Source organism: Myxocyprinus asiaticus, chromosome 39, assembly GCF_019703515.2.
Source record: "Myxocyprinus asiaticus isolate MX2 ecotype Aquarium Trade chromosome 39, UBuf_Myxa_2, whole genome shotgun sequence".
Classification (NCBI taxonomy): domain Eukaryota; kingdom Metazoa; phylum Chordata; class Actinopteri; order Cypriniformes; family Catostomidae; genus Myxocyprinus; species Myxocyprinus asiaticus.
The window spans coordinates 21,180,057-21,454,649 of record NC_059382.1 but is presented as its reverse complement, the minus strand read 5'-3'; the positions used below and the strand labels follow the sequence as shown (position 1 = coordinate 21,454,649).

General features: G+C 38.5%; 5 protein-coding genes across 18 annotated transcripts; 1 reads left to right on the top strand and 4 right to left on the bottom strand.

Moving 5' to 3' along the window:
* Nucleotides 1-241: 241 nt before the first annotated feature.
* Nucleotides 242-66,738, bottom strand: LOC127429746 (protein-tyrosine sulfotransferase 1). 8 transcript variants are annotated; one of them, XM_051678883.1, is made up of 9 exons: nt 66,366-66,738; nt 58,793-58,856; nt 58,544-58,658; nt 56,390-56,515; nt 53,571-54,604; nt 26,157-26,355; nt 6,292-6,342; nt 5,311-5,373; nt 242-1,000 (listed from the first exon to the last, which is right to left on the bottom strand). In XM_051678883.1, the coding sequence occupies exons 5-8, from the start codon at nt 54,401-54,403 to the stop codon at nt 5,338-5,340; spliced, it is 1,119 nt and encodes a 372-aa protein (XP_051534843.1). In that variant the 5' UTR covers nt 54,404-54,604; nt 56,390-56,515; nt 58,544-58,658; nt 58,793-58,856; nt 66,366-66,738; the 3' UTR covers nt 242-1,000; nt 5,311-5,337. The 8 variants fall into 8 exon arrangements, with proteins under 8 accessions (XP_051534843.1, XP_051534841.1, XP_051534842.1 ...); XM_051678881.1 differs by lacking the exon at nt 58,793-58,856; XM_051678882.1 differs by lacking the exons at nt 56,390-56,515; nt 58,793-58,856.
* A 43,250-nt stretch (nt 66,739-109,988) lies between these two features.
* aldh3a1 (aldehyde dehydrogenase 3 family, member A1) lies at nt 109,989-119,433 on the bottom strand. Of its 2 annotated transcripts, XM_051678870.1 has the most exons (11): nt 119,304-119,394; nt 116,693-116,874; nt 116,346-116,577; nt 116,155-116,240; nt 113,923-114,131; nt 113,693-113,810; nt 113,468-113,609; nt 113,182-113,348; nt 112,992-113,091; nt 111,071-111,333; nt 109,989-110,626 (listed from the first exon to the last, which is right to left on the bottom strand). In XM_051678870.1, the coding sequence occupies exons 2-10, from the start codon at nt 116,846-116,848 to the stop codon at nt 111,071-111,073; spliced, it is 1,473 nt and encodes a 490-aa protein (XP_051534830.1). In that variant the 5' UTR covers nt 116,849-116,874; nt 119,304-119,394; the 3' UTR covers nt 109,989-110,626. The 2 variants fall into 2 exon arrangements, with proteins under 2 accessions (XP_051534830.1, XP_051534829.1); XM_051678869.1 differs by having other exon boundaries at nt 109,989-111,333; nt 119,348-119,433.
* Nucleotides 119,434-129,205: 9,772 nt separating this feature from the next.
* LOC127429724 (serine/threonine-protein kinase ULK2-like) lies at nt 129,206-189,749 on the top strand. Of its 2 annotated transcripts, XM_051678842.1 has the most exons (27): nt 129,206-130,515; nt 132,883-132,975; nt 133,131-133,172; nt 156,216-156,248; nt 158,050-158,086; nt 160,251-160,424; nt 166,156-166,229; nt 166,336-166,437; nt 166,752-166,810; nt 167,492-167,574; nt 167,668-167,718; nt 167,810-167,898; nt 168,057-168,228; nt 171,513-171,573; nt 174,798-174,947; nt 179,217-179,362; nt 179,469-179,552; nt 181,036-181,307; nt 181,408-181,604; nt 183,949-184,058; nt 184,360-184,494; nt 184,742-184,953; nt 185,891-186,069; nt 186,166-186,284; nt 187,810-187,967; nt 188,066-188,201; nt 188,307-189,749. In XM_051678842.1, exons 1-27 carry the CDS (start codon nt 130,426-130,428, stop codon nt 188,369-188,371), a joined length of 3,123 nt encoding a protein of 1,040 aa, XP_051534802.1. In that variant the 5' UTR covers nt 129,206-130,425; the 3' UTR covers nt 188,372-189,749. The 2 variants fall into 2 exon arrangements, with proteins under 2 accessions (XP_051534802.1, XP_051534803.1); XM_051678843.1 differs by lacking the exon at nt 184,360-184,494.
* An 8,849-nt stretch (nt 189,750-198,598) lies between these two features.
* On the bottom strand, nt 198,599-238,977 carry usp2a (ubiquitin specific peptidase 2a). Of its 5 annotated transcripts, none has more exons than XM_051678861.1 (15): nt 238,761-238,977; nt 233,668-233,851; nt 233,085-233,177; nt 229,048-229,759; nt 207,455-207,505; nt 204,174-204,297; nt 203,941-204,052; nt 203,651-203,761; nt 203,421-203,485; nt 203,226-203,329; nt 203,054-203,134; nt 202,864-202,942; nt 202,544-202,651; nt 202,320-202,440; nt 198,599-199,742 (listed from the first exon to the last, which is right to left on the bottom strand). In XM_051678861.1, the coding sequence occupies exons 4-15, from the start codon at nt 229,711-229,713 to the stop codon at nt 199,667-199,669; spliced, it is 1,698 nt and encodes a 565-aa protein (XP_051534821.1). In that variant the 5' UTR covers nt 229,714-229,759; nt 233,085-233,177; nt 233,668-233,851; nt 238,761-238,977; the 3' UTR covers nt 198,599-199,666. The 5 variants fall into 5 exon arrangements, with proteins under 5 accessions (XP_051534821.1, XP_051534819.1, XP_051534822.1 ...); XM_051678859.1 differs by having other exon boundaries at nt 233,089-233,177; XM_051678862.1 differs by having other exon boundaries at nt 203,054-203,131; nt 233,089-233,177.
* Nucleotides 238,978-242,541: 3,564 nt separating this feature from the next.
* tbcela (tubulin folding cofactor E-like a) lies at nt 242,542-274,319 on the bottom strand. Its single transcript, XM_051678871.1, has 8 exons — nt 274,174-274,319; nt 268,047-268,218; nt 267,770-267,909; nt 260,386-260,567; nt 258,151-258,407; nt 257,304-257,430; nt 257,085-257,201; nt 242,542-245,610 (listed from the first exon to the last, which is right to left on the bottom strand). Exons 1-8 carry the CDS (start codon nt 274,189-274,191, stop codon nt 245,292-245,294), a joined length of 1,332 nt encoding a protein of 443 aa, XP_051534831.1. The 5' UTR covers nt 274,192-274,319; the 3' UTR covers nt 242,542-245,291.
* Nucleotides 274,320-274,593: the final 274 nt, after the last annotated feature.

Sequence of the window (274,593 nt, the reverse complement as noted above, 5' to 3'; positions counted from 1 at the left end):
ATGCTAAAATCGATTACAGAACCTTTAATGTTGCTGAGGCAGGCCGTCGGGATACTTAGAACAATATTTTTAAAGTGCCACAGAAACAATTTTGTACAAATTTACAGAGTTTTTACTGATTTCGGTTAAAGGTCAACCCACAAAAGCAGACTTGTAGTTGAATTTGCAAAACATTAAACAAAGTATTTTAACACACATCACCTTTAAACAATGTCTCCTACCCCTAATATAAGAATCTGAGTAATGTCAGCACAATGCTGCCAACAGTGTGCACAGGTTTATTTCATTGAAAGAAATAAAATCACATATAATTATTATTTACACAAGTAGAAAAATAATGATTGTAAAAAGAACTAAAAGAAATCCACACAGCATCTCTGCCAATGGAGAAACGTCAATTGCCTCTTGTGTTAAAACACTGACATCTCATTTATTACAACTCTCAATGTACACAAGGTCACTCCATTGTGAATGCAGAGAACAAAATGCAGTTCTAACTCTACACACTCTCAATAGCTCAAGATCTTGCACATCATTCAATACCAAAAAGGAATTGCACATTACAAAGGCATTACAAACTAAAAATATGACAATAGAGATTGTGTCTTGTATTCTAAAGCTAACTTTCCTCCATAAATACTTCCTTTTGCTAATTAAATCCACTGTATTTTCTTATAACAGAATCACAGGTTTATGTAGCCAAGAAATAAAAAGAGTACAGTGTGGAAAAATAGAAATGAAAAAGAAACAATTTATTAAGAACAGCAATGACATTCTTAGGCCACAATTGTTACAGTACAACATCAAAGGCCAAACTGTCCTCCAAAGAGTGGTCCGGGCCCAGAGGCCTGTGTGTGTGTTTATATTTGTGTGTGTAGTGTTTCCATGCATGGAGATCCTAGCATAGCAGGGGTGATGCAAGTCCATCATGGTCCCACGGCATCTGCTTCTACTCAACTCTGAAACACAGTAAGGGTGCAGCAGCCTAGTAAGCACCCACCTGTGAGAGCAGCAAACCTATGATTAGTTCAATGTCACTTACGAACTAATAACAAGGGAGTATGTATTTAAATGCAGTAGTGTAATGCAAAATCATTTTCAAAATAAGAGGAATTTCAGTGGAATATCAGCCAGTTTGCATGTCCCCATTTGTGATAAATGGGGACATGCAAACTGGCTTATACAGGTGCATCTCAATAAATTAGAATGTCGTGGAAAAGTTCATTTATTTCAGTAATTCAACTCAAATTGTGAAACTTGTGTATTAAATAAATTCAATGCACACAGACTGAAGTAGTTTAAGTCTTTGGTTCTTTTAATTGTGATGATTTTGGCTCACATTTAACAAAAACCCACCAATTCACTATCTCAACAAATTAGAATATGGTGACATGCCAATCAGCTAATCAACTCAAAACACCTGCAAAGGTTTCCTGAGCCTTCAAAATGGTCTCTTCAGTTTGGTTCACTAGGCTACACAATCATGGGGAAGACTGCTGATCTGACAGTTGTCCAGAAGACAATCATTGACACCCTTCACAAGGAGGGTAAGCCACAAACATTCATTGCCAAAGAAGCTGGCTGTTCACAGAGTGTTGTATCCAAGCATGTTAACAGAAAGTTGAGTGGAAGGAAAAAGTGTGGAAGAAAAAGATGCACAACCAACCGAGAGAACCACAGCCTTATGAGGATTGTCAAGCAAAATCGATTCAAGAATTTGGGTGAACTTCACAAGGAATGGACTGAGGCTGGGGTCAAGGCATCAAGAGCCACCACACACAGACGTGTCAAGGAATTTGGCTACAGTTGTCGTATTCCTCTTGTTAAGCCACTACTGAACCACAGACAACGTCAGAGGCGTCTTACCTGGGCTAAGGAGAAGAAGAACTGGACTGTTGCCCAGTGGTCCAAAGTCCTCTTTTCAGATGAGAGCAAGTTTTGTATTTCATTTGGAAACCAAGGTCCTAGAGTCTGGAGGAAAGGTGGAGAAGCTCATAGCCCAAGTTGCTTGAAGTCCAGTGTTAAGTTTCCACAGTCTGTGATGATTTGGGGTGCAATGTCATCTGCTGGTGTTGGTCCATTGTGTTTTTTGAAAACCAAAGTCACTGCACCCGTTTACCAAGAAATTTTGGAGCACTTCATGCTTCCTTCTGCTGACCAGCTTTTTAAAGATGCTGATTTCATTTTCCAGCAGGATTTGGCACCTGCCCACACTGCCAAAAGCACCAAAAGTTGGTTAAATGACCATGGTGTTGGTGTGCTTGACTGGCCAGCAAACTCACCAGACCTGAACCCCATAGAGAATCTATGGGGTATTGTCAAGAGGAAAATGAGAAACAAGAGACCAAAAAATGCAGATGAGCTGAAGGCCACTGTCAAAGAAACCTGGGCTTCCATACCACCTCAGCAGTGCCATAAACTGATCACCTCCATGCCACGCCGAATTGAGGCAGTAATTAAAGCAAAAGGAGCCCCTACCAAGTATTGAGTACATATACAGTAAATGAACATACTTTCCAGAAGGCCAACAATTCACTAAAAATGTTTTTTTTATTGGTCTTATGATGTATTCTAATTTGTTGAGATAGTGAATTGGTGGGTTTTTGTTAAATGTGAGCCAAAATCATCACAATTAAAAGAACCAAAGACTTAAATTACTTCAGTCTGTGTGCACTGAATTTATTTAATACACGAGTTTCACAATTTGAGTTGAATTACTGAAATAAATTAACTTTTCCACGACATTCTAATTTATTGAGATGCACCTGTATATATATATAAGCCAGTATATATATATATATATATATATACAGTTGTAGTCAGAAGTTTACATAAACTTAGGTTGAAGTCATTAAAACTCATTTTTTAACCACTCCACATATGTCATATTAGCAAACTATAGTTTTGGCAAGTCGTTTAGGACATCTACTTCGTGCATGACATGAGTAATTTTTCCAACAATTGTTTACAGACAGATTGTTTCACTTTTAATTGACTATATCACAATTACAGTGGGTCAGAAGTTTACATATACCAAGTTAACTGTGTCTTTAAGCAGCTTGGAATATTCCAGAAAATTATGTCAAGCCTTTAGGCAATTAGCCAATTAGATTCTGATAGGATAATTGGAGTCAATTGGAGGTGTACTTGTGGATGTATTTTAAGGCCTACCTACAAACTCAAGTGCCTCTTTGCTTGACATCATTGGAAAACCAAAATAAATCAGCCAAGACCTCAGAAAAAAATGTGGACCTCCACAAGTCTGGTTTATCCTTGGGAGCCATTTCCAAATGCCTGAAGGTACCACGTTCATCTGTACAAACAATAGTACGCAAGTACAAACACCATGGGACCACGCAGCCATCATACCGCTCAGGAAGGAGACGTATTCTGTCTCCTAGAGATGAACGTAGTTTGGTGAGAAAAGTGCAAATCAATCCCAGAACTACACCAAGGGACCTTGTGAAGATGCTGGAGGAAACAGGTAGACAAGTATCTATATCCACAGTAAAACGAGTCCTATATCGACATAACCTGAAAGGCTGCTCAGCAAGGAAGAAGCCACTGCTCCAAAACCGCCATAAAAAAGCCAGACTATAGTTTGCAAATGCACATGGGGACAAAGATCTTACTTTTCGAAGAAATGTCCTCTGGTCTGATGAATCAAAAATGGAACTGTTTGGCCATAATGACCATCGTTATGTTTGGAGGAAAAAGGGTGAAGCTTGCATGCCGAAGATCACCATCCCAACCGTGAAGCATGGGGGTGGCAGCATCATGTTGTGGGGGTGCTTTGCTGCCGGAGGGACTGGTGCACTTCACAAAATAGATGGCATCATGAGGAAGGAAAATGATGTGGATGTATTGAAGCAACATCTCAAGACATTAGCCAGGAAGTTAAAGCTTGGTCGCAAATGGGTCTTCCAAATGGACAATGACCCCAAGCATACCTCCAAAGTTGTGGAAAAATGGCTTAAGGACAACAAAGTCAAGGTATTGGAGTGGCCAACACAAAGCCCTGACCTCAATCTGATAGAAAATTTGTGGGCAGAACTGAAAAAGCATGTGCGAGCAAAGAGACCTACAAACCTGACTCAGTTACACCAGTTCTGTCTGGAGGAATGGGCCAAAAAGCAACTTATTGGAAGAAGCTTGTGGAAGGCTCCCCAAAACATTTGACCAAGTTAAACAATTTAAAGACAATGCTACCAAATACTAACAAAGTGTATGTAAACTTCTGACCCACTGGGAATGTGATGAAAGAAATAAAAGCTGAAATAAATAATTCTCTCTACTATTATTCTGACATTTCACATTCTTAAAATAGTGATCCTAACTAACCTAAGACAGGGAATGTTTTCTACAATTAAATGTCAGGAATTGTGAAAAACTGAGTTTAAATGTATTTGGCTTAGGTATATGTAAACTTCTGACTTCAACTGTATAAAAGTGTTTTGTTACTGCAGCAAGAAAATGATATGAGAACAAACAGATGTCATTTGAGGTCTTGGTTGCCTCATTTTGTGTATCACTGTTGTTATATGCCTCATCTAGATTTTGGGAACAAGATATGTCACTTGCAGCCAACTCTGGCCCAGTTGTCAGACTTGCTGTTTTTATGGGGATATGAAGGAGTGTGTGGGGACAGATAGGATCAAATATGAACTGAATGAATGTATGTTTTTGACTCTTGTGTTCTGCAAATCCTGTGTGTGTGTGTGTGTGTGTGTGTGTGTGTGTGTATATATATATATATAATTCTACCTACATTTTGAATTCTATTTTTTTTTTTTGTGCTTTTTATTGAAAATAAAATATCACACATTCAAGTACAGTATATAAATTTACAATACAATACTGTTTTTTTTACATTGCTTATCAGTATTTCATTTTGATAACACTGTCCATTTTTTTCCTTTTCTTACTGTAAATAATGTGGTGTGGTGCAATAATGATATCTGATTTTTGCATTGTTCTTCAAACCCGCAACTACACTGTAAAAAATGTAATTACATTTCATCCAGCTTATGGGGGTTTTTTTTTTTAGTCACAGATACTAGGAAATGTGAATTACTTTGCATCTACTTAAACACACACATTAGAACAACAAATGTGCAAGTTGCGAGTTCCTAGCATGCATTACAACGTAAATAAATTATGTGGTTAGTGTTGCTGTTTGCTGAGTTTATTTATGCCGTTATTGTTTTTTGTTGCCACTCTTAGTTAATTGTTCTGTGGTGATGTTAAGAGCTTATCTTTTAACTTAATGAGGTTTGTTAATTGTCACTGTTATTGTGGTTTGTAACTCACTTCTACAAGTAAAGTCCTCTTCTCCTCCTAACTAGGGTTTGGCTTTTCTGGGGACTTCTGAAGCTGTATAGAAGGGAAACATTGGTTACACATTCAACAAATCATTTAATTCTCATATAGAAGGTCATTATCTCACTGTACAGTTGAGTGCAACGAAATGCATGAATGAATACAATTCCCAATGTATTTGTATTTTTCTCAGGATTTCTTCAGTGCAGTTACCATAAAGTTTGGATTTCCCATTAAATAGTCTTATCTCTAGAAACAGAAGTTTAATTTAGGGGGAAAAAAAGCAGTTCCTGTCAGTTGGTATTAATGATTCAACAAGACAAACAGAGGTTTCAATGAGACACAGCATATTTGAGCTGTTAAGAGAGAAACTGTCCATGTTTATTCGAGTTGGAGCGATTCATTAGTCACACCTATTCTGAATCACAATTACCATAATTTCTCTTAAAATTCTTAACACTCTCTAATCTACCTTAGTGGAAATAAAAACCAACTTGATCGTTTCCTGTAAAAGATGTGCTCAAAGATATCGTTATGAAATATTACAAACAGGAATTATTTATTTTTATTTTTTATATCAGATTTATAAAAAAAATAAAAATAAAAAAAAATTCAAGAGTCTGTACAAGAGGGGGCAGTCTAAACCTTCTAACTGTAAGAGTCTGGCTTCAACTGTGAAAGCCAGTGTTTGAAATGAGGCCACAGAACTAACCACTAATGTAAGCGGATGGATGCCTTCCCAAAAAATAAACACACGAGACCAGAAGATAACAAGCTGCAGGAGATCACAGGACAGGTTTTTAACCAGTAAATGAGACAAACAGAAATAGCTAGGAATCAGAGTGAGTGGATTGAAGCAGATGGAAATTTAAGATCTCCAATGACCATCATTTGATCATAGGTATAGAAAAATCAATGAAAAAACCCACTATTTATGAAGAGAGCTTAAGAACGGCAGAATATCTACCATACCTGTGTCTGTTCTTTAAGAAAATCAGGTAGCTGAAATTCACCTTTAAAGACCTGGAAAAACAGAGAGCTGATTTTAGAGGCTGTTACACTGTGCAAACACAGGAACTACAACACAGCTAATTTTCCTCAGTACAGTTTTACCAAATTATTGAATTGTATAATTAATAGGAGTTTCCATCAAATCCTTCCAGGTTTTTTTTTTTCTTTCCAAGAACACCTCAGTTTTTTCTCTGCCTTAAAGAAATACACAAATTCTCACAAAAGTGAAAATTCTTTCATCATTTACTCATGTCGTTTCAAACCTACAGGCTCTTATTTGTTTCCCATGTAACACAAAAGCAGACATTTTTGAAGAAATATTACTATACAGCTCTTGCCATAAAATGTCAGTTTATAGTGACCAGGGGCTGTCAAGCTCACAAAAGGAGAAACAACAAAAAAGCAGATTGTCAAAGAACATCACTCACACTCATCATTGGTTCTTGCGTGTGTAGCAGCCAAACATGACACGGCATATTTTATTTTAAATGCAAACACTAACTAGACACAAGTTTTGGGGGAGGTATTATTATAACAATAATAAATAATCATTTTGGTCAGTTCCTCACACAAACCTATCCTATGGCTTCAGAAGTCTCCGATGAACGACTATAGAAAAAAGCAATACAGTAAATGAGTCTTTTGGACAACTATGGTGTTTTATTTATTTATTGTCCTTTTTGAAGCTTGACAATCAATGGACACTACAAACTGCCGTTTTATGGCAAGAGCTGTTAAAAGTTCTTAAAGAATGTTTAATTTAGTGTTCCACAGAAAAAATAACATTTCATGAGAACATGAGTGTGAGTAAATAATGGCAGAATTGTCATATATGGGTCAATTGTTCCTTAAGTTTCCTTGTAAAAAAAACTTCTTCCAAATGCATCAGTACAATTGATTTTTCTGTTTCCAGGCAGCAGGAATGGCCAAATGAAAAGCTTTGCATTCAGGCACTGTGCGAATAACAGACTCCTCTTATGTGAAACACTCTCTTGCGCTGCTAGGAGGATATTGTGTGTCAATTCCCAGGGTGTCTAACTTCACGAAATTCACACAACTGATCCAGGCATTGGAGGCAGGGATGAAAGAAAGAGTGAAAGATTGGGAGAGAAAGAAAGTATAAAAGGCAAAAGAGACAGACTGAATGTTGTTCACGGTGGATATGAGAACCAGCCAGCGTGTCTGCTCCAGAAAGCATTTGAGCAGAACCAAAAAGGGCAGGAAGGACAGGACCAACAATCTCCAATTAAGACCAATCCAGCTGATCTCATTTGCTGGCCTTCAAAGCCTACGAAACTGGCAATAAGGGACTTGCTGTCTAGCATGCAAGTGTTTGGGGTGTATGCGTTGAATGTGTATCTATGTGTGCAAAGGAGCAAAGTGGTGGCCCAAGGAGGAGCCAGACAACTCAGCGGTGAACCCAGTATTTCAAAACACTTTTCGCTGTTGCAGGTCTAGACTATGAGAAACCTGAAGCGCTGTCTATTTCTTGACTTTCCAGTAGAGGGGCTGCTACTGGGAAGTGAGTTATTAGAGCCATACAAAAGTCTCTTTCTTATAAATGACCCCCATTTCCAGTTGGTCAAGAGTAAGCTGGGTGATATAGCTAAAAATCATTAAAAACAAATTTAGCCTTCTGATAATCTTCGGGAAAAAAATATCAATACTCATGTATCTGCTCCAAAATGGCTTAAAAGAGTGTTTTAATATCCAATCAAAGGAACCATAATTTTGACCAAACAGCCAATGTTGCAAAGTAGATTCAATATGTTTAATGCAGAAACAAAATACACTAAAATGTAGTTAAAAGTAATCAAGGTATGTTTTCCTCACCGTTTATAATTCAATGAACGCAAAGAATAATGAGTATTTAATTTTTATTTATATGCACCCATTAACAATTAGGGTTAGGTACTGTAAAAGTACTGATTTTCGGATTTAACACGATCTTCATTTGAACAACCCCAACATCTATTCTTAAAATCCCAAGATCAATCTTTCACTCTATGCACAACCATCTACAATGAGAGTAAATCACTAGCAAATGCGACTAAATTTCACTCACTATGCGACTAAACATGTCTATTGTAAATTTTGTTAAAAGCTAAAATGTGACCAAAATGATGAAAACTAATGATAATATATATATATATATATATATATATATATATATATATATATATATATATATTAATTAATTAACATTCCGTAATGTGCCAACTTAGAAGCTCCCATGTATAATTAATAGCATTAGCTGAGAGATCATTTCTTTCATATGTAAGCAAAATAGACGTAATAACTGAAATATACCCAAATGAATAAGAATCTAATACTAGGCTATCGAAATCAGAATCAAATTTAATCAAGAGCTTGTGAATCAGAATTGAATCGGGAAATCTGTATCAATACCTCAATACATAATAAAATTGTTTTCTCACAATTTTTTAAATAACATTTTTTTTTATTCATGGAAAATGTCGTAGAGGACTACTGTGAACATGACGCAAATGAATATTTGAACCAGAGTTTTGAATAGATTGGAAAAGTTTAACTGCTTCACAGAAATAAATCGAATGTCATTTTTGCTACTGACATTTAAATCAGAGTAACTTTTAAAATACTGTATCTGTTTCAATGCTCTCATATTTGCAATTCATAAGACAAGGTAGGATTGTAAAACTAATCTAATGGCGAAGTCTTTATGGCCAAATAAAAAGTGCATTAAAATCATTGTGATTTTCAAGATTTTGCTTAATTTTATAATGTCAGCAAAATCATTGTGATTCATGAATATTCACTAATTCGGCCAGCACTAGTCAGGAGCAATGAGTACAGTCCGTAAGGAATGAACTAATCAAGCCAGATTTTCCCCCCATTTGTTTTCCTTTCATTTAATTCTCATTTGTGCTAGAGAACATGTTCAGCCAAAAATGATTGGCATGAAACATCCTGACAGGAAAGGCAAAGCTCCCAAAGACTGATCAGTCCTGTCTTGCCTTTCCTCAACATAAAACGCATTCATCTGAGCTGACAGAATCTGCAATGGGGACAAAAAAATCTGAGCAATCTTCTAACTGGCCCTGTTGAGATTGTTTGCGTTAAAGGCATTTTCTCTTGGATAGGGTATCGAGTGAATTTGGCTCGCTCTCCCTATCACAGCCAGCTCAGCCCTGGGATATGACTGTTATACAAGACTTCAGACCCAATTACAGAGAGGAGTCTCTAGGCACCGGTTAAAGAGAGCTGGTATCACTAGTGGGTCAAGAGGTGGGATTTAGTCAGTGGGTGTAGAGGGAGTGGAGCTCGGAATGGGTTCTTTTGGGTCGATCTGGCTAACCAAGCTTGCGGTTGAGAGACTGAATGGAAATTATTTGCAGCTCGAAAGGCACGCATGTTTCCCATTTCGAAATAATCTATCGCCCAAAGACTGTTAACCTCACGAAATTCTGCTCCTTCTTTTTTAAAGGGGGTCCTCAAGAGGAAAGAAACAGCTATTCAGTGGGTTGAACGAAAAGTCAACTAATTGGTCAAGAAGTCATTTATAATTAGGTTATTATTATTATTAGAAATAATGTTTATTTTTTATCTTTTTGATCATCAACTGACTGTAAATAACAGAAAGGATTTTAAAAGAGACATGAAATGAAAATGGGGCTCCTGGGTCTCATCTTTGGATACAAAATACAGAGAACGAAGTAAAAGGAAACTTCTACTTATATATGTATGACTTGCTTGTACAACTATTTATTGTACACATTCTCAAATTCAAATCTACAAACTCTCAAGTTTTGCAACACTTTTACCTTCTAGCAGATGTCCAACAAGCGTGTTACGGGTCATGTTTTGAAACGGAGAATGTTGTGAAAACATTCCGGGGAAAAGTTTAACAAAAGTCAGAGTTGATGTAGTTAAATTAAATGTCAATGCCATTTCATGGCTGAACTAATGTGATGGTGACTGCACGATCACGACAGATCTGGACCCACTGCAGCCAAAAAAGTTCAATTTCCTTAAGGGCGTGCACTCATGAGACACAACACACTGTAGAAGACGCTACTGAATAAAGCTTCTTATTCAGTAAAAGGATTGCGCCGCTCAAGTTCTTCATCATCACTACACAACTCAAGCTCTGGTGAGTAAAATCTCCATATTTACTCCCCAGTGCACAATAAAATACATATTTTAGTCGCATAGCGTGAAATTTGGTCACATATACAAGTCAAGCGCCACTATACGTTCTCCGTTTGAAAAGCGCTGCAGAGAGTGTCTTGTTTTGATTTAAGTGCTGGCACTGCCCATGTAATGATGCATTGGCTCGCTATTTGAAAGGTCAGCAGCAAAGGGGTCAAAGTTGAAATTATTTTAACTTTGAGAGGCGCGTTACAACAATTGATGGAAGCGCAGTGCGGCACCAGAGTTACACTGAAGCTCACGCTTCACTCCATAAAGTTAAATGAGTTGAGCAACGTTGATGTGAGTCATGTGGAAGTCCCTTATCGGTTAAAGCACTGCATGCTGGCAGTACTAATTAAAGCACCAATGCTTTAATAACAAAGAAAAGAAAACAAGTTGACCTCACTAATCAACAAAAGTGACCCATCTTTTCCAAGGTTGGAGAAAAATAATCTTTGGGGAAATCAGGCTCTCTCCTGCTCATATGCAAGTGATTAATGTCTTGAGATCTCGGCTATACCTAGATCTTCAGCCAGGTAAACTCCTTTTGTTAGTATGGGCGAGTCGCCAAACACAGTTCGGGAGGATTTGTAGAACACAAGAGTCAAAAACATACATTCATTCAGTTCATATTTGATCCTATCTGTCCCCACACACTCCTTCAAATCCCCATAAAAACAGCAAGTCTGACAACTGGGCCAGAGTTGGCTGCAAGTGACATATCTTGTTCCCAAAATCTAGATGAGGCATATAACAACAGTGATACGCAAAATGAGGCAACCAAGACCTCAAATGACATCTGTTTGTTCTCACATCATTGAATTTTTCATTGCTGCAGTAACAAAACACTTTTATACAGTTGAAGTCAGAAGTTTACATATACCTAAGCCAAATACATTTAAATTCAGTTTTTCAAAAGTCCTGACATTTAATTGTTGAAAACATTCCCTGTCTTAGGTTAGTTAGGATCACTATTTTAAGAATGTGAAATGTCAGAATAATAGTAGAGAGAATGATTTATTTCAGCTTTTATTTCTTTCATCACATTCCCAGTGGGTCAGAAGTTTACATACACTTTGTTAGTATTTGGCAGCATTGCCTTAAATTGTTTAACTTGAGTCAAACTTTTTGGGTAGCCTTCCACAAGCTTCTCACAATAAGTTGCTGGAATTTTGGCCCATTCCTCCAGACAGAACTGGTGTAACTGAGTCAGATTTGTAGGCCTCCTTGCTCGCACACGCTTTTTCAGTTCTGCCCACAAATCGGATTGAGGTCAGGGCTTTGTGATGGCCACTCCAATACCTTGACTTTGTTGTCCATAAGCCATTTTTCCACAACTTTGGAGGTATGCTTGGGGTCATTGTCCATTTGGAAGACCCATTTGTGACTGAGCTTTAACTTCATGGCTGATGTCTTGAGATGTTGCTTCAATATATCCACATCATTTTCCTTCCTCATGATGCCATCTATTTTGTGAAGTGCACCAGTCCCTCCTGCAGCAAAGCACCCCCACAATATGATGCTGCCACCCCCATGCTTCACGGTTGGGATGGTGTTCTTCAGCTTGCAAACCTCACCCTTCTTCCTCCAAACATAAAGTTGGTCATTATGGCCAAACAGTTCCATTTTTGTTTCATTAGACCAGAGGACATTTCTCTGAAAAGTAAGATCTTTGTCCCCATGTACACTTGCAAACTGTAGTCTGCTTTTTTATTATGGTTTTGGAGCAGTGGCTTCTTCCTTGATGAGCAGCCTTTCAGGTTATGTCGATATAGGACTTGCTTGTCTACCTGTTTCCTCCAGCATCTTCACAGGGTCCTTTGCTGTTGTTCTGGGATTGATTTGCACTTTTCACACCAAACTACGTTCATCTCTTGTAGACAGAATGTGTCTCTTTCCTGAGCGTTATGATGGCTGCGTGGTCCCATGATGTTTATACTTGCATATTATTGTTTGTACAGGTGAACGTGGTACCTTCAGGCATTTGGAAATTGCTCCCAAGGATGAACCAGACTTGTGGAGGTCCACAGTTTTTGTTTCTGATGTCTTGGCTGATTTCTTTTGATTTTCCCATGATGTCAAGCAAAGAGGCACTGAGTTTGAAGGTAGGCCTTAAAATACATCCACAGGTACACTTCCAATTCAGTACACCTCCTATCAGAAGCTAATTGGCTAATTGTCTAAAGGCCTGACATAATTTTGTGGAATTTTACAAGCTGCTTAAAGGCACAGTTAACTTAGTGTATGTAAACTTCTGACCCACTGAAATTTTTATATAGCCAATTAAAAGTGAAACAATCTGTTTGTAAACAATTGTTGGAAAAATGACTTGTGTCATGCACAAAGTAGATGTCCTGAACGACTTGCCAAAATTATGGTTTGCTAATATTAAATCTGTGGAGTGGTTAAATTATGGTTTTAATGACTTAAACTTAAGTGTATGTAAACTTCTGACTTCAACTGTAGTTCGAACAAGAACTTTTGAGTAGTGAGAATACAACTGACAAAGCCTGTGGGTAACTGAGTGAATGTTTGATTGAGACCTTCGTATCGGAGCAAAATTCTTCAAATCCTCACAGCTCATGGGCTCAGGGTAGGCAGCTCACATGGAAAAATTGACTGTGCAGCTCAGCAGGGGAAGCAGAGTCCTCCGTACTGGAATGTTTACATTCAGCACTGTTCTTTCAAAGCTATCAGTGTGGTTTGGTATACTGAACAATGGGTTTGTCTTCAAATACACTGAACGTGAAAAATGCATATCATATTGCCAAATACTCCAAAAAATACTATGTAGCAATAATAAATCCCTTCTGTCGTTCCTAACCCATATGACTTAGGAACACAAAAGGAGATGATGAAATTAATTAATAACTTGGACCTTCTTTTTAATGCAATGGCAGTGGACAGTGCCTCATTTATAGCTTAAAAATGACCCAAAATTATCATAAAAGTAGTCCATGCAGCTTGTGTCATATTCCAAGTTTTCTAAAAACATACGATAGGTTTTACCTGCAGTGAAAATCTTGATGTCTACTGCACGTTCATGAGCGTTATGAGAGAAGGGTTCTCAGTGGTTGTTCACCTTTAAAACAATGCAAGCTCTCCTTCAGGTGAGTCACATTGACTATTTTTATAATACTTTTGAGTATGACTTGGTAAAAAATATTTACTTTCCGATGCATCGTGATCTTCATTTGAACAATCTTTATATTATATCACTCGCATATGCAAACATATTTCACACTGTGTAACTAAAAATGTCTGTGATTAGACACTGGCTGTATATATTCAAATGTAATTTTTTTAATTTTTAGAAAGCTAAAATGTGACCAAAAAGATTAAAAACTAATCATAAAATAAAATTTCAAAAATGAATACTCTCATAATCTACCTAATTAGAAGGTCCCTTGAATAAAGAACAGCATTAGCTGAGAGATTTTCTTTTCATATGTATGCAAAATGGACATTTTAACATTTTAACACTGATTTGTTGAACACGTGCTAAAAATTCTGCAAAGTGCATTTTTAAATGATAAAATTGTTAATGAGGAGGGCTCAAATGACTTTACCTCATCTACTGTATGCATGATTAGAATTAAAATGGTATTTTTTTGTTTTTGATCAACAACTGATTGTAAAGGACAGAAAGGGTATCAAAAAAATTATTATTTAATGACAAATTGATTGCATAGATCATACAGGGAACACAGTCAAATCAAACTATTACTCTCAACACATTTCTGAACTTCTTCCCCACTATACTACACAACTGGTGAGTAAAATCTGAACATTTAACCAGCCAATACCTGCCAGCCAAATTTGGTTGCAAATGCGAGTATTTTCCTCTCATTGTAGTAGAGATTCCACATAGAGTAAAAGATAGATTTTGGGATTTAAGAATCTATATCGAGATCATTCAATGAACAATGCGATGCATCAGAACATTTATATTTTTACCCAGTCCTACTTTAAAGTGAGGCACAATACACTGACATTGTACTGAAAAGACAGCCCTCATTATTCATTAAAATATCTACTGTTATGTTCCACAAAAGACAAAGTCCTACAGGTTTGAAACAATATGACAGAGTAATCTATGACAGAATATTCATTTTCGACATTGGTTGCCAGGGAAAACAGTTAATTAGAAGTTAAGCATCATTTTTGACTGCAGAATGCCATAACTGACCCATCAGAATCAAGTATTCGAGAAACGTCATGTGCCTTATTCTACTTCAGGCACATGATGACCAGCCGTAGCTTGCAGGAAGGCAAATAAGAGCCAGCAAAGCACAAACATGAGTAGAGTTTACCTAGTGCAAACATTACCTAGTGCACATTTAAATAAAATCCAAAGTCTCATTAGTATAATTAGTATAATTTAAGGATTACCACCCAAGTAAGATGTTGTAATAATTGTCTTTGCTTTCCCCTTTATGTACAGACATGTTTAAAGAGCTTATGGTATATACGTTAAGGCACAGTACGGTGGTGTGTTTAATCCCTTATAGTAGTCAATAGTGCTGTCAGCACTGTGCAATAAAAGGAGAGGTGGTGAATAGACAGGAATGCTGACAGATATATGTAGCTGACTGTGTTTCAGCCCCGGGCAGAGGAGCTGCTGTCCCTGATCTCCCAGCGCCATGGGCTTTTGCACCATCACATCCAACATCACCTGCTGCAGTCTCCGACGAGAGGTGCAGCGGAGCATGGCAGAAACTGCAGAAGAGCTAGTGCTCACTGTTCCATATCACACAAACAGCAAAAAGCTATTCATCAAAGATGAATTAAAATGTGATAGGAGAGTCATATACCACAACTCTTGTAATGCAGGGTGACACTGCTGACTTAAAGCCCCTTGAGTTATGACTCTTTCACACCTATTCTTAGAAGCCCTGTACTACCACAAAACATGCAGGGAAGGGCATTATTAGCAGATTATTATAGACTAGATTCAACATGGATAACAAGTTATAATAACGTGCAATAAAGAGTAAAAAGCGAAATGATGACGGGGCCTGGGTAGCTCAGTGGTAAAATACGCTGGCTACCACCCCTGGAGTTTGCTAGTTCGAATCCCAGGGTGTGCTGAGTGACTCCAGCCAGGTCTCCTAAGCAACCAAATTGGCCCGGTTGCTAGGGAGGGTAGAGTCACATGGGGTAAACTCCTCGTGGTCGCTATAATGTGGTTCGTTCTCGGTGGGGCGCGTGGTGAGTTGAGCAACGCGCTCAACAAGCCACGTGATAAGATGCACAGGTTGATTGTCTCAGATGCGGAGGTAACTGGGATTCGTCCTCCACCACCCGGACTGAGGCGAATCACTACGCAACCACGAGGACTTAGAGCACATTGGGAATTGGGCATTCCAAATTGGGAGAAAAAAAAAGAAAATAAAAAAAAGAAAAGCGAAATGATGACAGAACTTTCTTTTGTGGAACCCAACAAAGATATTTAGCAGAATGTCCAGAGTGCAATGACAAAAAATGGGACTGGGGCTGATAGGCTCCATACAGACACAAAAGAACCATAAAAGGGGTCAATATGACTTGTGCACTATATTCCAAGTCTTCTGAAGGCATAAAATAAATTTTGTGAATAACAGTCTGAAATTCAAGTCGTTAAGTCTAAAAATATTCCTCTCCGATGTAGTTTTCAAATCACATTCAAGCTTTGTTTATGTGTTGCAACATGTTTGACAAGCGAGAACCAATGCAGCTTAACATCACTAACATCAAGTCTGGCACAGCATGCCAGATACATTTTTGTTTTATAAAAATAGTAGCATGGACATTCTTCAAAACATCTTTTGTGTTCCAATTTTTCATTTTAGGTGAACTAGGGGAGGGCGATGTGACCAAAATCTTATATCACGGTATGAGTAATTTTATATCATGATAACGATATACTTTATATCACGATATAATAATTTTGGGGGGAAAATCAAGAAAAATTGGCTAGTGTATTAAATAACGGGTAATTCTGTCAGTGAATTAAATACTTACAAATATTTCTTCTTATAGAATTTTCTCTTTATTTGGAGCTTGACAATAGTTAAAAGTACAAAAAAATACATGAATAAAAAAAAAAGTTTTGGTTTTAAATCATTCTTACCATAATGCTAAATTTCACATTATGCCACATTTCAGTCTTATACATTGTTGATCAATATTATTATAAACCTTCCTCAAGAAGCTCAAGATCTTCCCAAAGCAATACAGCATAGAGAATAATACACAAGTAGAAAAAATAAAATAAAAAATGAAATGGAAATAAAAACTTCTAGCAGAAAATTATTATTTTTCTGCTCCATGTTTGGTTTTGTGAGCCCACACCACAGATTTTTCACATGTTTTAATAACAAGCTCTTCTATGTTTTCTGGACTTTCTGTGGAGATGTTTTTCTCAGGGTTTTTCCTGAGTCAAAAATGATTACATAGCGCGTGTGATCCCGCTCTGTGCTCTCCTGTACACATCAGGGAGCATGCTTGACTCACGCGGACTTGCGTGCTCCAGAGATAGCGCACACGATGCACATGAAACACAGCGCGTGTCCAACAAGAAGCATATTAAGTGCTTATGAAACGTTGAACGCAAGATGAATGTAATTTCATTTGCTTGCTTGGGCGGCTGCCAGAAATGTTTTAAACCCTGTGTTTCTCTCACACTTGTCTCATGTGAAACCCTGCCCACTGATAGATAAGCCAATGCTGTGCACATGGATATTTACATATCGCGATACACACGATATAGCAAAATCTCTGTCGATTGACACTTTATACAGTATATCATCGCCATGATATATATCGTCATATCGCCCAGCCCTAAGGTGAACTATTCCTTAATAGGTGAATAACATCCGTTTTAAATATTTAATAGATGATTAACTCATGTAAAATAAACATACTGTTCAATTATTTGAATCTGAATTAACGAATGATTAATTAAAATGTATAATTTAATAAATTACCTCTCTTGTTAAAAGGGTAAAAATGAATAAATCTCAAATTACTCTGGTAAGTTGCCGCCAAGCGATTTCAGTTTTCAAGGCCTCCAATCCAGTTAAACACAACTGTTTCCACATTATGTCACTAGCAGCACTATTGAGATGGAGGACGTATTGATCTTAATATCAATTTCCCAACATGAATCATGAAGTTGCAAAGCCACTTAATAGGTATCGATTGTGGCTTTGGACAGGATTCAAAAATTTACTAATTCACAAGAGACTTACTACTGGTCTCTGCATTTTGCAACTTGTTAGCAATATAGGGACCAGAAAGAGCCAAAATGTCATGCACAACTGAAACTCACAGATGCTTTGACAAGATAATGTCGCTGAACTGTTTCAGAGCAAACATATACATGCCGCCTCATATTACAGCTACCCTGCAGAGTTCAGGTGGATTTGATGTGCACACCAAACAAGACGAATGAGTGATTAGAAAAAGCCACCAACAGCAACAGCTTTCAACTAGGACAATACATGGTGTGACTGTGGAAGCTGTTGGGACCAGATTTAACAACAGATGTTTCAGTCTCTGCGTGGTATTTCTTGTTTACTCACGATAGGAACAAACAGGTCAAGACTACTGTGACCTAGTAAAACATGTCAACCAAACAAAATCATGGATTCATTAAACAATAAGTCATTATGTCTTTTCCAATACTCAGTGGTCCTTGTACCATGACAGCATTACATTCTGGCAATCAGCTTATCTTTCACTAAACAGTAAAGAATTAGACATGTGATAGTAATACCTTCATTATGCCATATTATTCTGGAGTGGTCAGATCAATATTACCATGTAGTAAAGCCACAGTATTTCATTGTAGAAATTGTGCATTACTGCCAGAAGAAATTAGGTCCAAGTTTAATTACCAAGGAACATAAGCATTCTCGTTGATATTGAGAAAGTGTGGTGTTTCATTTGAAAGCCTCATTTGAAAGTCACTGTATTGCCACAAACAGCCTAGTAGTTTGAATAACTGGGGACTGGAGTGCAGTTTTAATGCAGAAATAGGGTTCTTAAAGGGTCTTTATGCAAGCAGTAAAGTGATATTAAGAGAGAGAAAATTTTGTAATCTTGAAAGTTAAAGCTGTGTGATTTTTTCAACATTAAAATTAAGAGTTTCTCCTATTTCAGCTTAATATACAAAGATTTGCATTTATATTTATTCATTTAGCAGACGCTTTTATCCAAAGCGACTTACAAATGAGGAGAACAAGAGAAGAAGCGATTTATCCAACAAAAGGGGCAACAATTTAATAAGTGCTGTAATACAAGTCTCACACAGCTTAGAGCAGTACACATAGCAAGGAAAGGCTTGTTTGTTTGTTTGTTTTTTTAAAGAACATGAAGGTAGTGCGTTAGTATGAATGGGTCAAACCAACAAGCTCTGAGATGAATCGCATCACAAGTTTTGATTTGAAGCAAAAAAGTATTAGGAAAAATTGCTAAAAAAAAAAAAAAAAAAAAAAAAAAAAGATAAAATGTACACGACTGTGTCCTTGACGACTTTCATGAGACTATGAACTACAATCACCTGAAGCATTGTGAATGATGCAATCAAATTAATAACAATTAATTTTAAATTGTAAAATAACAACAAATCAATTGATTTAAAGTTGTTTAATTATAAATATATAGAAACAGATTAGGCCTATTTTAATTTCAATGCAAAATATTCAGACATACACAAATACAGAAGTAGTTTAAGAGTGAAGAAAGAACATCTTGATCGCGTCATTCGCAACGTATCATGGAAGTGGGCGGTCGCTGCTGAGCTCATATGCAGTGACTTCAGGATCATGGGTAATATAGTCCTTCAACACGAATTCTGCCATTCAATATTTTCTAAATAAAGTTGAAATGTCGCAGACTGATGGCTTCAACAGAAGCATATACAATCAATTAACAACCTCAGAACTCACGGTAAGTTTGCATTTAAAGGTTTGAATGGGATGTTTACTTCCGGAACCAGACTGTTGCGCTCTATTTCAGAATGTAAACAATCGCTATTCTTTCTAAATCCTTTTAACGACACTAAAGTGATGCACACATAACACAATTTAAATGAAAAACAAATTCTTGGTTTGACCCTGATCCTACTCAGAACAAAAAGAACAAAACACAGATAGAACAGCCAGCTGCAAAAGCCATCAGCCCTTACCAGACCTGAAATGCACCCCCACGTCTGGGCTCATGAGGTCTCTCTTACAGAACATTGCCGTGACTGTGCAACATTGCAGCTTTTTCTCTGATGAGCTACAGTCTTGCAGTTCAGCCCTGTTGCCAAGGAAACCTCGCTTAGAATGCTATTGACAGCCTTGTGACTTCTGAGCCATTTGCAAATCTATCGAGATACAGTAGAGAAAATGCAAGAGGACGTGCATTCCTAGTGTATTAAAAAAAATACATTGGGCTGCTTACAGCAAGGACATCTTGTGAAAGAAAGCTACTGTATCTAAAGTTGAATCAATTAAAGACAGACAGTCACTGTTGGGAAACTTTAACTTAAGCACAAGCACCTAAAGCACACAAGAGAGTCATATTACATGCAAATGTTTGTTGATTTTAGCACTCCAAAGCCTGAGAATACAAAACAAGCAAATTTTAATAGATTCAAAAAGTATTTAAATGCTTCAAGGGTTTTCAGCAGTGGGTCTGCAAAATATTGTATGATTGCAAATACATTTTTGTGAAAAATTTTTGTAACTTCATCCTTGGCCTGAAAATTGTTGAAGACCCCTGCAATACTTGATATGCTGAGAAGCCCTGAGTTAAAATGAGGAAGAGTAAAATAGCATTCTTTGTCTTCTCAAGTTCAGCTCGCTTCTCAGACTTCAAGAACAGCACGTCACAGTTCACGAGTTTTGTTGCACATGCTCAGTGTTACGCAGCACACATCTTGTGCGCAGATCGTAGGTCTTTGCTGCTGTGTGCGTGTTGTACTCCATGTAGAAGGAGGGAGGGGGGGAAGCTTTACGAGTGATCCATGCAGCTGTGTTTGATCCAGGGGAAATACACATTAATATGCTGCAGATGTGTCGCTCTCTCCGACTCTCTCTCACACAATCTCAAGTCAAAAAGAAAGATCTGGCTGATGTAGATGGAGAGAGACAACAACATTTGCTTTTCTGAAGAACACTGAATGGAATCTGGATTGTAGGGTGCAGGCAAAAGTGTGAGTGAACACAAACAAATGCATGCAAGATGAAATAATAAAAGTACAAACACACACAAAGAGCATGGAGGTGAAAGGTCCAATTTTGAAAACTCCCCCTTGTATTTTTGAGCAAGACATCAAACATTCATGGTTTTGCCCATCTGTGTTGAAAACTTTTACAGCTTCTCAGAATTAGCTGGTTGAATAATTCTTCTTTTCGAACTAGTCACGATTTTCAAGATCATAAGGTTTCAGCCAGAAGAACGGCATGGGTTTAATTCTACAAGAAAAACATATGGAACTGAGAGAGAGAGAGGCGCCAATTGAATGGCTGAGAGTGATATGTCCAAAAATAGCAGTAATTGCTCAACTAAAAGGAATCTTCTCTATGTGGGCAAGAGGGAATAACTGTCACGGCAAGTAGAGCGTGACTGCAGAGTAGAATCTCATTGAGATTTCCTAGTTCAAGGATGACGTTAACCCATAGTCAGCTTGCATTATCAACTTTTCTCCAAATGCGTTTCTGAAAGTTTGAAGAAAAGCTTTGACATTGTCATAGAGATGCAATACTGAGAAACTGAATTTTAAATTGGATTTCAAGACATTCTGTTACAATCAAATTTTGGGAAACCAGAATGAAGATGTCAGCAAACACTGCACAGCCAAGTCAATGGCACTGATGATGCATAATTATTTTCCAAGGATAAAAATCCATCTTTAAAGGTGCCCTCTCAACACAAAGGGTTTTCCAATTTAAGCATGTTGCTTCCTAAGATACCTTATTTTGACCAAATTCTAAGGCAGCATCGCATGTACACTGGTGGCCAAAAGTTTGGAATAATGTAGAGATATTGCTATTTCGGAAGGAAATTGGTACTTTAATTCACCAAAGTGGCCTTGAACTGATCACAAAGTATAGTCAGGACATTACTGATTTAAAAAACAGCACCATCACTATTTGAAAAAAGTCATTTGTGATCAAATCTAGACAGCAGCCATCATTTCCAGCAGCCATCACTCCAACACCTTATCCTGCTAAATTCCTAATTTGGAACTAGAAAATCACTTGTCATTATATCAAACACAGTTGAAAGCTATCTGGTTCGTTAAATGAAGCTTAACATTGTCTTTGTCTTTGTTTTTGAGTTGTCACAATATGCAATAGACTGGCATGTTTTAAGGTCAATATTAGGTCAAAAATGTCAAAAAAGAAACAGCTTTCTCTAGAAACTGGTCAGTCAATCATTGTTTTGAGGAATGAAGGCTATACAATGCTTGAAATTGCCAAAAAAGGAAGATTTCATCCAAAGGTGTACACTACACTCTTCAAAGACAAAGGACAACTGACTCTAACAAGAACAGAAAGAGATGTGGAAGGCCCAGATGTACAACTAAACAAGAGGATAAGTACATCAGAGTCTCTAGTTTGAGAAATAGACGCCTCACATGTCCTCAACTGACAGCTTCATTGAATTCTACCCACTCAACACCAGTTTCATGTACAACAGTAAAGAGAAGACTCAGGGGTGCAGGCCTTATGGGAAGAACTGCAAAGAAAAAGCCACTTTTGAAACAGAAAAACAAAAAGAAAAGGTTAGAGTGGGCAAAGAAACACAGACATTGGACAACAGATAATTGGAAAAGAGTGTTATGTATCTTAACCCCATTGAGCATTTGTGGGATCAGTTAGACTGTAAGGTGTGTGAGAAGTGCCCGACAAGACAGACACATCTATGGCAAATGCTACAGGAAGCGTGGGGTGAAATGTCACTTGAGTATCTAGACAAACTGACAGCTGGAATGGCAAGGATCTGCAAAGCTGTCATTGCTGCACGTGGAGGATTTTTTGATGAGAAACTCTTTGAAGTAGTTTAAGAAGTTCTGATTTTTATTTTCAAATTGTAATAGTAATTTTTATATGTTATTAATGTCCTGGCTATACATTGTGATCAGCTGAATGCCACTTTGGTGAATAAAAGTACCAATTTCTTTCCATAAGAGCAAAATCTGTACATTATTCCAAACTTTTGGTAGCCAGTGTATACTTTGCCGAGAAGGCAATCCAAGAATGTACTGCGACGAATTCAGTGAAAAAAGAATTAAAAGGAACGTTCCAGATTCAGTACAAATTAAGCTCAATTGACAGCATTTTCAGCATTATGTTATCCAAAAAAAAAAAAAAAAAAAAAGATATCTTGACTCATCCCTCACTTTAAAAAAAAAAAAAAAAAGCAAAAAACAAATTTTCAGTAAGGCACTTACAATGGCATTGAGTGCCACAAATGATGAAGATCAATTTCCAGTCATGCCAGTGCAGCTCCTATCTACTTGAATCCGAAATCTCAAATATGGTTGGTCAAGATTACGATCAAAGAACATATTTTAAAAAAATTACAATATAGGAATCATAAATTGATTCTTTACCTCATATTATGCTAAAAAACTAAATTTTTCCAGCTTGTATAGCTAATGCACATGCGTGTTCTAGAGTTCATTGACAGGTGATGTCTGTATCTAAAAGGTGATTGGCTCTTTTAACTGTAAGGCGGGATTTCCTTTCTACATCCGTTGACAGTTGGGCGCTCAGAGCTCCTTGGTTGAGCGTTCCAATTTCTCCCATTCATTTTAATAGAAGTGGCCCATCTCTGCTAAATAATCTCTGACACAGTATATTTTATTAATCCAAAATGATGGACAAGGGGAGAGAACTGTTGATTATAAATAAACTTATTTTGTTCAATACTGAAAAGTACCAACAACAAAAAATAGATAAAAGTATATTGTTTTAGCCAATGATTGTGTGTTATGCATTGTTATGCTTAGAGTATTGCACTGTTAGCTTAGCAACATGCAAATGTCAAAATTGACATCAATTGCAAGTCTCCCTATTTCTGTGAATTGCAGATTTTATGCCTATGTAGAGCATTCCAAATCGGTCCAAAATGGTTAGGATTCCTCCTTAGAATTTAGGCAGTAGGCAGCTCACTAGGTTTTGGAACAGCACTACTGGCTCAGCTTTTCTCTAAAGCCCTCCCAGTCAGACTGACACCATAACATGTCTCAACAAAATTCCTCTTCAGGGGAAAAATGGCACACTCTTTCACAGTGGCTGTGGTTTAGCATAAAAATGCTTCCTACCATAGTCAGCACTTTTACAATTTTCTTCAGTTTTGTGCTTTTTTCAGCATAGAAAAACACTGAGAATTGATGTCAGTCATGTTATAGTGAATGACAAAACCACCAAGCATTTGTGTTGAACACTATCTACCAGAACTTTGGGCTGAATAGCGAAAGGAAGCTGATAGACATGATACCATTATTCAGTAGGGTAAGTGGACAGTGCTACATCCAGAAATGTTTCCCTCAGGCACAACTGTGCACTCCAAATCACAGCACCAAGAAACGTGTCTGTTCTAAAAGAACACAGATAGCCTGGAGCCATTTTGCTCAAACTTAAAGGCTCTTGCGGGGCTTTAAACAGCTTTTATATTCCATTCTTCCACGGTTTAGCTTATGATTTCATCATTAACTGCTGCAAATGGAGAGCAGCTGTGAGCAAGCATGGTGTAATACTGCTGATGTAAGTATAGAGTGCAAATTCCCCTCATATGGACACTGAGACTTCCAGTTTGAGCAAAAAGGGGACAACCTGAGGTAATATTTCCATCAAGGTTTCCTCATACACATATTAGTGATACACTGATAAATCAGCTGAGCTGATAAATTGGCTGATATTTGGCCATCTTGAAATTATGTCTGCTTGGCCAACTAACCAAGTATTAGTGAACTGAAAAATGAACTGCTTTCATTAAATCATATTACCTGTCAGTATCGGACATTAAAAAACCCATTATCGGTTGACAATCAATATGTATCAGTCAGTACATTTACGTGCACTTTTAAAGTTAAATTTCAATCGGACTAGAACAATAATTTGCCTTTTAACAATGTAAATGCTTTAGTAAGACTTAAATCAGTCGGATTTTTGTGAAGTCGGATTAACATCCCTAAATAATGAAAATGCAGCTCGGCTTCGTCCAGAATGTACAGTATACACGTTAATTAGACTGCAATTGGCCTTGGCGTTGTGCACATGCATGCGTCGAAAGACAGAGTTGCCGTGCAACGTATACTTTACCCTGTGTATTTAATGTCCTTCTTTCAAATGTTTGATAACTCATCGTGTCATGGACAGAGAGATGAAGACTGTATTTCGACTGTGCTAAAACCGGCTGTATCTCGATTATAACTGCGCATGTAAACGCACTGATTTTTAGCAATCAATGATAGCGTTTGTAACCATAACACTGAAACTTTTCTGAAACCCTCACCGTAAACAGACCAAATTGGCCTCAAAACTGTCTTAACCTCTATCTCAGTAAACATTAATGAGGAAATGCAAGGACTCGTGGAGAAGAAACAGTTCTGTACATGAAGTATATCAACATTCTGTAAGCTTCTCATTAGAGAGGACTTACCCATAACAAGTGAGATTCATGAGGAATAATGCTAATGTCAGAACTGCAATCGACCAATTTGCTTCGTAATAGGATGTATATTTATTACAACCTGCTGGGTCTATATCCACCAGTGCACCATGAATCATTGGCAATCAATAACACCAGAGAAATGATGATAGTAAGATTGATTCAATGGAGTGTCGATAATTTTTTGGTTCTTTATAAAGAACACCCACTTCATCTTAATTAATGGTCTATCAAATGCAACTCTGGTAAGGAACCACACAAATCGAAATGGTTGAAAGTTAACAGTTTTTTCCCTTTATTTCCATTTTTAGCACCTACCCAATAAAAAAAAACAAAAAAAAAAAACAATCCATACCAATGAACAGAAGGTCTTTCGATGAGCATTGCTTAAAAATCAACTAAGGACACAAAAGACCTAAGTGGAGATGTAATGGCACGCAGTCAGACTTTCCAATCTGCATGACCACTATGTGCTAATCCCAAAGGTGCAACTCACACCTAAGTACCCATTTCAACACATGGAGCTGTTTGCTCTTACAGGCTGTCTGAAATGTAAATAGTTTTTAATACATGGCTTAGAAAGTAAAAATAAATACTACAGAAAGTGCAGAGGCTGTGCGAGAAAAAAATCCTCTCATAACATGCCTCCTGATACAGCCTAGCTAAAGAAATGTTTTTTTAAACCACATACTTAGCAGATGTGTCAGATATATGTCAGATCTAATAATAGTGAGATCACTTGGAAGCTGATGGAGGAAAATAGGGTTGACTTAGTGAGGTGATTTCAGGTAAAACTAGAGTTGAGTCAAAAAACTTTGCACAGAAGGTCTCCAGCCAGTTGCAAGAAGACCCCCAAAAAAGAAAATTGTCAACATTTATTCACACTCATGTTGTTCCAAACCTGTATGACTTTTATTCTTTCTTTTTCTTTTATTTGAGGGGTTTGTTGCAACTGGCAGCTGATCTTTTAAGTGTTTGTGATGTGAATGCACACTCACCCTTCTAGTATTGTCCAGGACAAGGGGGTCGGGCCGGCCGTAGTTGGGGGGATTGGCGTGGGGATCATAGCCAAGTCTGGCCAGCATGGGGGCAATAACGGGCATGTCCCGCAGCACATCCTGGGGGATTTTACCCACCCACTTGGATAAGGCCTCCACATTGACAGGCTTGATCACTTGGTCTGTGGATCTCTCTACCCTGCAGAACAGAAGAAGAAGAGGGGTGTCAATCAGGACCGTTCAGTGCAACAGTTTTCTTTGCATTTGTGACTCAAAATTATAATATGCAAACAGGGCTGCTTGCATCACCGTGACAACCGCCCCACCACGGTGGTAGAGTGCCACCGGCGGTTATGCATGTGACATTAACATATCAACTTACATAAAAGACCTTACGAAAACTTGAAATAAATTCTGAAATGATGCCATATAAAGTATTAGATCTTTAGTAACTGTGTTGGGGATTATTTATCATAGGGACCCATTCATTTTCAGTTTTTAGAGATGTCTTGATTTTGCGCATTTTTATGGTAACGGCCTAATCACAAGAAACGCATTTAGCACGCAACTCAAGCCAAACGCACACCTCGACTAGGTGTGTCAGCTACAAGTACATTTGTTCCCTACTGAAGTTACAACTCTTAAATTCCTTCACAAACTAATGCACAGGAGAGTTTATTCGCGATAACATGTCAACAAACAACATGAAAGAATGGGCTTACACCCGTTAACGCACTCTATCTAGAACTGCATTCCCTGCCTTCATAGATTCACAGACTTAAGTTATAATATTATATTAATGTTGTTGATATAGCTGATTAGGCTCATATATAGGCTATACATATAAGGCGCGTTTGAAAATAGGTTATTAAAAAGCTCTTAAGTTTACCAGGGCTCATGCATGAGGCAATCCTCACAATACTTTCTCTACAAGTTCAGCTGTTCAAGCTCCGTTGTGCGTTCGCTTCATTGCAGATTTAAGTTGTAATAATATATTTATTCTGTTGATGGCATGTTTATCTGATGCATTTGAAAATAGGTGATTATAAAAGCGCTTCAACACGGATCGGCGCTTTCATCTCGACACACATCTTAAATGAAAAAATTCCTCACAATACTAAAACTGGATTATTTTAATAAACAAGGTTTTATTCAACAAGATTTTTCATTCTTCTAAAACACTGTCAGTGCATTTGTAATATCTTGCAGTGTTGTTTATTTCTTGTCATATTTTCATCAACAATGTTTTGTGTGTAATTCTGTTGACAAGATAAACACCGCGTTCTGGACATGTATTCAGTGCGGCTGGAAACATCATAACTTGCAAAAACTGTAAAGCACCTATAACTGAAAATCTTCCAGCAAAGGTATGACTGAACTATTTAATTATTTTCCAGCTGTTTAGTGATATGTAGTTGTGTTGAATATTGGAATTTAACAATATAAACAGAAGCTGACATCTGGAATATTTTTAGTCCTTGACGTTAACATGTTACTGATGTACACTGGTGGCCCATATTTTGGAATAATGTACAGATTTTGCTCTTTTGGAAAGAAATTGGTACTTTTATTCACAAAAGTGGCATTCAACTGATCACAATGTATAGTCAGGACATTAATAATGTTAAATATTACTATTACAATTTGAAAAAAATTTTCAGAACTTCTTAAACTACTTCAAAGAGTTCTCATCAAAAAATCCTCCATGTGCAGCAATGACAGCTTTGCAGATCCTTGCCATTCCAGCTGTCAGTTTGTCCAGATACTCAGGTGACATTTCACCCCACACTCCTGTAGCACTTGCCATAGATGTGGCTGTCTTGTCGGGCACTTCTCACGCACCTTACAGTCTAGCTGATCCCACAAAAGCTCAATGGGGTTAAAATCCATAACACTCTATTCCAATCACCTGTTGTCCAATGTCTGTGTTTCTTTGCCCACTCTAACCTTTTCTTTTTGTTTTTCTGTTTCAAAAGTGGCTTTTTCTTTGCAATTCTTCCCATAAGGCCTGCACCCCTGAGTCTTCTCTTTACTGTTGTACATGAAACTGGTGTTGAACAGGTAAAATTCAATGAAGCTGTCAGTTGAGGACATGTGATGCGTCTATTTCTCAAACTAGAGACTCTGATGTACTTATCCTCTTGTTTAGTTGTACATCTGGCCTTCCACATCTCTTTCTGTCCTTGTTAGAGTCAGATGTCCTTTGTCTTTGAAGACTGTAGTGTACACCTGTGTATGAAATCTTCAGTTTTTTTTGGTAATTTCAAGCATTGTATAGCCTTCATTCCTCAAAACAATGATTGACTGATGAGTTTCTAGAGAAAGCTGTTTCTTTTTTTGCCATGTTTGACCTAATATTGACCTTAAGACATGCCAGTCTATGGCATACTGTGGCAACTCAAAAACAAACACAAAGACAATGTTAAGCTTCATTTAATGAACCAAATAGCTTTCAACTGTGTTTGATATAATAACAAGTGATTTTCTATTACAAAATTAGCAATTTATCATGATTACTCAAGGATAAGGTGTTGGAATGATGGCTGCTGGAAATGGGGCCTGTCCAGATTTGATCAAAAATTACTTTTTTCAAATAGTGATGGTGCTGTTTTTTACATCAGTAATGTCCTGACTATACTTTGTGATCAGTTGAATGCCACTTTGGTGAATTACCTTTTGGCTGCCAGTGTATAAGATCGGCTACAATCATTCTAACAGACAGAAATGTAAAAACAAAACAAAAAACAATGCCAAAAGTTTTGTATTTATTTTTTTTTTTTTTTAATGGGGGGTATTTTATGATATTTCACAGTGTTTAATTTCTATTTCGTGTTCAATGACAAATTTTTTAAAGCTTGATGCACAATAAACACGTAATTTTCGCACACTCCCTGCGCCGCTCTTCAACCACCGTATAACACCATTGATTGGCCCTTAACCACTGCGGTGGCAATATATTTCCCCCAGGACAGCCCTATACGCAAAGACAAATTTGAACCTTTTCACATGTGTGTGTCTGGCACTTGAAAATCTGCACACATCACCTGCTATGCATATTGTAAATTAAAATCACCAGTTATATTCTGATTGGCTCGATGCAATCTAATTTTTATTAAAAAGCCAGGGGTTTGCCAGGAAAGAAAGTTTTGTTAAGTAGTAATTAGCGGTTGACAAATATGTGTTTTGTTAATTGCTGAGACAATTATTTTACATAAAACTTACCCAAAGTTCACTCAAAAATATTTGAAAAACAATATCTATTGACTAGACTGATGGTAGATTTTGGAATTGATATGGAGCGGAATGAACACTTCTGTTACATCAGCCAATCGGACATAGTTATTCGTACAATGCCGATAATCTAAAAATGGATAAACGTCAAGCAATTAATTGACCTGACTGATATATAAAATTAAATAATAATAATTTGGCCCATACTACCCTGTTTGCTATAAAATATTTGTTTCTGTGCTAATTAATGTACTTTTTTAGCCCACTAGCACCTGTGCTAACACCTTAAAAAGTGTACAGCCTTGGTGTCAATGGAGATCTGGAGAGCAGGAACATGCCATGCAGACACTTTACAGTCTCCTTACCACAGTCCACTACTTGGGCCTAATTAGATCAAGCAAAACAATTAAAGAATGCTCCAGGCATCCCTTCACTTTAGACAGTGTAAATGCTTTAAATGAATGGCCTTTCACTTTCCAAGATCATCTCCCAGGCTGCATGCCATGCATCACTCTTTATTTTCCACACCATACTCATATTTGTTTAAGATAAGATGACAGTGATGGAGATGAATGATTCTTGATCTGCTTGTCCAGATGTACAAACTACTGCATGAACTGGCCGAGTTCAGTAGTTTTATGCTGACAGTGCTGATGTAGAATAGATTACTAATAAGCTGCTTCCATTACCCAATAATAAAATGCGTGTGGATTGAAATTTGCATAGATATTAAAAATGATTTAGGCATTATGTCACACCCTGGGTAAATTATTCATATGTCTGACTCTGAAATTAAATATTTACTAAGCCAAGGATAAACCAGTGTTGGTCAGATTTTTGTTTATAGAGAAAACATAGGAGTGGCTTACAGTACATGTTAGTAGGATACAGTTTGCATATCACCAATATTTGCTTTAAGAAGAAATGAATCCTTCCAGGAAAATCAGCTTGTCACCTAGAACTGTACTCTTATCATATGGGAACAGCAAATATTGGGTGAATATCACAAAACATGTATGGTAAATAATTTTGCATAAAGCATATTTGAGCACCTTTGGGACCATTACTTTTATTTTTTTGTATTGTCATTTTCATGACAGCATAAAGCACATCACCCCCACCCTCACCCTTTTCTTATTATAGCAAAACAAATTTTATTAATTAATTGTTTAATTTATTTACAAAAAATATTTGCATTAAATTAGGCAAAGTATTTATATACATAATGGTATTATTTCTTATACTGCCTTTTAATTTATGCTGATTTTAATATAAAAATGAGTTTCTGAACACTACTATAATACTACTCACTATAATGCGATTGTTTTGCTTTTCAGTAATGAGAATTTTCTCGCATTATAGTAATGAGAAATGTGCTAAAAAGGCAGGAAAATAATGTCACAATGCAAAAATGCATGCTTTATTCTCTATAGGCAAAATATAATGTCTTATTTTTTCTTTTGATTTTGAGGAGGAAATATGCTTAATTATCATGAAAATCATGTCAAAATGCAAAAACTCTTAAATGGTCCAAAAAAATAGGCTTCATTTTCTTTATGCAAAGTATGAAATATGACCTTCTTCATGAGCTTCAACCTATGAGGAATGCACTCTCTCTTTTTGTTTCCAAAATCAATGAATGTTCTTCTCTTGTTTGTCACTGAGGCCATGTTACCCCATTTGTATTTTTTCTTCCCTTATAGAGAGGACTGTTTCCAAATGGGAAACAGATTACTATACTAGTTCCCGATCAGCCGGAAGACATCTCTATGGCCGCCCAGCATCCGAATGTTTTGGATCCAATGAAAATAGCCCAAGAACTCCACAAGTACGAGATATTACGCTCTATCTCCTTTTTTCCTTCAGTCTCACTTATAAGAGAGGCACAGTGTTTTATATGCATGTATATTCCCTGTAATACCCCAAATGAGTAAACAATGAGGCAAAATAAGTTGCAAGACTCAGGCTGACACGCGTTAAGAGTGTTTGCTTGTGTGTGCATGTTAAACTATGTGCGCAACCCAGAAGTCAGTCAGTACATTTACATGGGCAGTTATAATGGAACTACTGCATTTTTGCATTGTCGAGAGTCTTCATCTCTCTTCAGTGTGACAACCTGTCTCATCATGCCTCCTCAAACATCACTAACAGAGCTGCCCAGCCTGAGCCGCAACTGTAGACAGCTGAGGGAAGTGAGTCAGCTGGACCTTATTCTGTGCTGGCACACTCTTAATGAACACTGTACTCTAAAATCCCTATTCCCTACCTTTTTTAACTTACTGAAATGCCCTTAAAGGAACAGTTCACCCAAATGAACATTCTGAACATTCATTTACTCACCCTCATTTCTTCAGTGAACAATACAGCATTAATTAAATCTATTCTCCTGAAGCCATAAGATTAGAAGTTTTATAAGCTGAAATCTTTCCCTATGGCAAAACTCTCATATAATTCGCGTTCATGTACATTAAAATATGGCGGCGTACGTCACTACTTCATGTGTTTTGTGAACAAACATCATTGGCGTCAAACTCAGTGACACATGACATTCTTTTTTTAATTCTCAGTGATTTTAATTCTCAAGATTTTTTGTGAATAATGATTTAAATCTCGCTCTGTAGATTGTAAAAAGCTAATGTACGTCTACAAAAGATTTGAAATACTTTAAAGAGGCCCTATTATGCTTTTTGGGATTTTACCTTTCCTTTAGTGTGTAATATAGCTCTTTGTGCATGTAAAAGGTCTGCAAAGTTTCAAAGCACAAAGTTCACATAAAAGGGAGTTATTCTCTCCCACAGAAAACACTGCTCAAAAACTACACAAAACGGCTGGATTGTAGTCCAGCCATTTCTTCCGTAAAGTATCTACGTCACTATGTAATTCATTTGCTTTGACCTGCCCTCGAACAAACATAGTTATAGCTGAGGCCAGGATGAGTTGGGTTAGTGTTGTTGGCATGTTGAGAAGACGCTGTTTTCTTCACTGCGAATGCAAAACCTCTTTGTTTGGACTTCCAAAAGGCAGACAAATTGAAGTATCCATGGTTAAAATAGATTTTTAGCACTATTCCTCAACAGTACAACCACAACCAATGCCAGATTTTCAAGAGGATTACTCCTGAAAGATGGTGCAGTTCCCACTTTGTTGGGACAATCTGGCACTTCAGGATCACTACCTGTAAGTATGCTTGATTATTTGTGGAATTATATGCTACCGAGTTCAAATGCGGAGTTTTGTGTTGTAGCTACGGTGTACACCCAGTGTACAGCTGTAGGCCTCTGCTAACCTACTAGCTAATGTTATTGTGTTGAAATAGATTTGCTAATCAGCTGCGGGCCCACTTTTACCTACAGTTGTGTAGAATTATGCAGATTGTTTGTCGTTCTTACTATCATGATTAGTGATCAAGTGTGGAGATGGATTTATTTTACTACCACGGTAGTGCTCAGCTAACTTGCTCACTAACTCTATAATACACCCAGTAATGTCCAACCGGGAGTAAGCCTCTGTTCTCCGTTCATATCTCGGGCGAAAAAAGTTCAGCTACACCCATTTCAGCAAAAGATGACTAACTTAGATGCACTATGTGTCTTTAACTTGAAGCTTTGTTAGGTTCACAATAACAGTGTACTTGTAAGAAAGCTACTAAATTAAAACTTACCACTGTGAAACGTCCTGCTCAAGTAGTGCTTGCGAAGGTGGTCCGGGTCGATCAGCTTGTTCTTCCAAACTTTCATTATTTCATTCATTATCGGACTCGGGCTAGAGCTGGTACGGCAAAAACCAACGGCACTGTTACCATAGTTACAGTAGTGTTTGCAGCTGCTCATGAAGACTCGGGAGCTGAAACTCAGTTATGGTAAGGGGCGTTAGATTTCCGACACACGATCTACGTGAGCGGCTTTAAAAAGAAATAACCGTCCGAATAGAAAATATGAAAAAGTGAAAACATACACAAGCACGAGAACTTCACGCATCTTCTTTAGTGTGTTTGATATCAACATGCAGGTACACAGAACAGTTCCAACTTATTGGTTTGATGAGGGTGAGTAAATGATGACAATTTTCATTTTTAGGTGAACTATCCCTTTAAAGCTAGGTCATTCATGAAAAATGACAAATCGTTTTAATTCCTGGACTGCACGAACACTGTGGTGTTTGACTTAGTGTTCACCTTTCCATTACATTCTCCCCAACCTCAGCCTCAGCGTTAGAGGCCTTCCTCTCTCCCCAGGCACCACAAAGTCCATTTATACTGGAAAGCAACTCTGCTATACATTTTATTGTTCAAGTCCCTGACCTACAAGGTGCTTCACTTCAATAATCCATTTACATTGGAATTGTACTTCTGCTCTTACATGATTAATAGATTTACTCCTTCCCAGGACAGAGAGAACTGTTTTCTTGTCTTTGCTCCAGTATTTTCCTCAGTGGAAAACCCAAAATCATTCATTGAAAAACACGTAAGCATGGACAGGAGGAAAAGCCATTTCTGACAGCCTGGCAGCTGATATGTCATGCCATTCTCTAGAAAATAACATCTTCTGTTCTGCTGTTGCTATGGCTAACAAATGCCAAACAGGGACTCAGTCTGCACTGATGCTAATTGGTATGAATCTTTTCTTTTTTTTTTCTTTTTTATACAATGACACCCTTTGAGGTGATATTTGCATCCATAAGCTTTATAAAAGCACAAGATGAATGACAACAGCATGCATGTGAACAAAGAAAAGCAGCAATTGTCTTTAAACAAAACAGTAATATTTCCATTTCAGTTGGCATTTTTTTTATAATGATAAGTATGGCATCTGTTTAAATCAAAATGTACATTTAATATGGTGATTGTCACAGTCTGTCTCCCTCATTTTCTTCAAGGACTCTTATTTTGAAGTTTTCCCCTGCACTATTTTTCCCAGAATTCACTGCCCTAATCACTTCTATCTGCTCATCATCATCCGCACCTGCCTTCCATTCCCTCATTAGTTTCCTTGTGTATATATACCCTCTAGTTTAGTTCATCATTTGCCAGTCCTTGAAGTGTTATGTTATGTTGAGTTAAGTTTAGATGTTAAGATTTATTGTTTGTTTCTTCTCCAGCGATTGTTCTACTCCAACGATTATAATTAAAAGATTGAAAGTGCTTACTCCTGCATCTCCTCTCTTCCTTTTCCACTCCTAGACACCCAACCTTAACAGTGATATTACTTTTAAATGAGGAGAAATTGCTTTTCCTACTGGTTAACAGAGTACAAATTATTGCACAGCACATTACTATTAGACCACAACATAAAGTCTATTTTTTATTGAAAACAAAACTAATTTTAAATGAGACGCTTAATTTAATTTTTGGCCTTTTGCCACTTTATATTCAATGGTCTCAAAAATACTTGGACACTTAAGCCACACTTAAAAATGCATGAATGTTTTTGCATTAACTTAAAACATGATAAAAATATAAAATCAAGCTGCATTATTTAAAAACATTTTAGTCCAAACACATTTATAATTTGAAACCTTACAAATGTTAAAACAATTAATTGCTTCAAATGAAGACAAAAAAATTTGGACAATTTCTGGATGTCAATTTTTTTTAAATTGTATGGAACATGTCCATAGTTAATGTGATGAACTGCACTATGTGGTTACAACAACGCCCATGTGAACTTCCACTAAAATTTTCCAAGAGACCATTTAAACGTAATTGCAAAAATGCTGACTAAATTAAGCTCTGAGAAAAGGTCTAGCATCATTCGTTTGCAGATGCCACTTGGTCTGATATTTTGTGTCTTATGCAAGGAAATATAATACAATATAAATACAGTACATTCAATACATTTTTAGATGTGGCTTAAGTGTCCAAAACTGTCCCAGTACATTTAGGCAGTGACTGTATATTTTAGATGAAAGTGTAGAGACATGGAAACAATAGGAAACAATAGGAAGAGAGAGCGGGTTCGGGATGTATCTGGCCAGATTTGAACTCGCAACACCCGCATAAACATCTTAGCACAATGTGTAGGAGCACGTGTGCTAGCCACTAGACCACAGCTGTGACAAATTAGAAACATTTTATTCTGAGCTTTCTTATGTTCCCATATAAGGTGAGTATCTTCAGTCTGTCTTCACCACCCACGACCCATATGTACAGTAACCGCTCCAAAAGCAACACAAATCACCATGCAGTCTATAAGCGACCAGTTTACAGAAATGAAAGGAATAATTTAACTCAGACACTGCTCGACGCATCTATTACTAAAGGCAAGAGCTATATGACAGCAGACACTGCATATTTCATAACATGACGAATGGCGCTCAGTGCTCTGTCTCTGACGGTGGTGATCCACTTGATTTTTTTACTGCATCTGTACAAACTAGGGGATGGGTCATGATGCTTGATGGTTTTCATATATACTGTATATACATTTATATATTTTTCGTTTTGTTAACTTTAGTGCCAGTGCTTTATTTAGTGTGCTATAGCTGTTAAACAGTTGCATGGTAAAATCCCCACGAAAAAGTATTTATATTAATCCTCTTTAAAACACCGCTGCTACTGTAACCCACAAAAAAAAAAAAAAAAAAAAAAAAAACACTATTCGATTACTTGTAAATTAAAATGCACATTAAAAATATCATTTATGACACGTACGTGAATCTTATATTTTGATTTATTCACAAACATTACCAAGAATGGTTTCAAAATAAGAACTTCAACAAATTATGCTTTCCTTTTGGCAAAAAATAAAATGAAAAATATGCAGAAATAAAAATGGAAAACATTTGTACTCACCTGGAGCTTACATAGAAACAAATACTGATAGCATGAGGGTAATGGCATTATAAACTCCGAGTCTACATAAAGGCTATCGCATCTCTATCATTTAACATGTAATTTTTCAGAAAATATACTCCTTCAATAAAAGCTGACTCCAACAAGAACCGAATACCAATAGAGTAGAATTCAATAAGAATCCAAATATTACAAATATTGCCACACTTTTTCAAAAGCACAGACGCCATGATATCTCATTTATCTCAATTGTAACTGTGAGATTTGGCGAGGGATTCAGAGTGAAAACAGTGCACTTCGGTGAAGCTCACGGCAGACAAATGGGGAATGGAAAATGAATTTGGGATATTAGAGTAGCATTTTTATTACACCAGAAGCTGGTGCAGAACGAGTACTCAATTACTTGATTACTCATGCACATACCTAGCGCATCCCTAATACAAACACATAACCGTTCTTTCATTTTGATGCAGAGAGACAAATGCACATGCACTTCTGCATAGAAAGCAGCTTAATGTTCTCGTGCTATTTGTCAATTATTCATGGTGGGTGCTAGAGCTTTTTGCATGCGGTGTATTACTAACGCCAGATAACTGATCCCTCAGCTACATGAGTCGCTCGTGCTAATGGCCTGTGCCACCAGCTGCTTAAATCATGCATTCATAACTGATGTTAACAGTCAGACCTATGTTGGTTGGTTCATACTCTGGTCAGAGAGTCTGGGCCAACCATAATGGTGAGCCACTGATCGATGGGGGGAAAAAAACAAACAGGGACCTGACGCTAACAGACCTAAGTGGAGTAAGTTTCTCCCCTGGCAGGTGTTGTAGGCTAAATATAATGGACTTGTATCTGTACAACCCTTCTGGGATCAAGGGCGGGGTTTGGTGTTTATTACCAGCCATTAGGGCCCTACAGGCTACCTTCTGCCTAAAATCATATCAGAGCCTTCTCTGAAATTAGCTATTATGGTTTCATTCCCCTCAAGGACTGCAGAATGATGAAGACTAGAGCCAGCCTGTTTTTCTTACTGCCTTTGAGGAGTGCAGAGGCGCCTCTGTGGCCGAGCCCTGTATGGGAGCTCATCTGCTGGACTGCAGTTAACAATAATTATTGCTCAACACCAAGAGTGAGAGGTATTCTTGTATTTGAGTCCTGAAATATACTGCACCATGCACAATGCTTATGTCACTTACATAACTTATGACCTAAGTTATATTAGGTTCTGTTGTTACAAAACAGCAATAATACTCTTTACTTAAAATTACTGGCATAAACTATTTCATTTATAACCACAATATGGGATGCAGTGGGGTGGTGTAGACATAGTAGTTGAAGATCTGGGCTGTTAACTAAAGGGTTGCAGGTTCGAACCTCAAAATGCATGAGTCACCATTGCACCATTGTGCAGGGCAATCCACCCCAGGTTGCTCCAGGTGGACTATAAAAAGTTTATTACAAGTCATTTTGGATAAAAAGCATCTGCTAAATAACTACTTACTAAAGCATTGCCACATACTGCTGTATGTTATATACAGTATAATCATGCATAGTTAGAATAGTAACATAAAAAGGCTCATCAAATTTTAAAAGGGAGCTGAAAATATTTCCTATATCTTTTGTTGTTGACATCAAAGTAGGACTGCAACAAACTATTATTTTGATAACTGATTACTCTGATTATTTATTTGATTAACCGATTAAGATTTTTTTTTTCCCTGTATTTTGTTGAAAATTAGATTTTTTAAAAACAGAAATGATTAAGTGTATAAGGATTTGGTTCGATTCACTGTACTAAATTCATGATTCGATACTCCCACAAAAAAAAAGAAAAAAAAAGAAAAAAAAAGCTTGATTCATGAAAATGTGAGTTTGAATAATTTTTTTATTATTATTACTTTTAGGACATCTGCAAAACAGTTCCTTTCATTAACTTGTAAAACATAACAAAAACTGTTCATTAAAGAGTAAAAAAAAATCCATCGGTGATGAAGTGGGACTAAAAATCAGCCCAGCAGAGGCCAATGGTGACACTAGAATAGAAATATTAATAATTCTGCTCAGCTGAAAAATTCATAATTATGTTAGATAGATATGCTGATTACATGCATTAAGTATTTTAAATTAATATAGTAATTTTTAAAATAGCATTGTCACTGATTACATAAACTATTCTTTTCAAAAATACTTTTTAACGGTAGTGTATGCTTATCCAGTAAAATAATATTTGCCATATTATAAATTTACTGGTGAAATCAGATTTTATCTTTGGTATCATCAGGACTATCAAATCAGGACACTTAGCATTATTATAAATTATATTCAACATTATATATAGTTTAATAGAGTACAAACCCAATTCCAAAAATGTTGTGACAGTATGAGAAATGCTAATAAAAACAAAAAGTAGTGATTTATAAATTATATTCAACCTTTGCTATATTGAAAGTAACTAAAACTAAACTAAACTGAAACTAAACATTATATGATGTTTTACCTTGTGAATTTCATTTTTTTTTTTTTTTTTTTTTTTTTTTTTAAATGTACAGTAATTTTAAATCAGATGATTGCAACCCACTCCAAAAAAGTTGGGAGTCGATTGTTTAGCACTGTGAAATATCACCATTTCTTCTAATAACACTTATTAAGCATTTAGGCATTTAAGTTTGTTAAGTTTCAAAAGTGGAATTTTCCCCCATTCATCCATTATGCAGGTCTTCAGCTACACAATTTTACAGGGTCTTCGTTGCCATATTGTGCATTTCATAATGCACCACACATTCTCAATTGGAGATGGTCAGGACTACAGGCAGGCCAATCTAGCACCCGCACTCTCCGTTTATTCGGCCAGTATGAGGTTTGAAGTTGTCCTGCTGAAAATTCTGGGACAGCCCTAGAAAAGACGGTGCTGGATGCAGTATATGCTGCTCCAAAATTTGTACATATCTGTCTGCATTCATGGTGCCCTCACAGATATGCGAGTTACCCATGCCATGGGCACTGACACACCCCTGGCCCATACAAACACTGGCTTTTGGACCTGACGCTGATAACAGCTTGGATGGTCCTTTTCCTCTTTGGCCTGGAGAACACGACTCAAGAGAATGTGGACTCATCGGACCAAAAAACACAGTTCCACTGTTCTACTTTCCATCTAAGATGAGACCAAGCCCAGAGACGTTGGCAGAGCTTCTGGACAGTGTTGATGTAGGGCTTCAGCTTTGCATAGTAAAGTCTTAACTTGCATCTGTGGATGCAGCAGCGAATGGTGTTGACTAACACAGGTTTAATAAAGTAATCCCAAGCCCATGTTCATGATATCTATTAAAGATGAATTATGTTTTTTAAGACAGTGATGTCTGAGGGATCAGAGATCACATACATTTAGAAGTGATTTGCGTATTGCTCTTTACGCACTGAGATCTGACCACATTCCTTGAATCTTTTAACTATATTGGGCACTATAGAGGGTTTAAATGCCCAAAATCCTTCCAATTTGTCTTTGGAGAACATTGTTCTCAAAGTGCTGGATTATTTGCTGAAGCATCTGTTGGCAAATTGACAAGTCTCAAATTATCCTTGCTCTTGAAGGTCTAGGCTGTTTTTGGAGGCTCCTTATATACTATGACATGATTGCCTCACCTGTTTAACATCTCCTCTTTCACATTGCCTTGTTATTTTAACTCGTCAAATTGGTATTAGTCTTAAATTGCCCTTCTCAACATTTTTGGAGACTGTTGTAATCATCGGATTTGAAATTACTGTACATAAATAAAAAATAAATAAAAAATGAAATTCACAAGGTAAAACATCATATAATGTTTAGCTGTAGTGTTTTCAATATAGCAAAGGATGAATAGAATTTACAAATCACTACTTTTTGTTTTTATTAGCATTTTTCATACTGTCCCAACTTTTTTGGAATTGGGGTTGTACAATCATCTGTAAACTCAGTGCACTTTTACTCTCGCACTGAAAAGTCTCATCCTCATTGTATTACAAGTGCTCACATGATGAGAGGAAACCATTTATTACACTTTAAGACCAGCACACTTTGACCTCTGAGGGCTTACTTACAGGTCTCTTGTAAGGCCTCTTCATGCGTTTTCAGTAATCGGATAGCTAACAGATCATGAAAAGACCAGGTGTAAATGCCCTCTGACACGCATTCGAGACAGATTGCAATCCGATCACTCAAACCACTTCAGGAGGTGGTTTGAGATGCATTCCAGATGAAACTGGTCAAGTATAAATGCATCTGGCTATTCAAGTCACATATGGAAACTTTGCTCCACCCAAACAGAGCTGCGTCAACATAGGGAAAACATAACAGCTATCACCGAGTATTTGCAAAGGGCTCAAGTCGCACAATAAATAACATCAAATTAATACATGGATGCACATTGTAGGAGAGACGGAACTTTTTTCTTCATTTATTTGATGCAGATCGCATGACGCTTCTTACCTGTCACATATTCCATGTTTTTTGTCTAGACTTTTATTTTGAAATTATTGTTTAGTTCCCCGTTCCTGTTAGTTTTGTAGTCCTTTGTAGTTTCATTTTATGACTGATTTTCCCCTGATTGTTTCCCCAGGTGTTTCTCGCTCCCTTGTTTGCCCCTGTGTATTTAAGCCCTTGTTTTCCCCGTTTTCTTTGTCAGTCTTCACATGTATTGTCATGTTCTGTACCTGGTTCCCTGTGTTTTGTTTTCATTTTATTCTGAGTTACCTTGTTCTTCTTTTGTTTACATTAAAAGCTGCATTTAGATCCTCCATCCTCGCCTGCCTCATTACAGAAAGACTGACCAAAAATGGATCTAGTGGCTGTCAGAATTCTGCTCCTTAAGCAAGTGGACCGTCCAGTTGAGGATCACGTCTGTGAGTTTTTAGAGCTAGCGAATTTAGTGCACTATCCAGACCGCTCTCTGGTGGTTTTCTTCCAGTCCGGTCTGAATATTGCACTGAAGGAACTAATGTCTCTGGCTGATCCTCACTGGCCACTCTACGAATATGTGGAGAAGGCTCTGGAACTTTGCGGTTCCCTTTACACAGTGGATTATGGCGGGAACCCCGGGCCAAAACCTGCATCTTCGGCTCCCTTGTCCAAGCCTCCCGCGACTACTTGCGCCAAGCTGAATGATCTGCCACTGATGTCAGTGCGTAGGGCCATGAAGACCCTACTTCACAAATTGTCAGCGCCCATGCCTGCCACGGCCAAGGATCCAACGGCCATGCCTGCCTCGGCCAACGAGCTGGAAGCCTCGTCCGTCCCAGAGCCAGCGTTGCCGGAAGCCTCGTCCGTCCCAGAGCCAGCGTTGCCAGCCTCGTCCGTCCCAGAGCCAGCGTTGCCAACTTCGGCCATCCGGAGGAAGAGAAGAAAGGCTTCTGTTCCCAAGTCTCTACCCGTGTACACGACCACGGAGATCGTTTCCAAGTCTCTGCCCATGCCCACGACTACAGAGGTCTTTCCCATGTTTCTTCCAGTATACACAACCACGGAGGTCGTTTCCAAGTCTCTGCCCATGTTCACGACCACGGAGGTCGTTCCCAAGTCTCTGCCCATGCCCATGACCACAGAGGTCGTTCCCAAGTCTCTGCCCATACTCACGACTACAGAGGTCGTTCCCAAGTTTCTTCCAGTATACACGACCACGGAGGTCGTTTCCAAGTCTCTGCCCACGACCACGGAGGTCGTCCCCGAGTCTCTGCCCATGCCCACGACCACGGAGGTCGTCCCCGAGTCTCTGCCCATGCCCACGACCACGGAGGTCGTCCCCGAGTCTCTGCCCATGCCCACGACCACGGAGGTCGTCCCCGAGTCTCTGCCCATGCCCACGACTACAGAGGTCGTTCCCAAGTTTCTTCCAGTATACACGACCACGGAGGTCGTTTCCAAGTCTCTGCCCATGTTCACGACCACGGAGGTCGTTCCCAAGTCTCTGCCCATGCCCATGACCACAGAGGTCGTTCCCAAGTCTCTGCCCATACTCACGACTACAGAGGTCGTTCCCATGTTTCTTCCAGTATACACGACCACGGAGGTCGTTTCCAAGTCTCTGCCCATGTTCACGACCACGGAGGTCGTTCCCGAGTCTCTGCCCATGCCCATGACCACAGAGGTCGTTCCCAAGTCTCTGCCCATACTCACGACTACAGAGGTCGTTCCCAAGTTTCTTCCAGTATACACGACCACGGAGGTCGTTTCCAAGTCTCTGCCCATGTACACGACCACGGAGATCGTTTCCAAGTCTCTGCCCATGCCCACGACTACAGAGGTCTTTCCCATGTTTCTTCCAGTATACACAACCACGGAGGTCGTTTCCAAGTCTCTGCCCATGTTCACGACCACGGAGGTCGTTCCCAAGTCTCTGCCCATGCCCATGACCACAGAGGTCGTTCCCAAGTCTCTGCCCATACTCACGACTACAGAGGTCGTTCCCAAGTTTCTTCCAGTATACACGACCACGGAGGTCGTTTCCAAGTCTCTGCCCACGACCACGGAGGTCGTCCCCGAGTCTCTGCCCATGCCCACGACCACGGAGGTCGTCCCCGAGTCTCTGCCCATGCCCACGACCACGGAGGTCGTCCCCGAGTCTCTGCCCATGCCCACGACCACGGAGGTCGTCCCCGAGTCTCTGCCCATGCCCACGACCACGGAGGTCGTCCCCGAGTCTCTGCCCATGCCCACGACTACAGAGGTCGTTCCCAAGTTTCTTCCAGTATACACGACCACGGAGGTCGTTTCCAAGTCTCTGCCCATGTTCACGACCACGGAGGTCGTTCCCAAGTCTCTGCCCATGCCCATGACCACAGAGGTCGTTCCCAAGTCTCTGCCCATACTCACGACTACAGAGGTCGTTCCCATGTTTCTTCCAGTATACACGACCACGGAGGTCGTTTCCAAGTCTCTGCCCATGTTCACGACCACGGAGGTCGTTCCCGAGTCTCTGCCCATGCCCATGACCACAGAGGTCGTTCCCAAGTCTCTGCCCATACTCACGACTACAGAGGTCGTTCCCAAGTTTCTTCCAGTATACACGACCACGGAGGTCGTTTCCAAGTCTCTGCCCATGTTCACGACCACGGAGGTCGTTCCCAAGTCTCTGCCCATGCCCATGACCACAGAGGTCGTTCCCAAGTCTCTGCCCATACTCACGACTACAGAGGTCGTTCCCAAGTTTCTTCCAGTATACACGACCACGGAGGTCGTTTCCAAGTCTCTGCCCATGCCCACGGAGGTCGTCCCCGAGTCTCTGCCCATGCCCACGACCACGGAGGTCGTCCCCGAGTCTCTGCCCATGCCCACGACCACGGAGGTCGTCCCCGAGTCTCTGCCCATGCCCACGACCACGGAGGTCGTCCCCGAGTCTCTGCCCATGCCCACGACCACGGAGGTCGTTCCCATGTTTCTTCCAGTATACACAACCACGGAGGTCGTTTCCAAGTCTCTGCCCATGTTCACGACCACGGAGGTCGCTCCCGAGTCTCTGCCCATGCCCATGACCACGGAGGTCGTTCCCGAGTCTCTGCCCATACTCACGACTACAGAGGTTGTTCCCAAGTTTCTTCCAGTATACACGACCACGGAGGTCGTTTCCAAGTCTCTGCCCATGCTCACGACCACGGAGGTCGTCCCTGAGTCTCTGCCCGTGCCCACGACCACGGAGGTCATTTCCAAGTCTCTGCCCGTGCTCACGACCACGGAGGTCGTCCCCGAGTCTCTGCCCATGCCCACGACCACGGAGGTCGTCCCCGAGTCTCTGCCCATGCCCACGACCACGGAGGTTGTTTCCCAGTCATCCAGGACCCTTTGTCTCGAGCCTCCCATGGCTCCACCTTCCACTGCTTCGCCCCCTCGAGCCTCCCACGGATCCGCCTTCCACGGCTTCGCCCCCTGATCTGCTCTGGTCTCCTTGGTCTCTTGGCCATCCGCCTGATCTGCTCTGGTCCCCTTGGTCTCCTGGCCGTCCGCCTGATCTGCTCTGGTCCCCTTGGTCTCCTGGCCGTCCGCCTGATCTGCTCTGGTCCCCTTGGTCTCCTGGCCATCCGCCTGATCTGCTCTGGTCTCCTTGGTCCTCACTTCCACCGGCTCTGCCTTAGTCTTCCGAGCCCCCAGCTCCACCTCAGCCCTCTGAACCTCTGGCTCCAGCTTGGTCCTCCGAGCCTGCAGCATTGCCCTGGCTCTCCATCCCTCTGGCACCACCTTGATTTCAAGCCTCCCTGACTTTGCCTTGTTCCTCTTTTCCCCTTGCCCCTTGTGCCCCCCTGAACTACCTGTTTTCTGTTTTCCCCCACACCCCATGGACAAATTTGTTTTTTGTAGATCATCTGGAATCCGCTCCTTAATGGAGGGCTCTGTCACATATTCCCTGTTTTTTGTCTAGACTTTTATTTTGAAATTCTTGTTTAGTTCCCCGTTCCTGTTAGTTTTGTAGTCCTTTGTAGTTTCATTTTATGATTGGTTTTCCCCTGATTGTTTCCCCAGGTGTTTCTCGTTCCCTTGTTTGCCACTGTGTATTTAAGCCCTTGTTTTCCCTGTTTTCTATGTCAGTCTTCACATGTATTGTCATGTTCTATATTTTTTCACTTGTTTGACAATAAAAACTTTGCCAGTACAGTAAGACAAAATACACTTTAAAAATAAATTCTCTGAAAAACCTAAATACCTTATGCAGTGTTGTTTCTAAAACAAGATAAATCAAATTGTTTTGATTCATGTTTTACGGATTTTTAGATATTTTTACAGGAAAACAATACAAAAATTATCAAGAATACGATTTTTGCCCTAATATGGTAACGTGCATGTAAAATGACTAGAAATAGCATTTTAGCTTAGCGTAAAGCTGACAGTTTACACAAGGTTTATTTCTATTTCTTCTGCTCCAAACTTATTTCAAACTTACTTCTCTGTCTGCTCATATGAATGTAACACATCATAAGAAAGTGTTTCACCGCTGTTCAAATGCACTTTGGATCGCATCATTTATATGTATAAATGTTTTCCATCTGAAAGGACTAAATATTAAATGAAACAAATGACAATAAAATGCAAAGTAATCTCTTCAGTAATCAAAATACTTTTTGAATGTAACTATTCTAATTACCAATTATTTAAATTGTAACTGTAGTGGAATATAGTTACTTATATTTTGTATTTTAAATACATAATCCAGTTACCTGTATTCCATTACTCCCCAACCCTGATTATAAAACTTAGAAAACAGCAGTAAAATGTAAGTTGAGCTGGACAGAAACAACTCTTACATAAGCACATCAAACAGCACAAGCACTCTGTCAACAAACAAGACGCAGCAACCGGTCCTCATTAAACTGTATTATTAAAATGATCTTCTTTGAAGTGTTCATTAAGTGCTCTCGTGCGCTGGACAACTTGGGTCGTGTTTAATCTGCTTCAGTTCTGTCTCTGTCAAACAAGTTATTATGCAAAAACATCTTTCACTACTGTAAAGTGACGTCACTGACTTCTCTGTGCTCACCGCACATATTCAACTGATTGATAATTTAAATCAGTTGTCGATGATTTTCATTATCAATAACCATGGCAACAATGTGAATGGATGACATTACACAAATTGAACAATTTATTCTGCAACAATTAAATGTGTGTTAAGAACGCATCTACAACTACAAGCTACACATGCAATGTCACCTTTTTTTAATTAATATTTGATTAGAAATAATAGAGACAATGTACTGATCTCTCTCTCTATCTATGGATTCAGATCTCAGTCTCACTATCACTGAGACGCAAGGGTGGACTGGGAAGAGAAACTGGCCCTGGATTTGAAAAAAAAAAAAAAAAAAAAAAAAACCTGGGCCCAAACTTGTTTAATGGGGTTTAGTGGGTGGTAGTTGCCCAAAAGTTGTTGAGCGGGGCGATGGGGGGGTTGGGGGTCGGCTGCTCTGCCCCGTTTCATGGCCGGCCCACCGGGAAAAGTCCCAGTTCTCCCTATGGCCAATCCGCCCTGAGATGTGACAAACAGCAGTAGTGCGCACAGCGTTCATGAAGGATTTTTATAGATAACCAAAGCAGCCAGCCAACCCTTCACAGAAACCACAAAAGAAGAGGAATACGGACCTGGTCATTTGAAGGGCTCTCATTAATTTAACAGAGCCTGGTTTGAACTCTGAGTGCTTTTTGGAGCAGACACCACAGACACAAGGAGCACTTCAGTCTTGCCCCAGGACACCAGGGAAATAGGTGTAGAGCTACAACAGTAAAATACCTGTTAAAGTCACCACAGATCCTGCTGTGGGATTCTTTTGACTGATCTCTACAGCATAATCCGCATTAAAGCCCAAAAGCCTGATTAAACAACTGACTGCAAGAAGCATTATCATTCCAGTATTTCAGTGGCTGCAGTGTCAGGGAAGCCAAAAGCAGATCAGATAAGCTGTACCAATGGAAAAGAGAAAAAGCGAAGAGGAAAAGAAAAATTAGGGGCCATGTGAATAATTTCTCCGGCACCAAACAGATTGACAAAATAATGAATTTTTAAACAGCTTGCTCAAACTTTTTAAAGCGCCACAGAGCCACAACTAATTAGTTATTGTCTCTCATAATATTAAACTGGGATAGGAGAAAGTATGGCTGCCCCCGACCAAAGATTTTCCTAGTCGAACAGTAGTCGTTAGTTTAAGCCATTAGTCGACTAGTTGTCGCAAGTTTATGATATTAATTTAATTACTTATATATATATTATATTATATTATGTAATATATATATATATATATATATATATATATATATATATATATATATATATATTGGGGGGCATCAGAAAATGGTTTGAGTTCCAGGGCTGAGAAAGAATGTTATATGTAACACTGTTAACACCATTCTACATTACAGAGAAATACTAAACCGTAATAATGAGCCTTTACAAGCGCACTCACGAAGTGAGCCAGAGCGACACCAGCAAAAATGGTAATGATTCTGAATGTGTCGGAAAAACCAGCAAGGAAACTGTCTGAACATTTTGTTAATTTATAGAGAGAAATGCACATTAGGGTTGTGCCGACAGACGATGATCTCAGGGATCGATGATGGTCAGAGTGATCGCCAATAGCTGATGCTTTTGACGATGTCAAGACAATAGTTGGCTCATTTTCCCATGTATTAAATAATTATTTTGATTTATTAAGCTATTATTATTATTATCAAATTAATATTACAATTAATTTGCCCATAGACACACAGACACGTGCTTGAAGAAACACACTTTATTATATTATTAAGAACAGATGACAGAAAAGCCGTCTATGTGCACGTATGACACGCTGTTTGTACGGAGGCGTGCAGTCTCGTGGAACATGTGCATGTAAAAGGATCTCACTCTTTCTTTGTTTCTGTCTTCTGAATTTTTTTTTTTTTTGCAAAAACAGTATCGTCTATGAGTGCTGCAAATGACTTCACATCTCAGCTCAGGAGGTGCTTTGAGTTCAGTTCGCTTTATTTCCACAGAGCAGTTCATTGTGAACGCAACTCTGTAGCCTATACATCTGTGATTAAAACATAAAATAATAAAAAAACACGTTCACCTCGAACCATGATTTATATTTCAGTGATTATTATCATCATTATAACTATTATTTTTACATTTATAATTGTTTTTATGTCTTAATTTATGTAAGTAATTTTCCACCTGCATGTTTAGACAGATACTTGCCTGATGGTAAATGGAAAGGTGTGTGTATGTATATGTGTGTGTATATATATATATATATATATATATTATTCTTTTATCACCTTATTTTATTTGCTTTTTTGTTTCGTTTGGAGTGCAATTTTAATTTAGAAATGTATTTGATTTAAGTTTTTCGTTTTTTAAATAAAATTAATTTAATTTTCAATGCAAAATCACTAAAGCAAGAATATTCACCAATCCCTGAGGCCAGGGGTTGCTGATGTACTTGGATATTGCGATATATATATATATATATATATATATATATATATATATATATATATATATATATTGTGAAGGAGGGAACAAAACAAATTATTCACACACGACGTATTTTCCCAGACAACGAAATACCCAACTGGTGGAGAATGCACAGATGAAGTAGGTTCTTTGCCAGAGAGATGTTGCCCTTCACAACGGTTGTAAAGCAACACACATTTTAATTACACTTTTTTTTTTTTTTCAGTTTCATTTGAATTTTTAGTTAAAATAAATAACAAATAAAGTTCAAAGTTTGAAATCAAGGTGTCTTGCTTTATTGTGTAGGCTTAAACCTAACCCTGCTTAATGAAAATTTCCCCATAGTACCACCTAGCGTCCAACCAGCGCAGTGTTCATCGGTTTTCAGTGGAGTTTTTTTTTCTGCGATCAACCGACCAATCAAAACTTGGTCGACCAAGACTCTTCTCATCGACTAACGTTTGGTCGACTCTCCTAGGGCTGCCCACTGATAAAGTATTTTAAAAATTGAAACCTTTACAGGAAAAATACATTTATCACAAAACATTAGTGCATTGGTCCACAACAATTAAAAAAAAGACTTGGTGTCTCTTTGCAGCAGTTTTCTTATAATAATGAGCTCAAATATCATAGGCTTTTCCAGGAAACTACTAATCAAACTCCCAGTAAATGACTTTTTTCATTTATCTGAAAATTATAAATCAATTATTGACAATAAATGCTTAATCTGTCAGTGTCATCAAACAAACATAAACTTGTTTATTCAATGACTGTAATGATATTGTGTGCTACTGCTCCCTTCATTATGTGGTTTCTGTAAAATAACATAATGTTCACCAGACAAAGTGTTCTCAAATAATCCCTTTCCAGATCCAAAACAGACCACAAAAAGCAGCACTGGATTTATTGACAACACTCTATTCTCAAAACACTGCTTTTAACTCCCTTTCAGCTTTCCTACAAACGTTCTTCAGAAGAGCAGCTACTGAGCATAAAATCTTTTCTTGATACAGCCCATTTATAATACAACAACAAAAATCATTTTGTTTAAAGCTGAAGTGTGTAACTTTTTCTGTGTTTAAATACTTTCTACTATCCCAGCTTAAAATGCAGAGACAATTCTAAGTCATTTGTAGGTTAATTTTCATGGTTTAAAGAACTGTATCTCTGGACACTTTCAAAATTCCTGTTTGATTTGAGTGACCCGTTCAAGCCGACACAACAATATTGACTCAAGCAATGGCATGAGTTGGGGGCACGACAATCTGTTTGTTCAAATCAACAGCAGACAAGGGGCAGATTTTGAAGGCTGTTTAAAAACAACGTTTATCTTTGCAATTCTGTTCTGTGGCACTTAAGTAGGACTGGGAAATATTCCATTTTTTTATATTGAAGATGTAAAATAAACATGTTTATGCAGCAGTTGAGTATTCTAACCACTCACAGACATGTCCGTTGAGCAATGAAACAGCAATGACCAATCAGAGAGGTTTAAATTAGACCTCAGTACTATCAGTTTATGACAATTGATCCTAGTGCGCAAGTTTTAAACTGTCTAATCTGTTTGCAGTGACACGTGAAAATTAATACTGAAGAAACATTACCTGACACTCGAAAAGAAGCTGTAGAACAAAAGCGAAAAGAACTGTGGAATTATTTTTGATTCATTTTACGCTTGCAACGTAGATGGTAAATTCACTGCTAACAAGCAACGCGACAAAACTAAAATGCTCCCATTCTAATCAAGGCATAGACGCGGTTTAAATAATTGATTTATTATGCTGATTAGACAGCTTTGTTTTTAATGAGAGCATTCGCAAGAGTGCAGAACTCTGTTTAAAGCATCAGTGAGCTCACGCTCAACTGCGCAGCTCAAACAGTGTAAACCTGCAGTGAGTGAGAGCTTCAATCATTATAATGGGAGAGTATGTCGCGTTGCTCGAATTCAGTGTACAATTTATTAAAAATGTAATAACAGTTTAGTTTATGTTAATAAGTTGGCGAATGTGAATTTGAGTTGTATAAAATAGCAATAAAGTAATTCAGCTTAACTGTTCTAAACTTGTTTTGGAGGTGTAGCCAACATAAAGAATATGGCATATTTCACGAATCACATGTCTGCTCTAATAAGACCCATTTACCCCGCAGCTGCTATTGGTAGATTTAAAATGTTCACGAATTGCACAAACTCTGATCGCAAATGGTTGTTTTTAATTTCCAAAGTGCAAACGCTGAAGCCAAATATGATCTAACGATGATCTTACGTGAACAAAATCACCATTGAAGATCTAAAAGTTTGAATGGGCACCTGTCTCACCACCAAAGGACTTTCTGAATGCAGTAAGTAACTTGGTCAATTTAAATCGGCTGTTCAAAAGTATGAATATTAAATGTCATATTTACTGTATGTGAACCAACAATTTAAGAGGTAAAAGACATATTGAATGTCTGATGGTAGTTTTTGATTTTATGCTTCCTTTCAGGTTTGAGGTGTGCATTTATCAACCTGTTACGTCACACAGGCATATTGATTCAAGTAAAAACTGGTTGTCAATAGTTACCTACATTTCTAATAGAACCCACGTATATTTCTTCTATACCATAGATATCCCTTTAAAATAACTTATTAGGCCTAACATTAACAAATATTATTACAATTGAAATGCTTCAAAGATGTTTAAAAGGAACTGGAGCGCAGCTCATATCCACCATTGAAATCTGCTACTCTGAAGAATCGCGCGGTTGTGCAATTTGTGATGTTACGGTAATTTAATCTTTTAATTGACATTAATGATCCTACGATTAAAATATCAAGGGTAATAATCGATAATTATGAATTTTGTCATAATTGTGCAGCCCTATTCATATCACACTTTTAATGTGGCCATTACGTTTCCTTGAAACCATGCCAGTAGCTCCCTCCACGTGTCATACATCACCAATATGCGAGAGTTAAGAGAGATACAGTACTTTAGAAGCATCTTTGATTTAAAGTTTAAAATGCAGATGTTGTTGAGAAGTTTGATTCATTTAAAAAAAAAAAAAAATAAAAATAAAAAAACTGTCCTTTTCAATGAAATAGTTAAAAACAATATTTCAAGGAGTCATTTGTATTATCACTCAAAAATATCCACAGAAGTCTTTGCTTGGATTTTATATGCTTAGAAATGTTTTAGTAAAAATACATGTACAGTAGGTATTGTAGCAGTCAATTATGTGATGTTATTTTGATCCATTCAAATAAATTATTTTGTTACATTGTGTTAGCTAAAGGTGCTATATGTAATATTTTTACTGTACTAAACCATAAAATGAGGGCAGTGAAAGGTCAGAGCAAGTATGCAGTGTACTCAGCTCACAGACATTTGAAAAGATGAAAGACAGACCAGAGACGCTTTGAGAAGGGAGAGGGGAAAGGGGAGATATACAACAGGATCCAAGACAAATAAAAAGGGAAAAAAAAGTATGTCCCCTCTCTGAGCATATGCTTTTCATTAAAAATGTGCAAGTTCTTTTCTAAAAATGGAAACCAGTCAGAAGCCAAATATCTTCAGGGGACGTGGAGGGGCTCAACCATTTCATGTGCCAATGGAGTGTGACCCCTTTGTGGGCCATGTCAGAATATCATCTGTGGTACCATATACCATGTGACCAGCACTTTGTAGTTGTGATTTTTCTTAAAATACTGAATGCAAGAGCCAATGCCCTTGCTGTTCTTGAATATGTTGCTCCCTTAACTGCAATAACAAATTAAAGAGATATTTCACCAAAAATAAAAATTGTCTTATCATTTACTCACCCTCATGCCATCACAGATGTGTATGACTTTCTTTCATCTGCTGAATACAAATGAAGATCTTTAGAAGAATATCTAATTAGCTATGTAGGTCCTCACAATGCAAATGAATGGAGACCAGAACTCAGATGCTCCAAAAGGGTATATATGTAGCATAAAAGTATAAAAGCAATCCATATGACTCCAGCTGTTAAATCCATATCTTCTCAAGTAATATGATAGGTGGGTGAGAAAAAGATACATTTTTAAGTCCTTTTCTACTGTCAATCTCCACCGTTAACCAGCCCCAATCAGTGGGTGGCTGAATGCGAAAGTGAAAGTGTTGATTTACAGTAAAAAAGGACTTAAATATTTATCTGTTTTTCACCCACACCTATTATATCGCTTCAGAAGACATAGATTTAACCACTGGAGTCTTTTTGGATTACTTTTATACTGCCATTATGTCCTTTTTTTGGCCTTCTGAGTTCTGGTCACATTGTGAAGACCAGCAGAGCTAATAAAGTATATTCTTCTAAAAATCTTAATTTGTGTTCTGCAGATGACAGAAAGTCATACACATCTGAGATGGCATGAGGGTGAGTAAATTATGAGAGTTTTCAATTTTGTGTGAACTATCCCTTTAAGGCTGGGAAGCATTTGACAAAACAGGGTTTGAACTTACAAAAGAGAAAAAGAGGCCAAAATTAAAAATTCTGAGATGAGCTCATGTGGGAGACTTTGGGCATGATACACCTATATTTTCTTTTGGGGGGAAAAAAATGTCACTCAGGTTCTAGCTTGTACCAACATGTTTTATTGCAGCAGGAATGCTGCAAAGTTAACTAAACCCCTTCGTTTGGTCTATTCAGTGCACATTAGTACTGAGTACAGTACAGTAATCATTAGACTGTAACATGGCTGCAAAACACACTGCAAAAAAATCTCGTAAACACAACTGCATCCCAGGGATTATCAAATTGTTATCTGCCAGAACTGCCAGTAGACTGCAAAAAAATCTCGTAAACACAACTGCATCCCAGGGATTATCAAGTTGTTATCTGCCAGAACTGGAAGGACTGTATCACTGGTCAGTGAGAATTTTAACACATGTACAGTTATAGACTGACAGAGTGAGAAACACCCACACACATCTGCACATGTACATAAATGTACATAAGTACACTTAGCTATGGCAACAGGGGTTTTTAAGGACACCAAAATTGTGGATATGTTCAGAATAGTATGCTTGCATACTACTTGTACAATTTTTGCTGTATATAGTAAGTATAATGTGCATTTACACACGGAATACCTGGTTGGCCTACTACATGTGCAGCATACAAGCAAATCAACAGGTCCGATTTGAATTCCATTTCCATTATGACGAATACACAGGAAGAAAATAAACCAATATTTTTAATGTCTTCATGGCTCACTATTCGATCTAACTGCCAAGTTCAGCCAATTGTACACAATTTTATTTAAAATGCAAAAAGTGTATTTTATTTTCAAGATGATAACTGGACTCCTCTCTCTAAATTAAAGATGCAACATGGTGAGGTCATATGACAATGTAGCATACTACGGTTTGAATCAGTTTATCATTCCATATTGCATAGCATACATATTGTATTGCAGACATGTTACACAAGGTTACTGCCACTTACTTGGACAGTGAAACGCCTCCTGCTTTCCCAATAAGCTCCTCATGATGCAGAACTGCATTATTCCAAGGAATGTTCAGGAATTTCAGAAGTGTCCTCATCCACTTTTCTGGGTGCAGGACGAGCTGTTCATAGTGCACAGGTAGGCACTTGTCCGCTGCCTCCAGGCACTGTGTATACATTGTCTCTATAGCCCGGTTCCACTTTGTTAGGCAGTCCCGGTAGCTGCTCAAGTCAAACCCGGCAATGGTGACTTTGCGTGAGATCATTGAGTGGACGGAGGCCCTGCCGTCACGGATCATAAGAATGAACTTCGCGTGGGGGAAGATCTTAGCTAGGTAGGTGAGGGATTTCAGGGCAAAAGGGTCTTTATTACACAGGTAGGTGGCCGGCTCCCCATGCTTTACTATGATCTCCAGCAGGAACGCCTGCATGGCTGAGTCCAAGACCTCGTCCGTTACTCCGGCTTCGTCAAGACGCATTTTCTCCCGCCCAGAGCGACTCCACATCTGCTTCATAGCCAGAATGCGAGGAATGACCCGGGTCTCTTCCCCACAGCGTACATCAGGGTGAGCATCCAGCATAGCCCGCATTAGAGTGGTACCACTGCGAGGAACGCCACCAATAAATGTAAGAGGCATGTCTTTATTGTAGATGAAGGGATTGCTGAGGTTCTGGCCCGTGCGTATGGTGGTGCGCAGGCTGCTAAACAGCGGCTGGCTGCGCTCCTCTATCCGGTGGTGGCACTCCATTGCGTGCCTTCCCAGGTAGAAGACTGTGACGGAGCTGATGACCAGGCAGGCCACTAGTAAATTCTGCTTCAGCTTGCCGATCATTTTGGGGGCGAGTGGGAGGGCCGATAGAGGAGCCAGGGGTGGGCTGAGAAGGGTAAAGGGAGTAGAATAGGGGGGTGGGGTGATATTGGGTGAGTTGCGGTTTGAGTTGGACACCCAATACTCAGGACTGGCCGTGACAAAGCAAGCAGAGGTTAGGATCTGCTGTGCGCAGTTCTTGTCGAGTACCTGGCTCCATCAGGCCTGAAACACACAACAGAACAGAACTCCATCATCCACTCAACATTAAAATTACACCATTTCTAATGACTCATCTTATTCAATTATAGATCAAAGAACAACACTGCAGAGCCAAAATGATTGATGCCAACATGAAACCAAAAATGACCCTATTTACTTTGTGTTCTTAATACATTCCTAGTCTTACCGTGCACAATTTATTGTTGTTCTCTATTCCAAATAATGGGCATCGATGAATGTCTTCAAAATCCTTTATCAAAATGTAGTAACTTTGACATCACCAATCCCTCTTTTTTTCCAGACCCTTTGCTTCAACCACTTGGCTGCTTTCTGGCATGCAACAGCCTTATTTTACGATCCATTAAAGTCTCACCCACCCCTTTTTCAAATTTTTCTGAATATCCAATTTCACTCAGAAAGAAGTCAGATTATGCAAGTAAAATGGATTGCGAATGCAGTTGCATGTTGACATTTAAAAAGCTAAAGGAAAATGACTACCTGCCCTGTTAAACCAAAAACTGAAACGTAACTGAAATGAGCTTTAGACATCAAGCAAATGGACTGAAAAAAGAATTTAAAAAAATAAATCCTGCCAGCAAGGACAAAAAAGTATCAGACTTCAACATATTGGACGATAAGCACAATTGGATTTTGGATAAAGCGACTTGTGAAAGAGATACAAGAGTGAAATCAGAGACATATCTGGTCACATATCTTAACTTTGACTCATGTTTCCTCCCACTGTCTTTGTACAGAGAGCTCATCTTCACCAGCAACAAGATGTATGACCTTGCAGTCTTTAATTTGCACAGCGTGGTACACAATCTTAAGGAGTGAGTAGCCAATTCGACACAACAAGCAGTGCGCATAAAACCTGACCCACTGCTTGGCTCTGGCGTGTTGGGTTTGTTGCAAGGTTTTCCCCATGCTATTCTCTGGCCAAAGTACCGATCTGAATAGCACACATTGGCCGGTGTCAGAACTGTGCTTAAACACACAGGTGGAGGACAAACAGAAAGAGAGAATCATGCCGATCATCATGTAAACTAGATTTTTACATTTACTGAAGTACATGTGATTGGTGGCTACCCATGCAAAACTCACTGCCACAATGCTCAAGTATTATGGGTGGTTGCTAGAGCATTGCTATGGTGTTCTGAGTGGTGTAAATATATTGTTATGCAGTTGCTTAGGTGTTCTGGGTGGTTGCAGGGTACAGACTAATGTAATTCAATGACTTTTCCATGAAGTTTCCAGTCATTTAGGACTGCTGAATACAGATTTTTAAAAAGCATTTGATTCAGACCAAATCGCTAATTAATCATTCAGACTAATTTGTGAACCATTCTGACCAAATCATTGATTCAAAAGAACAATTTGCTAAAAAACAAAAGAGAGAAAATAAAGTCTTCCTCAACACAAAAGCAAAATCTACAGTTGAAGTCAAAAGTTCACGCTTAGGTTGAAGTCATTAAAACTCATTTTTTAACCACTCCACAGATTTCATATTAGCAAACTATAGTTTTGGCAAGTCGTTTAAGAGATCTACTTTGTGCATTACATGAGTAATTTTTCCAACAATTGTTTACAGACTTATTGTTTCACTTTTAATTGACTAAATCACAATTCCAGTGGGTCAGAAGTTTACATACACTAAGTTAACTGTGCCTTTAAGCAGCTTGGAAAATTCCAGAAAATTATGTCAAGACTTTAGACAATTAAACAATTAGCTTCTGATAGGAGGTGTACTGAATTTGAGGTGTACCTGTGGATGTATTTAAGGCCTACCTTCAAACTCAGTGCCTCTTTGCTTGACATCATGGGAAAATCAAAAGAAATCAGCCAAGTCTGACCTCCACAAGTCTGGTTCATCCTTGGGAGCAATTTCCAAACGCCTGAAGGTACCACGTTCATCTGTACAAACAATAGTACGCAAGTATAAACACCATGGCACCACACAGCCATCATACTGCTCAGGATGGAGACACATTCTGTCTCCTAGAGATTAACATAGTTTGGTGCGAAATGTGCAAATCAATCCCAGAACAACAGCAGAGGACCTTGTGAAGATGCTGGAGGAAATAGGTAGACAGGTATCTAAATCCACAGTAAAACGAGTCCTATATTGACATAACCTGAAAGGCTGCTCAGCAAGGAAGAAGCCAATGCTCCAAAACCACCATAAAAATGGCAGACTACAGTTTGCAAGTGCACATGGGGACAAAGATCTTACTTTCTGGAGAAATTTCCTCTGGTCTGATGAAACGAAAATGGAACTTTTTGGCCATAATGACCATCATTATGTTTGGAGGAAAAAGGGTGAGGCTTGCAAGCCAAAGAACACCATCCTAACCGTGAAGCATGGAGCTGGCAGCATCATGTTGTGGGGGTGCTTTGCTGCAGGAGGGACTGGTGCACTTCACAAAATAGATGGCATCATGAGGAAGGAAAATCATGTGGCTATATTGAAGCAACATCTCAAGACATCAGCCAGGAAGTTAAAGCTCGGTCGCAAATGGGTCTTCTAAATGGACAATGACCCCAAGCATACCTCCAAAGTTGTGGCAAAATGGTTTAAGAACAAAAAAGTCAAGGTATTGGAGTGGCCATCACAAAGCCCTGACCTCAATCCGATAGAAAAGGAGGCCTACAAATCTGACTCATTTACACCAGTTCTGTCTGGAGGAATGGGCCAAAATTCCAGCAACTTATTGTGAGAAGCTTGTGGAAGGCTACCCAAAATGTTTGACCCAAGTTAAACAATTTAAAGGCAATGCTACCAAATACTAGCAAAATGTATGTAAACTTCTTACCCACTGGGAATGTGATGAAAGAAATAAAAGCTGAAATAAATAATTCTCTCTACTATTATCCTGACATTTCACATTCTTAAAATAGTGATCCTAACTGACCTAAGACAGGGAATGTTTTCTACAATTAAATGTCAGGACTTTTGAAAAACTGAATTTAAATGTATTTGGCTAAGATGTAAACTTCTGACTTCAACTGTAGCTGGTGAAATAATTTTAGGCAGAGGAAAACTAGAAAAATATACCTTCTCTATGGTCATTTCCATGACATGATCCAATATTTAATCAATTTCCATGGCTTTTCCAAATATGGCAATCACAATTTTAAAATTCCTGCTATTTCCAGGTTTTCCATGGTTGTGGGAACCCTGTAGGTTGTTCTGGGTGGTTGCTTACTGACCCAAGTCAAAAGAGCCCAACCCTTAAGCCTCTATGATATTCTAGTCCTTAGATATGGCTGGGATCCCTCCTTCAATGTAAGTATATAGGGTTATTTTTTCACCCATTTCGTCAGCAAGATGTATTGTTAAGAAAAGTAATTTGCTACCTCTCCAAAGCCACACAATTTGAAGTATCGATTTTGTCTGTAGCACAAACAGTGCAGCATGAGTCATGCACAAAAGTTTAATACTTAGGATTAGTTTGTTGAAAGTATGAACAATAATAATAGTAATGCTTGCCTTAGCAAGCATCTCTAATGAGCATCTTGGCACTGCACTGGAAACCCAAGAGACAGTCTTTTCGAAGTTTTGTTTCCATGCACTATGTCCAAGTTTTAATGATTTTTACCAGAAAATGCATCTAGTCAGTGAGCTGTAATTGTTTTTTTTTTTGTTGTTTTTTTCTTGTTAACTCTACCTCTTTTGATGCCAATCTAAAATGATATTAGTACTGTCAAATACGTGAACACAAATGAGCTCATTCCTATGACAGACCAAAGACATTTTAAACACACAAGGTCAGCCATAGTTTTCAATAAATCATTTATAGGTCTCGTCAAAGAAACAAAATGTGTGTGGAGTCTTAAGCCATTTTCCTCAATCACAAGGTAATCCACAAATCACAGGTATTGAACTGCCATGGGTCCCTCTCTCAAACAATCCAAACGAGGTTAACAACCACAATGACCCACCTGGGAACCCGGCCAATAAAGTTTCTTAAGACACCTGAGCTAGATACCGCTGTGATTCTTCTATTCCAGGAAGCTGGTGCTGGTAAAGTAACCCTTCTTTGACACAGTTCTTCATCTATGTGCAGAAAAAGGAGATTATTTATGATTATCATTATTCATTGCAGTCAAGAAATTCTTAGAAACAGATATTGCATTACCCTGCAACCTACATTACATGAAAACGAGATTCCTCTATAAATACAAACTCACAGGCACTTATGCATACAGACAGTCACCCAACCAGATTCATGGGGCATTGGGAATGGTACGGAGGCTGTGGGAACAAATATTGGTCACTAAGTCTATGGTTTCTCTTATAAAACGGATAGTTCCGTTCCTTTGTGCTGATTGGTCAATGTACAGTATTCAAGTCATGCAAAAATGCACTATGTGGAACACAAAATATTTTAGGCAGATAATAGTCAGTCACCATTCACTTTTATTGCATCTTTTTCCAAGGTGACTGAGGCTAACAGAGAGAGGAGAGAGACGGATGGAGTAATTGCTATTCAGCACTGACTGACCAGTGGGAGGAGTTTAGATGTACTCAAGGACAACATCTACACCAAACACAAAGCAATTCTTCAGCAAACTGACCCCCCTCACCATTTTCACTGTCATTTCACAAGCTACTTTAATCCAAGAACTAGTTGACACCTCATTATCTCTGAACCACTGACGTCTTCCAAATTCTTTCCACCATTTATTAAAAACAACAGAAGTACACTAATTATACTTAGTCACTCCTTTCTCAGCTTTTATTCATGAAAGAAATAAACACTGTAACAAAACAGAGTTCCTGAATCCCACAATGTTATTCTTAACATCTATCTTATGGTGTTAATCATATGCCAAGATAACCGTCAGAGCTGCCCTTGTTAAACAGTGACATCATCAGAACATGTCAGCCGCCTCTGATAAGAGTGAGAAACCTAAAGCAATCTTCCAAGGTCTGCATGGATTTACATTGATGGAGAGGGGCCTTGTTTGTGATGGATTTCTTGGCCACAGGCTTTTAATGCTGACAGATGGTAAACAGGAATTCCACTCCCAGAATCCTCAGTGTAATGGATCAGGCTCCACACAGGAGGAGGCAATGTTGTTCAGGAACATCTTCGCTGAAAGGTGTGACAGGATGAGTCATAGTTCCAGCCTCTTCCCTGTTTGCTTCGTGTTAAAGCTCACTCATAAATGTTCATACGCTAGAGACCCACTCTAATTTATTCCGTAGAGAAGAGACAGATCTCAATTGTGGCTAACACATAGGCTGAGTGGGATGCAGTAGAGTTTAGAGTAGCCTAAACATTATGAGAAGGCTACATAGCTGATCATTAAGAAAACATTGAACAAATGGAACGCATGGCATACAAAGATGCTTCCACTTAGCATTAAAGTGAAAGTGCATATGAAAGCCAGCATCCTCTACATGTAAATCACTGTGTTCCACAGGGGACCAGCCTCTTGACTGATTTACTACTGTGGTTAAGCAATGTTTTTATCTCATGTTTCACATTGGTGAAAGTGGAATCAAGAAGGTGTTGGTATTAAATTAATAGAGCTTCCTCAATTCTGTTACAGATATCCTCCACTGGATTTGACATTGATCTGTTTGGGAATCCTCCAAAGGCCGGTGCTGAAACTAGACCACAGAAACACTTAATAATGAGAAGAGCTTGAGAAGTATTTCTTTGATAATACATGGTGTCTTACTCTTCTTTAACAAAGCCACGGAAGATATAGGGGTTGCTTGTGTTACAAGTATTGGTGCCAGAGCCAATCTGGCCATGTTCTACACATTTACAGAGATCAAGAAAAATCGGAAAAAGTAGGTTGACTTTTGCTAAAATCTGTCTGTGCTTACCAAAATTCAAAACGCTGCTCCCAGCAGCAAAAGTGTTGTTGGGCATATGGGCACGTATTAGCTCCATTTTCCCAGTGTAATGCCCATGGAAGGGCTCCAAGAGTGAGTTGTTTTAAGCTGTACAGGCTGTGTAGAGGAATGCATATTTTACAAACTGAAACCCCTCAACCCAAACCTAACCATCAGTAGAGTTGGAGAGAAAATGCAACATCTGAATTGCGCTCATCACTGATAATTCGTACATGATTACTTCCTGATTTTCACAGTGGAATTGGAATCAAGGTCTCCTCTGCTGACGCAACGCGCTTCCGGTTGCGCCACAAGGGAATGTAAATAAACTGGAGCTGATGCAAAAATGTCTGATAGGACATGCCACTTGTCAGTGAGTCAGCATAATGTGGCCGATCCTAGAGTGGAACTCTCGGAAACAACATGCCGACTTCCCGTTTGATCATGCTGCAGTAATCTCCTGCATACAATACCGATTCATCCAAAAGAGTTTCAATCTGAACTACTTCAACAAAAAAAACTTCAGTACAGATACCTCTGAAAATGAAATCCAGCACCAGTGCTTGAATGAGCAATAAACAAAGTGAGCAGGATACTTTTCATTTCAGACATGAGGGCTTTCTTCTCAAAGGGCAAGGAGAGAATGGAAAGATTTGATGTAGGAAGCTCTCTGCCAGCAGACCCATTCAATTGCTGCTGAATTTGACAGGCGTGTGCACATGGTATTTCTGAGCAATCACAAAAGACACAAAAGGAGCTCTCAGGTCACGACTCATCCCTTTCTTAACAACCAAGCACTTCCACCCACTTTCTACCTGTTGCCCAGTGTTGGCGCTACTTGGGGGGGGGGGGGGGCACGGAGCCCCCCACTTTGACCGCTGTACCCCCCCACTTCGCCCACATTTCAACCATCAATGTTTAGTGCAGTGGGTGGACTTTTCAGACAGTCCCTTACGCACCATAGGCGAATATACAACGAACATCAAATATAAAACTACCCGGCTTAGAATTAATGGTCTGCCCATGAAAATGTCTCTTTAATAGAAGCAAAAAAAATAATTAAAAAAAAGAAAAGAAAGGAGAATGAATGATAATAGCGCCATACAGTACAAAGGGTTAAGATAATCAAATCACAAAATAATATGTGCCCCATGTGCATACAGTCTTTATACACTGACATGCAGTTTCTTACCCCTAAAAAAAAAAAAAAACATTGAGTGTTTGAACTGGAGCTCTTTAACACTCTGTAGCAGCGAAGTTCACACCAGCAGAAGTCATGCAAGTAAATTATATTTGTTTATTATATTTAGCCTAAAATGTAAGAAGTATCAATCCTCTTTGTCTTTGTATAAGTTTTAGTATAAGTTTATCTAATTTTATTTTAGTCTATTTCAACAAAAGGAGACAAAAGAATATTAAATAAAATGGCTAATAGCCTATTAACTGCTCATCTTCGTTACGAGGGAAAAGAGGCGACATCAATTTCAGAGCTAAAAGGGAATTGTTGTCCGAAGGCTGCCCAAAATATGATTTTAAAGGCCTTTTAACTCAGAAAGGAAAGATCATAATGCTGTCATCGGTGGCTAATTTCTGATTTCAATGGATAATTGGCTAATGTAACGACTTTTACCACAAATTTGCAGAGATTCTCAAGGCGGGACACACGGAATTCGTGTTCAGGTGGGAATACATTGAAAAATATGTTAAGGACTATAAGTCATAGCAGTTGCATAGCTTTATTTCTGGTTAATCTGAAATGTGGGTACGATTTGGTGAACTGAATTGACTGCTGTGAAGGATTAGATAGGCTAGTTATATAGTGCGTTTTGAATTTTGACTCCCAAACTGTATTGCAAAAGGCTCTAGACTGATCTGGGCCCTAATAACGAAATCTTGACCTTTGTTTTTAAGAACGTTTTCTACGAGCAATTTTACAAACGTTCATGATTTTTTATGTGCCTTTCCCAAAACGGCACTTAATATAAACATGCGAGGATGTGCTTTAAGTGCTAGAGAGTTGCTGTCCGTGTGCGAGGTGCTGAATTGTGACTGTATAGTGCTGCTCGTCAGTGTAACTTCATTGTATTTGTGCGTAATTTTATAAACATTTGTAATTTACATCGCTGGAAATGTTTATACACATTTAATCTAATTAATTACATAATTACATATAGTTTTGAAGTAATTTTGTGTAGAAAGATCATAATCTATTTGTTTTACACAATCACTGCTTCGTTAATTAGGTGTGCATTTTTAATATTTAGTTTTCACAAATTGCGCCGTTTGTCGAGATTAAAGTTTCCAGGATCAGTGAAGACAGCAGAGGCCTTGTATGGTCCTGCCAATGACAAGCATTAATTGAATTTAACGAGGTTGACTGTTATTGCGGAGCACAAAATAAGGAGACGTGTGGAAGCTGCGCTTTAGGGACATTCACCAATAAAATGGAGGACTGCTCTTTACTCACAAAAGTGATAACGGTAACAGAAACACAACATGTGCGGTGCAACACAACGCGTGGTGCGGGCAAGAGCACCCTTGGGTGTCAGAGATAAAGAGGAGACAAGGATGAGGAGCCCATATATAGACGATTTTTGTGCACAGCTCTAAGTTATTGACATTTTTCATTCTCTCTCTGATGTATGTATAATGATATTGAATTATTATACAGTTTAGCTATCACAGAGTCTGCTTTAAATAAATAATTAAGGGGTGCTGAGTATCAGATACTGTATATCTCTGTATAGCACTGCTGTGGCCTTACTTCTTCACCATTTCAGCTATTAAGCAATGATGGTTTGATCAAGCAAATGATTAAGTTTCCATAGCTATTAAGCAATGATTTAAATAACAATTGGCCACTCAGATTAGTCATGTCAGAGATGTTTGCCTAGACAGTCAACATCTGTCAGCCACTGGCTAAACCCGATTCTTTAATCAAGTCTGAATCAGAGGCTGGGATATTTCTCTCATTACGGTGGGGTCTCCGTAGCACCATGGGCCACAAACAGAAGTGCATTATGCCACTCACTAATCTGATATTCTTATTTCTCGTGACCTCCAACCTCAAACCGTTCTGCAGAAAGCATTTAAAGATCACATTACTTCATGTTAGTACATCCACATTTTAACAGTAATATTCTTTATTTCCAGTGGCTTTTAGGTTGTTTAAAATGAATTTTCATGCAATATTAACCAAATTTTGTAGCTCAAATTGGTCTATGACATTGTCAATTTGAGAACCATTGCATCTAATCTAACATTCAAATGTACCAGAGTGTTTAGTTTAGAGTGTTTAGTTTAAGATGCATAAAGTGCACTGTCGCTGAGCTAAAACTGATCTGAAGTGGCAATTCAATCAGCTCCCGAGTACAAAACCTCAAGAGTACTTTCTTCGTAGTTTACATTAAGTAGAACTGATAGCACAGGCCAAGTACCTACAGTATGAGTGGAACACATCAATCCCCACTGCCTTCTAGTGGCTGGGTTAGTAGTAATAGTACTGCTTCCACTAATGGGAGAATCTGGAGTTATCATGCAAGGTCCCACAAGAGTTCATCAGAATTAAAAACAGGACACATTATCATAGAAGGTGAATGTGGTGAGTCACTTCGTATAGCCTCTAAAACAGCAATACATCACCACAGGAAAGACCTTCCTGCATACATGATTAAAGTCCATTTTTCAGTTGTAATTGCATAAAATGCCAGGACAGATCAATACGCAAATGTTACGTTAGTGTCTCGTGAAACCACTAGAGAAGTTAGTGTTACAGAAAAGTGTAATTAAAAAAGGATCCTCCATAAAATAGATCAGTTATTTAAATGGCAGACTGGGAAAGGGTATTTTGATTCTAATCGGTTGCTGAATTCTTACTGAGAAAACCACAAATTAGACAACAAGGAAATGTTAATGCTGTTTAATAAACTATAACTATAAAAATATAACTCAATATACAAAATCTTGAAAGCTGGTGAATTACACCTGAAATTTGTACTTTTTTTAAAAGTGTATGAGCCTTGGCAGACTGATTTAGCCTAATGTTTGCCATTAGTGGCTAAGAAAACAGTTACAGCAGTGACAATAACTAAAAATAAATAATTAAATAAAAAACAGACAAAAATATATGTGGTATATACATGGTACTTAAACTTATTAAAATTTAAATGAACATATTATTAGAACATTTCACGTTTTTGACTTTCCTTACAAACACTTGTTTAATGAGGTCCTACATAAAATATGGAGTGGTGGTGGTGTAGTGGACTAAAGCACGGAACTGGTAAGCAGATGGTTGCTGGTTCAATCCCCACAGCCACCACCATTGTGTCCTTGAGCAAGGCACTTAACTCCAGGTTGCTCCAGGGGGATTGTCCCTGTAATAAGGGCACTGTAAGTCGCTTTGGAATCTGCCAAATGCATAAATGTAAATGTAAACATATGGAAGCCTCTGACAGGGATGCTTAATGCATATGCTGTGTATTCTGAGACAACATTGCCCAGCTTTAAACAATTTTTTTTTGGCATTTGAAACAAGATTCAGAGCTGTGTAAGCAGAGCTCAACACTTGGTGCACAAAACACGATGACGATCAACAGATAATAATTTTAATCATGAGGTTAATCAACAGGTCATTTTGAGTAGAAAAAGAACTCCATACTGCACAAAACAAGAATTTATCAAACGTAACAACAAAATGAACAATAAAAATGGTGTAAATAAACTTTCAAAAAGTGAAACAATGCAAGCTCATTCATTATTCAAGCCCTTCAAAAAGTTCAGTAAAATTTACTCAAATTAGCGAATAAATATGACAAACTTTTCTACTTTAGGAATGATACATGACACATTGTCATATAACTGTCAATCATAAATATTATATGCTTATAAGCTAGAGCATTCATTTTTACATGTCTGAATGTAGAATTTACTTAATGTTTTCAAGTTCATGCTTAAACTAACATTCAAGTATAGAACATACTTAAAATTTTCTGCTATATTTACTTCACCAAAAAAAAAAAAAAAAAAAAAAAAAAAAAAACTATTCAGAGTATCTCCACCAAACAGCCTCCAATAAAATACCTTAAGATCTGCCAATATCAAATGTGGAAATGAGACATTTCATTCAATTACTTTGCTTTTTTTTTTTTTTTTCATCAAACAGTTAGTTCTTCAAGCAGCCATTCTCATTGGACTAAAAGAGTCCAAAGAGCAACCTCATTTCAGTAAAAAAAAAAAAAAAAAAAAGTATGTCTATTGTCAAAAAATATCTTCTGAGTCACTAATGGGGTGTCTGCCCATAAATGATGAATTCGGCTGAAGTGATTGCCAGGACATGAGGCTACAGACAGACACTGCTTTTCAAGAAATGCACTATAAATATAACTAGCCGAGCCCCAAATTAATAGCTGCATGGAATAATTTACATTTTAAAACATTTCGGCACTCTGTTAAAACCACAAATGTTATTCATGCTTATCTAACCAAAAGTAATGGCTCATAAAGAAGTGCTTATCCCAAATAGATACATATGTTTCGTCTATAACGGTATATATATTTGCTTTTGTGTCATAATCTCAGTATATCTGACATGCTTACATACATCATACAGTACTGTATCTGATATAGACACAGCAGCATATGTCTGTCACTGACAGTTCACTTGTCGTCCAATACAGTTGCATGCAAACGCTGGCACGTGCCAAGTCTGCATCATTTTCCCTAGTCAAAACATACGAGAACCAAGAAAACCTTTTCCAAACATCTAATAACTTAAGGCGGACTAAGACCGTAAGAAATGCATTTTGTTTCTCGCAGAAGGAACGAGTTGCGGTTATCACGGCTGTCGATCATGTATATATAAACACTGCAACGCTGCAACACTTTTGGATTATGATGCGTAGAGGAACGTACCTGATGTGGTCCGTCACAATAGACGAGTACTGGGTTACACAGCAACTCTCTGTAGCCGAGCACCGATGCACAGACGTGCCATTCGCTTTAGCTGTTCCATTCACCGCTTTAAAATGCGACAGTGTGGACGACGTCTCGACTCTGCGCTTACCACAACTGTATCACATCAAACACGCGTCACCCACACTGCGTTGCCAGATGCTGGCGACCGACTTTAATAACACGGGATTAACTTCAGCAAATAAGACATCATTTTAGGTCGTTTGTAGTGCGATAAACGTCAATATTAGCAATTCTTTAATTATATTGTTTTAATTTAAATTACACAATTTATTCAGTGGAGATATGTCGTCTGGACATCCTGTAAAACGGTCTTTCGTGAGGAGCTTTTATCTCAATCAGGCAACACGATCTTTGGTTGACCCGCTGAAGATGTATTTATAATAGAAACCCTATGATTGGTCCAGAGCTCTTTTGACGTGAAAGTGTCGACAACTATTATTGGAAAATACAGGCAGTAAGTGTTTACGCCACCCTCTTCAGTTCTGTCTTGCCAGAGCCCTTCTACCAGCCTGAACAAACAACTTTAGCAAAGCAATTAAATTGAAAACACGGCGGTCCATAGACATTCTATGGGTGGTACACAGGCGAGGAGACCAGAAGCCGTTCTTTTTGAATGGATGTGTATAGAGGAGATTCTTCAGTGTACTGAACAAACTAGTTTTGTGAGGAATCCGCTCATTACTTGTTGACTTGACTACCTTTCTTCTAATCCTCAACATTTTTTGCACTAATAAATCTTTTTGGAGTGAACTATGTATGGAGTTTACTACAATAAAATTGCTGTTTTATAAGAGAAGACGCGGACAAATTTGCGACAGTAATGTGTCAGTTTACGGTTCTCCATATTCCTTTGTATGGTATCCGCAAACGGTTACTTACTGTCGTAACACGCTAGTCGACCGCTCGCTCCAGAGGTAGTTCCAAGTATAGAAGATCTCTGTGTTTTGCAAGACAGCACAGCGACGCTGCAGAGTTCTTAAAGGGACAGCGCTTAACAGTGCAGCAGATGATTACTTTTCCAGTGAACATGAAGTCTGTGGGTTCACTTTACTTGAAAAACACACTTTTTGTATTTAAAAAAAATATGTCTGACATGTATTTAAATGAACAGAATAAAACATTCGTTTCAATATTCATAGATAATTTGTAATTATAGAAACAAGGACAGTAATTTCATTATTCCATATTTATGGTCACCTTTAATTTAGAATAATATTCATAAAATACCCCAGTATTATGTGTACATGTAGAATAAACAAAGGTTTTCTTATATTATTGTCTACATGGGTGGAGGTTGCTCATAATTATTGCTTTTCCCTTTCATACTAAAGTAACTTGCTGCCAAAATAAGTAAATGCAGAATATACTGGATCTGACAGACCCAACTGGACTAAAAGGGAATAATGTGAAAACAGAGCTTTTGGTCACTCCAGAGCCAAGACTTTTTGGAGCAGTAAAATCTCCCATCAACATATTTGTTCAGACTGTGTTTCGTTTCTTACCAATGCTGAGGTCAAATGCACTGCTAATTTAACTGAAATCTGACAGTGCCGTTAAAAGAGAGAAGCCTTTTAACATTTTTTCAGGACACTGGTCTTGGATACAGTATTTATTTGAAAAATAAATATGAAAAATAAATACTGCAGAAAAAAACACAGAAACACAAATTGTATTTTATGTATTTATTTATTTTGACAAGGCATTTTTTCGAGCATGACAGCACTCCAAGCTCTATCATATGGCAGCTTTTCTTGCTCTTACGGTCAAATCTACCCTTGAGATCATTTTGAACAGAGGCTTTTCGAAGAGCATAAGTGAAATAATCCTATCAGATTTTAGGTATGTGAACTGTTGGCACAGTCATATCTTGGTCACTTCAAATGACTTGTGAACAGGTTTCAAACAAGCTTACATTGATCCCACAGTGGACTTTGAATTTAAACCGATATTCCGCCATTTGTTGACATTTACATTGATTTTACTATATGTTCACTTTGGCAAGAGGTTCTGTGCAAAAATGTATTCTCAACATCTTTCTCAGTGAGATGACAATCAAACAAAAGTCACAGCATCTCTTGGGGGAAGATTTTCCTGGTCTGCAACTCTGGCAATTCAAATATCATCTGTGCAATTCAAGTCAAGTCAAGTCATTTTTATTTGTATAGCACTGCAACACACATCATTTCAAAGCAGCTTTACAGAAAATCATACATTAACAGAAAATTAAAACTATAAAGTCTTAGAGTCATCATTGTATAATTGTAAATTGTGTATAAAAAGAAATAATTGTTAAATAATAATTGTATTTAGAACCCCAGTGAGGAAGCCGAAGTCGACTGTGGCAAGGAACACAAAACTTCATAAGATGTTGGTTAATGGAGAAAAATAACCTTGGGAGAAACCAGGCTCACTGTGGGGACCAGTTCCCCTCTGGCTGAACATCATGAATATAATGCCAATATTACAACCCCAATTCTGAAAAAGTTGGGACAGTATGAAAAATGCTAATAAAAACAAAAAGGAGTGATTTGTAAATTATATTCACCCTTTGCTATATTGAAAGCTCTACAACTAAACATTATATAATGTTTTACCTTGTGAATTTCATAGTTTTTTTTAAATATACAGTAATTTCAAATCAGATGATTACAACACGCTCCAAAAAAGTTGGGACAGTCGAGTGTTTACCACTGTGAAACATCAACATTTCTTCTAATAACACTTATTAAGCATTTGGGCACTGAAGACACACGTTTAAGTTTAAAAAGTGGAGTTTTCCCCCAATAATCCATTATGCAGGTCTTCAGCTGCACAATTGTATGGGGTCTTCATTTCCATATGGTGTGCTTCATAATGTGCCACACATTTTCATTTGGAGATAGTCAGGACTGCAGGCAGACAAATCTAGCACCCACACTCACTGCTCACACAGCCATGCACTTGAAATCCGGGCAGTATGTGGTTTGAAGTTGTCCTGCTGGAAAATGCAGGGACATCCCTGGAAAAGATGGTGCTGGATGGCAGTATATGCTGCTCCAAAATTAGTACATATCTGTCTGCATTCATGGTGTTCTCACAGATGTGCGAGTTACCCGTGCCATGGGCACTGACACACCCCTGGCCCATACAGACACTAGCTTTTGGACCTGATGCTAATAACAGCTTGGATGGTCCTTTTCCTCTTTGGCCCAAGAACACGACGGCTTGTTTTTCAAAAACATTTTTGAAATGTTGACTCATCTGACCAAAAAACACAGTTCCACTGTTCTACTTTCCATCTCAGATGAGACCGAGCCCAGAGACGTCGGCAGAGCTTCTGGACAGTGTTAATGTAGGGCTTCTGATCTGCATAGTAAAGTCTTAACTTGCATCTGTGGATGCAGCAGCAAATGGTGTTGACTAACACAGGTTTAATAAAGTAATCCCAAGCCCATGTTCATGATATCTATTAAAGATGAATTGTGTTTTTTTAAGACAGTGATGTCTGAGGGATTAGAGATCACATACATTCAGAAATGGTTTTCGTCTTGCCCTTTACGCACCGAGATTTGTCCAGATTCCTTGAATCTTTTAACTATATTGTGCACTGTAGAGTTGAAATGACGAAAATCCTTCCAATTAGTCTTTGGGGAACATTGTTCTCAAAGTGCTGGATTATTTGCTGAAGCATCTGTTGGCAAATTGACAAGTCTCAAATGATCCTTGATCTTGAAGGTCTAGGCTGTTTTTGGAGGCTCCTTATATACATGACACGATTGCCTCACCTGTTTAACATCTCCTGTTTCACATTGCCTTGTTATTTTAACTCGTCAGATTGTTATTAGTCTTAAATTGCCCCTGTCTCAACTTTTTTGGAGCGTGTTGCAATCATCTGATTTGAAATTACTGTACATTTTCAAAAAAACTATGAAATTCTCAAGGTAAAACATTATATAATGTTTAGTTGTAGTGCTTTCAATATAGCAAAGGGTGAAAATAATTTACAAATCACTACTTTTTGTTTTTATTAGCATTTTTCATAATGTCCCAACCGTATAGTGCAAGTCATGGTTTAAAATTATTAAACTAAGTAAGTGTTAAGGGTCAGTGTTTAAACAAAGATTTTGTAAGAACTGTAAGATTAATGACTGTCTTTGAAGTCCATCCTGGATTAACTGCAGAAGATTACATAGATGCATTTCGATGCATTTTTGAATGCAATTTAAAAAAATATGACCGGCAATGCAATGTCTAACAAGCAGGTGGGTCAGATATGGCATATTTAACAATGTATCCCTGGAGAGCGGAATAGATGGTGCTGAGAGTGTAAACCAAATTGTGGGAACAGATGGGTCCTGAGAGAATGGCAGGAAATCACAGCCTGTGTGGTACACCATACAGTGTCGCCGTATGGGCCTGTCAAATCTGCAGTGGGATAGGCTCAGGGGCAGAGACCTCCGAGTGTGAACTCTTCCTCTGGCCTCTGTGTAATTTGCTTCATATGCTGCATGTATAAATAGTCACTTATTGTGGCATAATATTGATTACTGAAAAAAATATACATATTTTTGAGTCAACTTAAAAAAAAAAAAAAAAAAAGGAAAAATCTGGGTTACAGTGAGGCACTTGCAATGGAAGTGAATTGGGCCAATCCATAAATGTAAAAAATTCTCACTGTTTTAAAAGTATAGCCACAAGATACAAACAATATGCATGTTTGCCTGATTTTAATGAAATAAAATCGCTTACTATCCTTTTTTGTGTAAAGTTATATCTAACTTTGTTGCCATTACGATGTAATGCTATAAACCTCAGCTAATGACTATTTAAACAACTTTGCACCTCAATACACACATTTTAACAGAAGAATTAATATTAGCTTCACATTTCTGCCTTTAAACCCTCCAAAAATGAACCCCATTCACTTCCATTATAAGTGCCTCAATGTAACCATTTTGCTTTTTCTATTTATTTATTTATTTTTAAGAAAAGGAGTGACATGTTGAAATTGTTTATTGTGGTAATCAACATCATGCCACAAATGCTGTTGATTGAGCTTAACTTGTGTTGAACCCAGAATATTCCTTTATGTTGCGCCTGCATTTTCAAAACAGCCCAACTGGCCATAAAGACCCAGTTCTCTCTTGAAGGCTCCAAGGAGACTGTGGATGTCAAGATTTATAGTGAATAATGACTTTTTTAAACAGACTTTTAGTCTGTTTCTCACCCAAAGTGATAATTTCACTTCAGAAGACATGGATTAAACCACTCAGTTTTTATGTGGTTTTTGGAGCTTGAAAGTTTTGGATTCCACAAAATCATTCTTTAAAATATGTTTGTTTGTGTTCCATGCAAGATGGGCAAAAGCGTGAATAAATGATAAGAGAATTGTTATTTTTTGGTAAACTATTCCTTTTAGAACTGTTACAATCTTTGATTCATTAACTGATTTTAAAATACTGATGAAATACAAAAACATGAGAAAGCAACTTTTGAAATATGACACATGGACAAGGACAGTAAGGTCAAAATAATTTCAAATGCAATATCTTACCAGAATTTGCAACTTCATTAACCCGAAGGGGTAACTGACCAAGAGATGAGGCCAAGAGGCCAGAATGTTAAAAATGTCTTAATGTCCTGTTCTATATACAATACTGTTCTGTGAATTTAAGAATGGCACTGAGCCCCTGAATTTTCCAGAGTGATGTGCATGTGCCCTGTAATAATGTGTGCACTAAAAGCTGCTTTGGATTAAAAATAAATAAATAAATGAATAAATAAAAAGCTATTGCTAAATAAACACTCAGTTAAAACAGCAGGATGATTACACAAAGGAATGTTCTGTGATAAATAAAATTTAAACTCAGCATCTGTAGCATGCATTTGATTCCCACAAAATATTCTCTTAACAAACATATTTCTTTGCATGCATGGGTTAAAAATCTATGCATTTTTTTCTCTATAGGATCCAAATACCCCAGTTTACCACATAACAATACAATCGCAATTCTATAAAGTAGAAACTGGAATCACATGATACTGATTATGATGCTTTCTTCCTTTACTTTCACAAAGTATATTTTCTGTACTACAACATATCTTAGTATACTTCTCTCATTTGTAAATATATTTTTGACCCCGATTAAAATATTCCACCTTTTCCATAATATTTAGTCAGAGTAAGAAAAAAAGTTTAGTTAGGAAGATGAGCCAATTCACCATGCAGCTCTTCTGTTATGGTAACCACCATGCTAGTGTCCCCAGTCGTAGGCTACTTTTTAAGCAGTGAGCACATTTAAAAGCACAAACACACCCCTTCATTCCTAATTAAAACCATTTAGCTGCCTATTGAGGTTTCAAAAGGAATGGAGGTTTGATGCAGTGAAGAAGCTGGTTGGTTCTCATTCATAGAGAGCATTGAAAGAAGAGGATCATGTGTCTATGTTCAAGAATGTCAGACAGTTAGCTTCAGTTTAGCCTCAATCCTTTATTGGAAACATATGTTTTGAGAAACCATTTGGAATGCAGGGACTTTGTATAAAAAAGTTCAAAACAAAAGTTAACTTGGACACACAAACTTTGATTATTTGTGATGTGCCCTGCAATGTCTGCCACAAAAGATGGATATCTCGATGAATGTGGATGAGTGAACTCTCTATCCTTGTCCTCCTCTCCTGCAATCAAATTCTTAATCAGTCACACAGTGTGTGGCTTGATTAGGTAAAAGCCTTCAAGCTCTGCCAAAAACAGAAGTTTGGGGGACAAAGGGGAGGGTGATGAAGTGCTTGGCCCAGATAACTTGCTTTTCCATACTCAAGGGTACCTACAAGAATAAAAAAGGGCAGCCCTGTGTAGTACACTACCATCAATTATTTGATTAAACCACTGTCTCACTTTGTGAGGCAGAACCACTAACATCCATAGAAACTTGTACAAACAGCACTTGCTCTGTGCTTCTGAATTATCCCAGAACAAAGATGACATAAAAATATAGGTGAAGCATTGCCAAACAAAGAGTAATATGCTGTCACGCTGCTAGATGTGTTTCCATAGCTGTTTTTAGAGCTCTACTCTAGTTTATTACAAATGCCTGGGCCTAGCGCTCAAACACAATTTAGCAGTGGCGTCCAGCTGGCCCGACTGTAAACAAGTCTGCAGTTTGTGTACAGTTTTGTGGTGAATGCATTATGCACTGAATTAGCAGGCTGTCCCCACAGTTTAACTGAGGTGAATCAGGCTTGGCAGGGTGCCTGGTCTGATTTTTGACTAAGCTGCATTTTCATAACCCACTGTTCAAGAGTATGATCCTGTGGCAGATAGTGCATCTAGTGGGATTTATAGCTAAAGCAACATCAGTAAATTTAGTCATTCACAGTTAGAGACAAGAAAGAAACAAACCCTAGAGTGCTTAAGTTCCGTATACTCCACAGAGTGCTTGTTCCCTGGAGAAAAATCAGCTAAATGTGTTCATTGGATTAAATATGAAATTATTTAACATGCTAGTGTTAGTATGTAAGACAAGGTTTAAATTGGAAGGATAATGATTCATTCATAGTTTTTGAAACCCACCCTTTTTTTTTTTTTTTTTTTCCAATTTGGAATGCTCAATTCCCAATGCGCTCTAAGTCCTCATGGTGGTGTAGTGACTTGCCTCAATCCGGGTGGCAGAGGACAAATCTCAGTTGCCTCCGCATCTGAGAACGTCAATCAGCGCATCTTATCACGTGGCTTGTTGAGCGCATTACCATGGAGACGTAGCGCGTGTGGAGGCTTCACGCTATTCTCTGCAGAATCCACGCACAACTCACCACGCGCCCCACCGAGAGCATGAACCACAATATAGCGACCACAAGGAGGTTACCCAAAGTGACTCTACAATTTGGTTGTTTAGGAGACCTGGCTGGAGTCACTCAGCAAGCCCTGGATTTGAACTCGCGACTCCAGGGGTGGTAGTCACCGTCTTTACTCGCTGAGCTACCCAGGCCCCTGAAACCCATCCTTAATTAAAGGACAAAAATGAAAATTCTGTCATTAATTACTCACACTCATATCATTCCAAGCCTGTATGATTTTCTTTTTTATGTGGAACACAAAAGGAGATGATTTAGTATCGCGGTCCATCTTTTTTTAATAGAATGGCAGTGGGTAGTGGCACGTGTTCATTTGAGATCATATGAGATTTATTCGAGCTCGGGTCGAACCTCTAGCCTTGAGCCCCTTTCGCCCAGGACAGCGAGCCACACATGTTTACACTATCCTCAATGCAGGATTACATTAACTTGCGAACTACTGAAATGGTAAAAGACTGTAAACATGCTACAGTAAAAAATGTTAATTGGTTAACGGGTAGCCTTAAAATATACGGTAAAAAAGGATAATATATTTAAAAAGACAATACATGTAATTTTATGGTAAAATGTTGCAAAAATGAATCTTTTTAGGTGTAAAAAGTATGAGTTTACCATATAATTAATGGAAAAATTTATATTATGTTTAATAAGAGAATACATGTACTTTTTACAGTAAATTATTGTTAAAATTACGGGGGAAAAAACAATAATTGGGCATTCCCAGAATTCCCTGCATGACCTGTCACATTTCATTTTATTCTATGGAAATAGTTATGTTTCTTCTTTTTTTTTTTTTTTTCAATTCCAATGTGCTTTTAAGTCTTTGTGGTTGTGTAGTGATTTGCCTCAGTCCGGGTGGTAGAGGATGAATCCCAGTTGCCTCTGCGTCTGAGACCATCAACCCGCGCATCTTATCACGTGGCTTGTTGAGCGCATTGCCACGGAGACATAGCGCGTGTGGAGGCTTCATGCCATCCACCGTGGTAACCACGCTCAACTCACCACGCACCCCACCGAGAACGAACCACATTATAGCGACCACGAAGAGTTTACCCCATGTGACTCTACCCTTACTAGCAACCAGGCCAATTTGGTTGCTTAGGAGACCTAGCTGGAGTCACTCAGCATGCCCTGGGATTCGAACTAGCGAGCTAGCAAACTCCAGGGGTGGTAGCCAGCATATTTTACCACTGAGCTACCCAGGCCACCCACAGTTATGTTTCTTCTTAATTTTAATATCACATATTTACATTGGGGTGTTCTGTGTTATATTTGATGCAGTTTAGTTAATGTTTATTGCATAATATTAATTTCACATGTGTTACCCTGATGGTGTTTAGTGTTTGTGTGAGTGACACTGAGCACTGTCTCTACATGTTTATTGGTCAGTGCTCCAGGAAGGGCCTCTATGGTTGAACTTCATGTCATCATGTGCCCTTCTGTAATAACTATGCTTAGTAACAATACATTATAAAGTGAAAAGCAAATTTTTACAGTTTCAGAAGTTTAAAGTATTAAGATTATATTATTTAATCAAATAAAGGCATCAAAATTACATCCTGTAAGGCCTGAAGCATGGTTAACACAGCTGCCAGTTTTTTAGCATAAATTTAACAGGATTAGTTTTTATATAGTGTTATTTATGACACTATAGTACCTAGTTTTTGATGCCATCAAACTGTTTAATGATTTTAGCAGTAAAGTCTGTGCTCTCTAAGTGGGGGGTTAGAGGGAGAGCACAGCTGCAGGAAATGGCTGTATCCGGTGCATACAGCCAACTATGTGCATAAAGAAGAAAATTAGTCCTTCATTTGTTTAACATTCAGTCAAGCTGAAAAGTGAACAAATAGCCTTAGCCGAGGTCATTGGTACTAAACACATATAATGTCTGCTTTATGTTGATGTTTGACAAGAGTTAATTGGGCTGAAATAAGCTGTCTGTCACATAAATATGAACACTATGTTGAAAGACGCTAAATGTGGTTGTAACCACGGTCAGAAATTAACAATTGCTCACTGAAAGTGTCGAAAATGGCCCACGTATTTAAAATGCAGCTACAAAAATGACCCCGTAGTTAATTCCTTTGTTTGTTTGTTTTTTATCTGGTGTCAAACTTCTAATACTATAGTTCACTTCTGTATAAGGCCCATCTAGTTGTGACTTTACTGCAACTGCAGATAACAACCTGTCAAATATCTGTATTAAGTGTGTTTTTGAATGTGTAGCTAATATGATGTTGTTGTTTTTTTCATGAAAATTAATAAAATCAGCTCTGAAAGCACTAAATGTGAAGAAAACATTCCCCAAAACCATAAAATCTGAAATGGCAATTACATACAAATCTGTGATTGTAGACTGCAGTGAGCTGTGTAATCTACCATACAGACTGGCCAACTATTTGTATTCAAACCAGAGCGTTTGTTGTGCTAAAATATCTAGTGCATTTTTTTACAGTTATTTGATGTTAATTTGATCTTACAGGTAATCGTCATAATTTATTCAAATTGATTTAATTTAATTATTTGACATATAGGTGACATGGTGTGTTTTCATGGTGACAAAAACATTATGCACTAATAAAGGTTTAAAAAATGCCCCTGAATATCAATTCCAGTGGGCAAATATTGTCCGTTAATAAAAACATGAATTTCCGACACTGGTGGTCACTATATTCTTCCGTTTCAATGCTGTACATGGAGTCCTCAGCAACAGTGACAATGAGATCACAGCATGCAGGAAAGGAAGATGTCAAAGAATGTTGCATTATTCTGGTTGTGTGGTAATTCTACCTCTTTGCATGACCATATATCTTAACCAGAGGGGGGTGGAACATATCTGAGGGTTATAAGACTTGTAACCGCACTGCTGACTTGTGCATTCTGAAACTGAGAGGGGGCCTTTTCAGCAGACATGCACATAAGGGACCTCTGACCCCCTTATACTTTTGCACGGTGAGGAGCAGAGTGCATTTCAAAGGCCATAGAGCTAAAATTTACAAGAGGCAGGTTTTATGTTTCCAAAATGGAGAGGAACGTTTGCATCTATCCACGAAGACCTGGCTGTTAACATCTCTGAAACTTCTCTGCAAATGAGTCATGCTCCTGAATCACAGGATAATTATTTTTCAGTCAGACATAGACATTTACATACATTTACATTTACATTTATTCATTTGGCAGACGCTTTTATCCAAAGCGACTTACAAGAGAGGAAAACATAAGCGAATCATCTTAGGAGTATGAAAAGTGCTGTATTACAAAGTATCACTAGCATCATAATAGTATTCAAAACAGAATAATGTGCAACAGAAATTTTTTTTTTTTTTTTTTTTTTTTTTTTAATGACTGGTTAAGTGCTCATGGAAAAGATGTGTTTTTAGTCGTTTTTTGAAGACAGAGAGTGAGTCAGCTTCACGGATGGAGTTGGGAAGGTCGTTCCACCAATGTGGTATGATGAAGCTGAAAGTCCGGGAAAGTGTTTTGGTGCCTCTTTGTGTTGGTACAACAAGGCGACGTTCCTTAGCCGACCGCAGACTTCTAGTGGGCGCGTAGCTCTGCATAAATGATTTTAGGTATGCTGGAGCAGACCCAGTAACTGTTCTGTATGCCAGCATCAGAGCCTTGAATTTGATACGCGTCACCGGTAGCCAGTGGAGAGAGACAAGGAGTGGTGTAACATGTGCTCTCTTTGGTTCATTAAAGACCAGACGTGCTGCTGCATTCTGGATCATTTGGAGGGGTCTAGTTGCACATGCAGGGAGGCCTGCAATGAGAGTGTTACAGTAGTCCAGTCTAGTTATGACAAGTGACTGGACAAGCAGTTGTGTGGCATGTTCAGAGAGGAAGGGTCTTATCTTCCTGATATTGTAGAGTGTAAATCTACATGATCTTGTGGTCTTTGAGATGTGGTCTGTGAAATTTAGTCTGTTGTTGATGGTTACCCCTAGATTTCTGACCGATTTGGAAGGCGTTACTGTAGTTGCACCCAGCTGCACGGTGATGTTGTGTTCAACATCAGGGTTGGCTGGAAAGACAAGGAGTTCAGTCTTGGCTGGGTTGAGTTGCAGGTGGTGCTCCTTCATCCAGGCCGAGATGTCCACCAGGCAGGCAGAAGTTCGAGCAGTCACTGTGGTGTCGTTGGGCTGGAAAGACAAGTAGAGTTGCGTGTCATCAGCGTAACAGTGGTAAGAGAAACCGTATGCCTGAATGATGGGTCCCAGTGATGTTGTGTATATGAAGAAGAGAAGTGGCCCAAGCACTGATCCCTGAGGTACCCCAGAAAGTAGCTGATGTGGCTTGGATACCTCACCTCTCCAGGCTACCTTGAAGGACCTACCTGAGAGATAGGAATTAAACCAGTCAAGCATAGTTCCTGTGATGCCCAGTGAGGAGAGGGTGGAGAGTAAGATCTGATGATTGACTGTGTCAAAGGCTGCAGAAAGGTCCAGCAGAATCAGGACTGATGATCTTGATTCAGCTTTCGCCCGTCTCAGCGACTCAGTGACAGACAGCAGGGCGGTCTCGGTGGAGTGTCCACTTTTAAAGCCTGACTGATTGTCATCCAGCAGCTTGTTCTGTGAAAGATAGGCAGAGATTTGATTGAAAACTGCCCTTTCAAGTGTTTTTGCCATGAATGGGATGGGAGAGACTGGTCTGTAGTGTTCTATTTGTGTGGGATTAAGTGCGGGTTTCTTCAGCAGCGGGGTTACTCGAGCCTGCTTAAATGTAGTGGGAAAAGTGCCTGTAAGTAGAGATGTGTTAATTATGTGTGTGAGTGCAGGTAGGATGGATGGAGAAATGGCCTGGAGAAGGTGAGAAGGAATGGGGTCAAGGGAACAGGTGGTGGGGTGGTTGGAGAGGAGGAGTTTAGAGACCTCAGTGTCAGTCAGAGGAGAGAACATGGAGACAGAAGAGTTGCATACAGGAGACAGGTGTTTGACAAGGTGTGGTGCTGAGAATGTATTGCTGATGGCTGCAACCTTATTAGTAAAAAATGTGGCGAAGACATCTGCTGTCAGTGATGTGTCAGGCGGTGGAGGGGGAGGGCAGAGAAGTGTGTTGAATGTTCTAAACAAGCTGCGAGTGTCTGTGGTGCTGTTGATCTTGTTCTGGTAATAGGAGGTTTTTGCAGATTTAACATTATCTGAAAAAGTTGCAAGCAGGGACTGATATTTACCTAGATCTGCTGGATCTTTAGATTTCCACCATCTCCTCTCAGCTGCCCTGAGGTCAGTCCGATGTTCACAAAGGACGTCAGACAGCCAGGGGCTGGGTGGTGTAGCACGTGCTGGCCTAGAGGAGATAGGACAGATGTTGTCTAGACAGGTTGTTAAAGTAGAGCTTAGTGTGTCTGTGGCAGTGTTTACATTAAGCGTGGTAAATACATTTTGTGTAGGAAGAGATGTAGAGACAGCAGTGGAAAGGCGAGAGGGTGAGAGGGAATGGAGGTTACGGTGAAAGGAAACCAATGGTGGAGTCTGTTTTAATGTAGATGGGAGTGTCATGTTGAATTGAACAAAGTAGTGATCAGAGACATGTAAAGGAGTAACAAGAATATTTGAGTTGGTACAGTTACGTGTAAAGATGAGGTCCAGCTGGTTGCCCGATCTGTGAGTTGCTGTGGTGTGTAGTTTTTCCAAGTCAAATGAGGCCAGGAGAGTATTCAATTCAGTGGCCTGGGGCTTGTCTTGGTGTATATTGAAATCACCAAGAACCACAAGTGGCCTACCATCCTCTGGTAAGGAGGACAGCAGGACATCCAACTCCTCAAGAAAGTTTGTCAGCTGACCTGGAGGGTGATAGATGACAACAACATGTATTTTTGTGGGTTGCATTGTAGTAATACAGGTGCATCTCAATAAATTAGAATGTCATGGAAAAGTTAATTTATTTCAGTAATTCAACTCAAATTGTGAAACTCGTGTATTAAATAAATTCAATGCACACAGACTGAAGTAGTTTAAGTCTTTGGTTCTTTTAATTGTGATGATTTTGGCTCACATTTAACAAAAACCCACCAATTCACTATCTCAAAAAATTAGAATATGGTGACATGCCAATCAGCTAATCAACTCAAAACACCTACAAAGGTTTCCTGAGCCTTCAAAATGGTCTCTCAGTTTGGTTCACTAGGCTACACAATCATGGGGAAGACTGCTGATCTGACAGCTGTCCAGAAGACAATCATTGACACCCTTCACAAGGAGGGTAAGCCACAAACATTCATTGCCAAAGAAGCTGGCTGTTCACAGAGTGCTGTATCCAAGCATGTTAACAGAAAGTTGAGTGGAAGGAAAAAGTGTGGAAGAAAAAGATGCACAACCAACCGAGAGAACCGCAGCCTTATGAGGATTGTCAAGCAAAATCGATTCAAGAATTTGGGTGAACTTCACAAGGAATGGACTGAGGCTGGGGTCAAGGCATCAAGAGCCACTACACACAGACATGTCAAGGAATTTGGCTACAGTTGTTGTAATCCTCTTGTTAAGCCACTCCTGAACCACAGACAACATCAGAGGCGTCTTACCTGGGCTAAGGAGAAGAAGAACTGGACTGTTGCCCAGTGTACCAAAGTCCTCTTTTCAGATAAGAGAAAGTTTTGTATTTCATTTGGAAACCAAGGTCCTAGAGTCTGGAGGAAGGGTGGAGAAGCTCATAGCCCAAGTTGCTTGAAGTCCAGTGTTAAGTTTCCACAGTCTGTGATGATTTGGGGTGCAATGTCATCTGCTGGTGTTGGTCCATTGTGTTTTTTGAAAACCAAAGTCACTGCACCCGTTTACCAAGAAATTTTGGAGCACTTCATGCTTCCTTCTGCTGACCAGCTTTTTAAAGATGCTGATTTCATTTTCCAGCAGGATTTGGCACCTGCCCACACTGCCAAAAGCACCAAAAGTTGGTTAAATGACCATGGTGTTGGCCAGCAAACTCACCAGACCTGAACCCCATAGAGAATCTATGGGGTATTGTCAAGAGGAAAATGAGAAACAAGAGACTAAAAAATGCAGATGAGCTGAAGGCCACTGTCAAAGAAACCTGGGCTTCCATACCACCTCAGCAGTGCCACAAACTGATCACCTCCATGCCACGCCGAATTGAGGCAGTAATTAAAGCAAAAGGAGCCCCTACCAAGTATTGAGTACATTTACAGTAAATGAACATACTTTCCAGAAGGCCAACAATTCACTAAAAATGTTTTTTTTATTGGTCTTATGATGTATTCTAATTTTTTGAGATAGTGAATTGGTGGGTTTTTGTTAAATGTGAGCCAAAATCATCACAATTAAAAGAACCAAAGACTTAAACTATTTCAGTCTGTGTGCACTGAATTTATTTAATACACAAGTTTCACAATTTGAGTTGAATTACTGAAATAAATGAACTTTTCCACGACATTCTAATTTATTGAGATGCACCTGTAGCATGGAATTCAAAACTAGTATTGTTACATAATGAAGAGTGAGTTGAAAAAGTCCAGTTGTTATGAATGAGCAAACCTGTTCCCCCGCCCCTGTGTGTGTGTGTGTGTGTGTGTGTGTATGTGTGTGTGTGGGCAGGTTTAAGTGGTTTACTAGGACTTTTTTTAGGTTACAAACTGGTAATTACAAGGGTATTATGCTATAAATGTGGTTTATGAGGACATTTCTAGTGTCCCCATAATTCAAATAGTTTAAAAAACATACTAAACTATGTTTTATTGAAAATGTAAAAATGCAGAAAGTTTTTTGTGAGGGTTAGGTTTAGGTTTAGGGTTAGGGTTAGGGGATAGAATCTATAGTTCGTACATTATAAAAATCATTATGTCTATGGAGAGTCCTCATAAGGATAGCCGCACCAACGTGTGTGTGTGTGTGTGTGTGTGTGTGTGTGTTCACTTCTAGTTGTGCTTCATGCAAATTTGTAAAGAAAAAGCTTAAACTGAGTGCTGACTATGAGTAGCTGCTTCTTATAATGGTCAATCAAATGCATCACAACTCACTGTGCTGTTATAAGCAGCCATTGTTCATTTAATTTGGCTATTCATGACAAAAGTGCTTTAGTGCTGGGGGTCCATGAAAGCCCTTGGGGATAGAAAAATAAAATTAAAAATAAAAGGATTTTCTTTGATAATTTACAAATAAAAAGTAATTGATGTTAATGTTTTAATGTTGTTAAACGGTTAGTTCACCCAAAAATGAACTAACTGAAAACTCTCCCTCATGCCATCCCAGATGTGTATGACTTTATTTCTTCTGCAGAACACAAACAAAGATTTTTAGAAGAATATTTCAGCTCTGTAGGTCCATACAATGTAAGTGAATGGGTGCCAAAATGTTGAAGCTCCAAAATACACATAAGGGCAACATAAAAGTACTACAGATGACTCTGGTGGTTAAATTCTAAACTTCTGAAGCGATATGATGGGTGTGGGTCAATATTTAAGTCCTTTTTCCTTTACTTTCACTTTCTCCTTCTTTTGTTTTTGGTGATTCACATTCTTCATGCATATCACCCCCCACTGGGCAGGGAGAAGAATTTATGATAAAAATATGACTTGAAAATTGATCTGTTTCTCACCCACACCTATCATATCGCTTCTGAAGATATGGATTTAACCACTGGAGTCGTATTGATTATTTGTAGGCTCCCAGTCCCTTTATGTGGATTTTGGAGCTTCAAAAATTTGTCACCCATTCACTTGCATTGTGAGGACCTACAGAGCTTAAATATTCTTCTAAAAACAATAAGGTAATACACATCTGGGATGCCAGGAGGGTGAGGAAATGATGAGAGAATTAAAAATTTTGGGTGAGCTATCCCTTTAATTAATGATTATTATGTGTATGCATGATGTTATTAATAAAAATGATTAACTATTACTGAGAAAATCTAGCTTGTAGATATACACTAATATTGGAGGTCCCTGATTTGGCTGAGCATCTGGGTTGGGGGGTTCCTGGATCTGTAAAATCCCTCATAGAGTCAACAGACAACTCTTGAAATTTTGGCTTTGCGTCAAATCATTAAAATTGGTCATTGATCAATAATTGATTTGGCTGTGTCTTGAAAACAGCATAGTAGCTGGAGCATTTAGTTTAACTTCATACCTCCATAAAACAACAAAAGGCAGCAGCAATAATAAATCAGGCTGACAGAGAAAACAACATAGGATATCCTCTGTGCCTCACAGTTCATAAAAGATTTGGTGACCTTAGGTCTGGTAGAATAGACTCTGTGCATAGTCAAATAAAGCCTTACTTGCTATAGAGCAAATAAATGCCAAGTCTGATTCATTAAAGTGAGCAGAGCTGCAGTAATTCAAAGCTAATACTGCAGCTGGCAAGAAAGCTGCTGTCAAAGCCTCCAAGATATTCCTCATCTCCTTTCCTCTTGCTGTGCAACACACAAACAATGCACTTCAAACAAGCCACCTCATCATCCACCCACCATCCAAGCCTTATCTAAACAGCCTTTGCAATTCTCTGCAATAATGTACTATGAAGATGTTATATTTGATGCTATGTTTATTATGCTGAGCTCAGAAACTCAGGTTTTTACACAGCTCAAAACCCAGTACATGAGTTTGTATTCCTGGTGGGTCATGCTATAAGGACAAGGTTTGATAATCCCACCATCCACCCAACCCTCAAATCAAAGTCTTATGCTTGTTTATGCTTTAAAAAGCTGCACTGAAAAAAATGTATACATTTCTTAATCAGCATTTTTGTCTGGTTTTCCAGTGAATAAATCTAAACATCAATATAACAACACTCAAAAAACACACACACACACACACAGCTTCGTGCCTCTCTCTTTCTCTCGAACAGGCGTCTCCGGCTCCTCCTTATCCCTCTCCCGACTGACTGGGATGATTCAGCCCCAGGCATACATCATTCCGGCCTGGCCACGTCCTCCTCCTCGTCACATACCCCCGAGGAACCATCCGGCCTAACTTCCTGGAGGGGAGGTGTTGCCCTTTCGGGTATCCTTCTGCCGGCTGGTCTTCCCTGCCTCCTGGGAACCTGAGTAAGTCGAGGGGAGGTAGAGGGAAAGAGATTGCGAGAGCCCGACAGAGAGAGAGAGGAGAGAGAGAGAAAAAAGAAAAAGAGAAGCAAAAAAGAACAAAAAACTCTGGTTCCCAACCACGCCGCCCACCCGTTCCTCAGCCAGCTGGACCACCTCTGGCACTGGACTCGCTCAGCCGTCCCTTGGCCGCCGCCTCCTGGCGGATGGCTGCGGGCTCCTCCGCCTTCTGGCAGACGGCAGCGGCTCCTGGTGGATGGCAGATGGCTACTCTGCCTCCTGGTGGACCACATTGGTAGCCCGCTGAAGAACCGTTCCAGTACCACCAGATCGTGTATTCTCTGCGTCACGTTCCTGATCCAGCAGCGAGGTCTCCTGGACAGCGTGGTCCTTCTCCAGTCCCGGGTTTCGGCACCAGTGTAACAGAAAAGGTCTCTTGCTTAAGGGAAAGGAGGAGGCGGGAACCAGATTAACAATCATGAATACTTTAATTCAACACAACATAAAACTGACTCACACACACACAGCTTTGTGCGTCTCTCTCTCTCGAACTTGCGTCTCCGGCTCCTCTTTATCCCTCTCCCGGCTGATTGGGATGATTCAGCACCGGGCATCCATTCTTACAGCCCGGCCACGCCCTCCTCCTCATCACAATTCTTTAATTCAATATGATGGAAGTTTGCTTTGAAATTGAAATGCGTAAATCTTAAAATAATTGTTTTGAGTGAAGATGAATTTACTTGAGAAACAAAACTGTGTAAGATAATAAGACCTATTTTTTGAGAATACATTTTGAATTACATAGTTTACTTTTCTTACCCCAAATGCAAACAGTTTTTCTTTTTAAGCATAAGCCTCTCAACATTTTGTCAGATTTAGGCTAAAAAAAACAAAAAAAAAACGGTCTTATAACAAGTCTTTATGATACGTGATGGCAAAATCGTAAGAAATTGTTGGCTTGAACATTAAGCTGGCTTGTGCAAAAAGTAGGACTTTTACTCCTATAAACGAACCAATGGTTAAACCCCTAATGCAAACCCTAAACCTAACCATGATTTTAATAGTAAAATAACCTGTGTACCACAAAAGACATCATGAGTCTGGAACGAGACAAGGAAAGCGTATTGCAGGTTATTGACACATCCATTACTTGTATTGCATAAATAAATATGGATTGTGTAAACAAATCTGAATACTGATGTTTCTTTTCTTAAAATAAAGCGTTGGCTAGGAGACAAGCAAAAATGTGATGCCTGTACACACTGTCATAATGTTGTCATTACTGGAAAAATCAAGTTGCGTAATTAAACATTACTTCAAATGTCAAGTTTTGGGCTCTTAACTCAAATATCTATGTTCTTTTAACTTATTTATCTTAAAAATATATAGACTTAAGATTTTATGTATTAATAACTCAAACAGTTGAGTATAAGATTGAGACTAAAACTCTTAATGCGCTTGTTTAACCCTTAATTGTTTTCTTTAGTCAAAGGGAACTTTTGGAAACATATAAATAGTTGAATTCATAGCTGTTTTAGCTCTTTTGTAGTATTGCTTATGTTGTTTTGTTGTAAATAGTTGTTTCATGTGATAACACCATTAGTGATCTGTGTCCCCTTTGGTCAAGTTGGACCCTGTTATCACTGTCTCAGTTCTCCTTGTGCATGTGCATCTGAAGTACAGGTATACACGTATTTCAGTGGAGAATTAATTTTATGTAATGATTGACCTTGAATCGGTTATAATCTTTTTTTTTTTTTTTATTGAATTTTTTTAGCTGTGTTATTGTATGATCTAAATTTCAGTCAATTTAACTAAAATTATTAAGTAGAAACAACAATATTCAAATAGCAAATCTGAGTTAAGGCTATTTACTTCTAGTTACCTTAACTTAAATAGTTAAGTTCCTTCAATATGTACAACAAGTTACATTAACTTAATTATACAAGTTTTGGAGATGCGATTACTCAATTCAATTAAGGGAACAAGCTTCCTAAGTCAGTTGAGTAAAGTCTACTTATTAGGGTTTTCAGTGTGCTGTATATATTTGAAATTCTGTTAATTGGATGGTGTCTATGTTAAAGTCGTACCTTTTCGTATGAACCAAGTTGTACAATATTGTTTCAAATTGTCATTAGACTATGTTGGAAAAGACAGTTTGACAATGGAAATAAACTTTATACAATATACAGTATATTCACTAAAAACAAGTCTTCCTTAATATTGTATGGATTTTTATGCAAATGTTTCTTGTTTTAAGAATGTTGAGATATTTTTTTCTGAAAAACAAGTCAAAAATACTGATTAAGAAAATGATTTTTGCGGCACATTGTATATGAAATCAAAACAAACTTTTTTTTAAAAGTGCATGCAGTGTACATTGTGCAACAGTATTAAGGCTCAAAGACTTCCACCGTTACTGACACAGTGAGAACGCACATGGTTGTGGTGTCTATTTCGCAGGCATATCCTTACTGACAGGGACACAGAAGAATGGTGGGAAGTAGCAAACAGCACATCCACACCGAAGATTTATACCCCCTCTGCAAAGCAAATAAGGTGTATCTGAAATCACATGCTGCAAACACAGCCCATTTTCCCTTATACGCTTGGCTAATTAAACACAACATATTTGCTCTTCAATAAGATTTGACATTTAATTGCCTTTCTTCCTCAATTTTCAAATGGCCAAAGGATTCAAGGCCACGTCTGATGTCTGTGCGGCGAAATATGAGACCAATCAAGGGCCAAGATGGTTCTAGAGACCTCATAAATGTGCAAGGCCAGACATTCTGCCGGTCAGTAGAGAGGAAAATAGCACTCTCTTGTCTGTTATGTGCAACAGTATCTGCAGGCTCAGTGTCTTCTGTGTCCATAAGCCGCAATTCCCTGGTGTGGAGCTGTAGTCCCATTGCTCTGCCACCCATTGATAAGGGTATTAGTCACTTTGTGCAGTGGCCCATCAGTGCTCTTCTAGTGGGCTCTGGTAACACTGTCCCACCACCATCTGTACTCAGTGGCACAAAGCCATAGTGGTCCTCCTTTCACTGAAATGACATGCAACACACACATTTGTTTTCAATCATCGTGAGGATGTTCAATTAACTTTTTTCAATTAACAAGTTTTTTGACTGATCTAATTATATTTTTTAATCACATAACCCTACACAGGAAAATAATAAAGTCATTAATTAGTTTGTTTAATAATCTGTTTTTCTCATTGAGACCATATAGCACCCCTTGTGGCAATTTTGAGAATGCAATTCGTAATTGTGTTGTGATGAATTGCAGTCTGACACATTTTGGAAGGCAACAATGAACAAAATCGATTCTGGGTAGCTGGAAGCATTTGCATTTGCATATTTGCATAGAGTACGTTTCGACCTTTAAGGGTTAGTTCACCCAAAAATGAAAATCCTCTCATGATTTACTTACCTTTAAGCCATCCCAGATATTTATGTCTTTCTTTCATAGGCAGAACCGAAGTGAAGATTTTTATAAGCAGATTTCAACTCAGTTTGTCCATACAATGCTTGTAAATGGGTGCCATCAGGCTGGCTGTTTGACAGTCCAAAAGTCATATTTAGGCAGCATAAAAGTAATCCACATGACTCCATTCGATCAATTAATGCCTTCTGAAGCAAATCTATAGGTTTGTGTAAAAAAGGAGGGTTTGCTCAAATTTAGCACACTTCTAGGGAGAAATTTGTCCCCAAATTATCACTAAATAAACAGACTGTGGCAGCGGGGGCGTGGTCGAGCATCCGTCCGGAAAGAGAAAACGGTAAGGGCGCTTGCACCTGAGCTAGATTATGTGTAACACCTGTCTCTAATTCCAGTGAGCATGGGGAGAGTGGCATATAAGCAGCCACACCACTAGCAGAGTTGGGGAGAGAGTCTGGCACAAAGAAGGCCACGGTGCTCCTGAAGCTGTTTAACCTGTTATGTTTATGAAGGTGATGTGTTTAAGTGACTACGTGTTAATGAAGCTGATGTGTTAAATGCCTATGTGCCTGTGAAGCTGACGAGTTTGTGAAGTTGTAAAGCACTGAAGTGGCCTATTAAAAGTCCTACCTGAGCCAGGAAAAACTTGCTACCCTGTGTTCTCCTACCCGCCGGTTGTGAAGCTGTCTTACACAGACACATAGGTATGATGTGCGCAGTGGCTTGTAGCTTGTGTGTAAATTTTCAAAAATACTAATAAACCACAAGAGACTTGATTCTCTCACAGTTTAACTACCTGGACTAGTCAGCAGTCACTAATAGCCCTAATTTGTGATGAGTATCAACTCCCTTGGTAACAAATGTGTAATCTGTGGAATAATTTGTGTTGAGGTTAATTCAAATTTAATATAAACACTTCAGCTCATTACATGAGAGATCTCTGTTCATATCTAGGGCTGATTTTTCTCCAGTGCGACAGCTGAACAGCTTCAATTGAAATGGAGCTGACCCAAAACTTGTGACCACAGGGTATCTTCCATGCACAAGATTCTCAAGAGAAAATAAATGCAGGCTTGGAAATGTTTTCCTGTTCTCAGTGACTACAGTGCACAGTGACACAGGACACCTAAGGGGTCTCTGATGAAAGTTGGCATGGCTTTACACTTACATCTATACATTTTGGCAGGTGCTTTTATCCAAAGAGATGTACAATGGATTCAAGGTAGCCTACAAATTTTATCAGTTTGTGTGTTCCCTGGGAATGGGACCCATGATCTTGGCATTGCTAGCTCCATGTTCAACCAGTTGAGCTACAGTAACTATAGCTCTAATGAGTATGACTGGCAACCTGCACCACTTCTGCCCATACACGTCTCAGTCTAGATCTGCAAGTTGCTAGGATGCTAGTCTTGCAAAGTGACAATGCAGTTGATGTCAACACTTAAAAAGACACTTAAATTTCCAAGAACCATCATCATACAAATACACATTTCCTTTAGCATTATGAACTCATTCCCTGCAAAAAGTTGTCAGAGCATTGTTAGGCAGTTTCTAGGGTGTTTGCTAGATGGTTGTAATACGGTTACGGTTTAATACGGTTGTCAGTTCCCTTTTAAATGCTTAATCCTGTTATGTGCTCACACAGTTCATAATTTACGATAGTGACAACCCATTTCATATATTCTACATAGTGTATACAGAACCGAACTGAAAAACTAGTTGTTAATGGGTGATCAATAGGGCGTGTGATATGTCTTCTCCTGGTGTAAATCACACAAACAGAGGTATGTGTCTTCATTCATTCATATATTCCAGTCTGTGTTTCTCTACTGTAGATTCTCTCATCAGCCTTGCAGTCTCAGTGTAACCCGTACTATACAGTCCAGAGGAAGCGTGTATGCTTTTTAACAGTAGCCATTTGAGCTGGCGTCAGACTAGCTGATTTTTGCAGCAATTTTCTGCTGTGAGCTTCTTTACATAATCGCCGGCCAGTAGGTGAGAGAAGGAGCATATAAGTGTGTGCCAGCAGGAGGTCATTAATCACCATTGGGATTCCTTGCTGAGTTAATAGTGTCATCACCTGGAAAAGCACATCAAAAAGGTTAGAATAGAGGGGCCTGGGTAGCTCAGTGGTAAAATATGCTGGCTACCACCCCTGGAGTTCGCTAGTTCGAATCCTAGGGCATGCTGAGTGACTCCAGCCAGGTCTCCTAAGCAACCAAATTGGCCCGGTTGCTAGGGAGGGTAGAGTCACATGGGGTAACCTCCTCGTGGTCGCTATAATGTGGTTTGTTCTCGGTGGGGCGCATGGTGAATTGAGCGTGGTTGCCGCGGTGGATGGCGTGAAGCCTCCACACGTGCTATGTCTCCGTGGCAACGCGCTCAACAAGCCACGTGATAAGATGCACGGGTTGACTGTCTCAGACGTGGAGGCAACTGGGATTTGTCCTCCGCCACCCGGACTGAGGCGAATCACTATGCGACCATGAGGACTTAGAGCGCATTGGGAATTGGGCATTCCAAATTGGGAGAAAAAGGGGAAAAAATCCGTTTTGTCACCAGGGTGAGCTCTTGTGTTCTCATCAAGTGACCAATGAGCTTCATCTTTGACTGTAGAAATGACAAGACGTCATGCTTATCTGAACATTTTCTTCAGCGATCGCATTCAGCCAGATATCATCACAAATGCAGATTGTAATCCAAAGTGATTCTGTCACCAAGCATTTTTCCTGATGTACACCAACACAATAATGACATTTAAAATCAGAAAGCAGAGGCACTACAGTCTGTTTTTTTGGAAGAAAAATGTCTTTATTCACCAGAAGCTGCATATGGGCATTCACATTCTTGTAACCTCCATCATTTTGTATCGGCAAGTGAGTGTGTCATACCTCTGACTAAAGACAGCGAGATATCAGCAAAACAATCTGCAAGTTTGACACCCTCTGCCAAAATCCAGTTGTTTGGGGTCTGCTAGTGTGACATCAGCTTTAGATACGCATAAGAAAACACAGAGACTCTGTCGACGGCAGCTAAACTAAGTAATGAACACAAAATGGTTTAAACTGGTGGCATTCATGTTTCTTGTTCACAGGTTTGAGACGCTGCAGAAGTAGTTAGTCCTGTATTCCGTACACACATGGAATGAAAATTTTTGGGATTCTATCCCACATTTTAATGCGGTTGTCACTCCCAAAACTTTGTAGTGTGCACGTGGCCTATGATATTTTGGGCTGTATAACAGAAACAACCTAACTTTAAAATCTTATTTAATAACCATGGCGATTTCAGAATTGTAAATTAAACTTGTCAGATCTTAAATTAAGTCTTAAGATAGGAAGCTTCTGAAATAAGAAGGTGTTTAACAGCCGGTTAGAAGTTTTCCTGATAGTTCACATTGGCAAGCTGTTTCGAACCATGGCAGCGAACTTAAAAACACCTGCTTTTTGGCCAGATTTTGTTTGAAATTACATCACACCCATTCTTTTTTCTATTTCTCTAGAAACATATTGGGCCTTAAGTATGAACACTAATTAAGACAGAAATATCCAGACTTTGAGTTATTGCCACTGGCTTTTTGTATATTTCAGACCATTGTACCAAAACAAAACAAAACAAAACAAAACAAAACAAAACAGGGTAATGGCAGGTTAATTTTCATATTGTTAATTAATTGAGACTACTACATATTTGTATAGCTGTTCTGATTAAATACTTTTTTCATTCTGAGGCTCTTACGGCTTACCCAGTAAAGTAATACCCTCTCCAGGCATTTTATCACAAATTATCAATATCACACTGAGCTGGAAAATTCCTCATCCTCTGACAATCATATGATGAGGCTGTTCAAACAGTAATTAAAATCACTTAGATGGAAATGGAATGGTAATGGAAACTGCATTGTTGACAGCCTGTAAGAAAGGTAATTAATATCCTAAACAAACAGATGCACAAATGGCACGTTCATTGCTAATATTATGTAAATGGACACCCCCAGTTGGAAACTAGAGATCAATACTTTCTGGAAATATCAACATGTGGGTTTGGCCATAATTGCAGTGGCAAAAGATGCTTAGTTATCTGAAATAGATATTTCTATCTCAACACCGACATTAGTCCTGAGATGGCAGCATAAAAAAGGAAATGCTTTTTAATTGAAAACATATACCAGCAGAAAGCAAATGTGGAAAGTCTGACAATCAATCTAAATATTTTAGCTTGGATTCTGTGCTAGATGCTATATGTATATATACAGGTATGTGTGTGTGTGTATATATATATATATATATATATATATATATATATATATATATATATATATATATATATATATATATAATGACTTTGAAATGAACCTCTTATTTTTCCGTCATATTATATTAATATGTTCCTCTGACCTAATCAAAGCCTTCCACACCAATATTATTGAAGCTTAAACCCTTTGTTCTATCATAGGCAAGCAATTTCTGGAAATGTGACTGGTATCCATTGTGGTAACATTGTATCTGTTTCGGGTCAGATTCACCCCAACCGGATACCCAGCTAGAAACTTTTTGTTCTAAAGATGTTCTAAGAACATTACCATGCAATGTTCTAGTAATGTTTTCAGTGGTAAGTTTTATTTTTGTTCCCAGAATGTTCTCCTAAAAGGTAGGATAACATTCTCTAAAAACATTCTAAAAATGTTCAGTGATAACCTTCTATATATTTTTAATGATAACATTGTTAGAACATTATGCCCTAACATTCTTAAAAAGTTTTCAGCAGGAAGTTTTCTTTTTGTTTCCAGAATGTTCTCCTAAAATCAGAATAACATTCTCTAAAAACATTCTAAAAATGTTTGGTGATAACCTTCTTAAAATGTTTAGTGATAACATTGTTAGAACATTATGCCCTAACATTCTTAAAAAGTTTTCTGTGAGAAGTTCTCTTTTTGTTCCCAGAATGTTCTCCGAAAAGGTAGGATAACATTCTCTAAAAACATTAAAAAAATTATTTAGTGATAACATTGTTAGAACATTATGCCCTAACATTCTTATAAAGTTTCGTGTCAGGTTTTTTTTAATGTTCCCAGATAGTTATTATTTTAAAGAAGGATAACATGCTTTAAAACCATACAAATGCTTTGTGGTAACATTCTTAAACTGTTTTAAACTTTATTAGAACATATACAGCTTCACCACTTTCTTTCCTCCACTGTTGAAGCTCTTTACATATTAAATGAAAAACGTGTGTGAAAAGAGTGAGGGACACAATCTCTAGTTTACAAAGCATGTGTGTTCTTTAAAGTAGTCAAGAATTCAAAATGAGGACTATTATTTTTTGTTTTTGCCAACACACAAATACATTTGCTTGCACATCACTACTAGTTATAACTAATAACTTCTTCATTGGCAGTGACATGTTAAGTAGAATATCTTGTTTACTGCACCTTCCTGAAACGTGACATTGCAGCAGATGATAGTGTTGCCTTACAAATGTTTGGAGTGGGCTACACAAAAAAACACCTATAGCTTCATCTCGTTAGCCATATCGCTGCTCAGGGCAGAGATATCCTGAACAAACCCACAGTGTACACTGGCGGCCAAAAGTTTGGAATAATGTACAGATTTTGCTGTTTCGGAAGGAAATTGGTACTTTAATTCACCAAAGTGGCATTCAACTGATCACAAAGTATAGTCATGATATTACCGATTAAAAAACAGCACCATCACTATTTGAAAAAAGTCATTTTTGATCAAATCTAGACAGGCCCCATTTCTAACAGCCATCACTCCAAACCTTATCCTTGAGTAATCATGCTACATTTCTAATTTGGTACTAGAAAATCATTTGCCATTATATCAAACACAACTGAAAGCTTTTTGATTCGTTAAATGAAGCTTAACATTGTCTTTGTGTTTGTTTTTGAGTTGCCACAGTATGCAATAGACTGGCATGTCTTAAGGTCAATATTAGGTCAAAAATGGCAAAAAAGAAACAGCTTTCTCTAGAAACTCATCAGTCAATCATTGCTTTGAGGAATGAAAGATATACACTACTTGAATTTGCCAAAAAAACTGAAGATTTCATACACAGGTGTACACTACAGTCTTCAAAGACAAAGGACAACTGGCTCTAACAAAGACAGAAAGAGTTGTGGAAGGCCAGATGTACAACTAAACAAGAGGATAAGTACATCAGAGTCTCTAGTTTGAGAAATAGATGCCTCACATGTCCTCAACTGACAGCTTCATTGAATTCTACCTGCTCAACATCAGTTTCATGTACAACAGTAAAGAGAAGACTCAGGGGTGCAGGCCTTATGGGAAGAATTGCAAAGAATAAGCCACTTTTGAAACAGAAAAACAAAAAGAAAAGGTTAGTGGGCAAAGAAACAGACATTGGACAACAGGTGATTGGAATAGAGTGTTATGGATCTTAACCCCATTGAGCTTTTGTGGGATCAGCTAGACTGTAAGGTACATGAGAAGTGCCCGACAAGACAGCCACATCTATGGCAAGTGCTACAGGAAGCGTGGGGTGAAATGTCACCTGAGTATCTGGACAAACTGACAGCTGGAATGCCAAGGATCTGCAAAGCTGTCATTGCTGCAAGTGGAGGATTTGTTGATGAAAAGTCTTTGAAGTAGTTTAAGGTGAAGTATTTTTTTCAAATTGTAATAGTCATTTTTCATATTATTATTGTCCTGACTATACATTATGATCAGTTGAATGCCACTTTGGTGAATAAAAGTACCAATTCCTTTCCATAAGAGCAAAATCTGAACATTATTCCAAACTTTTGGCCACCAGTGTATATGTCAAAAATATCCTGAACATCAATAAAGATACTAACAAGAGATATGCTCTAGCCATGTACTGGCTGTATATACAAGATCACAGACAGAGGTGGACTGCTGACAGAATATGTCATAATTATTTGGAATGAAATAAAAGTTAAAAAGCACAAACTTCCCTAAAATAATCTTGGGCGAAGAAATTACACAATAGAAGATATGAAGAAACAACAAGATTAAGAACATTTCTAAGAACATTTTAAAGCATTTGTGTTCATTTGTTGATTCAGTCAGAGCTTGCAGACTCCGACAACAGTGAGTGGCCGCTCCCTTCAGGTGCTGCTGCATCTTCGTGATGTAGAATCAATTAACTTTCATTGCCCACAGTCACGGATGGTCCTCCATTATAAGTTACTGTTTGTCGGTTCTTCTGTCTATCAGTCTCAAATGAAGGGTGCAATAACGATTTGTGCCACGTAATATGCCTAAATTGTGGACGTTGTTGCCTTTCATAATATTTCATATGCTGTACCTCACACAAAAATATAATAGCGATTGTGGTTGTTAAAATAACAGGATAGCATCTGGACTAAGGCAGTGAATAATTCCTCACAAATTCTTTATTACAATACTATACAAATAATGTATTTATATTTACAGCTAAAAAAAAAAAAAGGATGGATAAATGAATCTAACAGTTAAAACTGGTAACTCCATTCTAGTCCTGGGCAAGGCAGCTTTGATGTCAATTTTTCTGACAAAGGAGTAGTTTCTTTGGTTTTGACAAATGAAAAACTTCATTTGAAAATGTACATTATCATCTCTAGAGTCACCAAAATCCAATTTATACCATGTATAACAAAAAAGTACACTGCACCATTGCACACATTCTTATGATTGTGGCGTATCAGTGCTCAAAATATAATTTCACCGGAACTAGAATTCATACAGTACTAGCCCCAACGCAAGCCTACTGACAATTAGCCATCCCATTGTGCATCTTAACTTACATATGAAACCTCTACGCAAACATGCAATGCTCACAGCTTATCACAAATTATGTGCTCGTTTTTTGTTTTTGTTTTTCAAAAGGAAAATGGGGTGACATCAGATTTTTTTAACATGTTTTTTCAGGGATGCAAACACATGTATGGTGAAAAAAGAGAGCGCTACCCGAAGTCGTAAAAAAAAAAAAAAAAAACAAACGACAGGATATCATATAACCATTTGACAAAGGCCTACAATTATTTATTTTTACATCATATATTTAGAGCTGCAATGCTTAGCTGATTAAAAAAAGGAAATCAGCAACTGTTTTGATTAATAGTTTCAGTCAATTTTGAAGCAAAAATGTCAAACACTTGCTGGTTTTAGCTGCAGAAATGTGAAGATTTGCTGATTTTTTAGGTCATATACAAAGATAAATTAAATATATTTGAGTTTTACAATACTTTTGAAGACTTTCTAAGGCCTTTTCTTGTGGAAACTGAATTCAGCACTTTTTAAGCCTTGCAGAAGCTCAGTGATGGAAACATGTTAACACCAACATACAGGCCTGTTGGGAACCAAAACGACGATAGAAAGAAATTCATGGCATAAGGAAAGCTACATCCCATATGCTGATTAATGTGCTGTTGTAATGTCAGCTACAGGTAGGTACTGCTGTAATGCTCCATGTCCACTCTTGTAAAATGTGTGACATTTGCTCGATGAGCACTGTTTTGCCGACCATGCCTCCAGAATATTGTGGAATTTTTAGAACTGCTAACATTAGATCATGATAGCTAGTGTCATGATGCACTGTTGATTGTGTTGTCTTGTTTTTATCCTCTGTCTTATGTTTTCCCCGGACTACACTTCCCAACATGCACTGCCCTCATCTCTGTCAGCTGTTCCCGATTGTTCTCACCTGTGTTCCATTCCCTCATTAGTCCTTGTGTATTTAATTCCCTGATTTCTGCTCAGTCTTTGTCAGTTGTTGTTTTGCTCCTGTTTTTGTACCAGTTTGCCAACCTAGGATGTAACGTTTGTTTTAGTTCCCAGTTCCTAGTCTTGCCTTGTTCCAGTGTTTACCCTGTTTCGTACTTTGTCTCATTTCCTATTAAATATCAAGCTGCATCTAGATCCTGCTCTCATGACTTCCTTCAAACATTACAGAACAACTGACCAAATGGATCTAGCGGCTTTGTTCATCCAATTGAGCCAGGTGGATTAAGGGAATACTCCCTTCGTTTCAGCGCCATTGCCAGCATCACAGGATTTGCTGACTCCCATCTTAAGTCAATTTACCGGATCGAACTAACAGCTCACCAGTGGAGGGAATTGCCGGAGACAGGAGACTACACGTGGGAGGAATATGTGAAGTTAACGTTAGAAGCTCTAGCTTCAGAGGATCCTCCTCTCCCTACCCTGATCCTGGCTTCCAAGCCTTCCATGCCTGAGTCTGCTCCACGCCATGTCATAGCCAAGTCTGAGTCTGCTCCACGCCATGTCACAGCCAAGTCTGAGTCTGCTCCACGCCATGTCACAGCCAAGTCTGAGTCTGCTCCACGCCATGTCACAGCCAAGTCTGAGTTTGCTCCACGTCATGTCACAGCCAAGTCTGAGTCTGCTCCGTGCCTTGTTACAACCATGCCTCAGTCTGTTCCGTGCCTTGTCATAGCCACGCCTGAGTCTGCTCCATGCCTTGTAACAGCCACGCCTGAGTCTGCTCCATGCCATGCCACAGCCACGCCTGAGTCTGCTCCACACCATGTCATAGCCAAGCCTCCCGCGGCTCCTTGCTCCAAGCCTCCCGCAGCTCCTTGCTCCAAGCCTCCAACGGCTCCTTGCTCCAAGCCTCCCATGGCCAACGAGCCAACGGCCATGCCTGCCACGGCCAACGAGCCAACACCCACACCTGTCACGGACAATGAGCCTGTACTCATGACCACGGATGTCGTTCCGCAGTCTCTGCCGGTGTTCACGACCACCGAGGTTGTTCCCGAGTCTCTGCCCTTGTTCGCGACCATTGAGGTCGTTCTTGAGTCTCTGCCAGTGTTCATGACCACAGAGGTCATCACCAAGTCTCTGCCAGTGTTCACGACCACAGAGGTCATTCCCAAGTCTCTGCCCACGTTTACAACCACGGAGGTCATTCCAGAGTCTCTGCCCATGTTTACAACCACGGAGGTCATTCCAGAGTCTCTGCCAGTGTTCATAACCACAGAAGTCGTTCCAGAGTCTCTGCCAGTGATCACAACCATGGAGGTCATTCCCCAGTCTCTGCCTATACTCACTACCACAGAGGTCGTTTCCCAGTCTCTGCCAGTGTTCACGACCACAGAGGTCATTCCCAAGTCTCTGCCAGTGTTCACGACCACAGAGGTCGTCCCCAAGTCTCTGCCCATGTTTACAACCTCGGAGGTCGTTCCCGAGTCTCTGCCAGTGTTCACGACCACGGAGGTCATCCCCAAGTGTCTGCCAGTGTTCACGACCACAGAGGTCGTTCCCAAGTCTGTGTCCATGCTCACAACCACTGAGGTCGTTTCCCAGTCATCCAAGACTCTTAGCCTCGTGCATTCCACGGCTCTGCCTTCCATGGCTTCTTCCCTCGAGACTCCCACGGCTCTGCCTGCCACGGCTTCGCCCCTCGAGCCTCCCATGGCTCCGCCTTCCACAGCTTCACCCCTCGAGCCTTCCATGGCTCCGCCTTCCACGGCTTCACCCCTCGAGCCTCCCATGGCTCTGCCTTCTACTGCTTCACCCCTCGAGCCTCCCGTGACTCCACCTTCCATGGCTTCACCCCTTGAGCCTCCAACGGCTCTGCCTTCCACGGCTTCACCCCTCGAGCCTCCCACGGATCCGCCTTCCAAGGCTTCGGCCCTCGAGCCTCCCATGGCTCCGCCTTCCACGGCTCCGCCCTCAGAGTCTTCCATGGCTCCAGTCCCTAGTCTGCTGACAGAAAAAGGTGAATGTCCCTACCTCAGGTGATGTCGTTACAATTCATTCCTTCAATTTCAAATTAGTCTACTAAATTCCCTTGAATTATTAAATCCTTCAAATTATTAAAATTGTGCCCTCCAATTACTCAAATGACTCAACTATGTTGTGTCTACAAATCAACATGGATCATCTGAATAGAGTTTGGCATATTATTCTCTCCAGCTATCACGCCAAAACTATATTGCCTTTTAGTCTACTATTTCAGCCAGAATACGACTTGACACATGACTTAATACAACGACTTAATGACTACAGACCTGTTGCCTTGACGTCTGTGGTCATGAAGTCTTTTGAAAGACTGGTGTTGGCCTGTCTAAAGGATATTGCTGGACCCTTGCTGGATCCCCTGCAGTTTGCCTATTAGGCAAACAGGTATGTGGATGATGCAGTCAACATGGGATTGTATCATATCCTGCAACATCTAGACAAACCAGGGACTTATGCAAGTATTTTATTTGTAGACTTCAGCTCGGCTTTCAACACCATCATCCCTGCTCTCCTGTGAACAAAAATGACACAGCTCTCACATCCCTATCTGTCAGTGGATTACCAACTTTCTGACAGACAGCAGCCAGTAAGGCTGGGGAAATTCACTTCCAACACCTGCACTATCAGCACTGGTGCCCCCAGGGATGTGTACTCTCCCCACTACTCTTCTCCCTGTACACAAATGACTGCACTGCCAAGGACCCCTCTGTCAAGCTCCTGAAGTTTGCAGATGACACCACTGTCATCGGCCTCATCAAAGATGACAATGTGTCTGCATACAGAAGAGAGGCTGAACAGATGGCTGTCTGGTGCAGTCAAAACAACCTGGAGCTGAACATGATAGTGGACTTTAGGAGGAACACACCAGCTTTGACCCCACTCACCATTCAGAACAGCACTGTGGCAGCAGTGGAGTCATTCAGGTTTCTGGGCACTACCATCTCACAAGACCTGAAGTGGGAAACCCACATAGACTCTATTGCGAAAAAGGCCTAGCAAAGGTTGTACTTCCTCCGACAGCTTAAGAAGTTCAACCTGCCACAGGCGCTGTTGATACAGTTCTACTCAGCAGTCACTGAGTCTGTCCTCTGCACTTCAATAACTGTCTGGTTTGGCTCAGCTACCAAATTGAACATCAGAAGACTACAAAGTACAGTCAGGACTGCTGAGAGGATTATTGGGGTTCCCCTGGTTGCCCTCTAAGAACTTTACACCTCCAGAGTGAGAAAAAGGGCTGCAAAAATCACTCTGGACCCCACCCACACAGCCCACTACTTTTTTGAACTGTTGCCCTCTGGCTGGCGCTACAGAGCACTGAACACCAGAATATCCAGACACAAGAACACAAAGCAGTCTTCCATTTGAACAATTAACTGCCAACAGGGACTCTCATTGTGCAATATATCCATATGTCTATATATATAATTCATATACATATTTATTCACTTATCTATATCTGCACATTCATTTCACTTCCATTTGCACATAAATGTATATCTGTATATATCATATCTGTACATACGTCATTCTGTCTATTGTGTATTTTTCTATATTTTTTGAATGTTGCAAGCAAAATGTTCTATCATTGTTAAAACATCACATTACAGGAAAGTTTTATAAAAAGCGTTCTGTCATCTCAGGCGCCAATAACATCCTTAAAATATTTTCAGAATGTTGCAGTGAGAATGCTCTTCCTTTGTTATTATGGAACTGTAAGGAGGAAACGAGAAGCAGCTTTCCTGGTTCAGGTAAGGATTTATTTTCTCTGACTGCAGCACAATTACAGTCTTACAGTTTTGCGTTATGCACTAAGTTAATCCACTATCACACACCACTTCGCAAAATAAACTCTCATTATTTATGATAAAAACTCTTTGCTTCTGGTTCGGGTCTGTTGTGCCCAGGCTCTCTCTCTTCTATTTGCAGTGTGTCTCTATTATGCCACTCTCCCCGTGCTCACTGAAATTAGAGACAGGTGTTAGACATAATTTAGCTCAGGTGTAAGCGCCCTTACCGCTTTCTCTCTCTCCGGAGAGATGCTTGACCACGCCCCCGCTGCCACAGGAACATTGTGCAAATGTTTTATAAAAGAACATTGTATAATCTTTTACCTCAACAACGTCCCCAAAACGTCTTCATAACATTTCAGGCAAAATGTTCTACCTTTGTTCACATTACAGAAACATTTTATAAAAAATGTTCTGTCATCTCAGCCTCAATAACATCCTCAAAAAATTGTTAATGTTGCAGTGAGAATGTTCTTCCTTTGTTGTCATGTAACATAATCTGTGGCATTGACAACATCCTCAAAACATCCTCTGAATGTTGCAGTTAAAACATTATATCTTAGTTAACATTTAACCTTATCGGAACATTATTTGAAATGAGAAAACATCCTTAAAACATTCTTTGAACATTAGATTAAAACGTTTTCTTTAAAACATTAATAGAACGTGTAGGTAATGTTAGCCAAAGTTGTGGGAACATTCCCTGCTTTAATGTTAAGTATGTTTTTCAAGCTATTCAAAAGGACTTGGGGTCTTTCAGGCCCCTTAACAGAACATTAAAAAGACAATGAATACTCCTGCGCTACATCTGCGCTCTTTGTTTTAAAGTACATGACTGTGGATTAGGGGCTGACTCTACATGTGGATGGTAGCATCTGTGTTCAGTTTAGACTCAAATAAATTGGCAAAGAAGAAGTGTTTCAATATGAGTGTGAACAACTTAATGCAAAAAGAAACGGGTAAATCCATCTTCCTCTGATGGCTTGAGCTATGCAGTTTCTGGTCTATATGAGGGAAAGAGTACAGTGGAGTGAGGCGAGAGTATTTCACTCTGTGGCACAGCAGTGAGCATGTACACAGAAGAGACTAAAACATCACTGTCACAGCAGCAAAACACCACTGCTACCTGACAGCTTCAGAACATCTCTAAAAGATACCAGACAGGGAGAACAACAAACCAAATTGGAAGTGGAAGATAAAATGTTGTGCACTCAAGAAAACACTGTGCTGGCTCTAGCAACTTTTTTAAAGACAGCTGGAAATACGTTCATGGCAAACCACCGCTATTTAATTGAAAGGAGTCTTTCTGAGAGGTGATGTCATATAGAAGGGAAAAGTGAGCGCAGTACATTTCATAAATTAAATGTTTTAGCAGGAGCATGGGATTTATCAAAGATTCAACCATGTTTATTACACAGCTCCTGGAACACTTGATTCTGATTGGTCAATCATGGCAATCTGCAATTAAATATTTAAATGTAATTATTTCTAAGCTGTTTTATTGACCGTTGTCCCGGGCAACCAATATTCTACATAACGCTGTAGTTTCATGTCTTTTGCATCACTCCACAGTCTCTCTTCTCACATAATAATGATCGGCTTATTGTACATCATCCCCTCTTTATACAATATGCTGCTTCCAGATGTTCATATACAGTACTCTGAAATCAACCTAATTCTGCTTATTTACTAACAAGCGGCATCCCTCATCAGCAGGGGCGATTCTAGGGTCAGTGGATATTCAGGGCTTAGCCCAGACATCTGTGGATATGTATGAGGCCATCTTTTGATGAATTATCAGAATATAATACCCTTTATAAAAATAAATTAAAAGTTTAAATCTGTGGGGTGTCATTTATATACTGTAGTAAATCTTTAAATATTACTGAAACTAAAATAAAATGCCCCACTCTGTGGCGGTTCTGGCTTACTTAGTGCCCTAGGCGAGATCCGACATGGCGCCCCCCCCTTAACATCAACAACAACAACATGAGAAACAGCTCAATATTTAAGTCCTTTTTATACTCTAAAGCTCCACTTTCACATCTGAAAGTCACATTTGATAACTGTTTAGTTTCACTTTCACATCTGAAAGTGTAAGTGGAGGTTTAGAGTAAAAAGGGACTTAAATATTGATCTGTTTCTCACCCACATCTATCATGTCGCTCCTGAAGACCTAGATTTAACCACTGGAGTCTTATGGATAACTTTTATGCTGCCTTTATGTGCTTTTTGGAGCTTCAAAATTCTGGCCAACATTCACTTGCATTTTATGGACCTACAGAGCTGAGATATTCTTCTAAAAATATTCATTTGTATTCTGCAGAAGAAAGAAAGCCATGTTTCTGGAATGGCATGAGGGTGAGTAAATGATGAGAGAATTTTCATTTTTGGATAAATTATTCCTTTAAATAAAAATAACTAGACAATGAATATAGAAATGAATTTACTAATATATACACTGGTGGCCAAAAGTTTGGAATAATGTACAGATTTTGCTCTTTTGGAAAGAAATTGGTCCTTTTATTCACCAAAGTGGCATTCAACTGATATCCACAATATAGTCAGGACATTAATAATGTGAAAAAATATGATTTTTTTTTTTTCAGAACTTCTGAAACTACTTCAAAGAGCAGCAATGACAGCTTTGCAGATCCTTGGCATTCCAGCTGTCAGTTTGTCCAGATACTCAGGTGACATTTCACCCCACGCTTCCTGTAGCACTTGCCATAGATGTGGTTGTCTTGTCAGGCACTTCTCACGTACCTTACAGTTTAGCTGATCCCACAAAAGCTCAATGGGGTTAAGATCCATAACACTCTTTTCCAATTATCTGTTGTCCAATGACTGTGTTTCTTGGCCCACTCTAACCTTTTCTTTTTGATTTTCTGTTTCAAAAGTGGCTTTTTCTTTGCAATTCTTCCCATAAGGCCTGCACCCCTCAGTCTTCTTTTTACTGTTGTACATGAAACTGGTGTTGAGCAGGTAGAATTCAATGAAGCTGTTAGCTGAGGACATTTCAGGTACCTTGTCGTGCTGCCCCAGAGAGCGTTGCCGCTCTAGGCGGCTGCCTATATTGCCTATGCCAGGATCCGTTACTGGCCCAACTTACATTTGTCTCAGCCTCAGATATGCTTAAAGATCAGAAGTTGTTTGATTTTAACACTATTTACTTGATGTACTTAAAACTTGATAAAAAAAAAAAAAACAAACAAAACACACACTCCCTTTTGGCACATTGTGTACATTTGGCAGTTTAATAGCCTGTTATTGATTCTTTGGGTGTTTTAAGTTAGTTGTGAATATATCAGCCTGAAATAGGTGATTATGAGAAAAAAATATAGTTGCTAGATTTAGTTTAATATATATATTTTTAAAAATAGTTTGTGAAGTTTATGGCATCATTTCTTAATTAAAGAATTGCGCAAACATCCTGGTTCATAACTTAAAGTTTGCAAATTTAAACTTAAAACTATAGCATCTCTATATATATTATATTACTCTTTCTTTTTTAGGGTTATATATCTAAATATTTGGTAGGCTACTTATTGCATCTGGATAGACCGACTCAACCGTTTCCATTACTCACCAAGACAGGCATTTTGACCGTTCAAACACAGCCGGAATCATGAGTCACGAACACTCTTCTTGCATGCGAGCACATACATAGGAGTGCTGGAAAGCAGCCGCCAACAAGAGAGCGCGTGGGTATTGAATTGTGTCTGTATTTGGTATTATCGATACTGTAAAGACCGTTATCATTAACTTATTACTTGATATTAAAAATCATAATATTTAGTATCAGCCTGAGACCAAAGCACTTGACATCACTACAAGATTAAAACAATATTCTGGACTGCGTTTCCCGAAAGCATCGCAAGCTTAAGTTGATTGTAGAGACCATTGGCTCTAATGGTTTCTACGATCTACTTAGCTTACGATGCTTTTGGGAAATGCAGCCCAGCTGGGCTTTACTGAAACATTCAGGGCTTAAGCCCGCCCTAGCACCACCCATGCCATCAGACATTTTTTCATCAATTCAAATGTGTTTACCTTTTTCCGTGGTGCCACATACGTATAGTGTGGCGCGTGAACAATCCCTGAGACATGGGTTCTGGTCCAATAGAAACCAGGAAGTAATGGTGTTCACTTCGATACATGGGTTCTGCTCCTGTGGAAACGTGAGGTTGTATTTTCGCTCTAAAATTACATTTGTCTCCACTGACTCGCAGTGCAATCAGTTTGACTCATAATTTGATTTCTGTTGTGTGAATTGAGGCTGAATTAATAGTAATTACATTGTGCATAGATATAACTGGAAAATGTGGCAACACACAGTAACATATGACTCTTTGTCAATGTGCTGAAACATCAAAACATACCAGTTCTATAAGATTCACTCATATAGAAGATTTACCTTCTTTGAAATATTTCTATACCTTGAGCCTAAAATGCGAAGTAAACCTTGATGAATAACCATGTAGAATAAATATTTAAATTTTGCCATTTGTTTTCTTCCTTATATGAACTGCTCAGCTCTAAAGTGTAGGAATGTGTGTACTAAATACAAATAATCTGTCTTGAATCTTACATTAAAGCACAGTTCGTTGTCTTAAGCCTCAGTATCAAAAGGCTATCTAACAAGTAAGCTTTACACAAGTCTGTCTGGCCAAGCCCCCTGCTGAGCATCCACTCATTTATTTTCAGCCTGTAGAAAAATGAGCTGGCTGGATTTTGCCCCCCTCCACCACTGAGACATTGCAAAAAATAAATTGCTGTGCTTACACTGGTCACAACAAAGCCCTCAACAATGTAACTGAAGCTCAGAAGGCAGCACATTTAGACAGAAATCCTTGCAATTCACTGAGGCGAAGGACAAGGGGCTCTCTCACAGGCTTCACTAGTCTTTGTTAGTGGCCATGAGTGCTTTTGCCCGGGGGGGGGGGGTGTACGTGGAGAGGTGCGCCGATCTTGGTGTGCACATGTTAAGTCTCCTGTGTGTTGTGGTTGTGCCCAAGACAAAAAAATTACTAAAACGCCAATTGCGAGTGGGGTGGCCAGTGGAGTGGCCAGGCTTCGGTCCATGGTGGCCAAGGCCACCCCCTAGCCCCGCCCCTGGCCATAGGACACTTCAATCTCTGCATCATGAAGTTGAAGGTCTGTTTCACTGAGCTGTAGAGCAAGGGCTGAAATGCAGACATGCATGAGAGAGACTTACCCACTTTTTGACCTTGCAGCTGAGTTGGAACAATGACTGCAGTGAAAGCCCTCAGAGGTGGATTCAGCTGATGGCTTCTGTAAAGAGGAGGTTAAAGGAACATAGAGTCTCCACAGAGTACTGCAAGGTCAGTCAGCAGAAGTAGGTGTGGGTTGAGTGACTGAGAAAACGAGACTGTAGGTCAAAAGAAAATATTGAATTTTCCACCAATTTCCTTCATGAAAGTGATTTAAAGTGGGCTGAAAAGGGAATGTCTTTGCACACTTAACTCCTCAAATATATAACATTTCTGCTTGTTTACAGTGAAACCCAATACTTTATTCTTTTGAATAAAGCTCTGCTTAGCAACAATGTGAACAAAACTCCATAGTTACTTTTTTCCAAGAAACAACAATAAACAGTTTTGCAAATGAATATGCCACACTGTAAAAAGTTGCAGTTGTTGTTACCTTGAGGCACTATTTGTACCTTCTCTGAACCTTAAAGGAATAGTTTACCCAAAATTGAATATTCTGTCATCATTTACTCACCCTCATATTGTTCCAAACATGTATGACTTTGTTTCTTCTGCAGAGTACAAAGGGGGGAATTTTAAAGGGTGTTCTGTTCATTGATTTCAATGCAATGCAATTGAAAGTGACTCATTTAAAGCTTTGCATTTTGACCCAAAAGTGTTATAAAAGTAGTTAATGCGGCTTGTGCATCATATTCCTGGTCTTCTGAAGGCATCTGTTTTAGGTAAAAAAATTAAAATAAATAAATAAATAAAACATAAGTTATTTTAATTGGATTTAAGTCATATTAACCATTTAATGCATATACCTCAGGTCTTCAGTTTCCCGAGACCTCATTCACCCCCTGTACTTCATCCAGTTTTTTCACCTCTTTTGTATTCCTAAACCTTTGTAACATAGTTTAACAAAAAAATAAAAAATAAATAAATAAATTTGCAAAATCACAAAAATATTATTTTTTATAACTGCTTAATTACCAAAAGTGTATAGGGTCATTGAAGACCTGAGATATGTAATAGTGTCGATTTTTTTGTGCTTCCGTAAATCATATTTTTCTGATTATTTAATACCTATATAAGTTTGCTATCACAGGTTATATATTTATTTGTTTATTACAAGACAAATGAGTGCAATATTCATACTAATGACTACTATGTCACATTGATTTTCTGTGTGACAATGGTGAATTATCAGTATTCCATATGCGTCTACACATCCACACTATACTGTACATTGTATTTCTTACTCAAAGTGGCGCTGTGTTTTTAGTGACTGACTTGATTTACATTTGGTATTACTATTTGACGAAGAAGTAACATGGAAGTAAACTATAGCAAGTGCAACACATGAACAGTATGATTTGTCTATTTATTGGGGTGTACTATTGAAATAATTTAAGTTATGTGTCTATTTAGACTAAAAATAAATTAACATTTAAATTAACGAAAATAAATATGTGGAGCTTATGTGTTATGTGGAGCTCAATATGTGTTTGACAGCCAGTTGTGGCTCATGAAATTTATGTGTGAAGGTAATGAATCCTGTTCTATATTTGTTATGTAATCTCTTTGAAATATGAAAAATAAAACATCAAAATATATTCTATTCTATTATTTCTAATTGTCTTGAAAACATTTTGAAAATTTGATACTATCTGGGCATTTTGTAGATCCATTTGTGATAGATACATATACATGCCGGGTCGCTAAAGACCCAAGTATGTAATAATGTTAGGTGAAACACCCATCTATTCAAGGGTTAAAGAATATTTTTTACTTTAATAAAATCAGTTAATGTAAATGTTACCACATGAAGTTTTTTTTTTCTTTTTTTTTTTACCTATGTGAAAAAAATATATTTTATTTTATCAATATGTGTGTTCTGTGTGAATCAAACCCATGACATTGGCATGGTGCCTTGTTCTACCAGTTGAGCTACAGGAACAATTTTTGAAAATTCATTTAAGGATTAGACCAAGTAGAAATAACTCCTTTGGGTATTGCAGGTTACCAATTTTTACAATGTAGTTTACCTTTATCATGATAGTGCTGGAGAGGGACATCAAGAAGTAGGCATCATTAGTTAGACTGATTCAATTTATGTCTTAGGATTGTATGAGAAAGAAGCTCACAGCATGAGACATGAGGTGGAAGTAACCTGAAGCACTTGGGCCTTCACATATGTCTGAGCTCACCTCTGAGCAGCAAGTGATCCTTTATAATGATGATCTAAGAAAAATTAACAGCATAATTTCTGCAGTGTGTCAGAAATGGTGTTTATTTGGGTGAAACCACATCAATGGTCAGCTGTTATAGTTAAAGTATATAATAAAAATGCTTTACAAGATTTTGCATTCAAGGTTGGCCAATTACTCATTTGGCTTTCAACAATCTGTTGGCATAGATAAGAAAGCAAACACAGAGGGTAAAAGTGTGTGTTTGAGTGGCATCGTGAATTGAAAAGAGCGGGCATGGCGTGGGAGGAGCAGTCACTTAGCGCACACTTTCATAACCACCTTACATGCCAAGGTTAGGGGTTAATGTGTTTCCATGGAAACTGAAACACTGAAGCTGTGAGACTGAGCAGAGATTTGCCTTCCATTTCTTTCTATTTTTATTTATTTGTTTACATAGAAGAGATGAGAGAACAAAATAAAAAAACTGATACAGATCTGGATGGAGGCATGGTTGATACAATATCATACATTTTGCTTTACTACTGCATAACTTTAGGACCAGTTTGACATAATCTCATATCTCATGTTATTTTAATATTTGGCAGTGAAAAACAGAGGTAGCTTATATCAAAAGATAATTAAAAAGGACAATTAAAGGGATAGTTAATACAAAAATTAAAAGTCTATATGACTTTCTTTCATCCATGGAACACAAAAAGAGACATTAGGCCTATGTTAGTCAGTATGTTAGTCGCCATTGACTTTCATTGCATCTTTTTTCTATACAATGAAAGTGAATGGTGACTGAAGCTAACATCTGCTTTTGTGTTCCACAGAAGAAAAGTCATACAGGTTTGAAACAACATGAGGGTGAAAGACAGAACTTTCATTTCTGAGTGAAATATCCCTTTAAGAGTGTATTTCACGCTGGTCTAGTTACAGTAAAGTTGAATGAACCCCATGCAACTAAACTTTTAGCTTTTTATATTCTGCATTATTTGAAGGTGCATTCACACTGACAGCGATTTGCAATGACAAAGTGTCCGGATGTCACTCGTTTTCATTAAAGGTGCAATATGTAATATATTTACTGTACTAAAGCATAAAATTATCATAATATATTATCAGAGATTTAGGAAACATGCCAAGTTGAAATACTGGCTTCTCCGAAAACAATGCTACAGCCAGTATATTCTACTTTAAAATGTCCGTTCCGGGCCGGAATTTCTGTGTGATCCCACCCACTGCCCATTTCCCAATAGTCTTTCGACAGTTAGTGGGCAAACACAGCGCGCTGCAGCCATGGAAGCCAGCAATACCTAGCTAACATTGACAGAGTTATAAAAAAAAATCCACATGAGCTGGTTTGTAATTTGCAAACAATAAAAACAGTGCAAACGTATTCATTAGCTTATCAATTTACAGTGTAAGGCTGGTCGCTTGCCATTGTCAGTTTGCTCGTTCCTGTTGCATGTCCTTAACCTGGCAGCCTGCGTGAGCTTCGAGTCTGGGGAGACAACTCTCTCCAATATTTTGAATTTGGACTGCAGTACCCATTTTAAACGTTTGATGTCAATGTTACAAACTGCTCCTTTAAGAGTTGTCAATTTGAGGTGTTATGAGCAACAAAGTAGCATTCACACTGCTATCAGCGTGTACACCATGTTTACAGTAAGCAATATGTCTGTCGTATATTAACTGTTGTAGCCTCAGCAATTTGCAAGTCTAACCAATGTAACTTGACAAATGCAGAACTACAGCAGACATTGTTAACTTAATGTAAGGTATGTGCATAAAAATATCTACAAGCTGAATGTCAGATCAGTAGATTGTTGAACAGCACATGTAAATCTGAATGCTAAAAATGTTTGTTGGTTATAAAATGCACACTGGGAGGAATGTGGCTTGGCTTTTTGACAAGGATGTTGCATTAAAATGTTGCAATGAAATTAAACTAGTAAATAAATGTAGGCTTGTTCATTCTGAGAAAAGCATTAAACTCATTTCAAGAACAGTAATTAACATTTTAAATCTGCTTTACTGCTTCATAATTACTATGTACATTATGACTATGCCAAGGAGGGACCATCATAATCAGACTGAGGAACACTGCATACAGGAATTTGGTTGTGTTAATAAAACTTTAAGGCTAAAGTATGTAGTTTGTTTTGTGGAGGAACCTGACATTCTGTTAATATAAATACACATTAACAGGATGTAAGAAAGCGCCATGATGCCATCTGCTGAATATTGCAGGCAGTTGCAATAGGTATGACATGAAATGAAGAATGATCAAAAAGATTAAGGAAAGCTATTAATGAACAGACATAAGAGGCAAGTGTTGTCACCAAGTGCTCTGTTTTCAGTTTTTTCTATTCACCCAAATACAATAAAAATATTTTTTTTTAAACCTTTAAAGAAACTTTAAATAAAGATACTTTGTTACATGCAAGCTTTGAAAGCCTATTAAATTGGTTCCAAAAGGTTGATCTTTTGATCATCAGTTTGATCTATCAAGGTGCAAATAAACATAGTCTTATCTTTGACAGACATCAGTAAAAAAACAACATTTTGTCAACAAAAGTGAGGATAAAAATCCATGTGTTGTTGATGCTCTCTGAAGTCAACCGGACATAAGAAGATAAGCTGAAGAACAATGGATAACAACTAGCATTGTTACTCTTACATAGAGAAATAATGCTAACTTGTACAAACTAAGAGCCAAATGTGCAGCATTCAGCAGTTTAACTGTTAAATACTCTACATAGAAAAGGCCTTTTAAATAAGCTTTAACTGGGTTTAGAAAATCGAAACATTTTAAAATGTAGGCTACTTTGTCTTTTCAAAGTACTGAAAAATATACATAGTTTTACAGTAAACAATACTGTTGTTACTGAATCAGAACATTCAAATACAATAATAAACTTGAAGAACAGCTGCTCTTCAGACCAGGGGATCTACTTCAAATTGGAATCCCCTGTGGAAGTGGGAGGGAACATTGGTTATGAACAATCAAGCATTGTTAGTGCCCTGGAAAAATCTTCAGTTATTAAGCACAGCTTGATCCAAAAGGCATTCTGTTGGGAAATACTTATTAAACAAGTCAGTGAACTGTGACAAAAAGTTCAATCACATGCCATTTCTGAAAAACTGCAAATCATCCCACAGAAAATTTATAAATAAAGAAAAATTGGTAATGTCAATTATTCCATTTTTAACATGGTTAACCAATGTACATGTGTTTATCTTGAGACATTTTTCAGGTTTTTACCCCTAAAACTCTCTTGTGCACAGAACTATCTTATTATACCCTCAATTAAGTTTCTTGAAAAGAATTAATCAGCACCTTGGAATGTGTACTAACCAATCAGAATCAAGAATTCCACAATGCCATGCTATAATAGGTAGTAAAATCTTTTACCTATAGCAACACAACCAGTAAGGCAATAAGAAGACCGACAGCCACTACGGTGGAGACAACGGCCCACACACACATGCCACTACAACAACTGCACCACCGAGTCTGCAAGACAAGCTTGGCCTTGCGCACTCGGGCTGCTGATAGTGGGGGGTAGCGGGCGTCATTCAAACTCTCCATTGCAAAAGACTTGATGAGGCAGGAACGATGGTGGCTCAGCTGGTCGAAGGTGTGTTTGCCATGATATTGCCCCATTCCACTGTTTCCTTCCAGAGAAAGAGAGTGAGAAAAATGAAGGTGTATGGTTGAGCTTGAGACTGTTGCTTATATAGGCCGATATCTCATAACTATGTTAGGGATAAAACACAGTGAATTGTCAATAATCTTGTATCATCCTTAAGGGATTTATTTAGCAATAATGAGATTATTACACAGCTATTTACCAATAAATAAATAAATGGACATAAAATATTGATTTGAGTTCAATTTATTTTATTTTGGAGAAGAAACTGTGGAGTGATATGAGAGACATGAAACTAGTGCAGCTACATTATGGAAATAGTTTGCCAGGGACAAGGGTCAACTATACACGCTAGCTGGTCATTACACAAAGAACATGATCACACGGAAAATCGTCATGTTGCTTCCGAAAGTTCATGTACCCTAAAATAGACCCCATTTCGCAGAATTACATGCGGTATCCCCCTCGGACATTTTTGCATCAATTCAAATCTGATCACCTTACGCCATGGTGCTACTGATAGCGTGAGCGATCTCCAAGATATGGGTTCTGGTCCCGTGAAAACCAGGAAATAATTGCGTTCACATAAACAATGGTTTGTGCAATTTGGAAGTTGCATTTTCACTCTAAAATTAATTTTTGCTTCATTGACTGTTAAGTTTAGTGTTGGGGGTTGAGTTAGGGCATTTAGTTAATTAAAAAGCAGAGGCTATTTTCACTAAATGCATATAGTAATAGATGCTATTTGCGCTCCTTGTAAAATACTACCTTATATTACAGGGGCATCACTGCAGTGTGTTTATTGTGTTTATTTATAGTCCCACAGACACCCTACACACACCCCTACCCCTAAACCTAACCTTCCCTTACAGAAATTAACCATGGTTTTATTACAGTAACCATAATCTCACCATGGTATTTTGTAGTAAAATCATAGTAACCACAAAATTAAAACATGGTTACTATATTAACACAATATTACTGTAGTAACACCATTGTTAATTGCATTAAAACTATGGCTTCCCCCATTGTTTACTACAATATTACTATAGTAAACCATAGTTAATTTTAAAACATTTCTCTTGACTCCCAGACCTTCACCGTGACAGGAAAATCAACCTTCATATAATTGTTTTTGTTTATTATTATAAACAAATTTAACAAGTTTATAAGTAGTATTAAAGGAAATATTAATATTGGAGACAGGAAACAGGATGGAAAAAGTGGGACAAAAGGTTGTCAGTTCGGAAAATAGCACTTCTATAGCACATCATACGTGTGCACATTTTCCTGCTGTGTGGCAGGTGCTATTTACACCTAGTGCAAATAGGCAATCCATTTTATAAAATATACACTCCTGTTGACAGTGTACATATTACATCACATTTACAACTAAAACTACAACTAGTTGTTGCACCACCCTGTGAACATTTCAGCTGGAAACTGGAGATTACACATGTCCATACGTTCAATTCCAGCACTTCTAACATCAGCCACTGGGGGCAGTGGTTCTAATTTTAGCAAGCATGGACCGATTTCAGCTATATTTGACCTTAGAATGCTGCAATTGACCAATCAGAATCAAGAGTTTTAGAGAGCGGTGAAACAGTACAAATACATCCTTACCATTATTACTTTATATATCTACAGCTGATTTGAGTAATTTCTTATTGCTTGGCTTACCCACACCTCCAAAAGGTAAGGAATTAAGAGTATAGTGCATCATGACATCATTAACAGTCACTCCTCCACTGGTAGTTTCCATTAACATTCGGTTAATCACCTAAATAAACAATAAACAAAACTTTATTAGAATAGTAATTTCTACCTTCCAGAACCTAGATTTGAAAGCCACTGGCAATATAAAAAATACCTTTTTATCATAGGAAAACACATAGAGTGCCAAGGGCTTTTCCCTTCCATTGATAAAATGTATGGCCTCACTCAAATCATTAACAGCGACAATAGGCAGCAGAGGTCCAAAGATTTCTTCCTGCATGATTCTGAAATGGGGCAAAACATTCTGCAGGACCGTGGGAGCTGGTGGGGAACAAAGAATGCATGTTTTTGCATTAATAAATTGATTTTAACTCAAAAGACTGGTAATCAATGCTTACTATTTGAAAAAAGTAAAAGCATAGTCGTAAAGTTGTCCTTACATATGTAACACTGTGACCTATCACTCTCTCCTCCAAGAGCAATTGTACATCCCTCCATCAGAGCCATTACTCTGTCAAAGTGATGTGTGTTAATGATACGGCCATAATCTGGAGAGGTTTTAGGATCCTCAGGGTAGAACTCCTGGAATTAGAGAAGATTTTAGGTCATATTTAACCACCAATGTGAGAACATACCACAATTTACTTAAAAAATAGACTACACACCCGTAGCGTATTTCGAATCTCCTCAACAATCCTGTCTTGGATGCTCGGCTCGCACAGGATGTAGTCAGGTGCAATGCAGGTCTGGCCACAATTTGCAAACTTCCCCCAAGTTATTCGCCTGATATTTAGTTGAACATTTGAAAGTTTGTAATTAAGATCCTGTTATTTTAACTCCACTGTTTCCATGTTTCAAAAGCTTTAAATTGTTTAAGAGGCAAACTGCATACTACCGGCATGCCACAGCAATGTCGCAGTTCTTATCAATATAACAGGGACTCTTTCCACCCAGTTCTAAAGTCACTGGCGTGAGATGCCGAGCAGCTGCTTCCATAACCAGTTTCCCCACTGTGCTGTTTCCCGTATAGAAGATGTGGTCAAAACGCTGCTTCAAAAGTTCCTGAGTCTCTGGAATCCCTCCTGTCACCACTGGATACATCTCCTAAAGGATTAAAACATTGGCTTCACAAGGTGCAGGTAGCCAAGCTGATCTTATAAACTTGCAACAAACTAGGGCTGTCAATTTAACGTATAAATGTAGTGTGATTAATGACATAAAAATAACAACTAATCATGCCCCCGGATCGTAATAAGGAATATTCCTATCATCGAAGCAATTACAGCATGAAGTATCACTTTCAGGTTTTTATGAGGCTCTGTCAGTCAGCAGGGGGCAGTAAACGAACATGAAATTCAAAACGTGCGGTTCAACTTCATAGGGATAGTTCACCCAAAAATGAACATTTTCTCAACATTTACTCACCCTCATGCCATCCCAGATGTGTATGACTTTCTTTCTTATGCAGAACACAAACAAAGATTTTTAGAAGAATATCTCAGCTCATTAGTGAATCGTGGCCAGGCCTTTGAAGCTAAAAATGGAGATAAAGTTTGTATAAAGGTAATCCATCAAACACCAGTGGTTTAATCAATGTCTTCGGAAGCGATCCAGTTTGATTTGGGTGAGAACAGACCAACTCCTTTTTCACTGTACATCTTGCCATTGCAGTCTCTAGGCATGATCATGATTTCAAGCTCGATTACACTTGCTAATGCTTGGCGCATGCGCAGAGCACTAGATGGCGCTGTAGGAAATGTAATCACACTTTAAATCATCATCGCCAAGGAGACTGCTGTCAAGATGTACAGTGAAAAAGGAGTTACATTTTGGTCTGTTCACACACAAAACCAACTGGACCACTTCAGAAGACATTTGAAACTGGAGTTTGATGGATTATGTTTATGCTGCCTTTCTCTCCTTTTTGAAGCTTCAAAGTTCTGGCCACCATTCACTCGCATTGTATGGTGAGACATTCTTCTAAAAATCTTTGTTTGTGTTCTGCAGAAGAATGAAAGTCATACACATCTTGGTTGGCATGAGGGTGAGTAAATGATGAGAGACTTTTTTGGGTGAACTAAGCCTTTAACACACCGCCCTACAAACGCTGTTTATGACGAGACACAACCAAAATGAGACACTTCAAAAGCATATGTCTGATGCGTGTTTACATAGACGCATCCTTAGAAGTCTACTTCAGACAGATTGCCAAACTGATCACTCTGGACTGTAGGCCAATGATATGCTTATGTTCAATGATATGGAAATAAATAATATATTGCTTTCTAAAGCCACGTTTAGTTTTGTGTAATCAATACTTTGCTAATTATCTGAATTATAATATAATGATCAATACATATATAAATATTAATACAGTATATATAATATAATACATAATTATTTGGGGGCCTTTCTCTGCAAATATTAATATACTTGTATGTGAATAATTGCAATATTAAGTAAGTAATCAGCATATTATTTTTTTTTCTCCCCTTTTTTTTTCCTTTGGAATGCCCAATTCCCAATGCGCTCTAAGTCCTCGTGGTCGCATAGTGATTCGCCTCAGTCCGGGAGGCGGAGGACAAATCCCAGTTGCCTCCGTGTCTGAGACAGTCAACCCGCGCATCTTATCATGTGGCTTGCTGAGCGCGTTGCCACGGAGACATAGCGCGTGTGGAGGCATCACGCCATCCACCGCGGCAACCACGCTCAACTCATGCGCCCCACCGAGAACGAACCACATTATAGCGACCACGAGGAGGTTACCCCATGTGAATCTACCCTCCCTAGCAACCGGGCCAATTTGGTTGCTTAGGAGACCTGGCTGGAGTCACTCAGCACGCCCTGGGATTTGAACTAGCGAACTCCAGGGGTGGTAGCCAGCATATTTTACCACTGAGCTACCCAGGCCCCCCTAGTAATAGGCATATTTTTTTATTTTTTTTACAATTTACAGCCCTACAACAAACACAAAGCTATTTAATTTCCAGGGTTCCCACTACAATTCTGTTGACCAAAGAATTTACGTGAGCAATAGTCAATGACAGGAAAATTCCCTGATATGTCCATGTTTTCCATGACCGTGGGAAATCATTTTTTTTAAGAAAATGAGTATAATGTCATGTACCTTATCCAGATACTGAGGAAGCAGTTCTTTCAGAAGTCTGGCAGAGTGCTCACTCAGCTCTGATGGCTTCACCACAGCTGCATTGCCTAAAGAACAAGAGAAGTGGGAAACATTGGGGTTGACAGCAGCTGATTTGGTGTTGGTGATGCTTCCTAATGAACTACTGTACAAGAGATTGATTACAATATTACCTGCTGCAATAGCTCCAGTGAGGGGTTGCAGAGTGAGAGCCCAAGGATAGTTCCAGGCTCCAATTATCAGCACCAAACCCAAAGGTTCAGGCTTTATGTAAACATCATCAACAGCAGTACTGAGGTTCTTCTTCACAGGCTGAGGAGCAGCCCAGTCAGCCAGATTACTCTCCGCCAACTTGATGTCATTCTCAAGACCAATCAGCTCAAAGAGTGAAGTGTCATACATACTCTGTATGAAAGTCACAATAACATTAACGGCACATTCCAAGCAAATCCAAGGAATTGTTTTTAGACTAAATGAAACATTGACTTTTATGTGTCGTCTGTCAAAACGACTGCATTACCCTGTTGATGTCTTGTTTTAGAGCTTGTGCAATGTCTGCTTGGTGTTCAGTGATAAGCCGGTGCAGGGCTCTGAGCTGCTGTTTTCTGTATTCCAGGGGTCTGGACCTGCCCGACTGGAAGGCCTCCCTAGCCCCATCCACTAAATGCATCTCCATTTGTTCAGACTTGAATCATATATTTCCTACAAAGGAGTGAGCATAAAAGTTTTTAAAGGGAAACTAAAATTGTACTGGTGAAAGGGAATATTCTGAGCAGCAGTAGAGGCTTGCAAAATTGTAAGCCATTGCATCTTATGACTGCAAATTAATCAATAAATCAATAAATAATCAAGATTACAATTACAGCTACCGCAAATAACTAATCGTGAAAAGTGTCAAATATAACATTCCATCAAGGTTTACAAAATGTATATTATTTATGGTTGTGTGCAAGAATGCAATGGCAAATCAGAGTCTTTTAAATTAAAGTCTAAAATCATATCAGTAATGTTCCCTTTCTGTGTATAATTTATTGTAAATTTGAATGACATTTTTTGTTATTAATACAAGTAAAATAATCAAGCAATTCAGAAACACTGTTCTCAGCTTGTTTTGGATGTGTAGCACCAGTGGCGTAACTTGGATCTTGCAGGCCCCAGTGCAAAGAAACTGATGGGCTCCCTCCTTGGGGGCCGTGGTCATTTTTCATCACCCCTCGGGCCTGCGGTCATTTTTATGGTTTCTTTTGAACGAATGTTGCGGGCTCCCTCTCTGCCCACCCTGCCCTCCATCTAGTTATGAGTTAGAACCGTCTAGAACCATCAGGCACAAGAACAGTTTTTTCCCTCAGGCTATCCATCTCACGAATAGTTAAAACTGCCCCATTGAGCAATAATTATGTGCAAAACACAGCTTAGTCTATTTATATTTATCCAACATATCCTACCTATTCTGCCATTACATTCCCTTGCACTATCTGTATATAACAGATTTGTATTTGTACATACGTACAGTTGAAGTCAGAAGTTTACATACACCTTAGCCAAATACATTTAAACTCAGTTTTTCACAATTCCTGACATTTAATCGTAGAAAACATTCCCTGTCTTAGTTGATGACTTCTCTCATCAACAAGGCATTTCCATCCACAGAACTGCCCCTCACTGGATGTTTTTTGTTTCTGGCACCATTCAGAGTAAATTCAAGAGACTGTTGTGTGTGAAAATCCCCTGAGATCAGCAGTTACAGAAATACTCAAACCAGCCCATCTGGCACCAACAATCATCAATGTAATTATCTAATCAGCCAATCATGTGGCAGCAGTGCAGTGTATAAAATCACGCAGATACGGGTCAGGAGCTTCAGTTAATGTTCACATCAACCATCAGAATAGGGGGAAAAATTTGATCTCGGTGATTTGGACAGTGGCATGATAGTTAGTGCCAGATGGGCTTGTTTGAGTATTTCTGTATCTCCTGGGATTTTCACGCACAACAGTCTCTAGAATTTACTCTTTAAGAATTTACTGCCAAAAACAAAAAACATCCAGTGAGCGGCAGTTCTGTGGATGGAAACACCTTGTTGATGAGAGAGGTCAACAGAGAATGGCCAGAGTGGTTCAAACTGACAAAGTCTATGGTAACTCAGATAACCACTCTGTACATTTGTGGTGAGAAGAATATCATCTCAGAATGTTATTCTGAGATGCGGGCTGGCACTGTTTTGGCGGCATAAGGGGGACCTACACAATATTAGGCAGGTGGTTTCAATGTTGTGGCTGATCGGAGTATACTTTCTATTCGCTTTTTATTTTTATTCTATTTTTTTGTTATCTCTGACTTGTTGTTGTATTGTTTGTACACTGAAAGCTTCTGTCACCAAGACAAATTCCTTGTATGTGTAAGCATACTTGGCCATAAAGCTCATTCTGATTCTGATGTTTCTAACTAATAATTTCTTTGAGTAAAACTTTTTTATGAGAAAAAAAAATTACTGAGTGCACCTTTAATATAATTTGTATTAATCGAAATGAAATTTATCAAGTACATTTAAAAGTACATTTATTCAAGGGGAAAAAAACAAAAATTATAATTTTCGTCCTACTTATGACTGATCATAAAGAAACCCCCTGCAACATTTTGTCAAGGCTAGTTTTTGGTTATAAGAATAAATGCTGTGAATAACCATTTGCTAACGTTCTGTATAAATTCTTCTTCAAACCTCCATGCAACGTTCTAACGTTAGGATTGAACGTTCGGGAACGTTCTGTGTTTGGGAATTCTCCAAAGCAAATAAAGGCAAAAAATAAAATTAAATCCAAATAAATTCGGCAGCAGTACGAATGCAGATGATTTCAGTTGTTTTGGTGCTTTCAGTGGCCAATCTTAGTGAATCACTGTTGACGGACAAGTGGGTTCACAAACATTGCATGTTCAAACACTATTCCAAGACTATTATTTAGCAGTCCTCTTGCTAGCTTTTAAACGTCGTCAATCGCTTATTTTATTAATTCGCGTAGCAAATTATCAATACAAGTAGGACATCTGTGTGTAAAACAGTCTCTTTTAAACACACCGCGTGACCACGCACAGATCCATTATACATAAATGCATTTATCTTGTGAGCTACTTACATAAAGTCGACTCGTTGGTAAAGGGTCTAAATAGCGGAACTCACTTTTTGATTCCAAAAAATGTTGAGTCTGTCTGTGACGGCTCCGGTACTGTGACGTTGAGGAGGGGTGGGCACAAACACAACTACATTTATAATATTTCGTCAAAGGGCGGCGCATTATTACGATTTAAATTGCAGGACATACGACCACTAAACTGTAAATCGTTTTATATATAGAAAGAACAGAAACAAATGTGGATAAATAGTTTAATACAGTTAATTCAATATGATGCACCAAATCCCACTATAAATAATCTGGGGTAACACAACAGTTAACTTTTATTATTGATCCATTACATAAGATTAATTTACATACAGATGAAACTCTGATTTATGTTTAACCAAATTTGAATGGACAGGATAATGATTATAAGATGTGGTTATATGGTCTGATAAACATTAATAGTTAGTGTAAAAATGTTAACGAGCCTGATATTGCCCCTATTAAACATTAGCCTACACCATTTGATTACTTTGCGGAAACAAAAGTGAGAATAAACAAGCTGTTCTACAGAATCAACTGATTCAGCAGGTGTACAGTACAATGGGTGATTCATTTCAGACCAATTTTGATTATAAAATGTATAAACATATATCCCACTCATTAGTTGGATATTTGTGAATTATCATTGTTTTTATTAATATGCAGGGTAAAACTATAGATCAGCAGTCAAATTATTAGATGATGATGTGATAGCTGTGGCTCCAAAAATACAATGTTTTGTTTGTCCTCCTCTTGCGTGTCAACGCAAAAACCTCTGAGAAACACAAAACACAACTAATGTCAGTTCACAACAAATGCTTTACACTAAAGTACAGGCAAGTGTTACGACATAAAGAGAAGGTGGCTCATGATAATCATGTATTTACAACAACATCAGTAATCTACACAGGGCAAAGGCTTCTCTTTCACAATCTAATTAGAAACAATTAATATGTATTATATTTACATAGGAACAGGAACAAGGAACATTTATTTTTCCATCATATATCTAATCACAGCACCATAGTCTAACAGCCATAGACTATTTAATCATACACTTCAATTAACCTGCTGCTTGGCATACCTTGTTATTAAAGAAAAAAAGAAAAAACTTTTACAGCCAAGTGACTCTTTTGCAGGGACAGTGACACTTTGTGGAGATCTACTTCAAACAGCCTTTCTCTACAGCTTAATAATATATATAAATTTGTATGTATATTAAATGTTATTAGTAAGAGGATGATGGATGTATATTGCTGGTTAGCCCTGTGTTTTTGTCCATAAAAGAAATGTGCACAAAAGTTAAAGGGTCATTACCGTAACAATACAAAGTTGCTGATGTTTAAGTAGCAGATTTCACACACACAATCTACTATTATATAAAATATATAAAATATTTTGGTAACACTTTACAATAAGGATGTATTCATTAACATTCGTTAACATTAGTTACCACGAACTTAAAATTAACAATTCTTTTACAGCATTTTACAGCATATATATGTTTTGTATATGTTGTATATGTTGTATATAAATTATATATGTTAAAGGGATAGTTCAACCAAAAATAAAAATTTCACCCGCATCATTTACTCGCCCTCATGGCATCCCAGATGTGAATGACATTCTTTCACCTGCAGAATACAAACAAAAGATTTTTTCAAAAAAAAAATCAGCTCTTTGGTCCATAAAGTGCAAGTAAATGGTGACCAAAATTTTAAAGCTCCAAAAAGCACATAAAGGCAGCATAAAAGTAATCCATACGACACAAGTGGTTTAATTAATGTCTTCTGATTCAATACGTTTTGGCTGAGAACAGACCAAAATATGACTCTTTTATAAATCGTATTTCTATAAATCTAAAATTTTATCATTTCAAGCTCGATTACACTTCATCACATCATCTAGCGCTCTGCACATGCATCAAGCAGCAGGAAGTGTAACTGAGCTTGAAATCATGATTGTGCCTAGAGACTGCAGTGGCAAGATGTAAATTGAAAAAAAGAGTTATAGTTTGGTCTTCCCTCTTGACATGGATTAAACCACCAGAGTCTTATGGATTACTTTTATGCTACCTTAATATGCTTTTTGGAGCTTCAATGTTTTTGTCACAATTCACTTGCATTGTATGGACCTACAGAGCTGATATATTCTTCTAAACATCTTGTTTGTGTTCTGCAGAAGAAAGAATGTCATACACATCTGGAATGGCATGAGGCTGAGTAAATTATGAGAGAATTTTAATTTTTGGGTGAACTATTCCTTTAACATTAGTTACTGCAATATGAACTAACATGAACTAATGATGCACAATGGTATTTTCATAAATTAATATTAACCAAGATTAATAAATGCTGTACAAATAATAATACAATAATAAATGCTGTAAAATACCTTTATATATATATATATATATATATATATATATATATATATATATATATATATATATATATATATATACTAAATGCAGCCGGTGCCAGCCAAACATCACTTCAGTCTATTAAGATGGACTTCAGGGGATGATCTGATGCCAACTCATTGGATACTTCATATGCCACTGCCCGAACCTTGGACTTAGGATAGACCTCACCGAAATGACCTGCCGGTTGAACTGCGATGCACCTCTTAATCCAGGATGGACTTCAAAGACATTAATCATTAATTTTAAAGTTCATACAAAATTTTGTTTAAACACTGGCCCTTAACACTTAATTAGTTTACTAATTTTAAACCATGACCTGCACTGCACACATATAACTAATATTGGCATTACATTCATGCTGTTTAGCCAGAGGGTAACTGGTCCCCAGAGTGATCCTGGTTTCTCCCAAGGTTATTTTTCTCCATTAACCAACATCTTATGAAGTTTTGTGTTCCTTGCCACAGTCACCTTCAGCTTGTTCACTGGGGTTCTAAATACAATTCTGATTTAATTATATAATTGTTTATTTTTATACACAATTTACAATAATATTTAATCAAATTACACAACGATGACTCTAAGACTTTATAGATATTACAGTTTTTATCGTTTCTGTTAATGCATGATTTTCTGTAAAGCTGCTTTGAAACGATGTGTGTTGTGAAACTAAAATGACTTGACTTGAATACGCTGTATTTGGTCCAGGGGGCGCATGATGGCTCAGAAAGCAGAACGCTCCTTGAGACGCGTTCAAATCACAGGATGCTTTTTGTCTTTCTGCAGACTTTTATGTGCTGAAGAGTATAGTCGTTTAAATCCATTAATCTCAACGATTGAAACCAGACATAACAATGAAAATTCGCCGCTGCAGTCTCTTTAAAAATATTCAAATAAAAATGCTTGTGCATTTATTACAATCGACTGTGATTGGCTTTTCCTGAAATTCATAATATTACCGTGTTATCCAGCGCTGATAAAAGTAACACATGCCACGTGACAAAGCAAACGTCCACGTGCTACCTCTGCAGCGGTCTGGACAATAATGTACACATGAATAATTACACTGAGAGAGTTTAGGTGCTATTGAATTCAAAATACGCTGTGAAGAGTGAAATTAGTAAAATGGCTATTTAAACATATCGTACCTGACCAATTACGGACAACGCTACACTTTTCGATCAAATTATAAAAATTAATTGTCTTAAAAACTTTTCCAAAAATCCAAGAAGCATATTCAACATTGTCCCTTACTACTTATTTGAAAAAATGGGAGGGGTAAACTTTTTGTAACAATGTCCTTACTCTGTCGGTAAATTGTATGTTGCTTTATCTAACTATCACAAACAAGCTTTGATGTACGTGGTCACTTCTTTACAAGCACCATTTCTCGCACAACAGATGCTTTTTATGGAATACATATAGTATCATATAGTATGAAAATAACAGATCTTTGTACATGAAGAGTTGGACCCAACATAATATATTATTAGTAAACCAACTTATTGACAAAAATGGGCAATTGTACGCCTACCCTGATTTCTGTTTGAAGTATACTTTTTTTGTGAGTGAAAAAGAGTTTAAAAAAGTAATTAATGCAATCCCCAGCAGCATATTAACCTTAACCAAATCCTCAGTTGTAGACACTAATATTATAACTTAACAAAATCTGCAACCTCTTGTAAATGGTCTCTCCATTCTTGATAAACGCTTTAATAATAAATTCATAAGAAACTCCTATAATGTTGACTCCAACCCTCCATGTAAAACGAAATGGATTAAAACTCACTCCTTATCATGGGAAAAAATTACCATATAAATATGTTATTTCTAACAAGTTAAAAGAGTTCATTTACAAAATTACTCACAGATATTATCCAGTAAATGCAACCATCAGTAGATATATCCATACCATTTGTGATAAGTGTACTTTTTGCAACACATCAGCTGAAGACATAGAACATCTTTTTTTTTTATTGCCCCTATACTCAGTTTCGTTTTGGACTGATTTCAAAATAGACATGACAAACATTTAACAAAACTATATACTTAAAACCATGTGACTTTTATTTTTATTTTTTTACTTTGTTTAGAAAAGTCATTTACTTAAGAGAACGAGAATGATGTCCTTAATCTGTTAATTAATTTAGCAAAATTCAATATACATAAAACAAGAATCACTCAAAAAGGCCCCTATACAGTGCATCTGGAAAGTATTCACAGCGCTTCACTTTTTCCACATTTTGTTATGTTACAGCCTTATTCCATAATGGATTAAATTCATTATTTTCCTCAAAATTCTACAAACAATACCCCATAATGACAACGTGAAAGAAGTTTGTTTGACATCTTTGCAAATTTATTAAAAATGAAAAACGGAAAAAAAAATCACGGACATAAGTATTCACAGCCTTTGCCATGACACTCAAAATTGAGCTCAGGTGCATCCTGTTTCCACTGATCATCCTTGAGATGTTTCTACAACTTGATTGGAGTCCACCTGTGGTAAATTCAGTTGATTGGACACAATTTGGAAAGGCACACACCTGTCTATATAAGGTCCCACAGTTAACAATGCATGTCAGAGCACAAACCAAGCCATGAAGTCCAAGGAATTGTCTGTAGACCTCCGAGACAGGATTGTATCGAGGCACAGATCTGGGGAAGGGTACACAAAAATTTCTGCAGCATTGAAGGTCCCAATGAGCACAGTGGCCTCCATCATCCGTAAATGGAAGAAGTTTGGAACCACCAGGACTCTTCCTAGAGCTGGCCACCCAGCCAAACTGAGCGATCGGGGGAGAAGGGCCTTAGTCATGGAGGTGACCAAGAACCCGATGGTAACTCTGACAGAGCTCCAGCATTTCTCTGTGGAGAGAGGAGAACCTTCCAGAAGAACAACCATCTCTGCAGCACTCCACCAATCAGGCCTGTATGGTAGAGTGGCCAGACGGAAGCCACTCCTCAGTAAAAGGCACATGACAGCCCACCTGGAGTTTGCCAAAAGGCACCTGAAGGACTCTCAGACCATGAGAAACAAAGATTGAACTCTTTGGCCTGAATGGCAAGCGTCATGTCTGGAGGAAACCAGGCACCGCTCATCACCTGGCCAATACCATCCCTACAGTGAAGCATGGTGGTGGCAGCATCATGTTGTGGGGATGTTTTTCAGCGGCAGGAACTGGGAGACAAGTCAGGATCGAGGGAAAGATGAATGCAGCAATGTACAGAGACATCCTTGATGAAAACCTGCTCCAGAGTGCTCTGGACCTCAGACTGAGGCGAAGGTTCATCTTCCAACAGGACAACGACCCTAAGCACACAGCCTAGATAACAAAGGAGTGGCTACGGGACAACTCTGTGAATGTCCTTGAGTGGCCCAGCCAGAGCCCAGACTTTAACCCGATTGAACATCTCTGCAGAGATCTGAAAATGGCTGTGCACCGACGCTCCCCATCCAACCTGATGGAGCTTGAGAGGTCCTGGAAAGAAGAATGGGAGAAACTGCCCAAAAATTGGTGTGCCAAGCTTGTAGCATCATACTCAAAGTCTTGAGGATGTAATTGGTGCCAAAGGTGCTTCAACAAAGTATTGAGCAAAGGCTGTGAATACTTATGTACGTGATTTTTTTTTTCTTTTTCCGTTTTTTATTTAATACATTTGCAAAGATTTCAAACAAACTTCTTTCACGTTGTCATTATGGGGTATTGTTTGTAGAATTGAGGAAAATAATGAATTTAATCCATTTTGGAATAAGGCTGTAACATAACAAAATGTGGAAAAAGTGAAGCGCTGTGAATACTTTCTGGATGCACTGTATACTACATTCTGCAACACTGATCTCAAGGTTTATATTGATACCCTTATAAGTTTGAGAATACAAAACCCTAGACTTGTTAAATCTGTAAAACGTTTGAAGCTTTTGAAATTTATATAATTGCCTTTATTTAATTTAATTTTAATTTCATCCTTTCTTGTTTATGATTTCTAATATTTTATACCATCTAATTTTATATATGTTTATGTTTATATATTGTCATTGTTGCAAATACAAATAAAGTAAAATAAAATAAAAATTAGACAACGCCCGGATCGCTAAGCCCCGCCCATTCCTGCTCTCATCGTAGTTACGTTAAATGCCTTTCTACCTGCTTATTCTAACGTTCGGTATTCCTTCGCTTACTATTTCAGGCGCTGAACGCCATCACAGCGCCATTTACTGCATACATTATGTACTACAGCAGACCTCTTTTCACATGTATGGGATCATGTAGTCAATGTTTACAAATTTGGATACTTATTTGAAATTCTTTGGTAAATTCTGCTTTGCTGTTTATCATTGTGGCCACATGAATGGACAATGGATTTTAAAATAATTTGTATTTAGATAAAGGTGTGCATTCACTCACTTAGCTAGCTATACATGGATGAAAGGGAATTCATTTATTGTAGTTTGAAGATTTTGTATTAATTGATTATATTTGTTTAATGCAGAAACATCTTAAACTAACTCTTGTTTGTTTGTTTCAAAAGTACTCACTGTTTCAAAAGTATAGCCACAAGACGTAAACAATATGCGTATTAACATAATTTCAATGTGATAAAATCACTTCCATATTCTGTGTAAAGTTATATCCCATTTTACAACTTTGTCACAGCAATAGTTAATGTTTTCTAAATATACTAAAACGTTTTTAATATTTAAAGTTGTATACCAGCAATCCATTACTAACATGAACTAACAATAATATCTTTTAAAATTTAACATATAAATATTGCTCATCCTTAGTTCATGATACCAAATGCATTTAAACCCTTAGTAAAGTTTTACTTTGTTTATCTTTTTCTTTTTTTAAACCATACCCACTATTTTTAGTGAAAACTTCAGTGGATAGATGTAATGATGTTAAATATCTCCTATAGCTCATATGTATTGCTAAATGGCAGCATAGACTAGTATTTTTAAGGATATTCTGGGTTTTTACAATGGAAGTCAATGGGGCCAATCCGTAAACATTAAAATACTCACTGTTTCAAAAGTATAGCCACAAGACATAAACAATATGCGTGTTAACATGATTTTAGTGTGATCAAATCGCTTGATAACCTTTTCTGCATAAAGTTGTGTCCAATTTTACAACTTAGTTGCCATGACGACGTAACAGTAAACCATAAAACCTTATAACGGCTATAAAAGCGACAATTTAAAAAAAAATCCAGCTCAAATAATACACACATTTTAACAAAATAATTAATGTAAGTACTTTTGTAAAATTATAAGCTTCACATTTCTGCCCTCAAACCCTCTAAAATTGGCCCCATTCACTTCCATTGTAAGTGCCTCACTCTAACCTCAATTTTTGCTTTTCTTTTTCTTTGTTTAAGAAAAGGAGGGATGAGTCGAAATTATTTTTTTGTGGTAATTAATATTATGCCACAAATGCTGTCAGTTGAGCTTGTATTGAACACAGAATATTTATTTAATACATAAAGCCTCAAATGCAGTTTGCTGTTTGATTATTGGTTGATTAATGGAGGTCTAGAGCTGATCGCATTGTGTCTGGATTATGACATATAGTGTACTGTAAGTGAATAATACAACAGCCAGCTAGTATACAGTATATTCCTTAGATCATGAGACATTTACATCATAGCTTTCACTCGTCTTCTTCTTGAACCTTTGACAGGAGTCACTTTAAAACAATACTGTTCTTTGAGGTAGGTTTACCAGCATTTCCATGAAATCACATAAAGAATTCTTGACCATGACAGCCAGCGTAAATTGATAATGACGGTCATGTTGTTCATCAATCCTAAGTGACCATAAAGTGACACTTGAGAAGGATGTGCCCAGTGCGCCCATGTCTGTAGCCTCACTCCATACATATTTAAGTTTGATACCTCTCATGGACATGTTGAGACATGTCCACTGCTGCTGAGTGTGCGTCTGACTTTTGGGTCATCACAGCGGTCATGTACTTTATATGATTTAAGCATTCTCACCATGTAACATGTTTAAATCTTAACGTCTGGTCATGCTTTTTTCACCACCAAAGCTGCCAACGAGCTCCACACATGTTCTTTATTGTCAAGTCAAGGGCAATCAATTGTATAATTGCAGTTACGTGTCCATACAGGAAGCCTCCGCCAGGGGGAGCGCTTATTGCTGTTATTTTTGTTATTGTACCATAAAAAACAAATGTATAGTTGAAGTCTCTGTGTAGTTTTGTTCGTTTATTTGAAGGAAAAGTTCAACAAAAAATGAAAATTCTCTCATCATTTACTCACTCTCATGCCATCCCAGATGTGCATGACTTTCTTTCTTCTGTAGAACACAAATGAAGATCTTTAGAAGAAAATCTCAGCTCTGTAGATCCATACAATGCAAGTGAATTGTGGCCAGAACTTAGAATCTCCAAAAAAATCACATAAGGGCAGCATAAAATTAAATCATACGACTCCAGTGGTTAAATCCATTTCTTCAGAATCCATTTCTTGTAATAGTTGTGGGTAAGAAACAGATCAATATTTACAATAAGTCTCTTTTTAAAAATTGTTATTTTATCCCCTTTTCTCCCAATTTGGAATGCCCAATTCCCACTACTTAGTAGGTCCTCGTGGTGGCGCTGTTACTCACCTCAATCCGGGTGGTGGATGACAAGTCTCAGTTGCCTCTGCTTCTGAGACCGTCAATCCGCGCATCTTATCACGTGGCTCACTGTGCATGAAACCGCGGAGAATCCTAGCATGTGGAGGCTCATGCTACTCTCCGCGATCCACACACAACTTACCACACGCCCCATTGAGAGCGAGAACCCCTAATCGTGACCACGAAGAGGTTACCCATGTGACTCTACCATCCCTAGCAACCGGGCCAATTTGGTTGCTTAGAGGACCTGTCTGGAGTCACTCAGCATGCCCTGGGTTTGAACTCGTGACTCCAGGGGTGGTAGTCAGTGTCAGTACTCGCTGAGCTACCCAGGCCCCCAAAGTAAGTCCTGTTTAACTGTAAATTTCCACTTTCACTACCACATTGTTCTTTTGTTTTTTGCCAATTCACATTCTCCGTGCATATCGCCACCTACTGGTTGGGGCTGGTCAAAGGTGGAGTTTTATAGTAAAAAAGGACTTAAATATTGATCTGTTTATCATCCACACTTATCATATAGCCTCTGAAGGCATGATTCCTGAACAAGTGCTATTTTTCTTGGCCATATAGATATAGTTCAACACATTCCCCTAATATTATTTTTCTTTCTTTCTTTCTTTCTTTCTAAAAATTTTGTTTATTTGCAAATTCTTTGCTCAGAATTCGTGAAGAGCTCTGTCGTTGTTTCACGATGTAATGGGACTATTTTTGGCGGTGGAGAGCAACGCCGCACTCGCCTTTCGCGGAGGAACACATTATGATGGTGTTCTCAGAAGAGCCCTGTCATTGTAATGCAGCAAGCTCTGACCACAGTCAAGTTCTCCCAATGAACTGAACATAGACGTTGAACTACTGACACTACGGATCGTGCTTTTATATAATACCGTTTCACGATTAAGGACAGGAAATATTAAAAGTGGACAGGGTTTATTAACAGTGAGTGAGCATCGGTGTTTTCCTGCATTGTTCTGCGAGATCGAAAGCAGGACAGAATGCTGAATAGAAGAAATGGTGTATCCAGCGCGATCATATGGATTTAAAGCAGAATAAAGTACAATATCGTTCCAGAGGAACAGATGACTATTTCACATAAACGCACCGGAACTGTGGAGCGTTCGATCGCGTTCTGATTCTTTTGTGACATCATAACTGACCTGCCATTATTTAAGCGATACTACTTGTCTACATGGATAGATGAACATTCATGTTGGAACACTTCTAGAGCAGTGTATTTTTATATATATATTTTTTATTGTGATTAGCCTGCGACATTCTAATTGCAAGTTTATTTTTTCTTTTTGGCTGGCTATCCATTTTGGCCAGCTTGCGATGGGCAACTCAATGTCCCAACGTGCTGTTATTGAGTTTACAAGGCACTACTACAGTGAGAGCGGGCGTTTGGAACCTCTTCCTCTCCTCTTCAACTGAGCTGACATCATGTAGCTTGTAAACCGTAAAGCTCCACGTTTGGTTGCGTCAAAGTTCTCCAGCTAAGATAAAAGGCAGCTATTTTAAGAAATTGCTTGTTAACTGGGTCAGAGAGCGACAGACAGACTAGTTCGATGCATCCTGCCCTGTCTGTTTTGCAGAATAAATCATATAGTTAAGAAACTTGGGGTTGTTTTCATTTTTACATTGTTTACATATTTAGATATCCTCTTATGTCATACTTTAATGACAGATCTTGACCCAGCAGTCACAGTTTATGGTTCCCATTTGGTTAGTTTTTGGCGAACGAACTCCTAACGTTTTAAGAACGTTGCTGTGAGGTTTTTGTGTCAACCTAATAATAGCTAGGACGTATTTGAATCCAGACAGTTATTATCCAATTCCACTAAAGGACCCGAGATAGTTATTATTTTAAGCATATTATTTCGTCTCGTCTTATTTCGAGTTATTTCGTTGCTGGTCTGGGATGACAGGGCTCTTGAACAGACTGTCGCCTGGATTAACGAGAGTTTGAGGAACTTGTACCCAATAACCCCCTTATCATAAGCTGTTGTATATCACCGGACACCTGCCAGAAAATGGAGACTGTGGGAGACTTTGAATACAGCCGAAAAGACCTAGTTGGGCACGGAGCCTTTGCAGTCGTCTTCAAGGGAAGACACAAAAAGGTAAATAAACACAAGTGTTGCGCATGACTGGCTCGAGAGCCACTGAGTATCACCATTCACTCATGCGTTGCAAAATCTGGGACATGCCAATTTTTTATGGTGGTATACAAGTCTAAGACGAGACAATTTACTGTAAATGACAACATATGTGAAATGTGACGGGTCTGAGATTGAAATTATAAAGAAATATAGATCTGTATAGTCCAATTACATGCACGTTTTGTGTTAAATCTCGTTGTAATAGCCATTAAAATGTTTTTGTGTTTTATGTAACGTCTGCTAGAATAGGTCACCTAGCTGCCAGTGGAGTCATTCATTCATAAAACAGCCTCTGTGAATAAGCCGTCTGACGTCAATGGGAACGTCACGTTTGGGGCGGAGGACAGTGCCCGCATTTTGTGATTTTTGTGTTTTATAGTTATTATTTACATTGCCTAAATACACAAAAATACATTGACTCATGTCATCAGCAAATGTGTAAAAGGATGAACGCTTCACTTTAAAGACCCTTATTTTTATGGAGATGATATGATGTCATAGCAGACTGAATTCATGATCAGTGCATAACCATTTTTCAAGATTGTGATAACCAACACAGAAGCATATGTCTGCTTATAAGCACTTACTTTAATGTGTGCAACAATGCCAAGGGCATTTTAAAGCAGCCAAGTTTCAGTATACAATATTTATTTACAGGGAGGGATGCACAGAAATACAAGTTTCGTCTGAGAATACTTTTTAAAATATTTATTTTAAATGCATTTATAAAAAGGGTATTTAAAAAATAATAATTTTTATGTTATATCCCATTGCCAATATGATATTAATTTATTAATTGATTTAATTTTTAAAGCATTCATGCTATCTAGAAATATATAATTTGACATGTTTACAAATAAAAGCAGGAATCAAAACATTTTGAAACCTGGCATAGAAGAATATAATATATTGTTTGTAAAAAAAATTAAATCTGCCTATTGACCAATGCCGATAATTTAAAACAGCACTAATATTGTCTGATACCGATATGGTCACTGATGTATTGTGCATAGATATAACTAGATCTCTGTTTTATCCCTGATAAAAATGCTCATGTGTATGCACAGAATGTAGTGGCCTAAATCATCATCCTGTGACTATTTAAAGCAAGGGTAATCTGATACATATTTATGATCATGTGCCACATCAAAAGCAGCTGACTCAATACTACCAGTGAGACAACTGTGATTTTCATCCCACAAACATATTCCATGGTTCAGCATCACATTGAGCATCTGCGATTCTTTCCATTTTATAAATGTCAAACATGCACACTCACACGGGCCATGAATTAGCTTAAAACATTTTTGTGGGAAAGCTTAAAGGGACAGTTAACCCAAAAATGTAAATTCTGTCATCATTTAATCAACCTCATGTTGTTCAAAACCCAAATGACTTTCTTTTGTGGAACAAAAAAGAAAATGTTACAAAGAATGTTAAGCACTGACAGCCTTAATACCCATTCACTTTTATTGCATCTATTTTCCAAACAGTGACAGTGAATGTTGACTGATGCTATCAGTCCCTAACATTCTGCCTAACATCATCTTTTGTGCACCATAGAAGAAATGAAGTCAAACAGTTTTGAAATGCCATGTGGGTCTGTAAATGATGATAGAATGTAATTTTTTTCGGGGGTGAACTGTCCCTTTAAGCTGAATGAGTGCAATTTGGCCTCTCGTTCCTTGATTAGATATGATATAAAAAGGAAAAGTCCCATTCTTAAAGGGGTCAGCATAGTAAGGAACTGCGTTTTCTTTGTGTTGCCTTCATCACGCTTGACTGAGCGGATTTTCAGTGAGTCGTTTTTCAGTGCTGTTCTCGCGTGCTGCCAGCGCTTGGCCACAGCAAAGTGTGCCGTAGGAACATCTCCTATTAACCTACATTTACATGAAAAGCATCCAAGCTTCTATTCGTGGATTTCCACTTTGCAGCTTCTCCCGTTAGGGACGCAGATTCTTTAAGCTGGTGTGTGGCCCTATGGAATCCCACCTTACACAAGTGGTTCTCCCAAAGTCTAAAATCCCATTTACTCTGAACTTAATGTGGTACTGTACCATACCAGTTCACAAGTTCAGAACAGATGTAGGATATTGTAAAGATTTGAACAGTGGAGAGCTAGAAAAAGCCTTTTTGAAGCAGATGTTAGTGTCCTCAACCCAAGACTCCATTAAACATCTGACCCATTGTTTGAATGACACATTTGAAGTTCGAGAAAGTAGATGCTTTCGTGGGATTCATATGCAGTCATTGAGTTTAGTTTAGCACATGAATCCCCCTGGCACCCCATACCTTTTGATAACTACTCTCCCTGTATAATATTTGCAGAAAACCGATTGGGAAGTCGCCATCAAGAGTATTAACAAAAAGAATCTCTCCAAATCTCAGATACTGCTTGGAAAAGAAATCAAAATTTTGAAGGTTAGTTTTTTCATATTCTCTTTTCTATCAATGCAATTTCCATGCATTTTGGTAATGTACAGCTTGGTACTACATTGAATCTAAAAGTTTTAATTGTTTGTTGATGGCATTAGCAAGACATTAATAGACATTGTTTATTATTTCTTTATATATAGGAACTCCAGCATGAGAACATTGTGGCACTCTATGATGTCCAGGTAATGACACATTACTTATTAATTATTATTGTCCACTCTTAACTGGCTATCCTCACTCTAAGCACAAATGCTGCTTAGAACCTTTCCATGTTGTGCTACTATTCACCAAGAGCTGGGAGGGCCAATGGGAATTGCCCAGTTCTTATATAAGACCACCACTTACATGACAAGTCACGTGATCTATCAAAGTCTAAGCATGACTGTACATTGCATGAGACCCTTTTTTCAGAATAGAACACACATTATTCTTTTAACACTCATTCTCTGGTGTTGACATCATTAGAGAAGTTGAAAAACAAACTAAATATAGAAAAATACCAAAATTTATAATGTGCAACCCATTGTATACATATTGTATGGATTTTCCACATGCATCAGTGAAATTGAAGACTGATGTTACTGCCTAGGAGTATATATGATTATTTCTCAGGCATTTCCTTGGCCTGAATGCTGCATGCTATGCTGAGAATGTCAGAAGTCAGCCAATTTTATTATTGAGCTAATTCATTCATCAATACTCTGCCTTCCTCCTTTCTACATCCCACCAACAGTCTCTAACAGAGGGAGGGTTTGCCTCCTCTGGAATGGTGTGGGCTGCATAAGCGGAGCTTCACTGGTTCTAAGCCTCAGCTGACAGTACAGGCACTGTTCTGAAAGGGCTTGCATTGACGTCTACAGCAGAATAAAGGCTTGAATGCTGTGTAGCCTTTAATGGTCTGGACTGTTGGTTTAATTGTGGCTGTTATGATTCAGCCGCCTATTGATACCCATGTGATGCCTTCCAGTAGAGCGAGGAGAGTTGTTGAATTATCATGCTCTTCCCACGCTGTATGCTACTTCCTGTTATTATATAACACTCCCACCCGACCTGCAGTGCTGAAGGGGGGCCATAACCTGTGCTGTAGACCCCACATCCTTCAGTTAAGCATGCTTTTCTAAAAAAGTCTTTGTGCCTCTGTATTGCAACAAAGCATCTGCAGTTTCTTTTCTACGTCCTGAAACATACTTAAATAGAAATGCTGCAGTTGAAGTCAGAAGTTTACATACACTGAGGTTGAAGTCATTAAAACTAATTTTTTAACCACTCCACAGATTTCATATTAGCAAACTAGAGTTTTGGCAAGTCATTTAGGACTGCACGACATGAGTAATTTTTCCAACAATTGTTTACAGACAGATTGTTTCACTTTTAATTGACAATATCACAATACCAGTGGGTCAGTAGTTTACATACACTAAGTTAACTGTGCCTTTAAGCAGCTTGGAAAATTCCAGAAAATAATGTCAAGCCTTTAGACAATTAGCCAATTAGCTTCTGATAGGAGGTGTACTGAATTGGAGGTGTACCTGTGGATGTATTTTAAGGCCTGCCTTCAAACTCAGTGCCTCTTTGCTTGACATCATGGGAAAATCAAAGAAATCAGTCAAGACCTCAGAAAAAAAATTGTGGACCTCCACAAGTCTGGTTCATCCTTGGGAGCAATTTTCAAATGCCTGAAGGTGTCACGTTCATCTGTACAAACAATAGTACGCAAGTATAAACACCATGGCACCACGTAGCCATCATACCGCTCAGGAAGGAGACATTCTGTCTCCTAGAGATGAACATGGTTTGGTGCAAAAAGTGCAAATCAGTCCCAGAACAACAGCAAAAGACCTTGTGAAGATGCTGGAGGAAACAGGTAGACAAGTATCTATATCCACAGTAAAACGAGTCCAATACCGACATAACCTGAAAGGCTGCTCAGCAAGGAAGAAGCCAATGCTCCAAAACCGCCATAAAAATGATAGACTACAGTTTGCAAGTGCACATAGGGACAAAGATCTTACTTTTTGGAGAAATTTCCTCTGGTCTGATGAAACAAAAATTGGAACTTTTTGGCCATAATGACCATCATTATGTTTGGAGGAAAAAGGGTGAGACTTGCAAGCTGAAGAACACCATCCCAACCGTGAAGCATGTGGGTGGCAGCATCATGTTGTAAATCTCAAGACATCAGCCAGGAAGTTAAAGCTCGGTTGAAAATGGGTCTTCCAAATGGAAAATGACCCCAAGCATACCTCCAAAGTTGTGGCAAAATGGCTTAAGGACAACAAAATCAAGGTGTTGGAGTGGCCATCACAGAGCCCTGACTTCAGTCCGATAGAAAATTTGTTGGCAGGACTGAAAAAGCGTGTGCAAGCAAGGAGGCCTACAAACCTGACTTACACCAGTTCTGTCTGGAGGAATGGGCCAAAATTCCAGCAACTTATTGTGAGAAGCTTGTCAGTCTGGGTTTTTGTGTGACAGGACCATGACATCATTATCCTGTGTGTGTCTTGTTTTGTTTTCTGTCACTGTGTGAGCGCATGGTTTCAGTTGTTATTTCCTTGCCGTGTGCTCCTCTGTTGGTCTCATGTTTCATGTTCGGAGCATGGTGTCTGGATCCTGACTTCCCTGTCTGATTCAGTTTTGTTGGTGTTGGGACACTCATACTTCTTGTTCTGTCTGTTATTGGCGTGAGTGCATTGCGCTTGTGTCATCTTGAAGGCATGCACTTGCGTCAATAATTTATATCTGTATCTTGCAAACACGGGTGCGCCTCGCTTTGCACTAAGCGCCCGGGTCGCGAGCTGTCTTCATGTTGTGCTGAGGTTCAGTCTCTTCGGTTTGAGGTGTCGGGTTTGTGTGTGGCCAAATTCTCGCACAGGTGTCCTGTCTCGTTTTGTTGCCTCAGGCTTTGTCTAGTATGGGAATGTGTGGCATTGCTTCGTTTGGCTTTGCTACGCATTCTCTCATCTTGTCTGTCGGTTGGCATGAGCGTATATTGCCTTATTGTCTTGGTGATGTGCGCTCATGCCATTCACGTGTTTGTGTCTTGTGAGAGCATGTGGCTTTGTTTTTGTTTCTGTGTTGCAGCGTGTCTATCAGTCTCGTGTTATACCCCACCTCCTTGTATTCCCATTATTAGTAAATCTGTCTCACCTGCCTTGCATTTAACCTGCCTTGCATTTTTCTCCCTATTTACAGTTGCAATCTAAATTATTCAACCCCCCTGACCAGCAATACATTCTGGTGATGTGAATTAAAACACATCAACTAAAACCTCAGTAAACATTCAAAGTAAGTTTTTAATACACATTTGAGTGATTTTGAGAACAAAGAGTTCAGTTTACCCAAATTTTTAAATAAAAAATAACTAATTCTCTCCACAAATGTGATGTCAAAAATATTCAACCCCCAAAGTCAATCATTTGTGGAGCATCCTTTATCCTTAATAACAGCAAATAAATGTTTCAGGTAAGTGTTCTCAGGCTTTGGACACCTCTCTATTAGAATTTGTACACATTTCTCATGAGCAAAAGCTTCCAGCTCATTGACATTCTTTGGTTTCTGTGCTGCCACTGCTTCCTTGAAATCCCAACAAAGGTTTGCAATGGGATTTTAATGATGGACTGAAAGGGCCATTTAAGGACATTCCACGACCTATCCCTGAATCAGATTTTGGACAACTTGGATGTATCCTTGGTGTTATTAACTTACTGGAATGTCCAGTGATCACCGAGCTTCAATTTACACACTGAAGGCATCACATTTTTCATGCCAAAATGGCCTGATACCTGAAAGAATCCATGGTGTCAGTCACATAGTCAGGATAGCCGTTTCCTGCAGCTGCAAAACACCCCATAACAGGACTGACCCACCTCCATGCTTGACTGTGGGGATGGTGTCGTTCTTGTCATCACCTTGACATCTTACTCCAGATGTACTGCTGACTCATGGGTCTAAAACTCATTTTCAGTTTAGTGTCATACGTCTATAAAACCTTCTTCCAGGACTCCACAGGTCTTTCCAACTTCTTTCCTATTACTTCTTGAATATTCAAGTCAACATTTCCCTTGGTGAAGTTTTGCTTTCTTCCACACCCCAAGAAGGTTGCTGTTGTACCATATTTAAAAAAAATTATGAGTGGTGCTGCCAAATTTGTCTATTGGAAATTGAAGTGCCTTGGAAATTTACTTTTAGCCATGACCTTTCTTGTGTAATGAAATAATCGCCTATTAGCTTTTGAGACAGATTATTTTTAATTGCATTTTTTGCATAGAAATACATTTTTGCTTACAATGCTAAACTTAAATTTTAAAACTTAAATAAGTGCCATTGCAGACTGATGACTTAATTTTGTTTTAAAACAATTACTTGTGTAGCCTAACATATTTTAGAAACAGCTACATGCAATAGGGGTTGTATAATTAAGACATGGCTGTATTTAAAAAAAAATCCTGCTATTTACAAATATTAGATTATATATTCACACTATAACTTTGAATGTGTCACTCAACTGATATAGATGTAAAGTTTACAAATTCTGGGTCATCAGAAAAGCTTTGTAAATCCTTACTGTCTTGGGGGGGTTGAATAATTTCGATTGCTACTGTAAATCTCTTCGAGTGTGCTGTCCAGTGGCAGTTCGTCTTTTTTTGCATCTTATGATGGTCCTGTTTCACTTTACCTTATCTAGTCTGTCAGTTCCAGTCGGTCCTGGTCCCTATTCGTCCACCCCAACCCTACTCCATTCTGCTCTACGTTGGACTGTTTTTCCCCCCTATGGGGTAGTTTATGTTGGATTTTGTTTATTTTTATATTAACAAATACCTTATTTTTCACTCTGCGTTTGGGTCCTGAGCCTCTGTTGATTCTCTGACATGTATTTCGAGATCAGTAAAGCACACAAGCTGACACGTGAGAAGACAGTGTCATAGAAGTGACATGAGATGACATGGTTGTTTCAGAAAATTAGATTTTCATTTCTCATTTTGTATTTGGACACTATCAGTTAGGTTTAGGCATTGGTTAGAGGGAAGGATGTCTGTTTTGTTCACCTCTCATTTGATTTTAGATCACTATTGGTTTGGTTTAGGTTTAAGGTTTAGGGAAGGGAAGGGAGATTCATTTTACTCATTTAAACTTCAAATCTAATATTCACCATATATATATTTAATCTGATTACGAAACCATATCACTTGCTTTTGGGGCCCCCTGCTGGACATTTCACTGGGAAACTGCAGCCAAACGTGTAATAAGGCATGTAATTTTGTTTTGCAAATATGTTGTCAGAATCACGTAATGTTCATAAGACCAGGCTGCCCCCTTCAGTGGTAAGTTTTCTCTAACATCACAGTAACGCAAGAACGTACATTAAAGGAATAGTTCACCCAAAAATGAAAATTCTCTAATCATTTACTCTCATGCCATCCCAGACTTTTTTCTTCTGCAGAACACAAATTAATATTTTTATAAGAATGTCTTAGCTCTTATGGTCCTCACAATGCAATTGAATGGTGGCCAGAACCCTGAAGGTCCAAATATCTCTGCATAAAAGTAATCCACAAGACTCCAGTGATTTAATCCATGTTTTCTGAAGCGATCTAATAGGTTTTGGGTGAGAACAAACCAAAATATTACTCCTTTTTCACTGTACATCTTACCATTGCAGTCTCTAGGCACGATCGTGAATTTAAGCTCATTTACACATTTAGTGATGCATGCACAGAGGGCTAGATGGCACCAGGAAGTGTAATCAAGCTTGAAATCACAATCGCCAAGGAGGCTTCTGTCAAGATTTATACTGAAAAAAGGAATTAAATTTTCTTCTGATCTCACCCAAAACCAATGAGATCGCTTTAGAGGACATTGATTAACCCACTGGAGTCTTTTGGATTACTTTTAAGAGATATTTGGACCTTCATATTTCTGGCCATTATTCACTTTCATTGTGAGGACCTACAGAGCTGAGATATTCTTCTTAAAACATTTATTTGTGTTCAGCAGAAGAAAGAAAGTTATACACATCTGGGATGGCATGGTGGGTGAATGATAAGAGTATTTTCATTTTTGGGTGAACAATTCCTTTAAGTACAGTATGTTAAACAGGGCATACAGTTGTGCTCAAAAGTTTGTATACCCTGGCAGAAATTGTGAAATTTGGCATTGATTTTGAAAATATGACTGATCATGCAGTCCTTTTATTTAAGGATAGTGATCATATGAAGCCATTTTCGTATCACATAGTTGTTTGGCTCCTTTTTAAATCATAATGATAACAGAATTCACCCAAATGGCCCTGATCAAAAGTTTACATACCCTTGAATGTTTGGCCTTGTTACAGACACACAAGGTGATACACACAGGTTTAAATGGCAATTAAAGGTTAATTTCCCACACCTGTAGCTTTTTAAATTGCAATTAGTGTCTGTGTATAAATAGTCAATGAGTTTGTTAGCTCTCATGTGGATGCACTGTGCAGGCTAGATACTGAGCCAAGGGGAGCAGAAAAGAACTGTCAAAAGACCTGTGTAACAAGGTAATGGAACTTTATAAAGATGGAAAAGGATATAAAAAGGTATCCAAAGCCTTGAAAATGCCAGTCAGTACTGTTCAATCACTAATTAAGAAGTGGAAAATGCAGGGATCTCTTGATACCAAGCCAAGGTCAGGTAGACCAAGAAAGTTTTCATTCAAAACTGCCAGAAGAATTGTTCGGGATACAAAGAAAAACCCACAGGTAACCTCAGGAGAAAACAGGCTGCTCTGGAAAAAGATGGTGTGGTTGTTTCAAGGAGCACAATACGACGATACTTGAACAAAAATGAGCTGCATGGTCGAGTTGCCAGAAGCAGAAAAAGGTGAAGGTTCTGGAGTGGCCATCACAGTCTCCTGACCTTAATATCATTGAGCCACTCTGGGGAGATCTCAAATGTGTGGTTCATACAAAACGACCAAAGACTTTGCATGACCTGGAGGCATTTTTCCAAGACGAATGGGCAGCTATACCAGCTGCAAGAATTTGGGGCCTCATAGACAACTATTACAAAAGACTGCACGCTGTTATTGATGCTAAAGGGTGCGATACACAGTATTAAGAACTAAGGCTATGCAGACTTTTGAACAGGGGTCATTTCATTTTTTTCTTTGTTGCCATGTTTTGTTTTATGATTGTGCCATTCTGTTATAACCTACAGTTGAATATGAATCCCATAAGAAATCAAATAAATGTGTTTTGCCTGCTCACTCATGTTTTCTTTAAAAATGGTACATATATTACCAATTCTTCAAGGGTATGCAAACTTTTTAGCACAGCTGTATAAAGTATGTGATGTATCTCTGCTCCAAAAGGTCTTTGCACACTACAAGCTGTGGGCATTAACAATTCATCTCACTGATCTGGTACTAAGGCTGATCATTCTTAAAGATTCATTATTTATGTCCAGCAAAGGACTTGTTTAGTTTGCGTTGGTGTGAGAAATTATACAGTTTTGTCTTGGCTGTGATGGTTAGTTCCAAACACAATGATCTGTCCCACTTGGCCCAAGGGGTGTTTTTCTCCCTTTGCTGAAATGGAGAAGTAGGTGTCAGTGGTGGTGACGTAGCTGCTCCTCACCTGTTTTGGTAGACTCACATGCTTCTTTGCTCACTCAGTTAGACTACCATAAATAAATACATTTGTTTGTGCAATGCTGAAATCTATTTTGGCTAACTGCTTTCTAAATCACGCAGCCCATCTGACTGAGGTGGGAGTTCATGCAGCTTATTTTACCCTGGAAGATTTGAGTCTTCGCTTAATACCTTGTTTCAGCTGTTCTTCTGTCACACAGATATCGGAATCAGGTCAAACATCCACATGGGCTTGTGCAGATAGAACATGTGAACGCTAGTTAGATTGTTATGAAAAATATGTGTCGTTGTATGTACCCTCATGAGTGCTCATACTGTGAGTGTCACATATGACCTGAAATATACTTGCTATGCTAGCTCAATTTCTCATATTGTTTGCATTGTCAGCTGTGCCACAAGGGGTGCTACATCTTCTTCAACGGTCAAATTTGTCCTCCATGTCAACAACTGTCATGGCCATAACAGTTTGTAGAGAATATTTCTGTGCAAGTTAGTTGAAGTTTGTGCTTTCGTAGAGTATGTTTTTAGCAGTGGTGATATCTTTACTATTACATGGTAAGCACAGCTTCTGATTTCATAAGAAATGCAGCAATGATGAGTTTAATACTCTGTATGTACAAATAATCTATATAAATTACAAATTATTCTTTGCGCATTTCAATATTTAAGCGAATAAAAGTGTAAAATATCACATCACTATTGTGCTGTTCATTCAGGTCACGCAATCCTCTTTTTTTTTCTACATGAATATGTCCATAGAAGTCAGCTAATTCTGGGGCCCATAGAGCATTTTTGAAGCTGTGCTTCAATGGGAGTCTGTGGCAGATACCTGTTCTATTCAAACCAAAGGTGCAAAACATCGATGTTCATTGGACCGAGGCTCTAAACACGTAATTTTGGGTCCCAACTGGATGCAGCGCTTCTCTCTTTTTTTTTTAATTTTTAATTTTGATTAATTCTCTGGGAGTCTATGGGAGCTTTTGCACACTGTTTGCATTGGATCTGCATCTGATTGCCTATTGGACATTGGGCTTTCAATCGAAGTATTTTTGTCCCACCAGGAAGCACAGATTTGATTGGTCGATCTCTCAAATGGGTGGGACTTGGCAACTGAAATTGTGATGTATGTGATTGACATACATGACATTTCATACATGACAGTGTATGAAATGGAAAAGCACTGCTGTTAAGCGCAGAATGTCCGGCAGCTCGGAGATACACGCAGTTATTTGCAATCTAATGTAACACATTTATTTCAGCTTTCATAATTGGATAGTTTGTCTAATTTGTAGTTTGAGCAGCTTGGGACTAACATTGCAGACATCAAAAACAGCCACTGGTTTCTTGCTTAATGTTCAGTCTTGCATTGGGCACCTTTTTTTAGCTATTAAAAAAAAAAAAAGCAGAATAATTTTGCACTCATAACAAAGTAGGACCATCTGTCTGTCAAAACCAATGGTACAGCTGCAAACCGTTAGAATACTAAATAAATACTTTTCTAATTATACTAAAGTAATTCAGTAATTGTACTAAAATGTCAGCGGCAGCCATGTTCTTCTTTGTGCTGGTCTTGTTGAGTGCTTGCAAAATTTGGTCGAAAGTGTCTTAGCATCTTTTCCCTCTGGATTAAATGAACTCGCAGTTTATTTGCAAATATGTCATTTGATTAATTTACTATAAACACTATAAATATAAGACAAGTGGATACCTGCTTGATTGCTTCTCAAATCATGGGAATGGACCTTTTTACCTTGGTGGTATTGCAAAGAAAGAGCTGCATACTTCAGAAGAATGTGACCTTTATGTACCACATTTCTCCTGATGGCAGCTCGAAGCCCTGGGGAATATTGTTGGAACACTCTCCTGAGCCTAATTACAACACTGTAGACTGTTCACAATCCACTGTCATTAAAGACGTTTGGAGGATTTACTTTTTTGTACCCTGCCAGAGGTGTCTAGTTAAAGCGGAGCAACTGGGAGTACTTGCCCTTTCCCATTTCAGCACCGCTTTGAGAGACGGCCCTCTGGTCCCACCATGCCACACCGAGCATATGCAACACGGTACCGCTGTGAGCCAGGCCTACGGTCTCATCCCACATGAGGAGGAAATGTGAATGAAATCTAGTTGTGAGTAATGCCAACGTCAATGCGAGTTCACATATATGTCCACACATACAGATAGAGATGTTGGAGCATTATTGAGTCTTTCTGAATGGAGGTCTGTGATGGAGCTGGAGATATCTCCACAGCTGTTTTAATTACAGGCTTGCAGTGAGGACTGTGCAGCTCCAGTCAAATGCTATTCAGTGGTGTTCCTGTGCAGGCAGAGGGAGGCTGGAGATCTGATGTAATAACAGGGTGTTCATTCTTTCTTTCTGTATAACACTGCTGGTCTTCTACGGTTCTCTCTTTAAAAGGATAGTGAAGGGAAAATGAAAATTCAGTCATCATTTACTCACCTTCTTGCCATTCCAAAACCATCTGACTTTCTATCTTCACAAAAAGGAGAAACTTTGAAGAATGTACTGGATTCTCTATTCCATGCAATTACAGTAAATGGGGACTGGAGCTTTCAGGTTTCAAAAAGGATGCAAAAGCACCATAAAAGTATCCTAAATGTGGTGCATTGTATTCCAGTATGATTTTTATGCTGTATTCCAAGTCTTCTGAAGCCATACAATAGCTTAGGGTAAGAATCTGACAGAAATGTAATTGGTTATTTACTGATAATTGGCACCGGATAATTGAGCCAGTGAGTTAAACTGAGAATCGAATGAGTCTAATTTGTGAAAGAGTTATTCAGACAGGTTTTCAGACTGGATCAGCTGATTCAAGAAAATATCCGACTTGTTCTGATTTATTGAAGAGAATGATTCATTGACAAATCAGACATCGCTACTTCTCTCATAAACTCATTATGGAGAGCTTGGTCAAATGTCATGATTTTCATGAATAACGACTTAAATTTGACTCTGTTCCTCACACAAAGTAATCGTATGACTTCAAAAGACTTGGAATATAGTGCACAAGTCGTGTGGACTACTTTTGTGGTGCTCTGTGTCTTATTCAAAGCTTGAAAGCTTCAATCCCCATTCATTATAATCGCATGGAACAGAGCAACCAGTACATTCTTGAAAATTTCTCTATTTGTGTTCCATGGAAGAAAGTCATATGAGTTTTGGAATTACATGATGGTGAGTAAATGATAACAAAATATTAGTTTTTGGGTGCACTATCCCTTATCATTTAAGCCCAAAGTATACTTAGATCAGACGTGAACGCTCAGTGAATACCAATGCAAATATGTCACAAGAGACCGTGTGAAATCCACCCACGACTCGTGAAGTTTACTGGATGTGTTGGATTATAGTTTATTATAGTTGTATTATATAGGCAGATTATAAGAATTTAAATATTTATCTTTTTTCACACCAAAAGTGATCGTATCGCTTTAGAAGACATTAATTTAACCGTTGGAGTCGTATCGATGACGTTTATGCTGACTGTCTGTGATTTTTGGAGCTTCAAAAGTCAGATTATCTACTTGCATTTTACGGACCTAGATATTTTCTATTTTTCTTCAAATGTGTGCTGGTGAAGAAAGAAAGTCATACACACCTGGGATATCATAAGGGTGAGCAAATGATGAGAGATCTACCCCTTTAAGAAAAGGGGAAGTGCTGATCAGTTGTTTTTATGTTGCAAAAATAAACATTTAAATGTGAGGGTTGTAGAGTTACATGGTAAACAGGGAAATTTGTAGTGAAGGATAAGGACTGGAGGGATTCTGGCATGGATATGTGAAATGGGATGGGATTCTACTAATGTGAAGGGGACGGGGTTTTGAGGGAGGGTGGGAGGAGCTGGGTTTGTTTATGAATCACATATGCATCAGGCAGTCATTTGTGGAAGCTGTCTCTCACCGTACCAAAACAAAACTTGAACTTCCTGTTATAGAACACTGTGTCCCAGTGGAGGACGGTTTGACTTGTTGTCTTCAGTTTTCTGAGAAAACTGGGAGTGATGAATTCAAATGAAGACGATGGGTGTGGGGACGAACGAAGACAAAAACAGCATGGGGAACCTGCTATCAATTGAGAGCTGCCTGTAGGAACAAATATCTGCCTTGCTCTTTAAGTTCATTGACACCTATTGTCATTATGTAGGATAATAAATCTATTCATGCACATTATAGATTAGTTAGCTCTGCAGTCAAAGGATGTACTCTCTGTATGCCCACTGCCCAGAATTAAGGAAGCAAACAGAAGCTCACATTTATTTCTCATTCATTTCTTTCCTCAAAACCACCTACATTGCAAAAAGTGTGGGCTGTCTGTTTATTTACCAGCTCTACGTGGGCAGTAGACACAAGAAAACATGCTTATTTGTATCTTATCTCTTTCTCTATCTTATATCAATAAGATTCATGGGCTTGCATGAAAATGTGATTTGTTGTTCTTTACCTGTTCCTGTTGATAACCATACTCTTTTGTGCCACACTCACAGTTTTACCTCCAGGGAAGTTGCTTTTCAAATGTCCTGAGAACATCTTCATCTGTATGGTCCACACAGTCAATGACACCCCTGTGAAACAACATAGCTTTCTCCTTTCAGCCTTAGGATGTTGTGTTCTCTCATTACGGCTGGGTATTGATACAGATTCCCCGATTCAATTCGATTACGATTCACAAGCTCTCGATTCAATATCGTTTTATATGGGTTTATTTCAGTTATAATGTCCCTTTTGCTTACATATAAAAGAAATTCTCTCCCAGCTAATGCTGTTAATTATACTGGGGACCTTTCAACTAGGTTCATTAGGAAAATATTAATTTTACTAATTATATTTTATTACTTTTTCATCATTTTGGTCACATTTTGTCTTTTTAAATATGGACAAATTAATGTATTCACTTTAATCACATAGCATGAAATTTGGTTGCAAATGCGAGTGATTTCCTCTCATTGTAGTGGAGGGTTGCGCACTGAGTGAAAGATCGATCATGGGATTTAAGAATCGATATTGAGATTGTTCAAATGAAGATCATGATGCATCAGAAAAACAATATGTTTACCCACCCCTTCTCTCATTATGCACATTGCTAGAAATAGTTCAGATTTCTAAGAAGACCACATCAAAATGAGTGACTCCAGCCAGGTCTCCTAAACAACCAAATTGGCCCAGTTCCTAGGGAGGGTAGAGTCACATGAGCTCCTCGTGGACGCTATAATGTGGTTCTCACACTCGGTGGGGCGCGTGGTGAGTTATGTGTGGATGCCGCGGAGAATTGCGTGAATCCTCCACACATGCTATGACTCCGCGGTAACGCGCTCAACAAGCCACATGATAAGATGCATGGATTGACGGTCTCAGACTTGGAGGCAACTGCGATTCGTCCTCCGCCACCCGGATTGAGGCGAGTCACTACGCCACCATGAGGACTTAGAGCGCATTGGGAATTGGGCATTCCAAATTGGGGAGAAAAAGGGGAGAAAATAAAAATATTATAATTTTTTTTATATATTTACATTTTTGTATAAACTTGATACTGAAGCACTGGTACTTTTAACATCACTACGATGATAAAAACATTTGAGGCTTTACTGAAAACATTTGGGGCTTAAGTCCCAGTAGCCCATCCCAAGCGCCGCCCTTCTCAAAATAGTTTGTTGCAATAAATGGTATTTTAGTTAAAAAAAACATTAAACTGTTTTACAAAAATAGTATTGTTTTGTTAAGTATGTGCATAGTTTAAACTTTCCTGTTATTCTCCATACTCCATACTCCACTCTGTGGCCAAGGATGCTAGCGAGCTGCCAGATATGCAAGCTAGTTCTAAACACACATTAAAGGAATAGTTTACCCCAAAGTTATTGAAAATTCTCTCATCATTTTCATCATCCTCATGCCATCCCATGTGTATGACTTTCTTTTTTCTGCTGAACACAAAGATATTTAGAAGAATATTTCAGCTCTGTAGGTCCATACAATGCAAGTGAATGGGTAACAAATTAGGGGTGTGACGATACACTTAGCTCACGAGACGAGACGATACACGATACTGGGTTCACGAGAACGAGACGAGATAATATTTTAACACTATATACACTTCCGGTCAAAAGTTTTGAAACACTTCTTCTTTAAATTCTTTATTATAATTTTTTTTCTTCACATTTTAGAATAATAGTAAAGTCATCAAAACTATGGAATAACATAAATGAAACTATGGGAATTATGTTGTGACTAAACAAAATCCAAAATAAATCAAAACTATGTTATATTTTAGCATCTTCAAAGTAGTCACCCTTTGCCTAGAATATGCAGAAATGTACTCTTGACATTTTCTCAACTAACTTCTTGAGGTTTCACCCTGGGATGCTTTTTAAACAGTACTGAAGAGGTTCCCATCTATGTTGGGCACTTATTAGCTGCTTTTCTTTATTATTTGGTCCAAGTCATCAGTTTCAAAAACGTTTCTTTTTTTATTTTTTTATTATTATTATTAAATTTTAGTTTTATAATTAAATAAATTAATATGCTGGCACAATTATATTTTTGTCTACAAAACTAATTTCAAACATTTAAGCATATGCCTTCAGATCAAAAGATTTTTAAGATCATGAGAAACATTTCAGTCAAGTGTTTCAAAAGTTTTAACCAGTAGTGTATATGACTGGAAAAATAGTCTTTTATTCGACTGAAAGTCACAAAATGCAAAACAATGCAGGTGCATTTTGAAATGTTTTAACTAATCATCTTGTAATGATGTCACTTCAGTTCTACTTTCTGAGTATGAATTATCATATGCAGTAAAAGACAGAACAATATGCAAGCACTGTAAAAGGTTTTGCCACAAACTCAACTGATTTGCTTCTCTCCTGTATGATTTCACTTGAGTCTCTTCAGACCTGGTTGATTTTAGTTGAGAGCTGCGGTGGTTCTGTAGGTGTCTTTGCATACTGCTTGTGTTAGCCGCGGTGTACGGCACTATTTTCTTACAGTGCTTGCATATTGGCTGTGTCTCATTTGGAAGGCTGTGTCCTCCGGAGGACGCATTTGTCGGCCGCATACGTCATCGAGGCTGTCTTGTTTAATTTGTTTAAATTTGTTTTATTTATTGGGAATGCAAAAAGGTTAACAATTGTATAAATGTAAGTGCATATACATAAAAGGCATTGACAATAGATAACAAATAAGAAAAAGAAAGACAAAAAAATAAATAAATGAAACGAGACAGCTTCAATGATGTATGTGGCCGATAAATGCAACCTCCGGAGGATGCAGCCTTCCAAACGAGACACAGCCTTTGTTCATGTCTTGTCTGTCACTCTGTCGCCCTTTATTGTTTCCACCGGGTATCTAAAATGCTGCCACACAAACGATTTAAAAGTGGTGGAGGCATCTTTTATGCTAATTTCACCCTCACACTCCATCATGCTGATATCGTGAGACAGCTTTTCACCTCAGCGAGAAATATTGTCACGTTTTAATATCGCGAGATCTCGTGACATGAGATCTCGTCACATCCCTAGTAACAACATTTTGAAGCTCCAAAAAACATATAAAGGCAGCATAAAAGTAATCCATACGACTCAGAGGTTTAATCCATGTCTTTAGAAGTGATATGATAAGTGTGGGTGAGAAACAGACCAATATTAAAGTCCTTTTTACTTGTGTACGTGGCGCAACCCTACTTTGAGAGTAGGCTAAATTAAGTTCCTTAAGCTCTCAATATGTGTGTTCAAAGTTAAGTGTTTGGTAACTGATCTATTTTTGTAAAATATTTTGTCATTTGTCATCCATTTAATCAGTTTTTTAAATGTTGTATATGAAAGATTTCATCACGACTGCTCATGATACATGTTGTTTGGCAAAAGCCCTAGTGGAATTTAGTCTCCTGCCAAGACCCAAGTAAAAAACTGCAGAAGAAAATAAGGGTGGCACTTGTGTTTGGACAGCATGTGGTTGTGGTCCTATGGCTGTTTGTTGTTCTTTTACAGTCCACACTTGGTCAACGCAATCTCTCTCATTAAATGGCTTGTGATTTGTGCATCTCACACACAGTTAGACCATTTGGCCTGAACAGAGTGACATAAGGATAGGTCAAGTTCAAGAAACGGCTGATAAAATGCGAGGCTGATATGCAATTGCGAAGTCATTGACGTCCTACTGCCCATCGACACCCCCGCCCCCCCTCCCCCTGGCCCAAGCTGCTCCATTTCCCTTTCTCCTTCCCATCCCCCACCACAGCCAGCACAAATCAGCCCATTATGTAATCGTACTGACAGTCACAACGAACAACTAATGCAGTGCCCCTTGTAGCCCCAAGGCTGCATTGATCCCATGTTCCATAAATGGATCTACAGCAAATTTAGGAAGGTGGGATTGGCTGGGTTCAGACTGTGGAGAAGAAGGAACGATTATTGAGGAGGATCAGAGCCTTGCTTACAGGAGGAAGGTCTTGTAAAGTCAGTCAGGTCTACTCATGCGGTCAACTGGACTCAAGAGACAATTCCTGTCTATGGACTTTAGTCAGGGTAGACACCAGGGTCATGGAATTACCAAATGGCAATTAAAATTGCCCATAGATATTTAAATGTGGTTGCCTCAGTTCCTCAGTTTTTTGTTTTGTTTTTTTTGTTTTGGTCTGTGTTCTTACATGTGGTATATTTAATAATATTCTGTTCTACTTCAGTGCCTCTGCAGAGAATTAATGACCTGTGGCTGTTAGTTTAGTCATTGTTTCAGAAGTTTCTATATGATTAAACATCCTGTTACTTGCGTAACCTCCGTTCCCTGTTGGAGGGAACGAGACGTTGTGTCGATGTAGTGACACTAGGGGTCACCCTTGGGAGCCCGAGACACCTCTGGTCTTTGATAAAAGGCCAATGAAAATTGGCGAGTGGTATTTGCATGCCACTCCCCCGGACATATGGGTATAAAATGAGCTGGTATGCAACCACTCATTCAGGAGCCGAGACAAGGTCCGGCCATTTCAGCGGGTAGTTCAGCGTTGTGGCAGGAGGGACACAACGTCTCGTTCCCTCCATCAGGAGGGGCGGAGCTCGAGGTGCCACACCATATCGTGGCCGTGCTGAGTCTAGGGACATCGAAGCACTTACCTGGCTCCTTGTGACCACCCCTGGAACAGCCTGAGATGGGGGAGGAAAAGGCCTGTCCTCGCAACCCATGGAGACTGTCACATTGGGGGCAGATGTGTGCCACAGCTGGGCGCGCAGGAGCGGGGAGACTGCCACTGGAGCACCAATCTTGCAAGGGAAAAAAGGTGGACGGTGGTCGTGATGACGACCGTGCACACCGGGTATGTGATCCAGGGAAGGGGGAAACCGCTCTTTTGCTGAACTGTTGGGTACCGCAGCCACTTGGGCATGCGGCAAAATCAAATGAAAAGGCAACAAAAGATTCTCCACCCGGCCCTCCACTGGGGATGAAGTGGTCTTACTATCAGCTCCAATGCAGTGGGTTTCATCGACCCTGGGTCACCCTTTTCAGGGGCGCTTTGACGACCTTTGTGGGTTCTTGGTGGCCGGCCATGAGACGGGTGGCATCTGCTTCCTGCGGTGGGCTCCATGCTGGGGCCGAGCCGAAGGGGCGGGCTGCGGTGGAGCTGGTGCAGTCACCGCAGGGGGACGCCCTTGGTGATGAGCAGACGGGGTGCGGGATCTTGAGCCGCACCAGGGCAGGATATGCTGGATAACCTCCGTCTGCTGCTTCACTGTCGAGAACTGCTGGGCAAAGTCCTTGACGGTGTCACTGAATAGGCCAGCCTGGGAGATGGGGGCAGCAAGGAACCATGTCTTGTCAGCCTCACCCATCTCCTGGACCACTAATGTGGACATCGTCTGCCCGAGAGACCGCGCCGTGACCTCCGTCGCTCGGAGAGCGAGGTCGGTTGCCGAGCACAGTTCCTGCATTAGATCTGGGGCGGAACTACAATCGTGCAGTTCTTTTAGCACCTTGGCTTGGTGGACCTGCAGGAGAGCCATGGCGTGCAGGGCAGAGGCGGCTTGTCCAGCAGCGCTGTAGGCTTTGGCCTCCAGGGACGACGTGAACCTACAGGGCTTGGACGGGAGCTTTGGCCGTCCACGCCAGGTGGCGGAGCTCTGCGGGCATAGGTGCACCGCGAGTGCCTTATAAATCAGGGGAATCGCCGTATAGCCCCTGGCCGCCCCGCCATCGAGGGTAGTGAGGGCAGGGAAACTGAGAAATCGGGACTGGGCAGTAAAAGGTGCATCCCATGATTTTGTCAACTCCTCGTGCACTTCCGGGAAGATAGGCACTGGAGTGGGACGCGGCTGCTTTGAGCGGCGCCGCGAGCCCAGGAACCAATCATCGAGCAGCGAGGGTTCAGGGGAGAGCGGAGTGTTCCACTCTAGCCCGATGCTCGCGGCCGCCCGGGAAAGCATGTCCGTCTTCTCTGCATCTGCCTGTGACTGGGCAATCATCCCCGAAGGGGGGAGCCCAGCTGAGGCTTCTGTGTCCGACTGGACAAGCCCGCTCTCCGATGCTGCGCTCGAGAGCTCATCAGTTTCGCGGGCTCCGAACAAGAGGTCGAACTCGCCGTGAGACGAGCCGGCGGACTCCAGAAGCCCGATCGGGGCAGACGAGTGTGCTGGGAAATGGGAGGTCCACGGGGGGATACCCGACGGAGGCGGTCCCATTGGGGTCCCCAAATCACCCCCAGTGCTAGCTGCGCTGGCCTCAAACCCGTAGGTAGAAGGACCAAGGCGGGGAGCCGGTCATGTTCTCGCAGTGAGAACATGAACCATCCACGAACGCTGCCTCCAAGTGGGTCGCGCCTAGACAGGAAAGACAGCGATCGTGACTGTCTGAAGTTGAGAGGTATTGACCGCAACCAGGAATAACACACAATCGGAAAGGCATCTTTAAAAAGACGTGTCTTTAAAAAGACGTTCCGTGTGTGCCACTCTTTTAGAGAAATATACTCTTTCACGAAAATATACTCTCTTTTTTCTGCCGAAGCGCCCAGGGGCGTTCTCTGCAGTGCACCAGTGCAGAGAAGGGAGAAGCTGCTGAAATGCACCATCAGATCCAGCAGAGGTGAACGTTCAGCTCCGAAGAGAAAATCTGAATGAGTGGTTGCATACCAGCTCCTTTTATACCCGTATGTCCGGGGGAGTGGCATGCAAATACCGCTCACCAAATTTCATTGGCCTTTTATCAAAGACCAGAGGTGTCTCGGGCTCCCAAGAGTGACCCCTAGTGTCATTACATCGACACAACATCGAGTGAGTGACAGATAGGGAACACATGAATGCCCACCTAAAAAATGAATTCCAGGGAGCAAATATTTCCCCCTTATTACATGGCTCTCTGGAATACTCTATTTTGATTGGTTAATCTTGCCATCTAGGGATAAAGTGATCTCAGACTGGTCATCTGTGTATTGTGACTTATCTTTCCTACTTCTCTTAGCATTCTGCGATTTCTACAAGTAAGATAGGCAGGTTTGGAATTAGGTTGAGTAAATGACATAATTTTCATTTTCACTTTAAATAATATCTACTGTAAAAAGGGTCCATTAAATTAGTTTAAGTTGAGAAGAGTAGATGATTGCTCATGTGTCTTTGAAATAAAGTGCCAGCCTCAAAAGTCATGCTGTCATTTTTTAAAGGCCAAATGTGTAGTTTTGGGAAGACTGTGAAAGGGTCATCTGAATATAATCTTAAATGAGATAATGAGATACAGTGGAGAGGAATAAGTGCTGGAGTGTTGACCACTATGCACTGTAAAACATTTCAAGTTGGTTAAACTTCGAAACAAAAGTTCACCTGCTGCCTTAAAAATGTGAGTAAACTCAACTTGAAGATAACCTTTGTTTCAACTGAAATAGTAACGTTTTACAAGTTGTTTAACTAATGATGATTTGTTGTTTCAACTTGATATTCTGAGTTAAAGCAACTTACTATGTTACATTATCAATTCAAGCAAACTCACTTTATCTTGTCAAATAAACATACAATTCCTCACTGTTTCAACTTTCAAGTTAAGATAACTTAAACTATATTCATATCAATTGCCATTTTAATTTAAGAGCACTAACATTTTTAAATTGTTTCTTAAATTTATTTCTCATCTTGACTAATAACGGCAAGTTTGCCAGTTTCCTTATTTACACTGAATGAACTTATAACTTATCTGCTCAAAAATATAAAATGTATTTTAACAAGAACAATGTTACACAAGCTTTAACGTTGGCTTGGAAATTAATTCCTAGTAGGACAACAGGTTCTAATAAAGACCGTTCTAATAATCCATTTCATCAAAATAATATCTAGGTTTCTCCAGTGTTTTACAGAACTGGTGCATTCACATTCGCAGAGCACCGTCAATGTGCTGAACTTTTCACCACACAAGAAATTGGCAACGTTATTGAATTTTATCAACACAAATTAAAAAATTCAAACTCACTTCCTTGCCACCTTTGTGTTACTTGTGTTACCCTTCCCCTTTTTCAACTTATAACTTACAGACATGAGTTAAATGAACGTTGAAAACCCAGAAAAAACTAACAAGTAGTCAAGATAGTGGATTACTTTGTTTATTTTTTTATGTTTTATTTAGTAGGGGATTGGCTGCCAACTTTAATTCCCAGAGACATGCAGTGAATCATTAAACTAGATGGAGGAGCTAGCAAGCAAGTTAAATACTGTACATTGGTGTCTTGTTTGCTGTAACCATTAGTGTTGTCACCAGGGCCATAGCTAGTGAGGTCAAAGGTGGTAACGATTCTAGGGGGCCAAAGATCCAAGGGGCCCCACAACAAATTCTAAACAGTATTTTTTAATAGGAAAGGGGCCCAGAGCAATATACAGTCAGGGGGCCCAGATGACCTTGCTACGGCCCTGGTTGTCACGGTACCAAAATGTCAATAGTCAGTACCGATACCAGTGAAATTTCACGGTTCTCGATACCAATTTCGGTACCACAGCAAAAATATGCTAATATGATAATGTGCTATTGAACACACCTTAAAGTTGTTTTTAATTATTTAATAATTAGTTTAATAATTATTATTATTTTCCAGAACATATTTTAAAGTTTAATTTAATTTAATCTAGGGATGTGTTGAACGACAAATTTCACTGATGTTTAAACGAAATTTTGGAGTTGACTAGTCTATAAAGAAACCAGAAAATTGTGTTTATGCAACCCATTTAAAATACTTCATCTATTCCAAATCCGCCGCAAAATTCAGCTGAAAAGGGGCATTTATCTGTGACATGCTCACCTTGCATTATCATCATTGTACATTAAATATAGAACATGCATTCGCCTTTAGTGAATATAGGTTTATTTTTCTGAATACAAATGAATTATTAGTGGGGGACCAATAGCGCAACCCTAATAGCCTGTTCTAAATGGAATTCACCAAGTAAAAGTTACTTAACATATTAAAACAGTCAGGACATTGTTGAAAATAATTAAACAAAGCCAAATCTACGAGAGAAAACAAATGCACTGAAAAGTTGTGCGTATTTCATGACGTGCAGTCGTGCATTAGCCATTGATCTAATATGATAGCTGTTAAAGAACTTTAACCGATAACAGTTACAATGTAAAAATAATAAATATCTATAGGGTAGAAAAAACAAATAGGCCTGTGATATAGCCTACAATATACTTAATGTATTCTAAGCATGACGTGCACACAGACTAAAAGATAGTTTAACTCGTAAAGCAGTCGGCACCTCGTTGAAAATAGCCTTTTCTCCCCAATTTGGAAAGTCCAATTCCCAATGCACTCTAAGTCCTTGTGGTGGCGTAGTGACTCGCCTCAATCCGGGTGTCGGAGGACGAATCTCAGTTGCCTCCACATCTGAGACCATCAATCCGTGCATCATATCACTTGGCTTGTTGAGCGCGTTACCACGGAGACATAGCATGTGTGGAGGCTTCACGCTATTCTCCGCGGCATCCACGCACAACTCACCACACACCCCACCGAGTACAAAAACCACATTATAGCGACCACGAGGAGGTTACCCCATGTGACTCTACCCTCCCTAGCAACTGGGCCAATTTGGCTGCTTAGGAGACCTGGCTGGAGTCACTCAGCACGCCCTGGATTAATATTTGTAATATTAATTCTATTTAAAATGTGTAACATTAATATGACAGTAATTTAAGTGCAGCCTCTGTAAAAATATAAAGCCAAACGTAAATGTGTAAAAATGTTGAACAGTTTAATGGGGAAAAATATTAACCGACTAGCAATTCCAGTGTCGACTAGCAGCATCAGAACCATTTAGTCGACTAGTCTTGCACATCCCTAATTTAATCATCAAAATGGATTCTTAAAACTTTTAATAAGTAAAAATAGAACTTTTTAATGTCATTGCATTTTTTTTGCCAAACTTTTATTCAACAGCTGTCTTGTTTGTGATAAATTGATTTATTATTGTTATTATTATTATTACAGAGAATATAACATTTTACTATACAGCTGTAATATATTTTTATAAAATGTTTTACTTAATTTCATGCATCTAGCTTTTATTTTGAATCATGCTTTTATTATGACATGTGTTTTTTGCCGGAAGCTTCACTTTTCCGGATAAACAGTTTGCGATACAGTTCAGTGTGATCATTGAAGACTTTTAACTCATGTCTGAAATCTCTTCTGTTTACACTGTCCTTTGAGTCTGACAAATGAAATGTTGGAAGTGTTTGTGTTTTAGATTACTGGTGTTTGTGTATGTGGTAATTTTGAAATGTAAGGTTTTAAATTGTATTACTGTGAAGCACTTCGGTCAACTCTGTTGTTTTAAATGCAATATAAATAAAGTTGAGTTGAGATTAAAGCACAAATGCTGTGATTTAATCATAGAAATATAGATTTTACATGTGCTGTGTGGTTCACAGTGGATTAGTGCTCTGCTTTGTCATCTGATACAACGTGAATGATTCTCAATGTCTGTGAAGTTTCCAGAGTATGAGCGGTCAGATTTATACATTTATTTAAAGCATGCAGCTCATCCACACTAAGACTGCAGCCTTTAGCGGTTTAATAAATCACACTAGGACATGTCACTTGGATTAATTGTCCATTTCAGTGTAAAAGGAGTAACAGAGCATGCATTCAAAATAACACTGTGAGCATTTTAAAGCTGTCATATGTCAGTCATACTGCGCGCTGGTACCGGATTGAGTCGGTGCTCGGTACTACCGGTACTGCAGAAACACTGGTATCGTTACATCTTTTTTATTTTGGTATGGACTTGGTACCGAAGTACCGGTACTTTTGACAACACTAGTAACCATACAAGCAATAACTCAACCAAGGGTTTCCTGTTTTGTATTTGACCAGCATCTAAGTCCCTCAGTATTGACACAGTGGCCCTTAGAGCTGTTATGGGGCCTAATGTGTCAAAACTGTAAACCATACATAAGTTAAATGCCAGGATTTGAAACGTGAGTTACACGTGTACCTAGATACCCACAACAAGCTGGATGAATAGTGGAAAACATGCAACTAAATAAGTTATGCTGATGAATGTTTGTGGTTATTTGCTGTTTTAAAGTGAAATTATGTGATCAAAATGTTTTTGTTTTTTTCTTTCAGGAAACACCAAGTTTTGTGTTCCTGGTTATGGAGGTAAGAAGATGGCATTGTCAGTCTCTACTTGAGTTTTAGGCTACGTTCACATTAATCCGTATACATTTGAAAACAGCGGTTTCGTTTTCACAACGCCCTCCATCCACTCTGCCGTTTTCAAGCGTTTTCCAAAAGTTGCTCATCCACACTGAAATGTATGAAAACGCTTAAATCCCCTTACTGCGTATGTGAAAAATCACCGTTCTCTGTATGGTCTGAAATGCAATTAGCATCACGTTCGTTGTCAGACAGCAATTCTGAGTAAACTTCCTGTCCCCTTTGAAATGTGCAATGTGAAGGTTGTTAAAAGTAACATTTATCTTTAACAATACTATCAAAGTGGATACCAGGCACAACAATGTCGCTACAACATGGGCCGCTATCTTGATTGTTTTGGGTTGAATGGATCACATGACAACAAATACGTCATCGTTTTCAGACATCTTCGTTTTCCCTGTCCACACTACAATGACGAAAAACACTTAAAAAACGCTGTCTCAGTGTGGACTGAAGGCCAAAACGTACAGAAAAAGATCTTTCAAATGAAAACTTAATAGTGTGGACATGGCCCTAAAGCACCTACACATTAGTTGTCAGAAAATGTTACAAATCCTTTGATTTCAATGGGGATGGAGCATCAGGAAGGACGCATGGGAAAAAATGCAAATGTTTGTGAATGTGACTCTCCGTTATGCGACCAAAACGTTGCGCATTCCTATTCGTCAAACACTCTGTTGGAACTTGTGTGTAAGCACCTTTATCCTCTCACTCTCATACTCTCTTGCTTCTCACTTTCTCCACATGGTTTGGTTTTTAGAATAGTCATGAGACTACTGTGTGCCTAGTGATTCACAGCTTTGCTTTCTAGTATTGCTCAACACTGCAGTCTCTGAAGGAAAAACAAGCTGAACCCTTCAAGCAGCCAAACTAAAAATATCCATTCAGGGAAAGCTGCTCTCAATAACAGTTTCGAGAGTTTTAATATCCACTCTTTAGCGTGTAATGTCAGTGCAACACATCACATGTACCCTCTGATAAGATAACCTGCATGCTTTCTGAGTATTGTTGATGGGGACCTGTCTGTGCAACCTGAGAGGGTGTTTTGCTGCCAGAGAGAATGGTTCAAACAGGTGTGCTCCAGGAACACTCAAGTAGTAGAGTCAAGTAGTTCCAAATGTAGATGCAGTGTGAATATTTTCATGATGCAATTTGGATTTTGTTCATGCAAGTACCTAAGTTCTTGGATGTTTAGAATTTTGGTGAATCAAGAGTAGCCAGTAACTGGATTGATTTCCTTTGTGTTATCCAAGAAACAGGGTTCCCACGGTCATGGAAAACCTGAAAATATCGTAATAATTTACAGTTGTGATTTTAATTTCTTACTTGACCACATCATAACGATGATGCAAGATTGATTATCTGTGATTAATTATCCTGAAGGGTTAAAGAATGCAATACAGTTTCATACCTAGTCTAACAAATGGGTGTATCAACATGTGTTTTTAATTTAAAAAGCCCTTAATCAACAGTTGTCATGTATTAGTTCTACTGCACTCAGCACCCAGTGTGCTCAGGGCTTTTTCTTTCCCTCCATCAATGATGTGGAAATTTACGGGGCACAAATAGATGCTGGCAGTCCCCATAATACTACATCACTTGATCAGTACCTCAGTGACATACACCCATTCTCATTCTCCAGTTCATGAAATATCTAACCCTTGAGTCTCTACATAGCTTTTTATGGTTTTGTATTGATTTTAAAGTTGACTTTTTTTTTTTTTCTGTGCGTTTCCTATTCAAGTACTGCAATGGAGGAGATCTGGCAGATTATTTGCAAGGTAAGCAGTTCCCCTTATTGTGATATAAATACTTATAGACACAGTATAGTTTACACAATGTACTGTAGGCAAGTGATAGGCTTATGGCCAATGGACCCGTGGAAGTAAACGATTGCAGGGTAAACTGCGATAGCGGTGAATGGGTTTAAATGATAGACCATGTAATTTTTGCTTGCTATTTGCTCCAACATAAGAAGAAATACACCACTATTAACTTTCCACTACTTTCTAAATGAAGAAAAAAATAAAGAACGATGGATTACCTTAGTCAGAAGAGAGAAGATGGCAAATTTATTGTCACTCTCTCAGCAACTGTATTAGAAACCAAATCACATATGTGGTACTGGTTTTTAAAAAACTAATTACAGGGTAACATAATACAAAGTAAAATGTTGTAAATTTACACTACATAATTAAAAAATTGCAAATATAAAAAAGTTTGCTAGATTTATACTGCTAAAAAAGGTGGAAGTGTTTGTGAAAAGGGTCCATAATAAATAAAACAACAATTATTGACTTTCAAAGCCACTTTTTTGTGATGTCTATTCATTACTTTCATCTGCCAAAATGTAATGTCTTTGAATTTTATCTTCATTTGGTGGTCTTTATTCAGAAAATAGTAATTAATGTGATTAATTGCAATTAATTAAATAATATCGGGTTATTAATTTGATAAAAAAATATTTTTATCAATTGACAGCCCTAATCAAAATGTTATACACTTCATCTTTAAACACCTCTGGATCTTTGTTAGAATGATGTGTTTGGGCTGTTCAGACCAAGTCTGTTCTAGTGCTAAAAAAAGCTATTACAAAGTGCAGGTGTCTCTCGACATGTTTTTAAAAGTTCTTTTTAACTTGAAATGGGTCTAAAAAACACAGAACTCGTGCACAAGTTGCTGAAAAACCAGCGATACACTGCACAGCATTCAAAGATGTCCATATAGTGCATTTTCACATGGTAAAACAATTGAAAAATAATGCAGACAGACACAAAAACGCATTCGGGGTGAACAGCCTCTTACTCCTGCACTCACAGTGCACGCTACTAGAGACTGAATTGTCCATCCCTTGGGCTTAATCTGCACAAACACTCTCAGAGAGCCACTGCTGCCTCTATTATCTTGCATATTTACAGATCAGTGTAGTTTGCCCCCATATCCAAAGTGAATAAACAGTGAAGTATATGAACTTTCATATGGTGTTTATGAACAGATGTGTTGTAGGAACACTCTCATAATCTTCCTGATGAGAGAATGTGATTGGTCTATAAACCAGGTTCCCATTGTGTGTTTGTGACTCAGAGGACCTAATAGAGATGACTCCGATAGCTTGACTTTATGTGTGTGTGATAGAAAAACAGTGAGTTGGCTGGACTGTTACCCCCTGTTAGGTTCTAGCTGAGAGTGTTATCATTGTGTAACAGTTCTGTGCAGGTGAATGATCCCATGTTATAGTACAGCATGTCACCCCCCCCCCCTTTTTATTATGCAACTGTTTCTTAGTTATACAACCTCAAATCTACTGTACAAACACTTGTAAATCAGTTTTTTAGGATTCCTGCAGGATTCATTGTGATCATAATTGCTTTGTTTACAGAGCAGATTGGGTGAAGGGAATCCTCTTAACAGCTCACTGGATTAGACCAGTTTTGTTCTAACGTGGGACTTGTAGCGACATCACTCCATGTAATACCCCTGAGCAGCTTCTGATTTTGACATTCACACCAATCAGGGGCTACGAGAAGATGACTTTGATGGTTATTGATTAGCCCGGTGCAGTGTAGATCTTACTTGAAATGAATAATTTCATCTAAAACTGAAACTTCTGCCACCATGTACTCACTCTCATGTCGTTTCAAACCTGTATGAGCTTTTTTCTTCTTTGAAACACAAAAGGACATATTTTAAATGATGTTCACACTGCTCTTTTCCATACAGTGAAATCAGATAGTAACCAGATATTTTTGTGACTTTCTTGAGTCATTTTGAATGGGGAATGCCCTGTTTAGAAACAATGTGTGATTGTTAGCATGTCTTTGCATGTGTAAGCGGTTTTAGCTGATACAAGGGTATCTGCTAAAGATGTAAATAAGGTTTTTATAGAATGATATAATGGATTTTGCAGGAGTGTTTCTCAGCAGTACCATGTCTCTGTACTTTCAGTCAAGGGCACCCTACGAGAAGAGACTATAAGGATCTTTCTGCAGCAGATTGCAGCAGCCATGCGCATCCTCAACAGCAAGGGGATCATTCACAGAGACCTCAAACCCCAGAACATACTGCTGTCCTACACTGGCCGCAAGAAGTCCAGCATCAACGGCATACGGATCAAGATCGGTAACTATTGACAAAACATTCTCCACTAGCATACTGTATGGTCACCAAGATATTAGGTGTTATGCATTATATACAGTGAGGTTTAACAGCCTGCATAAAAAATCTGGGATTCAAAATCTACAAACCCAATTTCCAGAAAAGTTGGGACATTCTGTAAAATGCAATAAAAACAAGAATCTGTGACTTGAAACTCAATTACGCAAGGAGAAAGCCATACATCAATTCTATGCAGAAATGCCACGAGTTCTCTGGGTCCAAGCTCATCTCAAATGATCCGAAAGACGGTGGAAATGTGTGCTGTGGTCAGATGAGTCCACGTTTGTTTTTGGGAAAAACGGACATCGAGTTCTCCGTGCCAAAGATGAAAGGGACCATCCAGACTTTTATCAGCGAAAGGTGCAAAAGCCAACATCTGTCATGGTATGGGGGTGCATCAGTGCCCACGGCACGGGTGACTTGCATATGTGTGATGGTACCATAGACGTGGAGGCGTATATTGGGATTTTAGAGAGACATATGCTGCCATCAAGATCATGTATTTTCCTGGGAAGTCCATGGTTATTTCAGCAAGACAATGCCAGGCCTCATTCTGCACGTGCTACAACAGCATGGCTTTGTAGACACAGAGTGCGTGTGCTTGACTGGCCTGCCTGCAGTCCAGATCTGTCTCCTATTGAAAATGTATGGCGCATCATGAAGAGGAGAATAAGACAATGACGACCACGGACTATTGAGCAGCTGAAGTCTTGTATCAAGCAAGAATGGGCAAAAATTCCACTTGCAAAACTGCAACAATTAGTATCCTCAGTTCCCAAACGATTAAAAAGTGTAATAAAAAGAAAAGGCAATTTAACACAGTGGTAAACATGCCTCTGTCCCAACTTTTTTGGAGTGTGTTGCAGGCATCAATATAAAAAAAAACGATATTTACAAAATACAATTAACTTGGTCAGTGAAAACATTGGAAATCTTTTCTTTGTACTTTTGTCAGTTAAATAAAGGTTCAAGAGAATTATCAAATCGCAGATTCTTGTTTTTATTGCATTTTACAAAATGTTCCAACTTTTCTGGAAATGGGGTTTGCAATTTAAACCTGGAAATGAACAAAGGTGACACCATTTTAAAAAGTTGCATTGTAAAATTGTTAGGAAATATTTAAGATGCACAATTCATTTGGGCTGCAACTAATGATTTATTTTGATAATCGATTAATCTAACAATTATTAGACCGATTATTCGACTATTCGCCAATTCTTGCACCGATTAATCATTAGCTCTTAACCGATTATTCAGCTTGTGCCCCGACTTAAAAGGTTGTATTAAACGTGCTTCCTAACAATAAAGAGAACAAACTCATCTTTTAAAAATACCTCTAAGTGGCATTCACTGAATTAAAGGGAAAACAATAAAATACTTTTTATTAAGTTTAATTCAGTAAAGAATTCACTGCAAAAAATCCTATTGTTATCAAGTGTTTTGTCTTGTTTTCCATTTAAAATGGTCTAAAAATCCTTAAAACAAGATACATTTACTTGAGAAGCAACATATAAGATATTTAGATTTGCTTTAAGAGAATGTGTCTTCAATATAAGTGTATTTTGTATATAAGTGTATTTTTTCACTTTGTTATACTTCTGCGAGTGCAGTAAAGACAAAATATACTTGTATTCAAGATCTATTCTCTAAAAGCAAGTCTAAATATCTTATATGCTGCTTCTCAGGTCAATGCATCTTTTTTAAAAAGGATTTTTAGATATTTTTAAAATATTTGTATTTTTAATATTATATTCAATATTCTCAGATAAAATTTTTTTCTTCTTCAGTATAGCTCCTAAAATAAATGTACATTGTTTTAAAGGAGTTTTAGATATTTATATTGGAAAACAAGCCAAAACAAAAACAGAACAAAAATGTATTTTGTTGCAGTGTATAATGGGGTGAAGACTACCCTCTCTCACCTTTCTGTTTACTTCAATCCATCTTTAACTCACAAAAAAAAAAAAAAATCTCTCTCTTATTAATAAAGCTGCGTATTACCAGTTTTCTTCACAATAAGAAATGCACAGTGACACATGTATTATGATTCAAAAAGTTTCGAGCCATCATGTTATAATCTAGCTGTGGCAAGTGCGCGTGAGGGGGACAATGGTCCCCACGCTGGTGTGTTCATCAGCCAGATACAGTTTCAATCTCTCCCCCTTTAGATTGGGACACTTCACGTGACTCATAGAATCGGCACTGACTGCACAGAGAAATGCCAGTTTCAAAGTTTGTAGTTATTTACATGACGTGCTTCCGTATTATTTGAACTTTATTAAAGCTATAACACATTAAATATAACTGCATTTAAGATGTAACGCTGGGGTGTTTCCTTTAAAGACGCTCGAAACGCAAGTTTTGCTTCAGCGAAGCTCCAGCTCCAGCTCCACTTATTCCACAACGAGAGTGCTTCTGTATTTACTTATTTTGTATTTTTGCATTATAATTCCCTCATACTTTGCGATCTACATCACCTGAAGCTGTTTGGAAAGTTTAGAGTGCATCTGGACTGTGTAATTCTTTCTCTCCTCAGTCAGACACGAACTGCAGCGCTGCTCTCGCGCGTCATCATTAGTTTAATGTGATCTCATGTTGCGTTAAATGAGATCAAACGACTATTTGACAACTAACATTTTTGTCATACATTTTTTATTGTCGACGTTGTTGATAACATCGACTAATCGTTTCAGCCCTACTATTCATAGGTCACAAATCAAATAAGCAAATTTTTGCAAAAACAAAAACAGTTGACCATTGTGACAGGTTTCTTGCTACTTGTGAAGGAGGAAGCGGGAGCCAGGTAAACAATCCACGTAAGCTTTTTATTGCACACACTTTTTAGTTTGCTTTTCAGCAATGCACACACAAGACTCTGCATGCATCTCTCTCTCTCTCATCCGGCGGTTTGGATAGCCCTTTTATCCCTCTCCAGCTCTCACTGCAACACAAAACAGCTGTTAGAGGTGATTTCCCAAAGGTGTCAATCTTAACGTTCTTACTCTCCCGGCCTCGTGCTCCACAGACGTCGCCCGGCCACGCCCCCATCACCACAACCATGTTAACTCCTTTGTACAAAAGATTTCTTTGCTTCCATTGAAGCACATAAGATACTCTTTGAAACATTCTCAAATCATGCTGGGATAACATGGATCATCAGATTTTGCGCAAACTTGTTGAGTCCATGCCAGCTCGAGTGCATGCATCTTTACAATACGAAGGAATTTTGAAATTCATTCTGTAATTTTTGTAAATGAAACTTTTCACTCAAATTCTTATGCTGATAAAATAAGAAAAAACAAAACTGTATTAATCCGTTACTGCATACTTCAGGTCTTTAGTGACCAGGGACCTCATTCCACCCCTGTTACCTCATAATTTTTTTGGCATTATGACCACACCTCTTTAGTTCCTCAACCTTTTTCTTCTGAATAAAGTAAAAAAAAAAAAGAAAGAAAAAAAAGAAAAGGCAAAATTAAAAAAAAATTTTTTTTATAACTGCTTAATTACCAAGTGTATAGTGTCATTAAAGACCCGAGATATTTAATAGTGTTGCAATATACATTTCTACTTCTAGAAATTATATTTTTATGATTATTTCATATCTTTATAAGTTTATTATCACATCATACCTATTTCTTTGTTTATTACAAGACAAATTAGTACTGCATTCATACAAATGAATATGTCACATTGATTTTCTGTGTGGCAAAGGTGAATTAGCAGTATGTCATATGCGTGTACACATACATATTATACATTCCATTTCTTACTCAAGGTGGTACTGATTAAGGCTGTGTGATATGTCAAAATTATTTTATCGATAATCCCCTTAAAAATATTGCGATATACGTTTACATCGTCATCCTCCCTGCCGAGGGTCTGTGAATGTTTTTGCTTTATTGATTTTGCTTTAAAAATTTAATTAATATTGAAACACGAAAAGCATTAACAAAAGACATTTCTAAATTCAAATTGCACTTTAAACTAAATGAAAAAAGCAATAAAATAACAACGTGATCAAAAAATCTTATTTAACCACCTTATTTAAACATTTACCGTCTCCAATGGCTCCATTTGCAATCACGCAAGTATCCATCAACAACACCAGGTGGAAAATTGCTAATAGCCTACAGATTAAGAACTAAGGACAATTATAAATGTAAAGACAATAATAGTCATAATAAATAAGCCTAACAAATTCCCTTGTGTTTCCAAAATAATGCTGTCAAATGTGTGTTCTTATCGAATTTGTGTTTGTATTGCATTTTGGTAATACAGTTTATGCTGCCCAAAGAAAATAAAATGGAACTCAATTTTAGGTTCAAGGTAAACATGTCATGTATTACTTTATGATTGAATCACTTTCGTTTCTTTAATACAAAGATATATATTACAACACCTCCTGAGATGATCGGAGATAATTAGTAGCATTCTCATAGATGAAATTATTCTCGCAAACAGTTTTCAGACGATTGAAAGCTGTTGAAAAAGAGTGAAAACTCTTTACATGCGCTTGTTCCACGAGACAGGCTTGCGCTGCACACCTCTGAACAAACAGCGAATCAGACACAAGCATTGACGGCTTTTTATTTTGTTCTTAAAAATATAATAAAGTGTGTTTCTTCAAGCGCGTGTCTTTGCGACTAACAACATTTCTTGTCATGTATCACTCCGAGACGTCTTACAGGTCGCCCGCCTTTTGCGGGTAGATGAGCAAAATTACCCACGCATGAAATACATTTGGATGAGGAGCTTGTGGACTGGATTCAGCCTCGTCGTATTTTGCTAGTTGTGCTAGTTTCACACCCTGGGCTACTGTATAATATATTTGGCGACTTCCCAGAGCCATTTTCCGATATTGTTGATCATCGTCTGTCAATGAGTGGCACAATCGGCATCGGGATCTTTGTAAGACATCATTGATATCCGATAACATCATCCTATCGACCTGCTCTAGTGATGATGTTTCAGTGATTGACTTGATTTACATTTAACTGTGCTATTTGACAAAGAAGCAATCTGGAAGTAAACTATAGCAGGTTTAACACAGTATGATAACAGTATGATTTGGCTTTTGTCATTTGGGTGTACTACTGTAATTATGTAAGTTGTGCCTCTATTTAGACTCAGAAAGTGCTTGAGAAACTACATATGTGTAATTTATGTGTTATGTGTAGCTCAGTGTGTTTGACAGCCAGTTTGGATGTAATGAATCCTATTCTATATTTGTTACATCATCTCTTTGATGTATGAAAAATAAAACATCAAAATATATCAGAATATATTGTATTCTATTATTTTCTAATTATCTTGAAAGTGTTTTGAAAATTTTACACTATCTGGGCATGTTGTAGATCCATTTCTTGTAGATATACGTGCTGGGTTGCTAAAGACCCGAGGAGGTGTGTAATAATGTTTGGCGAAACACCCATGCATTTAAGAGTTAAATTAGAAAAATGCGAAATAAAAGCATTTTCTCAACTGTACTCAGGCTTTTTTACCCCACTGTACGGTACATGACCCCAGTGTTCCATAACTAACAGTCTATTCAACACCACCAAACTGTTCCCTGATCTCTTTTACATCCAGTCCCTTGTTACCATTGTCTCTGCTTGTGCAGAAGCCATAAGTCGTGAGTCACAGATAGCAATATGCTGCTATTAATAACACTGACGTTCTCTATGTTTAACAGCTGACTTTGGTTTCGCAAGATATCTCCAGACCAACATGATGGCTGCCACATTATGTGGATCCCCGATGTACATGGTAAGTAGCCGCAGACTGAATGCCCTTTCAGATTTGTGAAATACTGCGGAGACGAGAGACATTTACTGCATCATGCTCTCCTAATCTCTCAATTTTTGCTCCTCAGGCCCCAGAGGTGATCATGTCCCAAAACTATGATGCCAAAGCTGACCTGTGGAGCATTGGGACTGTCATTTATCAGTGCCTCGTGGGAAAGCCACCTTTCCAGGTGAGGTTTAAAGTTTTTCACAGCATACACAGGGTCTCAAATAGTTTTTGGTTGTGACGCTAAGTGAAAGATTACCTGATATTTTACATACTTTAAAGGGATAGTTCATGCAAAAATGAAAATTCTTTAATTATTTACTCACCCTCATATTGTTCCAAACCCATATGACTTTCTTTCTTCTGTGGAACACAAAAGAAGATGTAAGGCAGAGTGTTAGCATCAGTTTTAGGTGTAAATGATGTCAGAATTTTTATTTTTAGGTGAACAATCCCTTTAACAAGTCTGTTGGTTTTTAAATGTTGTTTTAACAACAGGCTAACAGCCCCCAGGACTTAAGGATGTTCTATGAGAAGAACAAGACTCTGGTGCCAAAGTAAGAATGCTTTTTGTTAATCTGTCTCTTTAGACATGCATCATAACGCTGATTTTGGGGTTGTAAAGTTGAATTGTAATACCACCTCTGTCTCATATAGTAGTTGACCTATTGGGATTTTCAGAGACCAACATCGATATCTAAAGAGTAGTATTGCCAGTGGCTAGTAAAATGCAAATATACTGTATATAATTGCAGGAAAAAGTGTGTGAACCCTTTGGATTTTCCTGGATTTTTGCATACTACATTGATTCTACAATTTGATCTGATCTTCAGTCACAATACACACACATAGTCTGCTTAAAAAAATAACACTCAAACAACGATAGGTTTTCATTTCTTTATTGAACACACAGTGTAAACATGACTTTTTCTTGCAACTGTATATTAAAATTTAATGATAGCAAATGAGATGTTCACTGAATTGCTGAAATGAAATGCACTTATTTTAGACAATATTCACTCAAAATTCAATGAAAAAATTTAAAACAGAAAGCGTTTATTAATCACTGAAGTATTTCGGTACATTTTGAAACTGACATAAGGAAGGCTTAACATTTCTGTTATTCCAAGCGAAGCGGATCATTTCAGAATGACCAAATGTCATCCGATTAATCGGCCTGGCCAATATATCGGCCCATCACTAGTCCCGAATAAATAAAGTACGATTCCTGTTTACAGCATTCCAAGAGAGACGTCTCCTCAACTGGAAGATCTGCTGCTGGGGCTGCTCCAGAGGAACCAAAAGGACCGGATGGATTTCGGTCAGTGCATTTTAGTGCATTGGGATGGGATTTTAGGGTTATGGAAGCTCCATTTTTTTCCCCTTTTCTCATTTTACACTTTGCTTTCTGCAGATGCTTTTTTCAGTCATCCTTTCTTGGAACCGACATCAGCTATTAAAAAATGTAAGCAAAAAGATTTTGATAGCAAAAGAGATGCTTTGCTGGATAAGATCTGGCTGGCTACTTTATTAAATGTTGCTCATTTTTAACCCAGCACGCCCTGTTCCAGTGCCCACGTGCCCTGGCTTGGTCACAGACAGCACATGTGGCAGCTCGCCTTCCTGTCATTACGTCTCTCCTCCGGTAAGCCTAATCACATTCTCATACTTAAATCCACCATCACACTACCACAGGTGTGAGACGCCTCCAAACTAGGGCGTTGTATGAGATCACAGTTTTAATAGAACTGACTCAGCTCCAGGTAATCTGCACCTTTGTTCACCTCCACCTTTTTGTTGCAGTCACTGCCCGATATGCAGACTCTCCCAGAGGACGTGCTCTCGTCTCCACCTCTCGGCCCTCCCAATTACCTGCAGCTGTCCAAAGAGTCGGGCGGCAGCACCAGCAGCAAGAACTCTTCCTGCGACACGGATGACTTTGTGCTGGTGCCGCATCTCTCCGGGGAGCAGTCCTGTAAGTCATATAACGTCACTAAGCACGCACTGCTGAACACGCCTAGACAGGCCTCATTTGTACTCTACACTGCAAATGTCGTTTTCATAATTCGTATTTTTGTCTTGTTTTCCAGTAAAAAATAAAAGGATAGTTCACCCAAAAATTACAATTCTGTCATCTTTGACTCAACCTCTTATTGTTCCAATCCCATTTGACAAAAGGAGATGTGAGGCTGAATGTTAGCCTCAGTCACTATTCACCTTTATTGTATGAAACATGCAGATGGGTTTGGAATAACTTGAGGGTGAGTAAATGATAGGGGTGTAACGATTCACTCATCTCACAATTTGGTTTGGTTCACGATACTGAACTCACAGTTCTGTTCGGTTCAAGATTCTTTAAACTAAGCCTGAATCAATAAAAGTTAAGAATGAAAGTTTTTGTTTAATTATTATTCCTTTAAAGACATATGCGAAACAGTTCATTTCCTTTAAAATGTAGCTATAAGTATTCTTCTTAAAAGTGCTAAATGAACCATCAAATATGTACTGGGACTAAAAATCAGCCCAGAATAGTGCAAGGACACCAAATGGAAATATTAATGTAAGGGGGTTCGAGGGAAAGGAAGAGGTGAGAACCAGCTTGAGAACTTAAATAATAATTTAATGAACAACTTAAACAAAAACACACAACTATAAACACACACAGTACAGCTGCCTGTAATTCTCTCTCTCTCGAACTGTCGTCCCCGGCCGCCTTTATCCCTCGCGCGCCCCATCAGGCTGATTTGGACCGGATGTGTGTCATTCCAGCCCGGCCCCGCCCTCCTCGGCTCTACAATTAACTAATAATTCTGCTTACTGAAAATAAGCAATTATGTTAGATACATATGCTGCTTACACACTGTCACTGATTACATACATTTAAAATTTGAAATTAAAATAGCATTTTCTTATATAATATTGTATCTGATTACATCTAAATATACTTTACAAAAATACATATTTTATGGAAGTCCATGCTTATCCAGTTAATTAAGAATATATGAAATAAAATCAGACATGACATTTGACATTAGGATTATATTCCCCCATAGCATTATTATCCACAATATTCAGCATCTTATATAGTAAATTAATATGCCACTATTATTAAACCTCTGTAAACTTAAATTTTCTCTCACGCAGTCAGAGCAGATCCCTCTTGCACTTCAAACGGATATTCGATCCCTCGCACTGAAAAGGTGCGTCTCTATCCAGCTCCTGGTTCTCCCTGTATTACATTTACATTTGCTTTTCTGTTTCAGTTTTCGCAGTTTCTACTGAACTCATCATACAATATCTGTGGCTGCTAGTGTGCAATTGTATTTTAGACATCCTTATGTGCAATTAAGCAGTTTCCATTTGTATGCCGCATATTGGATAGAACAGACTCTTAAAAAACAAAAAGTCCAATCTCCACGATGCGCGTCGTCACATTTTTGGACCGCTATGTATCGTGCCAAGATAAACTGTTAAACTCCTAGTAAATGATTTGAATGCTGATGAATGTTGAAAGTGAATGATAATTTTGGGGTGAACTATTCCTTTAAAAAAGATACATTTAATTAAGCTAAATTACATAAGATATTAAAGGAATATTCTGGGTTCAAGTTAAGCAGTAACACTTTACAATAAGGTTCCATTTGTTAACATTAGAAAATGCATTAAGTATCATGAACAAACAATTAACAATATATATTTTACAGCATTTATTAATCTTTGTTAATGTTAGTTAATAAAAATGCAGTTGTTCATTGTTAGTTTACAGTTCCTTAACTAATGTTAACAAATGCAACTTTTGATTTTTAAAATGTATTCGTAAATGTTGAAATTAACATTAACTAAGATTAATAAGTTCTGTAAAATAATTGTTCATCGTTAGTTCATGTCAACTAATGGAACCTTTATGTAAAGTGTTACCAATTAAGCTCAATCAACAGCATTTGTGACAATGTTGATTACCACAAAAATTTATTTTGACTTGTCCCTCCTTTTCTTTAAAAAAAAAAAGCAAAAATTGAGGTTACAGTGAGACACTTACAATGCAAGTGAATGTGGCCAATTTTTGGAGGGTTTAAACACAGAAATGTAAAGCTTAAAATTGAATAAAAGCACTTACATTAATTCTTCTGTTAAAACTCATGTGTTATTTGAGCTGCAAAGTTGTTTAAATGGTCACTTTTACAGTCGTTTTAGCGTTTTAGAGTTTGTTGACGTCGTCATGGCAACAAAGTTGTAAAATTGGCTATAACTTTACACGGAAAAGGTTAGTAAGCGATTTTATCACACTAAAATCATGTTTACACGCATATTATTTTTCTTCAGGCTATATTTTTGTATTTGGCCCCATTCACTTCCATTATAAGTGCCTCACTGTAACCCAGATTTTTGCTTTTTTTAAGAAAACGAGGGACAAGACAAAATTTATTTTTGTGGTAATCAACATTATGCCACAAATGCTGTTGATTAATCTTAACTTGTATTGAACCTGGAATATTCCTTTAAGACTTGTTTTAATATAATATATCTTGAATTTAGTTGATTTCTCTTACCCCATCGGCAAATTGACTTTTGTTTGTCTGGCTTTTTTTTTTAAAACTTAAATCTAACAATTTAGTGAGGTTTATGCATAAAAAACAATTTTCCAATGGGATAAGAAAATAAACATAATATTCAAGATTGTAATGGGTAAAGGATGGGCAAGGAGGAGGCGGGAACTGGCAGAACGGTCAACGAAAACTTTAATGACAAACTCAACTTAAAACAACATAAAACATAAGATACACACACACACAGCGCCGTATGTGAGAGCTCTCTCTCTCGAACTGCCATCTCCGGCTCCTCTTTATCTCGCTCTCCTGCTGATCAGTTGACTCAGCACCGGCCGTGCACCCTCACGGCCCGGCCACGCCCACCTCCTCGTCACAAAGATATTTTTTCTGAAAACAAGTCTTACTATCTATTAGGAATTTTACTTCTCAAGTAAATACATTTTTTTGTTTAGATATTTTTGTAGTTTACCATCTTTTTATGCACTTATTCACATGCGCACACACAAACTAACCGCTGCATGTGAGCAGCTGTTCGAGCTGTTTGTGTGTGTGTTCTAGCGTATCGAGAGGCTTCAGCTGAGTCAGCACTTAAAAAATCTTCCAGCTCTGATTGCGCTTTCATTCGCTGTGATTTATTGGTGTGTGTGTGTGTGACTGTGAGTGTGTATTTGTGCAGTGCTTACTGCTCCTTTCTTTCTGTTCTCCTTAGATGACCTTCCGATGGGGGCAGTAGGCCGCAGGCCATCCAGTGAATTTCTACTATGTGGAGGGTGGGTATGACATCACTGACATGGTTCACTAAATACTAATCACTTTAACACTCTCCAAACGCAAATCACAAGTCCTTCAAATCTTACACCATGTAATATTTACTCCAGGCCATGCAAATGTTATATAATGATTTTAATAGGTTGACTTTTAGGTTTAAGCTGTTGAAAAGACCAGCATAGATGGCTGTGTTTTGAAAGCTAGAAGTGCTGGTGAAGCTCCTCCGGGCCTCTTAAGAAAGACCATGTTGGGTTGACTAGATTTTTTGCTGGTAAACTGTATGGCTATGCTAGTTCACCAGCAAGATCAGCACCAAACCACCATCCAGCGTAATCCAGCCAGGACGAGCATGGACATTCATGCTTATCATAGCTGATCTTTTCTGCAGGGTAGTAGGCTAAAGACACAGACAGGAATATGAGCTCCTCTTGTAAATCATCTTGATTCTTTTCTGTTTGTTTGCATCATGGAAGTATTGTATTATGGAATAGCACACTGATCCATTTGCCTTGTTGATGTCATGGGAGATATTTTTTGTGCTATCCCCTCATAAACTATTTAATCATGGAGGTGAATGCCAGTGCATGGTTGTGTGACTTTGGCTGGCTGCTGTTTGTGCAATAGGAAGCTGGTGTGGCTCGGCAAGGGACTGAATCATATGACTGGTGAATGAGAGTCCTGTGGGAGTATAAGTGCCTTTGTGTGTTTGTACTTTAGCCCTTCGAATAGACAACCTGCTGTCATTTCTTTCCATCTGCATGCATGATCTAAAACTGTTTCCACACCTCATACTTATGATTCACCCTCCTTTTTCATCCAGAGGTGCAGGGATGTAACATCAAGCTTTATGACTAGACAGTTTGTCATGGTGGAATTATGCAATGAATTTGACATATATATGATATATTATGATCTGGAACTGTAGTTTGAGTGTTTGTTGGGTGTGGAACAGCAACTGTTACAATAGTCAATGCATCTACTCCAAGCCACTTCCTCCTCCTCTGTGGGTTTCCATTCTTGAATAAGCATGACAGAAAGACATACTCCACCTTCACTGTCTCCTGTCTGTCTCTTCATTATTTTTTTTTGCATGCAGGGGGCCGTTCACACCATTCAAATGTTTTTGTATGTAATTTAAACATGCTCTAGATAGACATCTTTGACTGGTATTCCACGTCTGGCTGTATTTTCAGCATCTTGCACAGAAACAGTTTTTTTCAAAACCATGTCAAGTTAAAAATAATTTCAACTCTAAAAAATGTGTCTCGAGACACCTGTGTTTTGTTATATTCATTGCAATGCATCTAGCTTTTTTAGCACAAGAACGCGTTTGGTCTGAAAAGTGTAGAAAAGCACACACACACTCACTCTGTTGTCTCTGTTAGATTTTTACTGTCAACCTTCTTATAATGTCACTGTAACACATTTGCTATTCTAATAAATTGTAAGCAGACATGTAAAGTTATTTTGGTAAAATAAAATTAAAGGGATACCCCAAAAGGAAAATTGTCTCATCATTTACTCACCCTCATGCCATCCCAGATGTGTATGACTTTCTCCTGCAGAATAAAAATGAAGATTTTTAGAAGAATATCTCAGCTCTTTTGGTCCTTTCAATGCAAGTGAATTGGTGCCAAAATTTTGATGCTCCAAAAAGCACCATGCAGCATAAAAGTAATCCAAACGACTACAATGTTTTAATCCATATCTTCAGACAGAAGTGATATGATAGGTGTGGGTGAGAAACAGATCAATATTTAAGTACTTTTTTGCTAGAAATTCTTCTCCCTGCCCAGTAGGGGGTGATATGCATGAATATTGTGAATCACCAAAAACAAAAGAAGAATGTGAAAGTTAAGGTGGAGATTGACTTGATCATGGAGGAGAATTTATAGTAAAAAAGGACTTAAATATTGATCTGTTTTTCACCCACATCTATCATATCACTGAAGACATTGATTAAACCACTGGAGTCTTATGGATTACTTTAATGCTGACTTTTGGAGATTCAAAATTTTGGAACCCATTCACTTGCATTGTATGGACCAAAAGACCTGAGAAATTCTTCAAAAATCTTCATTTGAGTTCAGCAGATGAAAGAAAGTCATACACATCTGGGATGGCATAAGGGTGAACTATCCCTTTAAGCATTTAAATATGACTTTGCACAAAGAAACACCTGCTGATGATAAACTTTCTGCTTTTGATGAAGAATTTTACTTGAGATTATAACAAAAGCCCAGTCTCTATAATATTCTGGACCCCAAAAATGACTCTCCTTAGTTAAAGTAAGTTTAAGGGATTTTTTTGGCCATCTCATTGGCAGGAAAAAATTACAAGAACGCTAGCTTAGAAAAGTAATTCCACACCTCTCCTCAACAGCTGCACAATTTTAGGTATCATTCATGTCAATAGCACAAATGGTTCTGGACTAGTTACATGCCCAAGTTTTATGCTTAGGGTTAGTTCAAATCACTAACCCTAACCCTTATTGCCTTAGCAAGAACCACATTTAAATATTCTTATAGGTGAATTTTTTTGTTTTTTCTGTACTTCTGTTTCTTTAGGTATACATATTTTCTTTAGGTATATGTTTTGCTTAATCAGATATGTGGTATTTATTGTGTTGTGCCATGCTGAACTGACTCTTTGTTTGGCCCTCCCTGACTCCACCTCATTACATAATCTAGCTGTCTGGACCTCAAACTGTAATGCACAGCTTTTTTTTTCCCTTTTTAGCCCCCCTTCCCCCCTTATCAGAGCTTTGTTTACGCACCCCTCCTGTGCATGACCGAGTCATGACATCTGTGAAAAAAAAAATAGTTTTCTGTTCCTGGTAGAATGGGTACCATCTGTTTTTTTCTTTGCCTTTGAATATAGATGGAACCAGCACGTGCCATCGTCTGAAAGCACAGCCCACATTCCCAATGATCCAGCCCATTTCTCCTCCCTCCTTCTTCCTGATTGGTTAGGGCTTTGTGTTTACACAGTGACTCTGCCTCCTGTGGTTTAGCCAGGCCCTTTGAGCAAAACTGATTCTGTATACAGTTGACAAACTTTGAAACAGATTTTTTTTGCCGGTAGTTCTCGCACTTTGCATCTAGCTTTAGTTTTATTTGCAAATGAGCTCATGATGAATGGGACTTCAGTCACTGAGGATTTCATCAGAGATGGTTTTGGAAAAGCATTCCGATTGGATTACAACCTTGTTTTCTTGGTTTCATAGGCAGCCACAGCCATCAACCGGACAGACCCCAATGGTGTCGCCACGAAGCGAGACCATCCCAATACCTGTGCCCACACAGGTCCGAAACTACCAGCGCATCAAACAGAACCTCTCCAGCAGCCCGACCAACACCCTATATGGCTCTCCCAGGTAAGAGATCTGACAACTGGAATGTATAACCAAGCAGAGTAATTGCTCTTAGAAGCATGCTCTAAGCCTATTATGAAATAGCAAATCTGTGTATTGATTTTTCCAGAAACCACCTACAAGGATTTGTCATGCTCTGCTTCTTTCTGACTCATTGCTCTTTGCCTCAGTGTTATATAATTTCCTTAACCGTCTTACCTGCTGATCTTTTTGCAAATATCTGAGAGTTTTTAACTATGGTCATGAAACATTTTAGCGTGGGGAGATTTCACTCAGTGAACCCTAAATGAAACTGACAGCCTGATAGGGCTGCATTTGGTAAGGGCATTGTCTTAGTGAGGGGTGTGGGTTTTAGGTTTTCAGGCAGGTGGCTAGCAGAGGGTCTGGAGATTATGACTGCTGCACTCTCCCCCTATTAGTCAGGCTAGCCCTCAGCAGCTGCTTGGCCCACTTCACTCGGACTTTCCTTGTGTCTCAAAATGAGATTAAGCTCTTCTTGTTGTGCCTACTGCCCAGTGTCGAGCTGGTACACATTATCTCACCCTGTTAGTCAGCTCAGTCAAAGTGCTGGTTAAAAGGCATCTCTTCAGACCACTGCCAGCTGCTTTCCTTTATGAGTCATGTTTGTCTTCCAGCACAGGCGGTGCACCATCTAACTATTTAACATTTGTTAACAAGATTTGACAGGAGTGATTTTGTGCCATTAAAATTAAGCATGGGCTTTTTTTTGGGGGGGAGGGGGGGGGGGGGGGGGGCACGTGACGCCATGTGTTTGACACCGAAAAGGCGTTTGATATGGTAGAATGGGATTATCTTTTTAAGATTTTGGAAATGTATGGGTTCGGGAGTACATTTATTGGTTGGACTAAGTTACTTTATAGACACCCTGTAGCAGTGGTGCAAACAAATGGATTAATTTCAGATTACCCGGCAGGGTTGCCCTCTTTCCCCATTATTGTTCTGTCTTGCCCTAGAACCATTAGCAGCCGCGATAAGAATGGAGGATGATTTTCCAGGGGTGCTGGCGGGAGGTGTGGCGCATAAGCTTTTGCTTTATGCAGATGATATTTTATTATTTGTCTCTGACCCTGCTAGATCTATGCCTTGCCTCCACAGAATTATTAACTCTTTTTCCAAGCTCTCAGGATACAAAGTCAATTGGTCAAAATCTGAAGCTTTAGCTCTGACAGCGTACTGTCCAGTAACGGCTTTCCAGCCGGGCGCCTTTCCAGTGGCCCAAACAGGGCATTAAGTATTTGGGCATTTTATTCCCAGCAAATTTGTCTGATTTAGTTAGAGTTCATTTTGACCCTTTAATAAAAACGTTTTCGAGCGATGTGGGCAGGTGGGCTTCATTACATTTATCTATGATTGGGAAGGTTAATGTTATTAAAATGAATTATATTCCAAAATTTAACTACCTGCTACAGTCTCTCCCTGTAGATGTCCCCCTCTCTTATTTCAAGCAGTTTGATAGCATAGTGAAGTCCTTCCTTTTGAACGGTAAGCGTCCCAGATTGCATTTCAATAAGTTACATAGGCCGATTGACAAAGGTGGGCTAGGCCTACCCAAGATTTTGCTTTATTACTATGCATTCAGTCTCAGACATTTGGCTCATTGGTCTCTTCCACCTGAGAGAGCCCCTCCCTGGTTTGGTATTGAACAGGAAGTTCTTGCCCCTATTTCGCCATTGCAAATTCTCTCTATTAAACTAACCGGAGAAGTTAAGTCACACCCCGTTATTTCGCATGTACACTCGGTATGGACAAAAGTGTCCAGAATGTTTAAATTGGACATTTATTTAAATGTTGCCTCAAGCATATGGCAGAACCCAAGATTGTGTATTGGTAAGTCCCTGCTGGTCGGAGTGGATTGGGAGGGGGGTTACTACACTCGGTGATCTATATGAGAGTGGAGTGTTGAAATCGTTTGAAAATCTGGTTCAACATTTTGGGATCCCCAGATCTCAGTTTTATAGGTATTAACAACTGCGCCACCTGCTTTGTACTGTTTTTGGGAGTAGCACACACCCCCCTAAAGTAGCAGATACTCTAGGAGAGGTGATCACTGCTTTTGGAAAAGGTCATGAGGCATCAGTGTATTACTCCCTGTTAATTCAGAGTCTGGGGGATGGAGCTTTAACCTCTCTTAAGAGAGTATGGGAGAAAGACTTCAACTTGGTATTGGAGGAGGGAGTGTGGGCTAGGATTCTTAAAACCGTTAAGTCTGCATCTAGAGATGCAAGGGTATGTCTCATGCAATTAAAAATTTTGCATAGATTCTATTGGACCCCCTCTAGATTGTATAGGCTTGGTCTTAAAGGCACACCCACCTGCTGGCGATGCCAATCAGAGGATGGAGACATGGCCCATGTTTTTTGGTGGTGTGTTGAGATCCAGAAATTCTGGTTGAAGGTTCAGAATTTTGTGTCTGACATGGTAGGCACTCAGGTTTCGTTTTGCCCCAGACTTTGTGTTCTGGGCGATGGGGCGGTCATTGATGTGGGGGATAGTCATATAGAGAATTGGGTTCTGACCTGTGTGATGATCGCCAGGCAGGTTATTTTGAGAGGTTGGAGGTCAGCTGATGCGCCCCCATATCCGGAGTGGTGCACGGAGGTGGGGAGGGTGGCAGCTTATGAGGAGGTGTCGCCGGGAAGACGGGGTGGCTTGGATATTTTTATCCGGAAATGGGGCAGGTATATGGAGTTTTTGGAGGGCTCTCAGGTGGGGTGTGGAGAGAGTAGTGTAATATAGTTAGTGTGATTATTATGTGTGTGTATGTATGTATGTGCGTGTATGTATGTATAAATATATATATATATATATATATATATATATATATATATATATATATATATATACATACAGTATATGTGTATGTATGTATGTTTGTGTATATATATATATATATATATATATATATATATATATATATGTGTGTGTGTGTGTGTGTGTGTGTGTGTGTGTGTGTGTGTGTCTGTTTTTTTTTTTGTTTGTTTGTTTTTTATATATTTATTTATGTTTGACCACATGGTTGTTTTTTGGGGGGGCGGGATTGGGGAGGGTGGGTTGTGGGGTTTAAATGTTGTTTTTATTTATATATGTTTTGCATCTTGTTATTGTATGATTTAATAAAAAAAAATGTTAATTACAAAAAAAGAATGGGCTTTTTGGGAAAGCAGGAATATTTAGGATCTCACATTAGTACAAAGAAATGTACAATTTTTATGTCAGTAGCTCTTTCACTATGAAATCAATTGACAGAGGACATCCAGAAAATGTTGTGTTTCATTTTCAGATCTCCCAAAAAGTATTTGGACACTTAGATAAAAGATAGATAAAATATCAAACCAAGTGCCATTTATTTTTAAAGAAAGATAGCACATGCACACTTTTCAAGTCAGAAATTTCACAAAAAGAAGTTTGTTAGGTTTTAAATGATGTGTGTGTATGTGTGTGTGTATATATATATATATATATATATATATATATATATATATATATATATATATATAGCAGTAGATATACTGTTCAGAATTAAGACAAGTGTTTGGACACTTTCTGTTTGTCAAACTTGTGGAACATGTCCATAGTTAACCTCCTGAGACCCGAGCGTTACTGCTGTGTGCATTTTCCATTTCTCTTTTTAATTTGTAACTAGTAGCACCTAATAAACAACAATAATAAAAATAAAAAAAACAATCTAGAGCAAATAGTTTTCCTAAAAATGTATGTCCACCTATGTGAACAGTGGGACAAAGTTGTGAAATTATAAATAATACTAAACTATACTATAAAAAGTCAGATTTTTTTCATCAAATTGTTTGTTTCCAGGAGTATTTGGGGTGGGGGTGAACGTTACCCTATGACCATATGCTTCACGGACGCATTTCGCTGTTGCGCACCGTCTCCGTGTTTACATCTGCTTGATTTTTTGCTCGCGTGGGCCCCCGGTTGCCTGGCCCCCTGGGCACATGCCCATAAAACCCATTGGATGATCTGCCCCTGCTGAGGGGAATTGACTAATGCTTTCACAAAAAATCCCATTGGAACCAATTGGTTAAAAGTGGTTTAAAACTGCTAAAAACAAGTTCTGCAAAAAAAGATTAAAAAACATTATTTGTCTGCAGATGCTGCTTGCTTTGATATCTTGTTATATATGCAGTGGCATACATTTTTAAGTGTGCAAATACTTTTTGGGGCCACTATAGTATGAGGATGTGTTCTTGTTTTTAAAAGCATAATATTGGATGTTCTTTATGGTTACAGGTCAGGCACAGTGCGGCGTTCCAACACAAGTCCCATGGGCTTCCCTAAAATGGTTTCTGGGTCTCCTAGTCCTGCAGACACGGTCCAAACCGTTGGACGACGTCTCTCCACAGGCAGTTCCCGGCCTTACTCCCCCTCTCCACTAGGTAAGATTCCCTTTTAATGCCTCTGTATGAGGTTATTTGAGAAACTGTATTTCTATGTATTTTACATGTTCTGACATGCCCTTTTATGTGTGTATTTGCTCCCCAGTGGGCACTATTCCTGAACAGCTTGGCTACTGCTGCTGCGGACATCCTCAAAGCCACGAGCCACGCAGTCACAGCTCCTCAGGCGGTGAGTTGATGTATGAGTTTGTCTGTTTGTGCGAGGGATTGACATGTAACCCTAAAGTGCTACTGTGTCTTTTTCAAAGTGGTCCCATTAACAATGCCACAAGTGGTTGTTACAGTCGTTTCCTCCCAGTGGGTGGCAGTGTGTCTATGTCATTCTGGTCTCCATGGAGACTGTGCTCATGGCTTAGAAGTGGACAACTGATCAGGAACAATGCATTAGGTTCTAACAACAAACAATGTGGCCTATGAGCTTTCATGTAAAACCTCTTCAGTTCTTACCTCCAGTTCTCTGAAGCACATGTTTTTGCTCAAGTGTGTCACAGTAAACCTGTGAACCCAATGATCAATTCAAAACAAGAGATGACCTGCTGTAGTTTACTTTCAGTTCACTGAAGTTCATGGAGATCTTACTGTATATGTCCATGTACTCTAGTGCCATCTAGTGGTTGAGTCATAAAGCATCTGGTGTGCTACAGCAAAAATAAGTAGGTTATTTTAATAACTAAATGCTAAACTTTAAAGGGATAGTTCACCCAAAAATTTAAATTCTCATTTACTCAACCTCATATAATTCCAAACCTGTATGTGGAACAATACAGATTCACTTCAAATGCATCCTTTTTCCATACAATGAAAGTGAAAAGTGACTGAGGCTGTAAGTTTGCCTAAAATTTCCTTTTGTGTTACCCTTAAGAAAGGGTTTAGAACAACATAAGAGTGAGTAAATGATGACCTCATGACCGGATCCCTTTAAAGGAAGAGTTCACTCAAAAATGAAAATTCTCTCATCATTTACGCACCCTCATGCCATGCCAGGTGTGTTTGACTTATTTTCTTGTGCAGAACACGAACAAGATTTTTAGAAGAATCTCTCAGCACTGTAGGCCTACATAATGCAAGTGAATAGTGGCCAGAACTCCAGAAGCTCCAAAAAGCACATAAAGGCAGCATAAAGGGAATCCATAAGACTCTAGTGGTTTAATCCATGTCTTCTGAAGCAATCCAATTGGTTTTGGATGAGAACAGACCAAAATATAACTTCTTTTTCACTATAAATCTTTACATTTGCATTCTCCTTGGCGATCATGATTTCAAGCTCAATTAAACTTCCTTGCGCCTTCTAGCGCTTTACGCATGCATCAAGCTCTAGGAAGTATAATCGAGCTTCAGAAGACATGGATTAAACCACTGGAGTCATATGGATTACTTTTATGCTGCCTTAATGTGCTTTTTGGAGGTTCAAAATTTTGGTCACCATTCACTTACATTGTATGGACCTACAGAGCTGAGATATTCTTCTAAAAATCTTCGTTTGTGTTCAGCAGAAGAAAGAAAGTCATACACATCTGGGATGGCATGAGGGTGAGTAAATGATGAGAGAATTTTAACTTTTGGGTGAACTATTCCTTTAACAGATTTGTGGTGCAATCAGTCAAGATAGTGTACAAGTTTTTATAATAAGTTGAACAATTTTTATGTTATAGGTTCCTCTGTGCCTTCCTCTCAACTACTAGGGGCTCGTCTTCAGAGTGCACCCATGCTAACTGACATCTACCAGAACAAACAGAAGCTACATAAGCAGCTGTCTGACCCAGTGCACCCTACCTCAACAGCCTACCCCACCAGCCACTCCCCTCAGCTCAGTCGCCCCGGCAACCTAGGCACCTCCCCAACCAAGCTCCTTGGCTCCTCCCCTCGCACCTCTGACTGGTTATCAAAGTCACCCCTGCCCACCATCATTGGCTCTCCCACTAAGGTAAGCTACAGGAAACATCGAATATACAAAGCACTCTCCGTGGGTCTGCAAAAGGTAAATGATGAAAACATCTGACACAGAATAATCTTATTTCGTATAGGCAACTGCTCCCTTCAAAATCCCTAAAACTCAGGCCTCGTGCAACCTCATGGCCCTGGCTTCTCAGCAGGGTATAGCCGACAACCCCACCGTAATCAAGACACTGATGGATGGACGAGACCTCTGTGCACATCACTGTTCGGCCTATCCCAGCAGCCGCCAGTCTGTGCCAGAGGCCAGCAAGACTTCCTTTGGGAGGTTAGCAAATGTTTGACTTAAGTTCAAAAGTTCAAAGTTAAGGAAAAATGGAATCTACTAATACATTTGATATGCTTATTAGTGGTCGACCAATATATCGCTGAGGCCAATAAATCAGCCGATATTCTGACTTTTTTAATTATCTGCATCTGCCGATACATTTTCCTGTTTGGCCGATTTTTTTCTTGGGGGTTGCTGAAAATCGCCTGCTTGCATGTGAAGCATCTGAGACATGTAAATGCCATCGTTTTACTACAATAACAGACCGGTGTGCAACACAGTCTAATTTAAACGGTCCGCATATCAGAGCCACGGCAGATGCATTTGAGCTCATAATGTTAAAGTGCTAGCATGTTTCATTCTTCTTCTCTCTCCTCAACAGTTCCCTGTAACTTTTAATTGTCTTGTCAAATGATAAAAAGGCAAATATCAATAAAACTAATATATACCGTCTGCTAATATGAACTTATTTCGTTTAAACACTCATTTATTTACCTTTAAAGCATGTATTCTGTCAGCCTCTCCTCAGCAGTCCCCGGTCACTTTTAACTTTGTTTTCTAATGATAAAAGGAAAATATCAATAAAACTTCTATTATATACCGTTTGCATATATGCAGATATCTCGTTTAAACAGATGTAATTCTTGAACCTCATGAAAATCCAGTGTTTTCTTCCCGTCGAGCGCTCATCTAATATCTTCCTCTGAAGCGCGTATTCTATCAGCCAGAATCAAAACTTCAGGATCAGGATCAAAAGTTCCTCTGATTCACAAATCATGATGGTCAGTGGTCACAATCCAAGCAGGCGATCCAGGCTGTTTAAACTGTCAGGAGATTGTTGCTGCTCGCTGGATCCGCACAAGCGCGTGAGTGCAACCAAAGTCTTTCTAGCAAGTCAGTCCACTGTCGGCCATGTTTGGAACGCTCTCGGGAGACTATTTCCAGTCATGACAGTGCAGCTCCTATCTACTTGAATGGGGAAAGACCGAAATCTCCAAAACGGTTGATCAAGATTTCGATCAAAGAACATATTTCAGCGGCCTGGGAAGCTCAGCGAGTATTGACGCTGACTACCACCCCTGGAGTCATGAGTTCGAATCCAGGGCGTGCTGAGTGACTCCAGCCAGGTCTCCTAAGCAACCAAATTGGCCCGGTTGCTAGGGAGGGTAGAGTCACATGGGGTAACCTCCTCGTATTCGCTATAATGTGGTTCTCACTCTCGGTGGGGCACGTGGTGAGTTGTGCGTGGATGCCACGGGGAATAGCGTGGGCCTCCACACGCGCTACGTCTCCGTGGTAACGCGCTCAACAAGCCACGTGATAAGATGCGTGGATTGATGGTCTCAGATGCGGAGGCAACTCACTACGCCACCATGACGACCTAGAGTGCATTGGGAATTTGGCATGCCAAATTGGGGTGAAAAAAAAAAAAAGAACATATTTAAAATCAGCAATAAAATCTGACAACACTGGTATCATAAATGGTGCTTCTTTACCTCAGATTATGCTAAAAAATGCACTTTTCCCAGCTTTTATAGCTAATGCGCGTGCACGTTCTCGAGTTGACAGGTGATGTTTGTATCTAAAAGGTGACTAGCTCTTTTAAATGTAAGGCAGGACTTCCTATCTACATCCATTGACTGTTGGGCACGAGAGCTTCTTGGTTGACCGTTCCAATTTCTCCCATTCATTTGAATAGAAGTGGCCCATCTCTGCTAAGTAGTCTCTGGTGCAACTTCAAGGTAAAAGCGCTTCATGTGCGCTGTAAGTAAATGTCTTATTCACTGTGCACTCTATGTACAATTGGTTTGATTCGGTATTTTTTGAGTAAATGCAATTGCTAACATGGACATGCCATCCATGGTTGCTGGACTTCAGTGTGTACTGTTATTTCCTTCTTTCTTATATATTAACAATTTCTTCATGTGCAAATAAATTACTAAAATTTGATGACTAAACAGATATCAGAAGAAACTGCTATCTACCATTTAAAATACAATATAATTTTTTTAGATTCTTTCTTTACAAAGTTTTGTGTGAAATTGTGTAAATATAGTGCTAAATAAGAGTTAAAAAAAAAAATGTATTAGCAATTTTATTTTTATGTTATTTACTATATTAAATTGTGTGATATATCATTGTTGTATCGGTCTATCGGCCACCGTGCTCTCTGGATATCGGCATCGGCCATTAAAAAACCCATATTGGTCGACCACTAATGCCAGTACGCATCCCAGTGTTTTGTCTCACCATGTAATCGAATTTGTCCCTGCTTCTTGCATTATATCTGTATTGAAATTCTAATTGCATTTAGGAACAAGCTAAATCTGGTTATTTTCCTCAGATCTGTAAGTGCTGGACGACTGTCTGAGCAGCCAGTAAGAATCACTTTGGGCGGACAGCCATACCAGGGCAGCACAGATAGCCTCAACACAGAGAGACCCATGGACACAGGTGACCATGTTTACTCTTTGTAGCTGCACTATTCCACAATAATATTTCAGTTATTTCTGATGATACGAATGCAATGCAGGGAACAAAATAGAAAAGAACTGATCTGATTTTGTAAAATCCAATTTTTCGAATTGGTAATATTTTCATTTTGAATTCCTAACAAAACCTCATTTACATCATTTGAGCTTCTCCTAAAAAGCTTGTGGCCTGCATGACGTGCTCTGATTGGCTGCCAGTGTGTGTAAGTATGTTTTATTGGCTGAGTGTGTGAGTGACCCCTGTGTGTGCGTCCATCCCCCAGCCCCGCCAGGGACTTGTGGTTTACCAGGAGGTAGGGCGAGTCCACGCACAGTTGTGTTCACGGTGGGCTCGCCCCCCAACAGCAGTACCCCTCCCACCTGCAGCCATCTCGCCTCCCGTCCACGCACAACCTCAGGTGAGGGGCTTTTCCTCATAAACCCTCCCCATACACTGGTGCTTCAGCTGCTTCACTACATGGATGATAGAAACTGCCTTTGCTTGATGCCTTTGCTCAGCTTTGTTCTTGGCACTGTTGTTTACGTAGTCCTTAATGACATTTTACATCATCTGATGCATGGAGGTCAAGATCGACCTCTAGCTAATAGATTCTTAATGCAGTAAGCAAGGTTGTGTGGCTGATTTGAATGTCTTTGTGTCCGCAGTAGGCTCCAACAGTTCAGTAGGCTCGCTGTGCTCCACCAGCGGTAAGGTGTATATGGGCTCTCCCCCGGGAATGACCATCGGCACCTCCCCACCAGGAGCGGAGGGGGCTCCCAGCAGTCTGCGCTACGTCCCTTATGGCACCTCCCCACCCAGCTTGGATGGATTCATCACTTTTGAAGCACCAGAACTGCCAGAGGAGACGTTGATGGAGGTGAGAGCGGGCAGATCAGACAAGTAGAAATTTCAAAAATACCATCACTTATGTACTAAGTTGATAAAAAATAAATAAAAGTAAATTAGTCTATTTAACGAGTTAATTCAGTGCAAATAATTATATTAACAAACAAAGCGTTAAAAAAATTAATGCAATTAATCGTGTCTTGGACCGCAATAAGGAATATTCCTACCATCGGAGCAATTCAAGCTTGAAGTACCACCTGTTTTCAGCAAGGGGTAGAAAGTTAAACTCCAGCTGTATAGGCAACGTGCAGTTGAACAGACAACAAATAACACTCAGGCTTGCTTGACACCGGCGACAGCACAAGATGAGGATGCTTCCTTGCATTCAAACACAGCTGGACATAGCACAATTCTGAATGCAGGAATCTCGAGACATGTTTCAAACTACGTTTAACTTGACACAGTGACCAAACATGCTGTGTTTATGATGCAGAGCCACCAAAGTGAGACACCCTAAAGTATCCATCTGATGCATGTGTACATAGACACGTCATTACAAAAGCTCTTAGAATAAACCTCTCTCAGACAGGTTGATGAATTCAGTTGCAAAATGGATTGCTGTGGACTGTAGGCTTATGTTCTATAATATGATAAGAAACAAAATACTGTGTTCTAAAGGCTCTTATTGTATTTTCTTATCAATGCTTTACTCATCTGCCACAATAATGATTGAATCGATTGACAGCCCTAGTAACGATACCAGTCTTTCTACATCATGACTACCCTAGACATTAATCTAGAGGACCATGCCTGATCTTACTGTTTAAAGACTGGTCAGATTGCACAGGATTCCAGCTAATCCACATGATCAATTCATCCAATTATACAAAGAGAATAGTCTATATAGGAGTACTGTAAAGCTCATCATCAGATACAATAACAGACTTTTATATGTGTGTACTTGGCAGCGTGAGCACACGGACACTCTGATGCACCTGCGGATGATGTTGTCCTTTACGGACTGTGTGCTGGAGATCGCTACTCTTCGGGCTGGTGGAGCAGATCTAGGTGCATCCGCCGCCTCTCTTTATCCACCTCAGGACAGTGTGGTGGTGGACCAGATCAGTCGACTCAGCAAGGAGTGGGGGTAAAAGAAGCCCACACACACACATTAAAGATGGATGCTTACCAGGAATCGTCAACAATTTATAATAATAATTTTTTGTTAATTAATTTCATATAGGCAGGTGGAGCAGCTGGTGTTGTACATGAAAACTGCGCAGCTGCTGGCCTCTTCACTGCACTTGGCGAAGTCTCAGATCAAGTCTTCCAAGCTCAATCCATCCACGGCTGTCAAACATGGTGAGCCGCAATATATGACAGCTCTACTAAAGAGTATATGTGGTGAATTTGTAAATTACTCAATTTAAAGGTGCTGTATGCAATAAAAGAGTTAGAGGAGTACTCAGAAACAGGGTTTTGGAGAGAGGTGGTTAAATGGCTAAAGTTAGCAAAATGGCTAAATATGCTTTCGGCATCTTAAAGGAATGTTTCGGGGTTCAATCAAAGTTAAGCTCAATTTGCATCAAAAAGCATTTGAGGCATAATGTTGATAACCACAAAAGTAATTTTGTCTTGTCCTTTGTTTATTTAAAAAAGCAGAAATCGTGGTTAAAGTGAGGGACTTACAATGGAAGTGAATGAGGCCAGTCCATAAACATTAAAATACACACTGTTTTAAAAGTATAGCAACACAACATAAACATTATATGTGTTATCGTGATGTTGATGTGATAAAATCCCTTGAAAACCTTATTTGTGCAACGTTATATTCAATATTACATCTTCGTTGTCATGACGACATAACGCAAGTTAACTCCGTAATCTGGTACATGGTGTAACACTGATAAATCCCTGATTTTTCACTCTAAAATCATGCTAAAATGTATAATGTTTACATCTTGATGCTATACTTTTGAAACAGTTTGTATTTTAACTAGAGATCAACCTATATTGTTTTTTAATGACTGATACGATACTTATTATTTTTGTGTTTAAGTGTCCGATATCCGATATGCATAACCAATTTTTAATTCTTGTTTTATTTCTGCTTTTAGGCACATTAACAACTTAAGAATTTATTACTGGGGCCTGGTAGCTCAGTGAGTACTGACGCTGACTACCACCCCTGAGTGACTCCAGCCAGGTCTCCTAAGCAAAAAAATTGGCCCGGTTGCTAGGGAGGGTAGAGTCACATGGGGTAACCTCCTTGTGGTCGCGATTAGTGGTTCTCGCTCTCAATGGGGCACGTGGTAAGTTGTGCGTGGATCGTGGAGAGTAGCATGAGCCTCCACATGCTGGGAGTCTCCACGGTGTCATGCACAACAAGCCACAAGATAAAATGCACGGATTAACGGTCTCAGAAGCGGAGGCAACTGAGACTTGTCCTCCGCCACCCGGATTGAGGTGAGTAACCGCGCCACCACGAGGACCTACTAAGTAGTGAGAATTGGGCATTCCAAATTGGGAGAAAAAAAAAAATTTATTACTTCAGGTGAACTGCTTTACAAAACTAATATTGCACACAGTCAACAAAGAACTAATTTGACTAGTTTTAGTTGCAATATACTCTTGTTCAAAGCCTATTACTTAATTCATATTTAAAATGTAAAGTCTGTGGTAATCAATATTATGCCACAAATGCTGTTGATAGAGCTTAGCTTCTATTGAACCTGGAATACTTCTTTAAGTGGACATGCAGAAAGAACACGATGTTGACAGTAATGCTATCAGAACAGACCTGCTGTAAATGTAACTGCAGTCAATGAACTACAATCGGAGTTTGATCTGACATTAAAGCTATATATCTCTTCTCTCTGGACGTCAGTGGTGAAGAGTTTGAACGAGCGCTACAAGAGCTGCATTTCTCTATGTCGCCGCCTTACTGACAAACTGAACCACTTCTTCTCCGACAAGCAACGATTTGTGGACGAGATCAACAGTGTGACAGCTGAGAAGCTCATCTATAACCACGCTGTAGAAATGGTGAGTGGGGATATGTCAGGTCGACTTGTCAGTGGCCATTGTTGAACATCTGTGATTAATGGTGAGCTATAGTAATGCACCCAGTGTGTGTGTAACAGGTGCAATCAGCAGCACTAGATGAGATGTTTCAGCAGACAGAGGACATCGCCTATCGCTACAGCAAAGCCTCTATGCTGTTGGAAGGCCTGTCCAAGATCCTCCAGGACCCAGCTGACATAGAGAACGTCACCAAATGTGAGTAATTTTGCTTTTTGAAAACAAGGAGTGCTGGTAACATTTTTATACTCTTTGCTGCCTTCTCTCCTGTTTATGTCACAACTGTGTGTTTTTGTTGTGCAGACAAGGCTAGTGTTGACCGGAGGATCTCTGCTCTGTGTTACTGCACTGTTACTTTGTATGAATAAAGAGCCTCGCCTGTGAAAACCTGGCCAATGCTCTCACTTCAGGGACCATCATCTTCTCCAACCACAGAGAAGAATATGAGAACCCTTTGTCCCTTTTTTTTGTTTTGTAGCAGTCAAAGCACTTTCAGTTCCTTTTCCCCTTTTTATTCCTTTCAAACACAAGAAGCAACAGACCAAGTATTACTTTTGCAGATGAAATTTGAGAAGGATGTGCACAAGTTTACTACCAAAGATGAAAAGTAAAAAAAACAGACATTGCTGACTTGCAGTTGGAGCTGTCTTCTGATTTTGCATCTTCACAACAGGTGGGACAAATAAGATCAAAGGACATCTAGCTTTTCCCTTTTTTTTTACACAAACTGTAGGGATTGCGGAATGGACATGTTAGAGGCCCCCTAGCATGAATGCAAATCAGTTCATATTACAACTTATTGTTTTATAATGTACTCTGTTATGTTGTTTTTATTATTTATTGGTGTTAGGATACGCTAGTGTTGTTGGTAATAGTGTTGAAGGTGACTTGGGGCGAATGTGAAGGCCCATGTCTGACTATGATTATTGTCAATCCAAGTGGTACCACACACTTATCCGCACATGCACACAAACATATGCTTACATCACACAAACACATTCACGGTTCCTCTTACAGGATGACATAAGGCTGAAATAAGCCTAAGGAAAAATCTGTAGTATTTACAAAGTTAAGCTTTGAAGCAAATGCACTTTACTAAGGCAGATGTGGAAGAAACTGGTCCTGGAAGGTCTGGGACCTAAGAGGGCTGTGACGGTTGAGGTGATGTGGAGTCAACCGGCATGCCTCCTTGATCTCTCCATCAGTGGCCCAGTTTCATCCCATCTCCATATCAGAAATCTTCTGAAAATGATAAGAGCGGTTGGGTGGCTCATGAGCATCAGGTTGGACAGATGCATCTGCTGTGTAAGAGCAAGTAGAAGAAGTTCTTCTGGGCTCACGTAACAGCCTCAAGGTGAATCATCAATAACGGTCAAAATACTTGAGTAGTTACTTACCTTTTGTTGATTCAGACATACTGAAACATTTTTATGTTCACATTAAAACCGTAGCTTTTTTTAACCAATGTTTGCGATCTGTAAATACTTGTACATTGTGCATGTATGTTTGTATTTTTGTGTGAATGGAAGAGAGCACAGCGTGTGATTGGAGAAGGTGGATGCTGCCACCCTCCCTGCCTCCCAAATGAAGAGCACAAGATTTTCTCTCTTTTAAGGTTTATTATTTTCTTTGAAGAATTCATAGATTCAGACAACTTCCATGGGTTTTGACTTAAATTGTTTGAGGCCTCGCAGAAAGCTAGAGACCTCACATTGCATGGCAGCTCCAAATAAACGCCCATGAATATCTTGTGTAAATAAATTCATTGAGTGTGCAGGATGTGGATGTCGCTGTTAAACAGGAGGGAGTGGGCACTGCTAAGCATCCCCTTGCCCAGCTCTGCTTTTCCCCACTCATCTACTGTGCTCAGAACAGTGTTTGTGTAACTGCACTCCCAAGTGCATAAATGGCCAGTTTCAGGATACTGAAGTACTGAAAGCATGACTGGGTAGTCTACTTTCACTTTTACCAGTTTATGTGGGTTTATTTTTATTATAGCCCTTTACAAATCCTTTAATGTATAAAAAGAGAAGTCAGAGTTTCCTTATCCCACTTTGTAATATTCTTCCGAATCCATTAATATCTCTTTAGTTGTAGGACTTCCTTATCCAGGTCTGAGGAGAAGTGTGTACAGATGATGTTCTATTAGAAAAGACTAGTACCTGTGAAACTAGAATGTATTTGCCCTTTATTAGCACCTTTCCTTTTCCAAATAAATGCTTATTAAAAGCCTGACACAACACGAGCCAATGCAGCCTAAATTTCCATAGTGATGTTTTAAATGTTTTAATATGCAAGTTTTACCAAGGGCATCAGTGTTCTGTCTGAAACTCTAGAAATGCAGCTTTTGATTTTTAAACAGATACATTTTAGCCTGTTATCCAAGTGTCATAGATAATGTACAGTATTTTTTGTCTGACATCTACACACACAACACACATTATACTCATAACAAAAACATATACAGTAGAAGCTGAAAGACAAGTGAAAAATAACCAAACAGAAACATATACATAGAGAACATAGCAGAACAAAGTACTATTAATAAGTAGCAAATACATAGATGTAATGTGTGTTAGCACAAGGATTCTTAACCCTTTTAACCAGACCTGTTGACAGAGAAATTATTTAGCCACATGTACCTTTGAAGATTTTTTCTTTACATTAATGGAATGGTTAGATGCTTGGCGTTGCGGAAGATCACACATCATGGTCACTCTTTTCTGTATATATGTTCACGCAGGACTCAAGTCAAGTCATTTATATTTGTATAGCACTTTTCACAACACACTGTTTCAAAGCAGCTTTACAGAAAATCATGCATTAACAAAAAATGAAACTAATATCTATAAAGTCTTAGTTATCATTGTGTGGTTTGATTAAATATGATTGTAAATTGTGTATAAAATTAAAAATTAAATAATTAAATAATAATTGTATTTAGAACCCCAGTGAGCAAGCTGAAGGCGACTGTGGCAAGGAACACAAAACTCCATAAGATGTTGGTTAATGAAGAAAAATAACCTTGGGAGAAACCAGACTCACTGTGGGGGCCAGTTCCCCTCTGGCCAATATTAGTTATTTATGTGCAGTGCAGGTCATGGTTTATGATTAGTAAACTAAGTAAGTGTTAAGGTCCAGTGTTTAATTTTTTTTTATTTTTTTTTTTATGAACTAAGATTAATGACGAATGTCTTTGAAGTCCATCCTGGATTAACTGCAGAAGTTCACATAGATGCATTGTCCTTTGTTAGTTGGCTGATGAAGTTTTTTGTTGGCAATTAAATGATAGTCTACAGTTGTGCTCAAAAGTTTGCATACCCTGGCAGAAATTGTGAAATCTTGGCATTGATTTTTGAAAATTTGACTGATAATGCAAAAAAACTGTCTTTTATTTAAGGATAGTGATCATATGAAGCCATTTATTATCACATAGTTGTTTGGCTCCTTTTTAAATCATAATGATAACAGAAATCACCCAAATGGCCCTGATCAGAAGTCAATGAGTTTGTTAGCTCTCACGTGGATGCACTGAGCAGGCTAGATACTGAGCCATGGGGAGCAGAAAAGAACTGTCAAAAGACCTGCGTAACAAGGTAATGGAACTTTATAAAGATGGAAAAGGATATAAAAATATATCCAAAGCCTTGAAAATGCCAGTCAATACTGTTCAATCACTTATTAAGAAGTGGAAAATTCGGGGATCTCTTGATACCAAGCCAAGGTCAGGTAGACCAAGAAAGATTTCAGCTAAAACTGCCAGAAGAATTGTTCGGGATACAAAGAAAAACCCACAGGTAACCTCAGGAGAAATACAGGCTGCTCTGGAAAAAGATGGTGTGGTTGTTTCAAGGAGCACAATATGACGATACTTGAACAAAAATTAGCTGCATGGTCGAGTTGCCAGAAAGAAGCATTTACTGCGCCAGTGCCACAAAAAAGCCCGGTTACAATATGCCCGACAACACCTTGACACGCCTCACAGCTTCTGGCACACTGTAATTTGGAGTGACGAGACCAAAATAGAGCTGTATGTTCACAACCATAAGCGCTATGTTTGGAGAGGGGTCAACAAGGCCTATAGTGAAAAGAAACCATTCCCCCTGGGAAGCATGGTGATGGCTCACTGATGATTTGGGGGTGTGTGAGCTCTAAAGGCACAGGGAATCTTGTGAAAATAGATGGCAAGATGAATGCAGCATGTTATCAGAAAATACTGGCAGACAATTTGCATTCTTCTGCACGAAAGCTGCGCATGGGACGCTGTTGGACTTTCCAGCACGACAATGATCCTAAGCACAAGGCCAAGTTGACCCTCCAGTGGTTACAGCAGAAAAAGGTGAAGGTTCTGGAGTGGCCATCACAGTCTCCTGACCTTAATATCATCGAGCCACTCTGGGGAGATCTCAAACGTGTGGTTCATGCAAGACGACCAAAGACTTTGCATGACCTGGAGGCATTTTGCCAAGACGAATGGGCAGCTACTCCACCTGCAAGAATTTGGGGCCTCATAGACAACTATTACAAAAGACTGCACCCTGTCATTGATGCTAAAGGGGGCAATACACAGTATTAAGAACTAAGGGTATGCAGACTTCTGAACAGGGGTCATCAAATTTTTTTCTTTGTTGCCATGTTTTGTTTTATGATTGTGCCATTCTGTTATAACCTACAGCTGAATATGAATCCCATTAGAAATAAAAGAAATGTGTTTTGCTTGCTCACTCATATTTTCTTTAAAAATGGTACATATATTACCAGTTCTCCAAGGGTATGCAAACTTTTGAGCACAACTGTATGTATTCCATTTCAAGAGTGTAGTCCATCAATAGACAAAGGTGATGCAGGCAGAGATCAATGAGGTGCATCACAGTTCAACCAGCAGGTAATTTCGGTGAGGTTCGGTGGGGTACATCCTAAATCCAAGGTTCAGGCAGTGGCATATGAAGTATCCAATGTCTTACATTTGGAGTTGGCATCAGTTCATCCTCTGAAGTCCATCGTAAAAGACTGAAGTGATGGCTGGCTAGTACTGGCTGCATTTAGTCGTCATCACTCAGAGACACATAGCAGTGGAGTCTGACACCAAGCAGGAACGGAGCTGGATCTGGCCGGCTCTGGTAACCTTGGGATATGAATCCAGAGATTGAGACATAGAATCAAATAGAATAATATTAGCGTAGATATCATTCAGTTTTTTGCAGAGTTATAGATCATAATAAATGTTTCTGGTTCTGCCAGACCTAACTAAAGCAGCCTAATTGTGAGTTGATGGATAAATTAGGTGTATGCCAAGCTAAATAGATGAGTCTTTAGTCTAGACTTAAACTGAGTGAGTGTGTTTGCATCCCAACCAATGTTAGAGAGAGACTATTCCATAGTTTAGGAGCCAAATAGGAAAAGGATCCACCTCCTTTTGTGGATTTTGATATGCTAGGAACTATTAAAAAGCCAGAATTTTGTGATCGTAATGAACGTGACAGAATATAGCGTGCCAGAAGGTCACTTAAGTACTGTGGAGCTAGACCATTCAAAGCTTTGTATGTAGTTAACAATTTTTAAATTAATATGAAATTTAACAGGTAGCCAATGTAACGACGATAAAATGGGGCTAATATGATCATATTTCTTGGTTCTAGTCAGCACACTGGCAGCTGCATTTTGAACCAATTGAAGTTTATTTATTGATCTTGCTGGACATCCTCCCAGTAATGCATTACAATAATCTAGTCTTGAGGTCATGAACGCATTAATTCGTTTTTCGGCATCAGCAACAGAGAGCATGTGTCGTAACTTAGCAGTATTTCTGAGGTGGAAGAATGCTGTTCTACAAACATTGGAAATTTGATTTTCAAAGGACAGATTGGTATCAAATATAACACCCAAATTCTTCGCTGTAGAAGATGACGTAACAGTACATCCATCGAGAGTCAAATTATATTTTAGTGGCTTATTTTCTAGGTTTTTGGTCCAATAATTATTACCTCTGTTTTGTCGGAATTGAGTAGAAGGAAATTTCTGGCCATCCAATCTTTGATTTCAGTGATACACTCTGTTAATTTGAAGAATTGTGAATTTTTGTTGGGTTTAAAAGAAATATAAAGTTGGGTATCATCAGCATAACAGTGGAAACTTATTCCATGATTCCTGATAATATCTCCCAGGGGAAGTGTGTATGAGGAGAAAAGCAGAGGCCCTAAAACTGATCCCTATGGCATTCCATACTTAACTTTTGATTTGACAGTTCCTCATTTACACAGAAAGTGGTAGCGGTCTGATAAATAGGACCTAAACCATGCTAATGCAAGTCCACTAATGCCAACTTAATTTTCCAGCCTATTCAAGAGAATGTCGTGATCTATGGTGTCAAAGGCAGCACTAAGATCTAAAAGCACTAGAAGAGAAATGCAGCCGTGATCAGATGATAAGAGCAAGTCATTTGTAACTCTGATAAGTGGAGTCTCTGTACTGTGATGGGGCCAAAATCCTGACTGAAATTGTTCATATATATATATATATATATATATATATATATATATATATATATATATATATATATCATTTCTCTGTAGAAATGAACATAGTTGGGAGGACACTACCTTTTCTAGTATTTCCAACATAAATGGTAGATTTGAAATCGGTCTGTAATTCTCCAATTCTCCAGGATCAAGCTGTGACTTCTTAATAAGCAGTTTGATAATTGCTATTTTAAAGTTTCTTGGGACATGTCCTAAGGATAGCAAGAGTTAATATTAAGAAGAGGTTCTGAGATTACACGGAATACCTCTTTTAAAAGCTTAGTTGGTATTGGATCTAACATACATGTTGTTGCTTTTGATTTTTTTTGATACATTTTGTTAGCTCTTCATGACATGACAGCGAAGGACTGAAGTTGCTCATTAGGAAAATTATGGTTATGGAGGTGCTGTGACAGCTGATTGCATATTTCCAAATTTATTTCTGATTGTTATCAGTAAAGAGATTCATGAAGTCATTACTATTGTGCTACGATGGAATATCTGGTTCAGTTGATGCTTTATTCCTAACCAATTTAGCCACAGTACAGAATAAACACCTAGGATTGTTGTGGTTATTTTCTATGAGTTTGCTAAAATATGCTGACCTGGTAGGACTCTGTTGTTAATCATGTTTGAAGTGTTAAATCTAGTTAAATTCAATTAGTATTTGGTTATGACAGAATTAAAGTATTAACCTGAACTTTTCAGAGCTCACAACCATATTTAAATTCAATACATGTTATGCTCAATCGACAGCATTTGTGACATAATGTTGATAACAGAATATATATATATATATACTAGTACTTCCTTTTCTTTCTTTCTTTCTTTCTTTTTTTTTGGCGCGGTTACTCACCTCAATCCGGGTGGCAGAGGACAAGTCTCAGTTGCCTCCGCTTCTGAGACAGTCAATCTGTGCATCTTATCACATGGCTCAATGTGCATGACACCGCGGAGACTCACAGCATGTGGAGGCTCATGCTACTCTCCGCGATCCACGCACAACTTACCATGTGCCCCATTAAGAACGAGAACCCCTAATTGCAACCACGAGGAGGTTACCCCATGTGACTCTACCCTCTCTAGCAACCGGGCCAATTTGGTTGCTTAGGAGACTTGGCTGGAGTCACTCAGCACGCCCTGGATTCGAACTCGCGACTCCAGGGGTGGTAGTCAGCGTAGTACCTCATTTTCTTACAGTAAGGCACTGACAATGGAATGAAGGGCCTACATTTTGGAGGGTTTAATTTTATAAAAGCACTTACCGGTTCATCAATTCTTCTGCTAAAACGTGTGTATTATTTGGGCTGTAAAGTTATTTAAATAATTTTGAAGGTCAATTTACGGTTTACAGAGTTACGTCATCATGGCAACAAAGTTGTCAAATTGGATATAACTTTACGTAGAAAAAGTTGGAAAGCAATTATATCACAATAAAATCATGTTCACAAACATTGTTTACGTCTTGTGGCTACACTTTTGAACCAGTGAGTATTTTAACATTTTCTGATTGGCCCCATGTTAGTGCTGCAGAGTAACGCAGATTGTAGTTTTTGTTTTTTATTAAAGAAAAGGAGGGACAAGTAGAAATAATTTTTTGTGGTAATCGACATTATCCCACAAATGCTGTTGAGTGAGTGTAATCTGACCGAACCGTCACCTCAACAAGCACGCGTTTGGGCTTTTCTTTCCTGTCAATTATTATGCTGTTAACCAGTTTCAGATAATTAAAATGACCAGAATAACGGCATTGTGTGCTCAGAGAGTAAGACAAAACAACAGTTGGATTTTTGACAATTCTGAGAGGACAAAAGTGGTTCAAAGGCATTGGAGTTGCCAGAAGTGTCTCATAGTGAGTACAATAAAACATTAATCGTTAAATGTGGAGAACACATTGTGGAACGCCGATTAAAAAGAACGAAAATACTTTTTAATGTTCACTTTTAGTATCTGTCTTTGTGACGTTTCTGAAGGCTAGTCCTAACGTGATAGTATTTTATATTTATTAGTCCCAAACGCTGACCGAACGTAGTCTAGTTGATCTGTAGGTGATGCCATCTGACAGTCTCTTTACCCTTTGTATCTTATGTAGACTGCAAAGGAATGATGAAAGAATAAACAGACTGATAATGATTATCACTGAGATTATATACATACATATACATCGTTTAATCTGATTCATCCTAAATTAAACCAGTGCTAGCACAAATTTCACACAACTCTATGACTTGGGTATAGTCCTCTGGGCATTTATTGTGTACAACATGGTACCTGTAGCCACACTTTCACAGATTCCTCTCCAAAGGTTCACCCTTCTTTTCAATATGCTTTTCAATACTCCTGCCTCTTAACTCTGTAAAAAGAACCAAAGTATATGACCAGACTACATCTCCAAGGACACTCAGATATTTCTCCATAGTACGTCTATCCCTCTTGCTGAAAGAGTCTACTGGGATGATGAGGAGAAACATCTGACATCCAGGAGGGGGACAACATCACACTGAGCAGGATCTCCTGTTTGGCATCATCCAAACCAAAGAGACTCCATTCAGGGGTGTCCACTATAGCCAGCCTCACTCCGTCAACCCAGCCGTGTCTCCTCACACACAGAGTTGTCTTCTTTCCATGCTCAAACTCACTGTGTCCGAGGATGAGATTTCCCACAGAGCTTGTGGCAGGCAGTCTTCGACCAAGCAGTACAAGCCCCATCACTGAGCCATACTCTGGACCAACTAACCAAAGGACAAAGTTTGTATTTCATTAAATCTTCCTTTACATAAATTATTTTCCTTAACCACAACACCGCACCTACCTTGTCAAAACTCAAATAATACTGACAGAGCACAAAGATATCTTTTACTTTGGTCATATGACATGCAAATTTTAGGGGCTGACTTCCCTCCAGCTTACCATATGCTGTCATACTGTTCACTGCCATTCTTCATTTCTCCACCCTAGTGAGTGAACCTTATAGTTTATCTTTGTATATATCTGCTTAACTGTTTGATTAAAAAACTTAATTCCATTTAAGCAACTCTGTTTTCATACAAGGAACTCTGTTTTCAAAGTTCACCTTCAAGTTCTGTGTAAGTCATTTAGTGTATGACTCACATGCTTTGACATGGGAGGGTCAGTCAAATCAGTGGACCATAGTAATTAAAACACTTTGAGCCTAACGAGGACACAAAATGTTATGTATGTGGCACTTTTGGCATACAAATTGGTGTTCTGTTATTTGTTTATTTTTTAAGTTTGAAGGCACAAACTCCATTTTTCATTAGGGAGATAATATGTTATATAAACTATTAACAAACATAAAATTAACAGCATGAAAAGTAGCTGGTCCCAACAAAGGTAATTTTGGCATGCCACACCACAGAAGTCTTGACCTTGTTTGGATTGAACAATTAAAATTAGACAAAAGTGTACATTTTGACAAAACCTTTTGACTTAATATTCAATTAATTGTAGTAAAAACATTTAAAATTATTAACTTATTTCAGTCACTGAAGTACAATATTTAGCTCTCCCATATTTTGCGTGCAACCTTGTTATGACATGATTTTCCCCCTATTGAAAGAAAATGGAGCAATCAATTAAAGTGTGACATCTAGGATATAACATAATTTAGTACCTTTCTACAGCATGGCAGGATGACAAGTAAATATCATTCCACTTTCTAAATTTTTACACAAATTATAGCATCTTTAAACTGTAGGTTTCAAATTTTGGTAACAGGGTTGTAAAAATTGCAATATAAAACCTCAAATGAAATAAAAAGATTAAATAATAAAATGCCTCTAAACACTTCTTCTGAGGTGGAGTTACAAGATTTTCTGAATGTTAAGACTCCATTCATAGACCTTTTGTTGAAAAATGAAGTCCCAAACATAAGTTCAGGTGGAGCTTGTTCATCTGAGCCTGTCAATCATATCCCAGTGATATAAGCAGCTGCTTTCCTTACACCAGTGACGAATCTACCGGCATCCCTCCACCTCCCCATCACCACCTTTATATTTTATAACAGCCACAAGATTTGATTCAGAAAACCGTCAATAAAACACAACCACAAGAGAACCATTGTAACAGTTCATTCTTCTAAAATGTATTCATACATACATACATATATATACTTTGACTCAAATCACAATGTCTCCTGACCTGTAGGCATAAATATATGCATTCTCTTACCTTTGATAAATTAACTGAAAACAGTAACAGGTCATTTTCAGCACCACTTTATAGTACATTCTCTACATTGTATCATATATATAAAAATATACAGTTTTTCTTTGTCAAAACATTCTTTCCATGTTGATCAATGGCATGAAATTAAGGATAAACCAACCCATACTGTCAGGATTATTTTGTCTCATATCAGTCAAACCACATTTCCCTTCACAGCATTTCAAAGATCAGTAGCAGCTACACTGACTAAAGTCATGCCACAGTGACAAGCTGTTCTCTCAACACTCCAGACTTTCACAACAAACTCCCGTGACTCTTTGACTGCCCTCAGGAGGTTGAGAAGAAAGAGAAAGCCGAGAAGAGAACTAAGCATAAACAGAAAATATGATGGGTGGGGGGAGTGGAAGAAAAGAGTAGTAATGAAAAACCAGGTGTAACGAAAGGGCACAACCAGGTCCATGTTATGCAGCCTGAACAGTGCACTTCTGTAATTCTTCAGCGACCCAGTAGGGAGTGCCTCAAACCAGTTTATCTCTCAAGACATCAGGGAGGACAATTACTTGAAAAGTCATTATAAAAATCCCAAATAAAATCAAGTGAAACTAATTTTTAATATTGAGGAATTTTTTTGAACAAGAGGAAGGCGCAGTTGGGATGAGAGTTCTGTTGCAGTGCATAGAGATACTTCTGATTTGGAGCCACTTGGGGTTATTGCCTGATGATCACTGCCCATGAGCTGCCCTTACACTCACACACACAGATGCATGATGATACAGCAGACAGTGGTGAAGTGTGCGAGGGCATTGTGTGCACTTCTCCCGGGTGTCCAGCAGAGAGCATTATTTTTTTGTCTCATTCTGCATTGCTCTATGGGCAAGGGAAACAGCATTTGTTAATAATGTGTCTTCAGCCCAATGGGCTCAAGTCCTGAACTTGATCTTTTTCCACAGTCTGTTCTCAGAGTTCAGCTCGCTCATAGAACAACACGTAGGCGTCGCTACTGCGAACTTGGCTGGCGGACATTGGCGTGACTCTGTTGGAAAAAAATTAAGACACATCTTTAGAGTATGACTGCCTTATTTTGAAATAACTACACATGATGCAAGAAAATATTAAAAATGTTGAGTTTTTCTTTGGTAAAGTTAGGTCCAGAAACTTGGGGACAGGGAAAATGCAAAGAGCGAACTAATACAGGCAAACAAATGAAGTTTCCAGGATGGAAAGGATACAGTCTTCATCTGTCTGTTCATGTATAAATGACACAATGCGACACAATCGAATATTTGAAGGAAAGTTGTCAGCTGAGAAACGGATAAATACATGTTGTGCATCACTTCAGTCTTTCAGAGCCTGCACATAACACTGATGCCAGTTGTGGTCCGATTAAAGGAATATTTGGGTTTAATACAAGTTAATCTAAATCAACAGCATTTGTGGCATAATGTTGATTACCACACAAATTTAATTAGACTTGTCCCTCCTTTTCTTATAAAAAAGCAAAAATCTGGGTAAAATTGAGGCACTTAAAATGGAAGTGAATGGGGCCAATCAGTAAACGTTAAAATACTGTTTCCAAAGCGTATCCACATGTGTGTGTTGACATGATTTTAGTGTGATAAAATCGCTTACAAACTTTTTTTAAAGTTATATCTAATTTTACAACTTTGTTGCCATGACAACATAATACCCTTAACTTCCTGAGATCCGAGCGTGACTGATGTGCGCATTTTCCATTTCCCTTTTTTTTAAAATTTGTAATAAGTAACCCCTAATAAACATGCAAAAAAAAAAAAAAAAAAAAATCTTGTTTTTAGAGCAAATAGTTTTCCTAAAAATGTATGTCCTCATATGGAGACAACGGGACTAGGTTGTGAAATTTCAATATCAGATTGTATTTTCTGTTTCCAGGAGTGTTGGTTATTCATGTTTTTGAGACGTTACAGTCATTGATCTTCTGTAAAGCTGCTATGAAACAATGTGTATTGGGAAAAGCACAAATAAAAAAACTATACAAATAAAAATAATTTGACTTGATTTGACTTTTATGTTACAATGTTTTCTACTTTGGCAAAAAAAAAAAATCTCAATGTTCTCTCTTTGCACTATCAAACAAACAAGTGATAGCCAGTGCTGAAGCATTTTACTTATCAGAAATTAGCATAATTAATTCTGATACAAGTAATGGCCAGCATTGTCCAATCACTGCCAACCATGTTAAAATAAATTATACATTATTAATTCTGATTCTATGTACTGATTACCATTGTCCCATGTCTGTCAACCATGTTGAGCGGACCAAACATCATCTGCAGTCCGAAACTGAACTTTTGGTCGGATGGTAGAAGTGAATGCACTTGGCTGTATAGGAAAGCTATAGGATGCTCCCTTGCTCCCTATTTAGTGATTGACTTAACCTCCAGTGTGCTGTCTGTCTTCACTGGTCTCAACAGTTCGAAATGCACCTTATTTTCATCCTAACTCCATATAATGCCATTGAAAACAACATTTTTCAGCTTTTGGATGAACCAATTGATTCTCAATGTGAAAATGCACAGTAAATATAGGATTTCTAAGGGGAAAATAGCTCTATAGTCCACTATAGTGGTCACTGTGTTTAACAGCGTGCCGTTTCAAGATAAATTGCTAAAAATTTTAAAATGGCATATCGGATGAAACTAAAGACTAATCTTTTGACTCAAACAGGTTTTGATGTAAAAACTTAGGTTTCTTACCAGATGTAGTTTTGTAGCCGTTTCTGCCAAAGACAAACGCCGCTGTGATCGGCGCCATATTGTTTAGTCACATGACTCCGTGAGTCAAAAGTTTAACCCTTTACTGACAGCCCAGAGTGTCCTGAACTGAGATCGGTTTAAATGAAATTGAATTATGCATAGCATAATTTGAATTATGCATAGTGATTGTTTTCCGTATAACATTGTCAAAATTCAACATTATGCTACAAATGCTGTCGATTGAGCTTAACTTGTATAAAACCCGGACTATTACTTTAACAAATATACATGCCGAATGAAGCCGAGCTACAGTCGCACTAAGTCTGTAAGTCTAATGCAAAAATAGGAGTGGTACAAATTAAGTTGGACTAGTGTTTACATGACATTTTAAAAAGACAAATTATTGTTTTCATCTGACTGAAATTAAACTTTTAAAGTGCATGTAAGTGTATTGATTGTTAATCAACCAAACAGACAGTTAATAGCCAATGCCAATAATATCAAAATCGTTGGCATTTGTTGGCCAATTAATCTGCCTGGCTGATACGTCACTCTTTCAGTAGAAAACATGCCTGTGAGAATGGCAGCATTTAAGATGTGAGATTGGCAGCCTTTTTCAAGAAAGAGTGAGTGGGAGGAGGTGAAAGATCAGATTGTGGGAAGAGGTGGAGGAGGATGGGATACAGGAAAATAATAGCTGCTGAAAGCTGGAATGGAATTCTATGCAGCTGACATATTAACTAAGACAAACAAAAAATCTTTCCCTGAAAGCTGATGTATGTTATACCTATAGGAAATCTACCTGCGCTCTACAGAGTTATGCAAGACTTTGCATTAATCAAAGGACAAAAAGCAGGAGGTGGAAGTAGAGCAAGTACCTTGAGTCATTATATGTGTACCACTCTCCGTTTTCAGGATTGCAACAATATGCTGTGTAGTGGCCTCCCATTGTCGTACCTGAGTGATTGGACACTGCATACAAGTTATAGATTGCACTACCTGGAAACAAGACGCAGATACAGAGATTGCAGCATAAATATTTCACCAATGGCAAAATTAAAACATTCAGTGTTTGTTCCATGGTGTTATCCTTTTTACTTACTACTTCTGTCAGAGGCAAACTCCCTTAGATCCAGGTCTTTCATGGGAAAGTTGACAAAAGTAGACAGTTTGTTGGTTCTGATGCGAGATTCTGAGAAGCGCTTCAGATCTGAACAAGTGAAGCGGTTAAGGAGAAGAGACTCTGCACACACACTGGTAACCTCAAAGAGACCCATGTCTGCATGCCTAAAACTTAAGCCATTAGCACATTCATGTACACACAAACAGTGTACCGATCTTATCTGTGCTTACTGTCAACAAATGCACTGATGCTCCCAGTGTGACATCACAATGACATCAGACACCTTTAGAAAAGGATACGAAGAACTAATATTTTAGGGAACTTCTGAACTGTAAATTTCTTCATACACCGCCTTCTGGCTTTGCACCTGTAACATGTCTGGAAAAAAAAAAAAAAAACACGAGGAGAGAACATGAATTAGATGTTTTACCACAAATGCATTCCCACATTATAATTCCAAAAATAAATCAATTGAGTCCAATGAATTACCGGCTTCTCGTCTCCATCCAGCACGTCTTCTTTAGTAAAGAGCCGCATGCAATCCATTAGGCTCACCTCTCCATAGCCCTTCTAGGCAGAGGAAAACTATTTTCTCAAATGTCCAAAGTAATGCATTACAAAGTGCCTTAATATGTGCACACATGCCAGTCAATGAACTGACCTTGGCGATAGGTAAGGAAAGATCCCAGAAGGGATCGAACACAGTGGAACAATAGCCACATTCACTGCAAGTCAAAGAGCTCTTCAGCTGGCCTACGAACAAGTCTGAAAACCGACAAAAACACACCAGAATTATGCATACTACTAGAACCCAATGATAACCCAAAAGCAGTTTGGTATCTGTGTGTGTACTTACCAACAATTTTGCTGTCTTCTCTCTCTAAGTACTTAGCCCACATCTTTTTTCCTTTCTCCTCATCACTACAGAAAAGAACAAATGAAAAAGTTTATCATATCCCAAAATCGTACTCACAACATGTCATTCAAGGTCATCTTAAACAGTTAAATATTCTAATACAAGCACTACAAGGCAAAAGTGCCCCACGGGCACTGATGAAAACAACAACAGACAAGCCACAAACTTACGGTAAGTGGTCAAAGTCCTCCATGTGTCCACGCGGCCGTACTGTGACCCTGTTCACTTCATTGTGTAGGCCGTCTAGTAGGAAACGTAGAAACTCCTGAGCATCTTGTTGACTGGAAATTGAACATAAACATTTCAACAGACAACTTAACCACAGTCTCATAAAGAGAAATACACGGTACTTATGCATAGGGCTGGGCGATATATTGAATATTCACAATATGAACGTGATGGTTTTGCTGCTGATATAAAATTAAGCAATAATGTAAATATCGGATTGGATGAGACTTACTTGTAACCCACAAATCTGGGGGCGTATCTCTGAATCTGTGTTTTGAACTCAGAGGGACTGACTGCTTCACTGTTTGAAGAAGTCCACATTGTCTGGATCAGCTTGGAAAATTCTGAAATCATGACAAAGAGGCACTTTCAGTAAGCTCATGATTGAAGGCTTGCGGTTTACCAGATAAAAAGTACTGACCACTATGAAACTGTCAGGAACCGTATTGTGTCAAGCGCACTCACCCTCCATGAGAGCAGTGTTTGTGCGGTTGTTGTTGTTGAGGTCTCTACGGTGGGAGTTGTGAAGACAGTAATCTCGCAGGCTCGGTGTGTTGCTAAGACACTGGAGGATGGAGTTCATAAAACACTAGAGTGAGAGAGAGATAGAGAGAAAAAAAGAGTTTATACATTTAAAGCTGAAGTGTGTAATTTATGCACCACTAGCCTCTCCAAATGGAATTGTAAATAGTCACTGTTTTCCAACCGATTACAGGAAATCCAGCCCATCTTCCATTGGATGTACAAACAGATAGTCCCACCCAAAACTCACACCATTCGTCCAGCCAGTGTTGCTGTGTTGGGCTGCACGGATGCTCAAACAACAGAGGAATGATTCGATAGCAGTACAGAGCCCCAATCTTTCACTTTTTTGTGAAATTAACCATTTTGAAATTAACAAATGGCTTAGACTACTTATAGTTATCATATCAAGCTGGAATATAATATTTAATTACACTGTCTGAATGCTTTCAATTAGTGGAAAAATGCATGGGTAGTCACAAAACAAGCCATTGGTCTAGAGTTCATAGCAGCCGCAGAGTTGACTGCAATGTGTAAGGATTTATTTTTGGACTCTGCACATACTGTTGCTTGGCAAAAGCAAGTTAAGTGAGTGCGAGAGAGAAGAGACATCATGAGAAATTATCTCGGTAAATGGAAAAAGACAGAGGCATGAGAAAGTGATATAAAAACATTTCTGCTTCATGCCGCTTAGTTGTGTGAAGCGGATATCGTGAGATTTGACAGTTGTGCTCCATTTCTAACATGTTGGAAGTGTGACCTGTAAATGATACAAGGCAAAAATTGCTGTGAATGTTGAAGTCAACTCAGAGGACCTTAAGCACTTCAAAGAGCCCCTTTTATACAACTTAGATTTGGTTTTGCAATGTGTGTGAAGAAGGGAGCTATTGCATCCCTCAAGTTGTAAAGGTGAAGTGTGTAAGTTTTGTGTCACTAGTGGCTCCACCCCGTTTGCCAATAGAGCATAACAGTCTGGTTCTGGAAATAAAAATCTCTTAATTTTTTTCTATAGGGGTATAGATTTTTTACAAATACTTATAAACCTTTAAAGACAGACCTACCATGAGCTCCAATGTTGTTAATCAGTGGAATATGCTTTTGTTGCAGCCATCAGTCAGCGTTATTTAATCTTCATTCACAAAAGGTGTCTTAACAGCAGAATTTTTGGTGAAGAACTACACTACCCATGATCCTGAAGGGAAACGATCCACCAATCAGAGAATCACGGTAAATAAAGCATGCCAAATAAGCTCTGCGGAAACCACCCACCTCCATGATGCACTGTGAATGAGGGTCTCCCTACACTCTCAAACTACTTATATATTTGTATATAGGGGTGGGCGATATGACCAAAATCTTATATTACAATATCACTAATTTTATATCATGATAACAATATACAGTATATCAGAATATATTTACATTTTTCAAAAAAATCTATAAAAATTGGTTTATATATAACCATATTGTAATGCCTATTTTTAAAATATCCAGTCATTTAATTAAATATTTATAAAAAATACTTCCTCTCATATAATTTTCTCTTTATTTGGAACTTGACAAACATAGAGTAAAAAAAATAATAATAATAATCAATTGTTGGTAATCAAAAAGTGGTAATCAACTTTACCATGATGATAAATTTCACATTTCAGTCTGATGTTGTTGACTAGTATTATTATTATAAGAGTTTCCTCAAGAAACCCAACATCTTCTGAAAGCAATGCAACAAAACAAATAAACCATAAGTAAAAATAATATCCACCCGAAAAAAAACAAACAAACAAAAAAAACACTTCATTTGGCTCTTAATAATTTAAGTCATCTCTGTTGACAATATTTGAATATCTGAAACCAAAGCCGGTTTGTTTTTTAATATCTAACATCATTCGAACTGAATTTTATTAAGGGTGATGATATGTAGTTTAAAAAATTTGCATGACAGATGACACGTAATTGTTTTAACTGTTTTCCTCGTCAGTGTTGGTTACAATGTCAGGCTCTCTCGTCGTTTGAGATGTTTGACTTCCTCCATAGCGCTTTAAGGTAAAACAAACTCTAATTCAAATGGGTCACGCAAGTTTTGAAGTTTGTGCCTCGATAGAGACCGGATTGAGTAGCACGTGTGATCACACACTCTGCATTCTCCTGTCTGTGGAGCAAAATCTGGAAGCCTGCTGGACTTGCGCGCACTTTCATGCTTCAGGCTAGATAGTGCGCGCAACAATCACATGAAACGCAGCTGCGTGTGTGAGATACTGTAAGAAGCATATTTAGAATGTAAGAAGAATGTCTGAATTTGCTTCGGCGGCCCGACATTTCACTTGGACTGCCGGCAAAACATTTTTAGTACCTGAAAAACCCTGTTTCTTCAATTTTCTCAGTCTCACATGATGCCGCTCCGCCTTCCTTCTCCATTTCTCAGACAGAATGTGTACCGCATATGTGTTACATGAATAGAATGAGGTGCACATTTCTTGCCACGTGGTGGCGATTTTGCGTAACCACGATACAGATGATAATCCAAAATACATACCGGTTGCCACATGTCTACCGGTATATCGCCCACCCCTATTTGCATACATCTGATTATTTTGCAATAAAAGTAAAATATACTGTTTATACTGTATACTGTACTTACAACAAATCAACAACTTTAAATCAATAGTTTAATATTTTTTCAACATTTTTAATTTCATTAATCATTTGCAATTCTTAATGGGATTGTGATTCATTCCCTCATTAAAGACGTTAAGTACACAGTCTTGTATATTTGCCTTTTTGTCCAATTTTTAAATACTTTTTTGTTTTAAATCCAAGTTTGTGATAATGTGATTCACATCAGAGCTGGTTGATTTGCTGCATGGCTTTGAATTTTAATGAAGAATTTTCTGAAATCCCTATGGTAAAAATGAACAGGAAAAATACTTCTGGAACAAGATGGCTGAAAAAGTGGGTGGACACTGTTGCGCTCTATGTTCAGCCAAACCAATAAATAGCTTTCACAATTAGTTGAGTCATAGGTTGACATGTCATACCACTCAAACAAACAAAGCAATGTTATGAAAGCTCCACAGTGGCACATTCTTTGAGGAAGCTGACCTACGAGTGGCTTACTTAAAGTTATCTATGCACATTAAACTGTGTTAAGACAATTTAATATCGGAAAAAAAATACACAGATCACCTTTAAGGGGAACCAATAGAACCCATCAAAACACTTACTGTATTTCCCAGATTACGGAGCCCCACCAAGCCCTGGGCACTCTTTGAATTCTGAAAAACAAAAAAAGACAATAATTCGAAAAGGTCACAGGCTGCACATCAACAGCAGCAGTTTTGCTTAAAAGTCACACATTTAAAGTAAGCTGTAAAAGAGTTCTCTCTAACATCTTAAAGTCAAGTTCCTCAAATGTTCCAAGAAATGGCAGGCCTTGACTATTTTACGATAATCTGTGCTTTGGTAGAGGTGATAGAGTGTAGGAGAAGACGGGCCAGTAATCTGACACTATGATGTTTTCTGTCATGCCAAAGCACGGGAGTGGAAACATGATCGGCCCCATGCTTGAACTCAGTCTAACTGAGGTGTGAGCCTGATGAACTTACTTGACATTAGTCTGAGAGTTTACACACTTGTCTCCACCTCCTCAATTATTAACTTTGGCCTTAACAGTTAATATTCGGGGAACAAGCAGTTTATACCTCCTATGTAAAATCGCTCAAGAAAAGGGCAACAAGTTAATTAAATGGGTATTATCTAAATCCATGCTTCCATGGAAAATGTAAGTTCCTGTGCACAGTCAGGTTCACACAAGAACCACCAGTGTTTAAAATTCCACTCAACCAATGTCAGGGAGCATGCTGATACTGTCCAATGTCGTTTGGGTAGGTTGCTATTGCAGCCTGCTTGTTGAATATCCATTTCAAGGGAACAGGCTCACCAGCCCAGTTTGTCCTACTCTGGTGAATAATATCAACAATGCCAAAAATAGCATCCTTTCACACGGGACGTCCGCTCATTGGCCGATTTGTCATCGTCACGGCAACACTTATCCCTGTGCAGCGGTCAGATCGAGCCATCTCTGACAGCCACATATTCTCACAGGCAACTCTGTTTTTACAGGCACTAAACCAAGGGAGGGACAAATATGAAAAAAAAAAAAAAAAAAAAAACACCTTAAAGAGCCTTAAACTTTGGCCACCCAAACATTTGCATATAATAAGAGACATTATAGGATGAGACAGGTCACTCATATACATATGAATAGGAGAAATCGTAATGATAAAACTGGCGGCTGGAGGTATGGAAGTCCTGCTTACAGTTAAAAGAGCCAGTCACCTTCAGATAGAAACACTGCTTATCTGTTTACTTGAGAATGGGCATGCACATTAGCTGAACCAGCCTGAAAAATAGTGATTTTTTGTGTGATCTGAGCTAAAGAAGCACCAATACCACTTTTTCTCTCCCAATCCTATTCCAATCTGTATCAGCCAATAACAGAGTTGTTTTTTTCTTTACAATTTTTGAACATCTACAGTATACTTCACTGTGTGGATCACAAACATTATTTCAATATAAATGTGTAACCTATTAAGAAAATCTTTATAGTTTACTAGTCTACTGGATAATGCGGCAGCAAAATTAGCAGAAAATCCAGTTTAAGTCTTCAGTAAAAAAGAAGCCAGTTTTCTTTGCAAATGGTTTTTTTAAACTTGCGTCTGGACTTAAAAGGATAAAAATAAATTTTTTGTTCACTTTACTCATTCACTGAAAGGTGCTTTGCATGCAGACTATATATTTACTTACTGTATATAACAATAGCTGTGTAAACACAGCCTTCACAAAGCTGTCGTTTGTCTTCAAGAGACTTTGAATAAAATGCACAAGTCATATGGAGTACTTTAATGGTGCTTTTATTATTCTTTTATGTTATTTTTGTAGCTTGACAGTAACGACCATGACTAACACACACAGTATCGAATTTGGATCAGGCTTGTCGGACCAATAACCGATCCGGTTAAAAACTCTGGTATCCTCCAGCCAGGTCTCGTAAGCAACCAAATTGGCCCGGTTGCTAGGGAGGGTAGAGTCACACAGGGTAACCTTCTCGTGGTCGCTATAATGTGGTTTGTTCTCAGTGGGGCGCGTGGTGAATTGAGCGTGGTTGCCGCGGTGGATGGCGTGAAGCCTCCACACGCGCTATGTCTCCGTGGCAACGCGCTCAACAAGCCATGTGATAAGATGCACGGGTTGACTGTCTCAGACGCGGAGGCAACTGGGATTCGTCCTCCGCCACCCGGACTGAGGTGATTCACTATGCGACCACGAGGACTTAGAGCGCATTGGGAATTGGGCATTCCAAATTGGGAATTTGGAATTAAAAAATAATATAAATAAAACTCTGGTATTGGAGCCAATACCGATCCAGGTATCGAATTAGTGCATACATACAATTTATGATACCATTGTTCTCAGATTTGATTGCTGATTTGAAACATGTTATTTGAACGTAATCTTGGCCAACAGTTTTGGAGATTTCTGTTTTCATTCAAGTAGATGGAAGCTGTACTTGTTAGGCTTATATTTGCCTTAAAGGGACTTTGAAATAATACAATCCTACAAAGAAAACAATATGAACCTCAAATGGGCATGCATAGAAAAACTTCTGTACAGGTCTATTTTAAGTTGTGTTTCAAGATATGCTTGCTCCAAAGCAGATGTCTACTTCTGTTTAAAATGAGATTATGGGACTCTTGTTGCCAAAGCAGCCTGTGGTTGTTTCTCAATATAGTGGTACATGTAACCTGCAGTTTATAACCTTATTAGTTTACAACACTTTTATTGCTTGGTCTCATTATGAAACACCATGATACATAAAGTTTGCATTCATTTAAGGGTAAAGCACCTGGAGAAACCTCTTTAAGATTACAAGGGAAAAAAGTCATATTGAGCCTTTGATGAAAGACAGTAGGAAATTCCTATGGAAATTACATCCAGCAGAGTAAAGCTGTTGCCTCTGAGCACAACCACTTAGGAATCCAGGACCGAATCTAAATGTAACATCAGCAATGCATTAGTTTATATAGCTTTGGTATTTCCATTTTTAATGAAGCAGTCTGCTTCATAAGGGTAGCTACTTACAGTTGTGCTCAAAAGTTTGCATACCCTGGCAGAAACTGTGAAATTTTGGCTTTGATTTTGAAAATAGGACTGATCATAAAAAAAATAAAAAATAAAAAAAAATATATATATTTTATTTAAGGATAGTGATCATATGAAGCCATTTATTATCACATAGTTGTTTGGCTCCTTTTTAAATCATAATGGTAACAGAAATCACCCAAATGGCCCTGATCAAAAGTGTACATACCCTTGAATGTTTGGCCTTGTTACAGACACACAAGGTGACACACACAGGTTTAAATGGCAATTAAAGGTATATTTCCCACACCTGTGGCTTTTTAAATTGCAATTAGTGTCTGTGTATAAATAGTCATTGAGTTTGTTAGCTCTCACGTGGATGCACTGAGCAGGCTAGATACTGAGCCATGGGGAGCAGAAAAGAACTGTCAAAAGACCTGCGTAACAAGGTAATGGAACTTTATAAAGATGGAAAAGGATATAAAAATATAACCAAATCCTTGAAAATGCCAGTCAGTAGTTTTCAATCACTTATTAAGAAGTGGAAAATTCGGGGATCTCTTGATACCAAGCCAAGGTCAGGTAGACCAAGAAAGATTTCCGCCACAACTGCCAGAAGAATTGTTCGGGATACAAAGAAAAACCCACAGGTAACCTCAGGAGGAATACAGGCTGCTCTGGAAAAAGACGGTGTGGTTGTTTCAAGGAGCACAATACGACGATACTTGAACAAATATGAGCTGCATGGTCAAGTTGCCAGAAAGAAGTCAATGCCATAAAAAAGCCCGGTTACAATATGTACAATATGCCCGACAACACCTTGATACGCCTCACAGCTTCTGGCACACTGTAATTTGGAGTGACGAGACCAAAATAGAGCTTTATGGTCACAACCATAAGCGCTATGTTTGGAGAGGGGTCAACAAGTATTGTGCTCCTTGAAACAACCACACCGTCTTTTTCCAGAGCAGCCTGTATTTCTCCTGAGGTTACCTGAGGGTTTTTCTTTGTATCCCGAACAATTCTTCTGGCAGTTGTGGCTGAAATCTTTCTTGGTCTACCTGACCTTGGCTTGGTATCAAGAGATCCCCAAATGTTCCACTTCTTAATAAGTGATTGAACAGTACTGACTGGCATTTTCAAGACTTTAGATATCTTTTTATATCCTTTTCCATCTTTATAAATTTCCATTACCTTGTTACGCAGGTCTTTTGACAGTTCTTTTCTGCTCCCCATGGCTCAGTATCTAGCCTGCTCAGTGCATCCACATGAAAGCTAACAAACTCATTGACTATTTATACACAGACACTAATTGCAATTTTAAAAGCCACAGGTGTGGGAAATTAACCTTTAATTGTCATTTAAACCTGTGTGTGTCACCTTGTGTGTCTGTAACAAGACCAAACATTCAAGGGTATGTAAACTTTTGATCAGGGCCATTTAGGTGATTTCTGTTACCATTATGATTTGAAAAGGAGCCAAAAAACTATGTGATAATAAATGGCTTCATATGATCACTATCCTTAAATAAAAGACAGTTTTTTTGCATGATCAGTCACATTTTCAAAATCAATGCCAAATTTCACAATTTCTGCCAGGGTATGCAAACTTTTGAGCACAACTGTATATAGAAGCAACTCAAGCTAAATTTATAATACATGATATACTGTGATTTAATGCATCATGTACTAAAGCATTTTTTCTTTTCCTCTGGTGTCCGGGAATGCGGAAGTGGGTCACATCGTAGTCCCTATTACAGAGGTGAGGGAAGACTAATCCTGCTTTTATAACAGCTCGCTGTGAGAGGAAAATGTGGAGCAAAACACCAGATAAAAAAAGTGACCAAACTGACAGCTCTCATTTTCCTCAGCACGCTTTGACCCACATTAAGATTTTGTTGAAGTGCTCTGATAGCTGGATTAAATTCTAAGATGAACCTGCCAGGCGCTGTTTAGTGTTGAAACTGTCAAGTGTTTTATGTCAACTTTGTTTCCTCTTCTAACTAAGGCACTTCCAGTTAAGAATTCCACACATCTTCCAGCTGTGTGTTAGTTGGGAGAGGTCTTCCTTGAAAAGCTTTACTTAATTTTTTTTTTTTCTTTTCAAAAATAAGTTTGAGATTGGACAGCTGAATTTCTCTTAAATTACTCGGGCTCCAATGTCAGGACATGGAAATCAGACGACAAAATCTGTGTATGACTTTAACAATGTGTTTAATATAGATGGGAGCAGATGTTATTTTTGTTTTTCTGTCCTGTGTACTGAGCCCATGCCTGTGCTTTGACTTAGTAAACACCCCATCTAGACCTTCCTGTTTCAGCACACCAACATAAACAAATCAAGGCACCACTGGTACTCCAAGTTCTTCACAGTCACATAATACTTCTCACATTGCCAACTCACAGAGGGGAGACCAGGGGAAGTGACTCACAAAAGGTGCAGGCAGAGAAGATCCAAAATCAGCTCACTAAGCTAATCATGTGAACTCCCAAACAAAGCTCACCATATCCTTGTGCTTTTATTCTTACTGTACACCTGTTCATTAAAATTTGTTATTGGATTAAAAAAAAAAAAATTGTCAGTCCAGTAAAAAGTGTCACTCTCATTTTGACGATAATTAAAAAATAATGAAACTCCACACAAAAACAAGTCACTACCCTTAATTTATTTAGAGAAAGTTTTTATGCAAAATTGAATATCTTTCGTTCAGATTAAGTCAGTTTCATTGAGCCAACATAATTTATTTGGATTAGGTCAAATTAATGTATGTTAGCAGTTTAAACTCACCTTCATTAGGTTTGTCGATTTACCAAGGTTTATTAATTTAATTTTCTTATGTTGGTCCAACTTAATTTATTTTATTTATCATTAGTACATGCCAGGTGATCAAGTACAGGGACAGTGAATCTGTTGCACTGTCAATTTGCAACTGTGTTGCTTTCGTTCATTTTAATTAAGTAAATTGAACAAGCAGCAAAACTCCTTTTTTGAGTGTAGTGAAGTGGAACAAGTCATTCATCGAGGACAGAGCTTAAGTCAAAAGGTATAATTTTATTATATTATTATGATCTGATATACATCTAATATATATCATATGCTGGCTGTACATTCATCTGAAACAGTTTTATACAACCCTATTCATACAGTTGAAGTCAGAAGTTAACATACACCTTAGCCAAATACATTTAAACTCAGTTTTTCACAATGCCTGACATTTAATTGTAGAAAACATTCCCTGTCTTAGGTCAGTTATTATCACTACTTTATTTTAAGAATGTGAAATGTCAGAATAATAGTAGAGAGAATGATTTATTTCAGCTTTTATTTCTTTCATCACATTCCCAGTGGGTCAGAAGTTTACATACACTTTGTTAGTATTTGGTAGCATTGTCTTTAAATTGTTTAACTTGGGTCAAATATTTTGTATTTGGGTAGCCTTCCACAAGCTTCTCACAATAAGTTGCTGGAAATTTGGCCCATTCCTCCTGACAGAACTGGTGTAACCTTGCTCGCGCACACTTTTTCAGATCTGCCAACAAATTTTCTATCGGACCGAGGTCAGGGCTTTGTGATGGCCACTCCAATACCTTGACTTTGTTGTCTTTAAGCCATTTTGCCACAACTTTGGAGGTAAGCTTGGGGTCATTGTCCATTTGGAATACCCATTTGTGACCGAGCTTTAACTTCCTGGCTGACATCTTGAGATGTTGCTTCAATATATCCACATAATTTTCCTTCCATATGATGCCATCTATTTTGTGAAGTGCACCAGTCCCTCCTGCAGCAAAGCACCCCACAACATGATGCTGCCACCCCCATGCTTCACGGTTGGGATGGTGTTATTCAGCTTGCAAGCCTCACCCTTATTCCTCCAAACATAACGATGGTCATTATGGCCAAACAGTTAAATTTTTGTTTCATTAGACCAGAGGACATTTCTCCAAAAGTAAGATCTTTGTCCCCATATTTGGAGCATTAGCATCTTCCTTGCTGAGCAGCCTTTCAGGTTATGTCGATACAGGACTCGTTTTACTGTGGATATAGATACTTGTCTACCTGTTTCCTCCAGCATCTTCACAGGGTCCTTTGCAGTGGTTCTGGGATTGATTTGCACTTTTCACACCAAAATACGTTCATTTCTAGGAGACAGAATGCATCTCCTTCCTGAGCGGTATGATGGCTGCATGGTCCCATGGTGTTTATACTTGCGTACTATTGTTTGTGCAAATGAACGTGGTACCTTCAGGCATTTGGAAATTGCTTCCAAGGATGGACCAGACTTGTAGAGGTCCACAATTTTTTTTTCTGAGGTCTTGGCTGATTTCTTTTGATTTTCCCATTATGTCAAGCAAAGAGGCACTGAGTTTGAAGGTAAGCCTTAAAATACATCCACAGGTACACCTCCTATCAGAAGCTAATTGGCTAATTGTCTAAAGGATTGACATCATTTTCTAGAATTTTCAAAGCTGCTTAAAGGCACAGTTAACTTAGTGTATGTAAACTTCTGACCCACTGGAATTGTGATATAGTGAATTAAAGTGAAACAATCTGTCTGTAAACTGTAAAAAAAATTTTTTTTTAAAAAATGTCCTAATCTAAAAGACTTGCCAAAACTATAGTTTGCTAATATTAAATCTGTGGAGTGGTTAAAAAAATGAGTTTTAATGACTTCAACCTAAGTGTATGTAAACTTCTGACTTCAAATGTATCTAGCATGATGTAACTTTTGGGTGCTAAATATATGAGCGTTCCATTGAATGCACGAGATCAGTGTAAAAGCACATTCCGTGGCGCTGAAACGAATCAGAGCAGATATAACGGAGGCTGTACTGACAGCAAAGCCTGAACACCAGTTATGTTCTTACTGTTCTGGCCTCGGCAACGTGAGGCGGGTCTGAGAGCGATGCCGGATGCAGGGATCTACAGAGCAAGTTCTAATGGGATTTCAGCTTATTACGTAACAATGCACGACCATTCTAAACTGCTTCGTGCGTCATTATTCAGCTTCATTTACGTTGCTCTAAATGGTTCTATATCTTAATTTAAATAAAGTAATGGGATGATGTGTATCACAACGAAATTAAAACGAGACTTTTTCTTCAGATTTAAGGCTCAAAAATCCGATTTAGCCAAAACCTTGCAAAATGACAACAGTGGCATATACACAATGTCGCAGCCGGTAGTTAAAATAAGATAATGGAATGCAATTGTGACAGCAAATACGAGTACAAGACAGATTAATTTTGCATTCTATAACCAGTGAACTTTCGGAATACTGATGATCACTTACAAAGCCTTAGAGCGGGCTTACTGGTTGTGGGTGAGTGCAATATTATTGACATCACAGCATGAACTACTTTTAATGGCTTATTCAATGTGCCCCATTCATTCATATGCTGCCCGATATTTCAGTGAAGCGTATTCATACCTTGGCATGATTTATTAGAAGCCCGACGAATGTAGAGACCAGCATCGAGTTTTTCCTTCGCACCTCTTGTTTTAGAAGAGGGAACGCAGTCGCCGGTGGCTCCTCTGGAACTGTAACGGTGTATGAGTGTCGCATGCTGGGCATTATGAATGAATCCTACTGTGTTGTCAAAACGACAACTTTAAGATGTCGCCTCTATGTATGTTCTCACATCAAATATTCCAATGCCCCTTTTCAATCAAGAATGGTCCTTCAGGTAAGCAACTTAAACAGGAAACGACCTCAACAGTGGCCCATGAGAGAACTGAAAACGAATCAAACATTTTCAAGCAGCCCGACACGGTTTACAGAAAAACGAAGAACCTTGATATTTAAAAAAAAATCATTAATACGCAGATAAACTCCTTTACATAGCAAAGCGAACGAGTATTTAAAGAAATGATGCACGAACTGATGTTTCCAGTTAAAGCTGTCTGTCGGATTGCAGGATGAAGGCAGCGTGCGTGTCCATGTCTTTTCACTACTGCTGCGAGTCCCGCCCACACGAGCACTAAGGGCAGCCGGTTAAACGCCACAATGGCAAAGACTTACAAAAACTATGTGGCTCTGAAGGACTTAAGAACAGTGCCTTCGCAGCTTTAAAAACCGTGCAATCTTGATTTCAATACTCCAAACGTCAAAGATACGCCTCTGGTAAGCATAAATTATTCACCAGGTAAAGGCCAATGTGAACTTGTCCAGTTATTAGTCACTGTAAAAACACCTGAAAAAAAGGTAATGAAAAATTGCTCTACATATAACTTAACATGATTGCTTAAAGTTCGAGTGGAAAAAAAGAGGGCAAATTTTGTTTTATGCTATATTCTCAATATACGAGGGCATATAATCAGACTGAGAAAAGAACAACTGCCAACAATGGGTAGAGCAACAGAAAGTGGGACAATATGTCTGGTCTTTGGGGCTGGGTAACATACTCGCTCAGCTGTCACCCCAACTAAAGTATTAGAGGGACGCATTAAACTTTCCCTGTAAAAGTGGGAGAAAAATTAGAACACACTAACCCTTATAAGAGAACACCAGACTGAGGTCATTATTATGCACTTATGAAAGAGTCAAAAAGTAAGCTGGAGGTGGGTTTAATGTCATCAGCCGCAAACCAGTTCTAGACTATAAATACCGAAAGCCGATAATACAGCATGAAAGTTGCCAAAATGGAAACAATGTCACTTTTGATGGTAAACGTGTCCCACAGTCAGAAGAAATCATCTTAGTTTGAGAGACATTGCAGTTACATGTCACAAAGCCTCTTTAAGTGTTACACTATATTAAATATTAGTTTGCTACTTTGCTTAATTTCATTTAGCGGGATGTCATTTAGTGAATACATTTTTTTATTATGTTAAAATATTTTATTATGGTAAATGTTTTATTTAATGATGCATTTCGCTGAAGGAGAGTAAACTGTAAATAAAACCACAGAACTCAGAGAATGGTAATCTGTGTTTATGTGGCAACAGGAAGTTGGTGGTGCAGGTGGCCTGTTATTGAAGTGGCAGTTCAATGAGGGAAAAAGATCACTCTGAACCTTGCAGTCTTATGACTAAGTTTATACACAACAAACAGCGGAAGAAAATATTCCCTTGACACTCTACACATGTGTATGTGTGGATGTATCTGTGAGTGTGGTTTTGTACGTGTGTAATATTTGGAGTACCAACAGAACACAATGCGGGTGAAAGGTAAAGGCAGCAAGGCTAAATAAATTAGTTTCTTGAAATGCATAATAAGACATCTTGAACCATATCCAGTAATCCACTAGATAATCTTGGCTTTTAGCCAAACGACAGTCTGCATCAGGGCATCATGATAGTTACATTTTATACTGAGGAGCTAGCAGTGCTGACATAATGCAACTGCTGAAATATGTGAATATCCTTTAAAAACAAAACAAATGTCCTGTTATAATGTACAGTGTAAGCAAAAATATCCTCGATGCTTTCATAGTAAAGCGGGAATGTGATGATTAGAGTTAAATTCAACGTTGTGGTGAGTAAACCTCAAATTTCAGATGGCAACCTCATCCAAGCATTACTTAAAACATAGGAAAATACTGGAGGGACACTTTGTTCTCAGAAGGAGAATTCACTTGTCACTCTGTTTCCTCTTAAGGACCTCATGTGAAGAGAATACAACGTTCTGAACTGTCAGCAGCCTCTGAATTACACTGTTGTTGCCAGTAACCAAGTGCCAAAAGGGTGCAAAAAAGGTGCCAGTTGTATCCAATAGGCTGTTTGTTATCAAATTAGACATCAATAGTTTTTCAAGGTTTAATGAGCTTAAAAAAAGAGGGTACTTAGGTTAATGTTTTGGAACAGTCCACATACTAACAGACCTGTTATATAAAAAATCTAGGCACAATCAGTTGGTAGTTGAAAACGTGACTGGAATTGTTTATTCCTGAACTAAGGATATGCAAGGTCTCTCTGCTGAGACACAAACTTAACATAATTTTAAAAAACACTGAATGGAGAGAGTCTGCCTGTGGAATGAAACTGTGTTAATGCTGGCTGAGCCTCACAAATGCTCCAAGTAACACTAAAGCTCGCATCACACAAACAGACTCCAAACAACTCGATTTTGGCCAAGGGTGTCACACATGCATACCAACTCAAAAATAACAACAGGAGTACCACATGAGCATAAAAAATTGTTATAGAGTGATTTAGGGCGTTTTCAGACCTGTAGCTTGCTTAATTTGTTTTGAAACATGGTCTAAAATAGTTAATATGTTGCATTTTCTTCATGGTTCAGTTTGCTTTCACAAGGTTATATTTTAAAACGGACCAAACCTTTAAAATTTCCGTTGTGGTAATTTGTATCTGTCGTTAGTTGCTTTTGCATTATACCTGCATTGAAAAGTACCTGTTCTCACAGTCACAGAGCTCTCTCTTTCTCCCTCTCATGCCCGCACACTTGCACACACACATACACATAGAAAGAGTGAAGCCACGTTTTTATCTGTCAAAAAGTTTCTGACGCTGTCTTACCCATGTCTGTTCTGCTGCTATTTAAAAGAGAAAAACGATCGTGAAGATCGACCTACTGTATATCTAATAGAGCCACCAAAAGGTTATATCTGCGTTTTGATGATGAATTACAGTGACGAGCTGACCTATAGATTTTTTTCTCCATCCAGGTGGTCTCGGATCGATTGTTTCGGTGCAGTTCCGTGTGTGATTGCTGTGTTCATATATGCCTACATGAACGAACCAAGAGAGAAAACGCACCAGGTTCCGAAACAAATGCTCCAAACGAGCCGGGTGTGAAAACGCCTTAGGAAGCGAATCGTGGAGTAACTTTAGCTTGTAAAAGTGCCTGATTGTGTATTTATCCCATCGAGGCTTGCCGTAGAACACGTATGTCTATATGCAGCTTTCAGTGAGTAAAGAAATTACATTTAATAAAAACAGACTGTTGTGACAGCCATGTAAACTGAAAAAATTTGATCTGCAAAAGTACTCTGGGTAAACCAGGGTAAGGAATACAATTTTAGGCCACAATCATACACCCCCCAAAAAATTACTTTCACTATTGTCAGTTTAACTCAATCCTCCCATGTTCATATTAGGGGTGGGCGATATAACCAAAATCTTATATCATGATATCACTAATTTTATATCACGATAACAATATACTGTATATCCCAATATAGTTACATTTTTTTAAAATCAATAAAAATTGGTTTATATATTAAATAACCCTACTGTAATGCCTATTCTTGAAAAATCCAGTCATTTAATTAAATACTTTATAAATGAAAACTACTTCCTCTTTTTAATTTTCTCTTTATTTGGAACCTGACAAACATAGAGTTAAAAAAAAAAAACTGGGTAATCAAAAAGTGGTAATCAGCCTTACCACAATGCTAAATTTCACATTTCAGTCTGATGTTGTTGACTAGTATTATTATTATAATAAAACTTTCCTCAAGAAACTCTGCATCTTCTGAAAGCAATGCAACAAAGGAAATAATCCATAAACTAAAGCTGCACTATGTAACTTTGTGCTTTCTAGCGACATCTGTGGTTGAATCGTAAAATTGCAAGCAATTTGCGGAAGAATACATTAGGTCAGTTGTGTTCTGGTACTGCTCTTCTGGTGGATGAATCTCCCAATTTGAGCTTATCTGGACATCGCCTATGTGTGATCATGACTGGAGCCGGAGTCATAACGTACTATTTTCATTTTGATATTATGTTATACGATTAAACATTTGAAACAGAAATATTACTTGCTTTGATGAAGATAAACAACACTCTTATTTACATATTTGATTGAATTTTACACTTAAATCGCTTTTCTGACACTACACTCAAAGCACATTTAAAAAGAGAATGGGGACTCTCCTCAGCCACCACCAGTAGATCGTAATATGGTTATTCAAGTGTTTTATCTACTATTTTTGTGATATAGTGGGGTTGGAGACAAATAATAAAATATCATCAGCGTAAAGCAAACGCTTACGCGCCACACCTTCCGCCACCACCCCTGGAAAATCATCTTCCCTTCTTATCGTGGCTGCTAATGGTTCCAGGGCAAGACAGAACAATAATGGGGAAAGAGGGTGCACCTATCCAGAGTTAAATAATCTGAAATTAATCCATTTGTTTGTACCGCCACTACAGGGTGTTTATAAAGTAACTTAATCCATCCAATAAATGTACTCCCGAACCCATACATTTCCAAAATCTTAAAAAGATAATCCCATTCTACCATATCAAACGCCTTTTCGGCGTCAAGTGAGATGGCAGTGACCAGAGTCTGATCATTCGCCACTGACCACATGATATTGATGAAATTCCTAATGTTATCAGACTTGCCTTTAGGCAAGTCCTTAATTACCTCGCCAAGCTCCTCCAAGGTTATCTTAGAATCAAGATAATTTTTTTGCTCAGTCATCAGTTTAGGGAGTTCTAATGGTTCTAAAAGTTTCTAATATCTTCATCAGTATACGAAGACATGGAACTATAGAGATCAAGATAGAATTCTTTAAAAGCATTATTAATATCAATGGCCAAGGTAAATATTTTACCACCAGCAGATTTCACTGAGGGAATGGTAGAAAAAGACTCTCTCTGATTTATATATCTAGCCAAAAGCTTCCTTGCTTTGTCCCCCGACTCAAAGTATGACTGTTTTGCCCTGAATAGCCAAAACTCCACCTTTCGCGACAAAATAGTATTATATTATTTAAATTCTATTCTGAGGCCATCAGATGACATTCGGTGCTTCAGCTCTGCCTCTGCACTTTTAATATTCCCTTCCAACTCCACGAGTTCTTGTGCTTTGTACTTTTTGATGAATGAGGCATACTGTATGATCTCACCCCTAAGAACTGCCTTAAGTGCCTCCCAAGCCACGCCCACAGAGGACCAGTTGGTCTCCATATACACACTGATTTCAGCCTTTAACATTTGTTGGAATTCAGGATTTTACAAAAGGGACACATTAAAGCGCTAACTATATGATTTCTTTTTCTCCATATGTGGCAACACCTCTAAACTCACCAGGGCATGATCCGAGACTAAGATGTTTCCAATTGAGCAATCCACAACAGATGAAATGAGGGACTTAGATCTAAAAAAAATTTTAATTCTAGAATAAATCTTATGGACTGATGAAAAAATTTATAGTCCCTACCAGATGGGTTCAAAAGTCTCCAAATATCTGTAAGACCAAGATATTTACACATCCTGTGAAGCGTCAATTTTGCTCTAGGGGGCATGCACACTTTTGCTTCTCTATGATCAAGGACTGAGTCCATCAAAAGATTAAAGTCTCCTCCCAATACTATATCATGAGGGGTGCCAGCAGCTTGCAACATCCCTTCAAGATCTATAAAAAAGCCCTGATCATCAACGTTAGGTGCGTAAATATTAGCCAAAATCAACCTTTGCCCCTGCATTTCTGCTAGAACAATAATGACTCTTCCTAATTTTTCTTTAATCTTTTTGAGACATTAGAATTGTAGATGCTTACTTATCAATGCAATGACTCCCCTGCTCTTAATTGAGCCAGCACTAAAGAAAACATGTCCACCCCATATCTTCCCAAAGTTTTCAGCTTCCTGTGGGAAAAGATGCGTTTTTTGAAGAAACACAATATCATATTTCTTACGTTTAAGAAAATAAATAACCTTCCTTCTTTTTATGGGGTGCCCCAACCCATACACATTCCACATGGAGAGAGACAATCCACTCATATTAACATTTGACATTTTGACATATTAGAAAAAATAGAGTGTGTCAAAAACAAAATTATAAAGACCACATTCCAACATTAGTGCAACAATCAAACGCCAAACTTCCACCCGAACCAAACAAACAGAAAAAAGAAAAACGTGCGCATTAACCCCATGCATGACAGCGCCATCCGGCGTCCATCCCCCTAAACTCAAACAGTCCATGTATGCCTACGAGAGGCCTGCGACAATTTTGCCGTCAGATTGCTCAAGTCTGGTGCTTCTATGCAAAGTTTGTGAGACAGAATTACATAACAGAAGAAAATCTATAAAACAAACTCCAGTCAATAGGCAGAATAAACACAAAGAATGTGTAGATTCATCCACATACTGTCCCGAAGGTGTGTTCCTCCCCAAAAGAAGCTCCAGCCTCTAGGCTCTAAAAAAAAAAAAAAACTTTTAGTTTCCTCGGACAGTCAAACGAATGTTCAGTGAGCGGCTGTTTCATAAGTGCAGCAGATGAGCTAATCCTTCCAATGTCCTGCAAAAAAATATTCCACAAAACAAACTCCATCCAATAGGAGGCATCAGCACAAAGAATGTGCAGATTCATCCACAACTGTCCCGAAGGAGTGTTATTCCACGAAACAAACTCCAGCCGCTAGGCAGAACCAGCACAAAAAGAAACAAAGAAGGTGCCCAGTTTCCTCGGACAGTCAAGTGAATGTTCAATGAGTCAGGTCCACTTGGCTGCAAAGCGAGCGCCACACAATGATTTACTCATTCCCTTGACTTTATAAAGGACAATGCTTGTTGCGGACAAGAAAATACTTTGCGGCCATCCTTAGCATCTATTCTCAATCTGGCTGGGAATTTCAGTGTAAAAGCGACCCTTTGTCGATGCAAAAGTTACTTGAAGGAGTGTTACTCCACAAAACAAACTCCAGCCATAGGCGGAACCATCACAACAAGAAACAAAAAAGGCGCCCAGTTTCCTCGGACAGTCAAGTGAATGTTCAGTGAGTCAAGCTCACTTGGGAGCAACATGAGAATCACACCATGGCTTACTCATTCCAATGACTTTATGAAGAACAATGCTTGCTAGGGACATGTAAATACTTTGTGGCCATCCTTAGTATCTATTCTCAATTTGGCTGGAAACATCAGTGCAAAAGCGATCTTCCACTGATGTAAGAGTTTCTTGCATTCCTTGAATCTATCACGTTACTCTCTTGTCGAATTTGCAAAGTCTGGAAAAAAAAAATGCTGTCGTTCTTCCAAGAAATCCTTCCTTTACTCCTTGCCTCACATAACACAAGATCTTTATCGTATGATCTCAGAAATTGAGTTTCCCTCAGCGGATCTCCGAGCCGGGACCTGTGAGTCCGCTCGATTTCCAGCTTATGGCCTGTTATGTTGAGCTGACTTGGGAAGAGCTTGTCTAGGAATTTCACCATATCTCGGCCTTCTTCATTCTCAGGAATTCCAACAATTCGGATGTTGTTTCGCCGATTACGATTCTCAAGGTCTTCCAACTTTTCTCAGATGCACTGCAAATTTGCCTTGATCGCTAGAGGATTAGCAGCTAATTCCCTCTCTGATGACTCCAGATAATCGATCCGTTTCTTGACGTCCCCGATTCTTGTAACCAACTCAGAGAATTTCGCCTCCATGGAAGTGATCGATCGACGTATTACAGCCAAATCCACCAAGTCCGCTACGACCAATATCAGCATCACCGACATGCTGGACATTTGACGCTGAATTTCTCCCACCGCACCGTCCAAATTGAGTCCCTGGTCTGCGGCACTGTCAGGGGTATCAGCTTAAGCACTTAAGTGTCTTTTAATGTCTCCAGAGCCTGAGGATTTTGAATTCTTTGACATATTGTCTTCATAGAACAGTTATGAAACTGAGTGTATCGAACTTCACCGGTTTAGGACACAAAAAAAATTAAAAAGTAGCAAAGTGCGCAGAGCTCGCCATTCACACGTTCCGACCCTCGCATGGCACCACACGACCCCCCGATTTATCTACTATTAATGTTTGAATTGCACTACAGTTTTCAATTTAAGAGGTTAAACTCGTGATATGACTGATACGAGTTCAATAAAAGACTTTATTATTTTTATACTATATTGTCCAGCCTCAGTTACTACAATAGCATGTCTATGCAATGCACACAATAACACGTAAACTAAAAATATAAAACAAGGATTCAGTAATGATGGGGATAAAATATACTTTATTAAATGTAAAAATAATATGTAGGTAATAATATATATAACAATTACAAGAAGTAAATTTCATACATATTAAACACGTCACAGTAACTTAACCGGATAACGTAGATACATCGTGATCGGTTAACACACGAGTAATGTTTGATTCATAAAAGCTTGACAAGCAATATAAGCTTCAACAACCCACCAGCAAACATATCCAAGCATTATAGCAGGTAAACAACTTCGCCAAATGGATAACAGATAAACATCCATCTAGACTGCAATGATGCTGTCCTGAACTGTGTGAGTTTTACTGAACTGAGTTGAACAGCGTAGTTAGTTTCTCCAGCTGGAACATGAGACAGCTGGCACTTCTTTCCTGTGTGTGCAGACATGACATAATGATGCAAGGATGAATGCCATAAACCAGCGATTTCGTGCCAAATCGAACCCGACAGCTCAAAATACAAATAATTTTTATAGGCTAACAGTAGTGAATCGGGGTAAGATAAGGGCATTGTTTTGAACACTGATTGTTGATGTACTAAATCAATAATGGCAATTTGTTCATTTTTAACCAAAAATAAATAGTGAACAAGAACCGGTTCTCGGTTCCCAACCCTAATCTTAACAGTTAAGGAGGTAATAGAGCACAATACTGTCCGCCTATTCTTTCAGCCATGTTGGTTCCGGAAGTATTTCTCCCATTTATTTATTTTTTTCATAACATTTTTCATAAAAGCGTTCTAAGCCATGAACCAAACCAACCAGCTCAGAGGTGACATTAAAAACTTTTTTCTTTTTTTTTTTTTTGAAGCATAAATGAAGTTGAACATCAGCCAAAAAGTCAAAGGTACAAGACTGTGCACTTATAAACATCTTTAATGAGGGAATAAACTACAATCCCATGACGCATTGTGAATACCACAGTGTACTGTCATTCTCAGATATTCATGGCAGCGGGAAGTCACTGCACAGCTCATTTGGCGCACTTTCTTGGCTGCAGTTCTCTGATTTGTGGATGCTTTCTCTTCAGGATCATGGATAGCGTAGTTCTTTAGCAGGAATTCCACTTTACATTTTTTATTTGTAATATATTACAAAATATACAATGTGTTACAATATTACAACATATTTTTGTTGTAATAACATGGACTGATGGCTTTATCAGAAGCATATACCATCCATTAATAACCTCAGAGCTCATGGTAGGTCTGTCTTTTAAGGTGTAGAAGTAATCGTTTAAAAATCAATAGGATTTTTTACTTTCAGAACCCGAATTTTGCTCCCTATAGTGTGTCAATTTCTGTATCATTAAACCAAATGTGTTATTATTCAGGTAGCTAGCTAAAAACATATTGACAGTTCAACTAACTTGCTCAGCAAGGTGGTTCTGAAAGAGAAAATTAGAAGACAATAGTTCACGCAACAATGCATATAATTGAGCTGGCGTAGCTATAAGCGCGTTTGTGTTACCAGTTAAAAATTCACATTTACCTCATTTGTATTCAGCTAATTCTCTAAGCTAACACTTAGTAACAGTGTGGAACTGAGAAATAGCTGGATGAAAAAGCTTAACATCTTCTAATTTACCTAATAGTAATAACTTAATATCCTCCTTAATTACAGCAGTGATAAACTAAGGTCTGCTTGGCAGTGGTTTGGATGCCATGAACTCATCAGGGTAGCACTGAAACGCTCAATTCTCTAGTACCTTCATTCCTCCACAATAACCAAGTTTAACACAGCATAAATGGCCTGAATATCTGAAGCATTAGTGTGTAGTTGACTAAAGCACTCTTGCACTCGATAAGATGATTAGTTTTGTTTAAAATTCTTAGGTGTAAACTTATCCAGTCTAGACTAATCATATAAAAGTCAGACAGACCTGACTGCTTACTGCTTCAAATTTAGACTGGGTCCCCTTGTTGAGAAGTTGCTTAATTAATGACACAAGCAGCAATTCATTTCAAATAACAGCCATAGACTGTATTTCACAGGGCTTTTTGTAGCATGGCATAACATTTGAATTCAGCCTTAAAAGCTCTATGGATCCAGTAAGCATAACAAACATATTCCACAGTCAACATATAAAACACACTGGTGCCACTTGCCACTTCCCAATAGAGAAGCATACCTTCATTAATGTGAAGGTATTTCTCCTGTCAGGGACACTCACCAGCAAAACTCACAGGTTATGTTTGGAATGGAGTTCAAGTGTACTACTTACTGTATACTGAGCTTATTATTTTTGAAAATAGTATGTGAAACAATATGCAGTATGCAGCTATAAACGTTTCAAACAGCAGTACATTGTTGTCACATGACCTTAAAACTGTTTAATTTGACAATTATTGTTCAGTTATTACTATTTTTAATCTAATTTTGTGCAAAACTTTTTTTAACTCTTGGTAATTCAGTCACATAATGAAGAGGTCAATGACATAAAGAAGGAGACGTTTAAACATTGTGGCTGATAGAGTATTCTGCACAGTGTGCTCTGTTGTAGGATATACTGCACCTTTTAGCAAATTAAGTTGGTCATTCAGGTATTCTTAAAGGGATGGTTCACCCAAAAATGAAAATTCTTTCATCATTTACTCACCCTCATGGCAGCCCAGATGTGTATGACTTTCTTTCTTCTGCAGAACATAAATTATGAATAATTTAGAAAAAATATTTCAGCTCTGTAGGCTCATACAATGCAAGTGAATGGGTGCCAAAATGTTGACGCTTCAAAAAGCGTAATTATAAAAGTAATCCATATGACTCCAGTGTTTTAATTCATTTTTTCAGAAGTGTTTTGATTGGTGTGGGTGAGAAACAGATCAATATTTTACTCCCTGACCAGTAGGGGGTAATACGCATGAAGAATATGAACCAACAAAAACACAAGAAGAAGAATGTGAAAGTGATCTGTTTTTCACCCATACCTATCTCATTGCTTCTGAAGATATTGATTTAACCACTGAAGTTGTATGGATTACTTTTATGCTGACTAATGTTATTTTTGGAGGTTAAAAATTTTGTCACCCATTCAGTTGCATTGTATGGACCAAAAGAGCTGAGAAATTCTTCTCAAAATCTTCATTTGTGTTCAGCAGATGAAAGAAAGTCATACACATCTGGGATGGCATAAGGGTGAGTAAATGATGAGAGAATTTTCATTTTTGGGTGAACTATCCCTTTAATCTTTACACACAGAACATTTGCATATACTATGCACAGTAGCCTATACATGCTACATACTGCAGAAATAGAAAGAATAGTATGGTAGTATGCTATTCGGAACATAGCCATAGATGACCCAATACATATTTTTCACCGACAACTTCCTAAGGTGTGTTCACTTATATCACAAGAGACTCTTGAAGCACAGCTGAACATAACACATCTCTCAGTTTTGAAGCCACTCAGCACCACCTCTCTGAAGGGCTCTCTTGAAATACTTGAAGTAAGAAAGGAGAGTGATGCAAATTTAGGGATTGGTGAAAAACACAAAAAAGGGGAATTGAAATGGAAGTGTTATGGAAGAGTCTGTCTACTTTTTTAGCTGTCTTGGTTCTGGAAGTGTATTGAAAGCTATACTATGTAAGATTTATTTGTTAGAAATGAACAAAATTTAATTAATGAGCAAGTACACCAACACTCCATCTTCCAAACCATGTATTTGCCTTACCCGATTCATTACGGTAAGCCTATAATAATGATTTATATTTTAGAGCTGTCGGGACGGATTTGGTGGGAAATTGCATACTTCCATCAGTCATCCGTGCGTGTTTACGTCACATCCGTAAATAAAGAAAAGAAGGTCCAGGTAGCTACTATAGCATGGATATGTGCAGTGATAGGCGTGGTTGTTGTTTGATGCTGACAGCTTGTAGCCACAACACATGAGCAACATTGTCCATGGATCATTTAAAAAAGCAACCCTCTGGGGAATCACCCGTTTTCAAAATAAAGAAACCTCCAACCAAGAAGAGTCTGCAAGCAAAAAGGGAAAGCGACAGAGCCTGTAATAAACACATTGGCTTGGCTTTTTCATAGGTGGCGAAAACTCTGACAAAGGTTTTAAAACCGACCCAGAGATGGAGTTTTTCTCTTTGGACTATGTATGTGCATTGTGTGGATGTGTCTTCAGTGTTTTTCAGCATGGATTGTATGTTTTTTCGGCTCATATCAGCGTGAAATGCTTGTGAACAGTCATAATATGATTCAAGCTTTGCAAAGGAACTTTTGTTGAAGGATGGGGCAGTTAAAAAACACCATTGGATCCAATCGCAAAACCATGAGTAAACAGCTTCATTCATAAATTTTTAAATGTCATGACTGTTTGATAGTTTATGGTGCTGATGTGCTTGAGTGAACAGTTTACTATATTCGGATACAATGTGGTGGATGTGCATTATGTGTAAACCCTGATATTAAATTTTATATTGTTGTGGAGCTTGTTCATTCTCTTTCGATTGAGTTTCAAATATGGCTGAATTTCAGGGGCTGCACAATGTTAGCCAATTATAACAGTGGGCGTTTACAATAAAGTTTGAAGGAGGCACTTGGGTCAAAACCGAATGTTTCACACAGAGGGCCAGAGACAGGGTGGAAAATGATCATATATCAATGAGATCAATCATATTATTGAATTAATCAATTTAAATAATCTATTTCCATATGGAAAAAATGTATGGGATACTGTTAAACTCTATAAATGGGAACTGTTCAGTGAGTTGAGATAACATGACTGCATGCCCATTAGAATATAAATGAGTTGAATGCTCTTACCAAAGACTCTCTGACTGGTGATGTGGAGAGACAACCTGAGGAGAACTGGCTGCTGCTTCTGCTCTTTAGGCCACTGCTGCTGCTCCCGAGACCCTCCTGTGTGGAACTTCTTGAGAGCCCATAGCTGGATCGTGAGCTGCTGCAGGACTCAGATGGGTCACTGCCTCGGCTCCGGTAGGACTGCTTCAGGCCACTGCTGCTGGAGGTCTCGCTCAGGCCCAAAGCTGACAAGTCATGCGTCAGGTCACTTTGACTCACCGATTTCCGCCGATTGAGGGAGATGCTGGTTGACACAGGTGAGGTGGAGAGGTAGCTAGTGGGGGCCGGAGAGTAACTGTAGCTGCTGTATCCTGAGCCCCCATTGAGGCCCAAGCCATAACCCTTCACTGGTGTGCGGCTCAGGCTCTCACTGCGCCGGCTGCCCAGCAAATCAGTGCGAGGGATGGGCCGACCCCGGTCCGGCTCGGCAGATGAGCTGTAGTTGCGGATGCGGCTGGCGCTGGAGCTCAGGTAGCTGGAAGAGAAGCTTGACGAGGAACTCTTGTAGGGCAGCTTGTCCCGCTCGTAGGTGCCCAGTGATGGGGTCAGGGAGGAGCCATATGAGCTATAGTGACTTGTATAAGAAGAGCCAGTGTAGCGCTTAGCCGTGGAGGAGACACGAGACATGCTGGGAGCTCAGCCGGATGTAAGGAAATTTCAGGCCGCATGGACTCTGGGGAAAAGAGAAATGTGAAAAATTTGTAGTTTCAGCTGTTCAAGATTAAATCAAAGGTTAGTATGATTTACATTTGAGGTCAGCTCTGTGTGAAAGTCAGAAAAGTTGTTAAAACACTAAATCAGTTTTTAATTACAGAATTCTGCTTATGTCGTGGAGGAGAGTTCATTTGGTGAATTTATTCAGTAAATGATTCATCAGACTGATTCAAACCAATAACTTGAGTGTTGGTAAGTCATTTTGAGTGATTCATTAAAGGAACCAGCTCAATAATACTTTGTTCATTTCAACAATCTCTAGACTCAAAATTCCTCACAAGATTTATTTTCAGGTTGGTGTATTTCATTGCAAGTGTATTTCAGCCCCTGGGGAAGATCTCTCTACAGTCAAGCAATTTCAGTCAAAATGGTAGCATATAAAACACTTCCTGTTATAAATTTTAAATGACACTGCATCATGCCTTGAGGTCTCTTGTGTTCTGTGTGTTTGAACCTAAAAATGTATTATGTAGTAGCATGTGACTTTTGCCAAACACAGCGATCATTATGAGGGGTGCATATTACGCAACCTACAGGGGCTTTGCTGTTAGCACGGGACACTAAATAAAGCTGCTGAACAAAATGACTGCCATTATTTTCAGAGAGGCCTTGTTCAGTGCTATAGCCCAAGCAGAGCACTAAGGACTCTGCTGTTTGTGAGAAATGAGAGCGCCCCCAGAACTAGGTTGTGTGTTGAAGTGGCACAGTCTGTTCTTGTGGAAATACAGGCTCTTGTTCACAAGGCAGTGCAGCATCTGAATAAATAAAAGTATCTGGTGTTGTTGATGCGTGTTGGGTTCAGTGGGGAGGCTCCTGTTTCTTTAACCTGTTTCTCTCTCTCTTCCTCTCTCTCTCCCTCTTGGTGCTACGTTCACAGATGTATCAATAATTCAACATATAGATCTGGTGTAGGCAGCAAGCTGGAGGCAGTCCAAAACATATGGCAGACAGAGGCTGCTAACATGCTTTCACCAGACGAGAACTCTTAAGACAGTTATCCACTGGTTTCACACTGTGTTCCCTCTCTTTGCTGACAAAAACAACAACTGAAAAACCTGCAACAAATTATTGTACATTTAATCCAAAAATTAACCTAAAAGAGGCAGCAGATAACCTGTAGCTGTTCGTGTTGTGTTTAATTAATAGATGAGTTGTTAACTGATAAACAATTAAAGAAATACAAACTTGGTAACTTTGACCAAGGCAACCTTTTGACAAACTTGACAACTTTTTTCAACAGATTTGAGCCACCATATATGTTATTTAAAAAACAAAAACTGATGGTTTAAACCAGGTAACACTGATTATGGGTAGTTGATAAATAACATGTCCATGATCTATTTTTTTTTTCTTCATCAATTTGTATTTATTTTACAAGCAATTCTTTTTTAATAATATGCAGTTTGTACAGACAATCAAATTAAATGCAATCCTATTTACCCCCATCCCCTCCCATAACCCTGCCACAGTTGGGTATACAACACAAATAAACACAGATACAAGAACCATGAATGTGTTTGTAACTAAAAGTAAATACATAAACAATAAATTAAAATATATATATATATACAAATTACATCAATACATCCAAACATATGAATATATATACTGTATATAAATACACAGTATAAACGTATGTACACATATTTGAATCCCCATGACACACACATTAACACATATATATAGACCTTTACACATAACCAAATCAAAACCCAACAACGAGCTTGCATAGAATTAGACTAGCTGACAGAACCTGTTTTAGCCTATATGGATTGAATTCTTTCATGTTTGGAGTAAATCCTTGATTTTTACTGCACTCTTTTCCCACAATTCTATTGTTGAAGCCTTAGCTTTATCAATTCTGGCTGTTGAAAGCTCCATCATAATAGCATCCCTAAAGTACAATAACCATTTCCTAATGTGTAACTTGTGTGGAGGTTGCCAACGCTGTACAATTAACTTCATGATCTTTTTTTTTTATTTATTTTTTTTACATAAAATGTACATTTATATATTAAAAAAATTGATGATGATAATGTATAATCAAATTTATATTTTAGGTGCTGTTCTGTAGTACATAATGTAATTGAAGCATTTTTTTCTGTGGTTTATGTCTAAGCTGGGGGTGGGGGGGTGTCTCTGATTGTGAGCACATGACAGGTGGGACTTTTCAAAGCAGACGTAGAGCGCTGTGATATCTGACAATCCACAATGACAGATGCGCTGTCTTTATAAGCACAACATTGCTGCCTTTAACATTCACAGACAACTCTGCATCTCATATTACATTCTCTTATCTCTTGAATGTTTTGAAACCAGACTACACTTGCAAAAACAAAAGTGCAAAGACAGCATCAAAAAGTCAATAAAAATCATGTTGTTGCTGTAATATGCACAGCATAACATGAAATATTAGACCTGAAACTGGTCTATGGCAACACCTTGTGCTGAATATCTCACATTCTTATAATAATTAGACATATTTACCAGCAAAACCAAAACACTACGGCATCCAAAAACAACTTAAATACTTAATTGAGAGTAAATACTTGTTTAAAATGGAAGTGTTTTTGTTGGTAGCACAAATAATATTTGCAATAAGCATGCTAAAGACTTGAGGCTAAGTCTTGGGTACAGCTATATTTACCCTGAAATGTGAGCAGATAAGAGCTCAGTGGCCAACGTGATGCCTCAGCCCACCCTTCATACCAAAGGCAATCTGGCAAGGCTTGCCTCTTAACAAAACTCAGTCTGCCAAGCCAATCTCAAAATCTACCTTTTATATCTGCAGCTACTCAATCTTGAAACAGGACCTTTATGATGAACGCCAAGTTGTGGATCCTTGGCAATCCACTACAAAGCTTATTTGTTGGCAAAGACACCTGGCACAATAAGCTACAATGAGGGACCAACATTTTAAAGATACTGGGTCATTTTAGGTCTTTAAATCATTTACAGTGAATGTAGACAACTTCTGTAACAGATTTACATTAGGGCCACTGTCTATTAGAAGGAGGCAATGTAATTTGAAAACATGGGGATAACTACTGTATGTAAAACTACAATTGAAAATCATGTATTTACTGAGACACAAAACATTTTGCCTCCCATGTTGTAAATAGATGAACCCAATAATTTTAATTAGTGAAGAGAAACATACCCTAAAAATCTCCAGAGACAAATTGTAGCCCTGTGTGTTATTTGCAAGCGCCACAAGCTCTCTCTCTCAGTATCAAGTGTGCAATGGCTCTCTGCTAGCAGGTAGGTGTTAGGTTCTGGGGTACCTACTGTAAGTAGAGCAGTTCTCTCAGTTCAAGCGGATGGAAAAACCGAGGTGGTAGTTCATTATACCTCACATCAACCATTCACATTCAAACCTAAAAGACACAATAAAGAAAACACACAGAAAGGTTTAGAATGTTAGGAATGTTATTTGTTGACTGAAGAAGAGCATTTAGGATGAACAGTTTCAACAAGCTATTGTTGAACAGTATCTTTATTTAAAAAAGAACAGAACATACACCATAAGGAACCTTCTGATTAACAGAAAGTATTAAAAAAATCATACTGAAATATATAAGGCCAATGAGAAGGAATATAAAACCATGTACGGTAAAGCTCATTACTATGGCAATAAAGAGATAAATGAGAGCACCTTTTAAAACTCATCTAACACAGAAATATTTTGCATTCCCAGGCACCAGTTTAAATGCCAAGCTCCCATTACATTCCATATCCTGGTTACGTTGCATAACAGATGACTTGAGAATATCATGTCCTCTCCGCCACAGACCTCAAAACACTGGATACCAGTCAAAATAGCTAAAAGTTAAAGAAAGAAGAGAGTAAATTGGAGAAGAGGCTCACCAGTGGCATTTTCCGTGGACAGTGTGTTGCTTTGGAGGATGTAGCCCAGAGTGAGAGGACCAGGCAGGGATAGTATGAGCACAGTGATCCAGAATGCCAGAGATCATATTACTGTGCTGGTAAATATAGCAGTTGCCTATGACCTCCGTGGGTCATTCAACACTTAGCTGCATTCTAGACTGTTCTAAAAGGAATAGCATTAACACTTTTTATGGATAAAACTGCTCAATATATAATATATATATATATATATATATATATATATACATACATATATATATATATATATATATATATATATATATATATATATATATATACATATACACACTGTATATTTACACCAATCAGCCACAACATTAAAACCACCTGCCTAATATTGTGTAGGTCCCCCTCGTGCCGCCAAAACAGCACCAACCCGCGTCTCAGAATAACATTCTGAGATGATATTCTTCTCACCACAATTGTACAGAGTGGTTATCTGAGTTACTGTAGACTTTGTCAGTTCTAACCAGTCTGGACATTCTCTGTTGACGTCTATCATCAACTAGGCATTTCTGTCCACAGAATTAATTTTTTTTTTTTTTTTTGGCACCATTCTGAATAAATTCTAGAGACTGTTGTGCGTGAAAATCCCAGGAGATCAGCAGTTACAGAAATACTCAAACCAGCCCATCTAGCACAACAATCATGCCATGGTCCAAATCACTGAGATCACATTTTTTCCCCATTCTGATTGTTGATGTGAACATTAACTGAAGCTCCTGACCCGTATCTGCATGATTTTATGCACTGCACTGTAGGGCTGAAACGATTAGTCACCGTTATCACCAACGTCGACAATAAAAAATTGTCGACAACAATTTTCGTTGTTGAATAGTCGTTTGATCTCATTTAACGCAACATGAGATCACATTAAACTAATGATGACGTGCAAGAGCAGCACTGCAGTTCATGCTTGACTGAGGAGAGGAAGAATTACACAGTCCAGATGCACTCTAAACTTTCCAAACAGCTTCAGGTGATGTAGATCGCAAAGTATGAGGGAATTATAATGCAGAAATACAAAATAAGTAAATACAGAAGCACTCTTATTGTGGAATAAGTGGAGCTGGAGCTACTGCTCCGCTGAAGCAAAACTTGCTTGTCGAGCATCTTTAAAGGAAACACATATAATCAAAGGAAACATATAATCGCATGGATGATTGTTGGTGCCAAACGGGCTGGTTTGAGTATTTCTGTAACAGCTGATCTCCTGGGATTTTCACGCACAACAGTCTCTAGAATTTACTCAGAATGGTGCCAGAGAATTTGTTAAGTCTGGGATGACTATGGCTTGTTAACTGGGTTTAATACCTCAATAAAAGAAGAACAGAGTAGTATAAAAATTACTATTCTGGCAATGGCAAAAGCCAAGAAAAACCAGTCAGCACAATGATGGGAGGGTAACAGTTAAGAAATGATGGGAGAATTTAATAGTTCAGTAATTCTGGAAGATTGTACCAGTTACAGTAACCATCCAAACCTACGAATTTATGTAATACTACCAAAAAAAAAAAAAAAAAAAAAAAAAAAAAAAACATACTTGGGGTGTGATAGCTTACTTTAAATAACGAGATTATTATCAACACTACCTATCAGTTTAGAAAGGGTCTTTAAAAAAGCCAAATATTTTGACAAGTTTGCATAGCAATGTGATTTAGTGCGCAGTGATCGCTGCAGCATCAACGGCGCTACATCACTAAACTTCAAGTAGCAAGTATATGGAGTTAGAATTGTTTCTAATTCAGAGACAAATTAAATTAATTCACAAATAAAAAGAATGATATTTACAAACAAAAAAATTATTTACTAATATATTTTTTAACTTTCAAACAAACTCTGTCCAGCATTTATTTGTGAATCGCGCGTTTATTTGTGGATCACTTGCTGTGCATTTGTGGATTGCAGCTCACATTTGTGAATTCTGAAACATTTTTTGCACAAGAGCTGCAGGCAGTCCACAAATATGTGGACTCCACCCATCGTCCACTCAAGCCAATCAGATAATGGCCACATTACTCTGACCAATTGTAGCATGTTCTGTCTTCAACCAGTCATGCTTTGTTTTACTATCAGGGTGGGACCAGAGTCACAGTGCTCTCATGAGCATGAATCAAGCACTTACAGATAAGCTCCAAGGCAGCAAACATTTAAAGAAACGGACCTCATCAGAGGAATACTTTGACTTAAGGTTCATATCATTTTCTCTCAGTTATAAACATGTGTAATGTCTTGTTAAATGTCGACAGCTGAAAATTGCCCATTTGTAGAGCGTCCTGATCATTAGCTTTATAGGTAACCTGGCTGACTGTATGAGTCTGCTATTTTAATTCTATGGAAAATGTATGAATGTGTCGTCAAAACCTTTACTCTTAATGTTACAAGGCAGATCCAAACAAACACACTACTAGATGCTACAAAAGATCAGTAGTACAGATAGTGCCTTTATAAAACATGAATCCTATAAGATGTTCTTAAGAGCACAAACCATAAATTAATACCCTATATCACACAGTGTACAAGCTCTGCTATGACAATAATTTGGTTTCACATAATGTTTATATATATATATATATATATATATATATATATATATATATATATAAATTAATTGAAGTAATATTTCAAAGGATTTATATTTTTAGCACTTAGTGTTATGGCAGACTTACAAGACATAATAATGTCTGTTGAAATGAAATAATGTTAACCCTGTAAAACAATGTGTGTTTCACTTATTTACTCAGGAAGTATATGGGCTGTGAGATACAACAGGACAATAATAATAATAATAATAATAATAATAATAATAATAAATAATAGTAAAAGAGTTGTGAGGATACTGAAGAACTGGTGTTCTCTGCTCCACATCACAAAAAGATGGAAACAGTTGTGGGACTTTTGTGCTACTGGTGGTAAGACATCACAAAGCTCCATGGCCCAATCTTGCTTGTGTAACATGTTCTTTTCTATACAGTAATGGACTTGTTTTTAATGTGTAACTGTTATTTTTTCCAATCATTTGTGCAGAATGCTCTTACCCTGACTAGGAATATCCATTCCAGACAACTGCTACAACACCATGACGTGGCAATGAGGATGTTGATGTACAACAAAATCGAGCAAAATGCAAGCACTTCGGTTGTAATGTTCGATTCCAGTGTTTGTGTGTGTAAATACATGTACTAAAATTTATTGTCTTTTATAGTTACACGCATGACAATCTGTAATTTGTAACCAAAAAAATATACCTTTTAGCCAACAGACTTGCTTTAAAGTGTTAAAAAAAAAAAACAGACACTCTTTAAAACCTATTTACTTCAAAATGCCTTGATAGAACGCAATAAAAGATTTGTCAACTGAATTACAAAAATTATTTTGTCAAATGAGATGAGTCATCCTTTATACTCATATTCATGTTGTTCCAAACCCAAACGACTGACTTTCTTCTGTGGGAGGAACTCAAAAGGAGATGTCAGGAATAATGATAGGAACTGACAGCCTCACTTTCATTTCAGCCTCATTAGCAACATCTACATTTTACAATATATTCTCATATTCCACAGAAGAAACTAAACAGTACAGGTTTAAAAAAAAACAAAAAAAAAACATGAGGGTGAGTAAATGACAGAATTTTCATTTTCAAGTCAACCCAAAGACAATGTTATGGTTTATTTAAATTTTGTATTGCACTTTCATTTTAAGACATTACACTGTAACTTAAAAGAAATCTGACATAACCAAAAAATAAACAATCTCATATTACACATTTTAAAAGGTATCCTGTATTGGAGCTGTAACCACTGAATTTTGGAGCATGTGAGTCAAGTGCTCAAAGTTGATGGGCAGTACACAGGGGAAACATCTGAAAAAGATGGCAATAACTAATGAGTCAATTATCACTGTCAGAACATGACGCTGTATCTGTACTTCTGATCTTTTGTAGTGTGTTTGTTTGGATCTGCCATTAACATTAAGAGTAAAGGTTTTGACGACACATTCATACATTTTCCATTATGTAGCTAGGAGTTTCAGTCAAGAAACTTGGTTAAAATTAAAATAGCAGACTCATACAGTCAGCCAGGTTAGCTACAAGCTAATGATCAGGACACTCTACAAATGGGCAATTTTCAGTGGTCGACATTTAACAAGACACTACACATTAATAACTGAGAGAAAATGATACGAACCTTAAGTCACAGTATTCCTCTGATGAGGTCCGTTTCTTTAAATGTTTGCTGCCTTGGAGCTTATCTGTAAGTGCTTGATTCATGCTCATGAGAGCACTGTGACTCTGGTCCCGCCCTGATAGTAAACAAAGCGTGATTGGTTGAAGACAGAACATGCTACGATTGGTCAGAGTAATGTGGCCGTTATCTGATTGGCTTGAGTAGACGATGGGTGGAGTCCACATATTTGCCCAAATATGCCTGCAGCTCTTGTCCAAAAAATGTTTCAGAATTCACAAATGTGAGCTGCAATCCACAAATGCACAGCAAGTGATCCACAAAACAATGCTGGACAGAGTCGTGTTTGTGAGTTAAAAAAAAAATATATTTATAAATCATTTTTTTATTTGCAAATCTCATTTGATTTATTTGTGAATTCATTTCATTTGTGTGAAACTCCTAACATATATTTATAAATCTCTTTCCATTTGTCTCTGAATTAGAAACAATTCTAACTCCATACAAGTACCATTTAAAACAAGCTTCTTTTTTTTAACATTGGCACTTAAAATGAAACTTAAGTGTATATTCATATTTGATTAGAAAGAAGAGACAGAATCTACTAGCTTTTGACGACAATTTGATTAACAATGAAATCACGTTAAAAAAGAATTTGCGTTGATATGAATACATTATATTTACGTGAATGTAAGGAGAAATCAAGACACAACTCACAACCAACCGCTAAAGAACAGTGTGATTTCATACATCTATAAACAAAACTGCTCGCCGGTCGAGGCGTCCAGGAGGCAGTAATTGGGTGAGTAAGTTGGTGGGAACAGCAAGACAAGAATGTGCAGTGAGAGCATTCGTAGTGTTCCTCACCACAATGAGCGAGACCATCCTCCTCTCCTCTGCCCTGTCTGCTCCTTCACCGTAAGTGAGCCCTCCGCGCCAGCCACTTTAAACTCTTGTTTAGCCGAAACACGACAGTGACCTATGCTTTTCAAGAAAGTACAAACAATGACCGAGACATTTTGGCTGTTTCTGCCTATTAAATATAACAAGCTCTGGACTTCTTGTCAAATAAACGGTCGTTCACTTTAACTGTGACGTCAGCTAGCTCTTCTCTCAGTTGATTGGTTGTTACCACTCTCGAGCGTCATCACAATGCCACCGCCCACACTGTCACCTTGGCGACGGGAATAAACACTCGTTTGAGATTACTAGTAGCGCCCGATGTATTTTGAAGGTTGATTGTATAAACTTTGCCAAGCATGCACTGAAAAAGTATTTTTGTTAGTTGACAAGCTTACATTTTAAGTGCATAATCTTTTAACCATCAGAGACCCGTTTGTTTAAAGCAATTAAATAATGCCTATTTTTAATTTAAAAAGGTAAAAAAGAATAATAATAATAATAATAATAAATAATAATTAAAAAAAATAACAGTTTTGGTGGAGAAAAAATGGATATTGCATGTCACAGCTTGCAAGTCACACAAAATTCACCCCCAAACAAAATGTGCTTAAAAATCTTGAATTGTTTAATCTTATAATCTGAACAAGTGTCATTCTGTCCCCAGACTATTCACAAGACATACACTTTAAATACACTGTTTATGCAGAAATAATATGCATACTTCAATGATATATGTTCTCTGAACAATTATCAGAATCAGAATGAGCTTTATTGCCAAGTATGCTTACACATACAAGGAATTTGTGTTGGTGACAGGAGCTTCCAGTGTACAACAATACAAAAACCAATAATCCTCTCAGCAGTCCGAACTGTCCTTTGTAGTCTTCTGATGTCTGATTTCGTAGCTGAACCAAACCAGACAGTTATAGAAGTGCAGAGGACAGACTCAGTGACTGCTGAGTAAAACTGTATCAGCAACGCCTGTGGCAGGTTGAACTTCCTCAGCTGGCGAAGGAAGTACAACCTCTGCTGGGCCTTTTTCACAATGGAGTCAATGTGGGTCTCCCACTTCAGGTCCTGTGAGATGGTAGTGCCCAGGAACCTGAATGACTCCACTGCTGCCACAGTGCTGTTTAGAATGGTGAGGGGGGTCAGTGTTGGGGTGTTCCTCCTAAAGTCCACAATCATCTCCACCGTTTTGAGCGTGTTCAGCTCAAGGTTGTTTTGACTGCACCAGACAGCCAGCTGTTCAACCTCCCTTCTGTATGCAGACTCATCATTATCTCGGATGAGGCCGATGACAGTGGTGTCATCTGCAAACTTCAGGAGCTTGACAGAGGGGTCCTTGGCAATACAGTCGTTGGTGTAGAGGGAGAAGAGTAGTGGGGAGAGCACACATCCCTGGGGGGCACCAGTGCTGATTGTACAGGTGCTAGAAGTGAGTTTCCCCTGTCTCACAAGCTGCTGCCTGTCTGTCAGAAAGCTGGTAATCCACTGACAGATAGACGTGGGAACAGAGAGTTGGTGTAATTTATTCTGGAGTATAGCTGGGATGATGGTGTTGAAAGCCGAACTGAAGTCCACAAAAAGGATCCTTGCATATGTCCCTGGTCTGTCCAGATGTTGCAGGATATGATGCAATCCCATGTTGACTGCATCATCCACAGACCTGTTTGCTTGCAAATTGAAGGAGATCTAGAAAGGGTCCAGTGATGTTCTTCAGGTGGGCCAACACCAGTCTCTTAAATGATTTCATGACCACAGACGTCAGGGTGACAGGTCTGTAGTCATTAAGTCCTGTGATTTTTGGTTTCTTTGGGATGGGGATGATAGTGGAATGTTTGAAGCAGCATGGGACTTCACACTGCTCCAGTGATCTATTGAAGATCTGTGTGAAGATGGGGGCCAGCTGGTTAGCACGGGATCTAAGACATGCATGTGAAACGCCATCTGGACCCTGTGCTTTCCTTATCCTTTGTTGTCAAAAGATGAGGCTCACATCATCTTCACAGATCTTAAGTGCAGGTTGAGTAGCAGGAGGGGGGAGGAGGGGGGTTGCAAGAGGTGTTGGTGTTTGTGTGAAGTGAAGGTCAGAGTGGGTGTGGGGTGTGAGATTGGGCCTTTCAAATCTACAGTAGAGCACATTCAGGTCGTCAGCCAGTTGTTGGTCCACCACAGGGTTGGGGGCAGGAGTCCTGTAATTCGTTAGTTGTTTCATGCCACTCCACACTGATGCAGGGTCATTAGCTGAAAACTTGTTTTTCAGCTTCTCAGAGTATCTTCTTTTAGCCACTCTGATTCCATTATTCAGTGTGTTCCTGGCCTGAATGTACAAGACTTTATCCCCAACTCTGTAAGCATCCTCTTTGGCTTATACCTATTTGAGCCATGAATTAGGCAATAATTGTTTTTACCATAAAAGTGCTTGTCCCCAAGGTAAATTATGAAGGTTTAGGGGCCTATTTTGAGTTTTAAAAATGCATGTCTCTCACATTTTAAAGGAATAGTTCACCCAAAAAATGAAAATTCTCATCATTTACTCACCCTCATGCCATCCCAGATGTGTATGACTTTTTTCTGCTGAACGCAAGCTTTTTAGTCCATACAATGCAAGTGAATGGTGACCAGAACTTTGAAGCTCCAAAAAGGAGATAAAGTCAGCATAAAGGTAATCCTTAAGACTCCAGTGGTTTAATCCATGTCTTCTGAAGAGATCCAGTTGGTTTGGGTGAGAACAGACCAAAATATAACTCCTATTTCATTGTACATCTTGCCATTGCAGTCTCTAGGCAAGATCATGATTTCAGGATCGATTACACTTCCTAATGCTTGATGCATGCACAGAGCGCTGAAGGAGACTGCTGTCAAGATGTACAGGTGATGCACGGGTCTGAGGGTTAAACCACTCCCAAACCATCTACACAGATGCCATATTCTATTAACAAATTTAACACATGTAGAGCAATGATGATCCTAAATAATATGCTACAGTGCAGGTCTTAAAAAAGTCAAAATATAATACACACAAAAAATGTACTTGCACTGTTGTCAGTTTTACTGAATCCTCTCTTGTTCATATTACTTAAAAATTAATGTAACCAAATTAACTTAAATTATCTGAGCTGTTTCAATGCTTTCAAGCTTTACTTAAACTATTTGTGTTGGGACAATATGAATATTTTTTGTTTGGTTAACTGAAACTGTGCAGGGGATTTCTGATTCCTAGCATGCTTTGCATGGCACTCGATTGGGAGAGTGTTAAAATTTTAGTGTTGTCCTATTTTATGTGTCTTTGTGCAAGATAAATGTAAAGGGGGAGAGTTGTTAGTATTTCATGTTTTGTTGAGATTAGAAGAGTTTCTGTTATGATGCAATTTTGGGGGTTACCATGAGGTACAAGTTAAGAACGCTTAAAAGTTTTACTCACTGAGCAATTGCTTTGCTAATCAAAGCATAGTGTTTCCCACAAGCATGAATTAAGTATCCTAGCATTCACTGTACTAGCTAGTAGACAACAGAAACACATTAATTTAACAAGTCTAATTTAGTTGGGTTTACTCAGTTCAATTAGGTTTCTTCTACTTGAAGTTATAAAGTTAAGATTACATGGTAATTTTAATTTAAGAAGTCTCTTTACAAACATGTGGAACCACTGTCCATGATTGAATTATGTTGAAAAACTATTCAGCAAAATAGTTTTTTTTTTTTCAGTGGTAAGTCACAAAAAGTAAGTCACAATAGCTACTACAGATAGTAAACTTTATTCTCACTTTGCTTTTCAGCCACTTATTCAACTTTCATTCATAGATACATTGATGTGCACATATGCTGGCAAATAAATGGTATGAAACAGTCAAATCTGATTTTAAAATTGCAACATGTTAATGGTTTTACACTGAGCAACTCAACTCGCACAAATTTCAGTGTTCATTACAATAACAGGCCTAATGCATCCACTTGATACATGACTACAGTATCTTGCAGAAGTGTCTGTTAAATTAAATATAAGATTAAGAACTGCAAATGTACAACTGATTATGCAAACCAAGAGCAAAGAAAGCAAGCAGGGCACAGCGTTTTTAAACTATGTGGTCAACACATTACATCCTGACAAAGATAAAATATATATATAAAAGAAGAATAACTTGCAAAGATGAAAAGTGTAGTGTACTATGAATCCCACTGGTCGAAATGTCTCTACATGGCAATCAATTTAAGTTAAAATGAAATATCTTCAGTAGTATATCTTCTGTCTTCACACTTCATAAACATCAGTCACAGTTTAAGTGACATTTCCTTCAAGGTTGTAAAATACATATGGAATATTAATATTGCATATCATAATCAGAAAATTCATACTGTAAATCCTTCATATACAGTAATATACTATAAATATCTTGACACAAAAATAATTACAAATAAATAATCATAACCTTAAATTAAGACAAAAACCTATTCATCAAGGGGAGCTGATGTTAAACATTTTACGATCCATTTACATTCCATTTCTGTTTAAAGTTATACACATATAATAGGTCAATAAATCTCCTCATTTTATTTTTGTTTATAAATGTCAACAAACTCTAAAATACAACTTAATTCAATCATCGTTTAAGTAGCCTATACTTTATAAATGGTCAAAAATTGCAATTCCCAAATTAAATGTTTCAAGCCTTGGACATTCTGTTTACTGAAGAGCACTTAAAACTCTCACACTAAAATCATTCTTCTCTTCTTACACTGACATGTCAGTACATAGTAGAAAATCAAATTTACCACTAACCCAAACATTTACTAGGTGTCAGCATAACATAACAATGCAAATACTTTGACAATTACATAAAGTGTTTTTCCAATCAGTATATCCTTAAAGTCACATTATGATTTTATTAGTCAAAAAAATCTATTTGACATGCCAGTTAATTACTAACTGCATGAAAAAGAGTGACAAACAAATTAGAGCATGTGAACCAGTTTCAGTTGCTAAACCTAGGGGATTTTGTTGAACCAGGCATGGTTAGCAAATGAGATGGTTCACAATGAATCTGATCTAAAAATAATAATAATAAAAAAAGATTAAGAAAAAACACACTGTAAAATGTAATAAGTTGGCTTTAATTAAAAAAAAAAAAAAAAAGTGAGGAAACAATTTGCCTTAAAAAAAATCAAGTAAATATACTTTTTTGGCTCAAGTGAACTACTACTAGTTCACTTTACTTGAGCCAAATGAGTACATTTACTTTGCCTTAAAAAAAAAAAAAAAAATCAGTTCCATCGGTTTACATGCTTTTTTTTTTTTTTAAGTAAGGTTAACTAATTAGATTTTACAGTGAACATATCACTCTCTGTCTCTGACACTGGCATATTCTGCACCAGGAAACAGTCTGGCATTGCACATTTAAACACATGTGAGATGTGAACCAAATAGCTGCAGTTTCACTGAGTCAATAAAGTCAATAATAATTCTTAGGTCTTTAAACCCCTTGTTATTTTATACTGGATACAGCCATACACCATGATTTATTTGCTACTGATTTGTTCTGTATTGTCTTTACAATTATCACCAATCAGTACATTAATAATTGTGCATTAAATACTTTACATCATAATAAAACAAACTTTGGTGGACTGTGTTGTCTTTTTGTCCCTCAAGAGTGCTTATTATGAAGAGGAAATCAACATATCACTTAATATGGACCAGTTTGAAATGTGAATTACAATTTTCCCCAATGTAATCCTTGTCTCGGAGGAGTTGAGCCCTCCTCAGCACTGCATTCAATAGGGAAAGTACTAAAAGAGGTTCTCCTTAAAAGAAAATTAACAGGAACAAAACAAAAAAAACCAAAACACAATTATAATACCTGCATGCGGCTTTGCAATTTTCTAGCATCAATCACATCATAAAAAGGATCAAACAACTAGACATTAAAAAAACAAAAACAACATGGAAAGAGAAGTGAATTAAACAATTTTTTTTCCAAATCTTTACTCATGAAGATAGTCTTTTTGTATTTATTAATGGCCGACAGCATATGACACACATATTGGGGTTTGGCAGGCTGTGGAAATATCCACGATTTCTTCTTCGAAACATCAGTGCAGTGCAACAAATATTTGCAGTATTTGAGCTATGAGTGATTGTCTTCAGATCTGTAAAATGCACATCTGGGCTGCCAGAGGCCTCCTCTATGCTTTATTCTTGAAGAAATGGGCCACTGAAAATGTAGGGTTGTTTGTGAAGTCAAAAGGGAAACCATTAATGAACAGCAACAAAACCAGAGCTGATCACAAGTGGTGTTTCTGGTGACTGTGTAGTGATGTGAAGTGCTGCTCGAGTACAACTAAAACATCATTGAAGCCCCAGCAAGTCTGATGAGCCTAGGTGTTATTTTTTCCCCCGAAAGTCCCATTCATTCTGTAGTGCCTAGATGGTACAAGTTCAAAGTGGATTTGGTTAGTTAAATACAGCTTTCAGCGATTCCTCCGGCATGCCATTTATTTTGTTTTGGGAACCACCAGGATCTCATCCCCATCTTGAATGCTGTACGAGTGCAAAGCCCGAGTGCTGTATTTCAATTCATCAGGCCCGAAGGCAGTACCCTTGTCAATGTAGTAAAGGCGCATGTTGTTGGTGGAGAGCTGTACTACAGTCTTCAGCTGCTTTTTCAGCTCTGCAACAGTCTGGTCCAGCCGAATGCTCACCTGCTCCACTTTGTCCTCATAGCGTACCTCCACCTTGGCGTGGAAGCGTGGCCGTAGGTCGATCTCAGCCAGAGGGGCCAGCTTCCCGTACTTGGTCACCAAGCAGTGATATCTCCAAAGCAAAATGCAAAGATTTACTTTTCTAAACAAGGTGGTACAAAAAAACTGCAAGGTACAAGTATGAGAACACTTCTAGCTACACAAGCTTGATTTCACATGTTATGTTCCAAAATGTGACACAATTCATATCGAAATGCAAGCACACATTGCATAAGCTGGTATTAGCATAAACATTCTTCATCTATATGTTCAGTCTCTTTCTGGTCAACTAATGTCATGCCAGCGCATCAGTTTAAAAGAGTTTTTCTGAGCAAGTTAGTTAAAGTGAAAATGTCTAACTTTTTCTGTGTTAAAATATTTTCTTCCATCCAAGCTTAATATGCAGAACAAATTATATGTAATCCATTTGTAGGTTGATTTTCTTGAAAATTGTAAATGTTGTGGCTCTGTGGTGCTATAAAATTCCTCTGCTTGAGTGGCCTGTCCAGCTCGACACTGAACTCACACTACACTACAACACTGACTTAACCAATGATGAGAGTTGTGGGAGGGACTTTCTATTTGTTCGATAAACTGCAGATGGGGGGTCTATTCAGAACGCTGTTTGAAAACAATGTTTACTTTTGCAGTTCAGTTCAGTGGTGCAGAAGTTACACACTTCAGCTTTAAAGTCAGCTAAACTGTCAACATATACTGTATGTAGCAACTACCTGAATAATAACATATCCGGTTTAATAGCTCAGACATTTTAAGCTAACTTTATCAGGGTGATACAGAGGTTTGTTATCGTCACAGAGAATTCAAGGCAAGTATGTACCACTTGACCACATTGCAATGCGTAAGCAAAGCATTCATATTTGCACACTAGCGTAGTGTATGTTTCTGGCCTAAAAAATCCTACAAAGTCCTAATTTCTATTGTAGGGAAGTCAATTTAATGCGTTAATTTAGTGTTATTAATTTTATGAAAAATAACGCATAAAAAAATAACACAATGAATCATGCCCCAACCTGTACATTAACTCAGTAATAAATAATGTTTCTACAATCAGAGCAACTCAAGCTTTATATACCATCTTGATGCAGTAGGGGGCAGTCAGCACTCCAGCTGTACAAGCAACACGCCTCTTTAGCAGGCAGATAAGCCTTCCACAGACTTAATTTGCGCTCAAAGTCAGCTGGAGCACAACAGATTTAAGGGATTTTGAGATGCTTTTTTCAAAGTTTCAAACTGCATTTAACTTGACACATCATCCAAAAACACAGGACATTTATGGCCTCATGATGCAACCAAAGTGAGACACTCCAAATGTGTCTGTCTGATGCTGGAGGGGATGCAAGTTAAACACTGTTCCATTATATGCAGAGAAGGCTAAAAATATACAATTTAATAAAAAAATACTTTATCCAATAAATTACATTATATGGTTGTTATTTAGTTGGGGGTTTCTCCCCCATGATAATTTTTTTGCAAAAACAGCATCAATGAATTCAATTCAGGTGACTATAAGAGCAGCATTTTTACATTTTCTTTAGTATATTGTGTAACAAATATGTGTGGTTTCTCAAAATTGCCTTTCAAAAAAGTAGCCTATTGAGATACATGGTACATGGTACTTTGATGTATACCATTGTATTGGAGACTGGGGTTGGTTGACTACAGGGGTTTGGTTGGCATAGAGTTCATCTATGATTTAATAAAAGTATAATATCTATTTTGATATAAAATTGGTAAACCTGTGATGAGCAATGCTAGCTGGCTACCATTATTTACCAAAACAGTGTCAGTGGGGTTGGTTGGCACACTGCATATTAAGTTGGCATGACGTCAAGGGAATACTATTGCTATCAATATAAAGACAGCTCATCTTATATCTTCTTTTATACCAGTGGCCACTGGATAATTGTAGCTACAAAAAGTGGGGGTGGGGGAGGGGGGTATGTTCCCTGTGTCCCCCCACAGGAACTGCGCCAGTGCACGAGCACATAGACCGACAATTAAAAATAGAGCATAGGGAAGTAGGTCAATAAGTAGGTTATGGTCACTGATATGGAAATAAAACAAATAATATTTTGATAATAATATATATAATAATATAGTCTCTCAATGCTTTGATTGTCTGTTGCCACAATATAATGTATTTGAATTATTTAATATCTATTGAATTATAATATATTTATGAATATTTAATTATTATATTCTAAATTACCTTTATTTGGAAGCCTTTCTCTGTAAATATTGGTAAGCGATTTATTAGCTTAATTAATTGGTACATCGTTTAATGAATGTAAAAGAAATTAATTGACAGCCCTAATCTGTAGTGATCTATATGATTGGTTCTCAAATGGTGTGCCGCAGCACACTTGTGTACTGTGGGAGGTGGGCAGGTGTGCCGTGGAATTTGTCCTTACAACCTAAATAACCTTTTCAATTATTCCATGAAATATGTGTAGCTCAAATTGTTTATATTTTAAATAATTTTTTTCACAGATACAATTTTAAAAATTAAATTAAGCAAAGAAAATGAAATAGGCTTAATCTAACAACCTAAATAGCCTATAATTAAAAAGCTGTAGCCTCCCTCTCGCTCTCTCCTTACTTCATTGGCAATGCCATATTGCATACCGCGTGCTTTTCAAGTAAACAGTATTGGTAGCAGCTAACGAGCAAGCTAACTAGGCTTAGCTAATAAGCCCAGCACCATGGATAGGTACCTAGTCCTAACAGCAGGTCAAAGAAGTGACCCGGAAACATCCTCTTCAGTGAAGAGTGTGAGCCAAACTTCACTTGAGTTTGAGCCAAAAAATTTGTGTGTATATATATATATATATAGAAAATAGTCCACAGACAATACCATGACAGCTACATCACCTTGGGCTTTACGTGGATGGGTGACAGTGCTTCTCCACTACCCGAATGTCTCATTTGTAGAGAGAAGCTGGCAAACAATTCAATGGTACCCAGTAAGTTGAAATGCCACCTGACTACAAAGCAACCTTGATTTTTAAAGAAAGACACCGAGTACTTCAAACGATTGATGGGAAACAACATTAGACAATTTTATGGACTGTGTGTGTGTGTGTGTGTGTGAAGTTGCCTCGTTGGCCTTAGTGCTCTTAATGAAACTTAAAGGGGACCTATTATGCAAAATTCACTTTTACATGGTGTTTGAACATAAATGTGAGTCAGCAGTGTGTGTACACAAGCACCCTACAATGTTAAAAGTCCACCCACTCCTCTTTCTTATATTTCTATTAATCAAAAACAGTGTCTCAAAATGACTGGTTTTCGTATCCGCTCTAAAGTGATGTCACTTTAGAGCAGGCCATGCCCATGACTGGTGACGGACTCCACCCTATTATCATAGATCCTCCCCTGAGCGATCGACACACAGTCCGCCATTTTATTTCCGTGCTGGAGCAGCTACAGTGAGAAGAATAATGTCTCAACTTCGTAAGCGTCATAAGTGTTCTGTTGTTGGCTGTAAAAGTGAACATAAGAGTCTTCATGTACTCCCGGCATCAGAGCCACTGAAGACGCAGTGGACAAGTTTTGTTTTTGAAGAAAATGTGCCCCAAACATACCAAAATTTGTGTATGTTTGTGCAAATCATTTTACACCAGACTGCTTTGTGAATGAGGGTCAATATAAAGCAGGATTTTACAAAATTTGACTCAAGCATGGATCAGTACCAACTGTTCATGTTCCAGCTTTATATCCTGAAGATGAAAGTATCGCACTTTATATTTTGTGAATGTTTGCAAATCACCTTTCCAAATGTGCTTGTTAGCTGATTCCACGGCTAATTTAGCTAAAGTTACCATTGTCTCTGATTGTATTCACGGAGACCAGAGCTATGTCGTTATCGCTTGTTTGCACATGACGTCACGTCACTGCGTTGCTGTGGCGTGAAATGCAGATGGAGGGCAGGAAGTGATTTTCTACATTAGAAGCACTATCACAAACTCAAAATGCCTATGTTTTGCGTCGTTTACGGTTGCTCATACATATATGGCTGAACTCCGGTATTTACAGTGTCAGTCATATTGGTTCTGATTTGTTGTTGCTATAGTATCCGAAGCACGAGCTGTAAAGGCACAGCCCTGTTCTGGAAAGGGGGCGGGGAACAGCAGCTCATTTGCATTTAAAAAGACACACACGAAAAGAGGCATTTACAACATGGTATAATAAATGATCCGTGGGGTATTTTGAGCTGAAACTTCACAGACACATTCTGGGGACACCTGAGACTTATATTACATCTTGTAAAAAGGGGCATAATAGGTCTCCTTTAATGAAACATGTTGTAATGTTGGCAAAATATCAATATATCATTTAAAAGCACTTAAAATATTTATTTATTATATAAGTAACAATAAATATATTGGGCAATGTATCGAATATTCACAACATAATCGCAATGATTTGGCTGATGATATAATATTAAGCAATATCGTGAATATCGCGAGGATTTTTATGTCCTTTTTTTTTTACCATTAAGTTTCATAAAAAGTGCATCAGTAGACTAATTTCACTATTAATCACAATAACACCAAAATGACAATATGGTCATATGTGATTATAAAATTGCAGTGGGCTGCGATAAAAGACAGATAAATATGGTCTTTGTGCGCTTCAGAATGGGTGACAGGATGTTCTGTGCACGTGCGGGACTCATGCATGTTTTTAGAACTTTAAGAGCAGTTCACATGCATTGTGAAAGAAATAAAGTACTGAATGTTCAAGCATTCACGCAATTCTAAACTTTAGTAACCACTACAAATTATTATACAAATCTAAAAAGGTGGCACAGTATCCACCTTATTTTGCAATGTGGAAGCAAGCAGCAGCTGCATTTCTGTCAAATGAGACAAAGTTCCTCTTGGCATTGACTGCAGTGTAAATAACTAGAAGGTTATAATACCAGAATTTAGTGATATAGGCATATAAACTATTACACAACCGCAGGATGTACAGCAGAATTATGTGCCAATGTCAGATAATTTTCTAACGTCAGCATTTATAGTAAAAGAGTAAGTTAGGCTTGTTACTGTGTGTTGTTGTAATGAAGAGACGATAATGTGTTGTGTAAAGTTTGTGGAGGCATGTCAGACGGTGAGGTGGACTGTCCTGTCAGCGCCTGATTTAAATCATTCTGCCCGAGCAACAGTGTGTGATAAAACAATGGCAAAATGTAAAAAAAAAAGAAAAAAAAAAAAAAGGTAAAACTATATGCGCTCAGATTAAAGATAAATTAGGAAGAGTAATTATTGTTTTAGCTGAAATTCAAGGGCAAAGTCTGATTTTGGCTAATATTTGCGCACCTAACGTTGATGATCAAGGCTTTTTTATAGATCTTGAAGGGATGTTGCAAACCGCTGGCACCCCTCATGATATAATATTGGGAGGAGACTTTAATCTTTTGATGGACTCAGTCCTTGATCACAGTGAAGCAAAAGTGTGTAAGCCCCCCAGAGCAACATTGACGCTTCACAGGATGTGTAAAAATCTTGGTCTTTCGGATATTTGGAGACTTTTGAACCCATCCGGTAGGGACTATACATTTTTTTCATCAGTCCATAAGATTTATTCTAGAATAGATTTTTTTTTGATATCCAAATCCCTCATTTCATCTGTTGTGGATTGCTCAATTAGAAACATTTTAGTCTCAGATCACACCCTGGTGAGTTTAGAGGTGATGCCACATATAGAGAAAAAGAAATCATATAGTTAGCACCTTAATGTATCCCTTTTACAAAATCCTGATTTCCAACAAATGTTAAAGACTGAAATCAATGTTTATATGGAGACCAACCGGTCCTCAGTATCCTCTGTGGGCGTGGCTTGGGAGGCACTTAAGGCGGTTCTTAGGGGCCGGATCATACAGTATGCCTCATTCATCAAAAAATCCAAAGCACGAGAACTTGTGGAGTTGGAAGGAAATATTAAAAGTGCCGAGGCAGACCTGAAGCGCCGAATGTCATCTGATGGCCTCAGAGAATTAACCCGATTGAAATATAGATATAATACTATTTTGTTGCAGAAAGTGGAGTTTTGGTTGTTCAGGGCAAGACAGTCATACTTTGAGTTAGGTGACAAAGCAGGGAAGCTTTTGGCTAGATATATAAAGCAGAGAGAGTCTCTTTCTATCATTCCCTCAGTGAAATCTGCTGGTGGTGAAATATTTACCTCAGCCATTGATATTAATAATGCCTTTAAAGAATTCTATATTGATCTTTATAGTTCCACGTCTTCGTCTACTGATGAAGATATTAGAAACTTTGTGGAACCATAAGATCTTCCTAAACTGACGACTGAGCAAATAAACTCTCTTGATTCTAAGATAACCTTGGAGGAGCTTAACGAGGTAATTAAGTCCCTACCTACTGGCAAGGCTCCGGGGCCAGATGGTTTTGCCGCAGAATTTTTTAGATCCTATGCTACAGAACTGGCTCCACTTTTGTTAGAAGTTTATACTGAATCATTAAAGAAGGGAAAACTTCCTCCAACCATGACACAAGCCCGGATCGGTCTGATTCTTAAAAAGGACAAAGATCCAAGCGAGTGTAAAAGTTACCGTCCAATCTCCCTGATCCAACTAGATGTAAAAATGTTGTCAAAAATTTTAGCTAACCGATTAAATAAGGTTATGACATCTCTTATACATATAGATCAGGTGGGATTTATTCGGGGCCGTAGCTCTTCTGATAACATCAGGCGTCTCATCAATATCATGTGGTCAGTGGCGAATGAACAATCTCCGGTCGCTGCCATCTCACTTGACGCCGAAAAGGCATTTGATATGGTAGAATGGGATTATCTTTTTAAGATTTTGGAAATGTATGGGTTCGGGAGTACATTTATTGGTTGGATTAAGTTACTTTATAAACACCCTGTAGCAACGGTACAAACAAATGGATTAATTTCAGAATATTTTACTCTAGATAGGGGCACTCGACAGGGTTGCCCTCTTTCCCCGTTATTGTTCTGTCTTGCCCTGGAACCATTAGCAGCTGTGATAAGAAAGGAGGATGATTTTCCAGGGGTGACAGCGGGAGGTGCGGCGCATAAGCTTCTGCTTTACGCAGATGATATTTTATTATTTGTCTCTGAACCTACTAGATCTATGCCTTGCCTCCACAGAATTATTAATTCCTTTTCCAAGTTCTCAGGATACAAAGTCAATTGGTTTAATCCGAAGCTTTGGCGCTGACAGCATACTGCCCAGAAACGGCTTTCCAGCCGGGTGCCTTCCAGTGGCCCAAACAGGGCATTAAGTATTTGGGGATTTTATTCCCAGCAAATTTGTCTGATTTTAGTTAGAGTTAATTTTGACCCTTTAATAAAAAGGTTTTCGAGCGATGTGGGCAGGTGGGCTTCATTACATTTATTGATGATTGGGAAGGTTAATGTTATTAAAATGAATTGTATTCCAAAATTCAACTACCTGCTTCAGTCTCTTCCTGTAGATGTCCCCCTCTCTTATTTCAAGCAATTTGATAGCATAGTGAAGTCCTTTATATGGAATGGTAAGCGCCCCAGGTTAAATTTCAATAAGTTACATAGGCCAATTGACAGAGGAGGGCTAGGCCTTCCCAGGATTTTGTTTATTATTATGTGTTCGGTCTTAGACATTTGGCTCATTGGTCGCTTCCACCTGAGAGGGCCCCTCCCTGGTTTTGTACTGAAAAGGAAGTTCTTGCCCCTATCTCGCCACTGCATAGCCTTTCGATTAAACTAGCCGGAGAGGTTAAGTCGCATCCTGTTATTTTGCATTTGGACTCGATATGGACAAAAGTGTCCAGAGTGTTTAATTCTGATATTTATTTAAATGTTGCCTCGAGCATATGGCAGAACCCTAAACTATGTATTAATAAGTCCCCTTTTTGTTGGTCAGATTGGATTGTGAGGGGGGTTAATGCACTTGTTGACCTATATGAGGGTGGAGTATTGAGATCTTTTGAAAATTTGGTTCAACATTTTGGCATTCCCAGATCTCAGTTTTATAAGTATTTACAGCTTCGCCACCAACTCTGCACTATTTTTGGGAGTGGCACGCACCCCCCTAAGGCGGCAGGTGCTTTGGGAGAGGTGATTGCTGCTTTTGGAAAAGGCCATGAAGCATCAGTGTATTACTCCCTACTAATTCAGAGTCTGGGGGATGGAGCCTTGACTTCTCTCAAGAGAGTATGGGAAAAAGATTTGAATTTGGTATTGGAGGATGGAGTGTGGATTAAGATTCTTAAAAATGTCAAGTCTGTATCTAGAGATGCAAGGGTTCGCCTTATGCAATTTAAGATTTTACATAGATTTTATTGGACCCCCTCTAGATTATATAGGCTTGGTCTTAAAGACACACCCACTTGCTGGCGATGCCAGTCAGAAGTTGGAGACACTACCCATGTCTTTTGGGGGTGTGTTAAGATCCAGGAGTTTTGGTTGAGGGTTCAGAGGTATTTGTGTGATGTTTTGAACACTCAGGTTTTGCTTTGTCCCAGACTCTGTATTTTGGGTGATGGAGCGGTCACGCATTTAGGGGACAATCATATAAAAAACTGGGTTATGACCAGTCTCATGATCGGCAGGCAAGTAATTTTAAGGGGTTGGAAGTCAAATGGAGCACCCTCTTTTTCGGAGTGGTGTGCGGAAATGGGGAGGGTAGCTGCATTTGAAGAGGCGGTAAGTAGAAGGCTGGGGTTGAGGGACTTATTTGCCAAAAATTGGGGCAAATATTTAGTTTTTTGGGGGGAATCTCGGGGAGGGGATGTGGAGAGTGTAGTTTAATCATATATGTTTATTATTTTATTTATTTGTGTGTATATATATATATATATATATATATATATATATATATATTTTATGTAAGTGTATGTATATGTATCTGTGTATGTATGTATATATGTGTGTATATATATATATATATATATATATATATATATATATATATATATATATATATATATATATATATATATATTTATTTTATTTTTTTGGATTGTGTGTGTGTTATGTGGGACCACAGGGGTGTTCGTTAGGGGTCAGGGTGGGATTGTATTAGTAGGGTTTAAATGTAAAATGTTGATTCATTATATGTGTGTTGAGTTTTTTTCACTGTCATAGCACATGAATCAATAAAATGTTAATTACACAAAAAAAAACTATATGCGCTCAAAACCAATGAGTTTATGAAAATCGTAATTAATTATAAAAATGTCAACATTTATTGCCAGCCTGTAATATAAAGCAGCATAATATAATATTTTTGTATAGCTAAAATAGCTGGAAGTGGCTGATACCGGAAGTGGTCCACATTCAAGGTTGATAATGGCTGTCTCTCATTTGGAAGGCTGCATGCTAGGTAGGACGCATCCTTTGAAGGCTACAGTATACCGAGTGTCCTCCTTTAAACAAGCCTCGTTTAAACGAGACGGCCTTCGTAGGACAAACTGAAACATAACGTAACATGGTTGCTATGACAGCACGCCACTCTTTAACAAGCACTTTGAGTGAGAAGGGAACAAAGTCCCTTTAGAAGGGAATGTATGAGGTAAATTTTAGGCGAGTTATAATGATGTAAAGAGAAAAGAAAATAGATTTTACAGGTGTACTTTTAGTCTAATACTTTATTTTAATTATATATTAATATAATTATACATATTATATACTCTGCACCCATCTACTGAGGTACAGTTGCGCTCAAACGTTTGCATACCTTGGCAGAAATTGTGAAATTTTGGCATTGATTTTGAAAATATGACTGATAATGCATCTTTTATTTAAGGATAGTGATCATATGAAGCCATTTATCATCACATAGTTGTTTGGCTCCTTTTTAAATCATAATGATAACAGAAATCACCCAAATGGCCCTGATCAAAAGTTTACATACCCTTGAATGTTTGGCCTTGTTATAGACACACAAGGTGACACACACAGGTTTAAATGGCAATTAAAGGTTAATTTGCCACACCTGTGGCTTTTTAAATTGCAGTTAGTGCCTGTGTATAAATAGTCAAAGAGTTTGTTAGCTCTCACGTGGATGCACTAAGCAGGCTAGATACTGAGCCATGGGGAGCAGTATAGAACTGTCAAAAGACCTGTGTAACAAGGTAATGGAACTTTATAAAGATGGAAAAGGATATAAAAAGATATCCAAAGCCTTGAAAATACTAGTCAGTACTGTTTAATCACTTATTAAGAAGTGGAAAATTCGGGGACCTCTTGATACCAAGACAAGGTCAGGTAGACCAAGAAAGATTTCAGCCACAACTGCCAGAAGAATTGTTCGGGATACAAAGAAAAACCCAGAGGTAACCTGTAACAGGCAGCTCTGGAAAAAGACGGTGAGGTTGTTTCAAGGAGCACAATATGACGATACCTGAACAAAAATGAGCTGCATGGTCGAGTTGCCAGAAAGAAGCCTTTACTGCACCAATGCCACAAAAAAGCCCGGTTACAATATGCCCAACAACACCTTGACACGCCTCACAGCTTCTGGCACACTGTAATTTGGAGTGACAAGACCAAAATAGAGCTTTATGGTCACAACCATGTTTGGAGAGGGGTCAACAAAGCCTATAGTGAAAAGAATACCATCCCCACTCTGAAGCATGGTGGTGGTTCACTGATGTTTTGGGGGTGTGTGAGCTCTAAAGGCACAGGGAATCTTGCGAAAACTGATGGCAAGATGAATGCAGCATGTTATCAGAAAATACTGGCAGACAATTTGCATTCTTCTGCACGAAAGCTGCGCATGGGACGCTCTTGAACTTTCCAGCACGACAATGACCCTAAGCACAAGGCCAAGTTGACCCTCCAGTGGTTACAGCAGAAAAAGGTGAAGGTTCTGGAGTGGCCATTACAGTCTCCTGACCTTAATATCATCGAGCCACTCTGGGGAGATCTCAAACGTGTGGTTCATGCAAGACGACCAAAGACTTTGCATGACCTGGAGACATTTTGCCAAGACGAATGGGCAGCTATACAACCTGAAAGAATTTGGGGCCTCATAGACAACTATTACAAAAGACTGCACGCTGTCCTTGATACTAAAGGGGGCAATACACAGTATTAAGAACTAAGGGTATGCAGACTTCTGAACAGGGGTCATTACATTTTTTTCTTTGTTGCCATGTTTTGTTTTATGATTGTGCCATTCTGTTATAACCTACAGTTGAATATGAATCCCATTAGAAATAACAGAAATGTGTTTTGCCTGCTCACTCATGTTTTCTTTAAAAATGGTACATATATTACCAATACTCCAAGGGTATGCAAACCTTTGAGCACAACTGTACTTCAACTTGGGAATTAACATTCCTTGCATTTGTGCCATGGAAATTTCATATTTCCAAATGTGTGCCTTGGGACAAAAAAGTTTGAGAACCACTGATCTATATTATCACACAAATTTATGTGCAATCAGGACAACCTACAACACAAAAGAGAATTCAGTCGTAATTAAGGAGTGTCCCCTAATGTAAGTCTATTGTATATTACAGTGTTCATGTCTGAATTGTGCCATACCTGTGAGGCAGCTCTTCCTCAGAGTGATCTAAGTGATAACGGATGAAGAACCTCTCTGCGTCCTCTCTTTCTAAGTCCGTCACGACACTCCCATTCAGGCAAGTTACAGAGGGCAGCCTGTGGGTGGTGGACTGGGATGAGGGATCAGCAACATTTCTACATCATTACTTTCAGTTTCTGATAAGGTTGAGGTGAGCGAGTCATCTCAATTGCACTTACTGGGCTATCATCATACTGCGACGCTCTGTGCTTGTGTAGGCCTGCAGCAGAGGAATACCTTGCAACCTCACCTCTTCTAGCTTGGGCAGACAGTTTAGCTTCTCAATGTCCTCCCATCGATTAAGTCCTGACTCACACAAAATCATCAGATAAATATGTTTCATGTTTTTTTTGTGTTTGTTCTCCACAATTTGGAATGCCCAATTCCCAATGCGCTCTAAGTCCTCATGGTGGTGTAGTGACTTGCCTCAATCCGGGTGGCGGAGGACGAATCTCAGTTGCCTCTGCATCTGAGACGTCAATCCATGCATCTTATCACGTGGCTTGTTGAGCGCGTTACCACGGAGTTGTAGCGTGTGGAGGCTTCATGCTATTCTCCGCAGCATCCACGCACAACTCACCACGCGCCCCACCGAGAGCAAGAAACCACATTATAGCGACCATGAGGAGGTTACCCCAACGTTACTCTACCCACCCTAGAAACCGGGCCAATTGGTTGCTTAGTGACTGGAGTCACTCAGTACGCCCTGGATTCGAAATTGCGACTCCAGGTGTGGTAGTCAGCGTCTTTACTTACTGAGCTACCCAGGCCCCCCTATGTTTCATGGGTTTTATGTAACAACTGTACAAAATAGTAATGATGATGACACAAAAGAGGCAAAATGATGCATAAGCAGTGCGTAAGCGAACAGCAGGCTTGCGTTGTGCTTTGTGTGTGGCAATGTGAATATGGTACAAAAATAATTATGCGCTACTTACTCGCGTGAAACAGGCCTAACATGATAATTGCATGATAATTTAGACAGTTCAAAACCCCAAATCCTTGTCAACACGGTCGCAGTGATACCTGAGTTGTGCAGATTGATGCTTCGTAGATTAGGGAAGAGCCGGCTAAGGATTTCTCCTGAGTCCTGAATGGAGCTCAGGTTGTTGTTAGCCATGATCAGAGTGTCCAGCGCAGGGAACATGGAGCCGAATTTTCGCACCTCGCTCCACTCATGCAGGCTGTTGTCTGTGATGTGGAGCAGACGCAATGTGGAGCAGGGCATGGACGAAAGTGTCACAGTGGTGTATTCATTAAGGCACAGGAACAGCTCCTCTAGTCTGGACAAAACAGATCCATGTTACTGTGACTCATCTACTTCTATGGCATTTCGAACAAGCAGTCTTGATTTTCTTCGAGCACTAATTAAATGTTAAAGGATGACAGAATGATGACATCTCATTTAGTCAGGTGTGAAAACTATGAAGCACAGAATTGATTATACCAAAATGGTTTAAGACTATGAACAACCTCAACTACGGAGACATCAGGAATATAAAGCAACTGTTGCCATATTCCCAAATTCCACCAGGCAAAAAGTGTTTATGATTGGCTGTTTCTGATTTCTGAACAATGTTTTGTGGTTTACAGAGCCAAGTGTGATTTCTCAGGACACCCATTTCAGTGATAGTGGTGGGGATTTTCATTTATCCCAATGAATCGATTCTTTTCTATCTGTTCACCAAAAATATATGTTCAGATTGGCTCAATAAGAATTTCTGCAAATTACACCTGCCACATGACAGCCTTTTACATTTTTAACTAGTAAATGCATTGAAACAAGGGTCATTCATGACCAGAACAAGTCTAATTATCCTTTATTAAAATTTCCATCTACAAATCTACTAAGAGACTACAGCATGCAAGAGTGTTTAAGCATAGTAAGCATTTCCCCACAAATGAAAGCCAAGCATATCTATCACCTTGTGAACTGCTAAGAAATTATCATATTATGAATTATGCTTAAAAAATAATTTTGAGATTCTATAAAGTCCATATATCATTGTAGTGTGATCATGACTCACTTTGATTCATAATTCAACCGTCCCTTTTCATGTTGAACGAGATACAGAACAAACCACTTCTCTCGATCAGCCAGTCACCAGATACTCATTCATGAATGAGATGACCGATTCATTACTTTTGTTAGCGAAAGAGTATACCAGTATAAACTGTTCACTCACGAATGAGATGTCTCGTCTCTTTCAGACTGAAATCACCGACTACTAGTTCAGTGAAGGGCTTCATTTGTTCAGTGGGTCAAACCAATGATACTGTATGCTTTTTCACAGCCAGTACACTAAAGCTATTAACTTGCGCTATAGTCAATCTTTAAAAACAGGACAAAGCAACAAATGGAACCTGCATGTCTACAAATATACAAAGACACTTACCATAACTGTTTTCGTGACAAAATACAAGAAGGCAGGTCTTTTTTAAAAATGTTTTGTCATATGCTGGGCTTCACTTTTATCAAGACATAGTAAAAGTTCAAACAAAGCCTAAATATCTTACATTGTGCACTAAATCACAGCATTTCCATTCATAATTAATGTCCTTTTAACTGTATGGTCTTCAGTCATTTTTCCACATTCATAAATTGGGGATTATGTTTAGCGCATTCCTATAAACTTGTCTGCATTTCACCCCTTTCTCTCCTTGTTGAACGTGATTGACTCATGCCAAACTGAACAAACAAACTTCTTCCTCTCGTTCAATTAGTCAGAAAATCACAATTCACAAATGAGATGACGGAGTGATTCATTCATTTCGTTCGTGAATGAGTATACCAGTACATTCAGTTTGTTCATGAACGAGACATCACACCTCATTCAGACTCAGACTCTGCTGGTTCAGTGAAGGGGCATATTCATTCAGCGGGTCAAACCAATTATATGCTCCTTCACAGCCCTCGAATGCTATTGGCTCATGCTATAATCAGTCTTACAGGCATGAAAATGCCACCAAAACAGTCTTGCGCTAAAAACTAGAGCTCATTGGCTTAGAAAACGAGAGACATCAGGGAATGAGAAATATTTGTCAGTGTATGGAGTTGAACGAGAACGTTTCATTCACTTAAAAGATTTTTGAATGTTTTAAAAGATTACAAAATTCTGAAAACATTGCAAAGCAACACATTTTTTTTTTTTATAGATAAACAAAATCAGAATTAAATGAGAAAAACTGGTCATACGTTATAACATAATATCAGTCCATATTCCAAGAGCTGAAATGTGAGGAGTTGAAAGGGTAACTTACTCTGGCATCTCTCGTGTAAAAGTGTGCACCGTGTTCCAGGACACTTGAGTATTGTTAAGAACAAGACGGCGGATGCTGGAAAAGTCCTTAGCGCAGTCTGGATCCAAGACAGCGTCACTCAGTTGATTAGAGCTAAGGTTCAAGAACTCCAAGTGTGGAATGTTGGAAACAATCTTGCTGATCTAGAATAGATTAGAGTATGCCATTTGAAACTGACCAAGAGACAGTAGGGCTTTGAGCACTTTAAATTGTTAAACCGGGGTCATTCCTTGGGAAAATGTAATCCTGGGTTATCTTGTTTCATGTTTCACACGGTTCATACTTTACCCTAGGATTTTTTTATTTTTTTGTAATTAACATTTTTTATTGATTCAAAGAAAAACAACAGAGAAAAACACAACATATACACACCGATTACATTTACATTTTAATTTTAACACTAATTAACATCCCTCCCCAAACACCAACCCCACCCTACCTCAAAGAACACCCCTGTGGTCACATAAAATAATACACACACACAAACAATAAAATAAAAAAATAAAAATAAATAAAAAATAAAATATATAATAAACATGCATAGTTAAACTAAACATCTCCCTCCTCATCCCTTCCCCTAGAGTCCTCCAAAACTGCCAAATACCTACCCCACTTCCTGAAAAATATGTCCTCCAGCCCCAGCCTTCCATCTATAATCTTCTCATAAGCCGCCACCCTCACCTATCTCCGCACACCACTCCGGAAATGGTGGCGCTCCGTCTGACTTCCATCCCCTCCAAATAATTTATCTACTGATCATCACGCCAGTCAGAACCCAATTTTTTATATATTTGTCGCCTGAATTTATAACTTCCCCATCGCCCAAAATGCAAAGTCTGGGGCAAAGTAAAATTTGAGTGCCCAGAATGTCATGCAAATAATTCTGAATCTTTAACCAAAAATCTTGGATCTTAACGCATCCCCAAAAAACATGGGTTGTGTCTCCAACTTCTGATTGGCATCGCCAGCAGGTGGGTGTGTCTTTAAGACCAAGCCTATATAATCTAGAGGGGGTCAAATAAAATCTTTGTAAAATCTTAAATTGCATAAGGTGAACCCTTGCATCTCTAGATGCAGACTTGACATTTTTCAGAATCTTAGTCCACACTCCATCCTCCAATAACAAATTCAAATCTTTCTCCTATAATTTCCTAATAGAAGCTAAAGCTCCATCCCCCATACTCTGAATTAACAGGGAGTAATTCACTGATGCCCCATGACCTTTTCCAAAAGCTGCAATCACCTCTCCCAAAGCATCTGCCTCCTTAGGGGGGTGTGTGCTACTCCCAAAAATAGTACAAAGCAGGTGGCGCAATTGTAAATACTTATAAAACTGAGGTCTGGGGATCCCAAAATGTTGGACCAAGTTTTCAAATGATCTCAACACTTATCCTAGGTTTTTAATTAATCCTGGGTATTCATCTTCCGAAGTTGCACACTGTACATTTGTAAACCCTGACTTAACCATTCGTATGGTTACATTTCGTATACATTTATGAGGTCAAAAACATTAATTGGACAAATCCAGCTTAATTACAGTTAATAACTTCTTATCAATGGAACTGCCCATCTGTGGAAATGTTGCCATACAAAGTCCCTCTGCCTGCCTTATGTCTTCCGAAACATACTAACAAAACACATCCAGAAGTAATAGTCTCTGAATGACTCCAGTTAATACATCTGCCATCACTGTTCGACAGTTTTAACAGCTTCCCTCAGTGAAAAACAGTGAACAGTTGTGTGAAAGTTTCTGCAACTGTACAAAGCACACAATTATTGAATGAGAAAAGCAATGAGGCATTTTATGATTGGTTGTCTGTTGCTAAACAACTCACTGTTACACTTTAGCACCACATTGTTAACCCCACAAAAACTGTGCTGACCCGGTTCCAGAGTGGGTTTAAAAGCGTTGCTAACTTTTTTCAAAATTACAAGTGTGAAACATTGGATAAAGGTGCACGCATTAATTTTTTGGAATATGTCATCTTGGACTTACACTGACACCTAGGGGCCTGGAGGTAGCATCATTCAAACGCAATTGTTTGCAATTACCAATGACACTGTAGAATTGTTCCCAGTCAGCCATGATTAATTCAATCCATGAGTAAAAGTTACCAAGAACAGGGCGGTTACTGAGATTAAGCAAGTAGTATTCAGATGGTCATGTGATCCTAAAATGGTAACCCCCATGAGGGAGACCCTCTCCATGTAGAACAGAACGGCTTTTATAAGGTTACTGATATGACTGGAGTCCTCATCTCATGTGAATATAATTGATTTTATACATATAATTAAAAATTACTATTCAGTTCTTTAGGAGTAAAACATTTCTGAGGAAAAACTTAAAGAGTGCACCTTTAACCTGGGGTCAGTGGTGTAACTATGTTCTTAAGGGCCCCAGTGCAAAAAAACTTGATGGGGCCCCCCCTGTCACACCACCCACCCGGTAATATACAAGAGTAAAATTAAAATACATGAATATATCTTTTTTTTTTTTGGTTTACTCAATATTGCTAATATTTGTCTCAATCAAGTTGATGCTTTTGAGAAATATTTCACAGACTATGAGAAGTTAAATGTCTTTGTTTTCTCTTTTTAAATGAAGAAAATGTTCACAACTAAACTAAAATAATTAACTATACCATTACAGCTAATTATAATTATTTAATCACACATTAATTTACTGTCAGTCTCTATATTGCACTATTATAATTTATCTCTTTTTCCTGAGTTGCTCTAACAAAACAACAGGGGACCACATCTTTACATGACCCATCACAAACATAGTTTACCTGATGCTGCTGAACTTTCATGCTGGAGATGCTCTTTCTCAGCATAAATCACAGTCAGTTGCTATGTTCCCTCTTCTCCGCTCAGTTCTACATCTTTGCGGGGGAAAGATGATGGTAATGCTTTGAGGTAGAAAGGAGTTCAGGGCTACAGAAACATTTTGAGGTAGCCGCGAAAACACAGGGCTGACGCTCCGTTAGGATGGAAAAATTACATCAGACACACAACACTGGTTTAAACAGTGTCAACAGATATTCTGTTTGGTTTGCTGCAGGCGCATAGCCTGAGTTTGTGTTTGCAGCCTGCTAAGCCTTCTCTATTGTTTTGTAAATTTTATCTTTCTATTAATTACACTTTACTTTCGAATGCAATTTTGTTGCAATTCTATGGCATGCATCCACTTTTCCAAGTTTTTTCTAAAATGTACATTTATTTCTATTTATGGTGATTCTACTGTGTTCATCTGTATTTTTTCTCTGCAAATCTCTGCAATTCTTATTCACACGGATTATTGCATCAATCTAAATCCCCTCCAGAGACTGCATAGCCCAAGATAGACCACTTGTATTAAAATGAATGAAAGAAATTGGAACAGCCAATATGGCGGGTGTAGAAAAGGAAGTCCCATCTAACAGGTTGAAAGTGCCCTGGTTATAGGGATTCTATTTTATGGAACATGAAAATGCAGACCAGCCACTATAGTTGAATGTGTACTGGGAGCCAGAGTGCCTGACATCAGAGCAAATTTATAAGTGCTGACTAATTCCAAACATAGATTTTCTAAGATTGTTACCCACATCTGCACTAATGATATCCAGCTTTGCTGGTCGGAGATCACTGTAGATAATGTTAAAGAGGTGTGTGAACTTGCAAAAACAATGTCAGACATAATATGCTATGGCCCCAACCCTGCTCATCACGGGGATGAGATATATAGTAGACTATCAACACTGAATGACTGGGTGGTGTCCAGAGAACAGAATATGATCCTAACTAACTGCCCAGGTCAGGAAGCAAACAGACTGGTTAAACCGACCATCTGCTAGCTGCCTTGAGACATCACATAGGTTATATAAACTACAACACAAAGAGAGTGTCACCTATATGTCATAATACAGAGACTGTGTCTGTTCTAGTTGGAAGAGTACAAATTTAGAGGTTTTTCAACCTCTACAGCACTTCAGAAGACAGTGTGTCACAGTATTCCCTATAAGCAACTTAAGTCATTCGAAGTTATAGGACAGGAGGAGCTAACAAAACCTATTAAAGCATAACAATTAACAACATGTATTCTAGAGCCTTTACCTACTAAACTACTGAAAGAGGTGTTTCCTGTAATCTCAGAACCTCTTCTAAATATTAACTCCTCACTTGTGTTAAGAGAGCGATGCGATAACTATCCCACCTATTTATAAATAACAAAGCTGTCAATGTTGCAAGCGCATAAAGTTAGAGCGATCCAGGTTTGCAGCCTTTAATATCGTGGCCCTCTGTCATAAGTCATATAATACAACACCTTTGACAAGAACTGCAGAAATAGCACAAATGCTTTGTGTAATGCTACCTGCTGCAGGATGAAGAGAAACGTTTAAACACTTGTTACATCTCCATCTCTCTGGAGCTCTGTCTGACCTATACAGGTATTCTCTGCCATGTGAATCAGTCAATTTTAATATGTAATAATACACAAACATAAAAATAAAATGGTAATATAAACACTATAATATTACAAATATACATAAAATGAAAATATATTATCTGTCTTTAAAATGCAAGGGCCAGTCAAAAATAAGGTTCTCCATAATGAAAATGTAAAATCTACATAATCTAAACAAAAAAAATCTTAGAACTTTAAGTAATACTATACTATGTTTATATTGGTTTCATGTGGTTTTGAACACATCCAAATTATTTATTTATAACTAAAATGTCGTAAAAAGTTGTATCATATTTTCCTTACACCTGATTACATGACCCCCCCCCCCCCCCTTTTTTTTCTCCCCAATTTGGAATGCCCAATTCCCAATGCACTTCAAGTCCTCGTGGTGGCATAGTGACTCACCTCAATCCGGGTGGCAGAGGACGGATCTCAATTGCCTCCGCGTCTGAGACCGTCAATCTGCACATCTTATAACGTGGCTTACGCGCTCAACAAGCCAGTGTGGAGACTTCACCCTAGCGCGTGTGGAGGCTTCACGCTATTCCCTGCGGCATCCATGCACAACTCACCACATGCCCCACTGAGAGCAAGAACCACTAATCGTGACCACGAGGAGGTTACCTCGTGACTCTACCCTCCCTAGCAACCGGGCCAATTTGGCTGCTTAGGAGACACTAGCTGGAGTCACTCAGCACGCCCTGGATTCGAACTCACGACTCCAGGGGTGGTAGTCAGCATCAATACTCACTGAGCTACCCAGGCCACAATTCATTTAAAAATATATATATATTATTATTTAAATATAATTTAAAAAAATTCTTGAGGTAAAATAATTTTAACAAATACTATTAATTTTTATGTCATGAATATTATGATTTTTTTGGTGGGTTGTTCCATCTGACATTTGATATCCTGCTGGGACATGCCAAATGTCTCTATTTTTTTCAGGGATGGAAGATATGTTTCTAGAGAGGACATGTTAAGTGTAAAGGTGTGGGGATATTGATTAATTTTCTTATGTTGATAAATCTTCAATCTTGATAAAAGTTCACAGTTATGTTATTTGTCAATGACCCACATACAGTATTAAATAAACAGGGTACTTTCTCAGGATTCGTTAGAATTTTAATGCATTTTGTTAACATTAAACAGCCATTTTTACTGCTAATTTTAGAAAACACAAAAAAAATGTAATTTTTCTTTCCGGACAAGTAACTTTTTTACTCGGACAAGTGAATGACGAATTTACTTGTCTGAAGGACAAGCACATCACAATGCTTAGTGTTCGAGCCCTGCAACTAACCTAAAAGCTCATCTAAAACATAAACATCCTATTCTATTCTACTTGTTACTTATATCTAACTTATAGCTAATATGTTGTAACTTTGCACTTTTTGTCAACAAAGGTCCTAACCATTGAGAAACTGGATTGGCAGTATATTGCCTGTTAAGGAATGAATGACTCTCTACACCCCTGTGCCAAACATTTAATATTTAGAACAATTTTTGTTAACGGAGCCTGAGAGTCCATTTTATTTATTGTTTTGGCTGTGTGGTTTTATTTTATGTTTTATTTAGGATATTACATTTTTTTTAATTCTTAAGAGTATTCTTAAGAATTAAAAGTTAATTGCTCTTTGAAAGGGTGTACTTGCATTATGTTATTATACTATAATTATATCAGTGGCATAAAATGGTCTTAAAATGACAATAATATCGTTTATCGCAATTATTTCTGGGAAAATTTATCGTCCAACAAAAGTAGTTATCGTGACAGGCCTACTAAAGACATATCTTTTTGCCAAGCATACACAATTAATTCCTCAACCCGTAGTTATGCTGCATTAGTCAGGTCTGCCGGAACCCAAAACACTTTCCATAGTTTATAACTTTAAAATTAAGTGAACAGCATCTACAATGCATATCCAGAGGTTACCAGAGCCGGTCAGATCCATATTTGGTCCAGCCCGATGTTCCACTCCCACCGCTATGTGTTACTGAGCGATGACTACTACCTGCAGCCTTTGCTGACCAGACAGCGAGGGATGCTTCGATGATCACTGTCTGCATCACTTCAGTCTATAACGATGGACTTCACAGAGGATGAACTTCTGCCAACTTCCAGCCGGACAGCATGGAATACTTCATTGGCCACTGCCTGCACCTTGGTCTTAGGATGAACTTCATGGACAATTAACCACTGCCTACAACCTGCTAGACTGCAAGGCATACCTTACTAACCACGGGCTGCACCTTCTCTGTCTTAGTATGGACTCCACAGAGAACAAACTACTAACAAACTGCAGCATTTGCCACTTCGAACGGCGAGTAACACATCACTGACCACTGTTTACATCACTTCATTCTCATAAATGGAATACATAGACAAACCATTACTGCCAACTAAAGCCTTTACCAGCCAAACAGCAAAGGACACTACATCTATGTGCACCTCAGCAGTCAATTCGGGATGGGCTTAATAATATTACAGTTCAATCAATATCCTTTAGTATTAAATATTGCGTACCAAAAAATCTACTTAGTTTACTAAATATATGACTTATATTACACATTACTAATATTGGCATTATGTTGATGCTGTATAGCTGAGCCTGGTTTCTCCCAAAGTTTTTTTTCTTTAATAACTAACATCTTATGGAGATTTTCGTTCCTTGCCACAGTTGCCTTTGGCTTGCTCACTGGAGGCATAAAGACAAAAACATTAAGGCATGATTTTAAATGAAGTTTTCAATTCAACTGCTCAGTGGGGACTTTACAGACACTGCAGTATAATTTTCTGTAAGCTGCTTTGAAACGATGTGTATTGTGAAAAGCTTGAATTGACTTGAGTGTGAAAACCCCTAGTGAGGTACTTAAATTAACTGATCATCTCACCTCATGCCAGTCTTGGAGCTTATTGTGAGACAGATCAAGTTCAACTACATGAGCACAGAAGGCTGCGATTTCTCCCTCATCTCCTGCATGACTGATTCCGCAACCATTCAAGACAAGCATACTGGGCAAGTTCAGACGGTCTAAAAGGGAGAAGAACCACACAACCAGTGAACTTTGAAACACTGTAAGAGAATACAGTTGCCAAAGTAAACATTGAAATCTCCTATCTTACATGACTTGTTTTTAATTAGCCTAAGTCTCTGAATTCAAGCCTTACCTTTCATAGGCGACCCCTGTGGTCCAGATGGCACAATCACAATCCCCATGCCTGGTCCGCGACGACAAGGAAAGTTCTCTGGGCTATACTTTTCACTTATCGCCTGAATAAAGGTGCGACCTTCTGTCTCAGATGAATCCATTGCACTGTCCGAGGCCACGCACCTATACAGCTGTTGATAAATGGTTATCAAATAGCTTACAGTGACGGCACACATCATCACCTCAAACCATGATTTATAGTTCAGAGATTATTATCATAATTATTATGTTTACATTTATAATTGTTTTTAGATCTTTATATGCATTAGTAATTTTCCACCTGTTGTCATAGACAGATAGTTGAGTGACAGTAAATGGAAAGGTGGTTATATATGATTTTATTTTTACCACTTCGTTATTTGAATTGCTTTTTTGTTTCGTTTGAAGTGTAATTTGAATTTAGAATTGTCTTTGGTTGAAGTTTTTCATTTTTAAAATAAATGAATTTAATTTTCAATGCAAAATCACTAAAGCAAGAATATTCACCGTTCCCTCAGCCGGGGGGTTGACGATGTAATTGGATATTGTGATATATATATATATATATATATATATATATATATATATATATATAAAAATATCCAGGGCTCCAGATTTTAAAAAAATATTTAGGAGCCATTAGCTCCTTAACTGAAGCATTAAGGAGCCAAATGGCTGTTTTAGTCGCCAACCCATAACCCATTAATCAGAGGTTTAATAAACAGTATATATAGTTGAGAAGATACGCATTCTACTTTTGTCTCATCAATGTTCACACCCCTTTCATAATTTATACAAATATAAGAGATAAAATTAGGGCTGCCCCCTAATAGTCAGCAAACGTTAGTCAATGAGAAGAGTCTTGGTCGACCAAGTTTTTATTGGTCGGTTGGTCGCAGAAAAAAAAAAAAACTCCACAGGAAGGCCCTAACATACCAAACAGCACTGAGGAGGAAAAGAGCAACATTGTGCTATGCGCTAATCTTTTATTTTTTTATTATTATACATCATCACCTTTACAAAACTGTTTTACAAGTTATATTTTGACAAAATGTTATAGTTTCATATGAAATAATCTAAAGGTAGAATCTATTAGACCTCATTTTATATCAATAGTGGCAGTTGTAGTTAAAGTTTCAATATGTGTTTCAGCTAGTATTTATTTTTTCATAAATAATATAATTTGTTATTATTATTATTACTATTATATAAGACTAGCTACACTGACCTAACCATGGTAATGAGGAACCTTTCCTCCTGTGTAATATGTATGTTCTGTTTGAATTATGTTTGAAATTAGGAAACAAATGGGATAATAATGGGCTCATATAAGTAAATATGCTCTTCAATTTTTAAAAGGGGGGAGAGAAACTTCCTGTCACTTTTGTTGTTGACGTCAACAACAAACATAATGTCACTTGATGCATGTCCTTGTACATGAAAACCATGAATAAAACTATGCAACATAAAAGGAAATGCGACCCAGGATACATTAAATACAAGTTACATTTTTACTATAGTGGGTCGCCACTTGACATCCAATGTAAAATCTGGGTCCTGAAGCAAAACCATTTGAGAACCACGAGTTAAAGGTACAGAGAGCAACAGTCTGGCTGCCCTGTCGTGCACCTACAGTATATGTTAATTGTTAATAATCATAGGACATTACTTTAAAAGCTCACACAGCTGATGTTATTTTTCATTTAGTAGTTAATTTAACATGCTATGCTAACATGTAAACTAACATGCTTTAGTTATATAGTGTCAAAAGCTGGATCTCATTTATATACACTGTGTTTGTGTATATGTGTGTAATATATATATATATATATATATATATATATATATATATATATATATATATATATATATATACATACACACACACACACACACACACACACACACATACACACACACACACACACTATATATGGCCAAAAGTTTGTGGACACCATATGTGCTTGATGAACATTTGATTTCAAAACCTTAGGCATCAATTTCCCCCTTTGCTGTAATAACAGATTCCACTCTTTTGGGAAGGATTTCCACTATACTGTATGTAGTAACATGGCTGCAGGGATTTGCTCTCATTCAGACACAAGGCTATCAGTGAGGTCAGGAACTGATGTTGGTCGATGGGGCCTAACATACAGTTGCTGTTCCAGTTCACCCCAAAAGTGATCAGTGGGGTTCAGGTCTGGGCTTTGTGCAGGCCAGTCAATTTCTTCCACGCCAGACACAGTAAACCATTTCTTTACTGACCTTACTTTGTTCACAGGGGTATTGTCATGCTGGAACAGAAAAGAGCTATCCCCAGACGGTTGCCACAAATTTGGAAGCACACAAACCCAAGCCATTACATGAAGAAACATTAATATTTTTCTTTACTGGATTTAATGGAGTAACCAAATTCGTTAATCAGAAGGGGATGTCTACAAACTTTTGGCCATATAGTGTGTGTGTGTATATACGTGGTGCGGGCCTTTTAATTATAAAGAAGCCCGAAATACACATGGGACTCCTATTTTGAAATGTCTGCGCTCCCAAATGTGAACACACTGACGGATGATTAGCTGAGAAAGTGAATCTGATTCAAACTGCTAACCTGAGCTCCTGAGTTCAAACCCTCAGTTCTTTTCGGGTGATTCATGAAAAAGACCAGGTTAAAAAGAGTCATTTGTTCACAACTCTCTCGCGCTGGGTTTGTTGTTGCGTGCGGTGCATCGAACTCATCACAACAGAACGGGTGAAAAGCGGTGCGAGACACACTGGTGCTTACTCTAAAGACGTATTCAATAACTCACAAGATGATATCTGACGAAACCACATATGAATGCACACAATCCGACTGTCACCAATGGTGACTAGATTATAAATGATTGTTGCAATCAATTCTTTTTGGTCGCATTTGCGACCATTTTAGTCGCAGTCTGGAGCCCTGATATCGTGAACATATTTATTGCATATTGCCCAGCCCTAGGAGGGAACAAAACAAATGTATTTACATGCATTCAGTCATTACCCTTCCGAAGCAGCTAAACTGGGTCCTGGGATGAAAGGTAATAAAACACCAACATTAAACCCACAACAACCCACAATAAGTGATGTATTTGCCCAGACAACGAAATACCCAATCCGGTAACCCATGATGGAGAGAATGCACAGATGAAGTAGGTTCACTGCAAAAGAGATGTTGCCCTTTACAACTGCTGAAAAGCCATCTTTCAAAAAGTTGAACAACACATTTTAATTGCACTTAATTTTTTCAGTCTCATTTGAGTTTTTAGTTAAAATAAATAAAAAATACAGTTCAAAGTTTGAAATCAATCTGCCTTGTGTTATTGTGTAAGCTATTGCTTAACAAAAACAACCCCATAGTTCCACTTAGCATTCAACCAGTGGTAATACCGGTGTTAGTCGGTTTGAATGTGAACACAGCACCGGTGTGAAAATTATGATATTGTGGCAAGTCTACATGATATATCTTCTTCTCTCATCCAGCACCTCAACACCACAAGGATCTGCTTGCACCTGGTCAACCACGTTGCTTTTGTGAGTATACGCTTCTGTCTGTGAGCGAATATGACCGCGTTTGACGCATGCCCACTACAACATCTTTGTGATGCTCTTTTAGTACAGTCAATAGCAACGCGAACAGCCGAGGACCACGTGCGCGGGTCAAGAAGATCTAGGCGTGGAGCGGTCAAGCCATGCAGTTGTGCTGATGACACAATTTGCATCATACATACTATGTGTGGAGCGATCCGCAATGCGAACACCTGAAGTATACTTTGGCCTTAATTCAGCGCTACTCACGGCAGGCAAATGCAAAAAGGAAAATGAGTTTGGGATTAGGGAAGTCAATTTTCAGAATCGATCGTCATGGAAATTAACAATCAATTAATCGATTAATCATTAATGTTAGTATCACAAAACGCACGTAGAGGACTCTAAATAATATGTGCATGTAGCCTATTGTTTAAATATAATTTAAATATAATTTATTCTTAGTTCAGTGTATTTAAATACATTTAGGCTATGTTAGTTCGCATTTGGGAATTGTTTAATTACGGTTAATGAAATACTGTTAATAGTAACTTCTTAAGATACTTAAGATATATAATTTGTATAGAAATTTGAGTTCATTAAAACTTCACGTTGTGGATCGTGGGATATTTTGGATCTTTGGACTTGTTTTTTTTTTTTATAGAAATTAGGTCAAATAATAACACGCTGCATAAACACAGTACATAACATAGGCTACCGCTTCTCTGCTGATAGTGTGACGTCAGCTGAATGTACTTTCGTGCTTTCACGGTGATCTCTGACGTAATTGTAGGTGGGGATGAAATGAGGAGATCAACAGTGCTTGTTGTCATGTTGTACTTAACACACTATCATGGTGTGTGCAGAAAACATTAATGTTCATTTATAGAGAAACACTCCAACATTGTTTACATTGAGCCCACTTCATCTCTGATCTGTGTGGCTGTGGCTTCCTCTGTGATTTGCATATAACATGACATGCAGCGCGCAAGTGACTGTATAGACAGCCCTATCAACGTCTTCTCTCATGATTACTGAGCATTTGTCCTGAAATTAATGAATCAACGATTGATAAGCTGAATCGATCAAATTAATATCAATAATTATTCGATTTTTGATTAATCATTAACATCCCTATTTGGGATATTGGAGTAGTGATCTTAATACTTGAGTAGCTGGTGTAGAACGAGTACTCTATTACTCGATTACTCGTGCACATCCCTACTAGCCACATGGACTTTAAAGTGAGTCATTATCAATTGCTGGTGTATTGAAAAGCCAGATCAAGTTAGTCATTAAATGTGTTCCACATTAGACAGCGGGTCATATGGGTTTGGAAGAACATGAAGTTGAATAAATGAAGACAGAATTTTCATTTTTTGGTGAACTATTCCTTTAACATCTTATCAGCACCTTGTAATGAAAGGTGTTAGTTAAACATAGTCACACCTATGCAATAAAACAAGGTTGGGTTTTTACAGGAAGTATTTTGGTGACTGTGCTTCAGGTTTCGAATGGTAAAAGCAGTAGCTGTAATTTACCCTCAAGAGGACACCACTTTACAATCAGCTAATTAATATTGCTTGAATCAACTATGCTAATCCTCCTCAAGAAAGCCAAAGTTGACTGAAAGTTTCTGTTTCAGTCAACATATGCCATATGCATATGAAAAACCTTTTTGTATTTATAACTCAAAGAGCATGTTTACAGTAAATATATACATGTCAAAGAGACAAAACCATGTAAACACTTTAGGCAGCTATGGATATAAACGTAAGAGAACAATAGCTGACTTGTTAAACAAAACGTTGCCAAGATAATACATGGCCTGAAGCAGTTTAATTAAATCTACTGTTTTGAGTGTCAAATTGCCTCCAACTTTCTTAACTTCTACAGACTGGAACTGAGTGTTCATATTTTATATCCTAAATCAGCATCTGTTTTCTGCGGTTGTATTTGGTAGCCCCATCATTTTAACTTTATTCCATTGTTTTGTCATAAACCAGGTGAGGAAATGCATATAAAGCCCAGATGAAATGAATGAATGAGAATTTGTGTAGCAATAAATAGCTGTAGAAGTAAGTGACACGCACGTTTCTGAATTAGTACTTATCCTACTAAACAAATATGCATTCAGTTAAATAGAAAATGCAATGCTTAAACTGATCTACCCAGAGGCAGATGAGCATATTGCAGAAAACAAAAATTCTGTTCAAATACCCGACCATTTACAAGCCATCACATGACAATAACGTAACTACAAAGGTGCGGTGCTCCTATAAAATCACATATGAATTTCGCAGGTCGTTTGCAATACTGTCGCTAAATCAACGTATGATGAATGCAGTAATCTCAAGGAAAAGCGTCATTAAGATTACTGCAAAATAATGCAAATCTGACACTGACAGGGCCAGTAAAATGTTCCAATACTGAAAAGACAATGTAACTTGCAAGTCAACACCTGGCTATGAACGATCAAAATAACCGTGCATTTAAATACTTCAGCTAACACTTCGCTAGCTTGAGCCGTAAACATCCCTCAGCATCAAGTATCTTACATTGAATGAGCAGTTCATCAGTCAGACTCGAGAGAGGACGCTTTGATATACAGAAACCTCCTGACGATCAGTTCATCCACTTAATTTCACACGGAGTTTCGCACTTTGATTGCAGAGCTGTGTCTCGTCGCTCTTGTTGTTGTTGATAAATGTCACGGAAGTGACGTCACATTTGTCGGATGATCATGATTGGACGGTTCCGTTGTACTTTAATACGTCTCCTGGTGCAAACTTGCACGTTGTGCGCACAGAATACCTTGATACATTTGTAAAAACAAATATTTGTTCATTTCTAGATTGATTAGTTTATATGTGTCATTATGTATAATTGGTCAAATTAAAGGAGGTGGCTTTGTGCTGAGGTCACTATGTGTGCAGTGGGTGAAATTTAATCAATTTAATCCAAATCAATTCAGTTCA

What these genes read in the sequence shown, in the direction of transcription:
- LOC127429746 (XM_051678883.1), bottom strand. Translation starts at nt 54,403, where the DNA reads ATGATCGGCAAGCTGAAGCAGAATTTACTAGTGGCCTGCCTGGTCATC. An exon ending in GGAGGCGTTTCACTGTCCAA is followed by an intron (nt 26,356 to 53,570) that starts GTAAGTGGCAGT and finishes TCTGTTCTGCAG; the next exon opens with GGTAGAGAGATCCACAGACC. An exon ending in TCCTGGACAATACTAGAAGG is followed by an intron (nt 6,343 to 26,156) that starts GTGAGTGTGCAT and finishes CTGTTTTTCCAG; the next exon opens with GTCTTTAAAGGTGAATTTCA.
- aldh3a1 (XM_051678869.1), bottom strand. Translation starts at nt 116,848, where the DNA reads ATGGAGATGCATTTAGTGGATGGGGCTAGGGAGGCCTTCCAGTCGGGC. An exon ending in TTCCTCAGTATCTGGATAAG is followed by an intron (nt 114,132 to 116,154) that starts GTACATGACATT and finishes TTAATCCTTTAG; the next exon opens with GAGATGTATCCAGTGGTGAC. An exon ending in TAGGTCACAGTGTTACATAT is followed by an intron (nt 113,349 to 113,467) that starts GTAAGGACAACT and finishes GTTCCCCACCAG; the next exon opens with CTCCCACGGTCCTGCAGAAT.
- LOC127429724 (XM_051678842.1), top strand. Translation starts at nt 130,426, where the DNA reads ATGGAGACTGTGGGAGACTTTGAATACAGCCGAAAAGACCTAGTTGGG. An exon ending in TTGTGTTCCTGGTTATGGAG is followed by an intron (nt 156,249 to 158,049) that starts GTAAGAAGATGG and finishes TTCCTATTCAAG; the next exon opens with TACTGCAATGGAGGAGATCT. An exon ending in ACCCTATATGGCTCTCCCAG is followed by an intron (nt 174,948 to 179,216) that starts GTAAGAGATCTG and finishes TTATGGTTACAG; the next exon opens with GTCAGGCACAGTGCGGCGTT.
- usp2a (XM_051678861.1), bottom strand. Translation starts at nt 229,713, where the DNA reads ATGTCTCGTGTCTCCTCCACGGCTAAGCGCTACACTGGCTCTTCTTAT. An exon ending in CCCAGATTTGTGGGTTACAA is followed by an intron (nt 203,762 to 203,940) that starts GTAAGTCTCATC and finishes TTCAATTTCCAG; the next exon opens with TCAACAAGATGCTCAGGAGT. An exon ending in AGAAGACAGCAAAATTGTTG is followed by an intron (nt 203,330 to 203,420) that starts GTAAGTACACAC and finishes GTCGGTTTTCAG; the next exon opens with ACTTGTTCGTAGGCCAGCTG.
- tbcela (XM_051678871.1), bottom strand. An exon ending in CATCAATCTGCACAACTCAG is followed by an intron (nt 257,431 to 258,150) that starts GTATCACTGCGA and finishes TGTGTGAGTCAG; the next exon opens with GACTTAATCGATGGGAGGAC. An exon ending in GAGGAAGAGCTGCCTCACAG is followed by an intron (nt 245,611 to 257,084) that starts GTATGGCACAAT and finishes TTTGCTTTGGAG; the next exon opens with ATATCACTGCTTGGTGACCA.